Source organism: Anser cygnoides, chromosome 9, assembly GCF_040182565.1.
Source record: "Anser cygnoides isolate HZ-2024a breed goose chromosome 9, Taihu_goose_T2T_genome, whole genome shotgun sequence".
NCBI classification, from domain to species: domain Eukaryota; kingdom Metazoa; phylum Chordata; class Aves; order Anseriformes; family Anatidae; genus Anser; species Anser cygnoides.
Genome location: NC_089881.1, coordinates 15119631 through 15329939, shown reverse-complemented (window position 1 = coordinate 15329939; position 210309 = coordinate 15119631). Strand labels below are relative to the sequence as shown.

Sequence of the window (210309 nt, the reverse complement as noted above, 5' to 3'; positions counted from 1 at the left end):
GGAGCAATTCACTTAGAGCCACGTTTCACCCGTGTTGACAGTGCTGAAGCCCAGGTATAATTCATACATCGCTTTCCTTCCTTCGCCTCTTCCCCAGCAGTGCCTCGACTTTTTCTGCCCTTTCTCTCTGAGATCAAGCAAAGCTGATGGCTCTCCCATTACAAGTTTCTGTGAGCTGAATCCTAACAGCTCTGCTGCAGCAGACTGAGCAAATGGAAACCAAAAACCTGGTGCTGAGTCAATCTACATAAAATAAGGAAAAAAAAAAAAAAACACCAAACCCTACCAGCTCAGAAATTCAGACTCCCGCACACTCTCCAGACATGGATTTCTCTGTAAGTTCAGACAGATGCATTTTAAAAGGCTCAGAAGTTTTGTCCATACACAGCCATTCTGGGTGATCTAATAGGAAGAGGGGGAATGAGATATTTGGAAGGTGAGTTGATAAGTTGCAGAATGCTTTGTGAGAAGTTATCAAAATCACATTAATTGGTTAAATGTTTCTGGTTGTCCACAACTAGATTGTCAGTGAGTCTGGTAGAGCTGAACACAGAAGCTACAAGATACAAATAATTTGCAATCAGTCAGCCTCCAGAGCCAGCACGTTTGTTATTTGTTGGCATTTACACAGTTTTTACTTACAAACCTTGCTCTTATTTGACCATGTTGCTGTCTCGGTCGACTACAGCAATCCAAAACTACAGGAAACAACAGCTGGAGCTTGTAACAGTTTTCCAACTGGCCTACTCCAGCCTTTTTGGGCTAAATGTCATCCCTTCATGAAAGAAAAAAACACAAACCGGTAAGGACCATTGCTACTCCTGTTGCTTCAACAGAGCTAGCTTAATTTTATTACCTTTATACTGCCCACCAAAGTGACCCAGGGCATTGGTTGCTCTCATAACAAATGCTGAGAGATGCCAGACTCCAGGGTGTGCAGAACTATGGGCCTTTGCCTCTGAGGCCAGGCTCACAGAGCCCAAAAGCACGCTGTGCTGGATGGGTTGTCTCTGCAAGGACACAGGGATGAAACCCTAGAACCCATTTCAGTTGTATTTGTTTCTCTTCCCAAGCATGTAGTTTAGAAATACCCACAAGCACCCAAACAAGGTCCTGATTTAGGATCAGAATAGACCTTTCACATGGTTTGAGTTCTGCTCTATGAAAATCAGTTAAATCTGTTCACATCCCATCTGACGCTGACTGGTGCAGATGGACTGTAGTTACCACTCTCCTCGTTGGTACACATGTATTTGTCAACTGCATAAAAAATGCAATTGTCTCTGAAGTTACCAGTAAGCACAACACTGTTATCCCCTTCACCCTTCCCAGTCCTCTTAAGAGATGACTAGAATTAGTACATATGGTGGATTTCCACTATATTCTAATTTAAAAACAAAACATTTATTTAATATTCTTATAACCTGGCATATCCTATCTATGGCATGCAGTGTTACAAGGCTACTAGGTCAAAACATGCAGAACCTATTGTACAATATTTCGGCTGTTACCTAGATGTTTTCAATCTGTGGAAGGCTGGTGTCGTCATGAAGACACTGAACATAGCTGGCAAGGAAGCTCAGGAACTTAGTCCCTCTGAATATCAATCTATCTACACTTCAGTGACTGCAAAGCTTGGGCACTACGGAGGTCTCTCCCTGGCAATTTCAACTGGACATGCCAATATTGGGCTGCTCCTCACATCTACAATCCGGATATCAACAACAAGTCTATTCTCGTCTGTTAGAGAGCTGCTGAGCTCGGAGCATCTGATCTAAGCGTATTTATAGCAGATATTTTCCCAAATGATAAGACTGTGAAGGAACTAACACATGCCAGAAACAGAGGAAAAAATACCTCAGATCCTTAATTCTTGCTGCACATAAATACACGTTTTTCGTATTGTTGATCCACCACACAACTCTGTGAAGGGTGATGCCACTGCTGGGACAGGGTCTGCCCAGTGTGACATCTCAAGCACAAGGTACATCCCAGAGCCACCTCAAGCAGGTGGGGGGATGTCATTGGGAGGGGGGCACCCATAGGTCCAAGCTGTACCCAGGGGTGTGGGTGTTCCCTGCTCACCACCCAGGCACTCAGCCTCATCTGGCACCCAGGATCGATGAGAAACCACAGCAATGCATGAGTTACAAATGCTTCCAGTAGCAGGGAGACATGCTACTAGGTGAGCCTGTAGTTGCCTACCCTTATCTGTAGGAAGGAGACAAAGCTTGACACTTGATCTCATGGACGTTCGTGCTACCTACCATTACTGACCATGCTGTGGAGAGGCTGCAGCTCTAAAAAGACAATGCACACTCGGACACCTTCTGTAAAGGTGTTAGCGAGACACATAAATGTTGCAGAATGCTTTGTAGAAGAAGATGACTTTAATTCTCCATAACATCAGGCACAGTGATGGTCAGACACAGGGGAAGAATCGTTTACACTGGCACACCTGTAATCAGTCTAACAATTTGTACTTCACTAAAGTATGTCTGCCACAAGGTCATTTGATTGCCATCAAAGGGTTTTCCAACTCATCAACAGTTTGTTCAAGTGAATAATCAGCCGCCTTCTTAAAATCATGACTGATTTTTGTGTTGCCTGTTTTTTGCTTCCAAACAAGGTTCTTGTTATACTTTCCTCTGCTGCAGCAAAGAGACTTCTCAGGGATTTTTCTATTAGGGTATTTGCACATTTTTGACAAATCATCTGCCAGTCTATTGCTCATGAGAGGTTTCTTCTCATTTTTTCCTAAAGTTTTTCTTCCTTTTCTTTGTCATTTAATTTTTCAGTGTCATTTTCAGAACATGGGTGACAGAGAGGGGGCTCCTCTTGCCTCGTCTGTGCAAGGAGATGTTTCCCTGTTATTCATGGCTTCCTGCTGACTCCTTCCTTTGTGCCACCACAGCTCAGTGGGAAACCAGACTGCATCGCTCATCCACTCCAACACCTTTCCCAAGGAGGTGTTATGGCTGAGGTGCCCCCCAGCACTCCGCCGGCATGGTCTCAGATGAATTTTCTGTTATGCTGCACTGTATCTGCCTGGGGCCAGTTCATCAGGCAATCCAGATCACGTCGCATGCTTGGTGAAGCGGGAAATAGTGATGACAGGCAATCTTTGTGCCATCTGCCACAATTATTAGCAACTGATGTTTTATTTATCTCCAAATCAGCCATGAAGACACTGACTTCCATTAGAAACATGTTCGATAGCAAGTTTTCATCTTTTGAGATCTGCTGGTTAAAGGATGAAGAACCACAAGCCTGCCATTAATGCACACGGGGTTGCTTACAAAAGACTGCCATGTCTATGTACCTACAGTTACCAGCCAAGCTGGAAATACCGTTGATTGGAAAAGGTTATTTGGGAATAGCTAATCCCATAAAGCCATGTTCATTGGCTACTAATACTGACACCGTGAAATTCCATACGTAGGCAACTCCACACTTACCTTCCCAGTACTGAGATCCAGTCTGGGAATGAAGCTGCAATTACTCCTACAGATTCACAAAGTATTTGAGTTTCCTATTCATAGAAAATTCCATTGTTCTGGTTATTTTTCCTCTCCTGTTATCAAAACAGAGCACAAATAGCAGATGACATTATTGTTTACCATGAAGAAAATGTTTTCTTAGCAATCTGCATCCATAGTGAGAGGAAAGCATTTAATTCACAATTTAACTTTATTTTTTTTTAACACAAACATTTAAAATGTGCTATACCAAGAGTGTCAAAAACACGTTGGCATTTCATTTCTGTTTTGTGTACAGTATGTTTTGTTGAAACTAGTCCCTTTGAAACACTTCAACTTAAACAAAAACTAGTCCCTTTGAAACACTTCAACTTAAACAAAAACAGCATTTTCCTTTGAAAAACAACTTCATTATAAACATGCAATCAGGTCTGCTTTGGTCATCGCACTGGCCTGTTTCTACATATTGGCCCAGCATACTCAGTTTTCAGTGTTTGCAGTTTCTCAGTATTCTAAGATTTATTAAAGAATTAGGTCAGTGATGCCATGAGCTCCTCAACCAACACTTTAGCAACTGAAAAGCCTCCAACTGTATTCTTATGGCTAGCTGGAATAAATCAACATGTTTGCATATCAGATCATACCAGCTCCTCAAATCGCACTATGTTAGTGAGTCAGGTCCAAGAACTCGGCTGCAGAGAATGTCTTACTACCTCTTTCCTCTTATATATTGCCAACACAAATGGAGATGTCTCTGAAGACGGTAATCCATGCCTTCTGCTTTGCTCACACTCTTTCAATGTATGCTGTTGCCAGTAAAAGAAAACCCTGCTCCTTTCATGCTTATATTTTAATTGCATGCTCCTTTCTGTAGGCAGGCGAAAGTAACATCTATTGTTTTGTTTCCCATCTCTGTCTCAAATACATCTGCTCCACTTGTGGCGATGCACTAGAGAACAGCTGTTTGCTCCCATTCAGCATCAGCCCTGCTGACACATGTTCATTTACCTGCATTTAACAGCCTGAAAGTGTTGGAAAGCATTTCAAACTCACTCACTATCCCCTTCAGATTTACTTTCATGAAAATAAAAATCAAGTACTGGTGAAGTCCCTTAATATCTGCATCTGTTTTGGCTACTTTCATCTACTCGGCAGCACAATCCTGCCAGAGCCCTGGCTCATCCAAACAACAGTAAATGCGCAATTGGTCTACTCTTGTCCAGCATTTGACAAAAAGCTGGACCTGAATTAAGAAAACTGAGGGCATCTGGGCTATGTCACAGACACCACCACCTTGCATCTCTGCTTTGCTTTGTTTTTAGAAGTGAGCCAGACCACTCGCACGCTGCTCTCTTAGCCCTGCCAGGCTCCCACACACTGTCATCGCTGGGAAGAGGCCCGGAGCTCACTCCAAACCTCGTGCTTTGCTCAGTGCAGCTATACTGCTTGCAATTCCTCTTACATGAATTTTATGTCTTGAGGTCACCACCTTTTTGACTAGATCAAGATGATTTAACTTCCCATCCTCATTGCAAATTTATCTGGCTTTCTTTCTTGCCTGTCCGTATCTGAAGCTTCTCAATAACCATTGTAGCAAGCATCCAAATCCTTCTGGTTGCTCTGCACACTAGGCTGGGTATTAGAGGGAGACAGACTTAGCAGGTGGCTGGGGCTCACTGCCTGGCTGCACTCCAGCCTGCTGCCTTTCTTTATCTTCCCTCATTTACTCCTCTCTGTAATCCAGCAACTTGCACCCTGCCCTTCTACCCCTCCGTTGTCAAAGTATCTTGGCAGTTCACAGTCCTTAGCACATTCTTCCTCTCCATCCTCCATAGGAAAGGACATACGTGCCAGGTGCTACGTAGATGTCAGGAGTTGCTTTCTACTCTAAAGAGGTTCCGCTCTTATTTTGAGCAATCCCAGCTGCCAAACATAGCCCGAGAGGACAGCTCCTGCAGGTACTGCAAGTCTCCTCAGTTTGGTCCTGCATACAATGAAGAGGTCAGCACAGCAGATGCTTTTGAGCAGTGACTTCATCAGCAAATGTGGTCCCAGTCTGTGTGCAGACACCTGTCTGCCAGTTACCAGCCCAATGCTGGAGCAGCCGGATCTGAGCAGCCTGCAGGGTGTCACCTCCTGTCACCGCTTGTTTCAGTTCGGTGCACAGCTTATATTTAGCCTTTAGTAGGTGATGTTATGAGAGGAGATGGAACAAGGAAAGATGTGACAGAGGAAATAGATCACATTGTTCCCATTAAAAAGTGTATTAATCCTGGCATTTTTACTTGTACTTTTATTTATGGTAATTTTTTTTTTTTCCCTCCCCAGAAAGAGCACTTGACAGGCAAATAGCAGCTCTCTGTTATAGTACTATGAAGTGAAAGCCTGGCCTCTCATTTCGCAGACTAAAGCTAACTCTTATTATCCTGCATTTAGCCAATACTTCTCCTGATACATTAAAATAAGATCAACTTGCCCAAAAGCACACTCCAGGGCTATTGTTGAGAATTCACAGCTGCGTGGCTTGCACCTTAACAGCATTTCCCATTAGCTGCCGTCACCTTTATTGCTCAATTGGAATACCCACTACATTATTAGATTTTCATCACTTTCCTCTCAGGTTGGCATTTGGCCTTTCTTTTTAAGTACCATGTGCTGGGTGTAGCGAGGGACAGCTAGAAGCTCTTGCTGTACAGAGCAGGAGCAGAACAGATAGGATTAATGCTACACAGTAGTACATCAGTATTTTCCTTTCTTTCTGAAGGGTGGAAAGCACCAAAGAAAGACTACAAAGCTCTGCTCTGAGATACTTGGAACCAGCTCTTCTCTATCAGCAAATAACATTGTTAGTAAATGGCAGGGAGAATCCTTACAAGTCACACCTCTGTTTCCTCAAGCAATTCCCTTAAGGGTCCCCATCATTAACTAATTAGTCACAGCTTGTAGGTTCCATCAGCTGTGTCTGAGGATTATAGCAAGGCAAGCAAGCCCCCCCACAAATGGTTGTGAAGCAGGGTTGGGTTGAGGTAGATTGCTACATGTATGCTTTGGAAGCGATGGTTACTGGAGATAACTTTTCCTATGGATCAAAATGGTAAAGTACCAATTACTATTTCCCTTAAGAAAAAAAAAATCTAGATATCTGTATTTTTGGATACCTTACTCTAAATAACTGCTCTTGGTTACATGCAGACCTTATTGTAGAACAGAGATAAACTTCTGCATCTGTTAAGCTTAGCTTGCTCAGCTTGAGTACAGATTCTGTATTTTCTCTATGGAAAAAATGGAAGGCATGTGTGCTGGTACTTCACCCTGTTATTTTCAAAAAGAACTCCTTTGAGTTTCAGGGATCCTAGTGTTTGCATAAGTGACTAGATCGCTCTCTTCTGGGTGTCCCCAAATCCTGTTAATGTTGAATGGGTGTTCTTACTACTGAGCTCAATAGTGTTTAGCGCTCATCTTCCTCTCCAGGTTTTTGTCAAGTTAGTCCTTCTTATCAAGCTACCCTAGACTTGCTGTCACAATGCACAGCTTATTCTTGACAGTCCCAGTCTTGATAAGCTCACCCCCCCTACCTCCTCATTTTTATTTTTTTCCTTCTGACTATCTACAAATCCTTCTCTGCTGGCCCATTTGGTTTCGGCAAGAAAAGGGTAACCAGGTCATGCAAAATCCTGACATTGTGCTCATGACTTGTGCCGCACAGCAGTTGGATATCCAGTAAGGATAAATACAAGTGAAATCTACAACCACTTTGCACTTTCCCCACCGTGTCATCAGATATAGCTAGTACAGGCTGACTAACACGTTGGGAGTATATCACACCCTTCCAAAGTGCCTGGAGGGTGGAGGATGTGAGTTGGTGATTTTGTCCTGTTCTGCCTTTTCAGAGATGTCTGTGAAGCCCTGTGCTCCCAATGTACAGCTTCTTATACAAGGGTGATGTGTTCAGTCTTCTCCTTGCAGCTGGAGCCCCCAGCAGCTGTGCTTCCCTCTTAACCCTTGCCCTGCCTCCAGGGCCAGACAGTCTTCTACAGAGACTAGTGGCGTCACCTGCAGATAAAGTCAGACAATTTCCCACAGGTCCAGCCTAAAAGGCAGGTTATCCTCAGAAAATGCAGCCAGCAACTCACACTTCTTTCTGCATTAAGTGCACATCAGAGGGGACGCTAAGGGGTGAGCAGGGGCTCTTTGGGTAGGGTTGGCAGCGTGGGGCTTGGCTGGGTGCTGCCCTGCTCAGAGCTCTCCTCCTGGCATCCACCTTTCGTGGGCACAGGGGTCGTTTGCAGTTCTACCACAAGACAACACACCTTGCCACTCTGATGAGGCAGCTCTTTTGAAGCGTCTTGCTTGCTCAGGACACTTCTGCATGGAGGCGTCAGCTCCTATTGCATTACTGTGTGTACTGGGAGTGCTGTGATATTTGCTCTGTGCTCAGGATGGGAGCTCTTCTAGCCTCCCCCACCCACTTCACATGCAGATACACACACTTCAAGCTGTCCGGTATATCTCCAGAGAGTGGAAAGTAGTTGCTAAAAATACTTATGTACAAGTTATTTATGGCCTGGCCCACATCAACCCTGTGGCACCCATTACACAATGCAGCACAAAGAAGCCCTTATCTGGAGGAGCTCAGAGCCAGTTTTACAGCCCACAAGTAACCAAAGGGCAATCCTACTGGCTTTTCAATTGAATCCTAGGAATTTGAGGTCCAGGCATTCAATTTAGGTGTCAAATCTCGTTCAGCGGGATCTGCCAAGTTTCTTTCTTCTGATTTGCATGGAGCTCTGGTAGAAGGGATCAGAAAATGCTGCACTACTCAAAGGCATGGTATCCCTCTACCAAACAACTGGGGGCAGGAAAAAGCAGATCTTCCCAGCTGGAATTTAGTTCAAGATAATTATTTTCTTTCTCTCTTCTGTAGAAAGATTTGCAATAATCCATGGAAAAGGAGGGAGGCTTACCCCTTAGCTGGCACTGGGCAAATACCCTTTGTTGGGCACAGAAATTGGATTTGGTTCACAAATGCACATCTGGTCTGGGTGGCTTTTGGCTCAAATCCCAATAAAGCCATAGGGAATTCATAAAAACCCTTATTCTTTATTCATAACTAGGTCTGAAGAACAGAAATGACTCAAAACACAGTGCAAGGAAGTTCCATCCTTTTCTTCTGGACCATATCCACTTTCAGATAGCTTCTGATTACACTTGTGTTCCATAATGGCCTCGTGGGTGCTGATCTTTAAAGGTCTGTACTAAAACTTCCAGCTTTCTCTGTTATGGTGAGGACATGAGAAGCAAGCTTATGCAGGTAAGAAATTAGAAGATACTTTTGATGTAATGGTACTGGTGGGACAAAACTATAAAGAGGTTACAGGAGTATTAGCACTCCTTTGCCTGCCAGCTCACGAGTCAGAGGTGGTCAGAGCATAATTCCTTGGTTTACTTATAAGGTGGCAGGGAAAAAGCAGTGGAAGCCTCACCGCTCTCAGGCTAGGACTGCTCACATCAGTCTCCAATTCCCCTTGGGGTCACTCACCATCTCAAGGAAATCAGATTGGTTTGACACACTTGTTCTCATCAAATCCCTGGAGGTGGGTCCTTATCTTCTTATTCTTTTGCTGCTAATGATGGGATGCTCAGTAATTGCTCACATGTCCTGGCTCCTGGACAGACTAATCCCCAGAGCCTCTCTCTGCCCTCTGAGGAGCATTACGCTTGCCCTCCTCTACTCCTTTGGGACCCTTACTGTCATCTTTGCTTCCTCAAATGCAATCGTTAATGTTTCAGAGGTTTAGTTCAGTTAATTCTTTAAGCACTCTAGGGGGAATTTCAGCACTCCTTGCCAGCTTGAGCACATGCTTTTTCTTTAAGCCTAGATATTTCTTTAATTCATTTTTCCTCTATGCTGCTTTGGAGTAATCTATTCTCTTACAATAATTAGCCATGCTAATTGCTTGGTTAGAATTGACTTGTCGATTAAAAATGGAACAAAATAATTCTGAGTGTTTCAGCTTTGATCTGTTTTTCACTACTGAAACTTCTGTGCTGTGCAGTGGGCAGGTAGCTCCTTTTGTCACAGCCTGTTCCTTCCCCCCTGCACCTCTGCCTCCCCTCTTGCAGATAGCCAGGCCAGAGCACTCCCTTTTCAGGGCTTTTCATAGCAAAAGGGATAGAAAGAAGCCTTCAGAGCTGGAGAACTGGGCAGGACATACATGCTGGCAACACCTGTCTGCTTCTGAGCAAACGTTGGCAGGATTGCAGGACTTTGCCTGCAGCACTTGTGTGCAGGTGAACAGTTCTGAAGGGAGTTTGTGCACTTTTATGCATTTGCTCCTCCTGGTGCTATTACCTCTGCCTTGGTTAGATTTCAGCTGAGGCCACCGCCAGCAATTTCCCTCTGGTCCCACAGCGGTACCTGAGCTGGTGTTTGTGTCTCACACACAAGGAGAACGGCAACAGAACTGCCCAGCAGTACTGCCCATGGTTTGGCCACTGAGGACATATCTATACAACATGGCCGTAAAGCCACCCCATTTAGAGACATGTCCGGGAAACAGGAGGAGAATTACTTCTGGTTAACACCTTCTATTGCTTGCTGGCATTCCTGAGTTGTTCTTCTGCTGGATGATTATCAGCTGCAACTGCATGCATTTGGAAAAGAGCATTAGATTTATTTTCCTGATGTTTTTCTACCTCTTGCAGGTGTCAAGAGCTAAGGAACATAATCTGTGAAAGTCAAATGGCCAAGTTCTTGTTCTTCCGATCTAAATCAGTTACTGCCTACTAAGATCTGTAGCAAACTAATGTGTGTGAGATTATCATACATCGGCTGCTGTGGTTTTCCTTCCTGTGAAGCACTTGGCTATTATCAGATTCAAGTTCTTGAGTATCTGGGTTGGGTTATGGAACAGTTTGTCTTGTGTCTCTACAAGCGTCAAACAACAACAACAAAAAAAAAGGGGGGGGGGATTCTAAAAGCCTTGTAATCATCGTTTTAATCAATCGTTATCTTCAGGCTGATCTGCTTTTGGAAGGGCTGCTTTTGGAAGCACGGATTGCCACCTGCATGCACTATAGTTGATAGTGGATGCAAGCAGTTTGCCCGTACAAGGGCAGCCCGTGTGTTACAGATACATTCTCGGTGTGCACACCCACTTTTAAAATTAACTTCGGGGCTCTTAGGAAGGGCAGGGCCATCCTCAAAGCCGAACCACCTTCCAACTCTCCTTGCTTGATGCCACCTACTGGCAGACGGGAGCTCTTAGAAGAGCACAAAATTTGGGGAACACCTCATCTTTAGGAAAGTGGCACTGCAAGTAGTAGTTATTCTTGGAGTTGCAAAGATTAAGCCAGATGAGGTTGCTCTCAATTATCTGCTGGCATTAACCAAGTCACTGAATCCATGGCAGAGCCCAGCACAGGCATGGCTCATCAGAGTTGGCCCAGCTGTCATCTAGAAAAGCCCAACAGGAAACAACCTGTAAAAGTGAATTGTATGTCTGTGTGTCACAGAAGCCACAGAAAAAGAACTTCCTTAAAAACTTACGTCACATCCACAGCACGGATGTGGAGCCAACGCTCATCAGCAGTTTCAAACCTGGCCACTCGCACTTCATGCAAGTCTATTCCAGTTTCTTCCAAACGCTTTTATGGTAGATCTGAGTGACCTAACAAAGGGAGCCAAACACTTTTCCCCAGCCAACTGTATCCCAACTGATTGCACTGATTTGCATCAAATCCTAATTAAGGCTAAGATTTCGGGTGTAAATGTAGATAATAACTAAATAAAGCATATTTCATTTGGTTAAAATTTGCAACCGAGCTAGTCACCCAATTAAACCTTTCCTCTTTTATTCACAAATTAGCTGAGGCAGACTTCAATTTTTACTGAGTCTACTGAATGATTTCAGACAATGGCTTACAGCCTGCCTGGAATATCCATGTCAATAGATATTTGCCCAAAAGCTAAAGATTATTTCTGGCTTAAGTTTTCCATCAAAACTCATTTATGGTCTCAAATGTTTGTTCGTTTGGCTTAGTGAGCACTAGAGCTGTGTCTTTTATTTTTAGTGTTTTTGCCTGAGTATTTGAGAAAATACTAATATTTACTTATCAAAATATCTAGGCAGATACAGTCTGAGCTTCTGTAGAATGCCCAATTTATACATAAAAACATGAAAAAGTATGTTTTCCATCACGTGATCATAAACCTGTTTTCTGATAACAAGAATTGACTGTATGAGAAATTCCAAATGGAATTTTGATTTCTTCCCTTTTCTGTGATGCTAAGAACTCTAGCTGCATTTGCTTTCTTGGATTATCTGTAGTAAGTTTTTCTAATTTAGCAAAGAGAAACTAGAATTTTCAAAATATTTAGTATTTATTCCTATAAAGAGAAATAGTTTATTTATATACAGTATTTTTGAATAATTTACTTTCCATACAGCTCAGCTGTCCCAGCTATCTAGATATCCTCTCTAATTCCTCTCTTTGCCTGCTACTGTTTAAACAAAGATCATCTTTATTATTTTTCCAACTAAAAGCTCTTTTAATAGCCACTTACACTGAGCATACATCACAAAGTCTATGGCCCCATAGATCACAAATTATGAGATCATTGGCTGATGAATTGTCAATTGTTTCCAAAGGGTTTGTAGGCAACACAGTTTTGGAAAGGAATGTAGAGAGCCTATTTTTGCTTCTATTATTCATCCATTCCTTTTTCCCCCGAAATAGCCTCTTTTCAGTTCCAGTGCATGTGCAAACTAGAAATAACATCAGCCCTGGAGGATTTTCCTTTACCATTCCCTCAGACATTCGTTCCCCAATTTAGGGTGTCTGTTCTCAACTTTTCAGAATAGCATCTCCTTCCCCTGCTCCGTGCCACATGCCTCCCGTACAGCGGCAGTGACCGGGCTGCCTCGGGAGATTCTTATTTAGGCCAAAGTAAGTCGGAACAACCCCTCTGCTTGTCTTCTGCCCAGGGACCTGACTTCATCCATCAGAATAGATGGTGCAAAAGTCCCTGTTCTCTGCTTTGTAGTCACTAGAGGGCAAAGCAGGTCTCTGTAAGGCAATCCTGCAGCCCGAAGGGGGCTGACCTGGCACAGCTCCTGCCTTTGGCTCAGGAGGCTCTGATGCGGGGATCCTGCCTGCAGGGGCAGAGCTGGACGTACCCAGCCTGGCTGCTGAGCCTCAGCTTGCTCTGTAGCAGCTGCAGTGCTGGCAGACCAGCAGCAGGGAATTTCTGGGGTTGCCCAGGTTTACCTGGGACATGGTCACGTTTGCCCAGAGACAGCAGTTCTCGTGTGTTTCTGCTTTTGGAGCACAGGGTTGGCATCTTTGATCTTGTTTTGCTTTTATAAGAGTATTTACATAAGGTCAGGGCAAGGGGCCTTGTAATCCAGAGTCCAACCACCCATGTGTCTATTTATCCAGAAAATCCTCCCAAATAGCTGTGCTCTGTGTCTCAGATACTCCAGAAAGCAGAGCCGGGACCTTTGTAGCTAACGTGATGTTTTCTTCTTGAATTTCTCTGTTTAAAGTACTTTTGTTATGTTCTCACCCATTTGTTTCTCTTTCGGGGTGAAAGGCTCTAGTGAATGTCCAAACCACTAGATACACTAAGTCATTCATGCTGTACAGCAGATCAGGAACCACCCCCTGAAGTCAGTGTAAAGCTAACCTGGGGAGGCAGAGGAGGAGTGAAATCTGGAGATGACAACTCCAGAGCACAGGAAGGGTTTTCAGTCTACAGGGCTTTACCCCAAGATGGGGAGTCAGCTCATAAATTGCCTCTCAGGTGGGTCAGTACACCTGACCTTGAGCCAAAACCAACAAAGCCTGTGCGTGGGCCTTGCTCCTGTGAAATGGTAATTGCTTTGGGAGTTGTGCTCAAAATCTCCAGCTAGAAACAGGACATACATCTCCTATCCATCTCCTTTAATTTCAGTATCACTCTTCACTATTCTCCTCAGTCGTGTAGGTATCAGATATTGTTCAGTAAGTGCAAGAAGTAATCAAAAACACACAGATGTGGGGGAATGACCGTTGTTTACTGAAGGGGTTTTATGACAAAGCAGAGTTCCATGACAGTCAATAGGAGGATGTTCCATTCTGTCATGCAACATGTGGCCTTACTGCAGGAAAGATAAAGATCTAAAGCTACTTTTTTTTTTTTTTAAACCCATTTAAAATTATGCATCTGAATGCCTAGTCTGGGCTTTTTGATTGCTAAGCAGCCACAGCTCACACTGAGCACGGGGATAATTTTAAGTTTTCACCACTTCTAGAAAATAGGCCATTAAATAGGTCATTAAGTATAGCATTAGCTGCCTCATTTCAGCCACCCAAGCTGAAGAAATCTGGCTGTTGAAAGGCAAACAGAGGCTCAGATTAGCACTGGGTTCAGACTGGCTGGCCACGCCATTGTTTGCTACAACATATATGGCACTGCAACTGCACGAGCGTCCTGGGAGCCTTCAAACAGATACCATGAAGTCCAGACTGGTATTTAATAACCCGTCTCCTCAAAAGGAATTTCACCTTTTCTGGAAATGTGTTTCCAGAACACAGAGGAGATCCACACCAGACACAGGACCTCTAAAAGTGGTAATCAGTTTTATGGTTTTAGGTTATCGATTCATGCCTGGTTCAGGATGGAAAGTCATTCAAACATTGGCTCTCGGTATGCTGCTGTGAAGTGAGCTGACCGTTGTCCCTTTTGGAGCCTGGCTGTCCACAGGAGAAACACCCAGGTTCCTCTCACGAGCAGCCATCAGTCCCCTGGGAAGATGAGACTGGCTGTACTGACTTAGTGCAGAGGCCCGTCTATCCTGATATGCTGTCTCCAGCAGTGACAAAAGCAGACCGTGGGAAAACATGGAAGAACTCAGCAAGGCCATATGACTTCTCCCAACTCCAGTTAGTTGCTGCTTAGGAACTTTCAGAGTCAGAAGGAGTTTCTGTGTATTTAGTAACTTTCAATGCATTCCTCCTTCAGGAAGTTACTCTGTCCTCCTTGGTCTCACATAGAATTGTAGCATCCACAACATCCTAACATGGGGATAAGCTAAACAAATCTAAATCTGAGAAGTACGAGAGAATGGATATGAGCAACAGTTGGAAGCAGCAGGAGAAAGCAAGCTGGCTCTCTGCTGGCTCAATTTTTCCTTCATGCAGCTATAAGGAGGTCTTTTCCCAGCATGCTGAATCTCTGGATGTGCTGAAACATTTTGTGAAGAATCAGGAAGATTTAAAAAAAAAAAAAAGTATTAAGTACTTAGCATGAACATGAGCAAATGAAACCAACAGTGGCACTATGGGATGTCCCCACCCAAACCCACATGAGTTCTGTAGGTCCCGGAAACAGAACTGAGGTCTCAAATAGCATCATTGTACTGCAGAGAGCTCTCTTTTTCTGAAACATTTAATGATAAATGTTTAAACAGCTGCCCTCATAGGATTCAGGGAAGGAGAGCAGTAAGGCATTGTCTTGTATTAAAGCCACAACTGGAGCTTGGCCAGAGCTGAAGAATTTGTAGGTGACCTGAGTACATTTTTCATGCATTTTGCTGAATCCCCTGCATGGCGTAACTTTCTCTGTGGGAGATTTAGCCAAACAGTCCAAAGAAAAGAAAGAAATGTGGACAAACCAGCTTCTGTGATTTATTGCCTCAAAGCCATTCACTACAGATTGTCCCAGCTGGTCATAAACTACATATTTCCTACTTCAGTGGAGGGGAAGAAGGGTACTGGATGCACATTTTACCGAGATAGAGATCTCTATTCTTTAATTTATCTCATACGCTTAGGACAAATGAATAGTAGTGTTGATCTTATCCCCTGCTTAATTTCTAGTTTATTTTTCTTTGCTCTATCCCCCCCTCCTTCTTCCGCTCCTCCCCACCAACGTCAGGTGAGATTTACAGAAAGAGAAATAGGCCCATCCCTTATTCAACAAGATGGGAAGTTTCTTACACTAGCTTTGTATTTGGCTGGAGGGTTGATAAAATTCTTAAATCAATAACCTTGGAGATCAAGGCAGAGCAAACCTTATTCATCTCAGTTCCTTAGTAACTGTAATGCCTCATCTGGTATGATCCTAGAGAATACAAATATTCAAGGAGTAGAGTCCTTAGTTGTTTTTTTTTTTTTTTTTCTTTTAGCACAGCTAATTGTGATTTTCTTCCAAAATACGGATTGAAGCTACAGATCCATTAATTAAAAACACTGTGAAGTCCTGAGTGTGTGTCTGCATTAATGTTTCAGTTCAGATCGGGAGCTCGCTTTGGAAGTAAATTGTTTTGCATTATGGTGTCATCGTAAGAGTACTTGAATTAGTGCCCTTTTGGAGGAAATTTATCTGTAATATGTGCTCCCCTAATCCATTTTAGTCACTACTGGGCAATCAATCCCTAAGGCCAGACTATGGATAGCATGAACTGGAAAAGAAAAAAAAAGAAAAAAGAATCCAACCATGAGATATACGTACTGTGAATGTCAAGTCCTCAGCAAAAATTCTTGTGGCCCATGGCTTTGCTCTTCTTAGTCCACACTACTTAACAATGCAGATACAGTCCTAGAAAATCCACAGATGGTCCTCAATTAATTTGAAGGCTTCATAGCTAAGCAATTCCAGCATAAACAACAAAGAAACAGTAGGAAATTAAATGAGTGATAGACCAGATGATGTCTGGCCCTTCATGATAGGACAAGGGGTAATGGCTTTAAACTTAATGAGGGGGAATGTAGATTAGACATTAGGAAGAAATTCTTCCCTCAGAGGGTGCTGAGGCCCTGGCCCAGGCTGCCCAGAGAAGCTGTGGATGTCCCATCCCTGGAGGTGTTCAAGGCCAGACTGGATGCTGCTGTAGTCTGCATTTCTTTTTCTTGCCAATGTATGCAGGAAATCACTTAACGTGAAGGCATTCATCCTTTGGAGCACAATCCTGCCCACCTGTGGCACCAGTGTCCCAGCCCCATTGATAGCTCATCCTCAAGGCCAGAGGCCCACCGAGCCCCACACAAGCATGGGTCCCTGTGTCTCCTGTCCTCCCACACCCTGCATCTCCGCTACCCCTTCAGACAACTGTAATTAAATCCGTCATTCGTCAGAGCTGCCTGAGGTACAGTACCTACGGTGTTACGGGGGCAGAGGTGCAGCATGACCACGGCTGCTCTGTTAGGCGTGGGATTAAGTGTTCCTTGCCATCACACCTCTGTTTCTGCATGCCAGCCCCACGCTCTCACCTGAGTGTACACACTTGGCTTTTCTTCTGGTGACAAAGAAGTCAATTCAAATCAACTGAGGCTGATTCTTTTGAGAGGGAAAGAAGAGAAAGCGAGCGAGACGGGCCGGCACACGTCTGATCCTCCCGAAGCTGCTGCGTAGGTGGTGAGGGCCGAGCAGCGTGCCCTGCTCTGAGCTGCCTCGGTGAAGTGGCGATGAAAAAGTGGGCACGACCCCCACCACCTCGCTGCCCACCATGATTAGAGATCCTCCAGAAGTGAGCTGGGAGGTCGCTTTGTTCAAGTGTTGGCAAGACCTCTGAGTTTCCAGCGGCAGATTGTGAAAGGTTTCTTGGTTTATTCCTTGGGGCTTTCTGTAAAATGACTGAATGCAAGCTTCTTTCTCTTTCTCTCTCTTTCTGACACATGCATGCAGGTGCTAACACCCCACCTTATGTCAACCACCATCTCAATAATAAGAGAATCACTTTATCCTTGATTTTATACCTATAAGCAACTCAGCTCCAGTCGGTATGAATAATTAAAAGGAAGCTCATGGTGGTGCTGCAAATCAGAATAAAATGTGATGTCTTATATATTTCTTGTTGAAGTATTTTATAATTAAAAATGGCAAAAAAATTAAGTATGTTCTGGAAAAGGTTAATAGTTCTGATCTTTTGCTAAAAAGCACTTTGGCTGAAAGTTTGTTTTCAATTAAGATGTATTACCTCTTCAATAACTTAGAGTTTTAAATATGCTTTTTGCAAGACTTTTAAGGAAATTACAGACAGTTAAAATGTAAAGGATTGTTAACAACTCTGGCAAAATATCCTACCAGACCTACTTTTTTCTAATTTGGTTTTAAATCCATGAGGCCTGATGCAGTGATGTACTGTGCCCTCAGCACCCATGAACCCCATGGTCTGCCTTCTCAGTGTAATTTTGGTCAATGCATGTAACAGCACTTTGGGGCTCTATCTTCTCCCAGACCATCTCGGTAGCAGCCTTGCCCTCTTCTTGCCCATCCTTTTCCCAGGCCTTTGTGGACACAGATTCCATGGAAGCAGGCTGATACGAGAGAATTTATCAGCCAACCTTCACCTTCTGTGCAGACATGAGAGCTGTGTATGGAAATTCATCACAAACACAGACCCTGAAACCCAATGTGCAACCTTAGGATTTAAGGACACATTCAAACTTAGCAAAAAGTAGTGATTCAGTGAACATGAAAAGTCATGGCCTTTGTTTTGCGGCTTATGTATGACATCCATTTCTGCAGCCACAGTATTTTCCGAAAGGGGTTTCCCACCTGAGCACCTCACTGATCTGTTTTTATGCTGTGGAGAGGTTACAGCACCGTGCTGGACATTGTTTCCTTTTACATACAAGGTGTTGGTAACACTCTGTTTTGCAAATGAGGCATTTCATAAACTATGATGAGAATAAGGAACTACTCCAGCTGGGGGAGGGTGAAATGGAATGAGAGGGAGGAGAGAGCAGAGAATAACTTTGCAGACAAATCCTCCACACTATTGAATTTTGCTGGCAGAGAGTAACAAAACAAAACAAAAAAATCAACAACAACAACAACAAAAAGTCCAACAACACACAAAAATACATCAGAGAAATCATGCTTCAATTCTCTACCATCTTTTTCTCTTTCATTTGCTAGTTCAAAATACCTAAAGGTATGCTGCCCTCCTTGAAATGGCCTCTTTAAAAATTAAGTGTACATTTCAAAGATTGCGTACAATATAAATCTTTGTGTTTGGCTTGGAGAAATATTTGTTGAGTGGAAAGGAAAAAGGAATTTAAGTAGCTGGTAGTAATTAAATGTTCCAACACTGCCTGAACAAAACACATTGAAAGTAAGGATAGGTCTTGTCTGTGCAGGACAGGAGTTGCATCTTGTGACTTTAGAAAAGAATTGGAGCTCTTGACAGGGCACTGCAAAATCAAACACCCCCAAGACCTGTCAGACACACCTAGAGATGGGTAAATTCACACTTGTGAATCTGATGGTGCCATAGTGGATGCCATGGTGGGACTGGATGTCTCAGTGTTTGTCCCTGGTCCTGGGCAGGGTCCTGACCTCTCTGTGGCACAGCTGTACCATTGGTGGGGCTGTTACTGGTGAGTTCAAAGTGTACTGTATCTACATGTGGGGCAGCAGTGACAACATACTCTTCTTGTTCCCCCTGCCTTGACCTCTTCATCCTCTCAAAAACTGTGAGGCAGAGAAATGACAGTATCTACTGCGTACAGATAGGGACCCGAGGCCTAAAGAGAGAGAACTGGATACTGCCTAGATATTGCCACTAGACTGTGTTACAAATAACTCCACAAGTACTGAGGTTACCTTTGATGAGAGAATGAGAGGGTTTTTTTAATTCCAAACTAGCAACTTGATAGTAAGTCACTTGTTTTCTTTTGGTTCCTCATTTGAGCCAAACACTTCCAAAATACAACTTCTGGAGAGCCAGCAGGAGAATCAATGCTGAAGGGAGGTGACACACTCTACCTGCTCTACATTCCCCAGGTAAAATCAAGCAGGACCAATGATTTGGATCACCTTTTGTTTGCTGAGCACTGGTACAGATGAGACCGATTAGCTAGAATAAGTGGGTAGAAGTGAACTTTCTAAATATATATTTATTTTGTCCTCATTTCTTTTCATTTTGTCTCAGGTGCCAATGCCTGCCAAGCATGTTACCATGATGATATATATACTGAGGTCTTGGAAAATTAGAATTAAATATGTGTATTTTTAGTAAGTTGAGACAGCATATAAAAAGGAACTCTAAGTCAAGTGTAAATAGCTATCAAACTACTTCTGTTTATTTTTCAGTCCAATTGTCTACATGTGCTATTCCTCATGTTTTAAAATAATACTTGAGCTGAGCTGATGCCAGGCTTAATTTTATACATGACAAAGAAGTACCTCAGTTAGTGCTTGAAATCTAGGGAATGCTAATTTCTCACGTCTTGTATGACTTTCAGCCCAGGACAGTCTGAAAGTTCTCCAGTTTTTGACCAATCATGGCCTGAAGATGTCCCAAGCAGAACCGAACATTTCAAGAGTATTAATAATTTCAGTGTATTTTGAAATCCAAAAAATACTGTTACCAAAAAAAAAAAAAAAGAAGCTGTTACAAATGTAATTATATAATTTCATTTTTGAAAGATCATTTTGAAATTAAGAATAAAAGCAGTCAATTTTAAAAGTATTTTAATATTTTAGAAAAGCTTCATTTTGGGTTGGGCTTTCCTATGCCACTGTTTTTTTATTTTGTTTTGCTTTGTTTTGTTTTTCATTTAGATGAAAACAATGTTTGGTTGACAAATATTTCAGTTAAAATCTCCCTTCTAGCTCTCTTCATGAGCATTCGTCAGGGTTACTTTGGAAATGTTTGTTTCAGAGGGCATACAGGTATTCCTGGGCATGGTCCTGAGTACGAGTCCCTCTCCATGAGCTGCCAGCCAACACAAGGATAGCAGGTCTCCTGCCTAGGGACCTCAAAGTTAAGGTACACATTGCTTGTTTCCATGGGGAATAAATAGAGCGAGAGATAGCCAATGAAATAAAAAATGCTATGTTCAAAATCAATTTTAAACTACTTTTTTCATTCCAGGTACAATGGCTGGGAGGCCAGTATCATTTGTAGTAATTGTGGTCAAGAATATCACAAGATGCATAAAATATCTTGGACTTGAGATGAACATAAGTATATATCTGTGTGTATGTACATATCATCAGAGCTATCATAACTCATTCTACCATATTTGTATATAATATTAAATATTCTGCCACTGTGTTTGTGCCACAAAGGTGTTTAGGTACTAATCTGCATCTAGGATTTAAGATCACATTGAAATCTAGGAGCCTAAATAGGCTGATTTCCAGCTTCTGTTGTCCAGCTATGAAGCATGCATTGCTCTAGCTCAAATAATCTGACCTGAGTACTGCAGCTCCAGCTGAGCCAGTCTCAGTGCTCTTGGAGATCCAGATGTATAAGCGAAAAAAAAAAAGGCCAACCTGATGGTTCATATTTGGTTGGAGAGTTGCAGGCTGGCCATACTGGCATCTTGTCTATAAAGCAACAGGTTCCAGTGGAGTCAAGTAACTGGAACCTGCCAAGGATTGTGTGAGCATGTCCAAGCTGCAAGTTTTGAAACCATTGGGAAGCAGTGAGTCAGCAGAGGGAGCAGAAAAGAATCTGATAAATTCTTTGTCAAGGGCTTGTTCCAGTCCTAATTAATCACATTCAATAACAATTAAATTAGAGCCATGAGTTAAAAATTACCAAGTTAGCTGTATATACTGAGATGGACATATTCAAGGCTGAGATAAAAATAGGCTGGCAGAAATAAGAGGCATTGAATAGAGCAAGGATCTCCTGGGACATTTCTGGAAATTGTTCAGGGCTATTTTCCATGTCCTCATTCTCCAAATGCTTATAGTATCACTTTCCTTCTCTGGCCTAGGTTGTCTGTGGCATTTCTCCCTCACCTTTTTGTTACAGGGGAAGAGTGGAGACTATTGGCATGAACGTGGTCTGGTTAGTTGAAGCAGATTGAAACCTCTCTGAGGAACTCAGTCCCACCCTGTTAAAAGCACTCCATACACATAATAAAAAGACAGACACTGGGAAAGCTTTGGAAAGATGGATAAAAACAAATCCACAAGCAAAAGGAATATAATTGACTATAATCAGTATCTCTGACAGCCGATGGTCCCAGTATCTTAGCTGCCAGCCCTCAGTCTTCTGGACACTGCACTCACGTTTACCAGTTGGAAATATACTGTACAGTTTCTTCCTGCTGGCCTCTCCTATAGGCCATTTCTGTATGTAGTTACCTCTTTTGTCTTGCTTTTTAGCCTTTACAGCTTTTTGGAATGCGTTCAGTGTTTATACGGCATCAAATACAACAGGGTTCTGACTTCACTTTTTGGCTGGTAAAATAGGAGGTCAAGTGAAACTCATTATCCCGGGCTTTAGAGAATTAAAATTCAGTGATATAAATATACTAAAGGAGCAGAGAAATTCTTTTACCAAGGGGAAAACAGAAGCACAATATTAAAAATTCTCAGTTATTCTTTTTATAAGAAAATAAAAATGAAACAAGGGAAATCATCTTCCACAAGCCAGGTTTTGTTTCAAACCAAGCTTGTCTTTACCAGAACACAAATTTCACTGCTCAACCAATATCTAACTGGGGTCTAGAGTGACTTTTGTACATAGTGAATCTCCACACATCTCTTCATCAATTAGTCAGAATATTTACCTCTAACCTCATTTCAAACTGAAAAGTGTGAACAAATTCCAATATATCATTCTGGATAAATGATTTGGAAACAAAATTAATCAGAGATGTTTTCTGATACCTAGAAACTTCATCACTTTCTTCTAGTAGCTGGAGGAACTACATGCAAATATACAACCACAGCCTTTAAGGTAGGCCTCAGGGCCCTAATGGTACTAATAGGCCTTAACTAATAGGCCTCACCTGGGCCCTCTACTAATAGCCCCTGCCCAACAATCCTATTTAAACTCAAGCTGGGGTCTTCAGGCCTGTTTTGAGCCCTGTTCTGTAACTTGATACACCTTTATTTTTGGCAATGAACACTACTGAGCAAGGCCCCAGTACCTGGGCTGATTTTCTGGCCTAACCCTGGATGTGCCTTGCTACTGTGGGCCTGACAGGCCATTTTTGGATCTGACCCATGGATTGTCTTCATGGTTGACTTTGAACCTGCCTCATCACCCTGAATGTCTCTAGATGTCCCTAGTTATCTAGGATCTTGGCTGCTTTCAAGGCTGGCTTTGCTTGGATGTATGTGATGGGCTTCTGGCTGGTAAGGCCCTTATGCTGCAAGTCCTTGCTGCTCCTGGACGATGTGCTTGGTGCCTTGAATGTAGAAGATCTCTTTGAATTTCCTACACTTGCTGTTTTAGCTGTGGAACTGTCCCCCTCTTCAAAGCAGGTAAGTGCATTGAAGGCATGCATTGAATTTCAAGGTTTCCTTTCTGTTGTGACAAAAGACAGAAGGATTAGGCATGTACTGCTGTACCACATATAGACCTTGCTTTGAGGAGGGATAGCTGTGGCAGCCTGCTATCAGCTACTCTCTTCTTCACATGCTCATCAGCTAGACATAGCACAGGAGATCTGGCCCTTGACAGGACTCTGCATTCACTGAAGCCAGTCTTGGCAGAGGGAGGATCAGGTCTCTGACCCCTAGAGATGTCAGCAGTATGCTATAGGCTTAACTAAGACCCTACTGTATGCCAAGCTTGTAAGCTTGTTTTGGCAAGAACTATCTTTTTATTGCATATGGAGCACTTACTGTTGTGTGGTCTTGGTCACACTTCATGGTGCTGCTGTAATGTAAATAATTATTAAAGTAATATCCAAGTTCCAGAAGCCTTTGTTATGCTTTTCATAAGCTTACATACCAGAGAGGGCTGGAATTCAGGAGTACCAGGAACAGACCGTAATCTAAAGGTGATGTTGTCTCTGGCAGAGAGAGTGATAGTATATAAAGGTGGATGAGGTATGTTAACAGGTAGCAGATGTGGTGGCTCTTGAGGGGGAAAAAAGCTACAATTGCTTGTGAATGCATTGAGAATTATTTAAAGCACAGAGCATGTCCTGCTTGTTTAAAATGTTAGAATTATTCATTAGTTCAGATCGAACTTGCTCTGTTTACCACTATGAATACTTTCAAGTGTACCTCTTATCTGCCTAGGTTAAGCTAACTAATGCTGGTGACAGGTTAAACTATTTGGTGGGTTTTGGAAATCTGTTCTTGGTGACTGGTACTGGGAAGATGAAGGGAGTTGGTGAATCTGAAACAAATCACAGCCCCAAAATCACATTAGAATGACAAAAGGAAGAAAAGTAGTATTGGATGAGGCTGTCTGTAGGGACTTTATGCACATAAAATGTTGAAGAACAGTGTAATGGACTCAATAATATCCTTTGTGTAGGGATGCTTATAGTGCTGTGGTGGTACCTGTAGACCAGCATCATATGGACACTGTCAAGGCTCCAGTCACCCTGTGCTTTGTGTGAATATAGGGAATTTGAGTCACTGGCTGTGTCTGGACTAATCCCAGTGAGCTGCCATTCTTGATGAAAGGTTTGTAGATCACTTGGGTCTGTGGGGCCATGATCTCACCTGACACCCCTTGGGCCTCATCGCAGATGATGATAACACAGCCTTTCAAGACCTGCCTGTAGCCTGCACTTGTGTTGCAAGCTGACACTTCTCTGACAGCAAGTTCTCTGAGATAAGAGATGAAGTCCCAAGATGACTGTTTTTCTTTGCAATTTGCATTTTTTTTTTTTTACCTTAGACCTAGAAACTTAACTGGTTTTAGAGAAAGTGTCTTTTGCTTCATACATCTTTCTAGTACAATTTCTCTCTAATTCTTCACCATGGCAGAGAGTCTTGTAGCTGTTTAGCATTAGTGTAGTGTATTGCTGGTGCAGCTGGAAATGGACAGCTCTGGCATTTGGGTTTTGAAATGGAAATCTCTTCTTTGACTATTTTTCCTCCTGCTGAAGAAAAGCCTCAGATCTGTTTGATTTGGAAATAGATAAAATATTTTTTGTAGCAGCACAAGTACTTGCACTCTTTGTAGTGTTAGGTGTTATGATGCAGAAGTGACATCAGCTCAGTTTACACAAATGCTGTCAAATACCTTTTGGACTTTCTAATAAAATAAATCATCTATAAAGCAATAATTTATACACAGTTCTGTCACTGCAAATGTGTATGCCCTTGGTTACAGATGTTTTCCTATTGATGTAAATGGCAATGTTCAAATGAATAAGTATTTAGTTTCAAATACCGTTTGTGTATATATATGGATGCAAAAGTACATGTATATATAAACTGTGCTATTATCCTCCATCAAAATATAGGAAAGAACCTTCTCTGATAAGAGTCTGATAAGAGTAATTCACATGGTATGGGGAAGAGAAATGCAACTGTCTTGGTCTTAATTGCAGCCTCCCAAAATTAGGAACTGTGCTTGAGCAATGCATGCCAGAAGGATTTCTGACTCAGAAAGTTACTTCTGACACTTCCAAACCAGCCCAAGCAAGCATTCCTCCAGGAAACCCACCACAAGTGGGATTCATGTCTCATTTGAGGAAGTTATTAATGCTTGCATTAGTTATACTGGGAAAATGTGTGTGTGTAAGAACAGAACCCAGTGATTGCAGGACATGCTGGCCAAATTTCTAGATCTTCTTGGAAGACTGTGGTGTTTGAGAAACTAGTTTTTGTTTCAAAATTTATTGTCATGTGATTTAACTGAGTTATTTCAAGGGAAAATTCCTTTGGATCAACCTACTCTGTTTTCAGACAAAACCAGAGCCTTTGCTGAGCAAACAATAGAGGCTGCAGTGCCAGCATCTCCCTTGCTCTGCTGCAATTGTCCATGCACTTCTTACGCAGCTGGACTGGAATCTCAACCCTCATGTCTGATCTGTTTAGAATGAGGTGGTTAAAAGGGCCTGGGATCAGAGTAAAGCTGAGGATTGCAGTCCTCAAGGGAGAGGGATGAATCCTGGGTTCTGCTGTGGCCAGTTGGTTTTGGTAACAGTTCACTTGCGGATCATGGCACCGTTCAGTGCAGTCCTTCAGGCAGTACTTGTGCAGACATCACAGGGGATTCCAGTCTTTGATTTGGAATCAAACAACTCAAGAGAATATTCTGTAGTGTCTGATCAAGCTGCTTTGGAAGCTGCTTCTGTTTTCCTTCTTCTCCCTTCTTCCCCGCCCTACACCTAATCCTCTTTCCTGAACCTTTTTTAGTACATGAAAGCTGAAATTATATAGAATATGCGTACTTAATGCAGGCCACCTGCACACATTCAATGTCTTCTGTACAGTCCATGAATTGTAAGCCTGACAACCTCAATGTAAAATGCACTGCAACAACAAACTGCAGATACGAGAGGGCTATGCTGCTGCTAAGACATAGTGAAAAGCCTAAATTGTTCATATGTGGTTCCATTCCTATAAGTTTTATTTGCATAAGTTCAGAAGAGCCTCCTGGACTTCCTTAAAGCTGCAGCTGTTCCACTGGATTAACCTCAGCCACCTCAATTTGCTCTGCTGTGTGCTACAATTCTGCCAGCACCCAGGGCTGTCTGTAGGGCACAGCTCTTTGGGTGTGTATGCTGCTCCTGACCTAGCACGTCCAGTAGCTGCCAATGGTGTAAAATGCTATTAATGGGACAGATCCAGAAGTTTAGACACATTCATACCTGCTAGGAATATGGTTTTACAGAAATTTTGTACAGAACTCATGCAGTGAAGCTTAAATCTGTAAATACAACAACAGAAGTAGCAGATAATCATAATAAAAGTGCCAATGAATGTTTCATAAGCACTCTCCTGGCATGATGTTCTCATGGGTATGCTGTTATGCAAGCCATTTCCCCTTATTAATTGTTAATTGCTTTCAATGTGAGCGATCCCTTAACTAGCTTAACATGGCGGATTTAAGCAAGAAAATATTTCACTTGCTCAAAGAATAAGTAGAACAAAGCCAGAATAGCTCCTGGGCTTGTCTCTCTCTGCTACTTGGTCTCCTTGGGAATGTTTCATATCACTGCTTTCAGACTCAGTGGGCTGTGCATCTTGTAAAAGAAGAATACAGGTGATATCTGTTGCTTCTCCCTAGTGCAAGTGATTCAAGGACCATTTTTTTTATTTCAGAACACCAGCTTCTACTAGATGTAAAAGCATATTACAGTGATGCCAAAGATGTGCCTTGAATGCTTAACCAGTAACACCAGCTCTGAGACTTTTAAACAATGGCATCAGTCAAAACAAATCTGATCACTTGGAAGGTGGTGGTGCTTCCAATCAAATCTGGACAGAGCCTTTTCTTGAGATGCTCACACAACACTGCACATTTTCATCCTCAGAATAAATAGATTTAACAGCTTGGATCTCTTCAGAAGTGTTTGATTTATGGGACTTGGACACCAATGCTTACCCAGAAAAGCAGGGCCACTGCTGGGTGAGAGAGTATAGTTGAAGGCTGATCTCTGTATAAACATATACAGAGACAGACTTAATCTGATTGTGAATGCAACCTGGCTTTAGCACCCTAATGGTATTTGCTTAAAACACTTGAGTGAAATAAATGGAATCTATAAACAAATAAATATATATTTGGATAATCCACCTCCTTATTTGTCTACTGAACTACTTAAATGATTGAGGAAACCCAAAGTGTGTAGGGTCTTACTGAGCTGCTTGCTTGTAGCTTGTAAAGCAGGAATATACGATTAGTTATCACTCAACCCCAGGGCTCAGAAAAGAAATGAGTCTTTGAAAACATGTCCTGGTAAAAGACCTTGTAATCCTAGTTTTAACCAAGTCACATGCTGGAACCCTCACAAACCAGAGGTGAAGAGAAATCTGTGGTTCAGATTACCAGAACTGGGAAAAGAGCAGCCAGTCTGAGACTATCGACTGCCAGCACTGTCACAGTAACACATGATGGATAATCCAGGTGCTGGAGAAGACCTGGGCTCCGACTTGTTTCAGCAGCAGATGGGCTTTGATAGGTAGAACAAAAGCGGACTGTGGGGGAGGAAAGAGGTGGTCTGGTCTGAGAGCAGCCCCCCCCAGCTGCCAGTATGTGGTGATGCTTTAGATGAAGGACTCTTCTGAGCTGTCTCCAATAGAGCAGAGGGAAAACGGGGTAGCATGAAGAGTGTCCAGGGAACCATGTGCAAAATGCCCATGTAGAGGCACCAGGAGCAGCTCTCAGGAACTGCCCCACTCCTTGACTCAGTCAGGTGTATTTCTGCAAGAGGAGCAAGGAACTTGGCTATTGCTAATACCTCTGTTTGTTTTCTCTACAATACCCTCCTCTGATTCCCTCTTTGGTTAAACTTATTTATGTTCATTGTGCCTTTCTTGTTCTGCTTTAAATTCACAAAACAGTTAAACTTTCCCTCTTGTTTAACTAAAGGCTAAAGGGAGCAGAGCTTGAAGATTGGCCAAAAGTTTTCCAAATGATACAGTGAAGAGGTATGACATGAGTAAATATTCAACTGTTTCCCTGTTGTGTGTGACTCATGGCCACAGGGCACATCTCAGCAAAGTGTAGGCAGGTATAGGGCATCCAGTCCTCTGTCCTCCAGTCTGCAGGGAGAGCTGTGCAAAAGCCCTTGACTGACTTGTTTTCTGGAAATCTGGAGGAAGCTTTGTGTTTAAATGAACTGCACATGAAGCTGCTTGGGATGCTGTATTTAAGGAGAGTGACTGGGAAAACTGATGAGCAATGCTTTTCTGTGATGGTGTGAGGAAACCAGTGTCTTCAGCTTAGATGAAGGAGCCTTACTTCATGTAGATGATGTCAAAAGTAGCAAGGACCAAGGAGACAGTGTTATTTTTGCATGCAGATGCCAAAGTCAGCATGGCAGTAAACAGAAGCTGTCCTGTCTGTGCCTTTTTGGTGCATAAGCCAATTCCCAGGCAGGTCAGTGGTTCAACTGGGGCCATCGGTACAGAACCAGATCCCTGTGATCTGTGATGTGTGTACCTGCAAGGCTACTTTGCACCCAGATCAGAAGTACTGGTGTATTAACACAAGGAATATTCACTGAACATCATTTAAGTGTGCTTTAGCCTGGTCCTAAGGATTCGAGCTCTGAGGGTGCTGATCTAGAAAACATCAGACTAACTACAGAGTGATTTTTTTTAAAAACTGTTTTTCATTAACTAAGCATAATTAAGACTGCAATAATTTACTAATAACCATTTTAATATCACTAAAGTATGGGAAGGAACTTAAATGTCATTTAAGAGGTTTCAGTGAGCTTTCGTTTTGAACAACTTCAAATTATAAGCATATTTTTTTCACAGAATCGCTCTTCTAACTAACTGTTACAGAAGGGCTGTGAAGGCAGGAAAGAGCTGCTTTCTTACCTGTCCTGCACACCAACACATCACTGCAGCCTAATTAGAGCTGTACTTGTGACCCGTCTGTGCCCTATGTTGCTGTTTTGTTTTAGCAAGAAAAGACACTACACCACTCTGACCAGAAGATGGCAATGAGAAATGAGGTTTTAAACTTTACACGTAACTGTTTCTTTATCAAGTGTTATATAGTGATTCTTCAAGCTTATCACAGTTTATGCCAAAGAATTCCAAACAGATTATTTTGAATAATTACAAATGAGCAGCTTTAACTCTGTACAGATGAGCTATCAAGGCAGCATCTGAGGGATAAGAGGTGATTTAAGATCACTTTTCCTATAACTGTTTTTTTCACAGCTAGTTTCCCTGGACTGTGTGGTGATTGAAACCCCCAGAAATGCTCACGGTGGATGGGCTTGAATGAGTTCAGCAAGACCTGGCAGCTTCACCCTAGTACTGTAGACCTTCAAGCTTCACCCCAGTACTGAGCTACCCCCTTAGGGTCTCAGCTGACTGGTTTCCCAGATGTCTACTGTGAGTTTAGTTGTGCAGAGGGAAATTGTTAGAAATACTTGATTTCTCAAGAGTTTCTCACACTCGGTAGGAACATAGTTCTAATACAACATTCTTTGTATGAGTTTCCTCAACACAATTGAAGACAAAGCTGTGTGGTCGCCCTTCAGGAGCTGGATGCGTGGGAGACCTGTTGCTCACCTGCCACGGGGACATGAGGGTGGTGCTCCTCCAAGCCTGGAGTGGCAACTCGGTGTTGTTAGATGTGACCCCCAGATCACTTGGAGCTGCATTGCTTTGGCTTTCATTCTCACTTCTGGAAAGCTCTTGAGTCTTGGCACAGGATGGGAGATTTCTGGAAGTCTTCAAAAACCATTTCGCACTAAACTCTTGCTATTGTTACCATGCTGGCTCCTAATATATGTCAGGAGTAGCATGGTGGAGTTGCAGGGGCATACTGGCATGGTGGTAGAAGAAAGCTCTCCTTTAGTAATTCTATGCTTGATTGTAAATGCAGCGTGCATCCCAGACAGATAAACTGTGTCAATGTTACTGACTGGAGGGTGGCTTAAAATGGAATCGTTCCTCTGGCCTGAGTGAATGACCAGTTCTTTCAAAAATGTCTCTGTCAAACAGGAAACGAATTGCTCACAGTCTTCACAAGGTCACTTTTGCCAGTCCCCAGGAAATGAGATCTGTTTCCAGCAGGAAAGCAGGTAGCAGATCAGCTGAACAGGCAGTGGAGGAGAAGCAATGCCACCCAGGGGAGAGGCTCAGGAGTTAGTGTCAGAGCCAGGCTGAGAGCTCGCCTTATCACCTAACTTGTGCCGTTTCCACAAGGTGTCTCTTGAGATCAGGAGCTCATACCTCACTGTTTCACAGTCCTGCTGGGGCTAACTAGCTTCTGGACCTGCTTGGGGGAGGACTTTGTTTGAGGCTTTCACTGTAGAGTTCAGTGGATGAGTCTGTGGTGGATATTGAGCATAGTGATGGTAATTTGTGTGTCAGTGATTTACTCTAGCTTCCTTGTTTGTATTCATTTTAGCTGTTATAGCAAAGAAACTCCAGTGTCCTCTGCTGTTCAATTCAACCAGACCAAGTGTCAACAAGGAAGCAGCTAATCAAAGGCTGTTAGTATAAGTGATCAGATCCAAGATAACACAACTAATGCCCATGTGTCCACAAGTGCCCCTTGCCCCCTCTGTTCGTCATTCCTTGGTTTTGCACTAACCTGACACTGTTGTTCACCTTCTCTGTGGGTGACAGTCACAACTCTGATTTCATGGGACCGTACACAGAAATATCTGGGCACGTGGCTTTCTCTATCTGCTCTTGTCATTTGCTAGAGCTGTGTGTTTTTAGCAAGAAGTGTAGGGCCTCCAGTTTGACATTAGCATGTGCCCTCCTAGACTGAGACTAGGTTTCTAAAAAGTTGCATCTCCAGATGCGAGTGCCTGGGGATTCTGCTGTGTGAGATGTGCAGAAGCATCACAGGTGGATGCTATCCAATTTTCTAGCAGAAGGGAGGTGCCAAGCAATCAAAACCTTTTTACACTGTGGCATGTAGTAAATCAAGGCTCTGATATTTTAAGCAGTGAGTTGTGCAAAACCTGAAGGAAGAATAGGCCAGCCATGCTGGTTATTCATCATTTCCATCAGCTTAGGCAGTCTCAGGTATTCAAGTTGTTCTTTCCCTCTTATTTCTCAGTAAGCATTACTTTATTTTGTAGAGAGCACAGAAATAAGAATAGGGAATGAACATAATGATGACAAATGGCTGCTTTGGCCTTCTCTGGGAGGACTGTGATAACCTAGGTCTGGTCTTTGTGTGTTCCCTCTGCCTCGCAGTATGGGTTCACCGAGGTGGCTCTGGACTGGCAGACCTCCAAATTGGCGTGTGTCTGACATTGTTCAGCGGGAACACTCTGTGCAGACCCAGGCACGCTCCTCTCTTTAGCATCAGAGGAAAGAAAACAAAAGACCTTGGTCCCAAGTTTGCTGGCTTTATCAGCACGTATTCTGGTTGCCTCCTCTATCTTCAAAAAGCTGTTGCAACCCCAAGATCAGATCATCAGTAGTGTCTGGTAAATCCCTCTTCATTTACTGGTGAGAGATAGCTGGCTGGCTTGGAGCTGATGAGAAATGCTTCTCTGCACACTGGTTATAAGCAGGGAGGAATAGCTGAACATCAATACATCATAGTCATTGTCACCCCGACTACCTGGTAGTGCAGCTTAAGTGTGGCTCTGGCGCAAAACTGATTCAGCCAAGGCTGCTGTATGCAGCTGGATCTCCCATGTGAGAGCATTTGCAATCGATGGCTCTGTTTTCCATCCCCCATGTTTTCCTTCAAAGCTGAGAAAAGCTTTCTGTAAAAAATTCAGCAAAACTGTTTTCCATCAGAAAATGCATTTCCATAAGAATCAAAATACTTCAAGAAATACTATTGATTTTTTGAGATTTCCACTGCAGGTAGAAAATGCATCCCAAACATGTTTCACTTCAAAGTCTGTCTTAACTTTTTAATTTTCCTTGTACAGCGTTTTTTTCAAAATGAAAGTAAAAAGCTGTGTCAAACACTATAAAAATGGAATCAACGGTTTTCAGCTTAGCTTTAGGGGCCATCAGTCAAACCACAGGTGTAAAGATTGCTATCAAACTTCTCAGGTTGATATAAGGGATGGATTACAGTGGAATTTCACAGCAATCTCAAAGCTGACTTTTAATCAGCCTTCAAGTTAGGATGTAAAACTGCTTTTAGTCAGCCTGAACCCAACACTCCACTTCTGAGTCAAGAGATGGATTTTTTCTCCCAGCTCTTGCTCTAGCTATAGCGTGAGGATGGAAATGAATAAAGGGAGCACTATTTGAATAGTTATCTGCTAATACTAACACCAGCTTGATTCTATTAGTAAGTGCAATGAATGAAAGGTGGTGTGAGAAATTCAGGTTGCCATCTGCATCTCTTACTTCATCCCCTGGTTAGGAAAACTTACCACTGCTGCAGCAGCGATCTGAGCACCTTCTCCTTGAGTCTGCAGCTCTGGGAAGGATGGGTGCTTGTGCCCAAAGTGGTGCTTGAGGCTGCGCAGTTGAGCCCCAGCACTAAGCTGTTTCTCTGTAGGTTTTCACTTGAAATTTCTGCTCTGAAATGCGAAAGCATAAGTTCATGTCAGACTTTGCCCACTTCACAGAAGAAAAACAAGGGCATAGCATCCTCAGGGGACTTCTGCTTCAGAGTAAAGCCCCAGTACTTTGGTCTGGCCCAAAGAGCATCCTGCACTGCTGTAAAAGTGAAGGCTTTATACAGACTTTACACAGGGATGACAACTGCCCAGCAGAGTGAGCTCCTGGGACTCTGGTGAACCTGGGAGTGTGTGTGGGGGGGAGTCTGCATCCCTGGTTACCTCCTGACATGTTAGAAACAGTGCCAGAGGAAAGGCTTCCAATTGCATGGGCTTTTTCCAGTGTTGCTGTCATCGGTTGGGTGACCAACTGGGGAGCATTAAGTGCAGTCTGAGCAGCTGGTGTCTCTGATCTGTGTTAATGTGGAATAACAAGAGACAAAAAAATTATTCTACTCATATTAAACATTAAACATGAAAGAATCACATTAAAATGCCATAGGAGAAGGGAATTAATTGAGTCTTTTTGATCTGTGGGTACTTCTTTTAGAAGACTTGACCCTGGCATGTGTCTGACTTGGTGCACCCAGTTATATTTTAAACATCAGAAGTTGAATTGTCCTTTTTAAATTGAGTGAGTACGTAGCCAGGGTTAATACAGAAACCACCAGAAATGGTTGTCCTTTGAAATGCCTAGAGGAAGAGTTAGAGTGGATAAGTGGGATTTCTGATGCATTTGAACAGAAGGAAGGGTAAGGGGTTACAATGGAGATCTGTAACCCTATATTACAGGGAAAAGGGAAGTGATGGGTCATGCTCCAGGTAGTGATGGTTAGTCTAAGGTGGATGAAATCTGAATGACTACATGCAGGTAAATGGTACGTAAACAGATTGCTGATTGAGCAAGTGTGGTCTTAGAAACACTGAAATGTTAACAACTTGAGGTAGAAAGGGATGTATAGAGGCTTTCTTACTCAAACAGGCGTAACTTCAAAGTTGAATCAGGTTGCTCAGAGCCTTGTCCAGCCAACTTCCCACCTGCAGAGAGTAGGTGGTACACCACCTCCTGGGGCCTTGTTGTGCTTCCTGGGAAAAAAGTGTACTTCTGCTAGTATCATGAGGAATTTTATCTGGAAGTACATGCGTCCTTGTTTGTCTGTGCTTAACACAGATGATGAAGAGATGAAGGCCAACATAATACTACTGAAGGTTGCCTAAAAGGGACTGGAAACCACCAGGGGGAGAGGAAAGAAGACAGAGTGAATGCTGTTACTTAGGTAATAGGCTTTAGCTTCACAGCAAACAAAAACCGAAGAGGAGAGGATGTTGCTCACCTGTATCTGGATCTGAAAGAGCCCAAGAACATGAAAGTCAAAAGAATCAGCAAGTGCTCACCATTTATTTTTCTTTCCTCCATGCCACTGAGCATTACTTGGCTTTCCTGTCTCTTGATGTCCTGTTGCCTTAGAGTCAGAGAGCAGAGATCTTGAGCAAGCCGTGCAATTTCCTGCTCCACTTCAGGGCCTGCCAGGGAAGGCAAGGGGCTTCCAGCTGCCTTGGACAAGCAGGGGTTGCCGATCCTACGGGCTAGTGGCCAGTACATTTGCTTTGTTCATTGTAGCCTTCGTTGGGATGTGAAGAGTGCCAGCCACGGATTTCATTAATTCCACCATCAGTAGGTCTGAATTCATTGCCACTAATACAATGCCTTTTTCTATATACTGTGCCAGGGGTATTTTTTTGACACCATGTGTGACCTCCTGTTATTTCTCAACAAATGTTGGCAGGCGCAACACAGCCGGCAGAGCAAAACAGCACAGTGTGTCACAAACTGCTGAGTGCATCCATGCTGAAATGAACAGCCAATTCCAAAGTGGGCTGAAAATGAAATCAGGGAGAAAAGAATACATACTAATATTGCTCCCTTCTCCTCCAGCTTTGCTTCCTTTTGCACTTTACCTGCCTTGAACTGGACTCAGGCAACAACTAGAACAAGATGGTATTTTTTATTTTCTAGCCTTCCAAAAATTGCCCGTACTACTGTAGCTGCAGTTTCAAAGCTAATCCAAAGCAATTTACCAATCAGTTCCTTCCTCTGAGCTGACGTTCATCCTGCTTTTTGCCTTTCTACAGAAAGTTTTGACCTGGTCAAATCACTTACTACAAATAACTCCTGTGGTTAATGGTGGTCTTCATCACTGTAAACTCACTTTTCCCTCCCTCCTTTTTCTCTGGGGCGTAGTTTCTCCCCTCCACATTGCTGTGTACTTGCTGCTGTGGAAGAGGAGAGCAGGGAGAAGTGTTGCAGACAGCCTGAGCTTGTCCAGTGACAGAAATAGTTGTGAAAGCTTTAACAGTGCCGATGCAGGACAGGGCTGTGTAATGTTGCAGAGCATGTATGTAGGGGATACTGGGTTTGCTTCTTTATTAATGATCACCTGCATTGTGTGCTAGGGAGCAGCCATGCCAGAAACTCACCACCACACCAACTTGGTCTCACTGCATGCCTCTCCCCTCTGCTCAAGCCACCGAGGGGCTCAGTCACTGCTGCCAGTCCGGGGCTCTGCCTGCTCTGCCTCACACATTCAGCCCTCAGGGAATTCAGCTCAGGTTGGTTAACGGTGTTCAGCTCTGTCCCTCAGGGTGACTAATACACACTGCGTTTGGGCTCATGTCTCCTCACGGGGTTTTATTTAGCAGCTGTCAGCTATGGTGCAATTAATTCAACCTGTCTTAGGATGACCACGGTAGGAGGCAAATGCTCGCAGAGCAGATTCATGCTGGGGCACCCTCCGCACTCTGTCAGCCCTGCACATTCTGTGAGCTCAGTATGAGGTGCTGGACTTGAGTCTGGAGACATGTTCCCCTGCCAACATGCCTTTCAAGAAAGCAAGGCAAAAAAAAATAGCTTCAATACAACCATCCTGCAAGCCTGGTTCTGCAGAGAATTGTCATTTTTTTGGCATCAAGGAAAGCATTTTAAAGTTGATGAGAAAAGGCAATAGGCTGATTTACTTGGATGCTTCAGTGTTTCTTTGACTTTAGCCAGGGGAGGCCACAAGGGGGGTAGAGAGAACCAAAATAGAATACTGCACAAGGCTTGTTTGTATGCACTGGGGCTTGCAGACACTTGCTAAACTTGTACCTGCACATAGGCCAAGTGGAAAAGGAGGGCAGGCAGGAGTAAAAAGCAATCAGCCCTTGCAGAGGCAGATTAACTTTCACTGTCAGCAGCCACAACTGATGCCATGTGGCCTGGAAAAGTTCTTGAACAAAGCGTGTGTTTGTGTGGGGGGGTGTCTTATACCTGCGTGTTCATGTCCTCTCTGCAATCAGGCTCCGTTGCAGAGGAGTTGGGCTGTTGCATCTCCTCTGACTGCACCCTCCCCTTCCTTCCCATGGGAGTGGGCCTGTAAAGCTGGGGCCCACCACGTGGCACTGGCAAGACAAAATGCCCTGCAAAAAGTACTCCTAGAAAAAGCCATGTCCTTGGAGACTTTGACTTCAAAATTCCAGTGCATTTAGGGATGGAGATGCAAGAAAACTCACGCTCCCATTGCAATAGGGAGCACGGTGTTGCATCTCTGGAGCAGCAGTACATGATGGATCTTTCTGGAACAGCTGCTGGACATGTTTATAGCACAGAAACCTGGGTGGAGAGGGTGACTGGTCCTGTGCCATCATGCTGATGTCTCTGGTGATACTTCTTCGATCCTTTTTCTGCTACTGTAGAAGACAAATGAGACCAGAACTCACTGGCTGCTCTTTCCCTTTGCTGTCTTTTTTGGTTAGTTTCCAGGGGCTCAAACTCAATTGCACCTGCTCTCACAGGCCTTCTGTGGGTTTTGGTCATATCCTTTGGAAACCCAGTCCAGAAGTTGGATACTGGCAGTTTTTCCTTTTCTGGTTGACCTAGCAAAAATTTCTGGAAGTGGTCTTGGCTTCTGGAGTTGTGGTGTATACTGCTTGTCTTCCCCCCATGAAGTCTGAATTAGATTAGGACTTGTTTTACAGGAAATCTTAGATAACGCCTGCCTGTGTTCACAGCTCAGCTCCTTGGGTGTTGCCCAGTAGTCTGAATAGACTGTGATTTACTGCCACCAGTGGAATGAAACAAAATCACTTTCTCTGATTTATATCCCCTATTGTAGTTAAATATTTACACGGTATCAAGATCTTAGTAATTGAATGGCTAACAGATAGGCAACAAGTGTTTATACACCTCTGAAATGGCCACAGGGCCATTGAGGGAATGATATTTCAAACTGATAAAAGGCCTTTCAGTAAGGAGAAACTTAAAGCTGTTTCAGCTCCATTTGTTCTCAGGGATAGTACTAACTCATGCAGATTTCAGTGGGCAGTGCAATTTTTAGACTGCAAAAGATGAACAACTTATTTCAGAAAAATAGTTCTGCTGAAATGAAACAATTGTGGAGGCACGCAGCAGCTTTCACACAGCGGTATTGTTGAATGCTTCAGGTAAGAAGGCAAGAATAAACACCAGATTAATATCAGTCTTTGAAGGAAACTGAAGCTGGCAAATTTAAACAATACCTACCAGTATTAAATCAGGACTTCTCCATTCACTTGCAGAAAGGTATCATTAAATATTTCATGACCTATGGGTAATCAAAATTAGCCCTGTTTCCTGAAGCAAGGAGGGATCACTTAATTCCCACTTGTTCTGTTTAATTCTAGGTCCAGGTGAGGAAGCTGGAATTCAAAGCAGGTACAACAGTTGTAAATGAGTTCAAGTACTGCTGAGCTAAATTTTAACTTGTTCTACAGTAATCTTCTGAGCTTTTAAGTAAAGCTGATCTGGGTTACGCTATTGTCAGGTCAAGATTTTGTCTGGGGCTGGCCAGTGGTGTCTATTTCCCAGAGAAAGGAGTTACTTGTGCCTTCAAACTGTGGCGTTGTATAATGAAAGAGATGTCAGCACTTCTTAAAACTAAAAACTGCATGGAACCTCTTTATTTACATAGATTTTTCCTTTTCACTGTTGTTTGAAGTTGCCAGATAATTTTGCACTGCTGGGATTCAAATGGGACTGGAGGGGCATAGAATAGAAGATCACTGGCAAGCCAGTTCTTATTTTCGGTCTTTTGATGGCTGCAAATCATCACAGCAGCAGTCTGTCATGTAATTCCAGGGTGGATGATGGAAAGTGCAGCAGAATACTATATATTTCAGGTCCCGTTTATGATGGTTTAACTTCAGATAAACTTTTAGAAAAGAGGTAGGCTGTCTGGGATCCTAATTGGCGGAAATGAGAGCAGAATTCACTTGAGAGTATTTAAAGACTGAATAGCATTCCCCAAATAACAGACCCTATATTGCCATCTGGACAGTCAACCTAACCCTACAACAACAAAAAGTAATGATGATTTTAACTCTAACAAATTTTAGTGTCCAGGTATAAAACTTAGGATATGTGGAAATAAAGTATGTAATGTTTGAGATTAAAGGGCCTTGCGCGGGCCGCTGGCTCGGCTGCGCCGCCATTTCAGCACCACGGCCAGAGCCGGCGGCCCCGGCCGGGCTCCGGGAGCGCCTCGCTGCTGCGGCGGCCCTCGGAGTGCCGGCTGCGGCCTGGCCTGCCCGGGGGAGGCTCCTGGCCTGTCCCGCTCCTCATCCAAGGGCACGTTCCGAGGCCATGGAAGTGCCGAAAAGCGCCCACGCTCCCGGGTTTTTTTGACCCTTTCTTCTGTGATCATTAACAGGGAACACGGCGGTGGTGGAAGATGTTAGCCATGCATACGTTGCTTTTATAAACAAAGAGTGTGTTCTTTGGATAACAGCCTTCTGAAGAGGTAACTGGGCGTTTCGGCTAGCCATACCAGTGTCGCAGCTACTACTCGAGTGGGGATTTTGCCTAAATCAGGAAATATGCAGACCTCCCAGATGTTCGTGCCCCTGATGATTTTTATACTCCGTTGCTCGCACTCCTCTATTATGCTGATTTCCTTGGGCTGCGGTGCATGTAAATATTTAGCCTCGAAATAACTCAGCGATGCACAACTGATGAACCAGAGGAATGACTGGAAAGATGGCATTTTAGGTGAATCACAACTCATTCTACGAATTATTTACAGACTGCTCTCTCTGTGACAGGGTGTCATCTACCTGGCAACAAGCCAGGATGTTTGCGAATCATCTGCTAGGCTAACAGTGGCTTCTAGAGGACAAAAGAGTTTAAAGCAGAAGGTTCTTTTTGTATCTCAGGAGCAATTAAAAAATAATAATCTCGCTTTCCAATGAAAAATAGATCTCGCTGGTCCTAGCTGGTGTCTGGTCACTACTAAACCTTCTCCCAGTCAGAAAAGGAAGTTAATAAATAACAGTTTTACTTTTGGTGTTGAGTATAGCTGACTAAATGGAGACTCGCATTCTTTACTCATGCTTTTCTCTCATCTTCAGTCTCTTTACATGACACCTCGGTACCACTTTACAATTCATCACTTCAGAGTCAAAATTAGGAGTACACAGAGTACTATCATGATGCTCAGCTGATTAAGAAGGAAGGTGTAGGTCTATTAAGTGGGTTTGCTGCAAAAATAACAGACAAAAAAAAGCACAGTACTTCCCTTGGTCCTAGTCATTCCGTAGTGTGGAATCTATTTCTTAGCCAAAACAATAGTGGATCACTGAAAGGCATTGTGCAAGCCCTGGCTGAAGTGGCATACCTGTGGCTATTGCATCTTTACTTCTGTTATAACATGCTCACAAGCTGCACCTACTTGTGTGGACACTTGTGCTTGCAGGAAATAAAGATCTCTCTCAGTCCTCTGAAGAGATGTGTAGGTGCTAGGTGTTATGCTGTGCAGTGTGAACAATGGTTGTTTAATAGATGTTTAAGTGTGTAGTTATGGGCAGATTTGCATCAATTAGATGTTATTTCAAGTTTTATTAGACATAACTTAAACTTAATTACACAGGTAAAATTGATGTTTATGTATAATCATAGACTCTCAATCACAAAAATCAAACATCAAGTGTTAAATTAACTTCTGTTTCTAATAGCATACATTCTAGAAACATGGGTTGTTTTAAAGTGTGCAGCTGCATGTGTTCCACTCACAAAGAAAAAGAACTTCAAATAAAAAAATAAAACAGGATATGTTAATACAAAATGAGTATTTACAGACGACGAAGTTCCCATTGCCCAAAGAGCCTCCCAGTGCCCCTGGGCCATTTAAGTCATGCCTCCAAGTCCCAGAGGTACACACATCTGGAGCTGCTCCTGGGCAAGAGGGAACCTCACACAGTTTGCAGCAGCAAGTATTGTGTTTTCTTGTTAAACTGCTCTGAACTGGTTCCACCACTGGTGAAACCAGTAGAAATCAAAGCACAGAAATGAAGTAGCATACCAGAGGCCATATCAGAACCCAGAGGTGCTTCCTCTTGTTTTTAGAGAAACAGAAAAGCAGAAGAGTCTCAGTCCTCACCTTGGCTTGTTTATTGTGCACTGGTGCTAGAGTAGTCTTGTCTGCATTGTACTTGATGATAGCTAAGGAAATACTTGTTCAAATCATGGTGTTGGGGGGAAAAAAAAAATTACCTTTAGTTATTTGGTGAATTTCCTTTCCAGTGTGCTCCTTCTGCTATGGCAATCAGCAGCATTGTTCACATGTAGCAGACAGCAGATATATTTTCTCACAGTTTTCTAAACTAGAATTGTAAGTTTTCATGTTTGCAAGCCAGGAGCAGCACTATGGGACTCTACACAAATCCCTGCCACAGGACTCCATATTTTTGTGCTGAGCAAAACTCAGGAGCCTGCAGCAAAAGAGGAAGATATGTTTAGGTGAAGTATTCACTGAACTATTCAGTTACATCTATAATTTATTTGCTATGAGACAAGGGGTCCAGTCATCCTTTTACAAAATGCTGCAAAGATTCGAGCACTGTTTCAGTTCTGCTGAAACCCTACTTGGAATTGTACCAAAGATCTGACTGTTTTGTGCTGGTTCTCTGCAAAGAAATTTTCAAATGAATTGATCTAAAGATGTGGAAAGGAAACGTCAAATGGGGAAAGGTTTTCTCTCCTTAGAGAATACAAAATATGATTTAATATTTGCTGACAGAAGAATATATTTGTTACTGCTGCTGACTCCGTATCATTGAAAATATAGGCAATGGTATTGAGCACCATCAGAATACAGAGATCTTTCTCTGCTTAAGTTTTACAGCTGCTTTGAATGATGTGGTATCTACAGCTGTGTTGGGTATAATCCTCTGGCCACACTATTTGCCTGCATGTTGTTCATCCCATATCACCACAAATAGCAGGGCTTCCCATCACTTAAGGCCAGATATTTTCTGCACTATCATATGCACCAATAAAAACTCCAGTGAATGGAGTTATTTTCTTCAGTGTCACATTATATATTAAATCTAGAGTCTATTAGTAGAAAAATGCCTTGAAGAAAAATAAACTGTTTGTAGGACAGGTTTTTTTTTAAATATACTTTCATGGAAAAGCAGAAAAGTGCTATGGATCAGTAGTCTTGTCTGACCAGTTTTTATCAGCTGGCCACATTTTCACAGACTACAACAAAACCCCAGAAAAAAAATAATCTTGTATTTATTTCATGTGCGTTGTTGTTTTTAATCCAGTGCAATAGTGCCTACAATCAATGCTTTCAAATAGCCTATTCTGGAAGTCTGCCCTATGACTTTAAAGTAACTACACAGAAATACAATCACTTATTTAAAAGTCTTCTGGGAAATCACTACTGCTCCTGATGGAGAAATCCAAATATTGCAATTCTAAGGCACAAGAGGCTGTTTGGGAGAAGCTTTTATCCTTTAAAAAATAAAATATCTAATTTTCTATAGAAAAATAAGCCCACTGGAAGGAAATCCTCACATATGGTTATTTTTACTTATGAAAGTACTTCCTCAATGTCACTGGGGCCATTCTGAAAGCCAGAATAACCAAATCATTCCCTTCACTTCCAATGTTTAGGTATCAAACTACTATAAAGCGGAAAACAAATGTAACACAAACATCACCAGTGAGCTTACTGCAGGTCAGTTGACTTCATGTCATTAATAATGTTACCAACTGCTCTGGGCAGTGCTGGAGCACCTCCTCGCCAGGCATTTTAAAACATTCTCAAGGCAGTCACGGTCTTAACTTCAGGTCACCACTGTCTGACAGCGACATGGAGAGGCAAGAGGTGGTGTTGAAGGTTGAGTTCCCAAACACTCACTAATCACTAAGTGATACTGCCTCCACAAACCAGGAGAAACATAAGAAGCGTTTCCCACAGGAAGCATGAAGGGTATGGTGGGGAGGAGGAAGCAGCCCTGATTCTGGGCTGATGTTGACTGCAGGTAAATCTCTGCATGATCTCAAAGATCAAGACAAAAAGGTCAAGAAGTTGTTCCCTAGAAACAATATCTCCACTTTCACAAGTGCAAAACAGCCCAATGGAACCAACAGAAACCACTTCTGAAGCCAGGAGTGGCTTCCTTCTATAAAAAACATCCATTATTAGGCCGGTAGACTGGGATGAAAATTGATCAGAAGGCTAGTGGGATCCTGCAGCTGAGCGGAATGCATGTTTTGCAGAAGAAAGAAGTGCTCTGAGTGTACTTCAACCACAGCTGAGAAAATGCCTGCCACTAATATATCAGGTCAGGGCCTTGGCTGGAGATGGCAGTGTCATTACTCCACAGCACCTTCAAATCTAGTTCCTGTTCTGTAGCTAAAGTTGGTGAGATACAGGGCTCTAAGTATCTTAACTCCTGACAGATAAAATGCCTTTAAAACAATGCAGAAAACAGATCCGTCTTCTAATCACAGCAGAAGAAAATCTCTCAAACTTCTGGATCGCTTGTAATTAAGTAGCCTTTAGGCAACAGAAGCAAGTCCTGTTTTGAATTATTATAAAAAAATAAATAATGATAGTACCAAATGACTGCAGGTAGGGCAACCTAGTGTAACACGTTAACAAAGAGAGTGGTTGCCTTAATCCAAGGCAATCTATGTAGCCAGGAGAGACCCAAATCACAGACACTGCTGACCCTCAGCCTATGCCATCTTTGTCATCTGTGGATGTTGGGGAGAGATGTTGTTTCCAAACTGTGTTCCCCAAATCCCTTCCAGTTTGATGCATGTGGGAGTGACCGTCAATGCTGAAAGTAGTTCAGTCTGGAAGACATGAGTTAACAAGGAATAGTTGATGACAAAGAAACCATGATGCAAGAAAAAGAAGGTATCTCAACACAGGCACAAGAGAATTAGGTCCAATCTAAACACCTGGCCTGGGGCAGATACCTGTCTCAGTGCAATCCGGAGCCACACCTGTGAAAATCTGGAAGGGAATGACAAATGGGTGGGTGGCAGGGTAGCATTTAACAGGCTTGTTTCTGATGCCTGAAGTTGTCTCGAGCACAGGGTGAAGTGTATGTCTCTTACATCCTCTCTAGCTGACCCTTGATGCAGGTACCTTATTCAGCCTGCTTGGGCACCCAGGTGAATCTCCATCCTCCATCATCTTCTCTGCGCACAAAAGCTTGTCCTTGGTGGAAGGTGTGTGTTCTCACATTGCGGTGAGGACTTAGAGATGTTGTGAAGGCCACTTCTGTTCTGTTAGGTGACAAATCGTTAGTCAAATATGGCAACCCATAGGCTGGGAGGGAGGAAACACTTGGCACTGGTGAAGAGACACAGGGTGCTGAAGGAAACTGGGGAAGGAAGGTAGAGTCCGTGCTGCATGGATGGACACTGCTGTTAGCTGGAGGCATGTGGCTGTAGCTATATGCTGCTGCTGCTCCTTCGCTGTGGCCATAGTCTATTGCTTCATCGGGGCTCAGGCAGTATGAATCTTTTCCAAGGTCTGAGGACAGGGCACTGTAGTTAGCTGAAGATTCATCGATGGTGTCGACATCTTTCAGTCCTAAGGTCTGCAAGACCCAGCTGTCCACAGCAGGACTGGCTTGCTCTTCACAGGCAGTGAATTCATTAAAGAGGTTCCTTCTGGCTTTGGAAGCATGAGGAGTTTCTTGAGGAGTAAAGCAGTAGTCCTCTTTTAATCTCCTTTTGGTGTTTTTGAGAATAGAAGAGTTTTTTTGGCCATGGCAGGATAGCACTTTCTATTTAAAAAAAAAAAAAAAAAGATAAGATTAAAGGTCAATTATTTAGTTACCAGTAAGTAACATATTTCTGATCTCAGATTTTAGATGGGCAAAACAGTTACTACTGTCCTTATAAAAATATATTTTTTTCCACTCTGTGTTCTTTTTGGACTCCGTAAACATATGGAATATGACTAATTATTTTGTCCTTACAGCCTCTGAAACAACCGAGTTGCTGAAAGAGAAGAATTTGACAATGTCAATAAGGCCTGTGCTTTGATTGCATTCTCACTCAGTAAGGCGTGAAATGAGAGCTCCCGTCTGGCTGTGCTGCACTTCTCCGTGCTGGTGCTGCCAGCAGCATTTGGCAGGTGAGTGGGGTATTGGGGGGGAATGTGGCAGCTTGACAAAGAGGGAGGATGCTGAGGTAAGTCATGCTGGGGCAGGTGCATTCGCAGCCAGGGAGCGCTTGGAGCTGCAGCCTCCACGACTCTGAGCTCTTTCATCCACCTCGGCTGCCAGTAGCCCGGGAAGAAGGCCCTTCAGGCGCCCAGGGATGGTCAAAGAAAGGCAGGAATAACAAGGAAGGTCCCTACCATGTCATGAACTCGCTGCTTGGCCACCTCCCATGACAGTGTCACACTGGACTCTCCTCCACATAGCATCGAGGGGTGGCCACATCTCCCTGCTAGGCCCAATGAAGGAGACCTCTTCTACTACCAGGAGCCAGGTCTTGGCACGGCAGAGGGATGGATGTGCCGCATTGTCAGCTGGGAATAGGATGTAAAAGGAAAGGCCCCTATTTTTTTGTAAGCCTTTTTACCTCATGCCCAATCCAAAGAGCTGAGCAAATAATCACTTGTTTTCATGGGGAAGTCTGGAATAGTTTAAAAAAAAAAAGTCTTTGAGTTGACAAGAAATATATATTTTTATTTTCTTTTGGGAGAGAATTAAAATATCAAAAAATTAATAAAGTAAACACAAAGAGTTTTAACATGCTAATTATAATACTAATATACATAATACTAATTAATAAATTGGAAAAAAATGAGAAGATCAGTGTTCTAATGTAAATGAATAAAATGTATCATGGGAAGGTAACAAAAAACAAAAAAGAAATCACCCAAAGCATAAAAAATGGAAAAATTAATCCTTCTCCAAAGGAGTAACTGACAAAACAAACAATTTCAATAAATATTTTAATATGATCAAATCTGAACTCCCTGAAAAAAAAAAAAAGTTTTAGACCAAATAATTTTACCTTGCTCTACTTACAACCGAAATTTAATCATGCTATGGGCTACAATGTCTCCACAGTCAGAACCTGATAGGATGTTACTCCTGAAGGAAACCATCACCTGAGACCCATGAGCAACAATTTCACAGCTCTGTGAAGTTAAAAAGCAGATCTCAGCTGCAGGTTGTCTGCACTCTTAGACCTTCCACATATTTTAATGGCATGTATTTATTCAAAGTGTTTCTTCTGCACACATTTGTACAACAGGCTTGAGTACAATACCTTGGCTTTTTCTTCTAAGCATTTAATCAGGGCAGAATTCAGGTATTGTCGGAGGTTATTATTTTCTTCATGTAACCTAGCAAGTTCCTCTTCCTTCTGAAGCAAAGTATCTTGAAGCTGTGGAGTAGAGATACTGATGAATAGGTGTTGACTCTGTAACTTAATAGCAATTGCCCTATGGTACAGGCTGCTTGGATTTGGTGAACTGGGTGTTTGCTTTGTGAACGCAACCCATCCCCTCAAGCCTCTTGCTTCTGTATATCTAAGTGGCTAAGTTCAGTTTTCACTTTTGACTTTTATTCTTTAGTAAGTGTTTGAAAAGATTACTCTGGAGAGAGGAAAAAAACCAACCAACCAACCACCTGTAACTGTGGAATAATAACAGAAAAGAATTACAGGTAGTCCCATGAACAGCCAGAAACCGTAATGGGCATGACAGCAGCTACCAGATCTCCTCCTGAGTGGCAGTAAGCATCCTTTTACATCCCTCTCATTCCAATTTATAGTTGGCTGATGGAGAAAAGGAGAAAGGAGCTGGAGGCTAACAATTTATGGGGATAGGATACAGAAGGAAGATGCAACTGTCATTGGCAGGATCTCCTGCACCCGGCATCTGCTGACCACAGGCTGAAAAACACTGATTTAAATGATTAAGGTAGAGCCAAAGAACGAAGTACACTGATGTCTGGAACTAGGATTTGATTCCAGGGACCTTAAAATTAGTAAGTGAGCTTCCATTTACTTTAATGTGTCAAAATATCACTCCAGGTCTTTCTTCAGAATGATCTCTCTGGAATTCCTTCATCTAGGACTGTTCAGAATTTGTCCTGCTGCTTGATGCGATGTACAAAAAAAAAGGAAAGGAGAGAAAGTTACAAGGCAATGCTTGTTGGTCAAAATGGTTGATTCTCCATATATACGAGTAGGTAATTCTGGTGGAATCGTTTCTCATGAAGGTAATCCTGGTGGATTAGGAGGACAGACATAGTGTAATTTCAGTTAACAGCATGAGGCTCCGCAACATTACAGCCTGAAGTCCCCGGACTTCCCCTGCGCAATGCGCAGTAAGAGGGGGGAAGGTGAGCAGGGAACCCCCAACAGCTGTTCCATCTTCGTGGGACAACACGGGGAAGACAAACACGAGCAAGGACCGGAGAAACCGCAGAAGGGGGTCAGCCCCGCTCCCCACCCCCGAACCAGCCCCAGAAGGCGCGCAGCGAAGTGCGGGATGCCGAGGGGGGGACACCCTTACCTGCTTGTTCCTGTAGAGCTGGGAGGACAGCTGGTCTCCCCGCCACGCCTCGTCCTGCCCACCGAGCTCGGGGGTGCACAGCCGGCCTGGGCGACAGCAGCGCGGGGTTAGCCCGCTCCGACCGCGGGGCCGCGGCGCTCTCCCTGCCGGGGCCGAGCCCCCCTCGCCCCCCACTTACCGGGCGGCCGAGCCTCCCGCCGGCCCTGGCCGTGCAGCGGCAGCTCCGCGGCGCGGACGGCGGCCCGGCTCTCCCTGGAAACCCCGCCGGGGGCCGGCCAGGGGCAGGAGCAGCCCGGCCCCCCGCTGAAGTCCGGCTGCGGGCACGGCCGGCTGCCGCTCTGCGGAAGGAAAAGGGGTCGTGGGGATGGGGGGGCCGGCGGCTGGGTCCCCCCTCTCCTCTCTCCTGCCCCTCCGGCTGCGGCAAGCCCCGGGGGGGAGGCGGTGTCAGCCCTCCTCTGGACCCTCAGCGGGGCGCATCCCCGTGAGGAGCATCCCATCGCTCCGGCAGGGTCCCCCCCTTTCCCCTCTCCCCTTATTCCCTCCCTTACCCCTTCCCCTCTGTCCCAGCTGGGGCTCGCTCAGGTGCCTGGCTCAGGAGGGCACCGCTGCCCCCCCCGGCAGCTCCCAGCCCCGCCCCGGGTGCCCGCTCGGGGACCCGGCCCCCCCCATGTCCCCCCCCGGCCCGGCGGCACCGCAGCGCCCCGCTCTCAGCCGCTGGGCACCCGGCGGTGCCGCCCCCGCCGCAGCCCCCCGTGGCAGAGGGGCTCCGAGCAGAGGTGTGCCAGGGAGGGGGCTGAGTTTCCTGCGGTGCCTTGGGAAATGCTACGGTCCTGAGCGGGTTTAAGATGGAGAGAGGAGCCAGGTTGTCCTCGGCCGGTTCATTCGTCCCACCTTGGGGGCTTGATTCAGGTCTACAGCTGCACAAAGCTAGCGGAGTCACCTCCAGGCTGCCTGCTCTCTTTTCTGCCCCTGCCGTTCTGCAGGAGTCCCAGACTGCACAGTAGCAAAGCCTGGGGGTTGTCTCTGGAGTCACCCCTTTTCCCTCCAAATAAGCACGATCTGAATCTCTGCAAAGCAACGGCAGAGCCTGGAGCCTCGAGAGGGGAATCTGCTCATCCTTGGGAAGGCAAAGCAGCAGGGACTGCTCCTGCAGGTAGAGGAGAGCCCTCTTCCTTCCCCATATTAGAGGGCACAAAACCTCCTGCAAAGCCCCAAGGCAAAGAGACCAGCTGCTCCTTTTCTGCCTCCAGGTCGAGAGAAATGCAAAGAGCACTTACCATGTTAGAGGCAGAATGAAATGCAGGTCTTGGGAGCACGTTTCTGTTAAAGCCCCAGCGAGGTTTAAATGGCTCTGAAGGAGGGGGAGAGGGGGGAGACCGGGGAGGCGAGTTTAATCTAAAGGAGCTCCCAGTGACGCCTCAGAGCTCTCCTGAAACCCAGCAATCTGATTTGGTGTAAAGCTGTCAAACTTGTGACGTGAATAAACAGCAAACTTGCTGAAATCAAAGTCATTCTGGCCCCACAAATCAACACAAGGAAGGAGGGAAAAGAAAAGAAGGAGAGAGAGGAAAAAAAAGCCTCCACACACTTCAGGACAGCACTGAGCTGGTGCGTCTGAGTTTCACTCCAGGAAACGAGCAGGGATCCAGGGAAGCATCCCACACGTTCAGAGCAGGGCTGTTGGTGTTACTAGTAAGGTTTTTTTGTTTTGTTTTGGTTTGGTTTGTTTTGAAGCCTTGTTTGCAGCTGTAAAATCCAGCAGAAGGAAGCAAGTTTGTCCAACATGCCTGGCTGAGGGAGTGACTTTTCCACAATTTCCTGGGGGTGTGTAAAAGCAAACATGATCCAGGGCAGTTCTGTGGACAGTTCTGATGAGAAAGAAAGCACAGATTTCAGAGCAATACAGTCTGCAATGACAAGCTTCTGCAAAAGTCTCACTTTATTGGGAATTAGATTGCTGTCAAGCCCCAGGTTTCCAGGAGAAGATCTCAGGATAAAAATGCAGTGTCAATGGTGTAAGATTTACTGTCATACAGGGTAATGTTGCAAAAGCCATATGCAGGTGTGTAACAGATTGTCTGCATACAGTCACCTCTAACTCAAAGCAGTTCCATGACAACTAAAATCTGTAGATAGACTTTGGATTTTCCCAGGGGGAAAAAAAAAAAAAGTCAAAAACCTCTTCAGTGAGGGTCTGTCTTTGAATAGCACAGGGGATGGTGTGAATAAGGCTAACAGCAGAGCAGTTGTTTGGTCAGGATCCTGCCTCCTGCCATGGTGAGGGCTGTTCAGGGAGGTGACCCGACCTGCTTGAGGACACAAGCTGCAGCCAGCTGACAGTGAGGCAGGGCCAAAGGCAGGCCAGGCTGGCATATGGGACGGTCTTTCATTTCCCCCATGAAGGATGCTCAGTGCTGTTACCCATTTAGCAAGGCTCAGGGACAATAAAAACCAAGAGGGCCACTTATATTCTTTTCTTATTGGCATACTTTCCTAGGTTGCTGCCCAAGGTAAACTGGCAGCTATGCCAAATTAAATCACTGCCATCACCCGCCTCGATTATGTTTTCTTCCAAGAGAGGCGTTTTACAAAGGGCTTGCGCTCCAGAGCCACACCACACCCAGCCTTGGGTCACCAAGCTATGTCAGCTTTCCTAAACCCCAGCTCTGCACAGTCTGTCCACTAACTGCTGCAATAACCCCCGCTCTTCAGGTGCCAGCTTGGCTGGGGGGCTCGCCAGGACCACAAGCACAACGAAATGCTCCCAGTGGGCATCAGGGCCCCATACTGCTGTGCTTGGCTTGTTTTTATTCCCTTCTCTGGGCTGCTTCAGGGGGCCTCCCAGGGCTATGCAGCAGCGGCTGCTCTCTCACACCTGGGGCAGTAACGCGCTGGGGAAGGGCCGGGGGCAGGCAGGCAAAGCCCCCAGAGGCCGCAGGGCGGGAGAGGCGGCGGGCCTGGCAGCCTCGGGCGGGCTGGAAGGGACGGCGGGGCCCGCAACAGCGCTGCGTGAGGCGCCGAGGCCGCGCGGTGCCCGCCCGGCCCCGGGAGCCCCTCCAGGGGCTGCGACTTCGGCCCCGGGCCGGCCGAGGCAGCCGCCATCTTGGGGCTGCCTCAGGCAGCGGGAGCGCCGGGCCCCGCCATTGGGAGAGGCGAGCGGGCCCGGTGACGTCATCAGCCAGCGTCTGCTGAGGGGGGGGAATGGTGGCTGGGGGGGGGCAATGGTGGCTGTAGGGGGCATTGCCTCAGCCAGGGCAGCCTGGGGGTGTTCCTGCATGTGGGCCTCCCCTGGGGTCTGCAGGCGGCTCTGCTCGGCCCTGTGGGTACCACAGATACCCCCTGCGCAGGGGCTGCCTCTTGTAATGCCCCCCAGTCATAGAGTTGCTAAGGTTGCAAAAGACCTTCACATCATCTGGTCCAAAAGTTCCCCTGCAATTTCATTTCACATTTCGTTCCTCATGGTGCACCGAGTGTCTAAAAGCACGTCTGCAGGTGCAGGGGAAGTTTCCTTCCTGCTTTGTGGACCTGGGTGGGTGGATTGCTGCTCAATCAGATAATGACAGGACGAGGGGAATGGTTTTAAACTAAAAGAGGGGGAACTTAGATTAGAGGCTAGGAGGAAATTCTTCACTTAGAGGGTGGTGAGGCACTGGAACAGTTTGCCCAGAGCGGTTGTGGATGCCCCGTCCCTGGAAGTGTTCAAGGCCGGGTTGGATGAAGCCCTGAGGAACCTGTTCTAATGGGTGGCATCCCTGCATGTGGCAGGGAGTTTGAAACTGGATAATCTTTAAGGTCCCTTCCAACCCAAGCTGTTCTATGATTTTATGATTCATTCTATGCTGGCCCATAGTTGCTACTAGGTGGCCCTTTGCCTGGCACAACGCTGGTGGCTCTGTGCTTCCTCTTGGCTGAAGCATGTGTGCTCTGGCATGCTATTTGTCTCTAAGAAGTGGTAGGAGGAGTGTGGACACACTGAGTGAAAAACAGGTATGAACAAAACCTGTGGTCACCCCATTGTTGCATCTACAAAGCTGGCATCTTGTTGGTTTTATACTGTTGGCTTTGCTTTCTAAGCTCAACTGATTCATTTTGACTCCCTGCATCATGGTTTCCATGCCCGAGAATGAAGGATGGTACATGGTAACAGGCTGCCATATCAGAGCCCAACTGCCTCATAGGTTTGGGGAGGTAACTTCTGAGTGATATTCCGTCAAGGGAAGGCCAAATGCAGTTGGTGTAAGAGAGAAAGAGCTAATTTTGCAAACTGGCTGGGGATGTTACATATGATGATAGAAAAGCTTCAAGTCACATTAGCAATTATACATCAATGCATCATGTAAAACAAAACCAAGTAACAATCACCTGCTAATTCTTTTCCCGTTTATCTGAGGCAGCTAGTCTCAGAGCTCTTACTGCTTGTTGTAGTTAATCTGGCACTTTAGTTGGAGTGAAAGTTCAGGGATGAGACATTTGTGAATACTGTAGTATTACTGTCGGATTCTGTGTACATACATTTATCAATGTTTGAATTAAATTTAATTTTCATTAAATTTTATTATTATTTTTGTTTAAATTATAATAATGAAGCTAATCCTCCTTGGATTTTTCTGATTTAACACATTTCTATGTAGAAATGGCTCTAAAATTGTGTTTGGACGATTGTGAACTGGCTTCCAGAAGTGATGGTTTACAGAAGTATAAAAGTTTTCTTAAACTATTTGTAAATATTATTATTTTTCTGGATTTACCTCAGTCAGTCTTACTTTTCATGCTACCACCTGCACAGATGTCTAGACTCACCCAAAAGCCTCTTCATTTATTCTGTCATATTGCTGCTACAGTGCTTCTTATCCCTCTTAGGAATGGCAAGTGTATTGGTGGCAAAAAAAAAAAAAAAAGGCTCATATAATATGTCCCAGTATTGGACCTATACTGGGGTTCATACAGGTATCTGGTATTTGCATGAATCTGTGATGATGTTTGTGAACTAAATGTGTGATTAGTTAAGCCTGATGAGACTAATTTGCAGGAATGCTTTTCAGTGGAAATTTGTTCAGATACAGGTCCTGATTGTTTCTGTGATTAGTCTTCATCCACAAACACAGGTCTAAAAGGCACTTCCCAAACCTAATCCCCTGCTGTTTACTTTCATATTTTTTCAATCTCCCTCTTAAAACTAATTAGGTTATTTTCCTTATGTCATTCCTACTGAGAGGCTCTCTGGGCTCTGATGGCTAGGCACTTCCTAGTTTCCTGACTGAATGTATTCATAGCAGTTATAATCCTTTTTGTCCTAGTGCCAATATCTTGCTTGAATTTAGACAGTCCTTGTTCCTCTGTAGTGTTTATCTTTGATGTCTTTGCAGAGTGCTGTCACGTACTGTCGTTTCCCTTGCTTTTAAGTCAAATAAGGCATGCTCTTTTACAATCTTCCCATAATATATACACCACAGGGACCCATCTCAGAGAATATTCCAGCTGACATTGACCTGTTTCTTAGATGGATGACAAAAATTGCTCAAGTCTGCTGTGTAATTCACCAACGTTTTAGAGAAGAATATTGGTAAAACTTTTATTTCTTCCTGGTACATTTTAAGCTAATGTTTAGCTTTTCTATCACTCTCTCAGGTGAGTGACCAGTTTGGAAATTGTTGTCAGCTGGCAGTAAATACAACAAATGAAGTCCACAGGTGTAAAATGCAGTCTATCAAACTGAGCCCCAGTCTGTTGCGCTCCAGCTCTTCTGTTTTTATGCAATGTAGCACTGTGGTATTTCAAAAGTATTTGGAAGCAAACAAATTCAAAAGACAACCAAAAAACTGTAACAGACCCTTCTGGATTTGCCTGTGGTTTCTCACAGTGAGGATGGTGAGTCAGTGATAGAGTCTATACTACACAGACATGATTCTTTTGGTGGCTTCAACGCTTTCTTGTGGTTTGAAATGAAGGCACACAGTACATTTAGATATTTGTGATTGCATTTCTGTGTTTTCTGGTGCATGCATGCTGGATGAGATTTACCTCTGACAGCTCCCCAGAAGTGAATTTGGTATTACTAGTGTTTAGTTTGTTGTATTCTGAAAAGGGTCACTTGTTATTTTTTAACTCTCCAAAGGAAATAAGTTGTATTTTAACAGCAACATGGAAAAGGGTATCATTGTGATGATATAGAAAGTTAATTTGAGTAATGGATATTATTTGATGGATTTATATGCACATAGTGCTGGGTGTGCTCAAATTAAATAATGAAAAACCAAATGAGTATCTCTTACTTTTAGTTAATCTTGAATGGCTTTGACAGTATTTGCGGACTTTTAGAAAGTGTCCTATAGTGCTTAAGGTCCTGAGAAGCTTATACGCTTCCCGATTTGCAGTCATCTTCCACGCTTATCCTCTGGATAGTAGCATTGCAAGGAACTTATTATCACCCTATGCAGACATTAGGATTTTGAAAGGATGTTCTTTATTGGACATGCTTAATTTTAAAGTGGAAAATCACATTACCATTGCATCACGTTTTCTTCTATAAATGGACTTCCATAAATTCGCAGCCATGCTTCAGATTTATCTGAAAATGTTAACTTTATACATAGGTAGCATGCTTCTTATGTATAAGAATATCCTTACAGATGAAGTGTGTAAGCAATGTGCTTGAATAATATAAGAGGTGTTTGTGTGCCATGTGTTGTGTGCACAAGTGCTCACCCATCTGTCATCACCCGTGTTCTGTTAACTGCTCAGCCTGGTTGTCTCCTGTGGACGTAACTGCTGTTTTAAGAGGGACAGAAGATCCCTGCTTCAGAGAGAGATCTGTTAGCTAAACCCTAGATAACAACTTGTGATAGCCTAGGACTTGAAGGGGCTTGTGAGTCATCTTGTCCCATATCCTGGTTTTGTTAGGCAGTCAGTTCATAAAAATTTTAATGACAACCCTCCCATATGTTCTTTTATGACACCGGTACTACTTCTTATTTCTTGACAGTTTGAAATGTTATTCTAACTTCCTATCTAAACTTATTAGTGGAGATTAGTCTCTTCTGCTTTTTTTTGACTTTAGCTTATGTGGTTCTTTTTCAGCCTGGGTGTTTGCCGTCTCGATGTGCTTATAAGCAACGATCTATGCTGATTTTGTTTGGTTTTGTAATCATTTTTCTGTTTTCCTGATCATCTGAGGAACAACACGCCTCTAGCAATTAGATCTCATCTTTCTTCAGTGTGGAGCACTCTAGATGGCAGTTTATCATATTTCCAGATGTGGGAATGAGTAATCATCTCCTGAAGTGAAAAGACAAATAGAAAGTGCTGTTTCTATGTAGCATGGGATATGCTTATAGAATTCACTGCTATACTGTGTCATTGAGGGTGAGAGTATCATGGTAATAAAATAAATAGAAGAAAACTTTCTATCATTCTGGAGTTTTCTTCTAGATGCTCTATCACAGGAGGACACTAATTGCACTGCTTTTGTGTTTATCTCAGAAAAAATCCCAGTCCCTTTACATTGTAGGTGTCTTGCTATTTCCTTTGGAGGAGCTGGAACTGTAACATAAAAATAAGGCCCTAAAGAGACACCGATCTCATGTCTGCCTCTTGACATCCTGATAGGTTCTCTCGAAAACTACGAGTGGGAACCTGTTGCTATTGCCAGTCTGATAGCTGTATAAAAAGTAAATACGTTCTGCTCCTGGGTCTGATGTTATACAGGGGTAGCAGTGTTTGTTCTGAGGTTTCAGACAAGCTCCTGGGATTGTCTGTTGTCTTTCTTTTTAGCAGAGTCTTTAACGGGATTCATGGGAGCTTTGTGTCACCAATTTACTTTGTATGCCCAGGTCATTCTTTGCATCTTTGTGTTCAGTTGCTCATCTCTCCATCAGGAATGGTGTGTCTGCTTAGATTTTATATTAGTGTAGTCACAAATGCAGTCATATAGCCCGTGGTCAAATGAAGCCCTCTGTTCTTGGCTGTGACCGCTGGGCTCTACAAAAGTGATGTTATTTTTGAACAGAAAACTTCTTTCGTGAGTTTTAGGGACTAATTGGGTGGGAGTTTTAACACAAACCTTGATGTGGTTTTGGAACTGAAGCCTCCTCTTTACGTGGCATCAGCAGCACGCTACTACTGTGTTTGTTTTCCTCCATCCAGAGGTTACCACTGAGCCGAGTTGCCATGCTGCAGCTAAGTAACCTTTTCATCACAGAACTCTGCTTCTGCGGTGCAAACAAATGCACTGAGGTAGCCCTGTGGTTAAATGACAGATCATAGAAACAGTTTCTCTCGACTGTGTTATGAGGGTTGAGCATCAACCACGGTTTGGGTGAAATTGCTGAGTGTATGAGAGAAACAATGGTGTGCTGAGAAGCCATGTTTTTTTCCATGGTGTTTTCTGTCGAAGTCAAACTATTTTGCAGGGAGACCTGCCAGAAGAGCTTAGCTCGTGGGTTTCATCCAAACTGGGATGAATTTTCATGGGACCAGATGCAGAGCTGGATGGTGCTCCATGTCTCATCAGCCGCTGATGCATGCATCTGCCTGCTTCATAACCTGGTCTGTGGGCTCTCAGATGTGCACTGTATTGCCGGTACCTATGGACTGGACTTCACCTATTTAGTGCTGCTTTTCCTCTTGGCTGGTGCTCAGGAGCTGGCAGTCTGGCTCCCCTCCATCTCTCCTTGGGTGTAGTGCTGGGCACTTTTCATTCTTGGCTGGCAGCTGGGAGGCTTGGCAGAGATCTCTGATCTGAGTAAATATATGTGAGGGCATCTCTTCATTGCAGAGCTGTATAGCGCTGCCTTCCCTAATCAATAATGAATGAAAGATCCCAGGATGCGTGGAAATGTGTTGGGGGTCAGAAGGTGAAGGATGTTGTTGTCACGAGCTGAGAAAGATGTCAGGGTTTTTGTGCACGCCATTCAAAGGCTGAGTTAAAACAGTAAGTCACTAGGGAGACATTCTAGTAAAACAGCTCTGTCCGTATATACAAACTCTCCAGCTCCTAGTCCGTGCAGGTAGTGTTCGATGAACTGGTGATGAAAAGGAATTAGTTGGCTGGTAATTCATCTAAAAGATTGGCAGAGGATTTTACAGGCTTACACCAGAGCTGGCTGGAGACAATAATCTCTTTTCTCAAAGAATGCTGAGGTCCTGACGCCCAGCTCGTTGGAATGAAACCTGAATGCTTTTTAATTCTCTGTGAAAGATTTTTTTTTCCTCTTTGGTTTTTGTTTTTAGGAAGGAACAAAATGTTTCATTGTGATTTTGTCAATGATTTTGATATAATGGATTAAAAGAGTAAATGTCTTCCAAATCCCAAAGCTTTTTAAAAGAAGAATTCCATTCCAAACACATCAGAGCTGTTTTCTCCTCTGAATTTTTGCTGAAATTTCATTTTAAGGAAAAGTTTACACATTTCAATGGCAGTGTGGGCTCTGTTGCAGCAATGATGTGCAGCAGATATTGACTGCTAGCAGGATTTTTTGTACAGTTATACTCTGTGCTATCCTGGAGGTGAAAGATGTGGTGGGGGAGACTTGCATCTACTTGGCAGCCTTTTACTATGCCAAAGCAATGTAAAAAGACCTCAGAGTGAATAAGAAACAAGAGAAATGTTTGGTTTTTAACTGCCCGTGGATGAGAGAGCAGGATTCATCGATGCCTCACTGTGATTTTACACTTGTGCAATTGCATTGCAAAATGTAATAGTACAACAGGGAAAGAAATGAGATTAGTAAGCTGCTGCGGGGTAGGCTTCAGAGAAGAGACTTCTCTTGGCTCAAGGTTCCTGTGTCATACTCTCCTGATGTGGCATATTGCCCTCCAAATCCCTTGCTTCTTCCCTCTTCCAGGGGATATACTCTCTGAGGAGACTCTACCTTGCAGTAAGAACTTTCGTGTAGGGCTTGTGTGGAAAACACAGCTGTTTCTCTGAAACATCGCTTTGGGAAAATGAATCCTTGTACAGTTTACAGTTTCCATGGAGTCTCCCTGCCCTTGGTCCTGGAGACTCGTTTGTGTTTGTGACATTCTGGCCTCCAAGCATTCTGATATGGGCCACAGAAACTCCTGATGCCCACCACTGGATTTTGGCTTCTGTCCTCGTGCTGTGCTATGCATCTCCAAAGCTTGTGGTCTCTTTCTCAGTATTCTGCTGAAGTGCTGCAGACGCTCCGCAGGCATTCACTTTGTGTCTGTGCCTTTCTGTTTCTGTGGATGCAAGGTGGAACTGAGCCATGCAATTTGGATAAGAACCCAAGTTCATGAGGTTTTTGAAGTTTTGGCTGTTGTTCTGTAATTTTTCAAACATCAAGGGAGTTACTTTTCAGTAACAGAGCTTAGACCTAGGTGAAACCCCCAGCACCCAGAACCTACAAGGAGGTGTCTGGCGAGCACACCTGATGCGTCAGGCACAAAGAAGCTGGAGCCCCCCAGAACAAAATCTTTCACTGGGGAGCTGAAAGGCTCTACAGTACTAATTCTGGGCCAGTTACTGCCTGCGGGATAGCCTTCAGCAAGTCGCTTTATCTCTTTGTTTATCAATTTATGCCAAAATGTGTGGTGAAGAAAATGCTGGGTTAGATGTTCTGACCGATGAATAGCCCTCTGCAAGCGCAGGTATTTTTATTTTCAGGAGTAACAGTGATCATAGACTTTATTCCTTCAAAGAAGTGGTTTGCTGCCGTGAGTGAGGAGGGATAAGGCGTTGCTGAAAATGTTTTGGTTTTCAGGCATCCCTGCGTGGTGGTGTGTTTTATAGAGCTGTGCAATGTGTGGACGCTAGAGGGCTTGCTAGCATCCCTCCATCTGCTCCCACACAAGCAGATCGAGGTTGTGCAGTGGAATAAATCAGGGAGCCTTCACTCAGGTTCTTGCAATTGGATTTAGGTTTTATTTTTGGGACAGCCTGGGAGCAATGGGCAGTTCTCTGTCATTTATTCACCGAGCACAATTATTTACCAGATTATTTCCATCAATAAGTCCAGGTTCATTGTGTGTCCTCTGCTCCCCCAAACAAAGTTATGTTCTTTGACCAGCATTTTCCAGATCCAGAAGAATTGGTTGATTTCATCTAATGGCATAAATAATTTGATCTGTGTATTTGCTTCAGTGGAGCAATGTTGCTGTTGGCCTGCTTTATAAATCAAAAGGAAAAAAAAAAAACAACAACAAAACTTTTTTTGATACTGAAATCCGTATTGTCCATGTAAAGAGTTAAAATAGTGTAAGTCATGTTCCCTGAATCTTGAGACAAACTGTAGAATAATATTTTTTTTGTCATTTTTGTCTCTTATTAGATTTACCAAGGTTCAAATTTTCAGTGTTGTTTTTTCTTTTGTTTTCTTATTTGTTTGTTTTTGCAACCCTAAGACCTTCTAAGCAGACATTCTTAAGTAATTGTGTAAATACAGTCCCTGAAATTTGTGCCTTAAGACAACTCTTTCATATAGTGAAATATCTCTAGTACAGAAGAAAAGGGAAAAAAAGTGTGGAGGTAGCAGACGGATGTGTACTCAGATTCTGCAGACTTGGTTTCTGTAATTAGGTTATGAAGTGCATATTTTAAGTGATTAAAGATTTCGGAAGTTCTTTTCAGTCATATTTGAAAAAAAATCTTCATGAAAGTCTGTTTTTGCATTTCAGTGGGCTGTCGTTGTAAGCTACTAGCTATTACTTTAAAGACTTACTCCAACATTTTATTCTTCAATGGCATTTATAAATGAAGAAACAGTGGTAGATATTTGCAGTTCTATGTCAGGATCCCAGCTTCCACTTAGGCATTGTCTTCTTAGAGTCTACAACTAGTGATTGGTCTTTCTTTGTAAGTCTGATGTTAATGCTGCCCAAGTACAGCAGTTGTATTAATATAGTCATAGTCAAGCAGCATGGAGATAGCAAGCCATCGCTTCCTGAAAGAAGTTCATGACACCTGAAGATGTTCAGGTACTCTTGAGATCCCAGCATCTGTGCTTCCACATCATTGCCCAGCTCTGCATACTGGATGAATTCCATTTTTATCTGGGGTGGAATAAAGTTGTTGTGTTTATCACCCAAAAGCAACCAGACACTGTACTGCCAGATAGGAAAGCAAAACTTCTGTGGTTAAAATGTGCATGTGTGTAAGCTGAATGTAGGTTTTTGAGTGTGGCAGTTTGGCTGTGATAGTAAGGCTTAACATCCTTTTTGGTTGGTTTTTTGTTTGTTTGTTTTTGTTGTTTTGTTTGTTTTTGGTTTTCCCCTGAAGGGTTTAGAGGCCATGTCATGGTTTCAATGTGGTTACACAAAGTGACTGATTGGCAAGACTACTTAATACTTAGTGAAAGTGAAACAAAAAGATCAAGGAACTCTGGCAAAATCAATGGTGTCTCTCTAGCTACTTGTGTTTTATAGAAGACTGATTTTTAATTAGTCCAGATTTTTAAAACTCAGCCTTTTTCAGAACAACGTAGTTCTGTTTGGTTTTCGTTCAGGTGTGTCAGTGACAGAGGAGAGCATGTAAAAATAAATACATTTTCCCCACTTATTGGACAGAACTGAAAATTTCAGTGAATAGGTTTGATAACTAAAATGTAGAAGTGTTCTAAAATTATGTAGGAGGTTTTTTTTTTTTTCCATAGTTGGTTGTTTTCTCTTTTAGTGCATCAAAATGAAGAAAAAGAGCCTCCTGGCAAAGGGAGAATACTCAACCAAGAGCAGGGCTCCAGACCCCCAGTTAAAGCACCTGTCTGGGAGGGAAGGGCCAGCCTCTCAATTCAGCACTAGCAGCTGTTTGTGGGTTCTGGCCAGCAAATATTTACTGTAAAATCTGAAACAGTGCTGGAAGCAGGACATGAGTTGTCTTCATCTGGGAGGTATATCCTGACCGCTGGGCTAGAAAGTTATTCTTGCTTGCTTTTGGCTGTAAAGAATCTTGAATCTTTTTCTCCACATCCTCTGGGATGTGTCAAGTTTATTCTGAGATTGCCTGAGAGGGTGCCAGTTCCTGGATCTGAATGGGGGAGGAGTGCTGGGCTGTGGGGAGGAGAGTGTTTCAGGGTGCGCACAGGCAGCTGGGGAGCTTCCAGAGACTATCTAAAGGAGGGGAGGGAAATAAATAATAAATAATTAAAAAAAAAGTTGCTTGTGAAATTGAGGGTGATAGCACTTCCTCTGCCTTACAGCATCAAGTGCATCTCTAACCAAACACAAGTTGCTAACTGGAACACTGCAAACACAGACTTTGTTTTGGTGCAGGAAGGCTGATTGCACCAGCAGTTAACTACAATCATTTAAGCACTTAGTTTTCAGTGATATTCAGGTCACCTGAGTCTAAGTCCTTAAGTTAGGCTGGTTTTCCTACAAAGAATCTCTGTAGTGCGTGGAGGTGTGAGGCCCCTAGGATGGGCAGGCTCCTGATTCAAGTGCTGTGGATCCCTTTCTAGAAGTCTCCAGCACTCTCCATTGATACAGGGAATGTGGCTTAGTGCAGGCAGCATGACGATTGCACTGTGCCATCCCAAATCAGAGCAGTACCTGATCTCAGTCTGATATCAATGAACAGAAAACACAGGAGCTTTTTCAGTGTGGCACACTTAGGACTGGCCCACCACTGGGCATATCATAACTTACCGTTTTCACTGATACTTAAAAAAAAGTGTTTTTCTTTTCCTCCCTATAATTGCATCTCCTGAGGTTCAGAGTGGAGCAGTGAGCACAGATGACCGCTGTGTAGCCCGCTGGAAATTTGGTTGTTTGCAAGGTATCCCCTAGTCGTGCTGCTGTTGCTCACGTACGAGGCTGAGCACAGCGTTCAGTGCAGCACACTCGCCTTGTGGCAGTGTTCCCAGCCACTCAGTCTCGCCCTCAAGCTGGTGGCCCTAGTTCTGCTTTACCTACTGGCTGGGCTGCTACTTAACATTATGTTTGACTGGTTTAGAAACAACTATATCACTGAGTCCCCCCTTCAGTGTTTAACAAGAAACCTCTGACTGCAGCACTGAGGAATAAGAGATGAAATGGCTTTGGAAGTCAGCATGCTGCCATCAGGCAGCCTTACAGCAACGGGTTAAGCAGGTACATCCCCGTAGCCCGTCACTCACCAGGCTTTTTTGAGTTGACCTGCTAGGATTTTTCCCTCTGCTCCCACCCCTTCCTCTTTTCTTTCTTTCTCTCTATTCTTTTTCTCGAGTCTCTTGATTTCATGCTGGCTTTTTAAATTGAGGATAAAGGTAATTCACTTCACAATGCCACAGCTGGAATGAAATTCGGCCGCTTGCCTGTGTGGCAGGGAGGTGTGCGTGCTGGCTGGGGGTGGCTCATTGCATCTCCTAAGGCCACTACGGGCTGTCGCTGATTTATTGATAGTGCCTCTAGCGACAAAGCAAGAAGTTAACTAATTATGAACATATGGTTCAGCTCATGCTTGACTCAGCAGACACCTTGTTAGCCTGGAGCTGGCTAGGTGTTCAGAAGCAGAAGAGGAAAGTTTTGGGTGGAAGTTGTGGTCCAAAGTCCCACTGACAAGCCAGAGGGAGACCTGATTGATCCTAATCTATCCTTTTTGTTAGCAGGCAGCATGCTGCTGTCAGGAACAGCTTGGTAATAACAGATTTGTGGCCTCTAAGTCCTTGTGGTTATAGTCAGCACGCGACACTCAGTCGGCTCCTTGCATGCTCTGTACTTAATTGGTCTCAACGGTGGGGTATGAAATGAGACGGTAGTTCAAGGTGCAACACATGCTGTACCTGCGATTGCAGCCGGCGAGCTGCCGCACAGATGTCAGCTTTTTGCCCGTGGGCTTACCACTGGGGAACCGAAGGGTCCCCACAGAAAGGGACAAGGGATGTCTGAGAGGACCCTGCAGATTTTCGGTGCTTAGTACGGGCTTAATTAGAGGAAAATTTAGAGCGTGCGTGGCTGGTAGAGGAAGAAGGAGGGAGGCACACAGAACTTGTTAGGAAGTTTATCAAGGTGAATTGCAATTTTCTCTGCATTGAGCGGTCAGCATGCATAGTCTGGACACAGGAGTGTTTAATGGGAATTGATACCGGTGAAAGGGGGAGGAGGGTGTCTCTTTCTGTCCATCTGTTGGTCTTTCACAAGTGAATCTGGCTATGCCACAGAACTCAAAATGGTGTAGTTAGAGGCTATTTTTTTTTTCCATGGGTGTGCATGGTCTCCAGGAAGAGTGGGCTTGTTGCTGTCTGGATCATAGTGAATTTAAAACAATTTTAAGGTTCTCGTAGTTTGCTTGACTGGAAGTGTTGAGGATAGAAAGACAGCAATTTTAATATTAGGCAGCAGAAAGAACAACAGGGATGTATGATTTAAGACAACCAACAAACAACTTGTCTGTGACTACCCAGGCAAAGCAGAAGTGGGCAGTGAAGGCTACCTGTATCCTGGGCATGCCTGCTCACCTCTACTAGGCACTGGTGAAGCTGTATCTGAAGTACTTCATTTAGTTTTGGTCTTCGCAGTACAAGAAAGGTGCTAAAAAGCTGGAGAATACAGCAGGAGGGCCGCTGAGTTGGTCAGGAGGCTGGAGCACGTGATGTGTGAGGAGAGCGTGAGGGAGCTGGGCTTGCTTAGCTTGGAGAATGGGCTGAGGGAGTCTGACAGTGGGCTTCCACTGCCATGGGGGAGTGCAGAGAAGGCTCTTCTCAGACATGCACAGTGAAAGGTCAAGTGGCCAAAAACTGAGACAAGTTACATTAGAACTAGATATGAGGGGGTAAAAAGCCATGATAAGGGTAACTAAACACCGGAGCAGGGGCTAGAGAGGCTGTGAAATCGTTGTTCTTGGAGGTTTTCGTAACTTGATTGGAGCAGGTCCTGAGAAGCATGATCTAAGTTTGGAATTGAGCCTTAGTTTTTCTATGATTTTGTGGGTTCCTTCTTAGGTAAGAGCAGGATCTCGCTCACACCAGGCAGTAGCTGGAGCCTGCCCAGGGTGTGGGACAGTGACACAGGACACGGCTCATGTGCTGCTGGGCACTGCCCTGCTGACTGGCTCGTGGCTGCCACACTGGTGTCATACCACGATGCACGTGGCAATTATCATTGTCTGTCTTAAAATGTAATGAGGTAGAACCGTTAATTAGTGGATAGAGTCTGTATGCATGTTCGGAATATAGTTCTCCCAGGTACAGCCACAGCTTTTCTTAGTGTAGGCTGTGCTTAGATGGTTAGAACAGAAACAGATGTTGGACCAAAGAGGTGCCTGTCCCTCAGCTATTTCTTATCACTGCCTGTGAGAGGATGCTGCAGGCGAGTTGGAGACCAACATGTGGGAAACCCACGTGTAAACTCAAGTGGCTGCTGAAGGTGGTTTGAGCTCACCTGGCTGACTGCGCTGCTGTAGGTTGGAAGCACTTGTGTAATTTGTACTACAGGTTCAGTATGCTGAGATATTAATCCCGTGTTAAGTCATCTAGAGGAAGCAGAGAAATAAATTCTTAAGCTATTAAGGCTGCTCTTGCAGTGTTTTTCTGACTAAAGCCTTTGCTTTGTATTTGCTTGTAGGGATCTTCTCTGATGGAAAGCTTTGCCTGCTATTGTAACCAAATAACAATAGTTCCTTATCGAGATCACTATGTCAGCATCTCTGCTGTGAGCTGTCTCAGTTCTTTGTCTGATATTAAACGTTCAGGCTTAAATCCTCAATAAATTCTCATTTATGTTGCTCTATTAGTGTGAGGAAGAGATCTGCATGGAATAGCACTTAAGCCCAGCATAACGCCTTATTAGCATGTCTGCATGGTGCAAAGCTGCTTTGGAGGAAAGGAGAAGCAGGATTTGATGCTTGTCATTTTCTCTCAGAACCCATTTCCCTTCGATTCCTTATCCCATGAAGCGGAGTGGGGCAGTGAGACCTTCTCAAGGTGGTGTCAGCATTCCTCACTTCTAAAAAAACAGCCACTGCTTTGGTTTGTGACAAGTGCGTGTTATTTCAAAAGAGGAGGTGGTGTTCATGAACACTGAAGTAATTGAGCTCAGGTTTGAAAGTGTCTGGATCAGTGAGGAGTTTTGTACCTAACTCAGAGAGGGAGCTGGGAGTGAAGGTTAGGATTTAAATCACGATCCAAAAATCCTGTATGATATTCAGGAGGATCTGACTAGGAAGTTTCTGACTGTTTCCCTGTCTGCTAATTGTCTTTGGCTTCCCAGCAGAAATCCAGCTCTTAGCAGTTGCTGTGCCGCGATGCTCCTGTGTTGATACCAATTGCTGCTCCCTTTCCCGCCAAACGCAGATGCAGCAATTAGGATGACTTGCATCCTGCTGCAAGCAATATGTCCGATCTTCAACGTACAAAGGTATTGTTTGAAGGGCTCTAAAGATTTTGAACAAACTGGCCTGGCAGGGGGACTTTCAGCTTCCCTTCCCTTATGGGCGCAACAGCCTGTGTTTGTAAACAGAGCCTTACAGGACTAGTGGGAGCCACTAGAGGACTGTCAGCTAGTTAATTGGATGTCAGCTCCCCGCCGGGGAAAAAGGCTAATGAGTCATCCTGCATAAAGAGAAGGGCCCTGAGAGAAAGGCGAGGAATTGTGCAGCAATAATCACATCCACAGAGGAGCCCAGAGCTCGCCTGTCGGGATAAAGGCAGAGCAGCATTTGGGGACAGAGAGCTTCCCTGGTTGGATTTAGTTAAACAGAGATTAAGCAGGTTATGAATCTATAACGATGAGGTATGGCTGGTGTGTGTCGCCCATGCGTACATGCACATGTGTAATGTCTATCTATACAATATAAACAACATTTTTAGTCTTAATATTTTGGTTGCCTTTGTTTTATGAAAAATACATGCTCATCTTTACAAAGTAAAGAAATCAAAATGGCTCACTAATGAGGAGTTTGAAGGAAATGGCAAAAAGAATCAGGAAAGGAATACTGCAGCCATTACTTCAAGCTAGGAAGTTAGTTTTTTTCTTGTGAAAAGTTAAAAACAGTTTTTGCTAAAAACTGTCTTCTAAAATGATGAGGTTTTCATTGAGAACCTGATGTTTTCCAAAAAAAAATTGATTTTTTTTTTTTAGGTTAGCATTTTGTGCATAAATCCATCATACTTCAAAGAACATTTTGATTGAAAATATATATCAGTGTAGTTACATCTTTTTCAGTAGATGAATGAGAGAAACATTAGATATTGGCTTCAAGTTGTATAATAAAGGCATGTGTTACCGTTTAAACCATTTTGCCAAAGGAAAAGCTAATAATAGAGAAGTAGGCAGGCAGGCACACAAAAAAGGTAAATAAAGCTTGAAAGAATCTTAGAAAAGATGTCTGTATGATATCCTGGGAAGTTGTTAGGCCTGGCTGCATGCCCTAAAATGGACTTTCTATGCCTAAACTCTGCCTGACAGGTGTTTGCCTAGCCAGTTCTTAAAATACAGAACTGGTATTTACTGGTATGTACCTCACCATACCTCTGTGGAAATTGTCTTGATGTTTAGCTTAAACCATCCCTGTAGCCATTTAAGTCCATTGCTTCACGTCCTGTGCTCCTTGGACAACAAGTTATCCCATTTCCTCTTTCAGCAACCTTTTCTATATTTGCTGTCTTAAAACTTATTCAGAACAAGCAACATGTTATTTTCTTCCTCTTTCCTGGTATCCAGACCACTGATCTTTCTGGTATCTCCCCACAGGGCCTTCTCTATTACTATTTGTGACTTTCCTGAACAACCAGGAGGGGGAGAAAGAAAAAGTAAAAAAAAAAAAAAAAAAAAAAAAGGTGAAGATGCTGCAAAGACAATTTGTTAGTTGGGAGAACTTTGTAGGCAGGAGCTACCTGCTAATTGGAATGTGTCAGGGATGTAGCAATGGTGCTGGATGCAGAGAAGCCACAGTTATCATCCTAAAACTTCAACACTTCCTGGTCCTGTGTGGCCCACTCATCTTGTCCTCTACAGCACACAAGTAGTTTGCACCCTGATCCTATTATAGCTCATGGCAATAGCACCAGGAAGACCTGTATGCCTCAGTGCTCTTAAGTCATTCAAAAGTGGCAATTTGTATGGGCTGAGAGCCAACTGAGTAAATGAGGCGTTGGCTTCTCTCCAAATTTATGCAACATGCTGGATTTTATCAGTGCTGCTCTGAGTTTTTCAATATAGACTTGGAAAACAAACATGCAAAGTAATGTTTGCATTTGATCTACGGTCATCTGCAGGTACAGCTGTATCAGTCCAAAACTGTTCCAAAACAGTTGAGGAAATACTTCTCCCTACCCAGTTTCTGTAATTGCTGAGAGACTGGGAGGTGGCCTGGGACTGTGGGACTTCTTGGTTAGGGAAATAGGGAAACACTCTGTTCTGAAATCTGCAGATCCTTCAGCATCTGTGACAATCACATGAGCCCATTTTTTTTTTTCCCCTGGGCTTCTGTATGTGCCTTCTAACAGAGGAGCTGTTTTGGAAGTAAAGTTTTCTAATGAAGCAGTATTTATAACAAAAAAGACAGCTTGCAAAGAGCTGGAAGGATGGTGTGGTTCCAGTTATCCAAGGGAGGATGAAGCACCGTACCACCTCCTTCCAAATCAACAGTGAGTCATATTAGCCATATAGCATGGTGTATTTATCTGGCTGCTGCTAATGCTGGTCAGCTCTGGGGAGAAAACTCAAGGCTGTCTGTCAATCCTGCACCAAATTAAAACAGAATCATGAGAATTAATGTGCTTTATAAATGCAGGTTAAGCACACTATAAGCATGCTGTAATTACAGTCAGCTGCTTGGCTAGTGCAATCCAGTAGCACTGAGTTTAGGATTAAGTTGAATATACAATTAATAAGAGCTTATATTAAAGGCATTAGCAGAGTTACAAAAGCTTTGTAACAACAGTGTGACCCAGGCTTGGACACAGACAATGGGTTTTTGTGTGCTATAATTAGCACACACAAAAACTCCCTATTAACTTGACAGTTTTCCATTTGTTCTTTAAAGAATTGAGCAGTGCAAAGTACCTTTGGCCCGTCAGAAATGGGAGCTGTGCTCTGGCGTAGGGATCTTGGTGTTGTCTCCTTTTGGGAATTTGGTCAGTGCCAGCTGGTCGGTGCAGATACCTGACAAAATCACCTACAAGGGCAAACTGCCACGCACTGCTTGTGCCTCCCCGAGTGATCCCAGGTCTGGGGCACAGAGTTGCAACCAGCCCTCTGAAGTCCCCTTTTGCTGTCATCCTCCAATTTTGGGGACAGGTGTTAGTCCCCCAAAATGTTATTTCTTTCAAAACTTACCCGCTGCATGACTTTGTTTGGACCTGAACCTTGTTCTAGTGCTCTCTTGAGATGGAAGCATCTGTCTGCAGGTTTCATACACTTAAAGGGGATGCTACTTCTCCTATTTAAAAGAGCAGGCCTTTTTTTGGTACCTGAGTTTCAAAAATTTGCCACTCACAGAAAAATTGTGTATTTCCAAGTGGTTGCAGAGAAGGTCAGAATTACTGGATAAAATCATTCCTTACTGTTTCCTTTCTTTTCTATTAACTACACAGTCTGTGCTGGAGGATTTTATAAAGCGCGCATTACTAGCGGCTGTGGCTTTCCTGTAGTGCACTAATATGTAGTACAAATGACATCTGTCATGTTAGATTTGTTCTGGTGCTTGATTTCGGGGAAGAATAGCTCTCACTTGTGATGGAAAGTTTCAAGTATCTCGCTGTGTGTTAGACTCCTGTAATTTGTTAGGGGGCAGATAAGAGGGCTGTTCTCTGCTGAAGCTAGGCTAGAAGTCCTACTAATGCGCTAATTCATCGACTCCTAGAATGGCTTGGGTTGGAAAGGACCTTAAAGCTCATCCAGTTCCAACCCCTGCCATGGGCATGGATGCCACCCACCAGACCAGGTTGCCCAGGGCCTTGTCCAACCTGGCCTTGAACACCTCCATGGATGGGGCATCCACAACCTCTCTGGGCAAATTGTTCCACTGCCTCACCAACTTCTGATTGAAGAATTTCTTCCTAACATCTAATCGAAATCTCCCCTCTTTTAGTTTAAAACCATTCCAATTTGTCCTGTCATTTATCTGCGTGAGCAGAAAGTTGATCTCTATCTTTTTATAAGCCCCCTTTGAGTATTGGAAAGCTGCAATGAGGTCTCCCCAGAGTTGCCTGGTCCTTTGGTACCTTTGTATCAACATATTCTTCATAAAGATCAGCTGATTAACTTTCACTCCTTCTTCCCCAAATAAGGACCATTTATCCAGCTCTCCAGTGTCGTGTTGCTTAATTTCTTCTGCGTGTGCCACTTCTCATCCCAAAGGTGGTGATAGCTGGAGGATTAATATTATCTGGGGTTTTTCCTGTGCTGAGTTAGAAAGATGACTAAAATAAAATGTTCCAACCAAGACAGTGATTTGCTGTCTTATCCTCATCTTGAATTGTGACAAAACTTAAAATAACAAATTTCTTACTGAATGACATTTTAAAAATAAAATTAAATTAGAAAATATCGTTAGATTTGCTTCTCTTTTTGGTCTGTCCGAGAAATGTGCTCCAGGTTGTCTTAGGCTGCAAGTCTTCCTGCACTTCCCAGGTCTTGGCTATCTGTCCTGTATTACTCCCTGCCCAGTTCTTTTTTTTTTTTTTTATTTCTCTTGGTGCCTGAACCTTTCAATTTCTGCTGTTCTACCTTTTGTTCTTTGATGTTTATGTAATACTTAATTGAAACATTTTTAAAGCTATTTGGTAGATGGTTTGCCTGAAATACAAGCAAATAGATTTTTCTTGTTTTCTGTAGAATTGTAGGGGAAAGCTATGTTTGCCAAGGTATACTCTGATGCGCACATGCTTTTCATTTTTATATGAGCAATGTATATTTTTCTCTACATATGGACACACACCTACCTACCTAATCTGTTTTATCACCCTGTTGTGTGTGCTCCTGTTGTACACCCTGCCTCCAGATAGATTTCATACACCCAGCCCGATGGTCTGATTGTTGCTATTATGCTTCAGAGTATGTTTTCAAAAATAATTTCCTGCCACATTCCTGACTGTATTTGTAGGCTGAGTTTATCCTCTTCCCTGCTGTTCCATGATCTGCCCCTAGGTTACTAACAACCCCAACAGACAGCCTGGCTCATGCTACCTGCTGCTTAGACGCAGATTAACTCACTACCAGCCATATGGACTACCGACTTCACAAATTCCTCTCCTTTTGCTTTCTGTGCTCAGAAAAGTTAATGGACAGTTTGCTGGTTAAGAAAACACAAAACAAAACCCCAAACCTGTGACATAATCACCTGGGTTTAACACAACTGGCCCCTCCATCTGCCTTTACACTGGGATTTGTGCACAGAAAGCAGAATGAGGTGCTGTGTGCAGTGTGGGCTCGTGGTAGCGACTTTCCCTTATGGCATATGGACTTGTTTAGAATACAAGGGAATTAGACGAAGGCATTAGGCATATATTGCATCCACACATAAACATATATGACTTTATATTTCTCAAGTAATCCCTGTTGAGGGACTGGGCTTTATTCAGCAGTAATACTTGTGTTGTTGTTGGTTGCCTTCTTTGCTACCATTTCTGGCTTGGTCTCTGGTACTGGAAACCTACACCACTCTAAGCATTATTAGATTGGTGTACCGTATTTCAAGGTGATTGTCACAGGGATGTATGAAGGCATACAAGGTAAAGATTTGGGGGGTGATGTGAGACCAGAAAAACAGATTTTCAGGAGGTTAAGATGATGTGACATAAATAAGCAGAGGGCTGGTTGTCAGAAAACTGAACTCTTTAATGCCCAGCATTGACATTAGCGTGTCCTTTCTAAATATTATTTACTGCCGGTGTTTTAGAGATGGGGAGCCAAGAGCCTAAGGAATTACTGGGCTGAGTGAAGGACTAAATAGTTATGAAAATGAGAAGGACTTGAGGCTGTTGATATGCAATGATGTAATTCCTGTAAGTGCTGTGATAGTTGGAGCAGCAGCGGCTTCATGGGTGTTTATACTTTGCTAAGCACTAGTGGAGTGGTTTATTCTTTGAGCATTTTGTTGAATAAGAAATTTAAAGATTTAGAAAGAAACAAGTGAAAAGTAAAAATATGATTTAAACTCTTAAAATATGTTTTTTTGCAGTAATCTCAGACTTCTAAATAGGAAATACAAACACTTCCAAAATACCTTTGACTTTACTATTTATTTGTATTGCACCATAGAAATTCAAAGCTATCTTATTGGAGCTGATCCAGTACTTAGCAGGCCACCTCTTTTCCTTACTCCACCCCAGAATTAACATTTCGGCTAACATTTTTGGGTGTTCTGAATTTTTCAGTCTATGGGGAAAGAAAAAAAAAAATCATATAAACAAACAATCCTATATGGCTTCTGCAGTGACAGAAAGCAGAGTGGGATAGAATAAGGGAGAAGAGAGAGACTAAAGTATAGTGTGCTTATTTTCCAAATGATGAAGGATTTTCAACAAAATACTTCTGTGGTTTCTTTTTAGAAAGAAAAATCTAAATATCACAACTTCTGATTACCTTTTGAGCTCTTTAACTGAACATCCACAGAAGAGCCAGGCATCCTGTGTGGGAAATATTGGGGCAAAAAAAAGTTTGAATTTCACATTTGATGATGTACTCAGGTGATACTGGCTTTGGTGCCTCCTTTCAGCTATAGCGGTTACTACTGAATTATATATATATATATATAAACACACACACACATTATATATATATATACACACACACAGTTTCTGGCTTAGATTTTAATTGAAGGAGATTTATAGGTGATCTTTTAAAAGCGATAATTAATCTGAAATATATCCCTTCTTGTATAGTCCATTTTGTAATATAAGCGTCTTAAAGTTGTCGGTACAGTCAGAGACAAGTCTTACTCCTGTTTTTATTCCAGATGGTAATAGGGAAATGGATCACAGAGCCCCAGAGCAGCTGAGGTTGGAAGGGACCTCTGGAGATCATCTAGTCCAACCCACCTGCCCAAGCAGGGTCACCTGCAGCAAAATGAAATTAAAGGAACGAGCTGGTTCTCAGGTAGATCCACTGAAAAGTTCTGCTGGAAATTTGGATGCTGAATCTCACCTGAATAGAGTCAAGTAGGGCTGTTCCTCCATCCTGGGATGCTGGGGAGCTAAATATCTGGGGACATCCATCCTGCCCACTTGCTGACTATGACCCCATATGTCATTCTGTTAAGCTAGATGGATTTACTTGTGTGTCTGAAGAGAGGGAACCTGAATTTTCTACCTCTGAGTTTAATAACAAAAAGCCCTCATTTACATCTCAAAACTAGATTATATGACTTTGACTTCCTTGTCTTGAACCAAATGGATCTCATCCCCTTGGGTTTGCACGGTTGTTGTGGCCATCTGAAAAAGCAGGGCAGAGGCAGGCCTGAGGGCAGGGTATGTTGGGAAGGAGGGAATACAACGGTCTTTCTTTAGTCTTTGGAAAATGGGAACGTTTCTTCAGTTTTAAGGCTTGAAAACCCTAAGGCTTCAGCAAGGAGGGAAGCTGAGACAGTAGGCCCAAGGTGCCAAGCTGTGCTACGGCCCAGTGCCAGAGCAGCCCAAGAGCAAATTCACCTGGCTGCACCACAGCAGCAGCGTGGGAGAAGGGGTTTTGCAGTTTGCTTCGCTCTGCCTGGCTTACACGGCCTCCTGGCTGGCTGACGGCATGCTCAGAGGAGCGGGCACGATGTACAGTTGTAAGTTTTTTGCTTCTCTGATAATACACATCCAGCTTGAGTCCTCTGTCCCATCCTCGTGTAATGAAAATTTCCCAGCAGGATGGTGACTTGTGCTGTGGCCCTGGGGCCTTGGGAGGAGGGGCAGGGGGGGAGGAAGAGATTTCTATATCAGCAAATAACTCGGGAGTGGACACAGGATATTTAGCAAGCACGTGCAGGCCGCCATGAGAGCAACAGGGAACCAAATGCTTAATGAAACCCTCTGACAGGAGGGTAAGGCTCGCTGGCGTGGTCACTGGCGCTTAGCTCTGGTGTAGACGCCAGCCAGGCCCTGCTGAAATAATCCTCTTATGAAAGAAAGAGTAGAAAGCATTTCCATCTGCTGCATGCTCTCGTTGGATGCAGCAGTTGCTGGGTCCCATTCTTCTACATTTCTCCCTGCCTTCCCTCTCCAAGGCGTGGCAGAAGATCTTAGGAAGGGAGAAGCACTTAGAGTTGTAGCCCTCCTCATCTGAACCTGGATATAACCACAGATATGGGAAGGAAACCAATAGGAATTGGTCTGCCTCCCATGAATCTCTTCAAGTATGGGCTGGCAGTCCTTACAGCCCCACTTCTTGCCTCTGTTCTTACATCTCTGTTTTATTTCTCCTTTCTTCTCCAATGCTGGATCACACTGCTTCTCTCTTCTCACTGCTGCCTCCTGAAGATCTCATACAGAGACATTTTTCTTTCCACAAGCTGTCTTCTAAAGTTCTGCTGATGGTTTGGTACCTCTTGGGACTAAATGGATGCTGAGATCAATATTCTAGGATAATTGAGTTTTGGCATCAAAATCCTGAATCCAGACATGTTTCATGCAGGGAAGGAAGCTCTGGTCTGAATATTGCTGGTAATAATCTGAAACAAATCTTCTGCACTTTTTTAAACAAAGGAGTTGCAAAATCAGATTTCCCACCAAATTTAAAGAGTTTGAGCAGAGCTTCTCTCTGCCCAATGTGAATCACAGACCCAGGATAATGTTTGGTGCCTCAAGACTCTCTTAAAGCAGTAATACCACAAGCCTGTGGGTCAAGGCTTGCCATCTTCAGCCTAAAAGGACAGGTCTCTATGTCTTCAGAAGAAGAATCGAACCTTCACACTCTGTTTTTGCTACCGCTACTGATTTTTTTTTTTTTTTCCTTTTAATGTTGTGGACAATCTCTGACACTTACTTTGTGGCATTAGGTTTTTAGCCTAGTGCTGTACAACATCCTTAGTGTGCTGTGTGCTTGCCATTCTAGGAGAAGCTGGTCCCAGTCATGTGAGGTTTGGTCTTTGTACTGGCCAGGTCAGGTAGAGGAGCAGCATGTTTATTTCAATATTAAGCCGTCAGCAGATTATAGCAATATGTTGTAAGGAAAAAGAGGTTCCTGAACATTATTAAGTCTTTAGTTTGGGATTAGGAGGTTTTAAGACAGATTTAATTAAACAGAGCAGGGACACCTTTATAAACCTGAAGTTGGGGTTAATTCACTCCCCTAATATGCTCCGTTTCTTGATTACACAAAGATGAAACAAATTCCACGTCCTACCTGGGGAGCCCTGCAAGGGAATGCGGAGTTTCATCTCCAGACAGTGCTGTGACAGGCCATGATTAATAACCATGTCAGGGGACTCTTAATGATGGGATGAAATGAAATCAAGCCATGTCTGACAGTGAGCCAGTCCCACAAAGGGTGCTTTCATGGAGATAGTGGCCCTAGCTGAAGGGACAGGGACTGACCCAGTAAAAGAGGCCCTTCAGAGCTGCAGCACGATGGGGGAAGAGGAGAGTGGGATCCAGAAGTTGTCAGTAGTTCATGAGTAATGGGATTGGAGAGAGGTGTTTGTTTAATTGCCTTTTGCTTGGCATCTCTTGGGCTGTGATGAGTGTCTTTTCAGTTAAGTGGTGAAATAGGTCAGATGCAATTAGAGCTTATCCAAACTGCCACCGCTACATGTATTAACTGTATTAATACAATCCTGAATTGTGAACTTTATGCAAACTGTGTAATAAAGAAATTAGAGTATTTGATCAGGAGAAATGATTGAAAATGTCTGGATGTTTGGCAGTAAGACAGTAAATACAGTTTTGGGGATATAACAGCAAATTTTCTGTTCTGTATTAATGTGTTTAGAGATCGTTAAACCCAAAAGGGACCATCTTGCCGCTCACAATGTAGCCCTGACAATTTTTTTCTTAGTTTTCTCTGTACTGAGACTGAGGTTTTGTATGTGATTAAAACATCCTTTCCCAAAAGACATCTGCCCTGGTTTTGAGTTACTAGGGTAGGGGAAAGTTGCAGTGTCTTTGGAGAGCCAGTTCCAGTGCTTCATCACCGGTGTTATTTAAAGTTTCCATTTCCTTCCCATTGTGAGCAGTAACTTCCAGCTGTTCAACCTGTATGTACCTGAAACTGGAAGCATACTCACACGCTGCTGTTGGTCTACATCCCACTTATATTTTTTGGTGGACTGAACAGACTGGCCTCTTACCATCTCTAACTGTTCGGCAGGCTCCCAGGATACAGTCCTTTCTGTCTGTAACCTCTGTTTTATTTTTATGCTTAACCCACCAGTGTCTCCTGAGCCACGGACTCCCTATGCTTGCACAGAGCACCCTCCTTCACATCCTTGACAAAAGAGATAAAAGCTGATGTTAAGTCTTGGAGGAATTTGTTGAATTTCTTGCCCGCTGTGTTCTCCAGTTCCTTCTAAGTACTGTTGCTGTTCAGAGTATTGAACTGTTCCCAGTTCTGCATATGCATGTAGTAAAATGAACTCTATTTGAATGGGCCCAGCTCCCAGAGGGATTTGGACCACTTCCTAACACTTATCATTCTGAGAGATCAGTACATTTCATTATCAGAACTTTTATGTTTATTACCATGTTCTGGTAAAAATACCGAGAAGTATCAGACCAATACAGAGCTCTGCAGGATGCTAGGATGTTCTCAAGTAAATAAGTTAATGTGTGTGGCCAGATCTTGAGGCGGTGCATACTTAACAAACCCAGCACTCAGTGCCTGTAAGTGTCTTTCGCCTTCTTAAATCTCTTATAGGTTTACTCCTTCAGCTTCTAGGTTTGAACTAAGTAAAGTCATAATGCACATCTTACATTTTTAGACAGAAAAGAAGATTCTTAATCCAAACACACCACAAATACTGTGCAAGATGAGGGAAATGTTGGTTCCTTGTTCCGTAGTTTCAATTCTGTACCTGAAAAGTACTGCTACATGCCATCTTAAAAAAAAAAAAAAGTTCGAAATCCTCTGTGTGTACTGTAAGTAGATGAACATTCAGACCTAGCTTCTGTATCCTTTGCAATTGTTTTCTCATTTTTTGTTCTAAGTATCTGTATAAAGCTGGTGCAAGTTCATGGTGTAGGCAATCACAGCTGAACACTGAGCCAAGGATACAAATTAAGTCCAGATTTTTGAAACGTTCCTTTAGAAGTCCTCTATAGTTAATGCACCATCAGCCTAATAGTGATGCCTTTGGTCAGACCACTTCATACACACAGTATTCAGGGAAAATTTGAAGCTGGGGAGGGGGGTCAGGATTTGCCTTTGTGTAGTATTCTGAATGCCACTTGGTACAGACATTATTTTCTCCTTTTGTTATTAGTGGTGTTGTTGTTTCTGGAATACCAAACAGCTTGTTTGTAGCAGGGTTGTATCACTACTGACATGCGGATCTGGACTCTGGCCCTGCAGATAGTTAACGAAGGGAAATAATGCCACCTTATGTCCTGATTTGTCACTGCCGAGCCTGATGTTTTGAGTCAAATGCATTTTCAGAAAGGACTGTTCTGAATTGTGTTTCCCTTGCTTTGTGGAGTTATTTCTACTTGATCAGAATGGATATGAGATGGATGTGAAATGCTTAAGTGTGGGGGTAATGTTTTGGTTCCTACTTTGCATGAGCTTGGTAGCATCAAATCAAAAGCAAGTAATCATCAGCCCCAAAGGGCTAGCACCAAGCCACTGAATGAAATACTTCTTGGGTTACTAGCAAATGAGATAAAATTTATAAATGCAAAAAGGTTTAGGCATGTGGTGCATTGATTTGAAACTCTACACAATAAATTTAAGACTTCAAAAAAACAAGTGATACTGAAAGTGAACTGCATTGGAAATGTATATTTACAGGTAGTATATTTCCTTGTGTTTTTGACTGTTGTTTTGTGTGTATGCTATTTGTGTTTTTGACACAATTTTTTTTTTTTAGAAAATACAGTTAATTTCTGAAATTAAATACATGCATATATATATATATATATATATAAATATATATATAAGTAGTTGAAGTATTAGGAGCTAACTGAGCACAAATATGTGGAGAGCAACCTGCTAAAAGACCAATTACTGTTTTACTCAGACAAAGGGGAAATAAACCTGCCAAGACGGTGGTGCTGAAGTCTTTGGAACTCACTGAAGTAAGCAGAAGTTGAAGGTGATGTTCTCTGAAAAGAGATGGACAGTTTAAACTCCTTAAAATACAATGCAAAGCTATTCTTTTCATTAAAGATTTCCTCATCTTTGTTGTACAATATTAGAATTGACCAAGGCAGGTTCCTGCCCCCCAGAAAGGAACAAGTATAGAAGATATTTTGTTTTCCTTAGTCATATTCTGTTAGGAAAGTTGGTATGCTGCTCTAAATAACCTCAGGCACGCTCAAATAATAGACAGGTTAACATCTTCCCCTCTTCTCCCAACAAAACAATAAAAATAAGAGCTTAATACTGAAGGAGTACCAAGAGGTCACAGCTACAATTTTTAGAAATTGTTAAAAACAGGGAAGTGATCAGACTGGATCATGGCAGAGGAACTGCTGCAAGGGATGGTGGCCTTTGGAAAGGAAAGATGTGTTTCCTATAAGACAGCGAGTTCACTCGTGCAATGGCACAGGTGTATACTCATTTACCTGCTCCTTATGGTGACATACAGAAAAATGCACCATAGATTGGTGTCTGTCAGCTTTTTCCACGTGGCCACAGTAGAATTTATTAAAAGTTACTGCACAAAAACATAGCTTTTGTGGTCAACTGAACTGTCTTGTATAATTCTCTGGAATCGAGGCTTTACACAGGACTCTAATGCAGCAGAAATTGTACTTCCTTATATCTTACAGCCTGAGGAGAAAATATGGTCACTTTCTACAGAAATGGGCACTCGAGTATTTCGTTTCTCTGGTGAAAAACAGAGGTTCTGATCTTTGAGTTTTACTACAGCATGAATTTGTTTTTCCTCACGCTCAGATTGCATTCTAGGGGGTTGCTGTTGTCTAAGCAACTTCTTTGGGATGGAATACTAGAGAGAGAGAGAGAAAGAAAAAAGAATTCACTCACTCTCCTGCTTTTGTAGTCTCTTTCCAGGGTTTTGGCATCATCTCTCTGTGTATCTGGTGTGCAGTTAAGAGAACATTTAACTCTGCTTTTGCTATCTTTATGCCCTAGTGGGCTCCTTCATAGGTAACACCTCCTTCTGGGAACACATTCATTTCACTTGCTTTTGTCCTGAACCCTTATCTTCCTCGGCTAAATAGAGTGTTGAAATAGTTGGCAAACTATGGGCATCTTTAATTATCATTAGTAAATTATTGAGAACACAGCGGACAATTGACGGTCTGGTCTTCAGAGCGCCATTAAAAGAGATTAGAAAAGGCTGTTTGTGTGCGTTGTACAAATTTGTTTGTTTTCAAGCACCGAGAGTATAATGAAAATGTCGCAGGAAGGCTTAGCTGTTGCCGTAGTACCAGTCAAAGCCTGGGACATACGATTGAAGCATCATTGTTCTGGGTTACCCAGGACCTCTGGGTTACTGAAGCTGGCCTTTCTGAGTGGAAGACTCAAAGGGATAATCAAAGACAAGTGTAGACCAACTGCTTTACCTCTCCTCAAACCTGTCCAGGAATGTCTGCCTGTCAGTTGCAGGTGGATTCTGAAGGCACTTTTATATAATGACATCACTTAATTATATAAATCAGTAATATATTGAGTAAATATCTCGGGTGGATATATGTGTTACCTCCAGCAAAAATCAATAACAAATACTTTGGTTAAGAATGCAAGAAAAAAAATAATAAAGGCTCAAACATCATCAAGGGAAGCTTCAATGTGAAGCAATGAATGTTCAGCCTGTTCTCGGATAAACAGGCAGTTAGGTGTTTTTAATTGTAGGCTTTGTCTAATATAAAAATATATTCTCTTATTACTTGTGCAGGAGCTTGTCTAAACATTTAGTATCAGTAATGTCTTATATCTGATGGATTTCCCAGGCTAAAGTTCCTAGCTCCAGAGTGCATTGAAAGAGTGTGGTGAAATGTGAAGCACAAGGGTCAGAAGGATGGAGCCCTGCTGTTAGTTGTAGGTCTTCTGACTCGGTGTAAATTTCTGTTGAAAGTTTTTCTAGTTTGCATATATCTTAGTTGTGTGTGTCAAACAGGAGAGACGCTGGAAACATCCTTCACACTTTGCAGAAATTCATCTGGCTTTTCCCTCTGCATTGCCCATGTGTTTCTAGCGAAGAATCTGTCACTTCATTTTTGGATTCACACATGAGTTTGAAATATTGAAGCGGAGCTTGACAAAGTGTCTTAAATTTCTCACTTTCATCAAAATTCTGAATGGTTGTGTTTCAAATCAACAATACTTTCTCTCAGGTTTCCTTGGAAGTGTGCCGAATTCTAGCAAACGCTTACAGACTTTCAAGCTTTTCACAACGTCTGGTTGGTTTGATACAGTTTCTAATAGTGTTTTGCTGAAAAATTTACAATAGTCTTGATTGTGCGGATATTGTTGTCTCTGCACAGGTATATATTTTCACTGTAGGGTGGAATTAATGGGTGTCTGGAGAGGGTTTTCAGTTCCTCCAGCAAAATGTGCTTTGTGAGTTCCACTATTCTACCTAATATATGTTGCCACAGTTTATCATATGAGACAGATTGGATATGCAGGCGAGCCAGTTCAGATTTCCTCACGTGTAAAGTGTTACAACGGTTTTTGAAAGAGAGGAGATGGTCATTTTGTTGACCCCACAAACTGCCAGACAATGATGTATATCACTACCTGGTGTTATAAATAGCAGGTGAAAAACCTTATATATTAGACTGTCTCCTTGCCAAAAGATGCTGTAGAGGCTGAACTTTTACATGTGTTTGAATGAAAACTGGAGTAATTCAGGAAAGAGAAATGCAGCCAGGGTTACTAAACATGGAGAACACCCGTCTGACTCAGGAAGTTCCTGAGCTGAAAATAGTTGGAGATGTGATGAGTTTAAGGGCAAAGTATCCCATGTGTCGTGTCTAGCAGTGGCTGGGGTCACTGTTGAGGTCAAGGATTGGGTCGATATTCAATCTGATCTGATGCAGCAAGCATTCTTATGTTTTTATATAAAACTTTGTTTCTTTTAACCCATTTTTCTCATAACCTTATACTGTAGCTTTAAGAAATATTGAAATATCAGATGATTGGGTCTGGCTTGAAATATTTCCATCCAGAGCTGAATGAATCTCTTGAAGTTGCAGACCTTTGGGCACACAAGTGAATCTAGACTTGATGCAGTTACTTCCTTAATTAGACCAAAAACCATACTGTATTAATGCAAAAAAAAAAAAAAAAAATCATGTTTTTGCTTGCTGTCCTGTGAATTACGCCCCCTCTTCTGTGTGGCTGCTGTGCTTTGGGCTCCGTGGAAAGGCCCTGTGTGAACCCTAGAGGAACAGTTAAGAAAGCTACCATCTGCAACTCCGTGCCCTGGAAGGGTGGCATGTACAAATGTGAGCATTTCTTTTAGCCATTCTGCCAGCCTAATATTAATTAATTCAGCAATTAAGCTAGATCTGAGTAGGATGCCTTGCTACCTATTACAGTGACAGATATGAGGGCATGAAATTCTGGTTCAACCAAAAAGAAGGTTCAAACCAAAAAAAGAAGGTTCAACCAGACCAGGGGGAGAAGTGGGTTTGTCCTGAAGGTCTGCGAATGGCCCCGTCGCTGCCGCGTACATCTGCACGCACCCTGCGCACAGCCAGCAGAGTGGCTGAGTTTCACATGGCGCTGCACGCGATGCAGTTCTTCGGTCCTTCCTCTTTTTGTCCCCCTAATCAATTTTTTCCACTTTCTTTGGGGAAGAAAGAAAAGGTTGTGGAGGTGGGGAGAAGCAATTTCCTTTTAATTGCTTGTTTGTCCTTGTCTACTCTCCCATCCTTTCACGTTTCTCAGAAAAGGGTTGGGGGTGTTTTTGTCTCTCCTTTCTTATTTTTGCTGGTACTGATGGGGAAGAATGACATTTTCTGCTTGGATGGAAACCAATTGCTTCCCCAAACCCCCTTGAAAAAGCTTAATTTGCTCAACTAGTCAGTATTCCATCTTCGTTAAAAACTCCCAGACTGGAATTTGGATTTAATCCTTTGACTCACGTTTTTCCTTCTCTCCCCTGCCTTCCACATACCCATTTATACTTTGCAAAGTACTTTCCTCACCACCTTTTTTTATTACCGTAGACTCAAGTTACCCTTAGTTAGGGAGTAGGAAGGCCAAAAACCCCAACCCCCTCCCAAACATAAGCAAATAAAAAAGACCCTCACCAAAATAAATAAATAAGTAGCTAGAGAAAACAAGCTGCTAGTTCATAGTCTTCTGTCTTTCCCTTAAGGCATGAGGTAATGCCAAACTATTCAGCGTGTGATGCAACTGCCTGATAGACATTCAGAGAATCCCAGCAGCAGTAAAGACAGAGTTTACCCAAGCACAGTTTGGCAGTGAGGCCAGTCTTCCCAACAAGAGGCTATTTAAAGCCACAATGCAACGCATTTTTAACATTTTCATTCAGCACAGGATTTAATTGCTCACTGACAAACCACCTAGACGTTTGTGCCAGTGTGTCTGTGACTGGAATTGTTTGCTATCTGTGTATTGTGTCTGTACACTTTCTCCTTTTTTGCAGAGCTGTTCAGTTGTCAACTGAGGTTCCGAGGCAGGAATGAGAATGCGTTCCCTTAGCACTTGCTGTCTGAGACAGGTCAGGAGGGGCTTTACCCTTTGGTCATGTCTTGCATCCTCCATTTTTCTACAGTTACTTCTTCCCAGCAGCCTTTCCCCTTCTGCCAGCTTGTTCACAAGTTGAATGGGATATGAAGATGTACTTAACTGTATTATCTTCACATAAAAGTGAGAAACTGTAGCACAGAGAGGTTCAATGTCTTGCTGAAGGATGTGGAGATGATTTTTGACAGAACCAGGAATAACCATGGCTCCTGACTCAGTGCCACCAGGATGATTGGGCCACACAGGCTTTGCTCTACCACAGGCTTTGCACTAGCTAGCTTTGTGGCTGCACAGCCACAGCACAGCCAGAGCTTTACAGCTTGCTTTTTATCTGTGCCCCTATGGGTTATGCTGTTACCATATTCACTGTAGCTATCTGATGGTAGCTCATGGATATCCATACACTTTGGTGTCCCAAGCCTTGAATAAATGTCACTGAATGCCAGAAATATTACGTATACTCCCCTTGAACAGCAAGCTATGATCCTCAGTGCTCTGTGCATTTCTTTCTTTCATTCTTACCTGCCTCATCGGAAAGTCTTGAGGTTGAGTTAATTTTACCAATGAAAAAACACCAGCACTTAAAAATGTGCTTAAGCTGCATCAAAGTCAAGTCAGGTCAAATCATAGGACTGACATGTTTTGACACTTTGCTGAGCCAGGGCCTTAATGTCTGTTGAACAGTTTGATATCCGTAGATAGGAGTAGTTTTGTGCGAGTCAGCAAAGGAAGATGGAGTTACACATGCAGATGACAGCTTTATTTTGTGAGAACTATCCAGGTTGATGAGCCTTAGTAGTATCCTTTCGGAGATGTTCGCAGCGAGCCGGCATTTTCAGCAACTAAAGCACCTAAGTTGGACTCAGGGCAGCTGGATTCAGGTAACCAATTTGTTTACTAGTATGAGCTTGTGGAAGTCACTGTATCTGTCAGTGCCTCAGTTTCCCCACATGCCAAACGGCCGTAGTGATGATTGCCCTCCTCCGTGAAGCGCTCAGGAGCCAGGCGCTGCTGGTTTGCAGGAGGTCGCCACGGGTGCTGATCATCTGTGTACATCGGCGATGGGAAGAGAGTCCAAGAAATGCCAGGCAGCCCCGCTCCCTGCAGCCTCCCTCCCATCACAGCACAACTTCCGGTACTTAAGTATTAATTAACAAATGAGCCAGACCAGAAGCTCTTAAATGATTGGCTTGGGTGGACTGTCCATTCCCTTGAGGCTTCTAAGCTTTTTTTTTTTTCCTTTTTCTTTTAAATCAAGGCAATGTCTCAGATGTGGTGAACGTGTTGACATTGCACAATATGGAACCACCCGCTCGTCTATCGGTGCTTTCGCTGCCTTAGCATAGGACGTTACTGCAGAAACGCTGCTGGGACACTACACTTCATGCCATCCTGTTGCATGGCAGGAGTCCAGGCCAGCACCCGGGAGCGAGTCAATGTATGAGATTAGTTTAATCCTCTCTCAGAGCCCTCTGATGGGGAGGGGAAGGACAAGGACCTAGTGCCAGCGTTTATTTTGTCCACAAGTTCAGCTTGAATAGAGAGGAGAAGGTGGCGGTGGTGGAGAAAGGGGAGAAAAAACCTTCCTAGAGTTCATTGGGTCTGGAGGGGTGCCAAGCCCTGGGGGTGGCTCGCAAATGGGGAGTGAAGAAAAAGGGGGAAAGAAGAGCGGAATGGTGATTAGAAATCACAAATGAAAGAATCCCAAGGAAGGGGGAGGAAAAAAAAAAAGACAAAAAACTTCTCTGCTTTTCTGAATAGGGGCAAGAAGGAGAAAAATTCCTTGCCTTTCTAAGGGTCCTATTCATCAGCAGACGCACTTGCTCTTTTGCCAAGGGAAAAGGAGCACCCTGAACAGTCCTCCCCTCTCTCCTTGGGAGGCACCTGCTGGCATAACTTCGGTGCAAGAGAAAATACTGTCTGTCCCCTGCTGAAGCTTCTTTTACAGTCCTGTTTCTTGCAAGACTCTTCGGTCTCCATCTCCTTTTGCTCCAGCCCCACTCTCACTGTTGTTATGCCTCCTTTCTGAGATGCGTGTGTGCATCTGTGGGCAGCTCAGAGATTGCTAAATACAGCTTCTCCAGTCTGCTTAGCCGTGCAGAATCACAGCATGTAGGAGGATGCCTTCTAATGCCTCACCTGTGTATTGCTGTCAATGCAGAGCTGTTCCACACAGACATTTCCACATCTTAGGAGAAATCACCAACACATAGGATCCAAAGCCAGGCTGAGCTCTGCATTCTGTGAGCGGTCCTGGATGTTGGGGCTGTTTAGATCTCTATGCTGTTGGTAAAACGCAAGCCTCAGTCCCTCTGCCACTCTGTACACCTGCAGCCAGGCAGGGCGAGAGCTGTCTGGACAGCCAGGCTCCCTCCTGAAGGGCAGAGGGACTGTACTCTGCAGGTACTTGGACATGAGCAGCCCTCAGGTAGAGAGCCAGCAGCACACACAGAGGGAAGCAGGTATGGGTGTTATCCATAGCAGACTTTGGAGGGAACCCAAGTTGCTGCTTTACAAGGGGTCTGTTTGTGGCCTTTTCCGCAGAAGCTGTATGCAGGAGTGTGTTTAAGAGACCTCTCTTCCAGTCTTACGCCTCTTGCAGAGTTTATTTTACTCATGCCTCTCTTCTGCTGTGCATAAGCCCACAGTGACATGCAGAGACAGTGCACCTGTGGCCTTCTGGACTCACCAGCATTTTATTTTTCCCCTTCACATACCCTTCCAGCTATTCAGGCTCGTTTTTTTTTTTTTTAAAAAAAAGGAAAAGTGTGTTGTGTATCCTGCTCTCCCTCCTTTATGCATAAAGCAGCTTTAAGCTAGGACTCCTTTCCCTGGCGTGCATCGACTCATGGCCTTGGTGAGGCTCATGCTCCCTTTTGGGGAGCGAGGGTCTTGAGTCCCACCTCTTGCCATCGTGACGGATACAGCCACAGGCTCTGTCTCCCAGGTGAATGAAACCGGTGAACGTGCCTTTCTTTTTCTAAAGTGAGACACGCTTTTGTGCCAAGAGCCATCCGGGCAAGGTGCATCCTCCCTTTTCTCCTGTGGCACGCTGCCTAAAGCCCACCGCTCGGACCCCGCTGGCTGCTGGCAGCTGCTCGGCTTCCCCCTTTCCGCCAGGGGCTCAGCAAGAAGACCCCAGCAGCAGCACCCAGCTCCCACCTCCCTCTCCTCCTGGGCTGCAGCCTAACAGGAAAGCTGGAGTTTTTTTCCCCCCTGCATCACCGCCGGGAGCTTTGCGCAGCGCTCGGACAGCCCCACCTGGCGGCAGCGCCACGGGCCGAGGGAGGGAGGTGGGAAGGCAGAGCCTCGAAGGGCAGACAGCGGTTGTTGAAAAATGCCTTGTCCGGGGAGCTTACCCCGTAAGGGTGAAACAGGTTCTAGCCACTTGGTGCAGAATCTCTCGAGAGTGCAGGGGTGTGTGATTTTAATTATTCCTTTTTTTTCTTTTTTTTAAACCAGATGTGAGGTTTGGACCCGAATCCAAATCCGGATCTGAATTTCCTCCCGGATCGGGTTTCTTTTGTTCTGGGACCGCGTTTTAATTTGTAGACAGCTAGGAATACAGAAACACATGTTCCCTGGAAGCAGCCGGAGTGATGCTGGGTCGTTAAGTATCAACAGAAATGACTGAAATACCACATGTGAGTGCTAGTGGACAGAGTAACAATTTTGGAAAAAGCCTTGCTGGAGTGCTACAAAATGCAATTGTTTAATCTGGTAGGGCAGAATGAATCTATTTGGAAGCTGGAAGCCCAGTTCCTGCAGGCCCCGTTTCCTGCTGTTCTCACTTCCCTGTGCTATCTATCAAGTGTGCTTATTGCTTTAGTTTTTGCCTGTTCTTTTAAATGACTTTTGACTGTTTTTTAATGCATCACTGGGGCTCTCTGAGAGTACCAGAGCTGCAGTGGAGTAAGATATCCATCTGACTGAGAACCTGGTGGAAGGTAGAAGACACCCCTGTTGCTTGCCCTTTCTGAGCTCCTTCTGATTCCTATTCTTCACTGTCAGCAGAGTACTGAAGTCCACATATTTCCATCGGATGTAACTTGGGAATCAAGAGTGCAGGAACTGTGTAATCCCAAAGAGGCTGTAGAGACTCTGCTACTAGCAAACAAGCTCAGGTTCTCTTTTCCATCAGAAACCTAACTGGGTGTACCAGGATTCCCCCACCCCCAGCTGATGGGGCCATGTGCAGTAATACTTAAATGCAGCACATCCTAGCGTGACAATACAAGACACAGCTATCCTGGCTTTTCAATTATTTCACAGGAAGCTGTCAGGAACGAAATATTCCTGGAGCAGCCCACTGAGTCTAGCGTTTAATTCCTCTGTATATTTTTCTAAAGCAATCTCAGATTATAACTCTCCAAGTGGAAATCCAGGGGGTGAAATTTGCTATATGTTTCCCTGGTAAAGAGTGTGTGTGCTTGAAGGAGGTGGAGAGAGAAAAGCCTTAGGCTGTTTTCACTGCTCAGCTGTCCACTGAGAGCTGTCTAGAATAAACGTAGGTTTACATTGCATAAAAAGTGATTGATGCTTAACCTGTATCATTGTTCTGTAACTATCTTCTGGAGGAAAAGCATACCTCAGGGCTCATTCATAAACATATTGAACATATGTTATTTAACATATATTATTATACATGTATGTAAAATGTGGATCAAACTTTATCGGTGTTTTGTATCCTTTCCCGAGCTATGTACTTGACTTGTCCTCATGTTGCATCCGTATAATTACTAAAGCAAACTTCCAGGCAGCGAGGAATCCCATGCAGTACAAATACATTGGTTGATTTTGGGGACTGATTTCAGATGGAGCTTTTATTCATAGTCAGCGTTAAATCCTGCACAAAAATCAAGAAATAACTTATATGCTCTGTTATTTTGTCTGTAACAAGCTTCATTGTTATTAGCCATCTCACATGAGGGGAACAACCTAAGTGTGAAAGCACTGCAGCCACGCTGTCACTGTGCTATGCCCAGGCCAAAAATCCCCGCTGCCCCTCTGCCAACAATTCTGCTTTTGGTGGTGATGGTAGTGGAAACCATCTTAGCTCAGCCATCTCAGCCCATACTGCTGTTCCCATGTGGTATTCCTGTGCTGCTCACTATAGAACAAAGAGGAACTCGGTCTTATCATTTTTTAATTTTTATTTTTCCCTAGAAGTGCTTTTTAAGTAAGCCAAGACCTAGAGATATTTAAAGCATGGGTATTCAGGTTCAGTACTTCTCATCTGGCTGGGAATCACATTTTTTCCACTGGGCCGTTCTTCCCTCCACGAGGCCAAGGAAAACCAGCAGCACAGCACTGCACAGCGTAGGACCGTGCAGGTTCCTGGCTTTGTCACCTCTGTCCTTGATGTTTGCAGGAGTGCCCGATATCAGATGAAGGCATGTATGTGCTTAGGTGCTTTACAGGGTGAGCACTGCTCTGCAGATGGGGGCAGCATGTTTGTCAGAGAGATGTTTGGGTGCTAGTTCTGTGCATAAAACAGAGAATACCTTTTTTTTGTTTGTTAACAAAACCTCTTCTATGTGCTTAGTGAAATTTTGACATCCATTCCAGGTTTGTTCAACCAAGCTGCCTTTGGTCTGATTTTTCTTTCAGAAGGCTGGATTTTGTTCAGATTTTTCCTCTAACTAGATCTAGAGAATGCCATCCCCTCCACAGCAGAACAGTACAATTTTTTGAGTATGTGTTTTAGCAGGGTTTATCCCTCTGATCCATAGTCATGTAGTCTGGCTTAACACCTTATCTTGGTAACTGCCCTCTGTGTGAGAGGCTATCTGCAAACTGTTTGCTGTAAATTCAAGGTGAGACCTACGTGTGTGACTATCAAGACTTTTTCATGCAAGAAACGTTTGTGAGGGAATCCTGGCACAGGCTATCAACAGGGGGAGTTTTGCTGTTGACCTCTGCAAGGCAGTCATTGCACCCAAGGCCCCTGAGGAGATGCAGTAGACACAAACCAGGACCCCAGAACACCCTGTTCTGTATCCCATTGCTAGCATCTCGCAGCAGCCCATCCACCTGTGCGGCACATGGCAGAACCTCGGGATGGTCTGCAACCCATAAATATGCACCATGTCTTCCCTAAAAACTGGAGGTAACAGCAGCATCGTGACTGAATCACATCCATTCGTGAGCTTGTGCACTGGGTCTGGTTGTGTTCATGTTTCTGTATCCTGCTGTACCACACTCCACAGCTTACCTGTTGATCTGGCAGAGCTACTGGATCAATCCGGGGAAGTTTTTGTATGCCCTCCTCGCTGGCTGTGACAGCTGCTTGGATAACCATCACAGCTCTATATCTTCCTAGCCGTAAAAGCAAAAGCATTTATTTGAAAAGCAGCTCACTGAGGGTTCTTTATAAGGCTTCAGATTGATTCTGAGAGGCTGTAAAACCCTTCCTAAAGCTCATTAAGAACTCAGTGAACAAAGGGAGTTGCAGCTGTTTGACAGATTGTCTCAGGGCTGTCACACAGAGGCTTAACGTAACCTGTCGTGTGTTATTTAGGCTCATGAGTGATGAAGGAAGAGAAGTTTTGGAAATAGGAAAGGGAAACCATAATAAGCCAAGGGAAACTGTGTTCTGGGCTTTTGGCCGGCAGTGGCTTTAAGCATAGATCATTTAAATGGCAGGCTGTTGGGCTGGCATTAGACCTATAGGTTATTTAAAAATAGCAGCATCTTAATAATTTAAGAGAGTATGAGTATCAGTACGTGTGAAGTGATCAGAAATACACTGGTATAATTCCAGGAGCCTTCTGCTGCATGACTGGACTCACTGCAGTAGGAGAGGTTTTGGGACGTGTCTTAACAGTTGGAAAACATCTAGAATGAATGAATGGTGGGAAGATTTCACACTGTATTGAATCTGCATATGTAAGCACACACGTTATAGCAAACATATATTTTTCTGTTCTGTTTTCATGTTTCTGTGATTGATTTCTAATTTATTAGGGGTTGAAAACTGTCACTGGAGGAAAAAAAATGGTTTCTCTAGTGTAGACAGAGGACTGTCTGTTTGATTTAAGGTCTGTTGTTGTGAGTGATGGTGTTTGCTCCCTAAAGCTACCATACATGCAGGCAAACTTAGAATTATGCGGTAGACATGCTAAATGTTTATATGTTTTTCAAGGCTAACCACAAATAGAAAATGAAAAACAGAAGGGAAGTAAACTTTTTTTTTTTTTCTTTTTTTCTTCAGGCTTTCCTCTGACTAGTGGAAGGAAACATCTCTGGGCTGGTTAGTGAATCACCGTCCGTGATGGAGGCCCCTGACCCAACCTGCTAGTCATGCTTGAAATTAGCCGTTGAACTGATCAGATCTGGTAATTCTGGCTCTCTGTACCAAAAAATGCTAGCACAGATTAATTATGTGCCCTTGCGCCCTAATTTCTGCTTGCAGCCCCATCCCCGCCATATCTAGGTAGCAGAAATGCCTTTCTTAATTTCCAGATCACCACGCTGTCACACCCTGAAGAAAGGAGGGTCGGTCCTTCATGGTCTCCTTGCCAAAGCTGCCGCTCAGGTTGCAAGATGTACGTTGTTTTTGCCTGTCTGCGTGCAGACATAACACCTAAAACTTCAAAGTGATAGCAAAAGTAAAATACAGGTTCTTCTGCTACAGAAGGCGTCTTGATAGCTCCTTGCTGGATGTTCTTTCTACCATTTGGCAGAAGGAGATGGTGCACATGCATGCATACAGATACCCACAGGCAGCCACTTTGCAACACTGACTGTACGGTGTGCAAAGACTTTTTCTTCCTTAAGAGGCAGCGTGCTTCACATTTCGTTTCATTAAAGTCAGAACAATTCATGCCAAAGGGATCAAGAACCTAATGGAAAAATCAGTCTTGGAAAATGCATATTTGGAAAGGGTTACTACCACACTGGGCGGTTGGCATTGCTTTGCTTATTAGATTTGCTAGTGCTTGAGAGTGATGGAATGCTTCAGCAGTGCAGTAATATTAAAGCAGCTGAATGGCTTGGGTTTCCCCTTTACTCCTAGGTGAAAGGCAGAGGAAAGAAATGCTTTAAGAGGAAAGCAGCAAGATGAGAATTTGCTGCTTGCCACCATCAGCTCTGGGAGGAATTTGACCAAAATGAAGGACTGGCACTGGCAAATATCAGCTTTGCCTTGGGGAGTGTAGAGTTAATTAGAAAGCCAGAGCCAGCCTTGCAAAAATCGCATCTGTGCTGTCATGTACACCAAGTAACCCAAAAGAATGTGGTTTGTCTCCATAATAGTGACTTACAGGGCCAAATAACACTTCTCCAAACCTTTGGCTAACAGCCATAGAAATCTTCTTTAAACAGATGCTGTCAACATGAAAAATCATTATATGTATTCGTTTGGAGATATATATCTTTATTAATGTTCCTAACCTGTGTTACTAAAATAAACTCTTTTTGCTTTAAGCCTCACTGACACTTTGCCATTTCTGTGGTCTATTTGCCTCAACTCAATTTGGGTTCCCAAATCTGACTCGTCAAGTTCCCCTACGCCCTGCAAGCCTTTTCAGTGACAGCACCAGTAAAAGGGAAAATGACAACTCTTGAATTCAGCTTAATCTAATGTGGGACCAAAGATGTTTGGATGCATTTTCTCCTAACTGCACATTTTCAGCTTCCCTTGTGTTGGGGGTTCTTTTCGGTTGAATCATTATAGCACTCTTTTTCTGTTGTCTTAGCACCTGGTGAGGTGATCAGTACCACATCTCTGTGATGTATTTTATTAATACTGGGTAGTGATTGCTTAGGTTATAGTATCATTTTGTCTAGAATATAAATGGGCTGCTGTGTGGGGCTATCTTATTCATACTTTTTCCCTGATAAATTCCTGAATTCCTCAGACTTAATTTAGTCCTTGCCTCACAAGTTTAGTCTTTAAAAAAAGATAAGCCAGGAAAAAAAAAAAAAGCAAATGGAAACAAACCGTTAACTATTCCTGAAATGTTTGAAGGTAGCTCTTGGCCTTTTCTGAGGGAAGAGTATACTCAGGCCCATCTCTATATAGAGCGATGTTTTTTCCTATTAACTCTACCTGCCCACTGCTTGGTGCAGATTGCATCTGTGTTCACTTGTTTCAAGACAGCAGAAGCACTGGAAACCTTTCTTGCTTCTTTTCCAGACAGACCATAACCTGCATTATACTGTATGATCTTACAATGGAAGGTAAAATATGTCAGTGTGTCTGGTCAGCGCAGAGCTGAACTGCTGCTTTGTCTCCTGGGCGCTTGAGACTGAGTTGTTAATTTAAATTAAGACTTTCATTTCATCTCTTAGAAGAAACTGTTTTGCTTTCTTGGTGTACTTTCTTACTGAGCTGCTAAGTCTAAGGCAAAAGCTAACAGGTAAAGGATATTTTAAACAACAACAACAAAAGGCTGAGGCAGAGCTATTCAAAGCAATCACAAGCAACATTTTCTTTGGCATCAATTCAGGTAATTGTTGTGACATGTTAGTAACTTACAGTGAAAAAATCCAGGTCTGAGAGCAATGGTGATTAGATAAACATATCTTTATGATGGGAGCAGACCTTGTTAACAGCCTGTGGCATTTATGTTCCTCTCAGATCACCGTTTTATGATCAGAAGCTCTCCAGTGGGAAACACAACTGCAGTTTTTCAATATGCACCTGACAACACTTAGTTTCAGTGACTCTTTTTCTGGCTCTGGTGCAGACTGTGTGTACTTTTAGCCATCTCACTTGATCCCTCAGTGGTCCAGTTCCAAAAAAGCAGGGGTCTTCACTGTCTTTTGTTAGCCTCTGGAAACGGTGGAGTGGATCACCAGGGAAACCTGAGTCAAAGCAGCACATGCTAATGTGAAACAGCAAAGAGCATTTGCACGTAGCTGTCTTGTGTCTAACTGCTGTTCCAGAAAAGATTTCTTATGGAAAGGCAGCAAAGTTCAGGTATGGATTTACCAGGAAAGGCCTGGGAACTGCAGCACTGGAGATGTTTGTCTGGATGGGGTTGATCACCCATTGGATTCTGTGAAACTAGGACGAATAGCGATGAGCACGATGATGCCATGCCCTCAGTTAGGTTCACTAACCATTACCATAAAACACTTCATAAATGGATTGACTTGAAATACTGGGGTTTCTTCTTGTAAACAGAACCAGTCACAAGTAATTACCATCATTAGCTTTTTATGTTTATTTGAGACTTCTCCTTTTAATCACTGGGGACGGCCACAGATTTAAGAACTCTGCACTACTATGAACTGCTTCAGAGTTTGATATTATTTATATCCTGAATTTTGGGTAGTGTCTACCTTTAAGAACAATAACTGAAGTCAGTGAAATGCAAACAGCAATTTAACCATTGGGAAAGAAAATATTAATGAACAGTCTGTGAGCTCCCAAAACTTTGATTCAAGTTTCGGATAAGGGTTCAGCTCAATTCTGCTTCTAATTGAGTGTGCTTCCACCCCAACTGTGTCAATAAATAAATAAATGAATAAATAAATAAATCAGATCTCCAGTCTCTGGAGAATTCTCAGTAGACTATATTAATTATTGCTATAGTATCTGATTGATCCAGAAAATAATTAAGGCTAGCCTCATAACTGGGAGTATTCGATATGAGAAAGCTGTAATTCAGCAAGGCCCGCCCAGGAGGTCTTGTACCTTCTGTGGTCACTTTGCTTCTGACTATAGGCACTTTTATTTTAGTGTATTTTTGACTATGATTACATTTATATTTTTCTATCTCCAAGAGTTAGTTTATACTTTCTGCTTTTCAGTCATGGTGGTGGAGCTGCATATTAATTTCAGATTTCCTGTATCAGATCATCTATCTCAAGACACTCAACTACCTCTCTATTTTGGTATCGCATTACAAAGCTGTGCCTGTCTTGATGCAAACTGTAGTAATTTGACTAAGCGTGGAATAACATGTTTGGAAGGTGAATAATACTGTAATTCCTCAAGAAAATAGGATCTTTTTGTTTCATACCTAATAACATGGAGCTGTATAAACTTAACCTGTTCTTGTTTACAGTCTTCAGATATTTTCTTGTAGTACCTCTGTAATGCAGGAAAATCTAGTCTGATGCTATTAATAAATACTACTCACTATTAATAAAATGCATGTCTAGTTTTAAGGGTTTTTTCCTTTAAGAATTATGCTTATTTTATTTTACTTTTAAGTCTTTTCTGATTGTTGCTAAATTCCAGGGATTAGGGACTGGTACTGCAAGACCAAAGGAAAAAAAAAAAAGAAAAAGAAAAAGTGTACTTCATTAAGAGACTCAATCCTTCATTTCCCATGATAGTTATCAGAGATTGAATTGAGCCCACTAAGGTGGTAGGATAAGGTCTGTACCACACAATCCACAGGAGTAAATAAATATACATATTTTAAAAAGCTCATAAATTTGACTAAGAATAAGTTGCAATACAATCAGTATTTCCCTGAAGGTTGTTTAGTTGTTTAACTGTCAGTGCTGTTCTTTTTCCTTTAAGCTTTGGTACAATCAGTTCCCTGTATGTTATCCAACAGATTTTAGGAGATTATAGGAAGTTTCAGTATCAATGAACAACATCTGGCTTTCTGACATTCATGACTGTGTGGAGTAGAATTTATTCTGCAATTCAAGAACATCATTATAATATTTGTTTCAATATTTCAAAGAGTACGTCTGTTCATCTTCAGGAATTCTGCAGGGATATGTACTGTTTCCACTGTATTTTTCAAGTTGCTGTGGTAACAAGGAGATACCGCACTTAATATTTATCACGTGCCAGATCTCTGCCCTGATTATTGGCCCAGTTCTTCGAGGTATTTAATACTGCCTGAAAGTGTCAGAGAGCTGACAATTCACAAGTAAACCAGAGGTAACTGAGGGCATTTAGTCAACATCACTGTTGTGAAAATGTTCATATGCCTGTTGATAGCCATGGCAGGATAAAAATTCAATACACCTGGCTGCAGGTACATGCCACGAGATACAAGTGTCAGCCAGACTTGTTGACCAAGAGAAATCCAGTGAAGTTGTCCTCAGCAGCAAGAGAAACAGAAAGCAATAATTTTCCCTAATTTTTTCCCTATTTTTGTCTCTAATTTTTTCCCTAATAATTTCCCTAAATTATTAATTTTCTTTAACACCTAGAGATTATTTATTTTCCAGCCTGTGTTCCCTGTAATTTGTACTTGGATTTCTTGGGCAGAATACCTGAGAGAGTGAGTGTCAACCAGAGAGGTGTTGCTTTGTGTAGGATCTCCCCAGTTACAGCCTACCTGGAACCTGAGCTCTGTGGTCCCATCCAGTCCTGTAGGCTGTGGCCCACAGTGTGTTTGCTTCTGAAGTCCAAGAAACTTGACAGTGAATAACTGTGGAATTAGCTAAGCACAGCTGAAAATTTATTTTTGTCAAGATGTTCATGTCTAGAAAGAATCCTTTATAAGCTTTGTTATTGCAAGTCTGCTATAAATCTGTATTATTACTGATCTGATGCTTTCATTAGCTATTTAAATGAATAATACTTAAACAAAAACAAAAAAAAAACCTACCATGTTGAAGCAATTATAGAAATAGTGATCTTCTGATAAAGGGATACACCTGTATGTTATTTTTCATTATCAAGTGAAGCAGGGAAACACTGGCACAGTGTTTGAGGTTCTGGGAAACTGTTAGGTCCTGCACTGTGGTTTGCTCTGGGCTTCTTTCGTGGCCATGGGAAAATAGCTTGGATTCAAATATACGCTCATATTGCTGTGGCTCAGCAAATAATTACTGCATGTTGTCTGAGTCTTGGTAATTGTCTCAATGCAGGTGCTCAGCCCTCTCTTCATGTAGGGTCATGCTGCCTTAGTAAAACTTCCTCTACTGCACACTAAGCTAAGTCCTACCACTGTGTGTTTGCTGAGAGGTGAGAGCATTCACGGATTTGGTTCACCTAAATCCAGTGGTGCATGCTAGCTTACTGGTTCCTTGGGTCTTTCTGTCTATGTGAAGTCTGCCTTAAGCATATGTTTGCCTCTGCTACATGATGTGCTGCAAGCCAACTGTAGTGGCAGGTGTACTGGCTGTAAAGTGTTCTTTTGTTTGTTTTCTGATTTCCTGTAACTAAAATTCTGTCTTTCTACAGACACAAAACAGTATCAAGCACTGGCACACAGTGATCCTTTTATTAAAACATGCAGGTGAATGCTTTGAAAAGAGAGCACTAGCTGCCACAAAAGGGTAGAACGGGTAAACCAAAGGGTAGAGCATGGATTTAATATGGAATCTGTGCTGAATTTTATCTTACCCAGTATGTTTTATTGACAGTTTCACATGGAGAAAGCATTGGATTGGAACTCGGAAGCCCTGACATGTGTCCTTGGTGGCTGTTCCAGACCAGGTGCTTGATTGTGGGTGAGTCACATCATATCCCTCTGCCTTGTGTTTCCCATGGGTAATTACATCCCACAGCTGTAAAGTGCTGTGAGACTTTCCAGTGAGAGTTAGGTGTGATCCGTTATCTTTAGAGTAAATATCCAACACATACTATTTAGCATCACAGGTAATGTAGTTCCAAAAGCTTGGCAGCCTGCCATTAGAGGTCACTGTAGCTCTTTATGTACTAGACATAAAAAACTGCTCAGAATCATAGCAGTAGTCACTTACCTTCCAGTTCAACCTGGTTTCATGGGTGTTTGTATAGGAAAGAATAGCCTGGAGTTAAGTGATACATAAGTTTGCTGAGATCACGTCTGGGGAAGGCACATGTTGAATAAAGATCACCAGTCTCAAGTTTGGTTTCCCTAGTGATACTACAAATAGCAAAACCAAGCCAGAAAAGATTGCACGAGAGTGTTAAAACTGTGCTTCTCTCCGGTCATGAGGATGTGAATCTGTCCAGTTTGGCATGCAGGTGTGGTTTCAGCAAAGCATTAAACATGATCATGAGAAGAGAATAGCACAGATGGTCTAGCTACTACCGAGTCCCCTGAACTTGAGACCTCTTAATCTGGATGTGCTCCTGTCTCTTGTGGATTTTGAGATAAACCTTGCAGTTTGCTGTGATTTGTGTTTGCTACTATCATGTAAGAGAAATGGATAAATAACACTTTTGAAACTTCACAGTCCAGTAGGACGTAGATATGCGGGAGTGAAACATGAAATATGCAAGAAATAAAACATGTCTAGATGTGGTTGGTGCCATACGAATTCCAAGTATTAAACAATCTAGATCTTAAAGATGTTGCGGTAGAGTGGCATGAACAATTGTTATTAAGGTACAATTTTATTGTTTTTCATTGACAATAAACTCTGGCCAAACTTTCCTCTCTTTACTTGAGAATGCAAGACACAATTTCCTTGAACATTTGTTTTTACCATTTTGTGTTATAACCAAATATCAAGAGACATTTCTCTTGTGCTAGTATAGCCACTTGAGGTGAATGATGTGGACTTTAAAAAAATGGTCAAATAGTGACAGTAGATAATGCAAAGGCTGGCATGTTTTCAGTCGCCTTTATGTCTGTTTTGTGGTGATTACCCAGAGTACTGGAGGATACTACCAAGCATCTGTATGGGATAGCGTGTACTATGTGGAGTACTGCCAAGTTAGAGATACCTGAGCTAGGTCTGAACAAATGGTTGTATTTGTGTTGCACAGCATAGTATCGTATGGAGCCTGTAGCTCTGCCACATCAGCCTAGTCCTGCAGGAGCCTTGTTTTCTGTGTCTTTCAGCAGCATTAACTTACCCAAGTGGAATAGAACATCGTGTTATTCCAGATTCAGGGGCACCTACTGTGGGACTGTGTAACCACGTGAGGACGTGCCCTCAACACACCAGAGCATTTTTCTCTCTTACATGAATGAGTGTTGCTAAAGATAGTGCTGATCAACAGAGATAAATGCGGAGAATAAAAGTAACTCGTTTGAGTGGAAGTAAACAGAATGTGGTGAAATTAAATGTGCAGAGCTAAATGACAAAACCATGAGATCTTCAGTAAGAGAGTCTGTGCACAGATCCCAAAGATGAGCACTGTCCGTGATTAGACTGGGGGCTGCTCAATTCTGTCAGATCAGAGGTAGCCTGACTGCGTCCCAGTTCATAATGTTACAGAGAGGAGGGTGAGGCTGTGCAGCACAACCTGTGCACCGAGTTGGTCTATCGTTTCAATCACACAGCTCTCATGTCCTTGAATTCTTTGCAGTTCCTCGTGGTTTATTCTTAGTGGATGTGTTCATCATCTCTTTGTTGTGAGACTAATGAACCTATACCAGAAATCCTGACAATGATTTGGGAAAATCAATGATGTAAAGAAAGGCTGTTAGCACTTAGTATGCTTTACAAGCATACTAGCTGGAAGGTCGTTGCTAACAGAAGAAATTATTTTCCTCCTGTCAGTGGTATGGCTGGAAGCTGTTAAAGTCACGCAGCCCTGTGCTGGCCTAAGAGAAATGAGTGGCATGAAACCTGCCAAGTTTTACTCAAAGGGCTGCTGTTCATATCAGAAACCTTGTCACCTCAGGGAACTTAAAGGGAGGAGTGGGAAAGGAAGTTCTATTCTATCATTTACATGTGGCTGTGGGTTTTTATTTATTTGTTTATTTAAGCAATTTTCCGTTTTTAAAATGAACTGAAACATCAGCGTGCAGCGTTGATGCTCATAGGGTGGCTGTACTCTGCCAGTACAAATACAGTCCAGGTGTATTAGGCAGCTGACCTGTGGAGATAGGGATGTTTTAATGACACTGCACAAGGTACTGGCAAGATACCTGGAAACGAAACCGCAGTGCAGAGCAGAAAGGCTCTGGAAGTGATTTGAGTGCAGGCTGAGACTGTTTGGGATGAGGAGTCAGTGGGACAGGAAAGAATAATGTATGAAGACATCTCAAAATGAAACCAGGAGCAAAGGGAGAACTGGTCCTCGCTGGTTTGAAAGACAGCCGGGACAAATGTCGTTAGCTCCTTCCACGTGATTTAATCAATGTTTTTGAGAGACCAGCTGGGCAAAGAGCAGAGTAGGCTGAGTGACAGGACTGACCCTGTGATGAGAAGCTTGAGAAACAGGTGTTGGGCCAGAGCCTGGGTAAAGGTAAGATTCTGAGAAGGCATAGAAGAACATCATTACAGGGGTAGGAGGAGTATAAGTATGTTTGAGATCCCTGTGGTGTCCTCTGAGAGGCTGGTGGATGTCTGTTGGGGCTTGTGGAGGACAGTTTTGCAGGCCCGAGCAAACCGCTTGGACTGCAAGTGGACACAACCTCCTACATTCTTTGGTACACAATACCTAGGAAAATCATACCCAAATACTCTCCTGCCAGTGGGTTTAGCATCAGGAAGCCACATCGTTCAGAATACTGCCCTGCTTCACTCACAGTGCCTTTGAACATGCACCAGGCGGTTTGGCAGGAGAGCCAAGAGATACTGGAGGAATGCCTGCCTGAAGGGCTGTCCTGCCCAGCTCTGGTGAGCTCCTCCTGACCCAGAGAAACAAGGGACAAGAGAGCCACTGATGTCAGAGTTGGACTGAGCAGCAAGGTTCTCTGAGACTGTAGAAATAGAGCAATTTCTCCAGAACTCTCCGAGTCAGCATCGTATTTGGATAGTCTGACGGGCTTCCTGCACACCCGTGTATTCTCACTGAGCATCTTGAAAGCCTTTTGGCCAGCATCACAGGTAGAAGTTTCCTTCTGTTACTAATATTCTTCTTCCTGCACTTTAATTTAATTTCCCCTATCATTCCTTCTTTTTCCACTGCACATTTCCCCTTGAAAGCTGAGATTGCACAAACGGATGTATATTCTTCCTCCCCAGGTGCATGTAGCCTTTTCTCTACTGTTTGAAGAAGTTAATGTTCTGTCTGAAGTGCACCTGCAATTCCCATTAATGTAAGAGAGTGAAAATGACCCACTGGTAGAGAGAGAAGCTCTAAACTCCCTTCCTCTGACATCAGGCCTCAGGGGAGGAAAAGAAGGACACAGAAGATGGTGGGGAAGTCTTCTTTCTAAGCAGTGGCAGCACGTAGGGTGTACTGGCTGCTGATTGAGCCTGCATTTCCAAATCCTACTCGTGTGCTTAAGCCTAACCTTGCCATTAGGTGCCTTACTCTGAACAGGCACAGACTGCAAAGCCCCCGATTCTTGCTTAGGGTGTTTAATCCTGTATGGTTGTTACCCACAGATGTGTGACTCAGATGGATAAGCTAAAAAGTTCTGCAACTCAAACTGTATACAGAAAGAATTATAGAGTGCTAGAGTGTAATTCTGGTCCTCTGATCCAATAAAACAAATTAAATTCTGACAAAAGCTGTGCGTGAAGAGCAGTTCAAAAGAAAGTTCCAAACAGTTTAAGTACCACGTCCCAGACAAATTATTCTTAGGACAGTGAGTCAAGTTATTTATTAAGAATAATGTTTGTAAGGAAATAACTTCTCTATTTTTTCCTCATTTATCTGTTTTTTCCTAGTATAGTTTTTGCTTGCCAAATAATTTGGACAAGCACATGTAGCGTGCTTCTGCTTTTGTTCGTGCAAGCTGTTCCTCGTTTGATGTTTGTGGCACATCCAGATGATACTCTGGAAGGAGTGACTGAAATGTGGTAAAATGGGCACTGTCAGTAAGGCTTACAGAGGGACGTCTCATTAGGATGAGGAATAAGACAAACTCTCCAGAGAAGACCATGGGTTCCAAGTGGTGTTTTGCATATTGTGTCCAGTTAATAGCTCAAGCTCTGAAAATGCAGTGGGGACAAAGGGGCAGGGTTGGCCTTCTGGGGCGTGGAGGGGGGAAAGATGCAAATAGTGTTCTTTGCAGTGATCGTCTAGATTTGTCTTCCCCTAAGTCTTTACCTGTCTGCTTTCTAACAGGATTGTGAAAACCTATCTGATTTTTAGCTATCTAGCTGGCTCTGGTTACTAAAGATAAAACTGGTGTATAGGACAAGCTCTCTTCTATCTGAGCTGTGGATCTGTTTTGCCTCAGGTAGTGCAGGAGCTGACTCATGAGGAAAAGACGAAAGAATTAGGAAAGGACATTGCAGGTAATTGATTACAAAGTGGCCACAGGTAGTCTTCTGCTAGAGATGTGGATTTTTTTTTTTCCCAGACTGTGCATGTATAATATGTAGTGTCTTGTTCTGAGGGTGGTAAGGGCTGTGTTTCCCTTCAGTCCCTTGCGAAGTGGTTCGTATTAATGAGATTCTGTATTTTTCCTTTTAGGAGCTCCTCTCCTTCAGCCTCAGTTTCTCCCACACCATTGTGTGATTACTGCCTATCAGTATCCTTAGTGTACTCCTCCTGCTCTTGACGTTTCTTTCAGACCTCTGTTTCTGACAGTGCCTTATAATTATTACACAAGTGTATTTTCTCTGCCCTTCTCCACAATGAAGGCGTATGTGATCCAAAAGCCTCTCCTCACTCCCCTTTCTGTATGCAGCTGGTAGATATTGTTGCCTCTGCCAGGTGAAGCAGGTCAGTGCCTTTTGTGTCACACTGTGTTTTCAGCTGTTTGTGACGAGGCATCTCAGTGCTCTGTGCTGCACTTCAGCTGAGGATTGAGTTCAGGACACTCTCATACGTCTTCGTGGTGGGCAGCAGCCTCGGCGACTGGCTCTTGTGGCACTTACCACTTCTGAGCAGAATTCCAGTCATGCTTGCAAGATCTTATTTGCTGTGTCAGGCAACCAAAGGTTCTTGCTTTGATGTAGGAAGGGTAGGTAGGAAGATATTGAACCAGCAGTCTTTGTGATTGTTTTATATGGTATGTATTCGTGTAGTTTGAATTTCAGCATCTCAGCAGTTCATCTGAAAGTTGGAAGTAGGCAGAAAGAGCAGAGGAGACTGTGGCATTGAAAGGAAAAATGTAGAACAAAATTTCAGTCTGCAAGATAGCTGGATTCAAAGTGTGCTTTTTTCTCTTTCTTTATAATAGGAAATGAATCCCAGATTCCAAACTCTGTATCCCTAGTATAAGTCTGCGGTAGCTGTTAAAGCTGAGTGGGTGTAAATAGGAGCAAAACTGGGCCTTCAAAGTTCAATAGGAATCCTGGCTAGTGAGTGCAGTTTGTGAAAAGGCAGGTTTCCTGATAGATCAAATTGCTACTCCCCATTGCATTAGCCCTCTCAGTTTCAGGGAATGACACACCAACACAGTCCAGGTCTGCAGTTTGTGAGACTGGGCATTTGCAGATCCCAGTGAGCCAGAACACAGGATCTGCAAGGAGAACAGGGCGAGGAGGAAAAAAAAAAGAGAATTGAGAACCAAAAATAGATCTCATAGTCCAGCTGGCAAATATTCCCAGGCCACAATTGTCTTTGGCACCCCTCCACCCCCCAAGGTCTCCAATGGTTCTGAGGCCCCCACCACAAGAAAATCAAGGGTTTAAAAATACAATTAAAGAAAATCTTGATGTCATTTGGGTTTGGGAGTATTTGGAGGTTAGTGTTGTATGAGTGTATTTGTACATATGTTTTGCTCAAGTCTGAACTGTTCAATGACTGAAATCAACTGCTCTGGGGACAGAGGGAGGGTATTCTCACCCATGTGTTGCTCTAAAAATCTTGGAATTGGTGGGATGAAATGGTGCTTTCTGTGGAAGAAGCTTTAAATTGGCAAGTCCCTCTGCTTGTTTTGTGCCAGCTCCACCCCACTGACCTGCAAGGTTCTGGACTATATTCAGCTTCGTGTCATGATGTGGGTGGCTTGACCCAGTGAAGTTGCTTGTGTTTGCCTCCAGTGTTTTGTATATGGGAGCAGAACGCAAATGGGGAAAGCTGTATCTGTACGTATCTTAATTTTTGGACTAAACTTAGGCACATATGCTTATTGTATCCTCACCTATGAAAACAGGAGAGAGCACGTATAACAGGATTGTTCGTCTGATGCATCAGCGACTGAGTTGGCTGCAGTAGAGATCTGGTTCCCTTTCAATGTCATTGGCATTATAGACAAATCAGTCTTGCCCCTGCCTTGCCTTCCTTTCCATATTGGTTGAATTTGCCCTTGCTTCTGGGTTTTCAAAAGATGCCTAGAATGGACTGTCTGAGCAAGCAGCAGATGCTTTCTGTCTGCGAGGTGCAGGACTGCCCAACACAGTAAAATGAGAGCTGTTGGCTCTCTATGCTGTCGTGATCACTGTATCTATTTCAAGAAGGGTGACTCTAAAGTGGTTGAGTTGAAGGCTGCTCATTATAATCCTATCTGATTAGAGATCAGGATTATGCAAATTAAGTATGCAGAAATTAAAATGATGATGCAGGGGGGAAAAAAAGCATAGTTCCCCTCTCTCCGGAGTTGGAGAGAGAATGTGTCTCTTTTGGTGGCTGCAGACTTCTCTGGTGTTGATTTCAAACAGTGTATTTGAAACCTGGTCTTCTCTGGCAGAAGCTTGCCAGCCCTCTTCTGCATATCAGCAGCTCTCTTTGGTTTCTTTGGCAAGGTATTTGAAAGTAGAGCAGATATAACTAATTCTTTTGAACTAATTCAACTGATGTAGATGCCGACTTTAATTCAAGTGTGTCTGATTGTTTATAACCAGCTACTTAAAAAGTATCAGTTAAGACAGTAAGTTTTCTTAAAATGTGTCACTTTATGATAGTTTTCTCCCTAATTTTTAACAATTGCTTCCTTATCAGTAGCTGATGCCTCGTGCCTAACTCATCCTCCCACAGTTTGGAACTGACTAAGGAGAATTTTCAGTCTTATCAAAAGAAAAGAGACAAACCATTTTTTAGGAGGAATAAGGTAGAGAAAGTTTCTACCCCAGACGGAAAGTTTCAGAAATGAGCATCTCAAAGCAGGGTTATTACAATGGACAGTGTTCTTCACTCTTGACAGGGTTTGCTCACACTAAATTCAATATTCTCCATGTTCCTTGGCTAAGTGGTGGTGCTCACTGATGTATATGCTGGAATAAAATAGAGATGAGTATTTTTGCAGCTAACCGCTGGCTGAACTATCAAAGTTTCTGCACTGACAGAGTGAGAGGAGTGGAGAGGAGGCATGTCTTATTAAATAAATAGTTCCTTCTTTCCTGCATTGCAGGTGATGTAGGGATGGGACTAAATCTTCAGTTCTGTCATCTTTTGGTTGTACTATCTTGCTCCTTTCTCTTCAACAAGAGCAATGTTAGTCACCTGCTGATGGTTTAAAAATGTCATAGAACATGTAATAGCTGATAAAAGCCTAAGTGAGGGTAGGTCTCAGGGATCATAACTGGAAATCTGAGTTCCCCGTTTCTTTGCTCCCTGAAAGGGAGATGGCCAAAGCTGCAGTCTTGTTCTCTGCAAGCAGCGCTCAGACATGAAGGGACAGGAAGGAGAGTGAATAGCTGTAATCTTTCCTGAAGAGAGGCCATGCTGCCCTGCTCCAGTGAGGTACAGCTCACCCTGGGCACAAACCATTGCCTTAGGTGTCACACAGCACTGGCACTTGGCATCTGGATCGACCTCGGAGCAGGTCCTGGAACAGACGGTGAAGATGCATGCCCTGGCATACAGCGTGGTTATCAGTCAGCACCCTACCTAACGGCCCAGATTAGAGTTTCATCTCTCACTTGAAGAACTTCCATTTGCTTCAGCATCAGGTGAGGGTGAGGTGACCAGGCCCTTAATCTGCCTCCTGTGGCAGACTCTTACCTGAGCCCTGCTTAGCTGCTGTGTGCTGATGGTGTCTGGCAGCTGTCTGCCAGCCAGATGACAGGAGAGTTGAGCACAGCAGTGTTTATTGTGGGGGTACAGGTGGGGAGGAGCCATTCTCTTGTGTCCTCATGGAGCTGCCAGGCTGCTGTAGCAGACCCCGATGAGAACAAGCACAGCCATTGCTGCTGCTGATGTTTACAAGCAACTGATCTCTCTGTGGAAGTGCCATAAATGAAGAAGAGCAATTTTGTTATTAAAAATACTAAAATCTTCCATATGGGAGAAATATTTTTATTTTTTTAATTACTGTATATTTAGGGTACAATGAGAAAAATAAACATTGCACTGTCCAGCTGGCTGAACCACAGAACAGAATGAAATATCTGCCCCATCTGTAAAGGCACGAACCTACAAAGTGCAGATGACAGACTGAAGTCTCAAATCTTCACTCCGTTCACATATATGGAAGTTTTACATTGGCTTCAATGAGACCAGAACCGGGATTTGGCTCACAGGAAAGGAGCATTAGCCAAATGAGGATAAGCACATGAGTCAGAAGTCCTGGGTTGATTCCTGCTTTTCCCACTGTTTGGCTGATTTCTTTACTGCTCTCTGCCTCAGTTTCCCTTATTTATCACAGTGCGCAACAGATTGAGGATTAGTCTCACCTTCCAGCTGTTAAATAATAAAGTACTTAAATTGCGTAGTAAAACTTACACCTATGATGCTATTTTTGTAAGGGACTTTTGAAACTCCACTAGGGGTGTTATTTTGCTAGCATAAAACCAGTTTATATCACGAGGATTATCAGCTTCTGTCTGTGTGTCTGGCTCGCTCTGCTCGTCCCCAGCAGTTGTGTTTGTAAAAGACCACAGCATCCATTACACTGTAGGTGTTCAGGTACAAAGAAGCCACAGTCACTACTTTGAATAAGTGTCCTGATTTATTTATTTTTTTCAGAAAAGGGAGGGGAGCAAGGAGCTTTCCATTTCCCCCACGAATTGTAAGTTGGTTTTGAGAGGTGTCCAGCTAAAGAAGCTCCGCAAACGTAGCTCCAAATAATACTGGGTCACCTCTGCAGGGATATTGCTGTGATTAGTACAGGCACCTTTGTTACCATCTAAGGACTTAAATGCATCTGCATGGCTTACTAGATAAAGCAAAGTGGGAGAAGCCACTCAGTGGATAGAGCTTCATGTTATTTTTGGACGATTCCAGCTTTTCTCTGAAATGCCATCTTTGTGCTTAGTGGATGGTTTATCTGACCGTATTGCTGTGGTTGGAGTGCAATGCATAGGACAGCATAGTTTGTGTTAATAATAATAATTAATAAGAAGGCAGTAACAGTAGCAATTGTTATCCCTTGATTCAAGCATAGCATCTTTGCTGTTAAGACAGATGGGTTTGTTCTGAACTCCAGAGGCTGTCACTTTTCAAAAGTGTTATTTTCTTATTTTTTTCCTAGCTTTATTATTTCAAGATCCTAAGGTTCCTTGCCAGTCCTAAATTATCTTTTTTTATATTTATTTGGCTTCCCATTGAAACCATCCATTCATCCAGTTTCCATAAAACCCCTAATAACTATTTTAAAGCTTTTGTTCTTGGCTCTTTCCAAACCCATAAATACTGGTTTGAAAACCCAAGCTGAATTCTGTGCAAATAATCCTCTCTACCACCCCTTCTCCTCTGGTTATAAGTGGGGCCTTCAGAATTTTCCTTCCCAGCTCTTGTTAGTTATCAGTGGTCCATATACTCCTTGGCTGGGGGCAGAGGGAAAGGTGATGGTGGCATATAAGTAACTGACAGATGGTATCTCAGAGACATGTTGGATGCAGTAATAAATCAAAGTGGCAGTAGGTAAATTAGTTAAAACACGTTTTCACTCCAGATGTCTTTTCTTCCTCCTTTAGTTATATCCTATCTTAAGCATATGCATGCCCCTGAGTGAGGAGGGAATTATGCTTCCATAAGAGTCAACAGATCTCAATTTTTCTGTGGCAGACACAGGCCAAGCTCAGCACTAGCACCACTCGCTGGTGAGGGCACGGGGAAAGTCCTGACAGCCACAACTTGCCCCATGAGATCTTTAAGCTCGTGAAATGTTGCGGTGCTCTGATAAGAGGCGTAATCATAGCTGTGCGCTGAGCTGTTGTGTAGCTTGTCAGATTGTGAAGGATGAAGCAGTAGAGATGATGTCCCCTTTGCAGCATATCAGTGCCTTGGGGAGATATGGCTCTTTACAGAGCTGCCTTTTGGACAATAAACCAGCCCCAGGATCTTTTTCCAGAGAGTAAGTCTTGCCACTGATATCTAGGATTGTTATGGGAAAGTTTTGTTCCTGTCAAAAAGCACACTCCCTTATGCATAGCTTATCCCTGAGAAACTCCTTGGTATGCTTGTACCGGTTGAAGTATGGAGCTCAGTCAGGACACAGAACTCACATGGACTTGGTGCCAGGTCCCTCAGAAGAGGATTGGGTTCAGTCTCTCGTCTTTTCTCTGTGCTGTGTTGGCTTTTCTTTGTGTTGTGTAGGTCCTAGGATGCTGCTTCCTGAGTGTGATGGACTTGTCTCGTCCTAGCTTCTGCAGCCATGGACACTACACTTATTGCAGCTAGCCAGAGCCAGCCCTTTACTTAAGAAGTGCCTGAAGTGACTTCAGAGTTAAATGTCCATCATGCGTCCTTTGCAGATGCTCAGTCTTGTCGATCCATCAGCAGAACTGTGTTTTCAGAAGCTAACCAGTGTCAGAAGCAGGAGGCCGGACCTAGAGCTATTGAACTCAGTGGAAAAAAATCTGTATGCCTTCCAGAGCCTTGAATCCTCACCAGAGATAAAAGTAAATCTTCCAATATGCTTTTTCTACGTAGAGACACTGAGTGCGGCCTCTGGCCAACATCTGAAAAACTGGGGCCTAAAATTAGGCCCCTAGAATACCAAGAGCAGTGAGTGATTCCAACTGATACCAAGTTAGGAAAAAGGGCCTGAAATAAACAGATTCCTCAGTAACCAAGATCCTGTTTTTGAGACAAGTGTTCATTCTCACAAATCAAAACAAGAAACCAAAAAAAAAAAAAAAAAAGAAAACGTCAAATCAAATCCCAGCAACACTATGATATTATCAACCAAAGCATGTCTTAATAGAATGTTTTCCAAAATTCCTCAGGGAGTACCAGTGAGCCGTGAAGGGGATATTGCTCTTTTTTGAAGTATTAGATTGGAGTTTTTTTGGAATGCACTGCATTTATTCATGTGTCGTATTTGTTCTTCTGTTAAGTCATATATCTGCTGTATAGCTCTTCTTGTCCCTTGTGAAGTTTCTTCCCTTTCCAGGCTTATGCTATAAGATGCAGTATGATTGTTTGTCTCATTTGGCAGGTAAAGGAAGAAAACAATTAGCAACAGTAAATACACTGTCAAGAGGATTAGATTGATGTTCAGGAGTTAATGCACTTTGATAAGTGCATGCACACATTGTCCATTGTAATCCTGTTCCCTGGCTGGAATTGTTGGGGCTACTGAAATATAAGTGTCAAAAATGTTAATAGGAATAACAGCAATCCTGGGAACATCTCAGAATTCTTTACAATTAGCACTTGGATCTGGTTTTCAGCCCTCTTCTAAGGTCGTGGTGTTGTTCTTTTTTTTGTTGTTCTGTTATGTCCCAAATGTTCCTAATAAATGTATCAGGAACATTCGGGATGAATGACTAAGCAATAAGGCATAGGAAGTCTTAGAAGATTATTAGCTGTTTATTGTTGTATATACAATTGTTAAAGGGGATTGAGCATCTAGTATGTATGTAGTATGCTTCACTTGAATTGCTGTCCTGTGCCAGTACCCTGCTTTTCAGTCAAGATCTCATTGCAGTTACACAACCAGAAGGCAGTTTCTGTCCTAGGAGACCATGTACCTGCTTGGCACCACACGAGGGGAGGGAGGACTCATACTGGGCTGAACCTTGTAGTTCCCCAAAGTGAGTGGGTGTAACTTTGCAGGCTGCTTTGGGCACCAACCAATTTTTTTATATGTACCCGTAGAGAACTTAGGAAAATTAGTGTGATTACTGGCTTAGTTTTCATGCTTTTAATACAGGTTGAATAAGTAATATCTCTAAGAATATGCACCTTGAAATCCATGTATAAGGAAGAGTGTAGAGGGCATGCTAAAATTTGCAGCAAAGAAAAATAATGTCTCTGTTGTTTTCCTGTACCAAAAAAAATTAAAATAAATAAAAATACACAGTCATCTCAGTTCTGCACAGTATCACTTCTAACAAACTTTTTTTTTCCATTCTTTTTTTCTGTGTCCCATGCTACCAGATTGCCCTGGCAGCTGTAGACAGGGAAGATCATAAAAAACTGAGCTAAAATATTCTCAGGACAGGAGAAGTGCTATACACAGCCATTAGGGAGTCTGACCATCCTTATGAAATCCAGCAGGAGCTTCCTTTTTTAACAAGGGCTGGACTCCACTGCAGTCCATGTTGCCTATCCTCTCTCTGTAACTAGAGAACTCGCTAGTCCCTGTAAATGGAGCATGGTAAGAAGCTGAATCTTCCAGAAGCCCTACTGACGACTTGCTTTGCAGTCTAATTAAGAAGGGAGGTGGTCAGAAACTAGACTGACACTGCTGCAAAGCTCTAGATAGACCCTGACATAGAAAAAGGGCTTTTCCTGACAATCCATTCAGTTGAGTCTTTTCCATTTTAAGTTCAAGCGCAGTCATGGTGGCTATAGTGACTTGTTCTCTCCAGTGTCAGTTTATGATGGAACATAAATGTAGTTTTAAAAATACATATTGGGTTTAAATGCAGCTCAAAATGTCAGCATATTACTCTGTGGTCTTGCAACAGCAGAGTTCTAATAAAATCACAGCTATTTAGCTTCTGGAAGACAGCGCAGAGAATGATACTCCACTGGTATTGTAAGTTATATTTTCCCTTTATGGCTCTGGCAGATTTCTCGAAAGTTCAGTGATGTCCAGAGAAAAACTATCTTAAAGAAACCCGAACTCTGCCTAGAAAGGAATCCTGATGTTACCTACACGTGGATTTTCCTTGCACTAATTTCAACAGAATGCTTTGGTGATTGAAGAAGTTTTTATGTGCGTTTGTGTGGTTGGGAGGGGGTTCTATTCCTCTCCTCCATCCCTATTCAAGAAACATTCTGCTGCTGTTTTAGTAGGGAGATATTTCTACTCTGAAGATTTCTAAGGGAACCCAAGGCACTGTACACATAGCTTGGCTACAGTGTGGGGTAATGCACTTCTTGTCTCTGTGTTGGAAGTCTTTATGGTGCCTCTATCACCCTTTAGGAGGGCTGATGGGACAGACTGGGACTCTCCAGCCTGGGAAAGCGACTACATGTGGTGGTATGGTAGATGCCAACAAAATCATGAGGTGTGGCACCCCCAGGTCTTTGCTACCACCGCTGCCCAGCCTTGAGACTCAAAAGTCCCCTTTCTCCACTTCCTAACATCTCTGCAGTTTCTGCCCTCTACACCTCCTTCATTCTCAGCTGACAGCAGCTCTCAAATAAGCAGGCATCTGTCTGATGTTGTTGGGCAAGTCCTAGGGCAATTTGCATCTCCCCCTTGTCCATATTAACTCTTTGTAAAAGTTAGGTGCTGTCTCCTGCTCTCTTTTCCATACCTGCTTCAAGAAAGGTTGAGAGTTTTCCATGGTGTGGATTTGTTGCTTTACCTCTCTTCCATTCCCTCCCAAAATGTTGCTCATCACCAGTGATTCACAATGCATGTCTACCTGGATTGAGCTGTCCTTGGAACATAGACAATCTTAGACTGGAGAGCTGAAGTTAATTGAGAAGAAGGTTTTTCCATCCGTGGGCCGTCCGAAGTCATGGAGAGGCCACTGCAATTCCTCTCTTGGTTAGGTCCTTGGGGGCAGCCTCCTCAAAGGGAAGAGAGGAACAACCAGAAGCTAACACCTCTGTCTTCCATTGCAGGTTGCTGGAAAATGAGCTCTTCCTTCTGATGTTAAAAAGTCAAATGTGTGTGTCGTATAAATCACATAATATTCAGCTCTTATGTGAGATTGATGTTGCAGCTGCACAAAGTAGATTTCTTCTATATTTCTTGATTTCTTACCTAGGGAAGTGCTGAATTCTCTGACTACATATTCAAACTGGATGCCTCTGTTTTAACTTAACCTAACAAAAGTTAATGAATGCTGACTTAGTAAAATGTCACCATTATCTGTAGAGATCAACTCAAGATCTGGTGGCCTGGTGCTCTAGGAGTCCATTAATTCTTCAGAAGTTTCTTTTCACCTTAAGTAACGTACAAGCAGTTTCTTACTGACATCCAAGCGGATAAATATGTGAGGTTTTCACAGGCATAATTTGTTGGGTTTAGTTTGGTTCTTTCTTTGAGCAGTGTATGAAAATGAAATACAGTGAGAGCTGCATTAAATTTTTCAACTCTTAAAGCTATTTAATGTAAAAATAAACAAGATTCTGGGCAGAGGAAGGGAAAGAGTATTTGAAATCATTGCAGGAAACTTAGCATTATTTTCAAAATGTGGACTTGTGTTTCTTTTCCATCAAAATAATCAAATTTTGAAGAAGGTATTGTAAGTGTTAGGCTACTAAAAACCTGTCAGCCTTTTCAATGATGGGGAAAATATCCTTGCATGTCATAGCAGATTCCAACTTTAACTTCCAATCTACTTTTTCCTTTAGTTGCTTTAAGCATTCCTTTACTCTTGGACTCATTCTCTCTTACTTTATATTTATATCAACCCTAGCACCATTACATCTCTGGACATTCCTCTTTTGTCTCTGTACAGTGTCATAAAAGCACCATTAAGGAACCCTTATAGTTTATCCCGAGACTGCAGAATTTCTTTGTATAACACCATTTCAGTTAACACTTCGGAGTGCATCACTGAGGGTCTGCAATACTTGAAGGATTTATGCCAGCTAAGATATGTAGCAACCCGCTTTAAAATCATTTATTAAAATTTGTTTGAAACATAAAAAGTTTGCCTTCTCCTGCCCCAGCTTCATTATGGACTGTCAGCTTTCTTCTGTGAAGGTAACGGACCCAGTGTTGATGAGTCAGGCTTCAGTAGAGCTATGCTGATTCATACTGGCTCAAGATCTGAGCAAGTTCAAAGGCATGTAGCATTTGGAGTTGGAGCAGGAACCTTAAATCAGAGGTCTTTTCCATCTGTAACATGTGGGTATGGCAAGGTTATCCATTGGAAGGCACATGCGGTATCGTAAAAAGATAAGTGCAGCTCAGTTCTTCTGTTTTGTGGGTGCTGCAGTTAGCAGAACTGTTGCCTAACTTGAATGCCATGCTATTTCTTCTGGATCCCAGTGAGTCATGTTTCTGTCCCTAAAAACAGGGAATGCAGTGTTTCCTTCCTTTCTTCAGGGGCCTTGTCTCCTTCATCATCAGCAAGGAAATACTGTCCCTTTGCCAGGCAGAAAAGGCAAGTCACCACATCAGCTTTTCAGCCTGGAACCAGTCCTGGAACTGGTGGAGCTCAGGCCCTGGTAAACCAGGAAGCATAAGTCATGCCTTTGCTGCTTATGAAAGAAGTGGCAGCCAGCATGCCAGCTTCAGACATTTCCCTGGCTTTCTGCTTGCTTTCTGCCACATGGGCGATGTCTCTAATGTAACACTCACATCCTGTATGTATTATTGTCTGTCTGTAGGTACTCAGACATGCAATTGTGTTCCAGAATTTAACACATCCCCTCATACTGTCTGCCCAGGGCACTCTGAGCCTGAAGGGATGTAACACGGATTCACTTAGTCTGCGATGGAGGAAGGTGAAGCTGAATCAGGTCATCCTGCTGCAAACTAAGGATGCACAAGCAAGAAGCACTACAGTCAGCTAATGCACAGTTAAGCTGTGGTAACTTGACTGTACCCGAAGCCTTTGACTGTACCCAAAGCCTTTGACTGTAAGGCTGTGAAACAGGAGAGGGTCTTTCCATCCTGTTCATACAGCTCTGACACTATATGGCAGGGCTGTGATCTCTGTTTGGGACCACAATGAGCAGTAATGTAATCCTGCGTTTTGCTTAAAACTGCAGCAAATGTCTCGTGTGGAAACTCTCTTACTTTGAGAGCACATTAAAAAATGGAGGGTGAGTAACTTTCTACCTGAGCCTTGATTCACAGCACAGCAGGAGAGGGAAGGAGCTGGAGGAGCTGCCCTTGGAGGAGAGCATTGGTACTGAGCTCTGGAGGTGACTAGAGTCCCCTGGTCTGCTGTTAATGAAGGTTGGGTGCCCAGTGCCAACATCTCCAGGAGAACCAGCAGAGTGCGACACTTCAGGTGCTAAGGCTTTCCCAAGGCACACATGGCCATGGACAAACACAGACCAATAAACAGGCATGGTGCAACAAACCATCTTTATTCCCCACCATGGGGGTAGAACAGATTCTGTTCGGCATGTCATGCAAGCAAGGTTGACTTGTCACCTTCAGCTTTCTGCACAGAGAAGCTAAATCTCTGCTGCCCCTTAAAACCCTGATCCTTTAGTGAAGACAGAGGGACCTATTCTGCCCCACAGGTAATATTCCCATGAAGTTCATCAACACTCATTTGAAGTATAGGGCATAAAGAAACTCAGAATCTAATACTGACCCCACATGACGGCCATTGGCTAGGGCTTGCCAACTGTATACATGGCAAAGAGAGACCACAGTCACAGCAGTTAATTACTTGCCTGAGGGTGGAATAGCAGACTTCCTCCACTTGCACTTACGTGGAGCCAACCCCTTTTCCAAAAGCCAGTGTGCTCACGTTACACCGTGTTCAAAAGTCCTTGCTGTTCTCAGAATATTTCCTTAGCTCGCTTGTCCAGTGAGGGGCACAAGGGAAAGCAATTACTGCAGCAAAGGTGGAAAATGGAGGTAACGGTTCAATGTAATCACCACCCCACCGTGGAGAAAGCTACATCTCTTCTAACCACAGAGGAGGTGTTTAGTGCTCCGGCTCAAAGCAAATATTTCCTCATCACTCAGCAGCAGTTAGGCAGGACGTGCCAAAGCCAGACAGGTCTTGCAGCATGAGGAAAACAAGAGCTGCATGGAACTGTCATCAGCAACGAGAGTCCTAGAATTTAGACTTGGCTCTTCTGGCTGCCCTAAAACAGACAGGCCACATTACACAGACACAGAGATTAAAATTCAGCAAACTTCGGTGCTAGGTGCCAGTCTTTGCATTTAACTCTCTGAAGATTGGGAATGACACTTGCACTCTTCTTGCTAAGGTCTGGAAGACACAGGAAGAATCCTTTCCGGAGGCAGCTGTGGCTGGTGCAGAGGGTCCCTTCTGCAGCCCTGCTGGGTGCAGTTCTTGTACAGCTGTAACTACCCTGGGCCCTAACTCAGTGCAAAGAGGGGCAGCCTTCTTCACCTGCTTTGCCCTGGGATGAGACCCTGCTGTGTGGTATCAGGGACCAGGCTGGATTTTATGCCTTCCAAAGTCTTTATAACTGGCTGACAGAACAGAGATAAAGCAGGCCAACCTGATCTCATTCATACTATCTATACCTCAGTGAAACTTGCTGTATTGATTCTCATGATGTTATTCCTTGTTTGTACTGAGGTCAGGACACAGCATACTGGATTTATGTCATGAACAGGCATGAAAATAATTTTTCTCCAAGTGCTTGTGTTTATAAGGTATTAGGTGGTAAGAGTTTCTTGGGAGACAGCTGCTATAGCCTGAAAGAGTTTTAAAAAGGTAACTGTTTTGAAGACTCCAACATGCTAGTTGAACTATGACCAAACTCCTAACCCAGTCCCAATGGTGGAGATCTTGTGGAGCATTGGAATTACATTGCTTTAACTAATGGAACGAGTAAAGTGAGAACCCACGTACAGGTCTCCATCACTTCATTGTTTTAACTAATGTATAGCTTTTGCCTTCAGAAATGTAGGCTTGAAGGTTATCAAGTCTTGCTTCCTCTATTATGGGCAGTCACATCAGATCATACCATTTATGAACAGATCAGAACCGGGATCAGTTGTTTGCTCTGAGCGGGGTCCTGAATGTTGAATTGTGTTTCTGCTGGCCAGCTGTAGTTAGGTTCTTTACTTTCTCTTTAGGTCAAGTCTAAGGGATGGTGTTTTATTCATGAATAAATTGCAACTTCAGTCCAATTTATGACTGAAGACTTGGTGTAGAGGTTGCTGAAAGAAAACCATCCAAAAGAGAATTCAAGAAACTTCAGGATAAAACCTTGCTTCTCTGCAGATTGATCTGTATATTTATATACTCTGACACCAAACCGTGCTCATATGCAATGACTTTCCAACATGGATGCTATATATTGGATGTTGATGCCTAATATGTAATTTTTTCAGAGATGTTATTTTTTAAGTCCTGAAGAAGCTATTAACAAGATCTCAATAATTACAAAAGATTTGTACAAGTAACAATTAAAAATGTCAGATATTTGCTGTATCAAATGTCAAGTCACATACATCTGTTTAATGAAATCGGTTTCCAGTAGAGTTCATAACATCATCAATGACCTAAATAGTACACCTGACAGCTTGTCTGCCATCACAAGCTGTAAATCTGGGTAACTAATGGTATATTGAAGAAGAAAAGGTCAATAAATGCAGAAATGTGTGGAGAATCTAATCTTTCCCTGGCACTTATAATTCCTCCCTTTTCACTCTTCTTTCCTTTTATAATCTGTCACATTAGACTAGTTACGCTTGGCAAGAGCCTGATCAGGGCAAGTTTCCGATAAAGTTGCAGCCGTTCTCAGTACACAGCATCGGATGGACAAAGGCGATAAGTGACTGAAGATCTGGGAACACTCAAGGGGAAAAGTCTGTTCTGGAACTGGAATTTAAGAAGGAGCCATAAATACATGTAAATATATTACATTTGAGTAAGAGATGAGAGAGACTACACAAGCCAATTACCTCTTCACACGCAATTAAAAAGGTTTCTGATGAGCTTGGTTTTGTTTGGAGCAAAACTGCTACTGCTGAGAACAAAGCTGTCTGAGGATTCTGAGCACTAGACCTGGTAGCCTTTCCATCTGCCAGTACATTTTTTTCCTTGTAGTGTGCTTAACACTTTGCCCAGTCCAGAAAGAAATGACTCAGTCAAAAGGATTTTCTCCATCTCCCTTGGGTGATTATTCCACAGCCTATTAGGTCTCCCTGTTAGGAAATGTTTCCAGCATCATTTTTTCTGTGCTTACTTTTAAATTATCATTCTGTGAGTAGGTATTATCCTAAACAATGCTCTTCCATTCTTAGTGTTTCCATTTCTTCTGGACTTGTCTATGGTTATCGTATACCCTCCAGCATTTCACTGGCATTCAGTTGAGCTGCAGATGTTTAATGTGTTTAGCCTTTCCTTGTGTGCCAAGCATAGGACTGGCAGTGGGATATTTCACACCGTTAAACAAGGGTGGTGACTGTTAAATGTAATTACTTTCTTCTCTTTCTTTCATGGTAAAGGTTGTGCTAGAGAACAAGGGCAGCTTCTATTCTGAACTACATGGAAAAGGTGCAACTGCTAAACAAGAATGACTTATAAACAGGCTATATATAATAATATATTAGTTTAGTATCCACCCTTGATTTAAGTCCATAGGGGAAGCAGTTAAATTTAATAGATGCCAGCCTCTCAAACAAAGACATTGCATACATGGGCACACACAAGAAATTCCAACCAAACTGATGAATATTATCAGGTTTACTAGTATTCTGTATTTTAACTGCAAAGAATATCTCGAAAACCACTAGAGTCTTTTAGACTGTGGGAAACATTGCAAATGTTACCACACTATGTCTGGATGCATAATATGTATGTGTTTTTGTATCTCAGCATATTTGGGTTTCTTTGAACTTTAAGATTAACTCTGAACGTCTTGAGTATACAAAGCTCACTTCAGGGATAATTATATCATCACTGTATTGCATATTATCCTAAACTGCTGATGTGTACTGTCTACTTGAACTCAAAATACATTTTTTTGAATTAAAGGTAGGGATGATAACACTCGTTTATTAAAGTTGAAAACAGTTAGCTTTTGCCTTTCTTTGGTTAGTTATAAATTTACTAATCTTGAAGTCTTTGGGTTGAAATTTTCCATGCCAACTCTGTTGGACGTTAGATGTAAATGTTATGTTTGTTTCAGTTAATGTTTTTTAAGCCATCTCTGAAAATAAAGAAACAGAAAAATGCATTATAAAACTGTAAGAGCAGTCATACCAGGTCAGACCAACCGTCTGTCTAGCTCAGTGACAGTAGCCAGCACTGCAAGCTTATTTGACACTTCCTTCATATATTCTCGCAACCTCCAGCAATTTGTGGCTGAGGGATTTTAGAACCAGACACGATATTTTGTCCTTAATAGTCTTTGAGGGATTCTCCTTTGGTGACTTTGTTTTTGAATCTGTGAAAGCTTTTGGCATCTAGAATATGGTGAGGAGTTCCACTGTTTAAATACACACTGGTCAAAGACAGCTCCTTTCTGGTTTTTGAGCCTATTTCCTGTCATTTTCTATTGAAAGTCCCAAGCTGTTGTATTGGAAGCAATCATTTAGAAGGCCTGTCTCTGCCAAACCCTATCTCAGTCCTCATTTCAGAGTAGTAACAGTCAGCTCAAAGCCCTTTGCCATGCAGACAAATAGAGATATTTAAAGTTGTTTCTTCCTCTGTGCATCACTTCACACTTATTGAAGCTTAATGTCATCTTCTCTTTTTCTCACCAGACACTCTGTCGAGTCGTCTTCATCTGAAATTTCTCATAATCATCCCTAAACACCTGGAATACCGCATTATCAGTAGTGAAGTGTCTTTTTACTATTGTCTATCTTTTCTAGATCATTGCATAAAGCATGTTTTGTCAAGATAGAAGTTTTAAGTTTTCTTTGGGCAGCTCTTACCCTTTCATATGATAGAACAGAGACTTCAAGTAGGAGACAGTATTGTTATAAACATGTGTTTTGCTATTGCCGCCAGTATCACAAGATGTCATGGGTCATGTTAAAGGGAATGCTGCAGATGTTTAACAATAATTAAGGAAACTATGGATGTTCAGCTTCACTGAAAGATTAGTCCATTTTATTTATATAACCTTAAAGACTTTAGATACCCAGGATCAGCAGATCTTGCCTGAATAGCAGACCCAACAGTGACAGAAATTGAGAGAGACTTCTGAGACTTGCTCAGAAATCAGTAGGGTGTTATATCAGATATAAAAATAATGTCCCTGGGTTAAGAATGAATAAGAACAAGTCCAGGGCGGCAACTGAGTGAATGGCTAACTATACGTGCTGGAATAAATATTTTCAATGGGGGTACATATGCTGAAATTGAAAACCGTACTTAAATGCTTCCCTGGGCCCCTTAAGGGATGGCAAAATTGTCTGTGAATATTGAAAATATGTGAATTGTTTGCAGTGTATGAGTAGGGGTAGGTTGAAAATAACCTATCAGAATGCTTCTGACTATCAACCTTGACTGATCATTAGTTGTTTGCTTCATTTTCATGTATTTCTCCCAGAATCCCAGTTTGTCGCAGACCTTGTGTGGGTCTTCTGTGGGGTCTGTTTTGGCCCCTGCTGAACCTCATCAAAAAATATCAACAGCATTTTTTTTTTTAAATGAAGTTTCTTAATCTTCTCCATTCCTTCCCCTCCTTCCTCTCCAGGAGATCCGTTCCACACGGCCTGTGGAATTTTGGCTTCTCGTTCCTATCTGGAAGAAAAACAAATTTCAAAATGCTGGAATTTCTCACAGATCAGAAATTCCTTTTTCCAGATAGTTCAACATGAAAGGATCCTAATGGCTTCTGTGGCACTTTGCCTGTGTAGGATTGTCAGATATAACAACACCTGTATGAAGGAGGAAGGGCTGTACAGCAGCACACCCACCACCTTGCACAAGGTAAAGCACCCCCCTGCCCCAGAAACATTAGCTGGGGCTCCTGAACCTCCTATTATCTGGTCCTTTGTTAAATCTCTTCTAGAATAATATCTCCTGCGCTGAGTCAGTTTAACCTTTCCAGCTGTAAAGGTAGTGGATATCTTCGTTAGAGATGGGATTCTCAGAAGTTCCTAATAGAGTCAGCTGTCACCTCTCAGCAAATTTAAGTGGGACATTTCAGCCCAAACCTGCTGGTAAAAGGGAATTTTGAGGTGTGCCAGAAGCCATTGTTCCTTCAGATGATACTTTTTCCCCAACATAAAAGAAAAAACAGAAGTGGGGAAGAGTCCAGTTAGTAGGAAAGGAATGAAAATAGTCCCAATATGTCCATTTACCCACTCCCTGAAGCTATTGTTTCCACTTTTAGTGTGTTATTTTTGCTACATAAAACTGTCCACTCTCTAGCTTCTTTCTGATAAATTTCTTGGGAGAATGGAAGATGACTGAACTGAAGTAGAAGCAGGGATAAGTGGGGACAGGAAACTCAGTTTGTATGGGATAAAAAAGGAGAATATAAATCAGCCCAGAAGAAATGTGAAGGGTGGCAAAGCACAGGCTGGGGTGACGAGGGGAGGGAGATCTTGTAGGGGTTCTGCTCCTCTTCTGCTGCACCCTCTCAATACCAGTTGTGACCATGCACACTTAATTTTTGAATATAGGTATTACATTCTCCAAAGCATGCACTTCCTGTAGTCAATTCCCGCAGTACAAAGTATATGTAACAAGCTACAGTGTCACTGTTTCTAGCTTTTTAATTTCTATCATAGAGGATAGTCAAGGCTTACACTTATACAGATGAAAAAGGCACCGGAGAAAAATTGTAAGCATTTTCTTCCATAAATGACAATGAATTGCCTTTTCTTTGTTGGAAAACAGTAGTTAAAGTAGACATAGCTGATGTAATTTGTTTACAGCACCCTTAATCCTATGACAAAGTCAGTCACAAAATGTTCTTAGAGAAGTTGAGTAGTCAGGAAGGAATGATAAAATACTGAGCAGTGGACAAAAAAAGGAATCAAATTATTTTCAATGTGTCTTAAGGGACAGCAGCAGATACCTTAAGGTTCAGTAGTAAAATTTAACGTACTAATTTCTGGAACGACTGAACAAATAGGAAGCTTGCAGAGTTTTGCAGGTGTAACTTTATTTAATTTGGGTTACTCACGACTGGGGAAAACTGACTTATCTCAGAGGGATCCAACTCAATGGGGTCTCAGTTCAGGGACAAGGTTCTGGAGTACAAAGGTGATGCAAGAAATGGATAGTAGGAGTAAATGGGGACGATCTAGTTACAAGAAAAAAAAAAAAAGAAATTCCTCAGCTTTGTGTAGGTGGTTCCTAATGATGTACCAACATGCACAGGATCTTTGTTGGGCAATGTTGTTCAAAGATCTGTTCTCTTAAGTTGCATGGTAAAATGAGTCTCAGAAGATAAGGCTTTCTTGGGAGAGTCCTTTGGCCCCAAGAAATCCCTTTTGCAGGGACCGTGGTGGTCCTGATAGCCAGGGCCGTGCTGGCACCGTGCACGTTCCTCACGTGGCCACCCCGTGTGCAGCAGTTGTGGTTCCACTGCCGACACTCAGGTGGAGGTGCAGGAGAGGCACATCTCACCTGAAACACTATCAGCCCTGGTTTAGAGCATGCTCACGTAACCGTCAGAAGTGAAGCAAGATGAAGGAACTTTTGCAGGTAGTGGTGGTCCACCTGGTTGTTTCCCTGTAGCTCCCCTCTGTCCTGCTGTGGATTATCAGGGGAAAATACCAGCGGTGTGAAACAGAAGCTGCTTTAGATGGCTGAATTCAGGCTTCAGTCTGCTTTTATCCAGACCTAGCTCCCTGGATTTCAATTATTTTTTTTTCTAATTGACACCAGTACAAAGAGGAGAAAATCAAGTGATAAAAATCTCTTCCAGTAAGTAATCTTGGAGCTATCTTTGCCATTAAAGTCTCTCTTCACAGCAGGGTCTTAAGAAAGTTCAAGGAATGCATGTCTGTAGATTCAGGAACAGGCACAACAAGTCTAAGTGCCTTCCTGAACCAGTGTCTTAAAATAACTCCACCAATGGCCATTTGTGCAGTGACATTTTGGAAATGTGTACTGCTTTATTAGAAAACTAGACTGTGAATACCAGGCAATCTACTGCAGTTCCTGGGATGCCAGCCCAGAATCCCAGCAGCCTTCCTATTTCAGCATAGCTCAGAAAGGCAGTTTTTAAATTAAAATCTTCATATGAAATAATAGATGTTAGGAGATGGGATGCCTCATAAATTGAAAAATGTCAGTTGGTTTTGCAGAGGCAAATGAGAGGTTGTTTATTTATTTTCACCTCATAAACATTTCATAAGGGATTCTAGCACTTTGTTAAACTGCTGCAATGTTGGAGTCTTCCAGGCTTATTTATACATACCTAGTAAACTTCCAGAAGTAGCCAGATTGCCTGGTTTTACCACCCCACAGCTGGTGACCGGGTTTGTTATTTTTGTTGTTGTACCGGATTAATGTTCTGATAGACAAATCCGGGTAGGGTGAGCGCATTAAATGCAGACATTACTTCTCTGAGGAAATGTGAGAGTTCACCAGCTAAACTGTCTAGTCCAGGTGTACTTGTCCAAAACAGGCTGGTGGTTAAATGTCCAACCGTGTGTATCCTTTCTTTTGCAGCTGCAGCCAGAGCTCTGATTTATGTTTGGAGATACTGGCTTGCATTCAGACTCCATCCTATCAGTAGCTCACTTGTCACACTCAGCGCAGTTGGGTCTCACACTGGGTTCAGGATTTGCAGAGGGCTTGCTGTAAGGCAGGATCCCAGCCTGATGTGTTGGCTCAGCTCCAGTCAAGGTTATTGGCCAAAATCTCAGCTGCTGGAAAGCTGAGCTGATTCAAAGTCCTTGTGCAAATCCGTGCGGCTCCATACCGTGATTTGTTTCCACTTGGTTTCAGGGTACTTGTGCTCACTTGCCCCGCTGGAAACTTGCTTAAGCTGGTGGAGTACAGGGGTGTTTCCTCTGATTTCAGCTGGTCTCAGAGTCTTCCAGTTCTCCTGGACCACAACTTGATTTCAGTTATGCCAAACTAAATGTTACTGAGAACAGAGAAGCTGTAACACCAATATAATACTGTGAGATTAAAAAAAAAAAAAAAAGGCTATTTATTTTTCTACTTTATCCATCACCCTGTCCTTATGTGTTCTCGTGTGTCCTTTACCCTGTCTCAGTGCAGTGGATCAGCCACAGGTCTCCTGACCCATGTCTTCCCCATGAAGTCAGTCTGACTGCCGGCGGGGTAAGCTCCGGAGCCCACTGGCAGTGGTACCCAGGGAACCTCTGCTGAGCACCCCCCCAGATGTGTTTTTACGGTAATATCAGTTGTTAAGCTTTCACCCAGCGAAAGTCAGCGTGAGGCACTGAACTCAGCGGTCTTGGGCCAGTGACAGGGAGATAAGTGTCATGGGCTAACAGTGCAAAAAGTTTTTGCATGGGTGTTAAGGGATGTGTTCGTGACAGACACCAGGCGAGGTTAACCATCTGGACAGCATCTCCTGTATCCTGTATCTGTGGGTGGTTTTTGTTCCATTATTCTTGTTGAGCCATATACCTCCCTCATCTGGAATATCTCCATTGATTTAGTGAATTTCTCTGGATTTTCACCAGCAAAAGAACATTTAGTTCACAGCTTATAATACTGATGCTGCCTCAGCCGTGCAAGGGCCATGACAAATAGGCCAAATACAAAGTTGGGGTAGACAAGGATATCCTCCACTGGAAATTCTGGGGACGGATTTGCATTGAATATCTGTGCAAATCAGACCTAGTCAGGATGTAAGCTGGCCAGAAAATATCTACAGAATGGGTGTGCAAAATGAATAAGAATTCCATTTCACTGGGGCTGAGGGTAGGTATGGCATGGCAAGAAGAGAGAGCTGTGATACAGAGTGCATGTGTGGGGATACAGCTGTGTGAAGAAAAAGGAAAAATAAAACTGCAGAGATTTATGTTATCTGTGGATGTAGCTGCTAGGGTTGTGGTGAATCTGTTGTTGCTACTACAGCCATCTGTAGCATGCAAAAGGGGTGAATCACGGCTGATGGTTTCTAGAGAAGCAGTTAGGACAGTTTCCCTAGTTCCCAGCTCTTTGTAGGTCAGTACCTAAAGCTGTGCTTTTCATTCATTGTGGGAAGGAAGGAACAAGAGACCTGCACCTTGTCTGCAGAGATCTCCCTTAGGTGTAGTGCTTGCTTCTCCAGAAAGCTGCCCTGACTACCTGGGTGCCAACGTTCAGCATGTTGCAGTGGCTTTTCCCCTGAACGTGCATCTGTCCTGCCAGTTCTGTAATCCATGTCGGCCGCTCAGATTTAATGTCCGTCATCCTGCTGTGCTGAGGACTGGCTGTGCATTGCTGGACAAGAAGTGTCCTCCCGTCCTCCCGCTGGTAGGTGTGTGCTCCCTGCTACCCAGGGCGGGAGGGGAAGGGAATGTGTTAATATTTCTGTAACGAGAAGGGGGATTTTTCCTGGCAGAGCTTTTAGGTTTGCTTCCAGAATGTGTACAGTTATCATTTATGCTCCTTTAAATTCTTTCCTTTTCTCAGAAGAGGTCGGTGCATAGAAAGAGAATTTGGATTATCAGGCTGCTGGCACCAGCCTGCATTTTCCATTGTGTGTGCCTGAAATACAGTTTGGTCTTGTGCCTCTCTTCATTTGTTTACTGTTTCCCTTCCCCTCTTCCTGATCCCCACAGTAAGTTGTTGGACTCCTCTCTTCATGATAAATATTTTAAAATTAAATTAGACATTAAATCACCTTTACAATTTACTTGAAAACCTTAAAATTGCACATTTGATCTCCTGAAGTGTGAAGAGCCCAGTGAAATGACCAAGACCAAGACATATCTCAGATCCTCAGAGCACTCAGAAGACACCAGATCTGGGTCCTTGCTACTGGAACAAGAGATTTGAAAATGTCAGGTCTGACCCTTGATGTCCCTGTAAGCTGATCTCTGTGCAGATGGGGAAGTGCTCAGCACATTGTGCTGCCTCTCTCTCTGTGTCAATACAGGACAGGTGGCACCTCCCCGCTTTTTCTGTTGCTGCTGTCTTTAATGGGCTGCAAAATCAGGCCCTGATTGTAGGAGGCAGTGAGCAGTGAAAACAGGAGCAAAGGGACCAGGATGCTGACTGAGAGTATCAATTCAGTCTTTTCTGTTCAGGGTTTCTGTGCCCTTCTAAACAGATTGGTGCTCGATAGAAGAGGACAGGACAGCTCTGGATTGATCTGGATTGCAGAGCTTTACATGAGGATGCTCTTCCACCCCTCTGAGCTTAAACATATGTGGTATTGAGTATCAGGGCTCCTGACTTACTTATGTGAGTCAAGTATAGCAATATTAAATTCTGCACTGTGGATTCAAATCCAGCCCGAAGCCACAGCGAACAGCAATTATCATTGCTTCGTAGCCAACTGATGGGTTCCCGGGAAATGAGAAACCCAACCCATATCTTTTTGAACCATTTTTAATGTCATGAAAAAGGCCACCTTGGTTTATGTGAGATTGGCCTGGTGAGGTTTGTCCACGCAAGGCTGTCTGACAGTGTGTGATATATTCTGCTGGCAGCTGCTAGCACAGTGGAGAAAAGGGGCTGCTCCCTGCACCCCCGCACTGAGGGCTTGGGATTGAGGAGGCAGGGGATAAATTTTCATGGGAAATGACCAGGGATGCCTGTGATAGGATGATAAAAAGTTACATTTCCTAGGAACCAGTCCTGTTTCAGAGCAAGCAACAGAGATAATGCTGCTTCTAACTGCTGTTTGGCTCTGAAAGAAATATTAATGTAAAAATAGAGTAATTTAGAAATAACTATCTTCCCCCAGCTAGCTGTCATGGCAGTGAAAGCCCCATAGCAGAGCGAGTCCCAGAGCCAAGGTTATTTCTAAACCGCTCCTAATTCGTGGAAACCAATTTGCAAAATTTTGAGTGGTTTGGGAATAAGAAAAGTCACTTTACAAATCATTGTCTGCTGCAGGAAAGGCAATTGTCATAGACCCAAAATGTAAAAGCACAATATGGTTGTCTTTTTCAGTGTATCAAGCCATGTGACAAATTAGAGGGATACCAAATAACATAATTTCAACACAGTCAAACAGATCGTGCTCCGCTCGCATGGTGATTATCCTCTCAGTTTACACAGATCTTTGCACTCCTGTGGTGCTTTAATAACATCACTTTAAAACCCTGACATTTTGGTAACATGAGGAGCAGTGAATACTCACAGCACCTACAGTCATCAGTCACTGTCAGCTCCAGGCTGAGGTTTCTCTGCTTTCTAACTATGTGTGCTTAGCCTAAACTCCTTTTTCTGATGCTGTATTTGACAAAGCCCCCCCCCAGACAACCCGGAGAGCCTCTGGTTTGTACATCCAGCTGCCTGAGAGCTGAGTGCCTGTGCAGGTAACAGGCTAAAGGAGAGGTTTCATGGTTCAGTCAAATGCTGTTCATTAACCCTGGATGCACCCAAGGGTAACGCAGGTTACACTGCAGTATTTGCATGGCAGTCGAGTGAGGGACCTGCTGGAGATGGAGGGGAAGGGAAAAAAAAAACACTGAATAATAAAAGACAGCCATTGGTCTGAGGAGCTTAGAGTGCCAGGTAGAAAAAGGGTTGGAAGAAGGGCAGGAATGAGGTGTGTCTGGTAGTGTCTTTGTGCCGTAAGTGCCTTGAGGAAGGGTCTGATTTTTCTCTCCATTCACTCCAAGCAGCCAGGCTTTGATTTTGTTCGTGCTTGTGAAAATCACAGATAACTCCACTGACTTCAGTGCGATGCCAGCACGTTTTGTTATCAGGGCTTTTGACTTCAGAGCAGTTATTCCACTTGTAACCTGGCTGCAGAGAATCCAGTCCTGTACATGGGATGGGAAGTCAAGGACTGGCAGGCAGCTGGCTGTGTTTTCCACTTATTGGCTCCCTGCTTGATCCAGTGACAGCCAAATTCAGTTCTCAGTGAAATGTTCACTCTCTGCTCCTGACAGCACTGGAGGCCTCCAAGCATTTTGAAGGAGCAGGACTTACATCAGTGGCATCATTACGCATCCAGTAACGTCTGTGTGCAACCAGTGCCATACAGCCTTAGCAGCCCATGGCTTTTTTGTATTCAGAACACACCTTCATTGCTTACTGTCATTATTTGTAATTTTATTGCAGTATTTCCAAAAAAAAACCAACCCAACCATTCCTTCCAGTTTTACCTTAAGTACATCTAGTGTGCAAGGTACTGAAAACCTCACGATGCCATTTTGTTTTCCAAAGATAACTGGGCTTGGCTATGGCAGGGCAGTGCTACAGTGAGCATAGATGCTTCGGACCCATGAAGGATCTACTTGTGAACCGATGCCCATGTTACTGTGATATGATGCCATCAGTAGCCCACTTCTGTATCCTCTCCTGTCTAGTCACTGGAGCTGTGTGCTCGGTGGCAGTGCTCTTGATCTGGGACTGCAAGATAGGGCTCAGAGTGCTTAGTCAGTATTATCTGTTGTGTTTCGTTCCACTGGTTGGTTGGTTTTAAATGTATTTTGGATGCCTAATAATTCCAATAAGAAAATTCTAAAAGAACATCAGAAAAGCCATCCACAGTATTTAAATCACTATGTTAATGCGACTGAGCTCATGCGGCTAAGAGATTGCAAATCATTTTCAGATGCAGTCAGCGGCTTTTTTTGCGCTTGTCTATGTCCTCCCGTGACCATTGCTTGGAGAGCCATGTACACACTCGAAGGATTTGCTTTGAGGGGAGGGCTCAAATATCAAAGCAGAAAAAAAGCATTCAAACCTAAAAGCTGACCATAAAGCCCAGCACATCATTTTCAGAAGCAGAACATTATTGTTACTCTGCTGACAAACTTCTTTTGAGGGCAGCAGCACGGTCCAGCACCATTTTAGATTTGTCTTGAAGCCGCACGTAACCAAAATAAATATATGGTTACATAAGAAACTGTATTGCATTCTTGCTCCTGGGTTCCAAGTCTAATTGTAAAGTAAGCACAACTCCTCTGTGTCTGCACTTACGGAGGTAGAGGGCCAATCTCCTCCCACATGCAAGCCAGTTGATTCACACCTGGGATAACCTGACCAGCCAAGTGGCAGGAAGATGTTTTTTCCCGTCTTCTAAGGACTGGAAGGTGGAGGCCCTCTGCAGAGATGGACATGAGAAGGACAGGTAAGGAGAGGCACTGAGCAGGCTCAGGCGAAGAGCTCTGGAGAGCAGCTGCATTTCAAAGAGGGCAGTGTGTGGTTTTTGGACATAGCCCAGCTTGGTGCGAGTAACTGAAGCCTGGAGGATTACATTGCTCATATGAATCAATAATGATTTATTTAGCTTCATTAGCATGCCAGCAGCAGTGCCTATAGTTATAGTGACTTAATGCCGCACATGATACAAGCCTGCTTTCTGCTGCATATGACTAGGGAAAGAATTATGTTGAGAAGCTGTGACAAACCTGCACTTTTAGAGCTAGGCTTTGAAATTTGGCAGGGGATAATTATACTTCTTTGCCCCTAAGGTGTTGTGAAAATATATGAATCATTGTTTATTTCCAAAGCACTTGGACACTACAACTTTAACTGGGAGAGAAAAACCCACAGAGGAATCCGGTTTACTGAAATACTCGTGAAAATTCTCATGAGAGACAAACTTAGGCCTGCAGAAGGGAAGGATCTGGCAAAGTGGCTGATGTGATGCAGAGAAGGACAAAGAAACATACAGCGAGAATAAGCAGGCAGTCCTAGGACCTTGTGCTTTCTGAAGTTGGCAGTCTCTCAGCATTAATCAGGTACAAATTGTTCAGTTCCACGCAGAAGGGACTGGATAATGTTTACTGTCCTGTACTCCGTATGAGAACAAAATAAGAAGTTCTTCCTGGCTTCTTGGTTAGGATAGGGTACTGCAGCAACAGAGGAAAAAAGCTGATAAGGTCCAAGATCCTTTGTCATTATGTTCTGAAGAGGACTTTATAGCCCCTGGCTGTGGGATGCTATACACCGCTCAGCATTCTGTCTCAGTTTCTAAACTTGTAGAGTACATAGCAGAATAATGTGTGTGTGTAAGCTCATAAAGAAAGGACACCACAGCAGAGAAAATAAATTAATTAAAGTATGTGAGGCATCTAGGCAGCAGGAGAGTGATTTCTATAATGCCCCTTATGGAAATGAATGTTATCAGGACAAAATCCCACACACTAACAGAGGACAATAAGATAATTACCTGTGAAGAACAAATAAAAGTGATACCTCCCTCAGACAACCAAAGTATGAAATCTCTTTACAAAGACGAACATTATCATCAACGCTGTATTACACTTGTGGATAGTAAGGCCCGGAGAGCTTCATCCAAGGATATCTAGTCAAGGCAGAAGTGAAGGTGAGAACAGCCCCATGCACCAGCACAGTCTGAGGGCTGAGCTGCTGGAAAGCAGCTTTCAGAAAAGACCTGAGGGTCTTGGCGGACAACAAGTTGACTGTGAGCCAGCAGTACCCTTGCAGCAAAGAAAGCCAACAGCATCCCACAGTGTGTTAGTGTGTGCAGAGGTCTGGGGTGCTGTGTTCCCCTGTACAAGAGGGACATGGAGATACTGGAAGGGCCACAAAGATAATTAAGGATTTGGAGCACCTGGTGTACGTGGGTAGGGTGGGACTGTATGGCAGGGGTGATCAATGCGTATAGATACCTGATGTGGAAGTAAAGAAGACAGTGCCAGACTCTTTTCAGTGGTGCCCAGTAAAAGTACAAGAGGCAACAGTCAGAAATTGAATACAGGAAATTCCACTTAAACATATGAAAAATATTTATTTATTTATTTATTTATTTACTGTGACAGTGACTGAACAGTGAAACAGTCTGGAGATTTTGTGGAGTCTCCATCCTTGTGGATATTCAAAACTAAACTGACCAAGCTCTGACCGAGCTCTTTTAATTGACCAGGCGGTCTCTCCGGGGGTCTCTTCCAACTTCCACAGTGCTGTGATTCTTTTTTAACAGAATCCTCTCTTGAATAAATGTAATGGAATAAAGTCTCCTGAATGCCGGAGCAATGTCCACAATGAAATGTTTACATGGATCCTGGACATCTGCTCTTTTTCAGTTCACTGTTGCCAACAGATATATATGTTCAGGTGTGGGGCTGCACATGCGCAGGTGGTCTGTGCATGCATGGATACCTGGAGAATCCCGGCACACGGAGGCAAGCCAGAGCCTCCGGTCAGCCTGCCAGAGAAAAAAATTAAATGTGAAAAATTACTAAATTCCACCTAGACAGAATTTCCAGCTGGAAAAAAGAGGATGTGTCTGGGGAAACCTGGATATGAGCTATTCCTGCCTCCAGGATCTTGTGCTAAGTCTCTGCACATAACAGTTTCTCCTTGAATAAATACCTACTCGAATAATGTCTTCACACACCAGAAACAGTATATTCATCATTTGATTGCAGTGGTGGGTTACTTGCTATTTATCACTCTTTGTACTTTTCCCTGTAAAACCTTTTGGCAATTCCAGCCAAGGAAAAGAAATGAGGGTATGTAGTTGTGTTTATACGTAAAGGCTTGCTGCTTTTGGGACACCAACACATCCAACTTGTGGGGACTCAATTCTGTCAGTTGTGCCACTGGTATAATTTACACACGTTGCTTGAGAAAAATAAGCTGTAACAGAAGAGAGATTGGTCTGAGAGTTATTTTTACTGCTTTTTATGATAGCTGTGTCATATAGCTCTCTATCTGAGTTTCACTGCTACCTGCAGAACCCTGGCTACAAAATATAGGAATGAAAAATGCTTCGGGTTGGGTGACCTTCCAGGCAAGAAAGGGACAAAATAATCGAGGCGTTGACAATCAGCACAATCAGTAATTTGTTCCTGTAACAGCACATGGATCTACTCTAATCAGCAAGTATCTTCCTCCTGCTGCATACAGAAGTGCTTGGTCCGTCAGATAGCTCCTGTGCAGCGAGCCAAATCTGCTCCAGCCCGGACTGTGGCCACCTCTAGAGGGCGGTGATTGACTGATTAATGCTTGTGCTGTAATTGAAAATGATTGCTGGTTTATCCTGGATTAATCCAGTTATGATGCTGCAGCCGTTTAGCAAATTACAGCTTCACCGCAGAAAGCTGCAGTGAGTCCGACAAGAAAACGTCTCTGTCCAGTTGAAATGATAGAGGAAATGTGGCCAAGTAATGTAGCGGAGTTAGGCCAGAACATTAGGATGAATTTACAAACTGTTGTGAGATCTTTAATTATCAGAAATACCAGAGATCTTCACTTCTAGAACATCTTTTGCTTGTGAGGTCCCTTGCAGGAACCAAGCCATAAGTACATTTAAACCAGAGCAAAACAGGGAAGGAAATCAAATCAGTCTGCCTCAGTTGCTCTAAACTCCTAGGTTTTTGATAACAACTTGTTCCTGTTGGCCTCCAGCATTAAATGGTCTCACTGTGCAAGTTGCTGTTCCAGGGACAGACTTACCAGGAATGGGAGGACAGTACCTGCCTTATTAACGTTATTTGGTGGATGTGAATTGCTTCCAGGGAGAAAGAGCTGCCCAGCCCCACCTGCGTGCCGGGTAAGAAACGAGTGGTGACATTTGCTGCAGCCTCCTGTGATGTTGTGAGCGGTCCACATGTAGCCTTGCCCAGCTCCCTGACCACTCCTTATGTTTGAAGAACATCACTCATCTTCCTCTTTTCCCCTAGACCGTCATCAGCATTTTGCTGTTTAGCTGCTTGCTTTAATTCTTCTGTATCCTTTCTCCCACTGCCAACGAACCAAACTCCACCTTGCTTCTCAGCTCTGGACAGAAAAGGGTGAACATTTATGTTAAAAAGAGGTGTGAAATAAGGACAGACATATTTTTTCTTCTTGTGAGCATGTCTTTGAATTCAAGCTGCTGCCGTGCATTCAGTGCTGTGCTGCATTGCCAGGTTTGTAATTAGCTCGGGGCTGACGCATGTGCTCTGGAGCCAAGCTGCACACTTTGCTGCTCTGTGACACTGCACCATGCCACAGGGGTTCGTGGGTCAAAAAGTTTATTTCAGTGACAGGTGACATCAGCACACGTCTTTGTTTGACAGGAGAGGCAGTGTGAAAACATCATAACCAAGCCCTCTCCCTCTTAGTACAGAAAGATGGGGCTGCTTCTCTGTATGGCATCTTTATACTGAGCATTGACTCCAAGTAGCATGGCTACAGGGGATGGAAACACAGTCTCCTGGCTTTCATTATTGTCTCGCCAGTTTGAATTAGTGCCAGGCTGGTGATGGCTCAGAGTGATTGCTGTTTGCTTAGTACTTTTGAGACCTCTTTAGATGGTTTTGTTGCCCTGTGGACCACTGTGTCCGTAGCACAAAAGGCCCCGTCACTCTTCCTGACCACCTTGGGCCATGAGCCAGTGGCATGGGCACAGAAGATAAACTGTATTTTTTTATTTCCAAACACATCCTTCTGCATCATAGCATGACTGTTACAAAAGAAGCTTGCATTTAAATTAACTCTCCTTGTTCGGGATTTTTTGCTTTGGTTTGCCAGTACTTTTTATGGATTCTTAGTTGTCGTGACCCAGAGCATATCACAAGCACTTAATTATGGCACAAAGGACCTCTTAAAAGTATACACAGAGAGACTGCTTGTAGGAAGTTTAGCAAAATGTTACTGACTTCAGTTTTATACACTACCTCCACTTTGTGGGCTTTGCTTCTCAAAATCGGTTAGCTGCAAGGAGTCATCTTAAATGGAAGTGACACAAGAAAAGCTACCTGGATAGCTTACAGATTTCAGAATAGCTGTGCTAAGATAGTTCTTCCTTCCGAGGTAACACACACCTTTAATTGGAAAACATGTATGCACATTGTTAATGTAGAGTCTATTTTCCGTAGCTCTGTCTTGCAGTGAGTCATCTGCTCTCTGTCTCTGTGCATCTACGTGAAAGTAGGTGGGAATAGCTTGCTTTCTGAAAGTTCCTCTTACATATCGACTGAGAATCCATGATAATTATTCTGAAATGTCTTCTCTCAACAAGAGATGAACAGCAACAGAAGTAATATTGGATGTGCTCCCTGAACCAGTGATGTAATTGTAAAATGCTGGGTGTTTGGTTAACCTGATTGAATGCTATTCCACTTTCAGATTGATCAGAATTGGGCCCATTTTATCAGACCAGTTGATTGTCTCAAGAAATAAAAATAAACTGAAGGCACCATAAATAAGAATATCTCAGCTATCTAAACAGAGCCATATGAATCAGTACTGGCTGATTCAAGTACCTAACAAGTACCTAACTTGCGGAGATCAGCTCTTTAACAAAAAAAAAAAAAAAAAAAAAATCTTGTAGTTTTTTACTTGAAAAGAAAAAGAATCTTTGATTATTTCTTAGACTTTTGAGTCAAACCTTTCAAAACTGGAAACAAAATTTACTTTTTATGACTTCAGTGTTGTCCTTATTTCCCACACTAAAACCAGAACTGTATTTCTAATGCAGGACTGTATTGCTAGTGAACTAGAATGTTCACTGAAACTGAAAAATCCTAACAGTCAGTGTGTCAATTCCCATGCTTTTATTTCATGCCAATTCAGGAATTCTTGAGGACAGATCTACTGCTTTGGCCAGAACACCTTCTGGACCCAGCACCGTTCGTGTTGATTTAGTGACAGATGTGTGACTTTATGTGAGTAATCAGTGATCACTGGAAAGGACGACATGATTTGAAGAGGCTGGAAGGCAGGCTTCCCGTGAAACAGTGAGAGAAGGGGAAGGCTTCTGTGACTTAGATCACAGTGATCTGACAGTATTGGCACAGGTTTTGGTGAGAGAAGAAAAAGATTAAAGGTATGATACAGCAAAACCAGCAAGTATACGTCACCATAATTGTGTGTCATTCCTAAGACTTTAAAGACAAGGTCTGACAAACTCAAACATAGTTTCTACAGGCAAGGCTGATGAAGACCAAGACTGTTCAACACTTACACAGGTGAACCCTGGCTAACACCAGTTCCTGAGTTGAATAAGAACTTGTCTACTGAAGGAGTTAAGGAAATTTTTGAGCCTGAATAATTGATTTGCAAACTAGTATTCAAAAATACAGAATGAGTATGATGGCAGCAGGGAGGCAAGCTTGTCTTTCTCTTGAAGGGTGACAAAAAGAGCTTCAAGTGTTGTGCCTTCCCTCAGACAAAATCGTATTTTTTTTATTCACTTAGAGTTAAGACAATAAAGATTCCTACCAAACTCCTGGTTGCCTTAACTTAGTTAAGTACATTGGAAGTATAATTAAACCACAGCAGAGTTGAGCACATCTGTTCCTTGGGCACTCTGCCAGCCGAATAACCACCATATACATTTTTCATTATCTGGGAAGCTTCTTTATCAGTCTTCTCCAGAAGGTGTCAAAAAGATATCTGTAAGTTGTTGCTAAATCTAAGTCACTTCAGAGCAGGGAATTGACTGTTAACACTCTATTCCTTTTTTTTCTTCTTCTTCTTTTTTTTTTCCCCCAGAAAAAAAAAAAAAAAAAAAAAAAAGAGAGAGAGAGAGTGCTGGTACCATATATGCTTTTCAAAGGTCAGCAGCAGCTGTTCTGGTCAGAGTTCCTGATAGTTGTGTGTATCAGTATCCATTTCTGAATTCATTTTGGCTCTATGCTTTTGTAGGAAGAGAACAGTGATACATTAATACTGAAATAGAGAAAGCCTGTATTATTGACCTAAAAGGAAGAGCTACGACCTCATAGTAGGTCCAGGTGGTAGAAAAGTAACTGGAGTTTTGTTACAGGATCATCAATCAGCAGAGGGTGTAAAAGCAAGTTTTTGGACCTAGTCTTGGACATCCTCTTGGAGTCGCAGCAGCTGATAACATGTCTGGATTTCTCCTCCTGCTTTTTCCCCAGCCCAGCATCCTCCTGGCTTGTGAGGCACTGAGTCCCAGCTGGCTGAGTCTCAGCCATGCTCCAGCCTTCACTCTTTGATGTGAAATGCTGAAATGCCTAGGTTACAAGCATTCAGTTCTCTGTGCTCAGCGTACTCACGCGGGTACAGCCTGTGTATCCTACCAGCCGTATCCACATCAAATGTGGTGGCAGAAAGGAGCCCTGCAGAGACCTTACTTAAAGAGCCTGAGATAAAACCTGTAAAAATTCCCCCAAGAGGAGTAAATGCTGGTGAGTGCCACCTTGTGTCTGTCCAACAGCAAAAAGAGAAAGAAAGAAACCAAGTGAATAGGGCTGCAGTTGCTGCTCAGCAACACCTCATGGTCATAGTAGCAAAAGTACCCCACACGTCTAATAATAACTTGTGATTATACCACGCTTATCTTTTTTTTCCTGAGATCCTGCTTGCATGTGTTATACAGATCAGTCAAGTACTGCTGTGTCCTTAGACTTCAGGCACCCAGCCTCCACCTAAAGCAGGTAGTCCTATAAAGCTGAGGCAGTTCCAGTGCTCTTCCAGTGGCAGCATTTTGAGCTGTGTTTCACAAGTTCAGTGCTGTTTGGTCCTGTGGTTTTGGTTCTGTTGCAGTTCTTGTATCCACAGAGCCCATTTGGGCTCCTGCTGCTGCCACCACTGCTCTGTTATACCCTGTAGTGGAAAACAGTCCTAACCTACGTGCTAGAGTGTGACGTGGGTGCTCCTTAGCTAATGTGTATTTTTGCAGCACTAGACTAGGCCATACTTAAAATATCTGCCTGTACTGAGAGATGCTGTAGAAATACTTGCTTTATATCTCCTTGTCTTCTGCGGCTGTACAGTTGTGTTGTCTTCAGGATCCAAACCAGCCTCTCATTCTCCATTTGTTCTTATTTCCTGATACCTCATTCAGGGAGTGTGGCAAAAACATGCCCTGCAGTGAACAATCCTGATTTGGCACTTCATGTCAGCTCTGCAAAATTCTGCTGCCATCTTCATCTAGGAAATGAGCTGTGTTAAAATATGATTAACCTCTTGCCTTTTTCTAATCACTCTGATCAAGACAGATGATGAAATCCAAGGCTCAGATCCTGGCTGGCACATTTTCCCACCTAATGCAAAGCTACGTTTGAAATTTCCTTTTATTCTCTGTTCCTTGTAGGAAGGATTTTGGAAAGTCAGACTAAAAACTATTTTGAAAGTATTGTGACTATCTGTTAAGAGAATAAAGTAATTATGAATAAACTGCTAAGGAGACTGCACAGGTTGGAATTGTAGACCCCCAAATTGTTCTACAATTTCTATGTAAATTACTTAAGAAATGAGAAAAACAAAAAGGGGCAAAAGAGAAGATAGACTCTTTCTAGTACACAGGCAAAGAGAGAAAGAAAAGTTCCTCTGGTACTGCCTAGGGAAGATACTTTCATAGCTCACTGCAGTCATTTCATTAACTGAAATAAGGTGTCTGAAAGATTTAAGTTCTTGTGACTTGCTTTTACAAAACACACTCCTTTTCTACTGCTTAGCTTACAATATTGTTGCTCTTGTAAACATAGTAATTAATTTCTTCCCAAAGTAAATGTAGTCCTTCTGAAGTTATTTCTGTTGTCCCCAGGAAATACAATTTTATATACATATATATATATATATATATATATTTCAGGACATTAGGTTTCTCTACAGCAGTTTGCAGAAATGAGAGGTTAGAGAAATGATGATGATGCTGAAAATATTTCCACTCCCATGGCTGTCTCATTCTCTGAAAGAAGAAGAAAAAAAAAAACACAACACACACACAACAAAAGCCTAGACCTTTAATTATAACCTAATCATCTTGATCACAGCAATAAATGTAACAAATGTAAGGCAAGTATGTGTGTGAGAGTGCAAGACAGAGGAAGGTTTAAGGCAAGGATCAGTGGAAAATCTTTAGAAATGATGTAAGAGAAAGCACAGGCAGGGATTGGAGTTTGTAGCCTACAGCAGAGACTATAAAAACTCTGAAAGAAAGCTGAACATTAGGGATAAGTTAAGGGAAAGAACATAGCAGGACCATTAAGGTTGGGATTGCTTGTACCCAATGCAAGGTAAGATGAGTGAGGACAGAGAGGGGTTTGGGATGTTTGGTGTGTCTTTGTGCTCTGTTTACTTCTCTGCTTTCTTCCCTCCTGTGCTTTCTTCTTTTATATTTTTTTTTCTAATTTTTTATATTAACAGGCATGCACGAAGTCCACACATGCCCATGTCAGAAGGGAAAAGTATAGCTTCTTTTTCCAGTTTGAGATTAGGCTAATAAGGTGCCTATCACCTAGTATTTTTGGTACTAAAATTGAACTAATATTATTCTGTGGAAACTTATTTCCTTCAGTTAACCAGCCAATATTTAAACAAGATGTGTCAGTGCATTTTACAACAGTGACTAGTTGCTTTCATGCTTTTGCAGTGCTTTGCAGTAAACTGCTGTCTGTTTTTATTGTTTTGGATTTTTCTCTGTGTCTTATTGTCAAATGCATAATACTTCTTAAAATAAGTTGAAGAACTATGACAGAATAGTTCCTTTGCATTACTAAATATCATTTGCAGTAGACAAGTTAGCTGCATGTAGTATGTTGTAAAATACAGTAAAAACAATTGATGTAGGGGAATATTTTTGCTTTAATTTATAAATCTGCCAAAAGCTTTTATTAAGTCCTGTATTAGATAAATGTCCCAAATTAGAAAAATGATCCAGATTCCATCACATTCCTGCAATAACAGAATAATCCTGCAAAAACATTCCTATACTAACAGAGTAATTATCATTATCCAGTGATCTGATTACTTCAGCTTTGTACCACTGTAAATGAAGTCAGACTGATTCAGTGATAGTCATTTGTAATTTCTCCATTCTGGGTTCAAAACTATTTCACCATTTCTTTTTGCCTCCCAGACTGGAGTCATACAAGTAAATACATGTGTATAACCTTTGCTTTAGATGTCCAGAGGCTACTGTAAAGTTCAGATCCCACTAATTTTCGAAGCAGAAGCACACACTACCTTTAGCTTTCCTTAGTTGGTTTTTCAATTTGGAGTGACCGTCCTCTCATGGGGAGTGCAGAGCTGAAAGCTGAGGACCTGCGAGGACATTTTGTGCCCCTACCCACTGATTCTTTTAGGGAGCCTGGGGCAAATTATTACACTTATCTATCTCTGCTCACCTGTGTTCAAAATGCAACTCAGCCTACTTTTCTTGTAACATACTTGAGTATAATGAGGAGCAACGGGCAAAACAAACAAACAAACAAACAAACAAACACATCAAAGCTATGGTATAAATGATGGAAAAGCTACAAAATATTTCAAGCTGGACCAGATGTTTGTCAGTATTTATAAATACCTGCCACACTGATTTCAGCAGATTAGGGCTTGGTTTTCACTCTTTGAATTAATGACAGTTACCTCTCTGGGCTTTTTAGTCTGTTAATTTAAAAGTTTGAACCATACAAGTGGTGTAAGAACTCTCTTGATTGACCCTGCCAAAATTGCAAGTGATTGCAGCTTTCTTTTTCTTCTAAGTAAACCCAGAGAACCAGATTAATCTCTAATTTCCATTTGCAATTCATCCAAGTAATTGACTTTTCTTCTTCTTATGTTAATATCCTTGATCAAAACTTTTAAAAATGTTTATCCAATAAATCATTGTAAGGGTTTGATTCTCTTACTAACAAATTCCAATGCCATTCCTGCCTCTTAAGAGCTTATCTTGAAGACATATCTTGAAGGATATTTTTACTGGCCTTTAAATGTCATATGTCTTTGTATTGGTAATATATTGTGATAATATACTCATCATACCAAGCATGAAGAATTTCCATTTATCACTCCAATGCTGTTAGAAAAGGAGATGAATTTTCCAAATGTAGGAAAACACAATGTATTTCTCAATTTTTATTGATACAATGGCTTCTTGTTTTTATCTTAAATGCTGGAAATGGCACTCCAACAATGAAGGCTTTAGTCTTCATGCTAAAGATGAAGGAAGAAAATTAAATGTAAAGCTATTAGAAACATTCAGAAAAATTGGCATGTTCATTCCGTAAATATATAAATGATTTAGGGCTGAGAGTTTGTTGGCAATGAATAATAATCTAATAATGTTTTGTTTTCCATTGTGCATACCAAGAATACTGTAACTCACTCAACCATCTCACTTAGGAAAGGTGGAAATAGGCTCTTCTCGTAAAGGGATGTTTTCTTATAGTACACAGCATCTTTTTTATTTGATACTCGTTAGGCTTCTAGATGTGTTTTATGACTTCTGGTTGTGTCTGCTACTCCCTAGTCTCCTACTTTCATGGTCTTGAAGTGAGTTTGCTAAAAAGTGCTGCTAGAAATGGCAGTGTAGTCACTTTTGCAAGGTGTCCATACTCTGCACAGAAATCAGGGTGCCACGTGTTCAGCCTTTCCTGATACGAGCAGTGTGATTTGAGCACTGCTCCCACACCTGTTGAGCCCCCCAAGGGCAGGGTCCGTGGGGAGCCTGGGCAGGCCCTGCAGGGACCACCAAAACCATCACCAAACTGGTACAGATGGGATGAATGGCTGTATGCATGAGCATCCTCTGGCCACGTCTGCTCCCAAAAGCCCAGCTATCAGTAGCTGGGTCAGCATTTTTAATAGAAACTGCAGTAAAATGTGGGCTAAGATAATTTGTGATGAAACACAGGTAGTTAGTACCAAACACTGGAAGCTGTATCATTACAGTGAAAGTAATTATTAAAATGAAGACATTGAAAAATGATGACTGGTCCCAAATGCCTTCTTGAGAAACCTTCGAGGAACTTCATTTTCAGAAAGTGGAACATTTTTGTCCTTGAAATAGTGACAGGCAAAACGTTTCATTTAGGACACAAAAATACCAAGACGTTTTCTGAAAATCACTAGTCCTCTTGCTAGTCTAGCCACTAGTCACTTAAACCTCTTGCATAAGTTCAGGAATTTAAAGTTACATCAGATGAAATCTGTCTGCATCTATTTATCTACATAGTTGGGAAACTGAAAATAGAAGGAAATTTACATTGTAGAAGTTGACAGTGTCTATACCATATATCTAATAAAATATATGGCATTACTTAAAAACCTAAACCTACTCCAGGAAGCACATTATTAATAACATAAAGTGCCTGACACTGACTGCTTGCATTTCTTTTTGCCACAAAGCCCCATGCTTCAATGTCGTGCTTCAGTATCTTTTTAGAAAGCAGGACGTAAGATTTGCTCTATATCTCATCTGTGGGGTGAGAACAAAAACACCACTCTAACCTATTTTTGGACTCTGCTTTTTTTTCTGAGGGTGGGATTTATTTTGATTTTTCTCCCTTTTCTTTGATATTTACACGGCTAGAAAATTACACTTCAGATAAACATAGTCTCTTAGGAGTTTCTGAAATCACTAGGACTGCTGCTATGGGCATATTTTTGGCTTTGTGGTAATGAATATGCTCAGAGGATCCATCCTACAACTTTTAAAAGTAGGGCAAATTGGTTTTAGCAGGAGCAGGCTTATTCTCAGACCTTCCCATGAGCTATTTATAAGTTGTTCTCTTGGTAAGAAACTCACCCATCAAAATCTTGTTTATAAGGCAGATTTCCATGAGGTGTCCCATCCAAGGCTGGTGAGGCCAGTGTTAAGACTCAGTGATAGATTTAAGATGGGTAGCAGCAGTTCATTTCCTCTTTTATGGCATTGGAGCAGCAACACAATGAGTCAGTAGCTGGCTTGCAGACACAGCCATGATTTCCCCCAACTGTTTGAACCCTGCACAGCATGAGACCCTGAGGGCTATCAGGTGATGGAGGCTCTCCAGCACCATCCCAGTGCTCATACAGCAGGACGGGAGCCTTAATGGGTGCTGCCGGGAGCTTCCCAGTGCCCAGGAGACAATCAGGGCTTGGCTCTGAGGCACCTCGGTTTGGGTATACGTGGCACAAAGCCCCAGGGGCTTCGGGGCTCAGCCGCATCACTGCAAGAGCAAGGTCCTCATTTGCAGGTGAGCTTGGACACGTCCTACGTTGGTGCTGTGACAACAGCCAGAGCACAGTCATCAACGTGTTGTGGCAGCTGGAGTGAAAGATTGCAGTGCAAGGCATGATGTCTTGCCTCAGTTCTCTTGCTAACAGGCTAGCAAGAAAAATAAAGCTCTTGTGATTTATACTTGCAGAATAATCTCCGCAGTAATGTGAAATATGATAGTTCAAATGGGTAAGAACAATGACAGCTGTTACTGTTTTTGACAGGCAATGGGTTTGGAGCTTGGTGATGAATTACACTCTGTCTGGGGTTTGTTCAGCCCACTTATCTTCAGGATGTCACTTTGTTTTTTTGTTTGGGGGGGGAGTTTTGTGGTGTGGGTTTGCTTTTTTTTTTTATAAAGAAAAACATCTTTTAAGTCTTTTGGTTTGATGTTGGAGACTTAACAGTTTCTGTTTGGTAAAGAATTTTGCTTTCTTGTGATCTTTTCTTGGAAAATGTCTCTGCACAGATTCTTTAAAAAAGTTTTGAATGTTTATCCTGCTTTGATAAGGTAGAATAATGTTCTCCCTTTTATCTTTGATTGTATTTTAACTGGAGCTGCAACAAAGATACCTAACTGTATGAGGAATTTGAGTTTTGACACATTTCAAGCTAAAATATCATTAGAATACATAAATATGTCTGATTTTCAGACTTGCAATTACATTTAGTGAAGGGTAAGTCATATTTTATGTCAGATAACACCAGGCCAGACCCTGAAATATTAAAGACATGGAATAATACCCCAATCCCTTGACCTGTCTAGATGAAACCAGTGGAAAAGTGTTTTTTAGAATGAGTAAGAAGGCTGGATATTCAGTCCAAGTGGGAAGGGTGCATCTTGCAAAGGCCCTTGTGTTTGTCAGAGTTTGTTTTTTCTCTCCTTCAGTAGCAAATGCTCTCAAACTTCGCTTTAGGTCTCTCTGGGAACAGGACAAGGCATAATGTAGATAGGGTGAAGCAATAACCAGTGTATGGCTGGGAGGGGTACCTACAAGGTTTGGGAAACCCCTTTCAGCTGGGGGAGCTCTGAGTGCACAATCACAACAGACAAGCTCGAGTACAAAAAGCAACAGCTGCTTTTAACATCTAAGATCATTTGACACGGCTGAAGGTAGCAAGCTAAGTTCCATTCTGGCAGAAGACAGTGTGATTTTAATTATGATCCCATAGTCCTTGTTGCACCCTAAGTTTTGCAGAAACTTTTCTCGAGTTGAACTGCTCCTTTCTCTTGCCTTGGTCACAACACCGCATGAAAATCCAGCACAACTTGATCTTGCTGGACAGAGTTCTGCTCCCTGTCAAACCAGTGACATTTCTTCTTTGCTACTGATTTCCATGGGAATTAGAGCCAAGTTTTAAGTCCTTACAATTTCCTCTGCTTCTAATTTCACTGGCATCAAGTTCTGACCAGCTAATCAAATGTCTTTTGTGTTGCAGGTGCCTTAATGTTTATTTTGATTAGTGTACCAGTTGCTATTTTTAGCTCTTTGGTCCTTGGGATGAATGAATACCAGCACAGACCTTAAACCATAATAAACATGTGTTTTTAACCTTGCCATTTATTTTTATGTCCCTGTATCCAAATAATCAGGATGTGGTTACCTGTGAAGGTAGTAGACTACTACTTCAAATTTCAATGCACACCCACGTACAAAAATATACATTGTAGAGGGCTACAGCTTTAAAAACACCAAGCCAAACCCTTTTCTGGCTTTAATGGCTCTTCTTATCAAGCTGAGAGACAGTGGTACCACCTCGTTTGTGCTTTGTCTTTGTCCTTTGATCCCAGTGAACTTAGACTGTTTCACCCCTGCAGAACAACTAGCTGCTTTCTTCCTCACTATAATGAATCCTCAAGAACAATATAAAGAAGATACATAATAGGGTAACCAGATAACAGAAGCACATGCAAAACATATTAAAAAGAAACAAGCCACCAAGCAAGAAACAGAGTTTCAAGAAGCTGTATAAATGATGTATCTTGTTAAAACTGGACTCCAAACACTTTTGTGGCTTCTCTCTTTTGTAGTGCAGGAAAAAGTGCAAAGCCAAATACTTTTTACCATGTGTATTCTGCCTGGTCTTATGGGAGATTTTCTAAGCAAAGGATAAAACAACTGCTGTACATCATAGAAATGTATTTATACCTCCTTTCTATTTTTGCTTTTGCTGAGAGAAGGGTCAGCAAAGAGTCGCAGAAGCAGGCTTGAATTACACTCTGGGGCTGAACCTGGAAACAGGCTGGTTCTTATTAACATCAGCTGAAAGATTCCCACCTGGTCAAGTCAGAGGCATGTCAGGTTTTAAGAGCTAAATCCAGTCAAGGACTTAAACAATGTTAGCCCAGGTCCATGGGCAATGAAATCCCTGCAGTTTCCTGATCTTGAGCCTGCCAAAACTTGAACCTCTCTGCCTTACTTTAAGGCTCTGGAGGCATCTGCAATTCTGCAGTGGTAGCATGTGGTCACAACAATACCAGTCTCAGCAATGTCTTCCTATGCATCTTCTTCCTGGCTGTGGAAGCTATAAAGCTTTCTTCCAAGATCCCAAGAAGATCCTGGAAGTTGTGGCTACCATTAACTCACATCAGAGACTAGTGAAATTCAGCCTTGCTTTCAAAATGCTGCTGGGGAGACGTGTGATTTCTGTAACAGCTCTAGGCACCTGCCCACCACATGGGGAGGTCAAGATTAACCTGGGTGGTCTTGAGCCAAATTCTCTCTGCTTACAAGTGAGTGTCTAATTTACCTCGTTTTAACCCAATTTTGCATTCGTTACTCCTCCTGCTGCAAGGAGTGGGCCATTGTGCAGAAAGGAATTCAAAGATCTACAGAGCCCTAAAGGAGTGAAGAGGAGGGAGCTGATTCTGCACCCAGAAAAGAAGGGCGCTCAGCTGACACTGACTGGTTGCTGATTTTTACGCAGTGATTCTGTAAGATAAGATTTATGAACAACCATGGGAACAGGGTCTCCTTTTTACTTCTTAAAGACCTTTGAAGTGAGATATCCTCTTCATCTTTCCACCATCAGTCTGTAGAGCCTTTCATGGGTATTTGTTGCCTTCTCTCTCTCATCTGGGAGTGTGGCTATGGAGCCATTAATGATTGTTCTCCTTTGCAGATGCTGCAGCTTCAGCTTGTTGTGGTGCATTTGGCCCTCGTGATTACCCTGCTGCAGCGGCACTCCAGCTCGATGCTCCTAGCAGAGGCAGCTCCAGAGGTAGGTGAATGTTTCTGGTAGCTGTCACGTAACCCGGCTCTTCCTAAGTTGCTCCTGGCCACAGATTGTGGAGGGCACACGCTGAAAGATGATCAGCGCATATTGGTGGTGCAAAGGCAAAACAGGGGCAGGAAAACTTGCCCAGTGAAAAGAGGGATGCAAAGCGCATGGTGCTGAGAGGACAGGTGGAATGAAGTCTCACCCAGATTCACACAGGCTCTCCTCAAACACCGTCCCATTTCCCTGTGTTAAAACATTGTCCAGTGACTCCAGAGAGAGAACTCCTTGCAGGGGAAAATGGGGTGGTGGGAGGGGGGAAACAAGCTAACACTGAAGGGAGAGTTTCCTTCTCTTTCTTAAAAGACAAATAGCCTGAGGAGTCAGCAGCTTCCAGGAGCCATAAGGAGAGCCTGGGCAGAAGACCCCCTGCTCAAAACTTACAAATGAAAGGAGACACAAGGGATCAGGAGAGGGAAGGAGCAAAGTAACTCGCCTAATCTTGCGAAGGAAAGCAGTGGATGAAATGGGAGAACTCCTGTTTAACATTTCATCCAGTAAGATATGTAGAGATTGCACCTGAAAATATTTCTAGTGCATTCTCTTTTATGTCATCCTGACGTAAAACAGATGAGGCAGCAAAGATATTTATGTAACGGTTTCATGTCATAAAAATCAAGAATATAATCAAAGTAGCACTGTTTGGCTGTAGGATCTTTACACAGGTTTTTAAGATGAGCTTAGAAGTTAGATGCATACTGGAGAATGCTGATGGATCCTTCTGCCTTGCTCTCTGGCTTCAAGTGAGCATGTCCTGATTTTAAAAAATAATATTTGTTATAGGAAATAGGGCTTAGGGGAACCCCTCCCCATACTAATGCTGCAGCAGCTGCTGTTGTGATACCACAGAGACCTGGTATCCTGTCTCTATTACAGACAGATGCTTGTGAAAAGAATATAGGAACACAACATCTTCAGAGACTTCCTGATCCAGAAACTGCACTGGACCAGGGCTTTTTATTTAGCTGTCGATGGGGAGCCTGAATTTCTTACCAAAGTCTTGTTATCTGTGACATCCTTTGGCAATGCATTCAACTTCATCTATGCGTTTAAAAAAGTAACTGCTTGTATTTATTTTAAATCTGGTGACTTCAATGAGTAAACAAGTGAGCAATCTTTTTTTTTTCCTTTTTTTTTAATGAAAAATCAGTAGTTTTTACTAGTCTCTTTTATTCACGTCTTTTCTGTTTATAAACCCTCCTTTGTACCCTTGCCCCAACACTCCTCTTTTTGCTTATCTGTGATGTTGTGCTTTGTTTGGTGATTCATAACAGGAAAACCTTTGTCTACCTCTGATTATCATTTAAGCATTCTCTTTCCTTTTTCAAATTTATAATACCCTTTTAAAGATGAAATAAGTAAAACTGCATGTAGCTCTCAAGAACAGAGGCTACTTTTTACTTTCCAGTTTCAAGCCTTATTGTACATATTTATCCCCACTAATCAGAGGGGAGAGTTCATTCATTTTTTTGAAGCTATAATTCTGTTGTAGACCTTTATGTAAGTTTTATAGCCCTGAAAAGGAACAGAAAGGACCACTCAATGGCACTTGAAAATCAGAGGACAATATGAGGTCCTTTACAAAAATATTAAATGTTGCTTCCTTCTTGTGATTATTGTGGTCATGTGCTCCTCCTTATATAAAGGTCAGAATTTTATATGCTCCGTCGCTCGTTATGCCACCCACCAGTAGTAGGAAGTGTTACCACCACAACTATGGTGTGGACCACGTAGATATAAGTATATTAGGTCACCTCTGTGATGGTTATTCAGCTCATGTTGTAAGTGATACTGATCACACTGCTGAGATAACAATAGTGACCTCTCCCACAAAAAAATGGGCTTTGTGAAGTCCTAAGTCTTTATGATTTTGATGAGTCTTTCAATAATAATGAAGGGGAGTTCAATTCCACCAGAAAGTATTCCAGCCTTTTATATCAAACTCCTGTGGTTGGACTATGACCAAGTTTCACAGAAAAAACTTAGTTTTAAAACATTGGCTCAGGTTTAGTATCCTAGTAATTGTGTATTTATAGGGCTGCTGCTGGGATATTGATTGAAAAGGCTTTTCTGGACCTTCAGCAGCAAACAAACATCCATGCTTTCTTTTGCAGCCTTTGGAGCCTTCTGCTGCTCTGGGCATGGAAGCACACCCAACTGCCAGTGAAGAGAAGGCAGCCTCCAACCTGGCAGCCAAACTGTTCCTGCTTGATGAGCTGGTGTCTCTGGAGAATGAAGTGACTGAGACCAAGAAGAAAAGAAGTTTCCCAGGATTTGGCTCCCCAATCGACAGAATTTCTGCGACCTCTGTGGATACTAAAGGCAAACAGAGGTAAATTCTTAGATGGCTCCTACCAGTGAAAAAGCTGGAAGAAGGCTGCTGGCAGGTTGTCCTGGATACACATGGCTTAGCTTTAGCCACTAGTAATTTCACTGGTCAGTCACAAGGTGCCTCAGAACAGGGTACCAGAAACTCTTCAGAAAGCGTTCTGGTTGCACAATATGTAATTCTTCAGTTGTGATGAATAATATATGCAGTAGTTCATTTTATCCCCAAAGTGCCATCCAGCTAACAAAGAAAGTTCAAAGACATGCATTTTTTAAGTACGCTTCTTTTCACTGATGTGAGCTAACATTCAGTTTAAAACTACCTTTTTGGTTCTGAGATTTCTTAAAGCCAAAATATGCCTGAGGTTCAAAAGCTAAGGGGTTAGGGTTAGGTGTTCCCAACGCTGGGATGAAGAGAAGGTGTGGTGGTACGCATCTTGAATGGCAAGACAAACATCACATTGTGAAAATGGACAGGGTATAGAATGGGCTTTCAAGGAAAAAAGCTTCAAGATCTTGATCAGCTTATGATAAGTCAGGGTTTAATCAATACAACAGTACACCAGTACCTTTACAGTACATGCTGGAAGATAAACGAGTTTACGGCTGGGGAAAGTCAGCATGTCTCAAGGGGATGTTCTCTGTACCTGAGAGAGCTTAAGTGTCTTGTTCCCTCCTTCTGGTAACTGTCTTCTTTTTGAATGGAATCCCCAGTGCGGTCAGTATTTAATAACATGCTTAAAGCTTAATCTGAAAATGGAAAGTATTCACAAGAGCCAGTCAATGTTACAGGTTTTTTTTTGTTTTTTTTTTTTTCCCTCTAGACAGTGTTTTGCAATATTTTCTTGTCATTTTTCCACTTATCCGTACAGTCTGCTACTAGGACTTTATGCATGCAGCCAAAAGTGTTAAAGTATAAAATTTTTAAATCCTTGAGTAGAACTATTTTGTCTGTATATCACTTCAAGAGATCAAAATTAGTTCATTCTTTGTTTGCTTTTTTAGCGTGTTTCCCTTCTGAGGGGAAGAAATTCTAGTTCATCTTTGAAGCCACAGTGCCTTTTTTGCAAAAGTACATGGTAATCCCAATTTGTCACGTGCTTTTTGTGTGGAAATCTTGTTTCATTCTACGTGCCATACAAGGGTTGGGGGGAACATGCAAAGGGGAAATTGTGGTGAAAATTTTTAGGTTTTATAACAGCTTGTCTCTGAATAATGAGATCGTGCAAGTGAGGGAGATGCTGTACAAAATTTTTCTCCTTTCCCAGCATCATCAGCACAGTTTGCAGTTTGGCTTTGAGGTTATCACTTCTGAGGAGCTGACTAGTTTCTGAGTTTGGGATTGACACATTTATGAGAATCACCTGAGCTGCTCTGACTGCACTGACAGTCCGACACTGTCATCAGCACGAGCCATGGATCAGATGCGTGCTGTGAAGCAGTCGAAAGGCTGTACCTTCAGGTGGAAACAGGCAGAGGCTGCTGCACTCACAGGAATAAAACAGAGGATTGAGCAGCCTGTCATTGTTGTGCCCACAGCAGATAACTGTCCACTCATGTACTATCTGAGAGGATTACCTATAGAGACTTTAGTTAATGACTTCTGAAGCACGAAAGTTGTTAAATAGATTTAACCCTCTGAAGCAATACAGCAGGCAGAGTACCTGCCAAAAATAACAGAAACTTTTGGAAGAGAGCATATCAAATGCAGGGCCACTTAACAGCAACCCCTGTTGTGGCACCCACTGGTTACAGGTGGGCGTAGATCCTAACCTTGCTTGTCAACATCAATTTATATAGCTTTGAAAGCATGGGGAAAGCATGGGAAAAGCATGCGATAAGTGATGAGTTCTCAGAAGAGGTGTAAGGTTCTGTAGCTGAAAAGAAGGAAAAAAACTCTGGAGATCTTTAAAAAGGCTGTTTTAAATAGAAACGATCACTCTGTCCCTAGTAAGTGCTGAAATGGGCAGTTTTACCTGGAAGATGAGCGGCAGGCTGTGGAGGCAGATGGTCCTGTTATGGCCCCAGACGGCCACAAGAGGGGAAGCTCAGCTGCACAACTTCTCCAAGACGGCTCAGCCTTCCCCGTTGACATGATTTCACAGTCTCCTTCTCTGTTTAACTGCAGACCACGGCGGTATTGCAACTGATGCAGATGCAGAAACCCCCCACGCAAACCAGTCTGGGAAGTGAAGTCCCCTTTTCATCAAACCAGGCTCAGTCCGGCTCCAGCAGCCCAAGTCCCACCTGCCCCCATCAGATTGTGCCTACGCTGTGCGGGGGGCAGAGTGCTGCCCATGGGGTGATGAGCTGAGGAGCAGCCCTGAGCCACTTTGATTTCCCTACGGCTTAGTGCAAAAGTGCTTGATCTATAGGTTTTTGAGAACAGGGGACTGAGGGCTGTGCATCTCCCTTCTTTTATTAATAGCAGTTAACCTGTGAAGTTGTTTGTTTGCTGTCAGATAAAAGCAGGGATAGCACATCAACGTCAGTCTGTAAAACAGGTGCAACTCATGACTATTCGTTTTTGAGACAAGTGAAGCTTTTTTTCTTTTAAACACATTTTCAGCTGCTGCAGCACAGCTCTTCTGTCTGTACAATAAAGTTGCGAGTGGGATGAATGGAGGACTCAAAGACTTAGTAACACTTCTGATTATTCCTATGATGTCTTCTCCCAGTTCTTTCCGTCCTTCTTTCCCTTTCTCCCCCTGCAGGAAAGTGGTGGAGCTGCCTAAGAGACGGTTTGGGATTCCTCTCGACCGGATCGGAGTGAGCCGTCTTGGCAACACCAAGGGTTAGCAGTTTCTGCAAGTAAGCCAGAGTACTCCAGGTGTGGGCATGCATGGCATGGAGAGCCCCACCTGCTCTGTCACGCGGAGGTACTCAAGTCGTGCCAGTAGGTTTGGGTAGGGAGCCCTGGGGAAGGATGGCTTCTTTTAACATGGTTTGTGACGCAGCTTACCTTGAAGCCCATAAATTAGAACTCGGTACCCTCTTAAAAGAAAACAAGTATTCCTTAGCTTTTCCATCTTCTTACTGTGTCTTTGTCCAAGCCTTGCAGTCCTGATCTGGGAAAATATAACATTTACTGCTTTTCTGCCTACAGGTGCTTCTGTTCTGAATGATTGATGCTGTACTGGAAACATCACAGAAATGCGGAAGATGCACCAGATCATGTCTTGTCATTGACTAATGATTCAACACTCAAGGAAATGACCTGCTGCAAAATCTATTTCACGTTGCATTTTACAAACATTGCATTTACAGATAGTAACAAATTCGGTTCATCAGGTCAGAATGCTCTCACAGTTGTGCACAGTGCCACTGATAGGAGGAAACAGAAAATATGTATATAGTTTGATTGCATGGCATTTCTCTCTTAAACCTGCAGAAGTTCATTTTCCTAGCAAGGGCTGTTAGAATTTTTTGATTTAAAATAAAACTTTCAAAGAAGCCAACAGCAGTCCATGAGAAGCAGACAGTTTGCTTTGCACATTTCTTTCAAGAGGGTGTTTGTCTGGTAGGTGAAGGGAGAATTTAACAGTTACGGGACAAACCCAGGTTTTATTTGAACTGCTATTTGGGAAAAAAACATACTGATATCATAGGAGTTAGTCTGAATAAGAAAAATGAAAATACCTTAGGATTTGTACTGATGCTTTTAACAGTGTTTCTCATATCTCCGCACCAAATTTAGAAATGTTTTCATTGTATGGCATATCTTGAAATGTGGTGAGACTTTTAGTTTCCTCCTCTAAGCTGATGAATACATTTCAGTCCTCCCTATGCATAACATAGGATAGCGTCCAAATATGAAGTCATCTACTTCCTAAGCCATCTGCATCGTATGCCTTATTTTAGCCTCTTGATGCATGCATGGGGCATAATCACATGTCCAACTGTAAAAGTTCAAGCATTTCTTAGTCTGATAACATGTAAACGTATGCCTGTCCTCTCCATTTCAATTCAGAGTAAAACAGGTAATTTTAAATCCTGCTTCATTGCTTTTCACTTTTTTCCAGCTTATAAAATATTGCAGAAAAAAGCTGTTTGCTGACATCTCTGTGCTCAGATTCCTAGCTGATCTTTTCTAAACCTCACGTGCTCCTTGCTGGACTATGATCCATGTCAGCTAAATGCCTTGGATTGCTATTCTTGGGTATAAATCATCCTTAGAATTGCAAAAGATGATCCACTGAGAAAGGATTATATAGAACTAGGAAAACAAAATACATCTTGCCACATATTTACCTTGTGTTAGGCAGAGGGTTGCAGTAAGGCAAGAGATAGAAGTTAAGTGTGTATTTCCTGATCTTATGTGAGGCACAAAGAAACTGGCAATCAGCTAGCAAGATGGGGAAAAATACAGTCAGCTTCTCAGTGAGCTGTAGGAAAGGACTTGGGAAGTCAATGCATCCTTGAGATTAAAGCTATTCAAAGGATTGGCACCTTTGGGCAATTGCCCCAGTATAGGCCATAGTGGGAGGAGAGGTCCCCATTCATAAGGGCAGGCAGCATCAAGTACATGTCCCCTAGTCCCAGTGCTCATTTTCTACCTTTAAGCTTGCAGATGAAGGGTTTGGGGCTGAGTGGCTGACCTGACACAAGATTTTCTGTCTATGCTAGAAAAGAATCTGCAAATGCAATCCCAGACAGTCTCAGCCCCTGTCCTCTGGAGCATGCTGCAACCACCTATCCCGAGTGTGCCCTGGGGTTTAGTAAACAGTTATCTTATTGCACTGAGCTCACCCAGACAGTCTGCAGATAATCTGATTGTGATACAGCCATATGTACGGGGTATGGGCAGATTATGGAAGTCGTGTGTTCCTGACCACTCATATAGTTGTCGGTTAAAAGCAGCATGGTCACAGTCATTGCAGGACGTATTTTGGGAGACTCCGATCAGAAGAATCCAATGCTAACATACCAGATCTGCTTGATCATAAAAGTTTTCCAACAGACAGTTAGTATTAGTGTGGGTTTCTAAATAAAGAGGGGTTTTATAGCCCATAGTTGGGTGCAGAAATGTCCTCCATCCGAAAGAAAACATGAAAGCAAATCAGGACAGAGGCCTCTGTGGTGGCGTTGACTGTAACTGTGACCTGAAAGCTTCAGTCCTGCTCTTGGCTCTTGTTGCACTGCATGGATTACCTGGGAGAAAGCAACAGCCTTTCTCTTCCCCATCCACCTCAGAGCAAACTGCAGTCTCCTGTGGCTCAAATACACTTTAAAATCCATTCATCAACAGGCACTATTTAAAGTACAATGATGTCTGAAAGGATAAATGCCATGATTTGTTCATGGATAAATGTTGGATAGCTTTAGTCATCGTGCATAGCATGCAGGTCAACAAACATGAAGTGAGGATATACTACAGCATCCATTGCATGCTAGATTAGCCCTGTGCTGCCTGCTTGCAAACCCATTCAGATGCCTGTGAGGATTTTCTGCTAATAAATCAACATGATCTACCAGGATGCCTAAGTGAATTCCCTTTAATTATCGCCTGTGGGTCATTAGCTTTAGCAGGAGTGACTGCCCAAGCATGGGTAAGGTGCAAGCAGCCATGATGTGGAGGTGGCATCCCAGGAACATTTTCTGCCCTGTGTGTTTAGGAGGAAGGACAGGAGCTCCACAGTGTCACACTGATGGTGAGTCTTGCAAGAGCTTCACCACCTTTGCTCCGAACTCATATATGAATTACATTCAGCACTGATGCTCATCATCCCGGCAGAAGCAGCCAACACAGCAGGATAGGAAATGGTGGTGTGGTCTGGGTACCGTGAACACTTAAGTAATTGCACTGGTAGGATGCAGAGGTGCATTGCACCCCAGGGAATTCCTGTGTATGGGATCAGAGCATGATGTTAAATAGCCATGACACTGCATTCCTTTTCCTGACTCACTGGTGAGCTGTCACACCGGGCAGGGGACGCATGGCTCCAGCTAGCAGGTAACAGATGGAGCCTGCTGCTGCTCCAGCCTGTCATTGCACTGGGATTTCCTGCCAGCTGAAGGCACCTGTGCTGAACACCACCTTGGGGCACTCGGTATAGCTCCCCTTCGCTTGCAGCACCCAACACTTAAAAGGAAAGAGAGACCCTTCTCTTAGCAATAGGCTATGCTTTTTTTTCCTGAATTTGATGTTGTAGTGAGGGTATGTGAATGTATGTTCCCACATACCTTTTTCACATTCACAAATTCAACAGAAAAGGGGAAATTTGTTCCTAATCACTACTAAGGAAATAGCAATGAATTAACGCTAACAGCATGCTTTGTTTTCCATATGATAAGACCTCACCTATATAATCAACCTTTTTATTCTATATATGCCAGCTTTATCCTGTAGTAAGGTGAATAGATCTCCTGTTGATGAAGTACACACAACGTACTGCTGTGGTAAGCGTGCACATCTTGCCAGAGCCCTAGGCAATGAATGTAGCATGGTAATTAGTGCTTTGGGAGAGATAAAGTTTTGAAGAATACATAGTACGCAAGCTGCAGTTAAATAACATAGTTAGACAGGCCTGGAGAGACAGTTCAATTCTAGTCAAAGTCAGTCAACATGGTCCTTTTGCTTTGCAAGTAAACTTGGATAACAGAACTTAAAATGATTACATGTAGGACCCACAGAGGGATTGTGATCTCTTCCTTTTGGGCAGGTGCAGACATAATTCTGCAGTAGGAGAAAACAGCTAGCATCTGCACTGACCAGAGAAAAAAAATGTCTTCCCAAAACCTCTCTTTGGGGTGAGCAGATAGAAGTGAGTGGGACTGGTCCAGTCCCATGAGTACAGCAGCCCACACACGGCGCAGACCCAGCTCTCATTCCCAGTTCTGGCCAAAGGAAGGGCTTATTCCTCAGGCATATTACAGCAAACGTGTTGCTAGGTGTTTAATAGGAGTATTTTTCATTTTAAACTTCACATGACCCATTAGGTAACAAACATGCTCCCCCCATTGGGCCTATGCAAGGGACGAGAAAGAAAACAGCACATACTTCTGTGCAACAGAAAATCTTTATTGGAGTGATATCCAAAGGGTCCAGACTTCTGTGCTTGTCCTCCCCCAAACCTACTGTGCTCGCTGGCAGGACACGACAAGGAACAGCTCTGGCTCGGCTAGGTAAGGCAGGCAGCCCTGAACCTTTCTCATTGCACCCAGCCTGCCTTCCTTTTGTAACGGAGGGTGCTGGCTCATCACTGACCTGCTCGTGGGAGGCAACAGGAAGCCCAGGCACCACCATGAGCAACACCTGCAAATGTGCGCGGAGGCCCAAGCTCAGGGAGACTGAGTTGGTGTTTGGTGCCTCGGGGGACCTGGTGAGAAGGGGAAGAGGGTGTGGTGGCAGCAGACTGAATGGCACACACAGGACAGCAAGGAAAGTTGGGAAACATCTTCCAAGCAGAAGATGGTGGAAGGTGAAGCCTGAAGGAGGGAGGAGCGGAGAGCGGCCGCGCGTAGCCACTCGGGCTCCTGTCACGGTGCCTGTTAGACTTGGCTGTGGTGCAGTCACGGAGGATGGCATCCAAGTTAGCAGCACGGTGAGAGAACAGAACAAACTTTTAACACTTTAATACCCAGCAAGGCAGTTTGGGGAAAGGCCAATCTTCGTCTTCCACTCCTGGCAAGCCTTCAGATGCAGTATTTCCAAAAGCAGGCTGGGGAGGGATACAAGAGAAGGGTTTTAGCATACAAGGGACTTTTTCCAACTTCCCACTGCAGCCCTGGAGTGGGTTTTCAGAAGCCCAATGTCTTGAGAGAGTTGGGTGTTATGACAGCATTGTGGTTTCCAGGCACATCCCAGTAATAAGCTTTAATTTCATATAACACTTCTAGGAGGTGACTCTTTCGGCTTCTTAAAATACAAAGAAGTGGTCTGAAACTTGTTTCTGTGTAGCTCGATTTATAATGGTTTGCTATTCCTTTGCTCTACTGCAGCAATATCAGGAATCAGCTTTTTCTTTCCTGTCTACCAGCCAGCAGTTTTGCAGCCTCAGGTCTTCTCACTTGTCACTAACCAGAAAAGCCAGATACTGACCTGCAGACACCTGATCTGGACACTACATTTTTTTTCAAAAGCTCAATCACTCTAGCATTTTGCTACCAGCTACCGAACAACATTGATCACCGTGGGATCTTCCAAAAAGAATAGATTAGGGAAAGATGTGGATTTTGGTGTCAGAAAAAATAGCTGTATTGCCAGCACGTCTGGTTCTTTGAGCCCTGTGCAGGTCTCCTATTGTCAGGTATAAGAAGGGTTTTCTACCTGTTTTTTGAGAGCTGGATCTTGGGAGAAAGCTTCTACTGGATCAGCAGTGCTCAAGCCAAGACACAAGCTCCTCCCAAACTGGAAGGACTTTAGATGAAAGCAAACACTCTCTGCTTTAATATCTGGCAAAATCTGATTTAAACCTGGCTGGGAGAAGCAGTTTTATGTACAGTTGAAACTTCCAGACTGGTGGGGGCATGAATTAGTTTAGCCAAATTAATGACAGCCTCCAGGGCTGCTTATAAATTGCAGATTGTCTAAGGATCACCTAAGTGCTTAAGCCAGCCTTGCACAAAGGGGGATTTTCCCTCGCCTGTCTGGCAGGTCGGCAGCCTGCACACGCACAGAGCATGTGGGGTAGCTCTTTTGGCTTTAGGCCAGATCTGTCATCAATGACTTCTGTTTTACAGCTGCCACTGCTCTGTGATGGAGTCTTCTGGAAGCCAGCGTGAATGGCTTTGTCCTTGTCCTGCCTTGCAGCAGTGCTGGTGCAGGATGCTCCTGAGAGGCTGGATACAGACAAAGCTCAGGGGACGTGCTGCAGGGAGCAGTCCTGCTTTCCTCGCAGAGGGGACTGACTGGGGACCTTCTAGATATTAGCTCCCTGCATTCCTGCTTGATTTCCACATCCCTTTTCTTGCCGCTTTTCAGCAGCACAAACAATTGCTCCTTTTTTCTCTGCAGGGAGGCAGTGACCTTGGCGGAGGGGAGCGCCTGCAGACCACATGCCTCATTATTTCGTCAGCATGAGCTTTGTGTCCAGCTGAGAGCGAGGGGTGCGCTGCGGGGACCAAAGACACCTCCGAATAACCCCGTGGTCATCCATGAAAAGGGGGCTGCGGCCCTGAGTGCCCGCAGCGGGGCCTGGGCCTGCTCCGACAGCCGGCCGCCTGGGCACCCGGCCCTGCTCCCCAGCTGCGAAATCAGCCAGCCAGCAACGAGAGAGGGCTGGCATGGAGGGAAACGCTGTTCTGACCCTGTCTGGGGCATGTTTACTGTCACCATCTTGTGGCAGAAAGGAAGCCCTGGAGATGAGGGCTGAATGGGACGGCTGCAGCCGAGCCAGACCCACGGACGGGGCTCTAACCCAAAACTTACCGCGTTTTTTGGGCTGGGATGCTGAGAGACTTTCCAAAGCGTAGGCCACCTCTGACCCTTCCTCAGCTGAGAGCTGATCCTTCAACTTCTCCAGCTGTTAAAAAACAGACACAGCAGTGAGTAACTGCTCCGTCATGAAGAGCCCCACAGCCTACTGGCAAGCACGGCGCAGGAGAGGCAGGGAGAACAGGCAGCCGGGCCAGCAGCATCCCTGGGGAGGGCAGGGTCTTCCCCGGAGCGGGACCATACCAGGAGGATCTGCCTTTGGAGCACTCACATCTCCTTGTGTCCCTACCCCTTGCTCTTGCTGACTTCCCTTGGTTATTATGTGGAAAGCTCACAGAGCTCAACGTGCCTCAGCCCTGGAGTGAGGGGCTTAGCCGGAGCTGGCAGCCTGGCACCCCCTGTGGTGGTTTTTAACTCAGAAGTGAGAGATGCCAAGTGGAGCTCAGCAGGAGCTTGAGGATCCACGTGTGCCTGTGCATGCCCACACAGTACGGCAGGGCTCCAGCCATGCCTCGGGCCTTCCATGCTTGTAAAGAGCCCCAGGAAGAGTCAGTCTGGGTGAGGTGCACAGGGGCTGCCCCCCTCGCTTGAGCCCAGTCCCAGCTGCAGCCCGCTGATGCAATGAGCGGCAGGCAGCAAGCCTCCCCTTCTCCCTCCCTTTTCTTCCATGGAGATTTCCTTTGGCATCTGTTTTTTTTTTTCCAGCGTGGCTTTTGCTGGCCTCTCAGCAGTGGTGGAGGCAAGAGCTGCCTCAGCCTGGACTGCATTACTCTACAGCTTTTCTCCGCTTTTATCTTTCCCAGCTTCTGCAGCCGTTTAGCTCAAGGTTTTGCTTTGCCTTTTGTGGGACACGTTTACATTAAAGCAGCAGAATGAGCAGTAGCAGGATGTAAAGGCAGAAGGAGAGGGCATCGAGACAGCATACATAGTGTAGCTGAGGTATTATTCACACAACCGTAGGCATGTATGTGTCTGTGCATTTCCTTCTCTCACCTGTTCAAGCTCTTCAAACTTCTTTGCCAGCTCCCAGTCTGCAAGAAGGGAGAGCAACATCAGTACTGGCATTGCTCCCCAGAGCTCAAATCAGCAGCACTTTCCTCATGTAACGTCTTTAAGGGTTGACAGGGAAAGGCCTATTTAACCTTTAATTCCTGTTAGTCATCTCCAAATCAGAGGTAGCAGAAACAGTGACAGAGAAGCAGGGTTTCTGTGCTCAGTCCCATGGGACTTGGCCCTGGCTCTCCATTTTAAGGGAGGCTTCTTGGGTTTACCAGCTCTGGGGGCATTGGCCCCCACATGGTCCTGCCAGTCTCTTCTCTGCATTTTAAGTTTTATCCTGGGAACTGCATAAGATGTGGCAGGATCTGTGTGGGCCCTTCCCTGAGCAGTAGCTGGGTGCTGGGCACCAGCTTCCTGCATCAGACTGAGCTGGGACTGAGCAGCACCATACCAGGCGGTCACAAGCCTGTGCTCATGGATGAATGAAGCGCCCTGAGATACCTTGTCCAGGACAGGGGGGGTCAGGTGCTGGTGGATGGGTCTAAAGCCCCCACCTGAGCTGGGAAAGGCCTGGGCTAGCAATAGGAAAGCTGCAGGAAGGGCTGCAGGATCTTCATCTCGCTCCTCTTGAAGGCTGAGGGACCTTATTCCAGACTCAATCCGAAGCCAAAATCAGATAATTATTTTAAACACGATAGCTGAAACAATGGAAAGTACCACACAGAACGAGCTCGGCCAAAGCTGAGTGACCAGACCACAGCAGTTCTTCTGGAAGGAGAGCGCAAAGCCGTCTGCTGCTTTGAAGTGCCAGTTAGTGAAAATATGCACTAAAATAAGCAGAAGAGCCAGGAAATTGCTCAAGAATGTCTCTGCTAGGCCCCGCAAGAGCCAAAAACCAGCCCTGGAGCTGCCTGCTCTGTCTGCTCCTGGCGTGGCGGCAGGCGTTGCTCTGCACCTCTGAGGGGATTTAGGATATCATTCCCCTGACTTCAGATAAGCCTTCAGCACACAGACACCCTGCCAGACTTGGGCTTTTTTTTCCACGTTTGAGGCTGAGCAGGAGGGTGCCAGAAAAAGAGCTGCCTGCGTTCACAGTTTCTCCTTCAAGAAGGCAACAATTTAGTTGAAAAATCCTGAATATTTTCAGACAGATATTCATAAAACATTCAGGTATTCAGAAAAGCAGCAGTTCCTAAGCTAACCCTTTACACCAGGGCTAGGTTTGAGAGGCAGAAGGGTGCTGGGGACAGGTTGGGAGGCAGGCGGTGGGGCTCGGCTCCTGGCACTGCCAGCAGCAGCCTCAGGCAGATGCCTCTTAAACATGTCATTAAGCACCCGTATGTGAAAAGTGCCACTTAAGAGATTATTATTATTGTTAAAATTATTATTGTTATTGTTGTTATTATTATTATTTTACACATTTTTGTCTCTTTCAGAGTTCTGAGTGCCTATTTTGGCTCGACTTCCCACAAAGCGTAAGCTTGGCCAGTGGCTGCTATGAATAGAAAATGAACAGCGGTCGAATTTTGGAACAGATTATCTCAAGCAGGGGGAAGGAAGTTAATTTATGGATGATGCCTTGAGAAACTGCCTGCTGTAAATCCTCTGTCTGTGCTCTGCTCAGAGATTCATTATATTCAATTGTCTGGCATAAAATGCAGCCTTTCCTCTAGGAGTAATAAGTGCAATAATCCATAAAGCAATCATAAAAATGTTATTTTTGAATGCATCTCCGTTGCAAGAAGAATGCCTTTGTTAGTATAAGGACTTGATTTATTTGTATTTATCTATTTGTCCCAGGATCATTTTACCACTGCCTCACTGCATTAACAAGGGGCTGGGGAGGAGTACTGCGTGACTCTGATGAATGGATTTTCATGGTAACATTTTTGCTGAGCCCCATTCTCTGCTGTTTTCACAGGGAAAACCAGCTTCCTGCCCCGAGACCACCACATACGGTCCAGCCCCTTCCCTCACTGTGGTGGCCATGGGAAGATCTGACCTCTGTGCTCCATGTGGCCGCTTGCTGGGCGGTAGCGTCCTGGAAAGCCCAAGTTTTTCTCCAGTGAGCCTGAGTTTGGAGTCTGTCCCGACATACAGGACGGCCTGAGATTTGGTGTCTGTTCACATAACACAGGCAGAAAAATCTTTACCTCCCCTCTGCAAAAATCTGCACAATCTTAACTCCCCCTTCCCTGTGTGCTCACAAGATGCTGCTGTTTTTAACGTGCCAGCACCACATGGAGCTGCAGCTCCAAAGTGCGTGGGACTCTATGGGGTGTGGGTGGAAAGGTGGCTCCAAAGGCTGAGATGGCTCCAGTGTTGAGAGCCTGAGGATCTAGGGTGCATGTTTTCGGGCAGCTTTACACCTCATTGCAAAAGCAGGTCCTAAAGCCCCATGGTGCAGAGCATCTGGCTCTCATCACATATATAGCCATCACACTGACACACGGGGCTTCCACTTTCTGAGCAGTCAGACTTTGCTGAGGAACCTGAGGAGCAGGTTCCTTGCATTCATACGAACACAGCTGCAAGAAGCTGGGATCTCCCTTCACTTACCGATATTTTCTGGTCTCCGCCATGCGAGTTTCTTATTAAGAAGGAGAGTCAGCAATGTGTCCTCGTGATTTGTGTCTTCTCTCTCCGGAAGCACTCGGTTCTCTGCAGCACATAAAATGCCATTCTTGGTCTCTCGTGCCAAAAAGGATGGACCCTCCAACCCCCGACAGTAAAACAAAAATTAAGGCTAAGATGTCTCCTGCAAGCCAAGTGTATCAGGTGCCTTTGCAAAGCCAGACACCAATCCACAGAACCCTCTCTTCTCAAATCTGGGGCGCTCCCCCTTCTCCACCCCAACCCCATCCTTCTCCCCAGGGCTGGTGGAGGTGGGAGCTAGCTCCTCGTGAGGGTGGATGCATGCACCTTAGCTGGAGAGCCCTGCAGCCCTACATCTAACCTTGCGTTTGCTTAGCACTGGGGCTGATCAATCTGACTGCAGGATTATGGCTTTCTGCAGTGGCACAGGATTCTTCCTGCCCATAGGCAAGGTGTGAAGGAGTTTAAAGTGAGCCTCTTTTTCCCTGAGGAATCCTCTTACGGTAGTTGTCAGCCATGAATAATTTTCCTGTTTTCCAGGAAAATCCTCCCCAGGCTCCCCCAGCAATTTGGGCTTCTCTACGAGGCCCGTTTTGGGAGCTTTGTCAGTGGTTTCTCTCTAGTGGTTGTGGCTATGCCCTCAAATGAATGGTTGTGAAGGTCAGGGGTTCAGCAGTATCCGATAGACACAGGGGATCGGAAGATCAGAGCCAGCAAGGCACTGAGACCCTCCCAGCTCTGCCAAACAGATTTCCAGGAGCATCTGAAATCTGTGTGATGCATTCATTTTGGGGAGGGGCATGAAATAGCAGAGCAGTTATTCCCCAAAATTTTTGGTCTGTTTACCCCTGCCCCACACGCAGATCTTGCAAAGCCCTAGAAAATGTCTACAGAACCCATGTAAAATGCAAAGAAATGATGCAGAAAGACATATGTTCCTCTCCTTTTAGGACCTTAAAGACTTCTGCTCACTCCCTTTGAGGAGGTGAGAAAGGAGCAATTGGTCTCATACAGCCATCAGCCGTACATAGCTGTGATGGGACGAATGCAAATATTTTTGACACACATGAGACAAAACATTGTAAGAGATGAGCCCCCAGGATGCTCAAGAGGGTGGTGGAATCCATCCCAGTAGCCACAGCCACAGAAATCCGCATAGGCAGAGGGTCCCCGGCCCAAGTGATGCTCCGGGTACGTGGCCAGGCTTATCCCTACCCGATGCCGTGGCTGAAGGCATGGGTGCTGACTGTGATCTCAGGAAATAAGCCTGAGGAATGCAGCAGGGCTCCGCACTGTGTAAGATTTGCAGTTAGCGTGGAGTGCTATAAACCTCCTTCCTAAGTCTAGAAGTCAGTTATGATTTTAAAATAGTTACCTTTAGTCATTTGAGGGATTTGATACAGAAAAAAAAATACATAAACACTGTAGGAAAAACTAAACAGAAGCGGTATTTGGATAGAGTGGCCTCAGGAATGTTTTGGTTGTCATTACAAAAATAAATAGGTGATATAAGAGGAAAAATCGTTTGAAAAGCAATGTTATTTTCTAGCCTATATTTAACTGCTTTTTTTTTTCTGCTGCCAAATCTCTCTAAGAAAGAAGATGAATGATTGACATTTTCCTGCAGAATAAGTTCAAGCTAAGATTAATTTAAATTATGGGAGAAGAACATATAAACAGAAGTTTCGTGAATAAAAAAAGTTCAGCAGCACCCTACTACTGACATTTAGGAGCTGTCAGATCTCATATGCTACATACTGGAATTGCTACTCTCTGATATTTTAATATATTTCCTTAGAAATTTTCTTTCGGGAGGAGAGAAAGAAACACCCTTACCAGATATCACCAGATCTGTTATTTTTACTGATTAGCAAAATGTGTTATACGACCAGCTGCAGAGCAGAAGGACATGCTAATACGACCAAGTCTCTGGGTAGCACCCATGTTGACTGATTGGTTAGTATAGCTCAAGGTTGCTTGTATTTTCTTTCACGAATAAGCAAGTGTTGCATGGCCATGACAAACAGCAAAGCAAAGTAAAAAGATAGCCACCTACCTGTGTCACCTAGCCTGTATTCCAGCTTACCTTGTAGTAAAAAAGGCTCTCCGTGTGTAGACGGGATGTACACAGTCATGGTCAAGATGGTTAGCACTCCAAGGGACAGCTGGACAGACCACATCTTCTCCATGTTCCCACCACCCAAAAGCATTCTTCCTTCAGGCACGGTGGAGGACTTCAATGCAACCCAGTGCCAGATGAGCTCACTTTTAAGAGGCAGTGGATGTGCCGTGATTGCAAATGGCCTTTGGAGGAGGGGAGAAAAATATCTCTTGAGATATAATTCAACCTGTCAATATGATTCACTCCTTTGGGAGTGGACAGAACGACCCAGTAACAGACGTCAGATGGAACCTGTTCAATATATCTCATATCAGACTTATCTAATGAATTTTGATGTTCCCACAGGCATGCACTGTCCATGCACGTTGATATACGTTCCATACGTACATACATTAAAAATATTTTTTCATGGCTTTAGTGTTAATGGAGTTCAGACACGAGGACTCCCACATTAGCAAGGAAGATTTGTCTAACGTACCAGTTGCCATATGTCACCAGTTTGGACAGAATCAGGTTAATGGGTTTTTGTAATTTATCATTGCACTTCCTAGTGCCTATATTAATTAACGTGAGATATAACGAATGCTGAAATGGTGGGAAACAGAGGGGCACTTTCCATTTAGCTGATTGGATGGTATTGAGTGCGTCTTGCTCACAGTGACTTATGGCTTTGTCAACGGGAAAGGCATCACACCCTATTTTGGGATTCTGTCTGAGTGGGGGAGTGCAGATTTGGCAGCAGATCTGGAATACATCAAGGATGGGCAACTGTCTTCAATTTTTTTCTGGGGAAAAGAAGAAGTGGAAGGTCAGATGCCAGTTCTGGATGCACAGCCATATTTTATTAGTTTAGAGTAGAGTACTGAGGCACGTCACACATATTCCGTGTCTTCTCAGGACGTGACTTCATCTTGGTTTGTTTTCTCCTTGTTGTTTGTCCATCACTATTGATCAGGGACCTGCTACTGGTTTTCAGTTACAACCTTACGAAGAAAAATGCTCTAATAGTAACAGCACTAGACTTTGTTCTTCATTTCTGCTTCTTCTGCCAATCATCATCTGCAGAACTGAATCATCTGTACTATACTTTGGCCAAGCTCTGACTTGTACATGCACTCCTAGTGACTCACCTCTTGTGCTTTTTTGACACTACATCAAGCCAGATTACCCAACATAGCTTCATCTGATGGTACCTGCACTTCATCTTAATTAAGAGACAATGTCATTTCCATGTTTGGGCTTTTGGCTTCTGATCCCAGCTCTCCCTACAACTTGCTGTGCACTTTGCGTGGTTTTAATATCCCTTTTAATATTTATTTTTTACTAAAAAATATGGATTTTTTTTGCAAGAAGCGTCTCTGAAAGTAAATGGGACATTTCCATTAAGGAATACTTCCCTACTGAGGAAATTGTTTGTTTGTTTGTTTGCTTGTTTTCCTGCAGAGATAATATATAGAAATAAACTCTTCTTTCCTCTCAGCCTTATGAACTAATGATGAACCAGCTGAAGTACTCCCCTTCCTTCTCCACCAAGCTCTCTTTGGGCTGAAGGACACCTACATCCTACTGGGAGTGCTTTTCCAGCCACCTCTCTCCCTAAGCTGCCCATAGCAAACTGGTCGGTAGTGAGCAGCCCCCAAGAAGCCGAGGCCATAACACGATGAGCACCACCTTGCACAGGAGTCCGGGGTGGATGGTCCTGTAGCTCTGCAAGTGACCTGCAAACACAGTATGCCAGTGCTTTCAAGTGAGGGCTCTGGTGACAGTGAGGGACACTTTCTACATTTACACACTGGAAGGGAGAGGGGTGGATGCTCTCAGTGAGTGGGTGGAATGATGCCTGACAGCCACTGCCAGACGCCAGCGGACTTTTGGCACTTGTTGCAGTTATGAGGTGGTTGATGTGAGGTGTTAGGCTATAGTAAGACTCCCATCTGGGAAATATCATTGCTTTTAGCCCATTTGTCTGGGTGCTGGCAGTATTATTCCATTTTATTGTTCTTACATATTTTATTCCCAATAGAAAAACAACAGTGTCCGTATTCTCTCAATTACTTCACTCAGTGATAATGTCTTCTACACCATCCACTGCGCACGTGTGTCTAGAGCTCAAAGATAGTGAGAACCTGAAGATGGGAGCTCATATGGTCCTAATTTGTCTAAGTCTCTTCATACAGAAGTTTCTCTTTTCATAAAACATGCAAACATCTGGTAATCCAACCCAATCGAACTGGAAAATTGACCAGGGTGGACAAAACCAGCCAGCCCAGGGGGTGGGAATGGAGAAGACCTGGCCCAGGCAAGCTGGATGCCACTAAACTCAGCTGCTATGCCCGAGGGCATTAACAGACCTTAATGGCCCTGAGCAGCCCCAGCTGGGGCCTCCACCCACCCTCTCTGCTGCAGGCTGAGGAGCCTCATTTAAGCTCAGCCCTTGACCCATCTTTCTTTCTGAGCTATGCTGGAGGGGTGCTGGTCAGCTGTATCTCTGGTCAGAGCACCTACAGGTCTGGATGTTGACCTGTACACTGAGTTCCTGGCTTGACCTCAGACCCCTCCTGTCACCGTGTACATCTGTTGTTCACTGGGTTGTGTTTGACCCTGGTTGCCATCACTGGACCTGGTTCTGACTGGTGGGTTGGCTTCTAGCTTGACCTTGGATCTGCCTCATCCCCGTGGACTTTCCTTATGACCTGACTGAAGACCTGGGCTCATGATTGAACTTGACTGCTGTCTCTGGACCTGCCCTGCTGGCTGTGTTGCTGTGCGTGGCTTGCTGACCCTTTGGGGGCTTCTGTGTGCTGACCCCCCTTTTCTTTACCAGGCAGACCTTGGAGCAGTAAAGACTTCTAGGTATTCTGTATGAAATTCCCATTTCTCTGAAGCCCTTTGAGCTTTGCTTCTAAATCTAATGGATATCTCTAGAAGAGATGGAGTCCCCAGATAACCAGCTTAATCTCAAAGCAGTAACACTTCTTTTTTTGGAATAAGCCTCAGACTAGAGGAATTCAACATGTTTCTTCAACAACTTGCAAGATGCAGGAGGCAGTGTTGAGCTGCTGTGAGCAGGAGAGCCTGAGCCTTGCTTAGAGTGGCAGGTTTCCAAACCACTTTGCATGCTGTGCATTTGGGATTTGAAGAGAGGGAGGAATTTTTCTTTTCCAGTGCTTCAACTGAGAACATCGCATGCATCATATATTTCAGGTGAGCCTCAGCAGTGTTCACAGGCTTTACTGTGGTCTTATGGCCTCCACTTAAGCTTTGTTTGTTTGGTCCTAAAGCAAACAACCTGCTCTGGGAGGACCTGTGGGAAAAGAGCCTTTGCTTAAGGTTGGGAGGAAGGATGTGTAAACTGTCCTGCAACCTCTGCACCAAGGATGGGACTTGGCTGAGACCAGGTATCTCAGCTGGTGGAGACAGGATTTTTACACTGCCATATGGGGAGACCTGGGTCTCTGCTTTCTTGCACAGAGCATTTCCAAGGATGAGACGAGGGTGGGGAATGACAGAGCTGGAAAAAAGGAGGGATTGTGCTCCATAGAGGGAAAGGCAGACTAGAGGCAAAACAGCTTCAGCAAGAGGGAGGAGTTAGGGAGCTTTTCTCAGCAAGAAAGGAGAGCTGCCCTCACAGCAGGGGTGAGGTGAGCTTCACAGAGGAATTCAGAAAGGCGGGAATCATTTTCCTCCCATCCTGAGCAGTGACTCGCAGTGTATTCCCCCATCCCATTGCATACCCCTACCCCCTCTGTCCACTTGTGTGCCCACTAAACCATTCCCCTCCTCAGTAGCGCAGTCCCTGCGGTCCCCTAGTGTCTGTCCTTCCCTGCATAACCATCACAGACCTGACACCACTTCTCTTCTCTCTGCTTTATTCTTGCAGCTGTCTGTCCATCTTTCTCTCCAATGGTGCTTCACCTGATAGGAATCAAAGAAGGAGACACTGAAAAACACCCTGCCCTCTTCAGCCTTCATTCTTTATATATTTAATATCTGATTTCTTCTCTGCCTGTGTCACTTCTACCCCAGAGTGAACCTGAGAGAGCAAAGCCCAACCTGGTCCTGTTATTTAGAGCACCACTGGAAGGTGCTCAGATACCCTGCTGCTGGCTGGTGCAAAGTCTCGGACAGCACAGCTTCACTGCGGAAAGGAATTAAAATAATGTGCGCATAAGCCAGAAGAGCGGCCCCCCTTGCAGCTCCCTGAGAGGAGGGAGTGCATAATGGGGAGGGAGATGTAGTTATAAAATGAGATTCTCTGTTCCTCAGGGGACTGTTAAAACCAGTCAATATTTATGAAGCTTTTAGTCTGACTCATGCAATTTGTTCCCCCTTCTACGTGCTTGTCTTTGGGACTCAGCTGTTGCTTGGCCTGTTACTGCCATAAAATGAGACGCTGTGGTTTAACTGTCTCCTCGCTTAGCGAAGGAAGAGATGAAGGTCCCGGGCAGGGCATGAAATGGCTCCACTTGTCACCTCACTGCAGCCAACCGAGGGAGGGCACAGAGGGAAGCATCACCAGCTCCCATCAGAGGGGGATCACACTAAAGAGAAGCGGTGCCTCGTGGTTAAGGCAGAGGAGGGCAAGAAGTGCAGCTGGTCTTCCTGCCTGCCTTTCACATCCACTCCGAGGGCTGCCAGGAGACCACTCAACTTCTTAGAGAATAAACCAGCTCCAAAGCGTTCTCCTGGAATGAGGGCTGAAAACAATGCAGGACTGTTAAAGCATGGGGTGTGAGAGGAGGCAGCCTGTGGACAGAAAACAGGGACCAGAGGCAGTCGTGATGCTGTTTGCACCTCTGCCTCTTAATCCCAAGCTGGAGCACCTCCTCCAGACCAGACCTGTCTCCCATCCCTCCTCACAAAGGGTTATTTAGCTGAGCCAGGACAGCATCCTGAAGTGGTGTGATCTGGAATGACCTTGTTACACCATCAGATTTACTATGAATTTGATCCTTCTCTGTTCTGACTCACTTTCTGCAGGCCCTGAGTCCAACCCGGATGATGCGTGAGCAGTGTCCCTGAGCTCAGCAGGGACTCAGTGCCCAGTAAGCGATGCTGTGATGTTTCCTTACAAGAACAGTATTACCCTACAGAGGCTAATCTACCTTGGCCTACAGAAAGAGGAAGGCTGAGAGTGATCTGGAGCAGGAGCTGGTTTTCAGGACATCTTCTTCCCTCTCCATCAGCTGTAGGACATTAGAGAACAGCCACCTGTGGAAGTGCTAACTGAGGTAACAGATCAGTATGCAGCAAACAAGATGTGATTTCTGCCCTAGAGCTGGGACTTGCCCTCCACAAAAGCAGTTACAAGCCCATCACCCTGCTAACAGCGACAGACCTCAGCTCCTTTTTTTCCACAGAATCACAGAAAGGTCTGGCTTGGAAGAGACCTTAAAGCCCACCCAGTTCCAACCCCCTGCCATGGGCAGAAACACCTCCCACTAGATCAGGTTGCCCAGGGCCCCATCCAACCTGGCCTTGAACACCTCCAGGGATGGGGCATCCACAGCTTCTCTGGGCAGCCTGTTCAGTGCCTCACCACCCTCATAGTAAAGGATTTCTTCCTAATATCTAATCTAAACCACTTTCCTTTAGCTTAAAGCCATTCCCCCTTCTTTTATCACTGCACCTGTGCTGGTTCTGAGGCAGCCTCTGCAGAGCTAGCACATTCTGAGCTGTCCTCAGCAAGCCCCAGCCCTCCAGCACCTGAGGGCTGCTGTCGGTGGGGCACTGTGTGTGTCCTCCAGACCACACCGCAGCCACCAGCTGGTAAAATTTGCAGCCTGCTATACGTGCTGATGTGGACTTGGCAGCTTCCCGTGTGACTGAGGAGGAATGAGCCGCCTCTCAGTTGTCTTGTTGCAAGTGTTGGGCTGAAGATGCTGAATGCTACCTGCATCAAGGACCTCTGCGAGGATCCTTTGCTGTGGCCAGAAACCTTTGTTTGGGAATGAGTGCATGTGTCCGTCCGTCTCTGAATGTTTTGCTTGGATTTTGCACATTTTTTTCTACTTCAATCAGCCATTCTCAGTAAGTCTAAATTGAATGCAGCTTGTACGTGGACTTTGGGCAGCATGGCCGTAAACAAAACGGGGTGATTTGCTGCTAGAAATGCTGGCTGGGGCACTTTTAGGGCTATGGGGGTCAACTCTGTCTGCTAAGGGTGCCAACTTTCACACTGTCCTTCCCCTTTCACCCTCTTCCTCATCTCAGTTTACATTATATGGCCTTTTGACTTATTGAGAAACATTACTTGTTTTTTGTGTTGGTATTTTTTTTTTTGGAAAATGTTCTCACTAATGGTCACCCAGGGGAGGTCTTGTAGGGTAAATATATCTGTTTTATTTTGAGGAAATTTGCATAGGCAATCATAATACTTGCATTTCTGAGAGTCTCTCTTCTTACCTAGCTTGCCATTTGCACACAGGGCTCCTGAGACTCTCTGGTAGCTCCTGCACATGCAAAATGTGTTTCGTTGAGCGAACATCAATGCTTTGTGGATGTAAACTTGTATATATAAAATCATGACTTGAAATGAGGGATACCACTGAGATTTGAGGGTCTATCCGTTCCTCACATCACAAAGCCCTAGAAGTGGCCTTGGAAATCAAGGCTGGCAGAAGTGATAACACAAGATTTATTTTATTTTTTTCTAACCAGCAAAGGATGGGAGGGTGGAAATCAAAAGGTGATCTTAGGTAAATTCAGCAGTTGTTTACAGTGGAATATAGCAAGCTTGGTGCCACATGAGAGCTGCACTGACTTCAGCCCACACCAAAGTTCTTCCGACAACATCAGTGTTGAATTTCATTCAGGACGTAGTGCCTGAATAACTGATGGTAGGCCAAGGGGCTTCCCCACTACCTGCCACTTTTATTAGGTTGCTTATGCCTCTGTTGTGCAGGCTTGCAGGCAGCTCCCTGCGGAGCACAAAGAGAAGAACAAATATCTGTTCTGGGGGTTTCTGTTCTTCTGACCTGTAAGAGTAAATGAAAGAGCATGATGCACAGCAGATGAGGGAAAAGCGGTAAATCCACCAGTTTTAGTATTACTTCTCACTTTCTTCGTTGCAGGAGAATTTTGGAACGCTTTTGGTCTCTTTTGCTGATGTGAAACTTAACTGCTTCACTGGGGCTGGGGGTGAACTACTACCCTTGCAAATGCATATGTAAAATTGCGGGCACAGATGCCGAGCTCATTTGCACATTGCAGTTTCCTGGGCAGCCTGTGCAAACATCTGATCTGTGCGTGTAGCTGAGCTGTGAGCAGCATTATACCTGACTTCTCGTTGTATGGGTTCTCTCTACAACTGGAAAGTCAGCAGAAGCCCTGCAAGTGCACAGCTCACGATTTTCCTGCTGCCTCCCATTATGTTACACGTAAGCACGGATTTTGTTTCCTTTGCTCTTCTGTTGCAATCACTCCATTTATAACCCCTGGCGTGCTTTGTTTTATAATACCCTAATCCTTGCAGGCTTCTGCTCCACTTTTCCTCCAGGGAGCCTGAATTGAACCCTTCAGCTACCTATGGAAATTGCACACCTGCTTCTTGTTGCTCCTTGCCAAGTGCTGTAACGTTGCTTCCTCTCATCAGCCCTTTCTGGCACAGGACTTGAAATCTCTCCTAAAGTGCATCTTTGCTCAGTTGGAAAACCCTTATGGGTTTTGGACACAGGTTTGTATGGCATCTGATATCACGAAACACCTAGAACCGTTTTTTCCATCCCTTTGCATTGACCAGTAACTGACACACACGTTCCTGCCTGTAGCATCATTATCTTCTGTCTGCCCCCACAACAGCCTCATCAGTCAGGGTTAGCCTTGCAGCCATTAGGGAAACTTTAACAAAGCCTGTTCTGGTGAAAGCGAACATCTTGATGAGGCCCAATTTATTTCACAGTTGTTATCCTGCTGACCTAAAATGACAGCATGACACTTGGAGCAGTGCCTGGTTTATTTAAGAAGCGAGCACAGAATTGTGTCTCTTGGCCTGCAGAAGGAACGGAGCAGCACAAGGTGCTCCCAGCTCCTGGCCCTAGCAGCTCCCGCCCCCAAAATCTCACTGTGGCTTTTCTCGGGGCCAGTCCAGATGGCGTTGCTTTTAGCTGTTTTTAATAGTTCCAGTCTGTGCATCACACATCCCTTCAGGAGCACGCGGAGGGCTGGGAGGGCATTGTGTGGTGCCCCAGGATGACATGTCTGCTGTTTGGGGCAGTGCCTGGGCTCCCTGGGGACTGAGACTTGCCCAGTAGCACAGTCCCGGCCATCGCTGAGACCCTGCCTGCAGCTGTCTGATGGACCACGTTCCTCTGGTCGTGGCGTGCTTGGTCCTCAGGGTCTGCCACAGAGAGAGATGGGGCACGGTGCAAGGACAAGGGGCTGGAGTTGCAGGCTGCAGTGTGGGGAAATCCACCTGTTTTTTAAGAGAAAAATCACAATGAGAAAAGAGTGGAACAGTGCTCAGAGCGGTCATGCGATCTCCAGCCTTGGAGATCCTTAAAACTCACCTGGTCAAGGCCCAGAGCAAGCCCATCACATTTTGAAGCCAGAGGTTGGACTAAAGCTCTGCAAATATCCCTCCCAAATGAAGGTGCTCCATGAAAAAGGAGTTAAACGTGTGCCGTGCACTTCAGCTCAAATTCTGGATCAGCTTCCCAGCTGCTTTTGTCCTGGGAAATGAGATGGGCTTGTCTTCCTATGAGATTAAGCTCTTGTGCGAGTTCTTTCTTTTACAAAAGACTGGAGTGTTTTCTTATCTTAAATAAAGTGGTTATTTTCCTAGCTTTATCGGGATTAATCTATCCACTGCAACGTCTATTGTCAAGCTAACTGCTGTACAATTTGCACAGGAAAAGCCCATGTCAGTCTAGCAGAAGGGACACCTTCCATGCTTTTGCCTGGTGGCGGCAGCTTTTAGACACAAGTGAGAGCCGGGAGGGTGATCTGAGATCCACCACAATTAGGAGCCCTTTGGGAGCATAAAACTTCATTGTGCCGCGGTGCTAGCTTCACATCAGCTTCACATTAGCTTCACATTTCCTGGATCCTGCTTAATTCTCTCTCATCTCTAGGCCCCCTGTGGTCATTCTCATGTTTTTGTAGGTCTTTGAAACCTTCTGTAGTCTTCACGTAATTCATGCCATCTTCCAGCCTCAGAGGTTTCATCTGAGTGTCCCCAGATCAAGCTAAGATGTGAGAAGTTCAATGTCACAAAGGCAAAGAAAATGCTGTGTGCAGGGCCCCGTGCTGGGGAATGGCGCTGAGAGATGCTGCTCGCTGGTTTTACTCGTGCTGCCCCTCACGGGGGGCTGATCCAGCCCTTCTGGGCTCTGAGAGCCCTTCTGAGCTCTGGAGATGTTCCCCTCGCTTCCAGCACCAAGACCTCAGCACCACGCACGGTGTCAGCCTGAAGTTTCCTCAGGCCCTAGTACAGCTCACAGCCCCGCTGCTGTCACCCAGCAGGGTCTCACAAGAAGAAGCATGTTTGCTTGATTAAGGGAGCTGGAGAAGGCACGAGGAGCCACATAATTTGTATAGTGGAAACCAGGAACTGCAGGAATCTTGACTAATTTGAGCGGCTGGCTTTGGCCTTAGATAAGATGGTACAAATCCATTACAGGAGACAAAGCAAAGAGCTGTGTGCACGGAGGAAAACTGAGGATCACTGGGCTCGAGAGCTTAAAGATCGTGTTTGTGAATGCAGGGTCCAAGCGTTGGCTGTGATGTATTGAAGGTGCCATGTGAATGTGAACGCCTCAGGCTTTCAGCTTGTTTTGTCCCTTCCCGTACCTACAGGGGGCTACAGGAGAGCTGGGGAGGGACTCTTTGTTGGGGAGTGACAGGACAAAGGGGAATGGCTTTAAACTAAAAGTGGGTAAGTTTAGATCAGACATTAGGATGAAATTCTTCCCTCAGAGGGCGGTGAGGCCCTGGCCCAGGCTGCCCCGAGGAGCTGTGGCTGCCCCATCCCTGGAGGTGCCCGAGGCCAGGCTGGGTGGGGCTGGGGGCAGCCTGGGCTGGGGGGAGGGGTCCCTGCCCATGGCAGGGGACTGGAAATAGAAGGGGTCTTAGAAATAAAGAAGAAAAGAAATAAAGGAGAAGATAAATAAAGGAGAAGAGAAATAAAGAAGTAAATAAGACATAATGAAAGGAAAAATAAATAAATAAATAAGAAAGGGGAAAAAAGGGGAAACAAGATAAAAGGAGGGGGAAAAGGGGGGAAAAAAGGAATTAAAAAAAAAAAAGGAAAAGGGACAGGCTGAGGCAGCCGCCCGCCGGTCCCGGCCGCAGCAGGCAGGGGGAGGCCGCGGGCGGCAGAGGGGCGGCAGCGGCAGCCCCCGCCCCCCCGGCCCGCCCCGCCCCGTCCCCCGGCCCGGCCCGGCCCGGCCCGGCCCTTTCTGTCCCCTCCGCCGCCCCGTACGGCCGCTGCCGCCGGAGCCCGCCGCTGGCGGCTTGGTGCGGCGGGGCGCGGCGCGGAGCGGCACCGAGCGGCGGAGCGGAGCGGAGCGGGCAGCATGGCCGGGATCGGCATCGACCAGTCCAAGCTGCCCGGCGTCAAGGAAGGTAGGGCGGGGGCGAGCCCGCCGTGCCGCCGGGGGGAGCTCCGGGGGGGACCGGGGACGGACCGAGGACACCGGGGGGGCACCGGGGGGCACCTGCAGCCCCTTCCCGGCCGCCCAGCCCGCCCTCCGTCAGGGCTAGGGTTGGCTCTGCAACCCATGCGCATGCAGCCCGTGTTCCCCAACTTGTTTCCCTTGCTGCTCGTGTATTTATTCCTAATTTCTTTTTATTTTTTATTTTAATTAAGCCTGAATTTGGCTACTTGGCTAGTCGGGAGCTGAAGGGGTGTGTGTTAGTGCAGGGAGCTGACCCCTCGCGTCCCGTAGTGCTTGTGGACAAAACCCCACGGCTGCCTGCTGAACTTTTAGGGCTTAGCGTTGGCCCCGTTGGGTCATCAGCGAAATTGTTAATGGTCATCAGAGAAATCGCACTCGGTCGTTTCGGTGCTGCCAGGGGCTCATCCTTAGAGCCTGCCCGGCGTGGTTACTCGAGGAAATTAACCCGGTTAAATTAACCTCCGCAGCGGGCGGATAACGTTGAGTTGCAGCTTGCGGGAGCTCGCCGCGCTCGGTCGGGGCGGCTGATGCTGAACGAAAGCGTGGCGATGGGGTGAAGTTCAGCCCGTCCCTGTGAATTCACACCTCTGGGCAGCGTGGATGGCGTTTCAGGAGCGCCCTGCTACGGGAGCTGTTGATACGCGATAGCGCTTGGATTAACCTGCTGTCCCCAGCAGCTCTGAGGGCAAAGTAGGTGAGGCCCGAGCTGCGTTGTGCAAAGCCTCAGGCGGGTTTCGTGCTCATAGCTCAGAGATATCGTTTGCTTTTGTCGTGCGAAGTGTTGAATCCGAGCTATGCTTTGCATTAGGTGCTGTCGTGCCCAGCGTTAACACCAAGCAGGAAAGAAAAGCATCGCCTTCCGTACCTGGGGGGATATTTATTGCTCCCGATACAGAAATCACTGTTGATCCTTCGGGAAAGACATCCCCTTTCTCTGTGTTGGGCAAAGGTCAGCTTAGTCATTCATTAACAACTGAGCACGGTGCTGCTGCGTTGTTGTGGTTCCAGTACTTTGTTCTTCACTTGCTCCCCTTTTGGAGGGCTGTCTGTCTGTCTGTCTGTCCACGTCCAGCTTTCCTCCCTGGTCGGGGGTGGCTGGGACGGCTGCACGACAGTGTCGTCCTGCTCCTTTGTTGTGGGCTCCAAAGCTGCTCTGCAGGCGGGGTCGTTTCCCTGCAAGGATGGCAGGGAAAATCCGATGACTGTGGCTAGGTGCTTACTACTTGTGCTTACTTCCTTTATTTTTTTATTTTTAAAGGCATTTATATTAGCTGAAAGCGTGACGTCGATGGAGCTTTGCTGGTGAAAACTACTTCAGCCAGTCCAGTTTGCTTAGTGGGCAGGAGTTTACTGCTGTAAGATATAACCTCAAAACACTCTCCCAGAGTAAGCTAGAGCTTGTTGCTGCAGCCTGCTGTTACCAAGCCGCTTTTTCCAGGCATGCAGAGTTCATGTTCTGACCGCTGTGGTCAGTAAAGCTCTTGTAAGACGTTTGCTGAAGGTTTTGGTGGTGGTTGCAATATGTGGGCTGAGCATCTCTGCCAGCATTTCCACTTGCTTCTCAAGTGCCTGTGACATTTTCTCTTTTCACAAGGCAGCTTTGGCGCGTGCTCTTTTGACCCTCCCCGGGGGATCGCTCAGCTGTCTGTGTGTCAATCTTTTTTTTTTTTTTTTTTAACTGGAGGTCTAATTTGCGAGCCTTTCAGGGACAAAAGCATCCTGGAAATATTATTTTAATTAGTTACTTATAAAGCGAGTAAAAGAAACTGGCTTGAGCTCTGCTTGCTCTCTGTCTTTCCTCTCCTATGCTCCGATGAAGTGAAGCTTGGGCAGGGCTTCTCTGCCTGCTTTAAATGAGCTCTGCAGCCCAGCTCAGCACCGTGCCTTGCCCCAGCACCTGGAGGTGTCCCTGCCCCTGTGTGAGAAGCTCCGGGGAGGTAATTCTGGAGCTGTGCAGACCTGTCCCTCCCCGGGGGGTCCATCTGTGGTCCTGTCTGCCTTTGCCAAAGGGCTGAGGTCAGTGACAGTGCTTTGTGGAAGGACCACCTGGCAGCCGAGGCTGAGGCTCAGTCCCTTACCCGTGTGGTTGGTGGTGGCAGGGAAAACCCCGGTGCTCCTGATCTCGGTGCTGGTCTGACACTGCTGAGGAGACAGAAGAGAGTCAGGGGGCAGGGCAGGAGAGATCTCTCTGGTCGGGCAGTACCTGGCTCTTTGGAACTGAAGAAAATTGCAGCGGCTTAAGTTTTTATTTGATTTTATTTTTAATAGCATTAAAAAAGCGTAAAGGCAGCGTGCCTGTGCCAGTAATTACAGTCAACCCAGCCACACTGCTGCCACTTAAGCTCCAGTCCTGACAAAGGCGAATTGTCACCCCCACCTGCGCTGCGAGAGGCACAGCAGCAATGCTCACCTTATGGCTTCTTGTATTTATTGTCTAATTTGACTTCCTGAAGCTCCTGATCCGAACTTTAAAATGCTGCTGGTTGTTTCCCAAACGTGGAAGCAGAAGATGCACCTCCAGCTGCTGCCACAGGGAAACAGGAGAGGCTGGACTTATTGGCAAGGCAGCCTCGGGGACAGGCAGACTAGCTGGCTTTAGCAGACACGGAATAAAAGTTTGCTGTAAGCATCCATCTTCCTCCCAGGCACAGCACCTTCCCTCTGACCCCTGCAGCTTAACCTGACCTTCACTGAGACTCCTGCGACAAAAGCCCGCTGGCTGGAAGCAACAGACGGACGGGTACCTCCAGGGACAGACTGCCGACCTTATCGGCTTACGGCAGGGCTCGCGGTGTGTGTGCGCTCAGCTACACGACGGTGGAGGGAAGGAACTCGATATCTGTCAGAATGCAAGTGGGTTCAGAAAGCTTTGATGGCTGGCACGGTATCTGGCGAGGAGTGTGTGGGGATGGATTCCACTGTGGGATTTTTCAAGAGGGTGGTGTTGAGGGGTGAGCTGTCAGCCGTGCTCGTGTGAAGGAAGGGTTCAACATCAGCTGGTGTCAGCGGGACAACTGTGAGAGCGGCTGACGGTCAGCCAGGTCGCCGTGAAGCCACCTGCACCGTGCCCTTTGGCTCCAGCTGATGTTTTTTTCATGGAGCATGATGTGCAGTGTCACAGCTCTCTGCTTTGCGACTTCCTCTGAGAAGTGCTCTGAAAAATTCAGGCGAGCTGGATGGCTCGAGGGCAGCGGGGCGGTGGAGGCTGATGGGACGTGGACACAAGATTTTCTTTCTAGGTCATTGGTTCATGTCCAGCTCTTCTGAGTAATAGGAGGTCTGTTTTTCCAGTGTGCATGAATTCAGTAGCTGCGGCTGTGGTGCTCATTTTGCCTCTGGTTAAAGCTGGGTGAAAGTTTTATTATGCATTCAGTTGTTCTGGGTCTGCAGCGCTTGGCAGAGGAGATGGGCAGGATTAGCATTTCGTGCTCGTGGCTCCAGAACTCAGCTCTGAGCGAGCAGGTCTGCCTCCTCCCAGCCCTTAAATCCTCGCGCTGTCCTCCGTGAGCTGCCATGAGCATTGTACCAAGGCAAAAAGATTGCCCAAAAAGCAGTCTTTGGCAGGAAAAAGCTTTCAAACTCAAGTTGATGCCTTCTGCAGACAGATATTTCCGTAGTTACTGACAAGCAGAGAGGTTTCGGGGCTGGAATAAAGGGTGCACAGCCTGTTTTGTCCCGACTCCTGGAGGTGGCCAGGAGGCAGAGGGAGTTCACAATACTAGGACGTTGGCTGGCGCCCATTGCTGCTGCCTGAGCAGTGCCTTGCAGACAGCATTGTGTTTACTGTGACCGTGGGCCTCTGTTTAATCTTTAATTTCCCGTGGCCCTGAGCAACGTCAGAGGGCTTGTGTGTGCCAGGCGGAATTAGAGACGGCAGGACGGGCCCCTTGTGCCCTGCGATGGGCCTGTGCGAGGAAACCCTGCTCGGGGAAACGCTGGGATATGCCCTTGGGGCTGTGTGAAACGCCTCTGCTCTGCTGGAATTAGCCTTGTTTTTCTTCTTGCTGAGAGATACCCAGCTCGCGTGAATGTGGCGATTTATGGATGAGGTGACATGTCCCCTCCCTGCTTCCTTGTCCCCTTCCCAGCGTGCGTGCAGCTGGCCGGCTGCTGAGCGCCGGTTTGAAGGCTGAAAGGCTGCGGGAGGTGGCTGAGCTGCTGCCAAAACCGCCGTAAAACTTCAGAACTTTAACTCCGCTTCCTGGCATCGTGCTTGCTGCTGACCTGTCCTTTTGTCTTCCTCTGAAACGACGATAAAGGTGTTTGCCTTTCTGCTGCCCCTGCCTTGCAGTGCATTAGCGGCCCTTTGCTGGGCATTGCCGCCTGGGAAGGCAGGGCATCCCGCAGGGATGCTCTGTGCTCTCCTTACCGTGCTGGATGGGTTTGGGCCACAGGGAAGTCTCTTGGCGTTTCGTTCATATTTCCCTTTTAAAAACAGAAATTGGGCCCTTTGCACCATTTCTGTCTTAGTATGTGAAAAGACACCGTGCTGCTTGTTAACGCTATAAGTGCTATAAGGCCTTGGCGCAATATTGCAGCTGGGAGATCCTTTTAGCAGGGCTATCGTGAGCCTCGCATTCAGCAGAGGAGGCCTGGTGCTCATAAAGTCCACTCAGTCACCCTGGGCGCCCTGTATTTTAAGCCATCAGCACTTGTCAGAAGCATTACCATCCCTGGGGAGAAAGGTATGGGTGAAACCCTGCCCAGAACCTCTGCACAGCCCTTCTGCCTGTACCCGGGTGGTTTGTGTCAGGCTCTGGAAGCTGAACCGCTGATTATTTTAATTGCACGCTAGCCCACAGTGCCACCACCACGCTGCTCTGCCAGCCCCGTAAGAGTGGCTTGATCTCTTCGACTCAGGGCCGCGCTGGTGGGGTTTGGTCTGCGCGCTCCTTGCAGCCCTGCCTGCGGTGAGTGCTGTTCAGGACAGAAAGTCGAGGTGGGTTAGCAGGTGACTCACTCTTCTTCACTTCTCTTTTCAAAGGAGGTTTTTTAAAAAACTGCGTGCAGCGAAATGCTGAGGTCATGTGTGTGCATGTGCGTGGGTCTTACTTTCACCAGCCGTTCTGCCGAACCGAGTCAGCGGTCAAAGGAATGAGCTACAGAGGAAACTTATGTGGGCTAAATACGTGATGTTCAGTCAGTGGTGGCAGAGGAGAAACACCTGAAGGTACTGTGAAGCGAGCATACCCAGCTTTGGCCACTTACAACGAGAAAGGACAAGAGGCTGGAGCGTGCCGCAGCCCGAGATGTCCCTTGTAGAGGGACCATCACTGCTGACCCCTGGCTTGGAGGCAGCCTTCACCAGCTCGGGTGGAAAGCCTGTGCCCAAATGTGTGGGCACACGTCAGGGTGGCTTGGATGGAAACCCTGGTGCACATCAGGATGGCTTTTGCTCTGCAGAGGTGTCTGAGCTTATCAGGTGCGCCTGCTGCGGGCGTGGAAACCTTACCTGGGGCATCCTGGTGGGAAGGAGCTTCCCTCTGTTCTGAAGCTGGTTTTATTCCGGGGTGCTGGTGTGGAAGTGGGGATTTAGGTCCTAAATTCATCAGTGTCTCCTGTAGCCTTCTCCAGTGGGGCTGGGGTGAAGCAGCAGAGGACAGCAAGGAGAGACCTGGGACTTTTCCAAGCCACCAGGGTGTTGGCTGTTCTCGTGGCGCGCAGGGAGCGCCGCTATTCACAGGGCTCTGCTCTCCTGCAGGCCTTTCAGCCGGCGCCAGGTTTCCGAAGGAAGTTGGTGTTGGGAAGAGGCTGGGCTCCCCTGACGTGATTCGCAGTGCTTGAGGGGCTGGGTGCTTGGCTGGGGGTGCGTGGCCCTGCCCATGCTCCCCGCCACCCCGATCCTGCAAGGAGGAGCAGGCAGCTCTGCCTCCAGACCGGCTGCCTTTTGCTCCAGGCTGTTGGCAGTGCCTAGAGTGTCAGATCTGGCTGCGCAACAGGTGAACCTATTAGGTCCTGATTTTAGTCTTTTTTTTTTCCCCCTCCAAGCTGTGCATATATGCTACCACTTTTTTTTTTCCCTCCAAGCTGTGTGTATGCAGTACCACCTAAAGGTGATTTAGTCCTCAAAAGGAAAAAAAAAAAAAAGCTTACTTCTGACTGTCTTGAAGCTTCTTTTGTGCTCTCAGAGCAGGCATGCGAGGGAATCGGGCTGTCAGCCCTACAAATGCTTTGCAATGCACGTGAGCTGGACGCAGATACCCAGATGCAGTTTGCTCCAGGTTTGTGGTGCAGGCTTCGCCTCCCTGCCCGTCTGCTCCAGAGGCTGGGGCCGTGTTCTCACCCTCCTATGCTGCTGTTTGTAATCATAGCTGCTGAGGGCAGGGTGCCAGCACAAGGCTCTGACAGGAAGGGGGACGTGTATTGTTAGTGCTGCAACTCTACTGACTTGTGACTCTTTTATAGATGGATGCAGGAGTTTGACTGATCCGGGGCCAGCTTTGGTACTCTGTGTTCTCCAGAGCTGACTAATAAACGTGGAGAGCTTAAATGTGGGAAGTGTGTGTCAAGGGGGGGAGAGTACCCGAGAGGGGCTGGCAGAGCAAAAACTAAACAAGAAAAGGGTTTGGGGGGTGTTTTAAAAATGAAGCAGAGCATCCTTGACCTGTTAGATACAAGACGGCTGTCCTCGCAGGGCAGAGAAGGCTCATCTGCAGCATGGGCGGCAGGCGGGAGTGCTCCTTTCTAGGAAGAAGGAAGCTGATAGGAATCTGCAAGAACCAGAGCTGGTCGCAGCATCCCTTCAGACACCTTCAGCTTTGAATGCAGCAGTTGGCCAGGTTTCCAACAAGCCCGGGAGTCTGCCCTGAGGCCCATCCTGCTGGAGCTTCGCTTCTCTTGGTATCTGATCCAGATGAATGAAACCTGCGTGCTGATGCTGCAGTCCGCCCAGCTGCAGCTCTGTTTTAGCTACGGGCCTTGGAGCAGTCTCAGGTTTGGCTCCAGTCACCTGGGCATGGAAAAGAAAGTGGCATTTCTGCTTCTTGTTCCTCTAAATGACAGCAGGTCCTTCAGGGTGTAAAACCACAGTGAGGTTTCTAGAGGAACTAGAACTCTTCTTGGCACTTGGCGCCTTCACGTGGGCGTTAGCTTTTCAGAAGTTAGTCTTGTGCAGCGAGTATTGGAAGGGTATTGAGCAGTGCCTCTCTGAATCCCATCTTCCTTGTCTTTTCTGCATTATCTTTTAGGGTTAAGCTGGAAGAGAAGCCTGGGAAAGCTGGCAGTTTGAATTATCCTGGCTCCATCTCTGTGGCGCTGCTGTGTGAGCTTATTCACTACCACCTAAAATTGGGGGTTTCAAAATGAAGCACCCACAGTCCAGCGTGCTGTGGCTCCTGAAAGCCACCCCGAAGCACAGGGTGGAACTGCCAGCCCTCCGCAGAGCTGCTGCTGCGCTGAGCGAGGGATTTAGGCTTGCATGGAGCAGAGAACAGAAGTTTTGCCTGTCTGGGAAATTAGTGTGTCCTTCCAACAGTGTTGTGTAGTATGAAATTGCTGAAAATGCCGAAGTGAAAGCTACTTAACAAATCAAAGTAAAATACGGTAATCGCTGTTGAGATGGATGCGGGGGAGAGGAGCGTATAGAGTGCAAATCCCTTGAGATGCGAACTCCATGCCTGAGCAGTTTTCTGAGTGGGTGGCTGTTCAGCGTTGTGCATGAGAGGAGACTGTTTTTCTTTTTCCTTCCCTTACACCGCTTTAAATGAGTGGTGTCGGGCTTAGAACTAAAACTGCCATGACATCCTGTTTGGGGAGGAGGGGAGAGAGAAGGGGGAAAAAAATCACACACACAAAAATCCTCCTGAGAAGAACAGCATCATATGATTTGCGGGACACCATTGAAAGCATGATTTACAGCTATAACAGTGTTTGTGGGGACATCCGTGTGAGCCAGGGATTTTGGTCGGGGCAGCAGTGCTTGTTTTGCTATGCCCTATGGTTGGGGGCAGTGCTGAGGGTTGGCTGATAGGAAAACTTCTGTCTTTCTGCTTTCTACTTTTAAGGTGCCAAAATACTGTTCAGCTTCTCCAATGTGCCTGCACTTGTGGAACAGGAGGCAGCAGCTGTAGCAGCAACTGGGGGGGATTTTTTTGGCTCAGAGTACTTCAAATCTGGGACCTGGCTGGAAGGGCTGAGTTTTTGAAGCATGTGTCAGTAGTCCTGAAGGCTCAAAGTCATTATCAAGTACGTGTGCAAGCTTGAAGTGCTTCAGCTCAGTATTTTCTTCTGAAAATCAAGGACGTGGTCTTTAACATCCTTGACCTATGAGTTGTGTTTTAGGCTTGAGGTATAAAAAGAGTTGCCCTTATCTAGAAAGTTATCTAGAAAGACTGCAGGTGAAGCTACGTAGAATGGAGTTATCCAATGGTGAAAAAGATGTCAGTTTTCTGTAATAAAGGCAGAACAATAGTTTGGGGTTTTTATCAAGTTCTGTGGTGGGGCATGGTCTAAGATGACCTTCTGAGGTCCCTTGTGGTGCTACTTTCTGCAGTCTTAGGTATCTCCAGCTTCCTGTTTATGCTGTGCAAGCTCATCACCTTCTGCTTTGGAGTGCTCAGCAGATGCTATCTCAGCTTGAGGACTGCTCTACAGCACAGTTCACAGGCGGGTTTAAAGGAGAGAGAGTGCCAAGGTAGTGGCCTCAGAGAGGGCATTTTGTGAAGGGAGGGCTGCTGATTTCTATTTCAAGGCAAGTTAAAAGATCGACTCATGTTCTGAAGGTTTGGTTCAAAAAATGTATGTGGTCTTCCTTTCAAAGCATTGATTGGGGAGGTGAAAGGTTACTGTTGGAGATAGGTGCAGGCAGAACACAAACCTCTCCTGCCCTTGACCACAAGGCATTATCTTTAGAGCAGAGAGGATAACCTCCTTCCCAAATCCCAAGCTGTTTTTAGCTTCCATGCCAAGACTGCCAATAAAAACAAAACAAGAAACAACCTGTGGTTCTGTGGAGCTATTTCTTGCACTGCATATTTGCCCTTTTCAGAGTGAGGCAGAGACCTGTCGTTTGGCTCCCAGTGGGGCTGCCCAGCCTCCTCACGCTGCCTGGGTTGTGCACGCCGTGCTGAGGAGCAGAAATCCCTTCCCCAGGCTGCCCTGCCCATCGCCCAGGGGCCAGCTTCTCCCTGTGGCGAGTCTGATTTCCTTGGCATCGTCTGCCCGTGCTGATGGAGGCCCTAGGAATGCCGTCTGTAACTCCAGCCCCGGCAGCCGAGACGTGTCCTGGCCTGCCCGGGCGCCACGTGGATTAGCACGAGCTCAGGGATCTCCTGGTGCCACGGGAGAGGCAGGAAGGAAACGAGAGGCTTCGCTCGCTGCTGGCCGGGGGCGAGCAGGCGATGGATGTCCTGACTCCACGTTTCCTCTGGAAACTGCCCCTGGTTAGCCCCTCGCCCCCAGCTGGGTGCCAGCTTGGTCAGGCTAGCTGGGGTTCAAGGAAACGATCTGCAGGCCTTGGAGCCCTTGCCTATGCCAGACCAGGCCCAGCTGATAGGAGTCCCTGAGGTCCCAGCTTTTCTTTCTCATCTGCAGTTTTGTTTTTTTTTAATAACTCAGCAACTTCCCGAGATCACTGGCTTGAAACGGGCTGTGCTTGCTGCTCTCCACTTAATTGGTCAGCTCTGCAGGCCTTAAAAAGTGGTTTTAGCTGCTGAAACTGTTTTTTCCTGTGTCACTTTCCCCCCCCCTTCCTCTTGTCCTTCGCTTTAGGATTCAAAAACTGCAGATGTTCTGAGCTAAGCATGACTCACGCCTTCTCATTTATTTTATGAATTATCCAGCGCGTGATGTCAGTGGGGAAAAGGTTGGGAGTGGAGGGGGTGGGAGCAAGAGATGGGTTTTTGAAGGCCCAAAAGGAAATGCTTGGAGCGTGTGTGTGGGCCCTGGGGCGCTGTCAGAAGGGCAGCACACACCGAGGCGGCCCTCGGGCCCTTCAGCTGGTGGCAGAGCGTGCTCTGGGACTTCAGGGACAGGTGGGCTGCGTCTTGAGGAGCTTGTGGGGTCTGACCCCTTCCAGAGGCAGTGCACACTCATGCTGCTCTTTCCTGGACCTTACCTCTGTCACGTACCTCCGTGATACCACCACCATCGAAGGCTCCTTCGCTCCTCTGGTTCGTTCACCTCGCTCCCCTTGAAGCAGTGCAGGGCCGTGAGGAAGGGAACGCTGGGAGGAAGCTAGCGAGGCAGATGGCAGAATATAAAAAGGAAAAGGTTCTTTTGTGAAATTTTGTCAGGTTGTTGTACCTAAGGGAGGACTTGCAGACGTGCGCACAAGAGCCTCATGCTTCAGCGATGCTTAGAAAGGCGTCTTTTGGGGCTGGACACCTACCAGTGAAGAAGGCCTGTGCACGGAGCTCGCAGAGAGGCCCTTTGGGTCCCTGCAGCGAGTGAGCTCCCTCGTGGGTGCCGCTGCTGCGCAGGGTGATGCTTCCAGCCATACTTCTGCCCTCCTTCTCCTCTGCTGGCTCTTGTGGCTGCGAAAGCGGCTGGCGTTCCTGGGCTGGCACCTCCTTCGTTCACAGCTGTGCCAGGAGAGCACAGCCCAGGCCCGCTCCCTGCTGCGGCAGGGCAGATTGGCTTAATCAGACTATGGCAAACCTGCTGTTAATGTTTCACACTTCGCCGGGCTTGCTGCTCAGAGCTGCTCTGATTGCACCCCTGCTGCTTGTTTGGCCGTCTGGTGGCTCGCAGCCAGGGCCCGGAGATGGGAAATCAAGTTAATTCGCAGCGGTGAACGTACGTTAATCTTACCTTTTCATTTCTTAGCCGTGCAATTAGGGAATAGGGGAAGAGATTTCTTTCCCCCGTGGCACAAAGCCTCTCGGAAAAGAGGAACTGTGGGTCTGTTGTCCTTGGGGCCATTCTATTTCTCAGCACGAACCCAGTGCAGGTAATACCCAGTAATGAGAATTGGGGCCAGGCTGAGGCTGGGCAGGGGGTGAGGATTTGTGTTGCTGAAGCTTTGTTTCAGACCACATCTGACCGGTCTGCATCTCCAGCTATTCTGAATTTCCCTCATTGCTGGATGCCTCCTCAAGGAAGGAGGGCTGGCTTTCTTGGCCTCACCTGCAGTTGCAATCGTGCTTGACTCAGTGCCATGAGCACCAGGTCCAGTCTTAAGGGAGTGCTCTGCACTTGCCATCACCCCAAAACTTGGTAAGGAGTTCCAGGTGTCCCGTCTCTTGCCACATGGCTGGCTGACAGTGCTCCATTGTGTTCGTAATGGGATGTTCTCATCTTCCTTTGCACATTGTTCTTAGGCTGACGGGACTTGGAATAATGTGCTCAAATGAGTTAGAGGCAGCCAGTCCAGCCAAGTTTCTGGTGGTGACGAAAGGTCTCCTCGTGCCTTCTGCCCTGCCAGCAGCTTCAGCAGCACAAAACGAGGGCTGTGTGCTCCAGTTGCCCGTTTTTGGGTTTAGAAGAGCAGCTTAACATGGTGTCAACATGGCCAAGCGGCTGCTTCAGCAATGTGCAAATGATTCCACACGTGTGAGCAAACCCAAGGGCTGCTGCTGCCATGCGAGCTTGCTCTGCTTGCTTTCCTTTGGAAGCTGGGGGCAATGTGGAGCCCGCACACCTGGGGGCCTCCTGCTTTCCAGTGCTGTGTGCCTTTGCTCCGCAATGTGCACAGTGGGAAAAGCCATCCGGTTTCCCTCCTCTCTACTGGATCTTGGTGGGATAATCATCATGGCTTTAAGGCACAGCCCCTGTACTCACGCCTAGGCCCTGCTGGCTCGGTGGCACGTCCCAGGGCACTGTCCCTTCTCACTTCAGCCCCGTGCAAAGAGGCAGGGCGAGGTGGTGGCCAAGCACAGCCTGGAGCCTGGGTGCTGTGTGGCTGCGTTAGGAGTGGCTGCAGAGCTGAGCCAGGCAGCTCTGGGCATGTGCTGGGAAGTGCACGTGGTGGTGCCCTGGGCCCTGCGTGCCCTCCTGCCCCGTGGTGCTGAGCTGTGGGTGGCACAGACCCGTACTGGAGAGCAAGGAGAGCCCAGAGGGAGCCTTGGGCCCTGCTTTATGTCTCGTGCATCCAGCAGCTTTCAGCTGTGGCCTGTGGGAAGTGAGGACCAGAGGGCTGTGTGGTTTTGATTTTGGAGATTTGTAAACTTCTTCCAGGAGATTTCTGGAGGAGCAGCTAGAAGCAGGCCCATCTAAACAATACAACAGTGTATGCACTTGGCCTTCTTGTTTAATTGGTCCATGCTTGCTTTAGAAAGTTCTTAGTGAGCCATCATTCAGAAAAAGGTTAAAAGTCCCTGCTGTCTTGTAGGAATGAGACTTTCGGGGGGTTGGTGCAAGGCTGTCAACAAAAGAGCCGTGTTGTTTTACCAGGCCCTCTGCTTTCTCACCTGCACACCAAGCATGTTTCCATCGCTGTGTTTTTCCCCAAACAAACAGAAGATTGTAGCTGGGTGTGAGCAGAACAGAAAAAAAAAATCTGAAGTCTTCTTCCATATATGCGCCTCTGTGGGGAGGGGAGGATGGAGCAGAGATCTGCCAGCACCCTCAGCATCATGACCGACGAAGGCAAAGCTCTCCAGTGCGATGGGGAGCAGAGCAGTGAACGGGCCTGTGCAGAAAGGAGTTGGGAAGGGCTGGAATGCGGTTTCACAATCTTTGCAGCAGTCTTTAAGTATGTGGCTCTGAAATGTTTGTCCTTGCTCCTGTGCTCCCTCCTCTTGCTCGTACAGCTGTTCATGCAGCTGTGCGATGAACTCGCTCACAGACCTTTTGCAGTTAAAAATAGCACTTCCCTCTTTTTTTTTTTTTTGGTGGTGGTGCTGTACTGAGATGCCTTTGCTTAGCCCTAACCTGATGGCGGGGCTGAAGCCTCTGAGTCAGAGGTGCCCTTCCTGCAGGCTGGGCGATACTTGTGTAAATGGAAGATGATTTTTTGTGATCATTTTGTGAAGCTGCAGTAGTATTAGAGACCACAGAGATAAAGTCTCTTTGCACAAGATCTGTCCCCATGCCCCATCCCATAAAAATGAGTGTGAACCCTGGGTACGCTGGGTATGTTACCTGTGAATGGCTTTGCTGCCTGAAACCCAGCTGTGCTTTCTGCCAGTTCTGCGGCTAAGGAAGCATGTCTTTATACAGAAAGGCCAATTGCAAGTGTTTCGGTGCTGCTCAGTATTTAGTATCCTCTTTCCTTTTTTAAAAGAAGTTGCAATAAAAAGAAGGCAATGACAAAACCTTAATTGCACCATCCAGAATTATACACGCTTAAATAGAGTCACTAGGGGATTGTATGACCACAGGCGTCCTCATCTCCGCCCTGCTGCCTGTTCTTTCCCCGAAGCACTGTTTCTGACCTGAAGCGAGGGCTGCCGGTTGGGTTGCTGCCTGACGTGGGAGCCTTACCTCCCTGGGGCTGTGGCTCGGGGGCACGCAGCTCCCTGCTCGTTCCCTCGCCGTGGTTTCCACCCTTAGCAGTGGTGGAAGCATTGTCCGCTCAGGCTCTGAACGCTTTCACGAACAGGTTCCTCAGAAATCCCCCCTGTAGCTTTGGTACATCCTGGGGATTTTGTTTGTTTTCACTTTCTCTTTCAGGCTGTTACTTTGCCGAAGAGAAACCTCGGTCTTCCCCGGAGGCTTTACCTTTGGAGCCGGGCGGAAGCGGTTCATACATCTGCTTGCAGCTTCTAGAGCACGGTGCAGTTCTGCTTTGTGCCGTACACCTCAAACGGGAGACATTCCTCTCCTGGGCACTGTTAAGCAGTTTAGCTTGTTGCATCCAGGAAGAACAGGTGTCAGACCTCTCTCTTCTCAGTTTTTCGGTGCCCCTGCCTTAAGCTCCCGTTGAAGCGAATGGGAGCTCCACGTTTGCAGGTGTGCTCATCCACACAGCCTCAGCTGCGTTTCACCCCAACAGCTCCCCTAAACTGTAGGCCAAAAATAAAATGTTTTCTATGGAACTCATTTTATTTTGTCTGAAGTCTATTAATTAACTCAGAAACTGCTCTTGCGCTAAAAATGACTCGATAGCCCTTGGCCTAAGCATGCCCAGCAGGCTGACGTGGCTCTGGGGTTGGGGGCTATTCAGCAGACCCCGATGTGTTGAGCTCGACCAGGCTGAGTTGTATGTGATGGAGGGAAGGAGGAGGGTTTGCATGGGTTTTGAGTACTTATTCATGTAGTCTATGGAAAAAAGAAACTTTTTCTTAGTTCTCAGAATCGGAGTGGAGATCAGACTACTCACATTTCAGAACCTGCAGGTCGGTGAAACAGTTTTGGACTGCAGCCAGCCAGTCCTGTCTTGAGGCTGGAGAGAGAACATTTTCCTTTTCCGCTTCCAAGTTGGGCCTATCTACTAAAAAGTTAGGTTCCTGTCATTCTTTTGGTCTCGAAGTCTCATGGTTGCTGAGTGGACCTTAGATTTGTGATTTGTTTTTTCTGCAGTTGCCTTACCCAAACTCTTTTGCTGGGGGAGAGCAGTCCTGGGACCTGTGGCAAAGCGCTGGGAAAGCTGGTGGTGCTCCTTGGTACAGTCTCAGAGCATGGAGGGGTAACGATGCCAGGCGAGGCGCCTCCTTGGAACGTGGGTTGTGCCAAATGCACCCGATTTCAGGCTGCAGGATTTAGCCAGGATGAGTTCTTGCTACAGCATCGTCTTATGTTCAAGCCACTGAAGTCTCTGTTATTTAACTTTCTATATTAGATATTTGTGTGCGGTGTTTGTGTGCGTTACCGGTGACTACACGTCGGCTGTTTCTAGCATGATTGCACAGCAATCAGTGCTACTTCCAGTGCCATTTGGCACTTTCATCCTCGGTCAGAGTAAATACGAGGTTGTTGTTAGGAATTTGTGACGACTCGAAAGCCGGGGAGGCGTGTACCAGAGGTGGGGTATGTTTGCATAGCTGTCTGTATCGCTAACTTGGCTCGCTTCAGGCACGCTGTGCTCTAGAAGAGGCACGTGAGGAGGACGTAGCTGGGCATGAGGAATGCAGGTTCAAAGTCTGCATGATGAAGAGCAGAGGCTCTGGAAAGGCTGCAGGGGATGATCAGCCCAGCAGCGGGTGTTTCCAGTGCTGCACGGAGCACAAAAGGGACCTGTGGTCCCTGAGCACTGACCTGCTTCTGGTTTGAGCAGGGGAGTGTGTGCTCGCGGGAGCAACGTGGGGGCTCTCGGTACATGCCTGCCATCTGCGCTTAAAGCTGATGGAGCTTATAGGAGACGACTGTAAAGTGATTCCCGAGCCAGCCGAAATGCCTTGCAGGGAGAGCCGTGGAGCACAGTCTGCTCTGCTCCTCGGGGGTGGCAGTGTGCATGTGCCTTCAGGCAGGGAAAATTGTAGGCTCCAGCTCTAACCTGGCAAAGGAAGCCACAGGAAGCACCAATGCTGGAGCTTGGGTTTAGCTGAAAGCACTCAGTGTGGGTGCTGGTGTAAATGCAGGTGGCTGAGTGGTGTGCAGGGTCTTGTACACGTGGTCTGGTACAGTGGTGGTACAGGGCACTTCTGGGCTTAAGCTAAAGCTGAGGTGGAGGGGAAAGTGGAGACTCATAGTGCACGTAGGGGCAAAAAAGTAAGGGTGTGGAAAAATAGCTGCAAGTGCAGGAGTGTGAAAAAAATCAGGTGCAGACCTCAGCTGGTGGGCGGTAAGTGTGTCTATAATCTGTTTATGTATGCTTTCCTGACCCTCGTGTCTGTCTTGATGGTTTTGGTGTACTTGTTTTTCCTTCACCTCCTGATCCTAATTCTTTTGGCTTTGTTTCCCTGTACAGTATGTCGAGACTTCGCTGTTCTGGAAGATCATACCTTGGCCCATAACTTGCAGGAACAAGAGAGTAAGTAACAATGCTTGGAACAAACTGGAGGAAATTTGTCCCAGCAGATAGTTGGTTTTGTTGGTTTTGCTTAGAACAACCCTCCCTGCTTTTATTTGTTATTCTTTCTAATGGAGTATGGAATATCATTATTACTGTATTTGCTGTATTATAACACCACTGTGTGCTCTCCCCCAGCTTACATTGCACCCTAGAGATATTAGAAAATTGAATACATGAAATGCAACTCTCCTTTAAAGTTGAGTTTGTTTATGCTGTTTATAATAAGATTGTATGTGGGAGTGCACTTGAAGTTTCGCTGCTGTGCAAGGTTTTTAGAAATGACTAGCAATTTTGGAAACTTCAGATTTTATAGGCTGACTTGAGGCACAGCCAGAAGAAACCTCTTCATTTACTTCTTTCAGAATTGCTAGTGCCTGCCTTTAGAAAGGAGGCTTCCTTTAAGGTCTTTTTGAGGTAGGGCAGCTGAATGCTACAAGGGTTTAAAAAAAAAAAGGGGTGGGGGTGGGGTGGGGAGGAGAGTATGGCCAGGGACTTCAGAGTGCCTGGTGATTTTTACATGGGTTATGTTTGCATTACAGTTTGAGGTGTGGTGGCCTCTCTAATCTGTTTTGCAGCGTGCCAGCCCCATTGGTGTGTATGGTACGAGGTGCTAATGCTGTTCCAGCCGCTCCTGGGGCGTGCAGGTTGCACTGAAGTGCCCTTGCTGCTGGAACCTGAGAGCACTGAGCTAAAGCTGGCTCTCAGCTGCAGCTCTTGTAGCCATCTTTTCTTGCAGGCAGTATCCATGTATGGTAAAGGACTCAATGTAGTATTCAGTTGCTCTGTTGCTAAATATAAAGGTAGTGAGGTTCTGGAACCTATTATATAAAGAGGGAGAGGAGTTCCTGTCTCTGGAGGTTCTTGAGAAGAAATTAGGGAAGCATCCATCAGAAGTGGTTTAGGTTCAGCTCATCCTCACTGTGTTCTAGTGGTCTCTTCCAGACCACTTTATTAATCAAGGATAATTTCCTGTGACCAGAAAATGAAGTTCAAAGCCTAAAGAGAATTCCCTCTAAATCTGTATGCAATTAATATGTGTAGATCTTGTTTTGGTAACAGGCACATATATGCAGCCCCCTCAGAGTTGAAATGAGGCAGTCTCAAGTACCTGCCCCAGCTGTAGAGATATTACATGATGTTACCCTATGGAAAACTCCTCCTTTCTAGCCTGGAATATCCCTCTCACTTGTTTCATCTTGTTAACACCGTGAAGTTCTTCAGGCTGATTTTGGGGTTCTTGTCTATGTTTATTTCTAGTTGAGCATCACTTGGCGACAAACATTCAACGTAATCGTCTGGTGCAGCATGACTTGCAGGTGGCCAAGCAACTGCAAGAGGAGGAGGATCTGAAAGCACGTGCTCAAATCCAGAAGCGCCAAAAAGACCTGTGAGTTGGGGATGGAGCTGTTTAAGCGTTCATCCCATTTGATCAGAGAACTGAAAGTAGTTGCTTTGTTTCAAGCTGACTGCTGGTATGTGGGGTCCAGGTTGATGAGTCTTTTGCCTTTGAATTATCTGTTGCTGTGAAAGCATTGATACTGGGCTCCGGCACAGAGTAGTGAGGACAGGAGTTGACACTAGTGCTTTTCTTTTCTTTTCTTTTTTCTCTCACTTGAGCTCTTGCAATGTGTGAGAAGTTATAAAGTGGCTGTGTGACAGGGCTTTGTCAGATCACAATGACGAGAGACAGCAGCTTGCTTTCTGATGGGCCTCCCTGCAAAATCAGGGTCTGCAAGGCAGGATACATTTCCCAGCTGCTGCGCCACATCCCGGCTTGTGCCTTGCTCTGTGATGCCACCCATCAGATGCAGTTGGTGGTAGATCACAAGCCCTGGGTGGTTCATCTGGCAGTGATGGTGATGGAGTAGAAGAGCTCTGTATTGCAGATGTGTGTGATGCAGGACTGGCTTCAAAGGAGCTGCTCATAAAAGATTTGAAAGGCTGGGACGTGACAAATCAGCCCGTTTTCAATGTTACAAGCACACACAGAAGGTATGTGTGCATCTCTGAAGTTTGTGCTTTATTTCAATAGCTTTGTCTTCATTAGCAATTAGAGATGTGAGCATGTAAGTGACAACGTAAACATTAGCTTTGTGTGACCGAGATGATTCCTTTTTGATACTTGGTGGGAACTGCAAACCATTTTATTGTTGGAGGACTTTGCAAAATGAGATTTGCTAACTTTGTGAGCCAAGTTACAGGCAGAACTGCTGATGCAAAATGTTATGTCAGCAGAAGTCCTGCTCCTGAACGCATGAGCTTTTCTGCAAGAACAGTGCTTTAAAAAAAATAAATAAAGGGGAGAGGGGGGCAGAGGCAGGTTGGAAGCATCCGTTTGTAACTGGATCTGTTTCTTCCTCAATTCTCTGTACATTCCCACTGTCTTTTCTTTGTGTAAGATCAGTGTGGTCTGACACCAAAATGATTCTCACTGTTCTTGTGTTCTGTAGGACAATCTGATGCTGCAAGGTGATTGAGGAATGATGAGGCAGAACTGGGTGGTCCCTTTAGAAACACGGAGCATAAAAAAGCTCTTTAAGCTTAAGAGCTTTTTTCTTTGTCTTTCAAATCCTAGGTTCTCTTAGGAAAAAAAATGTGAAGATAAACAAGAATAGAAATAACTTTTTTCTCTTTAAGAATTCAGGGAAGCATCAAACCTTTTTTTCATGCTTCTTTAAAAGCATCTCTCACATCTAGCTGAGCAGCCTGCATGCTGCCAAGTGTAGTAGCAAGGTTGCTAAAATAACTGCCTGAAACACCGTGAAAATACGCTTTCCTTGTTTTGTTCCCAGTGCCATAATGATTCTGTTACACTAATGTGAACGGTTCCTTTGAACAGTTCCCTTAAACCCTTTTATTTTGTCTCATCTGGCAACAATTACTTGCTACAGCCAGTGTGAATGGGAGCTTTCTAATCAGTGACATTTTTAATTTTTTTTCTAAGCTGATGTAGGGTTTCCTTGACACTAACATCCCTGGCTGCCCAGGAATGAAGGACACATCGATGCGATGTTCAGAGCTGGTGATGTTTATACTTCTCTGGCTGATTCCTGGGGACTGATGGGTGCTTGAATTCACACCAAAGAAACTAGAGGACAAGAGCTGCCAAAGCTCTTTAACCTTGTGCTTATGTTCAAGTCAAGTTGAAAGACATGCCTATGTTCAATAACTAATCAAGACTTAGTATTTAATTACCACTGAGCAACAAAAAACAAAATGCAGTCATCTGTTCAGTGTTTTGAAAGAACTTGATATGGAGTATTCCAAGATGCATGTCATCAGAAACAGAAAACTTTTCTGCTTGTGCATTACTCCTGGTGTTCTTTGCTGTGAATGGAGGGGCAGTGACCTTACTGCCTTGCCTCTGGAAGACAGATAGCTATTTGTCTCCTGTTTGTCTGCAGCAAGATGGATTTTTAAGAATGTAGCAAGTCAGTCGGTGCTGGTGAACTAAGCACGTTAGCTCTGTTCACAGCTTCCCCGGGGAATTAGAGACTTGCATCATGTTGTTGTCTGACCTTTCTGTTTTCCACTTGGATTCACGTCCTCTGAGACTGGAGTCATGACAGATCTAATGTTTTAGGCACGTTGTGAATCCTGGGGATCGTATTATTGTGTTCAGCTGTTTGTTTTGCTTGGGACTGGTTCCCTGCTGGTACCAGGTTCGACAAGGTTCCACTTTTATAAGGCAGGTTCCAGAACTAGATTTGCAGACATGTGAGCTTGTGTGCTTCTGAAAGGGTCTCAGCCTGGAGTCAAGTAAAAAGCACAAACATACACACTCACAAAATAACAGTTTTTCTAATGAAATTGAAAGAAACTGTCTGAAATTGCTTGCCTATAACTGATAACTACAGCCCTACAAACACTGAAATTCATGAGTTTCTTCCAGGCTGTCTCTAAGCTGGGTCAACTTATAGATATTCATAAATGTTCACAAGTGTGGTCTGGGAAAGGGAAGGAATTGTCCTATTGTGACACAGATTTGGGGCTCTCATGTGTTTGAGGAAGGGGGTATAAATAACATGCAGTGCTCAATTGTAGGTCTGCTTCTAAAGAGCAGTTGACAGAAATAAAGAAACTTCTTTTTCCCTCCTCCTGCTTCATGTTCCTTTTCTTTCTGTAGGACAAATTTAGATGTTTCTTGATGGCATTTCTTTTCTAACCATTCTTCTTGCAGTGTCCTTCCCCACCGTGAGCCACCTACCCACTCCTTCCACTTGGGTTGTTCTTCATTTCCCATAAAAGAAGCCTGTGTCGTGCCACTAATTGCTCCAGCAATGCCGCTTCTCTGTTCTGCTGCTGAAAGTGCTTGTCTAAGCTCACTTTTTTAATTTCATCAGCTCTTGTCCTAGACTTCTTTCCAGTCCTTTGCCTCCAAGTTTGCCAGGTCATTTATGCCCTGGTCTTTGCTCAAGGCCAGAACAAGTGCTTCAGCCCATAGCGCTCCTGTGTAACTTCGATATAGTTGAACCTGCTTCTCTTGCAATATTTGCTTGACTTCATAAAACGCTCTCAGTAGTCCTCCCATCACCTGTCTGATCACTTGCCACCATGTTCTTCAAGATTTTGTCTTCTAATAAAGCAATCTCTGCCTGTTGTTATTCCCATTTTCATCTCCTTCTATGCCTTACCTTTCAGCAGTCTTGATTGCAGAGATATCTGAGATTGATATGACCTGTTCAGAGCAAATCTTTGGCTTAATTTCAACAGTGCTGAAGGAGAAGGATCTTAATCTTTCTTCTCAAATCCCCCAGCACTTTTCTGGATTAGCTTTAAGAACACCCTGGCCATCGTTCCAGCCTGTTTGCTGGGCATCAGAGCATGCAGCTGAATATTGAACAATTCTTGCAGATGCTTTCTGTATGACGCTCCAGAAATATGTTCTTCCTGGTCTATCCACACAGATGAAACTCTGATTTCATGTCTCAATTACTCTGTTACATTTCTCTGTCCCTGGTTAATGCAATCTTGTGCTACACCTGCATCCGCAGTGGTGCTGTGACGATTGCCTCCCACCCCTTGTTTTGATGCATATTGCTCTTTTGCCTCTTGACACTGCCTCTGCTCTTGTATCTCGTCCCACCTCGGTGGCATTTCTCATTCATTACTGAACTGCCACCTCCAGCCTCCGCTTGGCCTACATACTGCATTTGGTATAAGCATTTCTGCACTTTCTCTTTCTTGGCTTTCACATCAAAAACACTTCCTAGAAATATCTGTGTTAACCTTACCCTGAAACCCCTCCTTATGCACCACAAATACTCCGCAGCAGTATTAGACTGCTGTTTGCAAAGATGAGTGTGCACTGCCTTGGCCTGCTTTGTCTTACTGTTCCTATCTCCTTTCTTAGCATCTTGCCTATGAATCTGTTTTTTCTTGCTTTTACTTTGATTGTGAGTGTCTTGGGACCTATTTTCTAAATTTGTCCAGCATAAGTAGAGGGAGACTTCGTTCCTGGCGAGGATTCATTTATTCTGCACTATTGCTAAGTAATAACTCTTCTGTGTAAATCGGATGGCTTCTTTCAGCTTTTATCTCTCTTTCCAGGCTGACTGATGTCTGACTTTAGCTACTTATAATCCTTGTTTCCTTCTCTTTTAGAGAACGACAGGACTCTGAGATCGCTCAGGAAATCCAAGTGAAGCTGGTATTTGAAGCCGAGCAGCGACGCAGACAGGAGGAAAAAGATGAGGTAACCTTTAAAGCTGCAAAGGTGACAGGGCTATTCGTGGCAGTTATTTTGGGACAGGCATTTCTCAGTCAGTAGCCACAGGAGCTGGCTTGCATGGTGTTAGTCCTGGTCCTCACAGATCTACACTTGCACAGAGTTTTCAGGCAGCCCTGTTATGGGGATAAGGTACAGTCGTGGTTTTCATGATCAAGGGTTGTTGATGGCAGTTACCTTGCTAACAAAGAAGGCGAGTAGTAGTAGGTATTGTTGAAGCGTTCATTGCTGTGGTGTTGGGAAGTAGTTGTTTATACAGTCTGAGATATTCTTTCTCAAATGCAAGAAGACAGGTACTACTTCTGTAAGAATCCTGGGTCAGAATTGCTTTGGTGTTTGGTGAAAAGACTTGAGTAGGATCTTTAGCCCAGCTGTCTATTTCTGGCTTCTCCCTTACCTTTTTTCATCTTCAGATTAATTTTTACAGCCTGAACACCCTGTTGCAGTTAATCGCTAGCAGATTCTTTTTGTGATTGCAGAATATTGCCCTGCTGCTCTTGACTGAGTGTGGTCAGTGTGGTCTGTCCATGGCCTTCAAAGGATTTTGCTTGTTGATCACTTCATTGTGTACCAGATTGGGGTTTTGGGAGACACATTCTAGTCCTATCTGTGACTGTTTGAGCCTGGAGTGTGGCCCTGTATTTGATTACAGATAGGTCCCCAAGAAGTCTAGGTAGTCTCATGATGCTGAAGAGGCATCTAGTGGCATTTCGTCTATAGGAAGAACTTGAACACAAGGCTGTTTCTTGGAAGAACCTGAAATAAGAATTAGTCTGTAAGTGACAGATGCATCAGTTTGCTTGTTCCAGACCTCATTTTATTCTTGTACCATTATGTCCGAACAAGTACTGAAAGGCTGGCCAGGAGGTCTTCAGAGGTTCTTGTGGTAATGCTAGTAGGAGGGACACTGGCTAAAGGATTTGTAAATGTAACCATCTATGTTATTTTTCTGGGGAAAGCAAAGTGGATGCAATACTGCTCGTGCTGGCTCTGGTATTGCAATCACACAGCTTTAAGCAGAGAGCTTTTGGGATGTCAGCAGTCTGACAGCAGGTCCCTGCAACCTGTCAAACCAGCATGGTGATCCTCTTTTGATGTCAGGAGCAATCTTCAAATGAATATGTCTCGATGATGAGGAGAAGCCATAAATATTCTTTCTCTTCCCGCTGGCAAGTGGGAAGTTTTGAAGTGTGGCTGAAACACACGTGTGCTGGGTTAGGCTGCAGCTGAGTACCAAGGTGCAGCAGTGCTGCCTGTCACTGCCTTTACAGCGGGACTTCTGGAGAGCTGGAGTTGATCCTGCTGTCCTTCCAGGACCCTCACCAGTGTTATTTCTTCTGAGGGGGCTCCTGTACTGATGCAGGGCCTGAGCAATGTGAGTGGGGCTGTGCAGTGCCCAAGGGTTTGTCAGGTAGCAGAGCAGGGACCCCATCAGAGCAGCTCCTGTGACCCTCAACATGGCATCAGTACACACACCCTGCAGGACGTGCTGAATTGTACTGATGCTGGATGTGTGCCGAATTCATCGTGTATTTGTCGCACGCGAGGATGTGGTATTTGTCCAGCGTATGCGGTAACTGATACCAGGAGTGGCCAGCAGTGCTATGCCACCACTGGGCAGCGTTCGGGCAGATCCAGCCAGATGTGCAGGGCTTTTAAATAAAGTGCTCAGTCTACCTGCTTACAGGTTCAGTTTGTCAGAAATGGCTTATGCGGATTTGCAAGTCCTGAACTGTCTCAATCCTGGAGATAATGTGCTTAAGCCCATGTATTTATAGACTTGCTCTACTTGGTAGAGTTTAACCGTGCCGAGGGAAGGAAATTTTTTGGTAAAGAGCCTGTGGTGTCCCAAGGTCCTTGACAAAGCTGTTTACTGTACAAATCTGATCTGAATCCTGAAATAATAGCTTGTATTTGAACACCCATCTACTGTCCTCCAGTGCTGGCTTTGTTTTTGGAAGTTTTTTCTGACTTTGTGTTTCACTGATGCCTCTTCTGTCTGCAGCGTATGTTCTCCATGAACAGCTCTGTAAAGGACCTGAGGCCTAGGGAGGCTTAAATGAATACTGGCCTAGGGTGAGCTTGACCTGCTGGTAGAATCTTCCAGCTTCTCTTCTTAGCTTCAGATTGGCTCCTCTGACTCGCAAGCTTCTGGGCCCCAAGCGAGTAAGCCCCCAGAGAGCTGTTTACTATTGCTAGGCCTTGTTGAACTATTAGTCATCCTGAAAGAAAATCAATTAAGAAAATGGAGTGCTGTTCTCTTTGATGGCGTGTCTACCAAAACCGTGACAGGAGATAAACGGCCTACAGTTCCCACAGCACTCCTGTGGTGTCTGTAGCTCCTCTCTTCCTAACGTCCCATTCGATTTTTCTTTTCCTTCAGCCTCTGTCAAAGTGATGCATCTCCCTACTTGGCATCCAACAGTCCCTGTAAATTACACCTGGTTTGAAGTGAGTTCACAGGCTGGTTTAGAAGTCCTTTCAGTCAGAAGTGCCTTCAGCTAGAGAGAGTCTTTGCCTGGGTATTTTTCCTTGGCTGGTGGAGTTGAGGAGGGAGGTCCAGCACACCGCTTGTGTGAGCGTGTTGTGCTCTTATCTAACAACCAAAATGCTGCTGGAAGCCTGAGTTTGCCCAAGAAATTCCTCCTGTCCCTCTTCGGTCATTAGGGCTTTGCAGGCTTGCATGCAGATAGATGAGGAACCTGCAAGTTCTTTGTAAGTTCAGTGGTGGGCCTGGAGGAGGTTGTGTGCTGATTGCTGAGATAGCCTTTTATGTCAGCCACGAAGGTGGAAGCCCTTCTAGCACATGGTTTGAATTCAAGAGTAATCTTGTCACTTACGTGTCTGAAAAACAAAACTGAGGATTTTTATAGTTGTATTTTAATAAAAGCATCTGAAGATGTTTTTTAGGGGAAGGTAATGACTCTTTTCTTCAATCTCCGTAGGACATTGCCCGTCTCCTACAACAGAAAGAACTGCAGGAAGAAAAAAAGCGCAAGAAGCACTACCCAGGATCCCAGGGACACGAAGTGTATGAAGATAGCTATTATTCAGAAAATGGAGGTAAGTTCTTCCTTCATAAAGTGTCAAGATCGTGGTATTATAGGTGAACCTGGTGATCTAGCAACTTAGGGAGATTTCCATTACTTGCATTCAGTACTGTAGCATTCCATAAATTTCCAAAGCCAGGATCTAACTTCATTCTAGAGTCAGGAACTACTTGTGGGAAAATACAGCAGCTGAGGGTACTGGTAAGTCACAGTTATTTCTACGTAATGCTGCAAGTGCGTAGGGGAGAAATGCAGACACAACTCCGCACTTGGAACTGTTTCTCTTTGAATGTGTGTGCTCATCTGTGATGCTGACACTGGTACATGCATTAACGAATAAATGCTGGTTCGTGGAACAACCTTTCAAAAATAACCTCTTGCAGGTATGTATCCAAGCCCTAAAATTAGCACAACTTCTTTGAATGACTTACTGAATAACAAGGTCATATCCACAGAATGTCTTTGCTGCAGTTATCCTCTGGGACTGTATTTCGTGAAGAAGATATGACCCACAGCACTGCACTGCTTTCTTTTCGGCATCTTTTACGATCAGATACAGACTTTCTTTAAATTGGGAGCAGAGAATCGGGGTGTGTTTAATTATGGAGTAATGTGGGGATTGCTTTGCTGTGCACTGGTGGTGGTTCTTGTGTTCTTGCTTCAAAATGTATGTGGTGGGGCAGAGACAGGCTGATTTTGATTAACAGATTGTGAAGATGAAGATCAAACCTCTTATTTCTCGCTTTAACATCCATACTACTGGCAATTTTAAATGTCTTTATTTGAACTCAGACATCAAGTATTTTAGTTCCAATTGGGAACAAGTTCAAGGAAGGCCAAGAAAATGCACAGCACAGAGTGCAAAACCGTAACTAGGTGGAAACTTCATGGCCCCAAGTTCTGGTATGTGTGCAGAGCTGGAAAAGACTTTGATCTCAGAGTTCTATGGCCAACACATGCTTTAATTTTTCAGAATTAAATGGGTTATGTCTCTGAAAAAATGCAGTATAGGTAAAAGTGTTGCCAGGCAGAGATGGTATGACAGGATGGATTTTTTTTATAACAGAAAGCAGCTGACAGAAGTCTATGATTCTCTGAACTTTTTCTGTTATGGATTTGAAAAGCAGGATATCTTGTGGGTCTAACTTTTCTTCATGCTGTAATCTGTAGTTTTGGAGGTGAGGTGGAAGGCACTTTTTGCATGACCATTTATAGTAGTGCTGTTCTTGATCCTTGTTCCTAAAAAAAAAAATAATAAAAAAAAATTAAAAAAAATAGAATGGAAGGACTGAAGTGGATTTTGATGTCTGGACCATCTAGTACATTGATCTGAAACCTCATAAATACTGAGGCACCATTTGATTAGACTTCAGCATTCTTTTATGTTGTCCTTGTTACTTGTGATCTTATACTCAAAAGAAAAGCTTTTGCTTTGTTTGGGTTTTAGTCTGTCTTGACTGAATAAAAATTTATCCACATCCAGGAGGAGTGTGGATTAGAGTTATTACTTGAGAGCAAACCGAGCTTTTTAAAGAGTGGAAAAATAAACGTGAAAGAAAGCTGAGTTCCTCCCAGACGTGTCTGTGCCATGAAAAACATTTCTGTATTCGCTTAGTCACTTGCTGCTTGAGAGAGTAACACCAGGACCTAAGGAGTGTTTACTTGGGCTCTGCAAAAGGTGCTGCAGGAACCAGTGCCTGCTGAGGAGTTAATTGCCCTGAGATACCCCAAAAACAGATGTCCTGCTTGGGCTGTCTAGCATGATTGTGTTTCCTGCATCGATCTTTTCCCAATGCAGCCGTGCTTTGCTCTTTCATGATCTCCTCTCCATGCTGACGTGTATATTGAGCTTTTTGTAAATGACAAAATTGAGCTAATTTTTAGACCCTTGCTAATATTATTTAAAAAAATAAATAATTAATCCTGACTCTTGCTTTTGGGTTCTGGTGTATGTTGTTCAGTAAGTCTCTGAAATTGTTTTATTGGATATAACAATTCTGTAAATCATGCTCACAATCTAAAACTGAACAGAAAAACCTGCCAGTTAACAGGAACTGCTGTGGTTACTCTTACAGTTCTTGGATTCTTAAAAATATATCTATTCCGGATAAGTCACACAAACAAAACCCATTTGTTTTCAAGATAGTTTTTCAGTAGGCTCTATTTTTGCTGGCTCAGAAAAGCTTTTTTTTTTTTTTTGAACAGTATGACTTGAAGGGAACATTCAGTTTTTGGGTGGCATTTTTGTTTTGTTTTCTTACTTCTGAAACTTGGATGATTGTAGGGAAGGCAGAGCTATTTATGAAAACAGAATGCAGCTCAGGTGCAGTGAAATATAGTAAATATTTTAAGATGCTATAAAAACTCTTAGCAATGGAGAAGGGAAGTCTTATCCTGATTTTTGTATGATTCTGTTTGTAATCAGCCTCTGCTTCAAGGAAATTTCTTCTTCACTTTGAAAAGCTGCTGTAGAGATAACAGTTCACTCAGTGCAATGATTTTTCTTATCAAATAAGTTGATTGAGATTAAATTAATTAGCAGGTTGTATACAGGAAGCCTTCTGCATCCTCATAGTTGTGGAGGTTTTGTTACTGAAACTAAAGCAAAGCAAATTTCCACGTGTTTTCTGAAAAGCACAGAGGAAACAAGCCTACTAAGCCGCTGAGTAAGCGGCTTTTCCAGCAACACTGCTGAGGTCAGGAGCTTGACTTTTGTGAAATCTTATCCTGCCCTTAAGTTTCTGTAGCCCTTTCTGCAGACAGTCTAAACTTCTGTTGAAGCAGTAAGTGCAGGCCCCGAAACTCCTGAGTCTTCAAGAGATGTGGTGGAAAGTGTATGGATACTGCAGCTATCCATCATGTCTTTTTTAAAATAATAATTAAAAAAATGCTGTCCCACCCCTCTCTCTTCTTACTCACAAAAAGTGGGTCTTTCCCCCTGTTCAGTTAAAGCTGTTATTTCTGGGGAATTACCCTGTGGTGAAGCCAGGGCAAGGCATGGGTGCTCATAAACCAGGCTCCAACACGGCCCTCTGCTCGGGGCCTCCTGGCCTTGCCTCTGTTTTGTGCTTTCCCTCGTAAGCCCTTTTCTCATCAGGAGTCCAATATCTTGCAGCAGTGACAGATTGCCAGGAGGCGAGTTGCTCTGCTCTCTGTTTTTCCATCCCTAATGGCATCAGTAAAAGTCCTTAATCTTCACAGTGGCTTGTCCTTGCCTTAGGAGGTGCTTGGACAGACTTTGGGGCTGTAGCCGTGCTTTCTGCTTCAACCCCTTTGCCTCCTGTGCTGCCCTGGTGCCGGCCAGGCTGCCGCTTCTCTCTGTCTCCTGTTGCATCCTACAAGTGTTATATCCCTGTTATTTTCTTTGTAGCCCCACTGTGCTTTACCTGCATTTCCACCTTTCCCTTGCCTCAGGCTTCTCTCATCTGCGTGCTGTAATTCTGGCCTCGTTGAGCAGCCGCTAACCCCCGTGTCACTAACCACCTCCTTGTTTGTCCCCCCTGTTGCTCAGAGCACCTCCGGGGTGATCCTGGGGAGCAGGTTTCTGAGTCTCCCAGGGCACGTGGTGATGATAGGCACGCGCACCGGCGGAGAGAGCGCCAAAAAGCACACTCACCTCTGTCCGACGGCGCCTCCAAACACAGGCGTGTCCCTTCGGAGGATCATCACAGATCTCCTCAACCAAGCGAGGCCACTGATGGCCATCGGCAGAGGCAGAAATCAGCCAGCCAAGGTGGGTCTGGGAGACCTCCCAGCCTCGACCTGGAAAGAGAGGCTGATTGTGGTGCCCATACGCACAGCAGCAGCTGGGAGCTGCAGGAGAGGAGGGCAGCCGGCAGGGAGAAGGCTCGGAGACCTCTCAGCCTTGACCTGGAGTCAGAGCATGGACTCGCAGACCAGGCACGATGCAGCAGAAAGCCAGCAAGGCAAGACAGAGAAAAGCGTCTTCCTCTTCTTGACGTGGAGCTGGAGGCTGAGCAGGAGACCTGGCGTCGGGGCGGCAGCCAGCTGGCACGCCCTGAAAACCGTAAATCCCGCCTTTGGGGCCGCTCTTCGCACAGGACAGAGCACGACGGGAAGCTCTGTGACTCCGAATTCCAAGAAGATCATAGGAGGGGTGAGGAGAGAGACTGCAAAAGCGCAGGACGCAGGAAACCTTCCCCCTCCCCACACTCTGTGAGCCGGGGAGAGGTTGGAGACTCCCAGAGAGACTCAGGTAACCAGGTGATGGGGAAGGTGTACGTACGTGTGGGGACGCACCTTTGCTTGCCCCGTCCTGCTGTCTGAAATCAGTGGTGCTTCTTCTGAAGACTTTTAACCTCCAATATCAGTCTGCAATGTGTACATGGTGAATCCTGCTTAGGTTTCTCCCTTGTTTAATGAGATTCTTCTTATCCGCTAAGACTCTCACTGTTTATTTCCTGACGTGTCCCCTGGCATCAAAGAGAAGGAGTAAGAAGGTATTGTTGGAAACGGTGCCCTCGGTATCCTGTGTAAAAATTCCCTTATATTTTCACTGATATAATTTGTGCTGTGGTTTTTCTCTCGCAGAAATGGGATTTGATTTGGGATGCAAGGCTGTAAATGAGGAAAGTTTGCTTAATACTAACAAGCCAGCAACGTCCATCCAATTCCTATTGAAAAAAAATGTTGAAAATGTAAACAATTTTAGACAAAGCTCACAAGTGTCCAATTGTGATATATTTTAAGGTGTTCTTGACAAATTCCCTAGAAATGAACTTTTCTAGGAAACATGTACTTGTGTAGTTTTTGTTCAATAATACTTGAGGACTGCTGGCTTTTGAAATCCAGATACATCTTTCTGATTTTAAAACCTGCATGGGAGTGAGCCTGTCTCATGGGATGACCTGTCTGTTAGATCCAAGTCTCTGAACTCCCGCTTTCACTGTGCCTGCCACAGGGTGGGAAACTCCTGCTTTAGGGCATCCAGCTGGTCCTTATGTGGATAAGGTGAGGAAGACGATGCATGTCTGTGTTCAGGGATGCCAGGAGAATTGTTCTTTGTTGTCTTCATGCAAAAGTTTTCTTTGGGGAAGTGGAGGGTGTTAATCGGGCCTTCATATAGTCAGTAAGTTGTGATGTGCCCTGATACAGCATGGGACGGAGTGACTCAGTCTCTGATCACCCTCACGTGGAGTCAGGACAGCCAAAAGCTCACATCCTCTTCCTGGGGGAATCGGGGCGGGCTTTGTGCTCCCCTGAGTGCGGGCAGAAGTGATGTGCGAGTAATGTTTGCTGTTGCTTTCTGACCAAATGAAGACTGGTACCAGTCTGTGTATAAAGCAAGCTCAGTCATGGCTGTTCAGTGAACAATTCCTGGAAATGCAGTTTTGCTCTTCATGGGGGCAACGGTGTATGAAAGTCTGTCAGCGAAGCTGTTCCAGTGGGGTAGAACTGTGCTTACAGTGGCCTTGGAAGCAGTCTGAATAATATAACTCTGACCAAGCTGATGCTTTTCAGTGGAATTTCTGTGCTGGCTTGAGATTGCAGCTTTTCACAGCTTGGATCAGTCAAACTGTTCTGGCAAGGCCAGGCTGTACACTTAATTGTAACTGTCAGAAGTGCCAAAAGTTTTGTTGTTTTTTTTTTTTATGCTAAGGTCATGTGTAAGAGGGGTGTTACTTGCTTAAAGTCATTGGATCTGTTGACTTAAATTTAATCAAAGCAAAAAAGCAAAAATACCCCATATACCACATTTAATACCTGAAGAGCCAGTGTGTTCCTATTCCACGTTTTGATTCGGGGTTAATGCGTGAGGTCTCTGGCCTGCAGTTTGAAGCATTTGGGATATCTGATGGAGTACGATCGTAGTTTGATAGATGCACAGAAGGTAACCTATTGACCTCTGAAAACTCTTTTTTTCCTTGGTCTTATCTGATCAGAAGTAAACTGATATGTGGCCCACTGAGCTGTAATGTATTTATAATCAGTGTGCAAACAAAGTGCAGGAAGCATGAAAGTTTTGAGTGAAGCTTATTTTCTGAGTTTGGGATGGGAGAGACACAGACAGACAGCTGGAGTGTTTGTGTACCTCAGACATAAAGCAGAGAGCTCGTTTAGATATCTGAGATTGCTGAACAATACAGTTCAGGCTGCAGATGGAAGGAGAAAGCATTCATTGTATGGAAATGAGATCACACATTTTATAACGGGGATACAGGGGGACTCCTTTGGCCTATTGCAAATAGACCACGGAGAGACTCTCAAAATGCAACATTTAAATCACTTGTAGGTGGTTTACCTTTAAATAAACACTTCAGAAAAAAATCAAAACAAAAAAACCCTCTGTACTCAAAGCAAGAACTGAACCTTGTGTGAACTCCAAAACTGTTTACGTGTCTGTTTTCTCACTACGAATTGTAAAATTCGTGGGTCAGGCCAAAGCATGAAATTGTCAGAAACATTGTGCATCTGTCCCAGACATCTCCTGCAGCCCACGCTGCTCCAGAGGTGTGTTTAAGGACTCTGCTGTGCTTGTAGCACATTAGGCTGCTCTCCCCTGTCTGAATCAATGGTGTGTGAAAAATCTACGATTTGATTCCTTTGCTAGTATCGCTGTGTCACTGAAAGCTGAAGCAAGAGGCATGGCTCTTCTAGCGAACAGTTGCATTTGCCTTGTAAGACGTGGTGTAACTATATGTATAGCAAAAACTTATTCTAAGGTGTGTGCTGCACCTTAGCGAAAAGTACTCTCAAAATGTCTGCCTGGCAAGTACGCCCTAGTGGTCTGTGGTCCCCTCGAGTGGGGGCTCTGCAGGAGGCTGAGGAGATGGTGGGGATTTCCTTTCTGAAGCATTTGGGAAATGGGTGAGCTGATTGTTCTCTCTCCCAATTCTGTAGGAACTAAGTTGAGGGGGATGAGGCAAGCCACTTATGATAAACCCCTAAGGGAACAGGAATTGTCTGATGCAGAGATTGCTCGGAAACTGCAAGAGGAAGAGCTCCTGGTGAGTAGAGGGGATGCATTAGTCATCTTGAAAAAATTAAGGTACTCAGTAGTGACAACTTGAATTTGCAAACCGCTAAAATGTATCTGTGACTTTTAAGACCAAGGGCCTTGTTGCTGTGCATTGTGATGCTCTGTCTCCTGTAACTGCACATGCAGTAAAGGCTGGTGTTGAGCCAGCAGAGCCTTTTTTTCCTAAATTACATACCCGAAAACTAAATGGCAGAAGCAGGGTGATGTTAAATGAATACTTGCAGGCAGGTGAAGATGGCCTTTGGGCAGTATGGTTGGTGAGCTGAGAAGTGAAACAGGCCAGAGCCTGTCTTGGGCTGGGGGTGGGAGAAAGGGCAGTGGAGTGGGCAATGTATTGTGGTGTGGCTTCCCAGATAGGTGGGGACAAAACTCAGCTGAAATGCCACTTTGTTACTGGGTTATGATTATTAGGTAAATATTGAGTTAATTTAATATATTTGGAGAGGATGGTAGTGTATTTGTGTGGATGCTTGCCTTGCCCAGTCGGTTGATGCCTCTTAATAATTTTAGAGGTTTTACTGTTTTGTCTCTCTTTTTTTTTTTTTCTCTTTTCTTTTCAGGCCGACCAGGCAGATCAGAAGGCAGCTCAAGTGGCTCAGGACGAGGTGAGTAGGAAGCTAAATGTTTGTAGTATTTTATTTATGGAAACTAAGCCCTACTTGTCTTCTCTGACCCTCTAGTTGCTCATTTTTCCCCTTGTAGGGGAATTTCAGGCCTCAAGTGGGGTGTTTCTGGCTGGTTTTCATGTTTATGTTCAGGTTAGTTTAACGGGGTGCTATGTTGCGCGTTGCAGCCTTGACAGAGGAATTCCTCTTCATGGCTGTAGAAGAGCATCTCTTGTAACTGAACCCTGTAGGAGACTATCAGAGATGCTGCAAGATGAACCCAATACTGAAGGAAAAGAAACACAGGGCTGAAAGGCTCTGCAAACAAACCAGGCAAATGGGGGTCCTCTGGGCATGCAGCATGTAGTCAGTCTTGCTTCTGCTCTGTCATTTGGTCACTGATCACAGTCTCAGGTAGAATCCTGGCTTTGCACCCATCTGACTTAGCAGCTGTCCATAGGAGAGATTTTAAACAGCTCAAACCGAGAAGAGCAGTACAACCTCTGACATGCTGTCTGTATTTTCCCTTTCAGGAAATTGCCCGTCTCTTGATGGCTGAGGAAAAAAAGGCTTTCAAGAAAGGGAAGGAGAGAGAAAAGTCTTCCTTTGAAAGGAGGAGGCATGATCAAGACTGGAAGGTATGTCAAGCTTCAGGAGGTCTCCCAGATGAAATCCTGTAACATTGTTTCAGAGGGAGGCGAGGGTGTGTGATGAGACCAAGAGGAATGGTACAGACCCTTGCATGCAAAGGGTCTTGCTGCCTGTTACTCAGCTGCTTCCTAAGCTTTTGGAGCCCTGTCCTTGGTTAGATACTCTTTAGACTCAGTCTCAAGTAAGATATGCCTTAGATTGTGGCCTTGGAGGCTGGTGGTGGATGTCACAGCACCTCGTGGCCTCCCTGAAGCACTGTCAGCCCTCCTGCTGCGGGACTTTTTCTCTGCCGAAGTCCTTGCTGTAACAGTAAAAGCAGTAGTTGGTTCTGTTTGTTCACCACAGGTACAGGGACAGCACAGCTGAGCCAATTTTATTATGAAGTAATGAGTATATCAAGCCTAGGTTAGGTTTTAGTGTAATACTGCAGAATCTTGGCTAGCTCTTGTGGAAGGTGATAAGGAACAGATTTCATAATCTGCCTTCCTAATGTGCTAAAGGAGCTGTTCTGTTAATCTTGGGGCCAGCTGGAGGTAGCTGATGTTTTCAGACTCCTTACCATGTTTGAGCAGTTGCAGCAGCACAGCTTTGTGCAGCTGGTCCCTCATGCTCAGCCATGTTGCGTGCAGTCATTAACATGGACTGTATGCACTTGGCCTCAGCTTTGGGATGGGTCCCCCAGCACTGAACCTGAATTTAGAGCAAAGCTTAAGTTTGGCTCAGCAAGGCTGAGTTTCAGTTATCGTAAGTTAGTCCTGATCCAGCCATTTGCACGTGTCTGGCTGTGGTTAGTGTGCAAAAGCTGAGCACAAAAGGGCTGTGTGGAGCTGAGGCAGTCTCGACACGATGGCTGGTGTCTCGCAAGGCATGCGGACAGCCAGTTGAACTGCTTTTTATTCTTCTCGTCAGCATGATGCAAGTGAGTCGCCGCGCTCAAGGTCAAAAGAAGGGCCTGAAACCCAGCGACACAAAGGTGACAAGTCTTTAAGGTGAGCTGAACGCGTGGCTAGTAAAACTGGGGAGATGCACTCAGGAAGTTGCACGCAAGCTGAGTCCTGGGGAGCAGTCGTGGGGCGACCAGCCTGACCCATGAGGGGGTTGGTAGAGAGCAGAGGTTTTAGCATTGAAAGGAGACGTCTGGCACAGAGCTCACGAGGTGCTCGGTGGCATGCGTCACTCGCTGTGCTTGTGGCTTCTGGCCATATTGGTCTTCCTGCCTGGCGCTGACAGGGATGGATGAGCCTGTGCAGTGACATTTGTAAAATGGCAGAGAAGCACCAAGAGGGTTAAAAAAAACTTCTGGGGATGTGAAACCAAATGTCATCTCTGGGCGGGAAGGAATAATCGTGCTGCATTTGCACAGCTGTTCCCTTGTGTCCTTGCTCCCCATTTATGCCCTGTACACTGCTGCTGCTGTGTGTGGACACCCCACTGCAGCGTGCATGTTGTGCCTTGGGGTGCCTCATCCCAGAAGTGATGGGAACGTGCTGTAATGCAGTGCATCTTCTGAATCACTTTGTACCCTGGCCTAATGCTCCTGGTGTGGGACAGAATCCTGTAAGTGACCCTGGTGGTTTTGATTTCCAATCCTGATATGAGCTTAGAAGCTTTTGTCTAATTTGCAAACAAAACAATGAAGGTGTGCAGGTGAAGACAGATCTCATTAAAATGTTCTAGGGTGAAAGCAAGGCAAGCATTAAACACTTTGAAACGTTTCTCTTTCCTTTTGAGTGAGGTTTGCATCAAATTTCATAATGGAAGTTCTTTGTTTCCTGAAAAATTGAAACCATTATTAAATGAAAGCAGACCATGGGAAGTAGTGAATACTAGGTATTTCTCACCATATGAACAGTATCAGGCTGTGCTCAGAGGAGCTGGTCTGCAAGTGGAAATCCCTAACCAGTTTGCTTTAAACTGGCAGGGACATACCAGGCAGATGAGGTGATCCTTTTGCCATACTCTCATGCCTTTTAATTTTGTTACTGTCCCATCCTGTTGTCCCCACTGTGCCCACCCGCAACATTCTTAACATTTTTTTTCCTTTCTGCCACCGTGTGTTTGTCAGGTCACAGCCTCTCCTCGATGACTTTGAACATGCTCGGTATTACACAAGCCAGCCCAGCCCCTCACGTCAGTTTTCCAAACCTCAGCACTCTCCTAAAGGTAGGAACAAGTCCATAGCTGGCCTAACATGTGGGTTGTTGTGGGTTGTTTTCCTTGTGTAGCCAGCCTGAAGGAAAGGGTGTTTGAAAGAGGAATGCTAATAATGGAGGAATGCATGTTACTGCCCCAACAGGCAGGTGATGCTACTCAGTGAGTTCTACTTGCTGAGCACATTGCTGGCTGAGAGGGAAAACCTGAACTGGTTTGCCTCGAGTTTGTCAAAGTGCTCTCTGCTTGTCCTGTGTGATCTCTTAATGATGAATGACTGTGAATCCAGACAGCAAGTGAAGGAGAAATAACATGAAGACAATGATGTGATGAGTTTTAGGTGACTCACTAATATCAAATGATCCAATACGTGACAAAAAAGTCTCAGAGTATCTCCTGTCTGGCATGCGCATGGGATGATTGTACAGAAGCTTGTTCTGAGAACAGGCTTGTTTTATTCCTGTAGCATCTCAGCACTGCTTTGTTGGCTTGTTTCCTGAAATAATTTGGCACCAGAGCAGTGTGGGATCACCCTCCCCCCAGTTCTTGAAATCTGTGTGCCACTTGTCTGAGTTATCTTTAGAGGCTCTGGGGAAGAAAGGTGCAGCCAGAGGTAGACTCAGTCAGATTTCTTCCAACTCCACTGATTGTAACTTAAATGTGGACAGTTTTCATGCCAAAATTTAAAGTTTTGGAAGCTTTTGTGTTCTGTAGTCATCAAAAGAGCTGGAAAGTTGATGGCAGTTTATATAGTCTGTAAGCCCAGTGTTTATTCCGTTTTCCTTAGCAAGGCTGTGAAATGTGACTGCGGTGCCGTTCACAGCCTGCGAGAAAGGGGTGTCTTGTGGATCTATCCTTCCCTTTGCTGGAGTAGTGTACAGTTCCCCCTTTGACACACAGAGATCCAAGAGGGCAGTACAAGTAAGATGACTGCAGGTAGAACTTTCTTTACCAGGACCTATCCTTACAGACTGTTTCACCTTTCTGTTTTGCTTTCCAGGTTCCCGTAGGAAGCAGTAAACTGTGCTAGCCTTCGCTTTGGTACTGACTCTTCTGTAGCAAACATTACTGGAATTGCCAGGCAACTTTCTCAATTCCTTACCCTATGGGGGGTCCACCTTCCACTCCCAGGATCTCCTTTTTAAGTGTCATCGTATTAATAAGGAACACTTGTTCGTTTCAATTTCCTACTCATATGTGATCACTTAAGCAGTGCAGTACAATCTAGCCGCCACTGAGCTGTGTGAAGCAACTAGCTGATTTAACAGCTCCCTCTTATATTCCTTTGAGGCTTTCATTTATTTTTAAACTTTGGCTGGAGTTTTGACAAATATGACGAATAGAGATGCACATACAAAAGGGAGAAAAATCCAACATATGAGCTGGGTTATGGCAACGCAGCAGAACATCTCAAGTCCAAGTTCTTTCCATATTAGGATGACTGAGCAAAGAGTTGTTAAAGGGAATGTGTGTTTCTTCTGCTGCTGGATAAGAGAGCTGAGCCAATCTGACAGTCATGGTAGCTTGCAGGAAGGAGAGAGTGTCCTCACAGTATATGCCATCCAAAGCTAGAATCTGGGACTGGTGAGGAAGAAATTGCCTCTAGAACAAAACTTCTTAAGTGCTGTGTTTCTTTCTAGGGTTTCCAGCAATTTGGTTAGGGTGCGTAACCACGCATTTAGCTCCAGGATATAGGGTAGGACAGTTAAGAGGAAGAACTATTTCAACTGAAATTAGATCTTATGTGCATGACTTTTAAGGCATGCCAGGGAGTTGATGAAGCTGGGAGTTGTGGATTGGGAATAATCACGCAAACATATTTCAGTGCCTGAGGGCATCTCTGTGGTCACCTGCTTTGAGCTTCCAGGTGGTACAAGCTAAGGAATTTCACTGAAGCCAAGTAGGAGCTACTGTAACTCCTAGCTCAGCTGCTGATGCACTTGAGCACAGTAACTTATGTCAGAACACGAGTGTCCTGTAAACATAGGATTGAGGGAGGGCCGTATGGACATAAAGCACTGAATCCAAAAGCTATGGTTAAAAGCAACTTTGAGGTAGACACAGAGTGCCAAGTAGTCTGCAAAATGTCTCTGCTAACTGCTTCCTCTCTGCGCTGCTCCGTCCAGCACCCCAGGCAGGCTCCAGTCAGGTTAGAACTATTGCTCTCCAGGGTACAGCAGTGTATTCAAGTTTAAGTTCTCTGTACAGATCTGCCCATGCACTGTTTTTTCTTTATTTTTCCCCTTTTGATGGCTTGTTTTCCCTCCACTCTTTGAAAATCATTCTGCTCTTGCAGTAACAAGTAGCCTTTTTCCCTTTGCCTTCTGTCATTCCAATTCTTTTGTCTTGCTAACCTTTTTTCCTTTTTTTTTTTGCCATGTTTTTTTCAAGTGCATTTTTAAACTGCAAAGCTGAGTAGCTGGACACTGGCTTGGAGTCTGCCCAGCCAGTACAGGTTAGTTATTCACCTGGCAGTCTCACTCATGGCAGCAGAGCCTCCTGCAGTGCTCTTGGTGCCCCTGCAGCCCTGCTCCCTTACAGCCCGGCACAGAGCCTGTCCTGCCATGCTCTGCTGCTGGCAGCTGCCAGTCCTGCTGCTGGCTTTGCTGAGGAGGGCAGGCAGAGCTGTGATTGTGCTCGCCCTCACCACCGATCTGTGCAGCTGCCTGGGAAAGGAGCCTGACAGCTCTGTGGAGCTTTGTGGAGAGTGAATGCTGGCGTGGAGCACCGATAGGAAGTCGGAAGAGATCATGGCTCTCTGCTCTTGCACTAATGCACAATTCAAGCCCAAAGGCAGCTGAAAGGCTTTAACCTTGGCTCTTGTCCTTGGTCAGGAGAGCTACAGAGACAAATCACTAGGAAGACGAGGCAACTCATTTTTCACATAAGTTGCAAGGAGATCATTTAATACCACAGCACGAGCCCATGCCTTGCCTTGCTCAACAACTCATCTCGTACCCCCCTGGGATGCTGGCACCAGCTCACTCCCTGTGAAGTACCAGACAGCCCCGGTAGGCCTCTGCTCCAGGCATGCACCAGCCAAAAACGTTGCAACATAGACTGGATCAGCAGCAACCTGTTAGCTGCGTACCCTTGCTTCCAGCCCATAGGCTTGCTTACCTGCATGAGTCTTTAAGTGAGTCACAAGCTCTTGCTTGTTTGCTCTTTCTTCTCAGGAAATTTTCCAGCCAGAGGCTAGATTTTACTGTCCTTGCCTTGTGCCCTCTTTTTGTTCCATCTTTGTCCATTCAGAAGTGTTAATGTTGTTTTTAAATGATCAGGAAAAAACAACAACATAGACCGTATTTTTTTTTGTTAGATAACTTGGGTTAATGTGGCAACCTCATTTGAATTGATTTTACTTTATAAAAGTTTATTTTTGTATTTCATGTAACACTCAAAATTTCTACTGTTGAAAATGCCTTTTTTTTGTGTGTGTGTGGGATTTTTTCCCCCTCCTTGCCATTAGAGTGTGCATATTTTTGTGAATTGGATGCCTGGTGGGGTTTTACGTACTAATACTTTTACAAATACCCCAGCTTGTATCATCAGGGGCACTTAGGAAAATAGGATGGGGAAAAATCCTACCAAACAAGAAAGCAGTTGTGCTTTGTACTCACTGTCCATGGGAAACTGGTGACCCTCTGCACAAGGCAAGGGGAAACTACCAACTAAGAACTCAGCCCTCCCTGGGCTTCTGTAGCTGACTTGCACTGCAGTTGGCTGATGTAACTTCTGTCTTCTTCTATTCAGGAAAGTCATGAAGGCCCTGAGCCTGCTGACACAGGAAGAACCTATTAAATCAGGAGAGATGCTTAGGAGTATCCAGGTTGTTGACTTCGGTGGGAGTGGGTGGAAATGTCATGAGAGAAAATCATGGTTGATTTTGTTTGGAAGCTGGGTAAAGTCCAAAGAATGCCCCAGTGCCTGCTCTGTGAAGCTGCAGGATCTCCTTAATGGCCTCCTCAGGCCAGCCGAGGTGTCCAGCTGTGGCACCAAGAAGAGGGAGCTCAAGGGAAGGACCCAGGAGCGTCTGCTACTTGGGTGCTTTCAGGGACTGCTGAATGCTCTGGGGCTGCTTTGCTCTGTCTTCCCTTAGTACTTAACTTTCTAGTCTTATTCCTTGCCTTTATTCGTTTGCTGTCCCTTGTGTTTCTTCTCCTGTTTGATTTTTCTATAGCCCTTGTAAATAGGAGGGCCTCGAGGATTTGCTAGAAGGGAGCTGGCACCTCTGTCTACAGGGAGAAATGCTAAGAATGGTAGCTGAGAAAAGCATTTAATAAATGGGGGATAAACAGAGCGATTGCTCATCTGACATGCCTTGTGGGCCTTGTGCAGACACGGGGTTCCTGAGGCAGAAGTTGCAACTGGACTTTACGTGTTTAGTAGCCACTCCCATGGCCCCACTGAAGTCAACAAGAGCTGAGACCAGGGATGAAAAAGGAGCCAATTCTTCTTAGAGCTCAGCAGCCACAGCTCTGCTGAGAGTCAGGGAGATGCAAAACCAGCATCACTGAAGCCGTTCTTCTACAAAGGAACAGCCAGAGCAAAATCTCCCATCCATGGCAGAGAAATGTTCAACTTTTGTGTGTGTGTGTCTTCAATTACCGAGTTTCAGTAGCTCTGCCTGTGGTTTTGCTCTGGATGTAATAAGCATGTCAGAGCTCTTGCAGGAACCCCTGCCCAGGTCACTCAGCTCTTGCATCCCTTTCTTGCCATGTGCATTAACAAAGCAACAAGCACCGCGTGGAAAGTCCATCAGCGTGAAATCCTGGCACTTCCTAATCTCCATAGCAGGCACATCTCACCAGCAAGAGCTCTCGCTGCCACCTCGCCTCCGTCCAAAGCACAATGGTCCGCAGAAGAGAGGTGAGGCGAACCCGAGTGATCGTGCCTTACATGCAGGGATACTCGACGTCTTCGACAGTCTGATCTGAGTCACCTTGCTACGAAATACTGTCTTAAAACTTGGACTGTACAGCTTCCTGCAGTGAGAAGCGGTTGTCGTCACGGGAATAGATCAAACAGGTTAATCTTTTTTTAAAGAACTTCATGGTTTTGAACTTAATGGGGGTGGGAAAATATCAGCTGTTAGGGGAGATAGATTAAGTCTCATCATTGAATTTCCTCCTTGTGGGGAGAAAGGGTAGAAGTTGCAAATGCTGCAGTCTGCTTCACTCTGTAAAAGGGATCTTGTATGTACAGTATTTTTATATCTCTGCACTCCCACCTGTCAGGATATGAATCAAGTTTAATAACAATCATAAGAAAAAAAGATTTTTTTACAGTGCTAGACCTTTGAGTTTTTTATTTTGTGCCAAACTACAGCCACTGTTACATTAGAGGGTATTCGTTCAGTTTATTGATCAATGTGTATATTATATATTTTTTATTATCAAGGTTTTTATTTTAATTCATATTAACCTGTATGCAAACTAACTGTGGATTGCTAATTTATATATAAGGGGAGCACTTTGGAGACAGTGTGAGGATTCCCCTACTTAGTTTACACTCCTGTAATATAGTGCAGCCAGTCCATAAAACTCATATTCTCTGCAAGAAGTAATTCTCCTGGGCATCTGCCAGCCGGATCAGACTGCTCCTGCTATTCCTCATGGCAGCACTGATGCTGCAAGGCTGTGTTCAGGTGCAGTAGGAAACAAAGCACAGCTCAGAGCAGGGACTGACAGGCGACCAAGTTCTCTGCTGTTCTGTTTGTGGCGGTGATGCCCAGGGAGGCAGCTGCTGCAGCAGGAGTTCCCGTTTGGGGAAGACTTTGAGGTTGCCCTATATCCGTCCCCAGCAGAGGGACTGTTCTGGTTCTGCCCCACTCTCTCCCTCTGCTCAGTGCTTAGTTTTGCAGTTGCTTTGGGAGGTGAGTGTGGGATACAGCACTGAGGCACAGCAGTGCCCCTCACATAACATACACCACAGGCTGCTTGTCTCTTCTTGTGAAGGACGGGCATAAACCTACAGAGACTCCAGTTATCTGTACTCGTAAATGTGCCATAACACACTTCTGGCCGTGCAGGGCTGTCGTGGAGGGTTGAGCTGTGCTGCACACATGCCACTTGGACTGCCATGCCTCAGACAGGCTGCACTACACAGGTCTTGTGTTGAGAAGCTGCACTGCCCTCAGCCTCTGGGCTGGAAATATCCTCGGCTGCTGCCTCCTCTTGGGTAGCACAGGGCCAGGCTTAAGCTGTGCAGTTGATGCTCTTCACAGGAGAGTCCTGGAGAGGACAACGGCACACACAAACAAGTATTTCCTATTTCACAGCAAACAAGTTTCACTGTATCAGTGTTCACTCTAAGTAGACTCCACAGTGTGTCTCCAGCTGCATCTGCGTACTGCAATATTGCTAACTGCCTCAGAGAAAGACTGCGGTTGTCTAGTTTAGCTCTTCAGGGTAAGCTTTCAGCCTGTTGAATCTAAATGTTAGCCATACAATGAGATGGATTAGTCGATCGGTTTAAATTCCTCAGAGCTGCAAGTGTATCCTGTGTTGCAACAGCTGATTCTTAAATATATAAATCATGCACTGACAATAATCTGTCTATGCAAGCCTATTCTTTCTTATTTTTGACTGTTCACTCTAATTTAACCAGGTTTGGCATAGAACTTCTGAATGACATTTAACCAAAGTATTGTGTCCGTGTGTGTATAGCATGTTTTGCTTCATACTCCTGAATTCATTGAATGTAAAGGGAACGTTGCCTTGCCCCATTTTGTTCAATAAACCATTGTATTTTGTTATTGACTGCATCCTTCTGTCCCTCCGTGTGCTTTTCTGGGAACACTGAATTGGGTTTTTTTTCTCTGCTGTGAGTTGGAGACTTGTTCAGTGTGTCCTTCTGTTGGATGTGCCCTCCGCGGGTTATGCAAGAGAAGGGGAAGGCAGTGCTTCATTCCACCCTTAACTCCTGGAGCTTAGCTGGTTCTACCAATAATTATGTTCTTCCAATTTAATAGATGTAGCAAAACAACGATTTGTATTTAATTTGATTATTTTGTGGCCAGAGAGATGGAAAAAGGCTGTGTAATGTCTTGGAAAGGATCTGGACTGTTTCATTTCCTGAGACTGTGATACTCAATAATAAAGCTGTGTAATTATTTGCAAAAGTAAGATACTTTTTTTTCCCTTTCTGTTAACATGGCTTTTAGTTTGCAAAATACCTTCTTGAAACTTCCCAATAACAGTTTAGACCTGCAGTGGTGTGATGGAAGGCAATAAGAAAACGTGGCAAATGGCCTATGAGTGGCTTATGTCTTCAAAGGCAGCAGGTGAGGATACAACCACACAACTCGAACATGAGCTGATGAAGCCACTTCCAAGTCATGAATTCAGTTTGCAGCAGAACACTGAAAGAAAAGGGCAGGCTGCTAAACATTAACTGCAAATCTTGAGCCCAAACTCAAAAACCTTTCTTAAATGTTTGTTTATTCACTTGTTCCCCTCTGCTTGCGAGGAATAGCTGCTGCACGGGGGAGCAGAGCAGCCTTTCGCAGTGCGGGGTGCACCAGGCTGTCCCTCCAAGGGCTTGGGCTCAGGTCTGTGCAGGGATGAGTGCTCTGACTCCAG

At 44.4% G+C, this 210309-nt stretch overlaps 4 protein-coding genes and 2 long non-coding RNA genes across 19 annotated transcripts; 4 read left to right on the top strand and 2 right to left on the bottom strand.

Moving 5' to 3' along the window:
- The first annotated feature begins 8649 nt into the window (after positions 1 to 8649).
- OSTN (osteocrin) lies at positions 8650 to 147478 on the top strand. 12 transcript variants are annotated; one of them, XM_048076715.2, is made up of 8 exons: positions 8650 to 8790; positions 43613 to 43768; positions 87078 to 87201; positions 93155 to 93241; positions 139518 to 139616; positions 141788 to 142005; positions 144716 to 144795; positions 145108 to 147478. In XM_048076715.2, exons 5-8 carry the CDS (start codon positions 139518 to 139520, stop codon positions 145128 to 145130), a joined length of 420 nt encoding a protein of 139 aa, XP_047932672.1. In that variant the 5' UTR covers positions 8650 to 8790; positions 43613 to 43768; positions 87078 to 87201; positions 93155 to 93241; the 3' UTR covers positions 145131 to 147478. The 12 variants fall into 12 exon arrangements, 11 of the variants coding, with proteins under 11 accessions (XP_047932672.1, XP_047932665.1, XP_066858395.1 ...); XM_048076708.2 differs by lacking the exon at positions 8650 to 8790 and adding an exon at positions 22325 to 22698; XM_067002294.1 differs by lacking the exons at positions 8650 to 8790; positions 87078 to 87201 and adding an exon at positions 22325 to 22698.
- Positions 42250 to 47195, bottom strand: GMNC (geminin coiled-coil domain containing). Of its 2 annotated transcripts, none has more exons than XM_048076703.2 (4): positions 46347 to 47195; positions 46169 to 46254; positions 44917 to 45033; positions 42250 to 43415 (listed from the first exon to the last, which is right to left on the bottom strand). In XM_048076703.2, the coding sequence occupies exons 1-4, from the start codon at positions 46663 to 46665 to the stop codon at positions 42771 to 42773; spliced, it is 1167 nt and encodes a 388-aa protein (XP_047932660.1). In that variant the 5' UTR covers positions 46666 to 47195; the 3' UTR covers positions 42250 to 42770. The 2 variants fall into 2 exon arrangements, with proteins under 2 accessions (XP_047932660.1, XP_047932661.1); XM_048076704.2 differs by lacking the exon at positions 42250 to 43415 and adding an exon at positions 44229 to 44785.
- A 1565-nt stretch (positions 147479 to 149043) lies between the features above and the next one.
- UTS2B (urotensin 2B) lies at positions 149044 to 157270 on the bottom strand. Its single transcript, XM_013199186.3, has 5 exons — positions 157058 to 157270; positions 154936 to 155037; positions 152371 to 152408; positions 151372 to 151465; positions 149044 to 149662 (listed from the first exon to the last, which is right to left on the bottom strand). Exons 1-5 carry the CDS (start codon positions 157179 to 157181, stop codon positions 149637 to 149639), a joined length of 384 nt encoding a protein of 127 aa, XP_013054640.1. The 5' UTR covers positions 157182 to 157270; the 3' UTR covers positions 149044 to 149636.
- LOC125184414 (uncharacterized) lies at positions 151349 to 154396 on the top strand. Its single transcript, XR_007168378.2, has 3 exons — positions 151349 to 151487; positions 152181 to 152316; positions 153813 to 154396. It is a non-coding gene; the product is annotated as an uncharacterized lncRNA (long non-coding RNA).
- A 1356-nt stretch (positions 157271 to 158626) lies between the features above and the next one.
- LOC125184413 (uncharacterized) lies at positions 158627 to 164703 on the top strand. The gene is made up of 3 exons (XR_007168377.2): positions 158627 to 160297; positions 162074 to 162324; positions 164167 to 164703. It is a non-coding gene; the product is annotated as an uncharacterized lncRNA (long non-coding RNA).
- Positions 164704 to 167480: 2777 nt separating this feature from the next.
- Positions 167481 to 209492, top strand: CCDC50 (coiled-coil domain containing 50). 2 transcript variants are annotated; one of them, XM_048076682.2, is made up of 12 exons: positions 167481 to 167656; positions 183437 to 183499; positions 184799 to 184928; positions 189146 to 189236; positions 192215 to 192332; positions 195831 to 196535; positions 199181 to 199287; positions 199880 to 199924; positions 200458 to 200562; positions 201485 to 201564; positions 202641 to 202738; positions 203727 to 209492. In XM_048076682.2, the coding sequence occupies exons 1-12, from the start codon at positions 167608 to 167610 to the stop codon at positions 203744 to 203746; spliced, it is 1611 nt and encodes a 536-aa protein (XP_047932639.2). In that variant the 5' UTR covers positions 167481 to 167607; the 3' UTR covers positions 203747 to 209492. The 2 variants fall into 2 exon arrangements, with proteins under 2 accessions (XP_047932639.2, XP_047932640.2); XM_048076683.2 differs by lacking the exon at positions 195831 to 196535 and having other exon boundaries at positions 167488 to 167656.
- The last annotated feature ends 817 nt before the right edge of the window (positions 209493 to 210309 follow it).

Coding starts and splice junctions, on each gene's coding strand:
- GMNC (XM_048076703.2), bottom strand. CDS start 46,665: ATGGGATGCTCCTCACGGGGATGCGCCCCGCTGAGGGTCCAGAGGAGG. Junction 45,034..46,168: donor AGCTCTACAGGAACAAGCAG/GTAAGGGTGTCC, acceptor TCTACTCCACAG/CTTCAAGATACTTTGCTTCA. Junction 43,416..44,916: donor GCTTAGAAGAAAAAGCCAAG/GTATTGTACTCA, acceptor TTTTTTAAATAG/AAAGTGCTATCCTGCCATGG.
- OSTN (XM_013199177.3), top strand. CDS start 138,856: ATGTGGTCACAACAATACCAGTCTCAGCAATGTCTTCCTATGCATCTT. Junction 139,617..141,787: donor TAGCAGAGGCAGCTCCAGAG/GTAGGTGAATGT, acceptor TTTCTTTTGCAG/CCTTTGGAGCCTTCTGCTGC. Junction 142,006..144,715: donor GATACTAAAGGCAAACAGAG/GTAAATTCTTAG, acceptor CTCCCCCTGCAG/GAAAGTGGTGGAGCTGCCTA.
- UTS2B (XM_013199186.3), bottom strand. CDS start 157,181: ATGCTTTTGGGTGGTGGGAACATGGAGAAGATGTGGTCTGTCCAGCTG. Junction 155,038..157,057: donor AGAGCCTTTTTTACTACAAG/GTAAGCTGGAAT, acceptor TATGTGCTGCAG/AGAACCGAGTGCTTCCGGAG. Junction 149,663..151,371: donor ATCCCAGCCCAAAAAACGCG/GTAAGTTTTGGG, acceptor ATCCCTCCCCAG/CCTGCTTTTGGAAATACTGC.
- CCDC50 (XM_048076682.2), top strand. CDS start 167,608: ATGGCCGGGATCGGCATCGACCAGTCCAAGCTGCCCGGCGTCAAGGAA. Junction 167,657..183,436: donor GCTGCCCGGCGTCAAGGAAG/GTAGGGCGGGGG, acceptor TTCCCTGTACAG/TATGTCGAGACTTCGCTGTT. Junction 202,739..203,726: donor ACCTCAGCACTCTCCTAAAG/GTAGGAACAAGT, acceptor TTTGCTTTCCAG/GTTCCCGTAGGAAGCAGTAA.